This window comes from Cyprinodon tularosa, unplaced genomic scaffold (assembly GCF_016077235.1).
Source record: "Cyprinodon tularosa strain WSP-4 unplaced genomic scaffold, ASM1607723v1 ctg119, whole genome shotgun sequence".
NCBI classification, from domain to species: domain Eukaryota; kingdom Metazoa; phylum Chordata; class Actinopteri; order Cyprinodontiformes; family Cyprinodontidae; genus Cyprinodon; species Cyprinodon tularosa.
The window spans coordinates 11,374-299,731 of NW_024037992.1; the positions used below are offsets into that span (position 1 = coordinate 11,374).

Sequence of the window (288,358 nt, forward strand, 5' to 3'; positions counted from 1 at the left end):
CCCGTGGCGTGTAACACGGCCTGTGGCGAGTAACACGGCGCCCGTGGCGTTTAAAACACGGCCTGTGGCGTGTAACACGGCCTGTGGCGAGTAACACGGCGCCCGTGGCGTTTAAAACACGGCCTGTGGCGTGTAACACGGCCCGTGGCGTGTAACACGGCCTGTGGCGAGTAACACGGCGCCCGTGGCGTTTAAAACACGGCCTGTGGCGTGTAACACGGCCCGTGGCGTGTAACACGGCCTGTGGCGAGTAACACGGCGCCCGTGGCGTTTAAAACACGGCCTGTGGCGTGTAACACGGCCCGTGGCGTGTAACACGGCCTGTGGCGAGTAACACGGCGCCCGTGGCGTTTAAAACACGGCCCGTGGCGTGTAACACGGCCTGTGGCGAGTAACACGGCCTGTGGCGAGTAACACGGCGCCCGTGGCGTTTAAAACACGGCCTGTGGCGTGTAACACGGCCTGTGGCGAGTAACACGGCGCCCGTGGCGTTTAAAACACGGCCTGTGGCGTGTAACACGGCCCGTGGCGTGTAACACGGCCTGTGGCGTGTAACACGGCCCGTGGCGTGTAAAACACGGCCTGTGGCGTGTAACACGGCCCGTGGCGTGTAAAACACGGCCTGTGGCGTGTAACACGGCCCGTGGCGTGTAACACGGCCTGTGGCGTGTAACACGGCCCGTGGCGTGTAACACGGCCCGTGGCGTGTAACACGGCCTGTGGCGAGTAACACGGCGCCCGTGGCGTTTAAAACACGGCCTGTGGCGTGTAACACGGCCTGTGGCGAGTAACACGGCGCCCGTGGCGTTTAAAACACGGCCTGTGGCGTGTAACACGGCCCGTGGCGTGTAACACGGCCTGTGGCGTGTAACACGGCCTGTGGCGTGTAACACGGCCCGTGGCGTGTAAAACACGGCCTGTGGCGTGTAACACGGCCCGTGGCGTGTAACACGGCCTGTGGCGTGTAACACGGCCCGTGGCGTGTAACACGGCCTGTGGCGTGTAACACGGCCCGTGGCGTGTAACACGGCCTGTGGCGAGTAACACGGCGCCCGTGCCGTTTAAAAAACGGCCCGTGGCGTGTAACACGGCCCGTGGCGTGTAACACGGCCTGTGGCGTGTAACACGGCCCGTGGCGTGTAAAACACGGCCTGTGGCGAGTAACACGGCGCCCGTGCCGTTTAAAAAACGGCCCGTGGCGTGTAACACGGCCCGTGGCGTGTAACACGGCCTGTGGCGAGTAACACGGCGCCCGTGGCGTTTAAAACACGGCCTGTGGCGTGTAACACGGCCCGTGGCGTGTAACACGGCCTGTGGCGAGTAACACGGCGCCCGTGGCGTTTAAAACACGGCCTGTGGCGTGTAACACGGCCCGTGGCGTGTAACACGGCCTGTGGCGAGTAACACGGCGCCCGTGGCGTTTAAAACACGGCCCGTGGCGTGTAACACGGCCTGTGGCGAGTAACACGGCCTGTGGCGAGTAACACGGCGCCCGTGGCGTTTAAAACACGGCCTGTGGCGTGTAACACGGCCTGTGGCGAGTAACACGGCGCCCGTGGCGTTTAAAACACGGCCTGTGGCGTGTAACACGGCCCGTGGCGTGTAACACGGCCTGTGGCGTGTAACACGGCCCGTGGCGTGTAAAACACGGCCTGTGGCGTGTAACACGGCCCGTGGCGTGTAAAACACGGCCTGTGGCGTGTAACACGGCCCGTGGCGTGTAACACGGCCTGTGGCGTGTAACACGGCCTGTGGCGTGTAACACGGCCCGTGGCGTGTAACACGGCCCGTGGCGTGTAACACGGCCTGTGGCGAGTAACACGGCGCCCGTGGCGTTTAAAACACGGCCTGTGGCGTGTAACACGGCCTGTGGCGAGTAACACGGCGCCCGTGGCGTTTAAAACACGGCCTGTGGCGTGTAACACGGCCCGTGGCGTGTAACACGGCCTGTGGCGTGTAACACGGCCCGTGGCGTGTAAAACACGGCCTGTGGCGTGTAACACGGCCCGTGGCGTGTAACACGGCCCGTGGCGTGTAACACGGCCCGTGGCGTGTAACACGGCCTGTGGCGTGTAACACGGCCCGTGGCGTGTAACACGGCCTGTGGCGAGTAACACGGCGCCCGTGCCGTTTAAAAAACGGCCCGTGGCGTGTAACACGGCCCGTGGCGTGTAACACGGCCTGTGGCGAGTAACACGGCGCCCGTGGCGTTTAAAACACGGCCTGTGGCGTGTAACACGGCCCGTGGCGTGTAACACGGCCTGTGGCGAGTAACACGGCGCCCGTGGCGTTTAAAACACGGCCTGTGGCGTGTAACACGGCCCGTGGCGTGTAACACGGCCTGTGGCGAGTAACACGGCGCCCGTGGCGTTTAAAACACGGCCCGTGGCGTGTAACACGGCCTGTGGCGAGTAACACGGCGCCCGTGCCGTTTAAAAAACGGCCCGTGGCGTGTAACACGGCGCTCATGGCGTTTTTAACGCGGCCCGTGGCGTTCAGGAGCGAAGGGGGGGAGGAGATCCTGTGTTCTGCTCTCTGGTTCTGACCCGTTCTTGTGTTTCAGGTGAACCCAGACAAGCTGCAGAGCGTGCAGCAGAAGCTGGAGGCCTTCCTGGCCCAGGAGGCGGAGCTTAAGGAGCGGGCCCAGCGCTGTTTCGTCTCCTACCTGCGCTCCGTCTACCTGATGACCAACAAAGAGGTCTTTGACGTCTTCAAGCTGAAGCTCCAGGACTACGCTCTGTCCCTGGGACTGGCCGTGGCCCCCAGGGTCCGGTTCCTCAGCAAAGCCCGGGAGCAGAGGGCCCAAGAACGTCTGCAGAACCTTCAGGCCCGGCCGGACGGCGAGGAGGACGAATCCCCGGGAGACCGCAGCGAGGATGACGAGGATCTGAGGGACCTGGATCTGCTGACTGTCAAGAGGAGGGATGTGTTCAGTGAGACAGGGGCCCCTGAGGAGGCGGGGCCCCCCACCCAGGGGCCCAAGCAGCCCGCGGACAAAGAGAGCCGGTACCGGGAGGCCAAGAAGCTCCTGAAGAGAAACTTCCAGATCAACACCAAGGTGACCTTCAACGAGGAAGGAGAGGCGGTGCAGCTGTGGCCCCCGGCGCCACAGGCGGCGGGACAGGAGGAGGAGGAGGAGCAGGAGGGCATCAACGTGGAGAAGGCCAAGGAGAGGCTGAGACGGGAGGACCAGCAGTTCGACAAGCTGGAGTACCGACGCAAGGTCCAGGCCAAACACCGAGAGAGGAGGATGAAGGCCAAGGAGGCGCGCAGGGAGGCCAGCAGGAGGAGGAGGTCCGACCAGGAGCAGGAGGCCGGAGCCCAGCTGGCCAGTCACAGCGAGGACGAGTTCGACTTCAGCGCCCTGCCTGACCCCGACCCTTCATCAGAAGAGGAGGAGGAGGAGGCGCAGAGGAAGAGGAGGAAGACTGAGCAGCAGGATGAAGAGCAGCCAGGCCTGGATACCGGCCTGACCCTGGCTGAGGATGAGGAGCTGGTCCTTCATCTGCTGGCTGGACGCCACTAGGGACAGGAGGGGGGCGGTCCACAGGGGAGGGGAGGTCCACGGGGGGAGGGCCGGTCCAGCACCTCCTCCATGTTCTGATGAGTGGGTCAGAAGCGGAGCCCCTCCCCTCTGGATCATTTTCCTCCTGATTCTGTTCATTTAAATCTATAAACTGATCCAGCTCTGTAATCTGAGCATCTAGAATCTTTACTTCTAGGAGGGACTGATCCTGCTATAGTTAGAGAGAAATGAATAATCCACAAATTAAAATGCAATTTAAATAAATGCAACAAAATGATACAAAGCTGAGATTTTTTTCAAAATGGTTGAATTACTTTAATATAAATATATATTTTTAGCTAACTCTGTATTTTACTGAAATAATGTATTCCTTTTTTCTAAACTTTTTTTTTACCGTATACGAACTGAATTTATTGTTTCATATTTTCTAATCCTTTTTTTTCTTTTAACTCCAGTTTAGGCGTTTGGTCCATGACCCAGTGTTCTGTCAGACCAGCATAGTCCATACCAGTTTAGCACTTTAGTTTTGTACAAAAATAAACCTTAAAGTATCTCAACGGGCGTGTATCCGTTAAGTCATGTACAAAAAAGCAATTTAATTACTTTTTGGTGTTTTTTTTTAAGCGTATGTAATCTGACCTTAAATAGTTTTTTTTTGTTTTGTACACGACTAAAGAGATACACGTCCGTTAATGTAGTTTAAAGTCTGTTTTTCATTCAGAATTAAAGGGATAAATGCTAATGTGACGTCCTGCGCTGCGTATCTACTATAGATATGCTGAACAGGATTTATGCAGAATAAACGGATATATTTGCTGCTCTAATAAACGCCTGTAACAGATTCTCTCTGAGCCGTTTGGGTCCTTCCTGGATTTTGGGATCTTTTCTGTTTCAGGATACAGATGGTAATAAAATATCTCATTTAAAAAAAATAAAGCAGTTATGATAAAAAAAACGTTGTTACTTTGGAGGCTTTTGGTTCCTAGAAACACTAAACTGCTTCCAAATATCCAGTATATTTATAAAACCTTTAAAACACTTATTTTTTCCCATGTCCCCAAAACACAATTTCTACTCATTGAGAAATATTAGAATTAAAAAAGAAATGTTTGTATTTATTTAAGAATACACGTAAACTGGAAAAAAATAGATTAATGAGGCGTCATCGTCCTGTTGCTCCATTTTCGATGCTGTTTTCCACCTTTAAAGCGCAACGCCTACAATTCCCATGATGCTGCTTTCAGGAAGCGCTTCTTAGGCAGGAGCTCTAAGGGTAGGCCCAATCCCAAACCGGCCCCTGAGCCAGAGAGGGCCCCCGCATTAAGGGCCGTCCCAAACCCCATAGTGCGTAGGGCCAGTGGACCCTTCAGTCTGCATCAGTCACAGACTCTCTGGAATTCAGCAGCAGGTGTGAGAGCGGCTGGATGATGGAGGCGGATCAAATGGAATTTATTATAAGTTTGAATTTAAAGTGGGATATTTATGAGAATAAACACACTAATTTAAAAGTAAATAAAAAGAGAAAAGTTGCAAATTAATGAGAAAGAAACAAAAAGTAGGAAATTTGCAAGATTTAAACGTACATTCATGGAACAATGCAATATTATAATACACGTTAAAGTACTTTATTTCAATTAAAGAATAAACAAGTACAACAAAAATATACAAATAAATATGCTACGGTGTATGACACAATAAGTTTATGAAATCTGGAGAACAAGAATAAAATGATAAACGTGTTCTGATGAAGAACTGAGTCTTGGTCTCTGAATGAATGAAATGCAAATAGAACCAAAAACCTTTGCATATTCTCCAGAAGAGAGAGACAGATTGAATTCAGAGAGGAAACTTCTCATAATTCAATAAAAGCCCCCCATTAAGGATGCTAAAATATATATAAAAATAATATATATATAAATATAAATTGCATTTTTTTGTCTTTGAGCGGCCCTAATATGCCGTCCCTCTAGATGAGGTCTTCAGCAGGCTTTTTGTTTTGCTTTTCTGCAGAAAGGTAGAGATAGAACACACAGAGATAGAACACTTGAAAAGTCGTTACTCTGCCAGAACCTCCTTTCTGCTGCTTTTATGATCCGCTATTCAAAGGAACATCAGGAGGGGTCAGAGGTTAACCCATGATAGAGCGTAACTTCCTGCTCTGAGAGAATCGTTTATTCTCCTCATCTGAAGTTAAAACAACAGAACATTGATAACAGGCACAATGCCTGTAACTGTAAATGAAATAACATTTACATTTTTCTAACAGAGGTACTGCATGGGGGTCACGATTTGGTGGATTGGACTTTTTGTTTTATATTCCCCCCTCCATTTTTTTCCACTAATCTAAATGTCTTTAAATCCACATTAACATGAATCCAACAGACTGTAGTAAACAGATAAATGGAGGCAGAAGATGTCTTTCAGTCATCAATGCTCACATTCAGAGACACACAGGAGCTCTTTCAAGCTGGACACCGTTTCATTCACAACACCTGTCCCATCAACCAGGAATCAGAAATACTTTAATAATCCCAGGGAGGGATTACTTTAGTTACATTACTCCATCTGTAATAGAGTGACTATAGGAGCAGTTTGATAGAACACTATTTATATATTTAGGGGGTCCCCGCTCCATCTAACCATTAGTTTGGGGCCCTTGGCCTGGGAAACATTAGAGAGGGCCCTGGTCTAGAGGAAAACACAGGCAGCCGTTGCTATGGCAACGCAGTGAGGCCCCGTGTGTATGGCTGTAGCTCTGTGGTGCAGGATGGCATGAAATCAAACATTTGTTCCTTTTTTTAAAATCAAATGTGTTCATTAAAACTATTCATTAATGGCTTTTAATTTTTCCTAACTTGTGATTTTATTTCCATGGCAACAGATATATTTAATATATAATTGATTGAATATTTAGTTTTGAATGCTGAACATCATCCAGTGTGTTTCTTCTTAGAAAGATATTTGTATTTTCTGTCTTTTTAGTTTTGATGATATTTTCTGTGTGTTGAGTTCAGCACTGATGTTAAAGGAAGCAACCTTAATTGTTCTAATCATCCTGTAAACCCATCCAGAACATCACCAGGATCTGAATAAGATCAAATAAAATAAAACAAATGCACTAGCAAAAAGTCAACAAATAACATGTGGAGAAACTGAATAACTCATATTCTGTTCTTCTCCCTGCGTTGATCTGTAAACTAGACCTTACTAGCATCCCAGAAGACGTCCCTCTTCATGGGAGGGGCCTTTATTGGATGTTCTTCAGTGGGACATCTGTGATTCAGCGTCAAACTTATCTCTTATAAACCATAACAAACAAACTCTCCACCTGTCTGGAGGAGACTAAGGTACGGATGGAGCAAAACTTTCTTCAACTCAATAGCTAAAAAAACGGAAGCCATCTTGGTTGGACCTCCTCTTTAAACCAAATCATCATCCGTAACCAGCATCACATTTCCTGCTACTAACATCCTGCTTTCATCAACAGTTAGTATCTTGGTGTAAAAATGGCCTCCATACTCACTTTTAAAGCCCATATAAATCACCTATTTAAGATCTCCTCCGTAACATTCCCATTCTCTCCCTCCCAGACACTGAACAGCTGCTTCATGCCTTTATCTCCTCCAGACAGGACTATTGCTTCTTCTCATTGGGATCCCTGGAAAGAGTCTGCAGAGGCTTCAGTACATTTAAAACTGCAGCTGGATCCTGATCAGAGAACAGAAACATGAGCACATTACCTCCATTCTCCATTCATTACACTGGCTTCCCATCTCCACCTGGATTAAAAACAAGGTTTCCCTCCTCAAACAAATGTTTGTCATTTATTGTTTATTTGAAAGGGGACAGTGTACATTAATCAACATTAAAACAATGTAAATATAACTGATTTAGCTAAGGAGTGCTAATTTTCACCGGTAGTCCCCCATCCAGGTATACAAAAGGCAACCTTAAAAATAAACACAACTATAAAATCACAAGATTATATTACAATACCAATTACATAAAAACATTATGGTTAAGAAATACAATTCATGTAAAATAATTATAAATTATTTAAATACAAACAGAAAACCCACAGATTTGGCTCTCTACAAGCCATTTTTTTGCATTCTTTTTGAATGAAGAGAATGACAAAGAGTCTCTGATGGTTTCTGGCGCTGCGTTCCGCTGCTGAGATGCTCTTATGGAGAAGACAGACCGACTAAAGGCTGCTTTTCTCTGGGGGATGATGCCGTCTTCCCTCACTGCCCCTCTGGTTACCCTGACCTCAATGCATCCATGGGCATGCCCCCCCAGGTTCTTTGTGCTGCTGCCCCACACCTGTGGAATGTCCTCCCCACACCTGGGGGGCTCCTCAACCCACTGAGCGTTTTAAAAAAGGCCTTAAAAGTTTTCTTTTTAGCTAAGATTTTGGTTCCCTTTAGATGTTTTTTTCATGCTTTTCTCTTTTCACCTGTAGCACTTGGAGATGCTTTGAAAGTGCAGAATGAATTTGAATGTATTATTATTTCTTTTTCTTATTATTATATTCTTAGGAATATTTTTGCTTTGATAAAAACACTGCAGTTGAATAAAGCGGGCATGTCCACGGTCGGCCCTCAGGGGGCGCTGTCCTGCAGCTTTTAGAGGCATCCTGCTCCTGCACTGCTGATTTCCACTGATAGTTCATTAACAGGCTTTAGCTGAACTGTAATCATTGGAATCAGCTGTGCTGAAGGAGGGAAACCTCTAAAACCTGCAGGACAGCGCCCCCTAAGGGCCGACTTTGGCCCTGCCTGGATTAAAGAGTCCCTTAGATCAGCAATAAGGAGTCAGAGCAGGAACCTTCATGTAAACTTTCAAAGCAGAACACTCAGATCTACAAATAACAGGAAAAACATTCTGAAGGGAGATGATTGTCGAGTTTAGAAGAAACAGGAACAAGTTGAAACAGGAAAACAGGAAGTATGAAGATCACGGGTAGAGGAGGGGGAGGAGGAGAAACAACCTGATGCTCTAAGGAATAGAAAACCAACCATGAAGCCGCCTGCAAGAAGGGACAGAGCAGACTGGACCTCTAGAGGAAGATTAGGTCCTTCAGAGGCTGCAGATCTTCTATCAGTCTGATCTCTGCCTCCATCATCATCATCATGATCAGAGCTAAGGACTGAAAGAAGCTCAAGCAGCTGATAAAGAAGGCTCTGAATCTCTGGAGATGATGGACAGCAGAGAGCATCCTCTTCATCAGACTGACACCAACAGAGGGTCTTCAGTCAGAGGCTGATCCAGATCTGCTGCAGACAGACCTCTACAGGAGATCACTTTTTGATCACTTGCCCTTACAAATGAAAAAATGTCAGTGGCAGTATCAGCATTATTGCCTCTAAGGTTATGTTGGACCAAAAGTCTTTTTCATGAATTTCTTCTAGAATTACTTTTGTTATTTTTCTTAATATATTTGAAAAAGTTGGCGTTTCTTGTTATTACATTGATTTTTGGCATCAAACTATCCATATTTTTTTCTGGATTCCAATAACTCTATTGGTTTGAAATTTAGATTTTCAAAGTATTTCACTGAGCGCCCTGTAAAGGGTTAAAACTGGAACATTTCTGCACTTATACTACATATTCAATTCAATCAAAAAATAGTTTTTTTAATCCAGGGGGGGGGGGGGGCAAAAGAAGAAGAAGAAAATTTGTCCTGCTATGTTTTTCAAATATAAAAGGAAAATCCAGCAATTAAATCCATTATTTTTGTGTTCTCCTTCATTTTTAAGCAGTAAACAGCAAAACAAAGCATGAATATATTGATTTAAACCTGCATCTCATCAGGTCTCCCCATCTGTCACAGGCAGTTTGCTCCAACCGGGGCTCATATGCCTCATTTTATAAAGTGATGATGAAACAAATCAATGCATCTTTATAGAGCTTTAAAAGCTTACATGCATTTCTGTTTGGGTGGGGCCAGTAGCGGTTCTAGACCAAATGTTCCAGGGGGGCAGGGTGGGGGCACAGAAAAGCATGAAGTAAAAAACCAGAGAAAGAGATTCAAATATATCAACAGAGCTGCATGAAGTGAAATTTCCATTCAATTAGGTTTAATTAAAAATCTAACTTCCAACTGAAAATATTTATTTTTGGCTTAAAAAAGTTCATTCGGATTATGGTTAAAATAAAAATAAAAACCCCTTAGCATAGCAAAAAAGCAACTCAAAACAATATCTAAATATCTAATAAAGCTGTTATTTGGAATATTAGGTCAATATACATTCAGAATTTAGGAATTTAACATATTTTAACTTTATTCAAGTTAAAATCAGTTTTCTATAAAAACAGAATTAGAACATTTAAGAAAAACTGATGAATTCAGCTGTGAAAAAATTAGAGTATTTTTTTTGTTTTGGAAAAAAAAAATTAGCAGATGTAAACTGGGATCCTATCAATCCCACTGAAGCTATCATCTTATTGTTTTTAAGTGATTAGAAAAACAGAATAATTTAAAGAAATAAATGAAATAGATTCAAAGGATCTATCAGTAACCGTGTCTGTTCCAGCGCAGATCATCAGTAGAATTTCTTTGAGTTTTATCAACGTCCTGGGGAATTCCTGACAGCATCCCTGGCTGGAAGAGAGAGATGGAGGGATACTGGTGGAACAGGCAGGAAATGGAGTTTAAAAGAGTAAAGAAGAGGACAGGGGGGTGTTAGGCAAGTAAATAAAGTCCTGTTTTTATATTTTACATCATACTTGAATTGGTACAGAAGAGGATTAGGGCCACTGAAAAAATAGAAAACAATTTAACTGATTTTTAACATTTATTTCATCTTAATATGGGAAGAAGGTCAATCAAAGTTAATCTCAGAATTCTAAATAAATTCTGACTGCTAACAAGCATGTCTGCTTTTCCATGAATAAAATAGCATCACTGGGAAAAAAAAGTCTGAATTCTGATAAAAAAAAAGTCAGATTTCTGAGATTAAAGTTAAAATTCTGAAAGTAAAGTCAGAATTCAGAATTTTCCCATATTAAACTGAAATAATATTTAAAAATCAGTTAATTTTTATGTATTTTTTTCAGTGGCCCTAATCGTCTTCTGTAGCGGAACGTTAGCAGTACACAGTGTTGTGCAGTAGGTGGCGGTATGAAGCCGTTAGCTGTTTGCAATCTGCCAATAAAGAAAAGAAGAAGAAGAAACTCCTCATCGGGTGTTACTTTCGGCTCTTTTCCAGCCTCACAGGTTCGTGTTTCATGTCAGAAATGTTCTGGTTCTGGTTCTTTGATCTTAGAGGCTTTGATGGATCATTGTCTGACCATCTGAGCGCGCGCCTGGCAGTGAGCGCGAGAGCTGCTGCTGCCACGTGCCTCTTGGATAATTCAGACAGTCCGGTTAAAACTGAACAAACTGTAGCTTTAGCGGTCAGCCGCTCCTTCTAATGTGTGTTTTTTGTGGCAGCATGGCTACCGTGGAGCAGGTGGCGGCAGTGGGAGCAGTTCTAGTTAACGCAGATCTGGATCTGACTCAACGCTTCAGAGCTTTGTTCACCCTCAGGAACCTTGGAGGTAAACTTTATTCACTATTGTCTATTTTGTCCTCAGAGGTGAGGCATTTAAATGCCTGGTGAGGCAGTGCTTTTATAATCCCGTCTCCATGGTGATGAAACATGGCGGAAGGATGAGCTGAAAGTTTCTATCATGCTAATCCAAACATGGGAATGAATCGCTGGATTTCAGGTTGAAAACATCAAATAAGCAGCATCTGAAACTCAGATAAATGCAGCGATAAATAGAAGAAACCAGAGACACCAGATTAATTCAGTTTAATAACATATTTACATCATGTGATTATATAAGATCAACCAGTCAGATTGATTCAAAGTTTTCAATCTAAGGAAAACCAGCTGATTGCATCGACTCATTGACTCTTCAGCAATCCCTCACACTAAGCATGCTTGTAGCGACAGTGGAGAGGAAAAATAAAAGTTATGACTGTAACTACGGTTCTATGAATCCCAGATGACCGCCAGAGGCGGTGCTTAAAGCACGAATAATTACTCTTGCACATGCACAGAGAATCGAGAATCTTATACCAGCATAGTCACCCGTGACACCGGTGATTCTAATTTTACGTAACGACAGCTCAGTCCCTTAATCTTCTTGTGAAAACACGATGATTCCGAGGGACCGTGCGCTCTGGCCGTCATCGGGGATTCATAGAACCGTAGTTACAGTCGTAACTTCTGTTCTATTTCACCCCTACTGACCGCCACAGGCGGTGCTTAAAGCATGGATGATGATTACCCTGAGGAATGACATACAGAGAAAATAACCCGAAACCTGCCCACCTCCCTGGTAGGATGGTGCGCTGGGATAGGATCCCCTCATTGGGTGAAAGGCGGCCAAGTTAACTCTGTAAAACCTAGCAAAGATATTAGGGAATGACCAAGAAGTTGCGGAACAAATCGCCACCAGAGTGACACCAGTCATAGCGGCCCATGACACACTGACGCCCTGGTGGAATGGCACCGTACACCAGTGGGGGGTTGGTGGCCCTGCCGAATGTACGCTGTAGAGACAACCTCCCGACAGGATGGCAGCGAACCCAGTGGAACCCCCCCTCGCCATGAATGCTGCATCTCGCCACTGAGCCAGTGACGCGAGGCATTGAGGAGACACCCGCAGTTTTCTGTGACGGTGTGACGCACAAGAAGGGTCCAGCCTGAGGCTGTTGAGCTACATCTGCAGTGGTCTCAGAGACAGTAGTCCCTGGGGTACTACCGTAGCGGCGGCAGTCAGCTTTTAAGGAGATAGAGAATGAAAGGGGCTGCACGCCTGGGCAGAATACCCTTGACACGCTGAGGTGATGGGCGAGGAGTCATAGAGATCGAGTCCATCCTCGACCAGTTGACCCCCAGGGTCCTGCTGGGGGTCGACGGGCAGTATAGCACGCTTGGCCAGCAAGGTGTCCATCTCTTGGCTCAGAGTCTGAGCCTTTACCTGGTCATGAATCACCGTCATCCTGACTCGACCAGCGACAGGAAGCAAGCAAGCCATGGCCGCCCCAGGCAGGGTGTAGTCTGGGCAGGATAAGTGCGCGATAGAGACACAGAGGGCGACTGAGAGCCAGAGGAAACACGTGAGCTGGCTACTGAGAGAAGTGAGCTGGAGTCAAAATGATCCAGAAAATCAGTGCCAGATGCTGCCAGAGATAAAGCATCGTCATCTAAAGCAGAGAGTCCGATCAACGCTCTGCCTTTGAGTGATCATCCGTGCTTTAAGCACCGCCTCCTGCGGTCAGTAGCGATGAAATAAAACTCCCTTTGAACAGGAAGAAACCTCCAGCAGAACCAGGCTCAGTGTGAGCGGCCATCTGCTGAGGCCCACTGGGGTTCAAGGAGACAGAAGCAGACATAGAAAAAGAAGCATAGAAGTACTGATCTATAAACACTTCATTAAAACAGCTAACAGAACCTGGCTCCATTAGCTCTGTCTGGGTAAGAAAAGGTTGATCAGACGAGTTCTGATCCGGTTTTCATACATCTGGTTAGTCTCAGTCCGTAGCCATGTCTACGAGAGAAACGGGACTAAACACTGAAAAAACAGGCTAAGCTCTATCATCTTTAATTGGCACAGCTGATATAGAATAGACTAGAAATCCTCTTATTGTCTCACAACGGTGAAATTCTGGTGTTTATAGCAGGAAAAAGATTATAGAAGAAAATGGTCACACAAATATGGACTTTACAAAAATGTATAAGAATAACAATAGCGAGGAGTTAAAAGATAAAAGATAAAATATTGTAAAGTGTTTTAACAATATAAAACTGGAGAATAAATGACCAATATCCAAAAGATCTGCCTCCCATTCTACTTTTAGAAGTTCTAGGAACCACTAGTAAACCTGCAGATTGAGAGCGAAGTGCTCTGTTAGGAACATAAGGAACAATCAGATCTCTGTCAGTCGGCCATCTGCTACGATCTTCTGAAATGTTTGCATGAACGTCTCCCGCTAGGTGCTGAGGTCATCGAGTGGATCAGCAAGGCCTTCAGGGATGACTCGGCGTTACTGAAGCATGAGTTGGCGTACTGCCTGGGCCAGATGCAGGACAGACGGGCCATCCCTGTTCTGACGGCCGTCCTCAAAGATGCCAAGCAGGAGCCTATGGTCCGGCATGAAGCAGGTAAAACCGATGCTGAGCAGGTGCAGGAGGATGGCCACCATGAGGAAAGGGAGATGGTCGGTCTACGACCAGCTGCCGGGGCCGTGAGGGGCCATCAGCACACAGGCTGCGTTTCCTCCTGAACTGGAGGTTTTAATGTTCTCAGTTCTCTTTAACACATCAGGAATGCTAGAAAAGGCGCTAACATTTGGAAGCTAATGTTGCTAATTCTTCTTTCTCAATGCCAGCCGGGTTGAGCAGCCATGAGGTCACAAAGGTTCAGAGCTTCCCGATCAGAGAGGAAAACCTCCGATTGATCACAAGCTTTGCTGATGATGTTCTGATAATCTGAGACGCAAAGACAGAAATAATTCAGTCCAATTGATTCTCTTTACCGTAACCCAGAGCTAGGTGATGACGTCACAGCCCCATGCTGACGCCAGAAATGCTTCATGGCGGGGGAAGAAGATGGGGCCACTAAAAATATTGGAGTGGCCACTGTTTGCTGTTTGCTGATGTTCTGCTGTCGGTCTGCAGGAGAGGCCCTGGGGGCCATCGGTGACTCAGCGGTTCTGGACCTGCTCAAAGAGTACAGTCAGGATCCTGTCATAGAGGTAAGAGCTTCTATAGACTCAAGGCCCAGATATGCTCACACATTGGGTTTTCACGCTGGTCTGTGCGAGAACCCAGCGAGGCGCCGTGCTCTTTGATAGGTGATCTGGATGTAGGTGCAGTACTCGCAAAAACCACAGGGGGGCAGTTATCAACATCAGGAGCAGAAATGCAGAAAAAAAAGAGCAGAAACAGTTTATGTCCCACTTAGAAAATGTTTAAGAATTGATGATTGTTGAAGAATAGATGTTTTACACAGAAATATACGGTGGAAGAAAAAGGCAGAATAATGTTCTCATTATGTTACGAGAATAAAACTGTAAATCAGGAGAATAAAGCTGTAACATTTCCAGCAGAAAGGCGTAACATTGCAATAAAACTTGTTCATGGAGAACAACTTTAGATCCTCTCGTTTGGAATGAGACCGCGTGCACGGTCGGCGCCAAATTACAAACATTCAGAATGCATGACCTTGTGCCAAGGCTGCGCTCACGGTGAAAAGTCGCGGGTGGGGATAGCAGATTGCGTGACTTTTGGCGTGCGCCCTGTGCGACGCAGCGAGTATAAACCAAGCTCTAAACATGCAGCAGACTGAGGTTGATGTGAACAGCTGCTCTGATGGACGGACTCATCAGTCCCCATTCTGAATGAAAGGTTTTAATGTGTAGGGATGCTACAGGTTAGCTCAGGAAGGTCATCTGTCAAACAGAAACGCCTCCAGATGTTTCCTTTTCCCGCCTGATGCTCAGGTGGCGGAGACGTGTCAGCTGGCAGTCCGTCGGCTGGAATGGCTCCTCGGCGGCGGAGAGACGCAGCTGGAGGACGGCAGCACGGATAAGAACCCCTACTGCTCCGTGGATCCGGCTCCTCCGGCGGCGAGGAGGAGCGTGGCGGAGCTGCGCTCTGTGCTGCTGGATGAAAGTCTGCCGCTGTTCGAGCGCTACCGCGCCATGTTCGCTCTGAGGAACCTCGGTAGCGAGGAGGCGGTGGTCGCCCTGGGAGACGGTAGGATCCGGTACAGAAATGTTTGCAGTGAAATCAGGTGTTCTGTAATGAAGGTGAACGTCTCTGTCAATAGGGCTGCAGTGCTCCAGCGCGCTCTTCCGGCATGAAATCGGCTACGTTCTGGGGCAGATGCAGCACCCAGCGGCCATACCGGCGCTTCGTGCCGCTCTGGAGCGCTCCAAGGAGAACCCCATGGTCCGACACGAGGCGGCCGAGGCTCTGGGCTCCATAGGGAAAGAGGAGTGCCTGGCTGTGCTGCACAGTTACCTTAAAGACCAGGAACGTGTCGTCAAGGAAAGCTGTGAGGTCGCTCTGGATATGCTGGAATATGAAAACAGCGATAAGTTCCAGTACGCTGATGGACTGGTCAGACTGGAGGCCTCATCTTAGCGCCCGCAGAGACATGACGCTCCGACCATAGAGCGCTAGTTCTTATTCCTTTTCCCGCTCCTCCCCTCATGGATCAGGAGGCATGTCGGTCATAAGAATGTGGAAAACTTTACATTTGTTGTTGAAACAACATCAAAAATAAAGCTAACATGTTTGTTTGAAAAACGCGGTCTAATGATGTTTAGCTTCATATGAATGTTTTGTGTTTTTTATCCTCCAACATGGCTGCAGGCAGCAGGTTTCCATCATACTGGCCTCTTTGTGTTTTATGTAAACCTGCAAAGCGTTGATCCTCGTTAAAAAGACGCTCTTCTTCCTTACATGAGGTCAATCCTTTACTTTGGGGATTTAAAGTTGATGTAAACTGAACCTTTTTTTGTTCTTCTACTGCATATTTTTCCCATCAGGAAGCCAAATATTAAACATTATCTTGTTACTGAGAAGACTTCAGTCACCTAAACCCCTGTTTTCTCTCTAATTATCCCTTTATTACCAGATATTCCTGCAGGCCTGATTTCTGAAGGTCCTTTCCTGCTTTTTGCCTGAAGCTCTGAGGATTTATTTTCCATTTAGCCTTTAAAGCAGTTGGTCTGAGAAAAAACACGACTTTACTGGTTTAGACAGATTAATTTCCTTCCAATCCAAGAAAATTTCAATGGATTAATCTTTAGTATTTCAATTGCCCATGAATGGTTTCTGTTTGGTCTCCATGGTGCCGGGCAGTGAGCACAGGGCCCACTAGAGGACGTGGGGCCCTCAGGCCGCCCTCGTGGAGTCTGTTTCTGATTGTTTGGTCAGAGACATTCACACCAGTGGCCTGCTGGAGGTCATTTTGTAGGGCTCTGGCAGTGCTCCTCCTGCTCCTCCTTGCTCAAAGGAGCAGATAGCGGTCCTGCTGATGGGTTGTAGACCTTCTACAGCCCTGTCCAGCTCTCCTGGAGGAACTGCCTGTCTCCTGGAATCTCCTCCATGCTCTTCAGATTGTGCTGGGAGACGCAGCAAACCTTCTGGCAATGGCACGTATTGATGCGCCATCCTGGAGGAGATGGACTGCCTGTGCAACCTCTGTAGGGTCCAGGTAGCGCCTCATGCTAACAGTAGTGACAGCGACCCTAGCCAAATGCAAAACTGGTGAAAAAGATTCAGAAAAGATGAGGAGGGGGAAAAATATCAGTGGCCTCCACCTGGAAAACCATTCCTGTTTGATGGTCGTCTGGTTGTTGCTCCTCTAGTTCACCTGTTGTTCATTTCATTAACGCCAAAGCAGCTGAAACTTATTAAGCTGATTAAACAAAACTGATTAAACAAAACTTATTTTTCCACAAATTGTATATTGATTAAATTATTGTTTATTTTCCAAAATGTATAAAACTATGTTGTATGTATGGATTATAAGTTAATTGTACTGCAAAAATAGAAATAAGTACTCACTTTGCTCCATGGACTGATCAAATCCAATAGTAAACAAAAACTTGAGATAAATTTGGAAAAACAAGGCAGGACAAGCGGCATTTAAATGCTCCACAAGAAGAAGAATAATGGGGGAAAAAAAACAAAAACACCCAGCCCTTTATAGCTGACCACTGCCCAGTGATATGGCAACACCAAGCTCATAAAAACAATCCAAACAGCAAAATTCTGCGGTTCTGGTGAGATGAAGCTAAATGTTTAAGAAAGTCTTCAATATTTAGGGAGTATGTCCTCCTTAACACTGAGTATGCCCAGGTGAAAACATCTATCATCTGCTGTTGTGTCTAAGGTGGGTCTCTATTCATTTAAGTGAATGCAGGCTTGCTTGGTCTGGCAATGAATCATGGGATATCCAAGGCTATAATCTAATAATGATCAATCTAGAAATTCCACTTAAAAACGTAATGATTAAAAAGGTTATCTGCCTTCCCTCTGGAAAAAATGACGTACGTATTAAAGGGCAAATGGGATCCATTTGAGTCCGTCTGGAATTCCTTCATTGGGTACGTCAAGAAAAGACGGTACGATTGACTGAACATAACTGCAGCTCCTGAAGACAATTTTATACGAGGACATAAACTGTTAAACTTAAGTCTCCGTATAAAGAGGATATGTGCATTATGTGACCAGTTGCACGGGAACCAGGATTTTCTATTTTATTTTTGCTTGAATATTAATACTATTACTGTTGTCACATTTTGCATATTGTTCAAGATGTCTTTTTAAACTGCTAAAATTCTAATACAGATATTTTTGGGGGGAAATTTATTACAAAATCATATTCAAACTAGTTAATCAGGGAGACTCTTTTAGCAGCGCTCAGCGGGGCAAAGATGGAGGGCGAACACAAGGAGCAGCAGGGGAGCAGTTGGAGGCTGTGGGGCCTCCAGAAATGTTTCATAAGGGGAGCCAGGTGGGGCAACTAAAAATCTTGGGGTGGCTACTGAAACTAAAAGCCATCATTTCAGGGTTTGAATCTACTATAGTGGTAAACCTTCCTCTAGAAATCAGACTAAATCAAACACCTACTCATATCCTGGTTTATTGTGTGATTATTAATGTTTTACGTCGCTGGCCGTGCAGAATTGGATCAATTCCAAAAAAGTTTAAAAACAATCCACTCGACTTTGTTTCCAAAGCTTCCCATCCAGGAAGCTTTTTCGATTCAAATGTCAAAAATAGCATTAAGTTCCAGGCTTTACAGACATATATCTATATGGGATGAAATACTAACTGATGCTACTACAATTTACACTGATGAGTGCGGTGGCCATGGCCACTGATAGGTGGAGTGCCTCTAAAAATAATTAAAGAAATTAAACAGACCCATTATACAGATAGAGAAATGGTAACAGAATAGATATCCATTATTTGTTCTTGTCAGGATTTGGTTGTGGTTTGAGGACACAAATGCAGAGGCAGGGAGGCAGAGGTGAGCTTTTGTAGATTTAATGTGGGGTAAACAAACAACAGGACCTGCTGACAACAGGCAGGAATCCAAAAGATCCAACAATAAAAAAGTTAAGCCAGAAACCAATCATGACGAGGTAAGACTCAGAAAGACGGAGTTGGAGGAAGTTAGACGAGGAACCAGCACTCAGGTCCTGCATAAGGAGAGTATTTATGGGAGACTGAAACAAAGAGAGGACTAACGAGCAGATTGGGAGCAGGTGTGAACAGAGCAGACAGGAAAGGAGCTAGGGAAATAGGAGAACACAAGAGGGCAGCAGAGGGCAACACATAAAAACCTGAAAACTGAAAAATAACCAGAAAAAAACAACGAAATAAGAATTAAACCACTAAAACTAGAAAACATGGAGCAAAGTAAAACTGAATACAAAAGAAAAACATAACAGAACCAAGACTGTGACAGTTCTAGATTTTGTCCCTCTCTTCTTGTCCCTTTTGTTGTTGTTTTAGTCTTTATGTTTTGTACTCAGCTGACTGAGGTAATGACTGATTGCTTTAAATAATACAAAGGAAGGTTGGAAATGAAAACAGGAAAGGATAATAACTATTCTACGGTCGGGACATACAGGATTTAATTTATTGTTACAGTTAACAGGGAAACATCAGACAGGAAGCTGTGACGTCTGTAAGAAACTGAAACAATAGAACATGTAGGAAATATTATAGACCAGAGGTCTTCAACAGGGGGTACGTGACCCCTAGGGGGTCCACGGAGGTACTGCATGGGGGTCACAAAAGTTTTGGTTGATTTGACTTTTTTCTTTTATATCCCCCCTCCCCTGCAATTTTTTTCCACTAATTGAAATGTCTTTAAATCCACATGAACATGAATCCAACAGACTGTAGTAAACATAAATGGAGGCAGAAGATGTCTTTCAGTCATCAATGCTCACATTCAGAGAGACACATTAAGCTGGGCACCGTTTCATTCACAACACCTGTCCCATCAACCAGGAATCAGAAATACTTGGGGAGGGAATCCTTTAGTTACATTACTCCATCTGTAATAGAGTGACTATAGGACCAGTTTGATAGAACACTATTTTATAGATATATATACATAATTAGGGGGTCCCCACTCCATCGCCATCGGTTTGGGCCCCTTGGCCTGGAAAACCCTGAGGACCCCTGTCATAGACAAATAACACAACTGAGAATGAGTCAAACAGGAAAAAGAGCAGATTAGTCTCATAAACACTTTAAGGAAAATTAATTACGACGCAATCTATTAGATTATATTTTATTATTTATTGTAAACAGGATTAGTGAGAAAAATATAATTTTTTCCTTTTTTTTTAGCGTGTCTGTCCTCCTGATCCACACTCCTTGCTGCTTGGTGGCGGTAATGCATCAATAGTTGCACCGCCATTAAAATTAAGAAGAAGAAGAAGAAGAAGAAAACGAAGGAAGCAGAAGAAGAAGATAGCGCGGAAGGGTCTCATTGGCCCCGGAGGATTGCATGTGGATGGTCGTTTGGTGCATGGCGCGTGTTTTGAAGCTGCTTATGGAGAAATGTCTTGGGCCGTGAGTAGTGAGGAAACAGGAAGCGATTCTTGTGGGATGGAAGAGGGAAATAGTGACAATGAAGGTTGGAAGATAGCAACATCAAAAAATGAGAAAAAGCGGAAAAAACAGAGATCAGTTCAAGGGGAATCTAGTTCAGAACAATCCAGTGATGATCATTCCATACATTCCACAGCACAACAAAATGAATTCAAAGTCATATTCAAAGTCGTTAATCAGGCAGACTCTTTTACAAATTGGAATCCGGTTCACTTAACAAAAACCATCAATAAACTTGTCGGAGAAGTCAGAGGTGCCAGAATTCTGTACAGTGGAGACCTGCTAATTAACTGCAGAGACAGCGCCCAGCAAGGCAAAGCAATACGGATCAACAAAATTGACGGGATAAGAGTTCAGTGCAGCCTAATGGAGAACAAAAAGATCAGCAGGGGAGTCATTGGAGGAGTTCCTCTAAAAATTTCTGAAAAAGAGATTCTGGAAAACATAAGCGGTGCAAAAGTAAAAGAAGTAAAACGGTTAAAAACAACAAGAAACGGAGAAAGATCTGACAGTTTATCAGTGCTAATTAAATTTGAGGAAGAGCAATTACCAAGCAAAGTATTCATCGGTTACATAAGCTATAATGTCAAAATCTACAATCCTCCACCATTGAGATGTTTCAAATGCCAAAAATTCGGTCACATTGCAGCAGTTTGTAAAGGGAAACAGAGGTGTGGAAGGTGTGCAGGAGAACATGAGTACGGAAAATGTGGAAAAGAAGCTAAAATAAAATGCTGTAATTGTGGTGGAGAACATACTGCTGCCTATCGCGGCTGTGAAGCAAGCAAAAGGTCTGAGGAAATTAAAAAAATGAAATTTGAGCTCGGAATAACCTACGCTGAAGCTGCAAAAAGGATCCCATCTCAGTCAGAAAAACCCAAACCTACAGTTCAACACACGGCAAATTCCAAACCTCTAGAGAATCAAAAAATTGATGAAGACTCACTTATTGTTAAAAAGACAAATTTTGTTCTTTTCATGGTAGAAGTAATTAATTGTACTGCACAGACAACAAAAAAAAACGGAAAAAATCAAAATAATAGTGAAGGCTGCAGAAAAATATCTGGACATTAAAGATTTGAACTGGGAGATGGTTGGAAGTATGATGGGAGGACCGATGGGACCATCAGAAACTGGCAGAGTTAAGATGACCTAGAGTAAATTAAAAATTATATGGGCAAATGTGATTTAGTATTATGTTGGTTTAAGTTACACAGGTTTTTTTTTTTTTTTTTTTTTTTTTTTTTTTTTTTTTTTTTTGGGGGGGGGGGGGGGGGGGGGTGAATCGTTTTCTGTTTTCTTGCTTTACTCCATATCAGTTGGTGGCGGTAATGCACAATTCACAAGTCTGCCAACCGCCATAAAACCCCATTAGAAGAAGAAGAAGAAGAAGATAGCGCGGAAGGGTCTCATTGGCCCCGGAGGATTGCATGTGGATGGTCGTTTGGTGCATGGCGCGTGTTTTGAAGCTGCTTATGGAGAAATGTCTTGGGCCGTGAGTAGTGAGGAAACAGGAAGCGATTCTTGTGGGATGGAAGAGGGAAATAGTGACAATGAAGGTTGGAAGATAGCAACATCAAAAAATGAGAAAAAGCGGAAAAAACAGAGATCAGTTCAAGGGGAATCTAGTTCAGAACAATCCAGTGATGATCATTCCATACATTCCACAGCACAACAAAATGAATTCAAAGTCATATTCAAAGTCGTTAATCAGGCAGACTCTTTTACAAATTGGAATCCGGTTCACTTAACAAAAACCATCAATAAACTTGTCGGAGAAGTCAGAGGTGCCAGAATTCTGTACAGTGGAGACCTGCTAATTAACTGCAGAGACAGCGCCCAGCAAGGCAAAGCAATACGGATCAACAAAATTGACGGGATAAGAGTTCAGTGCAGCCTAATGGAGAACAAAAAGATCAGCAGGGGAGTCATTGGAGGAGTTCCTCTAAAAATTTCTGAAAAAGAGATTCTGGAAAACATAAGCGGTGCAAAAGTAAAAGAAGTAAAACGGTTAAAAACAACAAGAAACGGAGAAAGATCTGACAGTTTATCAGTGCTAATTAAATTTGAGGAAGAGCAATTACCAAGCAAAGTATTCATCGGTTACATAAGCTATAATGTCAAAATCTACAATCCTCCACCATTGAGATGTTTCAAATGCCAAAAATTCGGTCACATTGCAGCAGTTTGTAAAGGGAAACAGAGGTGTGGAAGGTGTGCAGGAGAACATGAGTACGGAAAATGTGGAAAAGAAGCTAAAATAAAATGCTGTAATTGTGGTGGAGAACATACTGCTGCCTATCGCGGCTGTGAAGCAAGCAAAAGGTCTGAGGAAATTAAAAAAATGAAATTTGAGCTCGGAATAACCTACGCTGAAGCTGCAAAAAGGATCCCATCTCAGTCAGAAAAACCCAAACCTACAGTTCAACACACGGCAAATTCCAAACCTCTAGAGAATCAAAAAATTGATGAAGACTCACTTATTGTTAAAAAGACAAATTTTGTTCTTTTCATGGTAGAAGTAATTAATTGTACTGCACAGACAACAAAAAAAACGGAAAAAATCAAAATAATAGTGAAGGCTGCAGAAAAATATCTGGACATTAAAGATTTGAACTGGGAGATGGTTGGAAGTATGATGGGAGGACCGATGGGACCATCAGAAACTGGCAGAGTTAAGATGACCTAGAGTAAATTAAAAATTATATGGGCAAATGTGATTTAGTATTATGTTGGTTTAAGTTACACAGGTTTTTTTTTTTTTTTTTTTTTTTTTTTTTTTTTTTTTTTTTGGGGGGGGGGGGGGGGGGTGAATCGTTTTCTGTTTTCTTGCTTTACTCCATATCAGTTGGTGGCGGTAATGCACAATTCACAAGTCTGCCAACCGCCATAAAACCCCATTAGAAGAAGAAGAAGAAGAAGATAGCGCGTTTCCGGTACTAGCAGAGCTCTGCTATTGTTGCTCTACGTGCTGGTTTTCTAAATTCATTCCGTTTGGTTGATGAAATCCCAATAAACTGCAGACATACATATATCTATCGACTTTGAGGGGAATTGCCTCCTAAAAGGTCCAATATTTGGATCCTATTAGCCCCGCATGTTGGTTTGTAGCGGTTTGCTCCGACATAAGCCGCCATGGACGTCCCTACCCCCCCTGAAGGTAAGCTAGCTGCTACCATGCTAGCTGTAGCTGCTAACTGTTTAACCTGCTTCTTCTTCTTCAGTTTAAATGAGGGATGGAGGTTTTCCAGCTGCTGTCTCTGCCTCATAGCTGCTGAATTCTGCTGTTTCGCATAGATGTGTTTGAGTAGAAGTGTTGCACTGATTAGAAATACCAGCATAAAAGATACTAAATTCAAACCAAATCATAAAGCATATAAATTAAAGTAATGTTTTCCTTTCTTTCATTTAACTGATTTTAATAAACCCAAATATGTTAGAAAATACCACTGCTTTAGTGTAAATTAATTCATTACAGGTTTACAGCATTAACTTTTAAATTTTTATTTATTTTGTCTCTTAGCAGGTACAGCTTCTTTCTGGTTTAGACGTAAAAAGTTTTCTTCACGGAGTTTAAGATGCTTATACTGCAAAAACGACCTGGAAATAAGTCAAAATGTCTTAAATTAAGTTTATTTACCCTTAATGTGAGATGATCTGCCAATGGAATGAGGATTTTTACTCTTAAACTAAAATAAGTCGATAATATCCTCTTGGAATAAGACAATGTAATTGTTTTTTTTCTTATTTTAAATGTAAATGTTCTTGTTCCGTTGGCAAAGTGTCTCACTTTCCTCCGCAATTCAAGAATAAATGCTCTTATTTAGATTTCAATTATTTGCAGTATAAAGAGAAGTTGAGTGGAATCCTCTTTCAGCCTTTTATCTGAGCCCATTGATTATGATAGAAATAGAAAAGGATTTATATAAATTAGATTTAGTGAAGAAGGTGATTTTATTGTGATATCCTTCTGACTTTCTTTTTTTCTTTCGTAGACCAAGAGCTAAGGAACGTGATCGACAAGCTGGCCCAGTTTGTTGCTCGAAATGGACCGGAGTTTGAAAAGATGACGATGGAAAAGCAGAAGGACAATCCCAAATTCTCCTTCCTGTTTGGGGGAGAACATTTCGGCTACTACAAGTGCAGGCTTGCTATGGAGCAACAGCAGCGTATGTATTTTTCATGCATGCAGGCGCTGCATTAGACCCCAGCTGTGTTCTTAACTTAACTTACTTGGTGCTGTTCAGCCTTGGTGTTAATAATAATAATAATAGATAATAATTTAACTTTATGATGTCATATTGGATAAATTCACCCTCTGCATTTAACCCATCCACTTGGGGAGCGGTGGGCTGCCATTGTGCGGCGCCCGGGGAGCAGTGTGAGTTTAAGGGTCCTACTCACCGACCCAGAGTGGAGGCTGTGGGGATCGAATCGGGCACTGCAACCTTCTCAGAGCACAGGGTACTGCTCTATCCACTGGGCCAGAGGTCATGGATCAGCAGACCGCAGTCCGGATCCGGATCCACCTGCTGGATAATCCGGACCCAACCTGATTTAAAACATTTATAATTACTGCATGTTGTCCGACAGCAGTGTCTAATTTCACTTGCTCCTCTTCTCCTGTTAATACGGTAAAGCCCTGGGGAGCGTCCGGCTCTAGGCTGCACGTGATCCAAATGAGCCAATGAGCTGTCAGTCTGGGTTGCTGCTGCTGCTACTTTTAGACACAGCAGGCAAACCTGTGGCAAGCCGGGCGATGGGAAAGAAGGAGAAGACCATGAGAAAAAGAGAGCAGAGAAAGTGTGGACTGCTGGAAGAACTGTGGTGAACTGGTGAAAGAAAAGTGAAATGGCGTGCTCAAAGATGACCCTGCACATTTAGAGGATGTTTGGCTCAACCTGCTGCTGTGAAGCAGGATTCTCCACCATGAACAGAATCAACAATAAATCTGGATCCAGGCTCAAAATGAGCTCCTTGATATGTGCTTGAGAATAGGGCTGCAACTAACGATTATTTTAAAAATCGATGAATCGGACGATTATTTTTTCGATTAATCGATGAATCGGACAAAAAATATTTTTTATATTAACCTCTTTATTCCAAAATAAACATTTTAGACAAAACAAACAAGCACACAAGTACAGGTTGCTCATTAACTGTACTGGTGCAATATGAAAAATAAATGTTTGTGTTAAAACTACGCAAACTTACATGAGAAATGTAGCTGTACATCCACAAAATATAGGCTACTTTGTTTCATAAAGCGCAAAATAAGACATTTTTGTTTTTAAAGCCCCTAAGGGGTTCAAACAATAGGCCCCCCCATTTCAACAAATTAGTTTTTTTAGACTAGAAGAGTTCTGCCTTTTAAGACAGGAAAGTATAGCAGTTAAAGTTGCTACTTGAGAAAATACTGAACCATAGAGATAAAAATAGCCCTGTGATTCAAATTATAAATTGTATTTGGAATAAAAATGAGAGAACTAGGGGTGCTAAAAAACACATCCTCCAAAGACAGATATTTACATGGGAATGTGGCAGATAATTAATTGACATATTACTGATCTTGCTGGATTTTATTCTGCTTTACTTCCATAAATTGCAGGATCTTCTTTACTTTATCTTTGCCAGAATATTTAAACTTTAAAAGCCTTGCCCTCATAATTTGCAAGTTAATTTATTTATAAAGTAAATGTAAACGCTGCTTAAGCTAATTCAAATGAAATGAAAAGTAAAATAAGTAGCCAACCTTATCACTGTCTGTAACCTACTAACACGGTAAGGAAAGCATCAGATGAGCTACCTGAGAAACTAACGTTACGTTTCCCCACTTTAAAACCAAACAAACATGGTGGTTCCGTGCCATGTTAATTTCTTTTGAAAAAAGTTGCATGTTATCACTTTTTTCGCTTTACAAAGCGCAGGCTATTTTAATTATTGTGATTAATTTGCGCCGTCAATCCCGGTGCATGCGCGCTTCATTTGCAGTCTGGACGCTGAGGCTCTGACTGCAGCGCTGAGAGGGACTCCTGCGGGAGAACGGGGTTAGGATGGGGGAGGCGCCCCACGGCAGAGTAGGAACGATACATGCTTTCACGTAAGAGTCTCCAAAAGCCGCCAGTGACACCGTAAAAAGTCGCCAGATTTGTCGCTAGTCGCCTTTTTGAAAAATAGTCGCTGGAGGGGTCTGAAAAGTTGCTGAGTTGGCAACACTGCACCTGCGGCGCTGACTCGCTCTGCCATATTTTTTTTTCTTCCTCTTTCAGTCAAGAGGCAGTGATGACGGCGCGGCGGATGACGCAATAATCGCGCGACACAACTAATCGATGATGAAATTCGTTGCCAACGCTTTTAAAAGTCGATTTTTATCGATTTTATCGATTCGTTGTTGCAGCCCTACTTGAGAATGGCTTAGTCTCCATTCAAACCCAGGTTTAAAGCCTTGCAGGGCAGCCTAAAGCCCACTGCCAACATTAAGACAGAAAAAAGAAAGAAAATAACAAACCATCAGTTCAGGGGTTTGAGAAATGATGGGAATCAGGAAACTGTCTATATACCAATATGATATACCATATGATTTTCTTTATTCGGACCCAGCTGATTTTTAATTGGTTACCGCTGATCTAGACCAACAATCCTGATTATGATTGCAATGGTGCGTTCCATTTGTCTGAAGAAGTCCGATTTTCCAGATTGGAAATTTTGGCAGGAATTTCGCCCAAACTTTGGAATTTAAACCAATCAGGTCAGAGTACCAGGAGCAGACCATATGGTTTGTTACGTTCCTTATATCACACAGAAGCAACATTAACTGAATATCATTAACTACAGGTGCTGGTCATAAAATTAGAATATCATGAAAAAGTAGATTGATTTCAGTAATTCCATTTAAAAAGTGAAACTTGTATATTATATTCATACATTACATACAAACTCATATATTTCAGATGTTTATTTTGTTTAATTTTGATGATTACAAATGACAACAAATGAAAATCTCAAATTCATCATATCAGAAAATTAGAATATTACTGAAGACCAATAAAAACAAAGGATTTATAGAAATGTTGGCCAACTGAAAAGTATGAACATGAAAAGTATGAGCATGTACAGCACTCAGTATTTAGTTGGGCCTCCTTTGGCCTGTATTACTGCAGCAATGCGGCGTGGCATGGAGTCGATCAGTCTGTGGCACTGCTCAGGTGTTATGATAGCCCAGGTTGCTCTAATAGTGGCTTTTAGCTCTTCTGAATTGTTGGGTCTGGTGTATTGCATCTTCTTCTTCACAATACCCCATAGATTTTCTATGGGGTTAAGGTCAGGAGAGTTTGCTGGCCAATTAAGAACAGGGATACCATGGTCCTTCAACCAGGTACTGGTAGCTTTGGCACTGTGTGCAGGTGCCAAGTCCTGTTGGAAAATGAAATCTGCATCTCCAAAAAGTTGGTCAGCTGCAGGAAGCATGAAGTGCTCTAAAACTTCCTGGTATGTGGCTGCGTTGACCCTGGACCTCAGAAAACACAATGGACCAACACCAGCAGATGACATGGCACCCCAAACCATCACTGACTGTGGAAACTTTACACTGGACTTCAAGCAACGTGGATGAAGTGCCTCTCTTCTTTTCCTCCAGACTCTGGGACCTTGATTTCCAAAGGAAATGCAAAATTTACTTTCATCAGAGAACATGACTTTGGACCACTCACCAGCAGTCCAGTCCTGTTTCTCTTTAGACGCTTCTGACGCTGTCTGTGGTTCAAGAGTGGCTTGACACAAGGAATGCGACAGCAGAAACCCATGTCTTTCATACGTCTGTGTGTGGTGGTTCTTGAAGCACTCACTCCAGCTGCAGTCCACTCTTTGTGAATCTCCCCCACATTTTTGAAGGGGTTTTGTTTCACAATCCTCTCCAGGGTGCGGTTATCTCTCTTGCTTGTGCACTTTTTTCAACCACATCTTTTCCTTCCCTTCGCCTCTCTATTAATGTGCTTGGACACTGAGCTCTGTGAACAGCCAGCCTCTTTAGCGATGACCTTTTGTGTCTTGCCCTCCTTGTGCAAGGTGTCGATGGTCGTCTTTTGGACAACTGTCAAGTCAGCAGTCTTCCCCATGATTGTGTAGCCTATAGAACTAGACTGAAAGACCATTTAAAGGCTTTTGCAGGTGGTTTGAGTTAATTAGCTGATTAGAGTGTGGCACCAGGGGCCATCAATTTTGAACCTTTTCACAATATTCTAATTTTCTGATATGATGAATTTGAGATTTTCATTTGTTGTCATTTGTAATCATCAAAATTAAACAAAATAAACATCTGAAATATATGAGTTTGTATGTAATGTATGAATATAATATACAAGTTTCACTTTTTAAATGGAATTACTGAAATCAATCTACTTTTTCATGATATTCTAATTTTATGACCAGCACCTGTATGTGCAACACGACCAAGCTTTTAATTGGATTGTTACTTTTGCTCATCTAATTTTAAATTATTAAGAGGCCAACGTTGTTCTTTGGTTTGTTTTTAATGGTTATTAAAAGGCCAACGTTGTTCTTTGGTTTGTTTTTAATGGTTATTAAAAGGCCAACGTTGTTCTTTGGTTTGTTTTTAATGGTTATTAAAAGGCCAACGTTGTTCTTTGGTTTGTTTTTAATGGTTATTTAAAGATCAACGTTGTTCTTTGGTTTGTTTTTAATGGTTATTAAAAGGCCAACGTTGTTCTTTGGTTTGTTTTTAATGGTTATTAAAAGGCCAACGTTGTTCTTTGGTTTGTTTTTAATGGTTATTAAAAGGCCAACGTTGTTCTTTGGTTTGTTTTTAATGGTTATTAAAAGGCCAACGTTGTTCTTTGGTTTGTTTTTAATGGTTATTAAAAGGCCAACGTTGTTCTTTGGTTTGTTTTTAATGGTTATTAAAAGGCCAACGTTCTTCTTTGGTTTGTTTTTAATGGTTATTAAAAGGCCAACGTTGTTCTTTGGTTTGTTTTTAATGGTTATTAAAAGGCCAACGTTCTTCTTTGGTTTGTTTTTAATGGTTATTAAAAGGCCAACGTTCTTCTTTGGTTTGTTTTTAATGGTTATTAAAAGGCCAACGTTGTTCTTTGGTTTGTTTTTAATGGTTATTTAAAGATCAACGTTGTTCTTTGGTTTGTTTTTAATGGTTATTAAAAGGCCAACGTTCTTCTTTGGTTTGTTTTTAATGGTTATTAAAAGGCCAACGTTCTTCTTTGGTTTGTTTTTAATGGTTATTTAAAGACCAACGTTGTTCTTTGGTTTGTTTTTAATGGTTATTAAAAGGCCAACGTTGTTCTTTGGTTTGTTTTTAATGGTTATTAAAAGACCAACGTTGTTCTTTGGTTTGTTTTTAATGGTTATTAAAAGGCCAACGTTGTTCTTTGGTTTGTTTTTAATGGTTATTAAAAGGCCAACGTTCTTCTTTGGTTTGTTTTTAATGGTTATTAAAAGGCCAACGTTGTTCTTTGGTTTGTTTTTAATGGTTATTAAAAGGCCAACGTTCTTCTTTGGTTTGTTTTTAATGGTTATTAAAAGGCCAACGTTCTTCTTTGGTTTGTTTTTAATGGTTATTGAAAGGCCAACGTTGTTCTTTGGTTTGTTTTTAATGGTTATTAAAAGGCCAACGTTCTTCTTTGGTTTGATTTTAATGGTTATTAAAAGGCCAACGTTCTTCTTTGGTTTGTTTTTAATGGTTATTAAAAGGCCAACGTTGTTCTTTGGTTTGTTTTTAATGGTTATTAAAAGGCCAACGTTGTTCTTTGGTTTGTTTTTAATGGTTATTAAAAGGCCAACGTTCTTCTTTGGTTTGTTTTTAATGGTTATTAAAAGGCCAACGTTCTTCTTTGGTTTGTTTTTAATGGTTATTAAAAGGCCAACGTTCTTCTTTGGTTTGTTTTTAATGGTTATTAAAAGGCCAACGTTGTTCTTTGGTTTGTTTTTAATGGTTATTAAAAGGCCAACGTTGTTCTTTGGTTTGTTTTTAATGGTTATTAAAAGGCCAACGTTGTTCTTTGGTTTGTTTTTAATGGTTATTAAAAGGCCAACGTTGTTCTTTGGTTTGTTTTTAATGGTTATTAAAAGGCCAACGTTCTTCTTTGGTTTGTTTTTAATGGTTATTAAAAGGCCAACGTTCTTCTTTGGTTTGATTTTAATGGTTATTAAAAGGCCAACGTTCTTCTTTGGTTTGTTTTTAATGGTTATTAAAAGGCCAACGTTGTTCTTTGGTTTGTTTTTAATGGTTATTAAAAGATCAACGTTGTTCTTTGGTTTGTTTTTAATCGTTATTAAAAGGCCAACGTTCTTCTTTGGTTTGTTTTTAATGGTTATTAAAAGGCCAACGTTCTTCTTTGGTTTGTTTTTAATGGTTATTAAAAGGCCAACGTTGTTCTTTGGTTTGTTTTTAATGGTTATTTAAAGATCAACGTTGTTCTTTGGTTTGTTTTTAATGGTTATTAAAAGGCCAACGTTCTTCTTTGGTTTGTTTTTAATGGTTATTAAAAGGCCAACATTGTTCTTTGGTTTGTTTTTAATGGTTATTAAAAGGCCAACGTTGTTCTTTGGTTTGTTTTTAATGGTTATTAAAAGTCCAACGTTCTCCCATGGTTTGTTTTTAATGGTTATTATAAGGCCAACGTTCTTCTTTGGTTTGTTTTTAATGGTTATTAAAAGGCCAACGTTGTTCTTTGGTTTGTTTTTAATGGTTATTAAAAGGCCAACGTTGTTCTTTGGTTTGTTTTTAATGGTTATTAAAAGGCCAACGTTGTTCTTTGGTTTGTTTTTAATGGTTATTAAAAGGCCAACGTTGTTCTTTGGTTTGTTTTTAATGGTTATTAAAAGGCCAACGTTCTTCTTTGGTTTGTTTTTAATGGTTATTAAAAGGCCAACGTTCTTCTTTGGTTTGTTTTTAATGGTTATTAAAAGGCCAACGTTCTTCTTTGGTTTGTTTTTAATGGTTATTAAAAGGCCAACGTTCTTCTTTGGTTTGTTTTTAATGGTTATTAAAAGGCCAACGTTGTTCTTTGGTTTGTTTTTAATGGTTATTTAAAGATCAACGTTGTTCTTTGGTTTGTTTTTAATGGTTATTAAAAGGCCAACGTTGTTCTTTGGTTTGTTTTTAATGGTCATTAAAAGGCCAACGTTCTTCTTTGGTTTGTTTTTAATGGTTATTAAAAGGCCAACGTTCTTCTTTGGTTTGATTTTAATGGTTATTAAAAGGCCAACGTTCTTCTTTGGTTTGTTTTTAATGGATATTAAAAGGCCAACGTTCTTCTTTGGTTTGTTTTTAATGGTTATTAAAAGGCCAACGTTCTTCTTTGGTTTGTTTTTAATGGTTATTAAAAGGCCAACGTTGTTCTTTGGTTTGTTTTTAATGGTTATTAAAAGGCCAACGTTGTTCTTTGGTTTGTTTTTAATGGTTATTTAAAGATCAACGTTGTTCTTTGGTTTGTTTTTAATGGTTATTAAAAGGCCAACGTTCTTCTTTGGTTTGTTTTTAATGGTTATTAAAAGGCCAACGTTCTTCTTTGGTTTGTTTTTAATGGTTATTAAAAGGCCAACGTTCTTCTTTGGTTTGTTTTTAATGGTTATTAAAAGGCCAACGTTCTTCTTTGGTTTGTTTTTAATGGTTATTTAAAGATCAACGTTGTTCTTTGGTTTGTTTTTAATGGATATTAAAAGGCCAACGTTCTTCTTTGGTTTGTTTTTAATGGTTATTAAAAGGCCAACGTTCTTCTTTGGTTTGTTTTTAATGGTTATTAAAAGGCCAACGTTCTTCTTTGGTTTGTTTTTAATGGTTATTAAAAGGCCAACGTTCTTCTTTGGTTTGATTTTAATGGTTATTAAAAGGCCAACGTTCTTCTTTGGTTTGTTTTTAATGGATATTAAAAGGCCAACGTTCTTCTTTGGTTTGTTTTTAATGATTATTAAAAGGCCAACGTTCTTCTTTGGTTTGTTATTAATGGTTATTAAAAGGCCAACGTTGTTCTTTGGTTTGATTTTAATGGTTATTAAAAGGCCAACGTTGTTCTTTGGTTTGTTATTAATGGTTATTAAAAGGCCAACGTTGTTCTTTGGTTTGTTTTTAATGGTTATTAAAAGGCCAACGTTGTTCTTTGGTTTGTTTTTAATGGTTATTAAAAGGCCAACGTTGTTCTTTGGTTTGTTTTTAATGGTTATTAAAAGGCCAACGTTCTTCTTTGGTTTGTTTTTAATGGATATTAAAAGGCCAACGTTCTTCTTTGGTTTGTTTTTAATGGTTATTTAAAGATCAACGTTGTTCTTTGGTTTGTTTTTAATGGTTATTAAAAGGCCAACGTTCTTCTTTGGTTTGTTTTTAATGGTTATTAAAAGGCCAACGTTCTTCTTTGGTTTGTTTTTAATGGTTATTAAAAGGCCAACGTTGTTCTTTGGTTTGTTTTAATGGTTATTAAAAGGCCAACGTTGTTCTTTGGTTTGTTTTTAATGGTTATTAAAAGGCCAACGTTCTTCTTTGGTTTGTTTTTAATGGTTATTAAAAGGCCAACGTTGTTCTTTGGTTTGTTTTTAATGGTTATTAAAGGCCAACGTTCTTCTTTGGTTTGTTTTTAATGGTTATTAAAAGGCCAACGTTCTTCTTTGGTTTGTTTTTAATGGTTATTAAAAGTCCAACGTTGTTCTTTGGTTTGTTTTTAATGGTTATTAAAAGGCCAACGTTGTTCTTTGGTTTGTTTTTAATGGTTATTAAAAGGCCAACGTTCTTCTTTGGTTTGTTTTTAATGGTTATTAAAAGGCCAACGTTCTTCTTTGGTTTGTTTTTAATGGTTATTAAAAGGCCAACGTTCTTCTTTGGTTTGTTTTTAATGGTTATTAAAAGGCCAACGTTCTTCTTTGGTTTGTTTTTAATGGTTATTTAAAGATCAACGTTGTTCTTTGGTTTGTTTTTAATGGTTATTAAAAGGCCAACGTTCTTCTTTGGTTTGTTTTTAATGGTTATTAAAAGGCCAACGTTCTTCTTTGGTTTGATTTTAATGGTTATTAAAAGGCCAACGTTGTTCTTTGGTTTGTTATTAATGGTTATTAAAAGGCCAATGTTGTTCTTTGGTTTGTTTTTAATGGTCATTAAAAGGCCAACGTTCTTCTTTGGTTTGTTTTTAATGGATATTAAAAGGCCAACGTTCTTCTTTGGTTTGTTTTTAATGGTTATTAAAAGGCCAACGTTCTTCTTTGGTTTGTTTTTAATGGTTATTAAAAGGCCAACGTTCTTCTTTGGTTTGTTTTTAATGGTTATTAAAAGGCCAACGTTCTTCTTTGGTTTGATTTTAATGGTTATTAAAAGGCCAACGTTCTTCTTTGGTTTGTTTTTAATGGATATTAAAAGGCCAACGTTCTTCTTTGGTTTGTTTTTAATGATTATTAAAAGGCCAACGTTCTTCTTTGGTTTGTTATTAATGGTTATTAAAAGGCCAACGTTCTTCTTTGGTTTGTTTTAACAGATATGTTTAACCCTGGAAGCAAAGACCTGCTGGACATTCCGCCTCCTCCATCGATGCAGCTGGTTCCTCCTCCTCCGGTTGCTCTGTCAGCTTCACCCTCTATAGATGAACTCATCCAGCAAAGCCAGTGGAATCTGCAGCAACAAGAGCAGCACCTCTACACTCTCAGACAGGTAGTAAAACAAGGAGAGGCCCCGATGTTTATGGTCAGCATCAGGGATGGTATGAAACTCTGCCTTCATGGCGTTAAAGACGCATATTGATATGCTTTGATGTAAGCTGCTTGTTTTAATGAGCTTTCGGCTCCGTTAGCTTCACAGATCTATGCTTGCAATTAGTAACAGACTAAAGTAGGGGTGTGGGGAAAAATAGCTTTGGCGATATATTGTGATTTTTGGCTGCCCTATATAATATCGATTCTTCAGTTCCTGATATCGATTTGAAAAAAACAAAACCTTTTAACCCAAAACAATAAGAAAAAAAAGGATTCTTTTCTGTGTGTTCTTTTCTGTCACCACTGGCTGCATTTAATCGAAACGTTGTCTTCAGGAGCAAGTGACGGCTGCCATCGCCCTGGCAATGGAGCAGCAGATTCAGAAGCTTCTGGTAGAAACTCAGCTGGACATCACAGAGTTTGACAACCTGCTGCAGCCCATCATTGACACCTGCACTAAAGACGCCATCTCTGTAAGCCTCACATGCTGCGGGTCTGCAGGGCGTCTCCGTTTGGCTCCCACATCCTAACTCTGATGCTCTTTCTGCTCTCAGGCCGGTAAAAACTGGATGTTCAACAACGCCAAGGGTCCACAGCATTGTGAATTGATGGCGTCGCATCTCCGGAACCGCATCACCATCGACGGCGCACACTTCGAGCTCCGCCTGCACCTCATCTATTTAACCAACGATGTTCTCCATCACTGGTAGGGTTTCACTTTAACATTATAGTATATAGCGCCTAATCTAAAGAAAGAAACTACTAAAATATAGATAAACATGGTTTAATCAGATTTACGGCTCTGATGTCCCATGATGAAAATGGAAAAAGCATCAAAATTGTCTCGGAGAAGTCATAAAAGAAGTTAAAGATGTGTATTAGCCTTCTATTGTGATTTAAGGTTAGAAATAAATACTCTTATAACCATAATTGCATTATATCTGGTTGCTAATGTGAGCCGATGGTTTGGATCGGGTAGTTGAACCCCGAGCATTATTCTGTTTGCTGTCATAATGCAGAGCAAGCCGCCTGTGCTGCAGCAGACGTTAAACCTTTCATTTCCGTCTAATAAACCTTTGAATCCAGATAACAAATGAAATGTGCAAAGCTGCTGCGAATCCTGAACTAAATTGGAAAATTAATTGCTAGATGGCAAACAACTAACGGTGCGTTTATGTCACCAATCGCAGTGGAGTGGGGAACTAAATGGCCTAAATGTATTTTTCTTTCCCTGTTTCTGTAAAAAAATTCCCAAGTTTCTTCCTCCCAGCTATACTATCTCTCTATGCTGCTTTGACAGACAGACAAAATTTTTTTTATCTCCTTTTAGTGGGAAAAAAGTCTTCAACTATTCATCCTAGTTAAATAAACGGAGGTCGATGGATTTCACTCAGTCCGCACATTTATTCATATCTTTGCAAAGAGAGACCAGTTCATCATACAGCCCTAATGGCACAGCAGATAATATCCTTGTGTAATCGATATTTAAATAAGGAATATTAATGACTAGAAAAAAATTAAGAAACTAAAATTGTATATATATGTAAAGAAAGCTAAAAACTAAGAAAAAAAAAAAAAAAAAAAAAAAAAAAAAAAAAAATATATATATATATATATATATATATATATATATATATATATATATATATATATATCAAAATTGCACACCTGCAATCCAGCCAGTGGACAATGTTAAAAGATTATAATAGATGGAAAAATCTAAAATCCAACCATTTTCTGACATGTTTGTCCCGTGTGCGGTCGCGAGGGGTGCTGGAGAGAGGAGGGGTCCACCCTGGACAGGTCTCCAGTCCATCGCAGGGCAACACAGAGACACACAACCATTCCCACTCACACCTAAGGATAATTTAGAGAAGCCAATTAACCTAACAGTGTTTTTGGATTGTGGGAGGAAGCTGGAGTACCTGGAGAGAACCCACGCATGTTCAAGGAGAACTTGCAGAATCCATGCAGAAAGACCCTGCCCCTTTATTCCGATTTGCTTTGTTGAAGCTTTTTCTGGTTCCTTCCTGATGAGCTCTGATCACTTTCTTTGATGACTTTGAGCCTCATCAGAACAAACATGTTCTGTTGAAGAAAAATCATAAAGTTTCAGTAATTGTAACCTCCATATATATCTGAGCCAGGATTCATTGAGAATAGATCATTTTAAAGCCTCCACCATTCATCTTAATGTAGGATTTAAATCCTGTAATTTATATCCTCTGTCACTTTCATCATTATTATCATTATTATTATTATTATGAAATATTATCATTATTTCCAGTGGAGTCATCAGAACACCGTATAATTATTAACAAATACTTATGTTAAGTACATTTGCTTATTTATTCCAGATCAGTTTAACATAAATTTTCTTCTTAATGAATTGTCAGTAATTTAAAAGCAAATTCAACCGGCCTAATTTATTTTTATACAAATTATTTGGCTCTACACCTATAGATTTATTTAGCCTTGAAAAGTTAAATCCAAACCTTAAATAATTAAGGTTAACAAATTTAACTTTAGCATTTAAATAATGACACAGGTCCTTGTTTATTTGAAGAAATGCCCAATTATTGTTAAACAGACAAAATCTGTTAATTTGTTGAATCTGTTTAATTAAACGTTAAATAAGGAATAAAGGTGATTGATATAAGGTTCGAATGTTACAGCAAATAAGCAGCTGTGCTTTAAGTTTTAACACATTTAACTCCTGCTTTGTTTTGAAAACGGGTTTCACAGTTTAACCTTAATTATCCGATTTATTGTAGATTAGACTATGACATCATCTGGTGCTTTGTAGGACAGCCAATAGAGACTTTATTGCTGAGGAGTTTTCAAACAGCAGCACCAAAGTAGATCTTTTTTTCCAAAACATGATGAGAGAACAATTTAGCAGCAGTCCGTGATGATAAGGTTCACCTGTGCTTTTATTGTGAAATGCCAATAGGAAATGACATGGGGTTGCCAGGGGTAACGGCCGGAGGAATTGCTGCAGAAACTTTTAGACTGCATTGGAATTTTTACACCTTCTGTCAAAGACTACATGATTGTTTTTAACATATAAACAAACTAAATGGATTTAAGGAGAACTAATATTACTGCTTTAAATCCGGTCCAATCCTGGTTCTGTTGATTTCAATGAGCTTATTTCGGTGCTTTCAGTGTGATCATGTCCATACTTTCTCCCAGCCAGAGGAAACAGCAGAAGGATTTGCTGACGGCGTTGCAGAAAGTGGTTGTCCCCATCTACTGCACCAGTTTCCTCGCTGTAGAGGAAGAGAAGCAGCAGAAGATCACTCGGGTAAACGAGTCAATCATTAATAATCATTTTATCAGTCTGGAATTCAGCTTTAACGGTTCCTGATTTCTTTTGTTATCCCTTCTGCTAACGACAGGAATGCTGTGGCTAGTTTTAAACCAAATGATCCTTTATTAGATGAAATGTTTGGTTTCAGGGATAAACTTTGAATATGAATACCTGCTGTGGCATTACTCCCGCAGAATTGCACTTTTTTATTTACACAGCTATGAAAAAGTATTTGAAACAAGTTTTAGAAATTTAAATCCCCATTTCAAAGGCGTGTGGATGAAACACCACAACCTGACTCCGCCAGATGGATTTACTCCGCATATCCATCTGGAAACCTTCCGTTGAAGTAATTTTGGGAAGGGGCAAAAATACTGGTTAGCTGATTGGCCTATGTTGGTGATAGACGGGCCAAATAAACCAATCAGATCAACGAAGCATATGACGTACTAACAGAGCGACGACGAAGAGGAGCCAATTGATAGATCAAACTCTTGGTGAAACCAGTCGGGAGAAGAGCAAAAACATCTTTTCCTCTGAGAAAAGCCTCCAGAGCAGTGTTTTGCTCTTCTTTCAGTGAAGAAATACTCTGTAATTCCCATAAAACTTGCTCGATAGCCACGCTAACGTTAGTTTCATCGGCTGAAGCCGCCGTGTTCTTTAGACTGAACTGTCGCGCTTCTCGTTGCGTCACACCTCAACCCGCCTCAAAGCCAACGCTGATTGGACGTTCGTTTGGTGAACGGCTCCAAACTTTCTTTAACGGAGAGTCTCCAGACTGATTAGCGAGTGAAACCTTGAAAGCTCGCGAGATCAGGATGGTCTCACCAGGCTAGAAACACCATGTGACTGTGTTTTAGTCATTTCTGTAAATAGAAAACATGAGCAGGTGTGAGTTGGGCCTGGTACCGGCTGGTCGGCCTTAAGGGGTTAAGAAACTCCAGAAGTCCACCAAACCCAGACTTTGTTTTCTGTCGTCTCCACATTTTAAGATCCAGAACTTCTCTGTAAAAAAATTCAGTTTTTATTTATTTCTCTTTGAAACTACAGATTGAAAGAGATGGTTTTAAATGGAAAATATTTGGCTGATTCCAGTTCTCCCACTTTGAAAATCAGCGTTCTCAGTCTGTCTCTACATCCTGTTGTGTTTGTAGTTGCTGCAGCTTTGGGAGAAGAACGGGTATTTTGATGAGGAAACCATTCAGCAGCTGCAGAACCCGGCACTGGGCCTGGGACAGTACCAGGTCTGTGAGAACACCTCAGTCACTCTATGAAGGAACATCTCATCAGTTTGCAAGCTGATCTAGAACTGAAGGAGCTAAGTTTGTGTATAGAACTAGTTTTTCCATTTTGTTTATTTTGAGGAGCAAATCCTTGCCTATCTAGCTACCTGCGCTGGCTTCCTGGAAGTGGTGCTGGCTTCCTGGAAGTGGTGCTGGCTTCCTGGAAGTGGTGCTGGCTTCCTGGAAGTGGTGCTGGCTTCCTGGAAGTGGTGCTGGCTTCCTGGAAGTGATGCTGGCTTCCTGGAAGTGGTGCTGGCTTCCTGGAAGTGGTGCTGGCTTCCTGGAAGTGGTGCTGGCTTCCTGGAAGTGATGCTGGCTTCCTGGAAGTGATGCTGGCTTCCTGGAAGTGGTGCTGGCTTCCTGAAAGTGGTGCTGGCTTCCTGGAAGTGATGCTGGCTTCCTGGAAGTGGTGCTGGCTTCCTGGAAGTGGTGCTGGCTTCCTGGAAGTGGTGCTGGCTTCCTGGAAGTGGTGCTGGCTTCCTGGAAGTGGTGCTGGCTTCCTGGAAGTGATGCTGGCTTCCTGGAAGTGATGCTGGCTTCCTGGAAGTGGTGCTGGCTTCCTGGAAGTGATGCTGGCTTCCTGGAAGTGATGCTGGCTTCCGGGAAGTGGTGCTGGCTTCCTGGAAGTGGTGCTGGCTTCCTGGAAGTGGTGCTGGCTTCCTGGAAGTGGTGCTGGCTTCCTGGAAGTGGTGCCGGCTTCCCGGAAGTGATGCTGGCTTCCCGGAAGTGATGCCGGCTTCCTGGAAGTGATGCCGGCTCCCTGGAAGTGGTGCCGGCTTCCTGGAAGTGATGCCGGCTTCCTGGAAGTGATGCTGGCTTCCTGGAAGTGATGCTGGCTTCCTGGAAGTGGTGCTGGCTTCCTGGAAGTGGTGCTGGCTTCCTGGAAGTGGTGCTGGCTTCCTGGAAGTGGTGCCGGCTTCCCGGAAGTGATGCTGGCTTCCTGGAACTGATGCTGGCTTCCTGGAAGTGATGCCGGCTCCCTGGAAGTGGTGCTGGCTCCCTGGAAGTGGTGCTGGCTCCCTGGAAGTGGTGCCGGCTTCCCGGAAGTGATCCTGGCTTCCTGGAACTGATGCTGGCTTCCTGGAAGTGGTGCCGGCTTCCCGGAAGTGATGCTGGCTTCCTGGAACTGATGCTGGCTTCCTGGAAGTGATGCCGGCTCCCTGGAAGTGGTGCTGGCTCCCTGGAAGTGGTGCTGGCTCCCTGGAAGTGGTGCCGGCTTCCCGGAAGTGATCCTGGCTTCCTGGAACTGATGCTGGCTTCCTGGAAGTGGTGCCGGCTTCCCGGAAGTGATGCTGGCTTCCTGGAACTGATGCTGGCTTCCTGGAAGTGATGCCGGCTCCCTGGAAGTGGTGCTGGCTCCCTGGAAGTGGTGCCGGCTTCCCGGAAGTGATCCTGGCTCTAATATGTTTGGCGCTCTGGGTTTCAGGCCTCCCTGATAACGGAGTATGCTGCCGTGGTGCAGCCCATCCAGCTGGCCTTCCAGCAACAGATCCAGGCTTTAAAGACCCAACATGAGAAGTTTGTTGTGAGTCTGAAGCAGCGGCAGACGGGTCCTGTAAGACCCGCAGCAGCCCCCTCTGAAGCTGATAAACCTCCATCATTGGCGCCACCTGCTGGTAAGAGAAACACTTGAATGGCTTCAGATCTAAGGAGGATTACATTTTAAAATCTCTCCAGAATTCCTGCTGCTTGCTAGATGAACAGAATGGGGTTAAGATGTGGAATAATAAAATGAAAGTAATAAATCTTGGTCACATGCGCTCAGTTTTTGTCTCCTCCTGTGGTCTGCAGGGGAAGTAAAGCCTCCTGTGATTGGTCCTCCCTCAGCGGACTTTGAAGTTGCTCCCAGATCACAGGACTCCAAAAACGCCAGTGGACCATCGGATATTCCCGCCAACAAGCCTGCCTGGTTTGAATCGCAGCACGTCGGACCCTGGAACCCCAACCAGCCGGTAAAAGTTGATCCGTTCTGTGATTCCATTTCTTGTTTTCAGAAATCTGGGCTGAGCTTCTTCTGGAAGAAAACTGGAAGACTGTCCTGGTTAAGGATCCTATTTAGGAGAACTGAGATGGTTCCATTGAAAAGTCACTTTATCCACCAGGCTGCATGAGGAGAAAACTTTCTGAGAATACAAACAGGGACATTAGGAATTTATTGAATTTATTAAATGGATGTAAAACAAATCTGGATGAATTAATAACTATTAACTGCATATTTCCAGTGGTCATTGGGAAAGAAGCAGACTTTACTCTGGACAAACCAACAGTATTACATCATCCTGATTGAAAAAAGGCAACGCTGTAGCCAGGTAGCGATGTCACTACACGATCCGTAGGGGAACCACGATCCGTAGGGGAACCACGATCCCTAGGGGAACCACGATCCGTAGGGGAACCACGATCCCTAGTGGAACCACGTTCCCTAGGGGAACCACGATCCGTAGGGGAACCACGATCCGTAGGGGAACCACGATCCCTAGGGGAACCAGGATCCCTAGGGGAACCACGATCCCTAGGGGAACCCGAACCACGATCCGTAGGGGAACCACGATCCCTAGTGGAACCACGTTCCCTAGGGGAACCACGATCCGTAGGGGAACCACGATCCCTAGGGGAACCAGGATCCCTAGGGGAACCACGATCCCTAGGGGAACCCGAACCACGATCCGTAGGGGAACCACGATCCCTAGGGGAACCATGATCCGTACGGGATCCACGATCCGTAGGGGAACCACGATCCGTACGGGAACCGGAACCACGATCCGTACGGGAACCGGAACCACGATCCATAAGGGAACCGGAACCACGATCCGTACGGGATCCACGATCCGTACGGGATCCACGATCCGTAGGGGAACCACGATCCGTACGGGAACCGGAACCACGATCCGTACGGGAACCGGAACCACGATCCATAAGGGAACCACGATCTGTGGGGGAATAGGAACCGCAATCCGTAGGGGAACCACGATCCGTAGGGGAACCACGATCTGTGGGGGAACAGGAACCGCGATCCGTAGGGGAACCACTATCCGTAGGGGAACCGGAACCACGATCTGTAGGGGAACCACGATCCGTAGGGGAACCCGAACCACAATCCGTAGGGGAACCACAATCCGTAGGGGAACCACAATCCCTAGGGGAACCCAAACCACGATCCGTAGGGGAACCACGATCCGTAGGGGAACCACAATTCCTAGGGGAACCACGATCCGTAGGGGAACCCGAACCACAATCCGTAGGGGAACCACAATCCGTAGGGGAACCACAATCCGTAGGGGAACCACGATCCGTAGGGGAACCCAAACCACGATCCGTAGGGGAACCACGATTCCTAGGGGAACTCGAAACCTTGATCCGTACGGGAACCGGAACCACGATCCGTACCATTGGGTCATTTGTGCACGGAAAGCAGATATTTATCCAGGCCGCCATAAATACTGTAATTATTGTTCTAAAATTACTTATTCCTGTCCTTAACTCACTAAAAAATGCTAAAACACATTTTTTTAAAAATGTTGACTTTTCTGAGTCAATTTTCATGCCTTTGGCATTTTGTCCGTTAAACTGTTTGTCTGATGGGCGATGCTCAGAGCAGTCGGTAAATCTGATTAAATCATATTTATCTGCATTTTAGTTGTTTCTTTCTTTAGATAACGCACTATATAGCATCATGTTAACACGAAAGGAAAACATCAAACTCAAACAGATTTATGTTTAAATCCAAAACTGAAAAATTTTTGTTTCTTTGTGTGTGAATATTGGATAATATTTGGTTAATTTTAGTGCAATTAACCTTTAACACATTATAGTTTAGTACGCTTACTGTTTCTGGATTATCCAGGTCTAATAATAAGGGAAGCTAGCGGCCTTATATTAAGGACATAGAGCTGGAATGCTGAGGTTCTGGGTTTGATTCCCACTCCCACAGCCTGCCACTCTGGGTTCCTGAACCCTTAGCCCCACACTGCTCCTCGGTCGCTGCACAGTGGCCGCCCACTGCTCCCTAAGGGGAGGGGTTAAATGCAGAGAGGGAATTTCTCCAATGTGAGATCAATAAAGTTCAATTATTATTATTAATATAATATCATTTAGGTATTTTTTTTTAAGTTAAAGCAGAGGGCGGTCTGGATGGTACGGACCGTGCTACCGTAAGGATCCACTAGGGACACGTGGTTTAGCCTAGAAGCGTTTGCTCTACCCGTGTTTGGAGATATAAAGGATGAACCTGCACTTATTCTACTGACCTGATGGTAACCTGAATAAACGGCCACATTTTGCTCTGGTCTTTTTATTTTTACGAAAGCAAATATCTGCTTGGATCTTTGTGGATTTCCACATCTGTCCTTCCTTTTCCAGCCTCCCTTTGACCCGAACCAGCCCCCTCCTCCCTGCCCCCCCTGGAACAGCCATGAGGGAATGTGGAATGAGCAGAGGGAGCCAGGGAACTGGAGCGGAGGTCCTCTGAGAGACGGAGGCCTGTGGAGCGGGCCAGGAGGCTCCGAGCCTGGCCCCCCATCTTGGAACTCGTTTGACCAGCAGCCCCCGTGGGGGAATCAGAGCGACCAGCCTCCATGGGGTCAAAGAGAGCCCCCATTTCCTCCACGGATGCAGGTATGGTTAGCCTCCATGTTGCCCGTTAGTGTGGACGGCATGAAACGGGCCTCACATGCTGGTAGAATAAACCTTGCTGTTATTTTCTGCCTGACATTTTTTGTACGACTGTTTTTCTTCCAGAGACCGCCCCATTTCAGAGGACCATTTGCGCCGCACCAGCAGCACCCCCCTTTTAATCAGCCCCCACCGCCCCCGCACAACTTTGGCCGATTCCCGCCCCGCTTCGTGCAGGACGACTTTACTCCCAGACATCACTACGAAAGACCCCCGTACACGTCACACCGCTTCGACTACCCTCAGGGAGAATTTCCCGGAGGTCAGTGAGAACACAAAGCCCCCCGCCCCCCCTCCCCCCGTTATAATCGAAATGTTTTATCTTTAATAAAACCAAGAGCTGTGTTTGCTGCTAGACATGCCCGGGCCTCCCCTTCACCACCACCCCAATCAGCGGATGCCTCCACCAGCCATCGGCGGCGAGCATCCACCCTGGGGCGCGGGCCAGCACCAGGACTTTGGCCCGCCGCAGCACGGCTTCAATGGCCACTCGCCTCAAATGCGCCATCGACAGCATCCCGTCCAGGACGACCCAAGTCTGGTTCCCAACGTGCCCTACTTCGACCTGCCAGCCGGGCTCATGGCTCCACTGGTCAAAGTGAGTTAGTTCTGGGTTAATGGTAACTAGAATGTCTCCTGTCCTCTGGTGACGCAGCAGCCTCACGGATAGTCACTTCAGAGGGAGGTTTTTTTTTTTTTTTTTTACAAAATAAACAGAATTACAACAAAAAAGCATCATTAATCTAAAATAGAAAATAAGTTATGTATTGAGAGAAGGCCTGTTTAGAATTTAACCTTTTAACATCCTTTTTTCAAACCTTAAAATCCTTTCTTGAACAGCAGTAACAAAGACATGCTTGAAAGTAGGCAGGCGTCATTGTTCCCTAAAGCCGGGCATTAACCATACCATTTTATAAATCGTACCGTGTCACCGGACACGCTCAGAGCGGTCCGGCTAAATCTGATTAAACCATGTTTATCTGCATTTTAGTGGTTTATTTCTTTAGATTGCGCACTATATACCATCACGTTAACGCGAAAGGAAAACATTAAACTCACTTCTTTTTTTTTTTTGTGAATATTGAATGAAAATCAAGTTTAACCTGAAGGTTACTCTACATTAAGTTAATTTAAAGGCACACTATGCAACATTTTTCAGTTAATGTGTTCCTTCACGTTTTGGATGATTAAATGAGTCGTTTCAGGTCGAACAAAGGTTTTCTCCGCCGCCCTGGTGGTCTGTTGGGGAAATACCGTACTTGCAATTGCAGGAGCACCGACCCGCACCCACAGGCTCAGAAGTCTCGTGCATCGCGAGAGTCGGTCTTGCTTTACGGCGAGAACTTGGCTAACTACAATCTTTGTTATTTAGACACATGCATAACAAATAATGTATGAAAACATGCTAAATTTTCAAACTCGAAAATTGGAACAAAATAGTCCCTTACCGCAGTAGACATGGTGATTCGTTGCGTTCGCCTGTCTGCTAAGCTCAAAACAACCTCGCCTGGCGTGACGGAGAAACCAGGAGAACAGCTGAGCATATTTACAACAGTGCACTTTTACTTTCAACCTCTGGGGGGAGCCTCTCTGGAAAATCAACACCGGTTGCATAGTATACCTTTAAGTGTAATTAGAGAGAGAGGGGGTATGAAAAATAAAATAAGTTTTACTTCTTCAAACCCCTTTTTCAGACCATTTCCATTAATCGTTGTCGATTCTCTGGCTGTATAAACCGACAGGTTTATTTGATGGTAGCAAATAAAAATTATATAAACACTACCGTTTAAAAGTTTGGGGTCACATTGAAATGTCCTTATTTTTTAAGGAAAAGAACTGTTCTTTTCAATGAAGATAACTTTAAACTAGTCTTAACTTTAAAGAAATACACTCAATAAATTGCTAATGTTCTCTATAGATACAGGTGTATAGAGCACCTACTACTCCCTTCAGAGGGCAGCACAAACAGGCTCTAACCAGAGTAGAAAAGAAGTGGGAGGCCGCGTTGCACAACTGAGCAAGAAGATAAGTACATTAGAGTCTCTAGTTTGAGAAACAGACGCCTCACAGGTCCCCAACTGGCATCTTCATTAAATAGTACCCGCAGTAGCCTGTTTGTGCTGTCCTCTGAAGGGAGTAGTACACACCGTTGTAGGAAATCTCCAATTTCTTATCAATTTCTCTCATGGAATAGCCTTCATTTCTAAGAACCAGAATAGACTGTGGAGTTTCAGATGAAAGTTCTCTTTTTCTGGCCATTTTGAGTGTTTAATTGACCCCACAAATGTGATGCTCCAGAAACTCAATCTGCTCAAAGGAAGGTCAGTTTTGTAGCTTCTGTAACGAGCTAAACCGTTTTCAGATGTGTGAACATGATTGCACAAGGGTTTTCTAATCATCAATTAGCCTTCTGAGCCAATGAGCAAACACATTGTACCATTAGAACACTGGAGTGATAGTTGCTGGAAATGGGCCTCTATACACCTATGGAGATATTGCACCAAAAACCAGACATTTGCAGCTAGAATAGTCATTCACCACATTAGCAATGTATAGAGTGCATTTCTTTAAAGTTAAGACTAGTTTAAAGTTATCTTCATTGAAAAGTACAGTGCTTTGCCTTCAAAAATAAGGACATTTCAATGCGACCCCAAACTTCTGAACGGTAGTGTTTAAATATAAATATATATTTTTTTTTTTACAATTTCAGCATAATTCCTGCTCTAAGCGGGTTGCTCTGTCAGCTAAAGGCAGATTTTAGAAACTCTATACTCCGGTTAACGAATAATCAATCACTAAATTGATTGACGATTATTTCAATAATCGATTAGTCGTGATTCATTGTTTCAGCCCCAGATTCAACCTTAAAACTCTACAGTGAAAGTTTGAGGAGAATCAAGACTTTAACTGTTTAAATTTTGTTTTGTTTTTAATTAGGAAATAATAATCAAAGTATCTGTTCTTATCTTTGTGGCCTTTTTATACCTCAGTTCTTTCCAGGTGGTGTAGAATCTATAGCAGGTAGTTCTATGATCAAAACATCAGGTGGTTTCTGAAAGTTACAGATTTTATAAAATTTTAATTGTAATCTGTGGTTTTGAATACTTCACTATTTTCTAAAGTGAGTACTTCAATACATTAAGTTGAGTAGATTATGGATGAACTTTTACTTGTAGTTGAGTAAACTTTGACCATGAGTATTAGTACTTTTACTTAAGTACTACTGTTGAGCACTTTGTTCCACCACTAATGAAAACAGAATGGATCATAGATGGAAATGTTCGGGCTTAGATAGATCAGCGGCTAAGATTTCTCCCAACTGATGACTTTAGGATAACTTTGAATTTAGCTCAAAGGTGTCTATTACCAGTTTAATTTGTCATTTAAACACCAAAGTGTGAATCATTTAAAGTGCTTCTATGGTTTTCCACAGCTTGAGGACTACGATTACAAACCTTTGGACCCCAAGGATATCCGGTTACCCCCTCCTATGCCCCCCAGCGATCGGCTGCTAGCTGCTGTTGAGGCTTTCTACAGCCCTCCGTCACATGACCGACCCAGAAACAGGTACAGACTCCAGCCACTAACTGCGCTTAAAGGTTCTTAATGAATTTATATTGAATTGCTGGTCATGAATTTCTGCAGCTGAACAACAGATAAATCTTTAGTTTTCTCCAATGTGCCGTCTTTTTTTTCCTGCTAAATTCATTTAGTTAATAATAAATCTAAGGAAAACCAGCTGATTGCATCGACTCATTGACTCTTCAGCAATCCCTCACACTAAGCATGCTTGTAGTGACAGTGGAGAGGAAAAACTCCCTTTGAACAGGAAGAAACCTCCAGCAGAACCAGGCTCAGTGTGAGCGGCCATCTGCTGAGGCCCACTGGGGTTCAAGGAGACAGAAGCAGACATAGAAAAACAAGCATAGATACAAAAGGCAACTGTTAAAGGCATCCAACTGTTGTTGTTTTTTTTTTTTAACTCCCAGTGAAGGTTGGGAACAGAACGGGCTGTACGAGTTCTTCAGGGCCAAGATGAGAGCTAGAAGAAAAAAGGAACAGGAGAAAAGGAACAGGTGAGTTTGTTAGAATTTGAATTCCTTTGTGGGTTTTTATTTTTTTGTGAAAGCTCAGGCTTTTCATCCTCTAAATATTTTTTATATTTTTAGTCACGGAGGCAGCCGCTCCAGGAGTCGCTCTCACAGTCGAAGGAGATCCTCGTCTCGCTCCAGCTCTCACTCCTCCAAGTCCTCCAGGTCACGCTCCGGGTCGTCTCGCTCCCGCAGCCGCTCCCGCTCCTACTCGCGCTCCAGGTCAGAACTCTGCAGCGCAAACAGACGACTTCTCAGAAACAAGAACCTGACTGACAGCATTAAAACTTTGGGTGGTTTTGAAGTATCGTGTAATAAACAGGATGAGCTGCTGAGTTTGGGTGCAGGAACTGGGGACCGTCCTGATATCACAGCTTTGACTGATTCCAGTATTTGTTCAATAAGATTTGAGCAGGAGTCATAAGCAGGGGGGGTGGGTACAGTACCCACAGAAAGTACTTGAGTAAGAATAGCACTACTTCCTCATGTCTTTACTCCATTAAAAGTAAAAACAGCCATGCTGTAAGCCTGCTGGGTTCTCAGTCATCTGGGTCATAATTATTCCTAAAAAGTTAAAACAATCTGCTTGACTTTGTTTGAAGACGTTTCTCTTCCATCCAGGAAGATTTTTCAATTCAAAATGTCAGAAATAGCGTTTAGTTCCAGGTTTTATCCAGCAGCCCAACAAAGCCTGGTTTTAGTTTAGGATTCATGCAGATAGAAACAAACTGGGATTTTCCCACATAGGTGCGTTCTAACTACAGGTTTAATCTTCTCTCAGGTCCAGGAGTCGATCAAGGTCTTCTCGGAGTCGCTCCGGATCCAGATCCAGATCCCGCTCCGCTTCTCCAGCCAAGCGCAGCCGTGCTCCCAAATCCCGGAGTTCTTCTCCTACGTGAGTTCACTGGCTGTGATGGTTTGACGATGAATGGACGCCACCTCTCTCTTGTTTCCTAAAGCGTTTCAGAACATCAAAAAAATTATATCGGTCAAAAGCAGCACAAGTAAATTCTAGCTGCAGTTTTACTGTTGAACTCAGAGATCTTCAATCAGGCTGTTGGCTAGCAATGCGTACGGGCGTACATGTACGCCTTTTACTAAAAATATTAGAAATCGTACGCCCTGTTTTTGGGATGTACGGCGTTGGCACGGCCTCATTTCCCCCAGAATATGGTGGAATATCTAAAGTCCCTACGGACAATTTCAACCACGGGAACAAGCGGCTCTATGTCCAAGAAGGTGAGCTGGAAACTTTGAAAAGTTTATGAAAACTCATCGACTGCCTGATAACTATAGTGTGAGCGGCCATCTGCTGAGGCCCACTGGGGTTCAAGGAGACAGAAGCAGACATAGAAAAAGAAGCATAGATACTAAATGCAACTGTCAACCAGCTCCACAGGCGGCCCCGTCCAGGAAACACACAGCCAGGCAGACGAGCTCCGAGCCAGCTCCCATGTCAGAGGATGAAGAGAGCACATCCAGTTAGTCACAGTCAGAGAAACAGGACTACACTGGAAAACAGGCCAAGCTCCAACATCTTTAAACAAAGGTGTTGATGGCAGCAGCACAGCTGATATTCCTCTCCAGGATGGAGTCACAGCCAAACAGTAACAGACCAGATGAAGCTACTATGAGAAAAAGCAGAGAGAGCAGAACGTTAGAGATTGAACTAACAGATTCTGCAGGGTGAAAGAATAGAGATAGAATGAAGCAGAATGATGAAAAAGGGGTCCCTATGTCCTCCAGCATACATTTTCATTCACACCGTTTAAAAATCAGAGGGTTTTAAGCATTTTTCTCTGCTTCCATCTTTTTTAAACACCAGAAAAACAGTAACTGTGAAACATGAAGATAATCTCATAAAATCATAATAATGAAATTTAATCCCACTGGATCTGGTTTGTAGTCCTTTTATTTGTGCAGCCAGAGGTGGAAAAAAATTGAAATTATGTATTAAAACAGGAAATCAGATCTATCAGTTGGTCCCATGTCACCAGTGAAAGGTTCTTTCATTCAGACAGATTGTCAGGTTGGACGGTTCACAGGATTCAGAGTGTCTGAGGTCAGAAAGTAGGATTAGCCTCAGCTGACGCTTTGTTCCGCACCACACACGCACGTACGCACACACACACACACACACAAACACACACATAGGGCTGCGTACCGAACTTCGGTTCTTTTATGGTACCGACCGAAATGCTTCGGTTCTACAGAGCATCGAAACATGCCTCGTCTTTCGGTACCAAGTTTCGGTGATTGGCTGTAACACTTAACGTGATTGCGTCATCCAGGAAAAATACACAGGTGGTCCCGCCTACAGCCAGGGTTCATGTATTTCTGTTGTGAACTGGTTGCGAGCGTCATGGAACCCCTTTAAAATGCCCCCCAGGTCAAAAGTGCGGCTTCACTTTATTAAGACTGATGCTAATAGTGCACAATGCAATACATCGTGCACAGACACAATTTAAGAGCAGAAAGTTGCTCGGTGTTTGGCTGCAAGAAGAGCGGACCGCAGCCGGCGCCACCATCCTCCTCTCAGCAGCCCGTGGGCGGAGCAAAGCCAGAGCGGAGTGAATCATGCTGCTTTCAAACCGGACGCAGCAGGAGCAGCAAAATCACGTCTGCTGCTTCCTTTTTACTGCTTGTACCAGCTTCTGACTCACGGCTGAAGCAGCTCTGCTGCTCTGGCTGCGTGGTGCAAAAGTGTGTCTGACGCGCGTTGGGCGGAGCAAATATAGCTTTCAGCTATATTTGCTGTAATCAGTGGGAATAAATTAGTTTTATTATGTTTTTAAGTGGGAAAATCCACCTGAAAACTTAATCAGTGCAGTCAGTTCATCCTGCCTTCAATATTTCTGTGGGAGCCGCTCAGACCCCCCCATACCAGCGGTGCGCTGTCAGTAGGATCCCATTCAACGGGCTTGTTTGTCAGACACGTTAGTTTTTCTAAAGGAAAACTGCTGAGTAAAAAGGTCCTCACAATGTAACAGTGAATATTAGACACTGAATTTTTTTTTATGTAAGAGGAAAAATGTAAATGGAAAAATCAGAGCTTAAAATAAAACTCAAGATTTGTACTTTTTTATGTTGTGTAATTTTCTTTTTCTTCACATTGATATTATAAAACTGGTATCGAAAAAAGTATCATTCATGCACTGGAATTGAAGTGAAGGTATCGGTATTGGTACCGGCAGCGAAAATTTTTGAACAATACCCAGCCCTACACACACACACACACGTGTATTTGACTATTATTCCGTTTTTTTATGTTCTGTGTAACAGGCTTAGAAAAAAGAGGAAAATAAAATTGTAAATGTTCCACAGCGCTGTACAGAAATCAAAGATGCTAATCTTCTTGTTTCACTTTAGCTCCAATCCAGCATCGAGCGCCTCTTCCTCTAAAGGCCCGGCTCCAGACACCCGATTGGGAGAGGAGAATAAGGGCCACCAGCTGTTATTAAAGATGGGTATGCTTATTCCTGCATTTTATTCTCACTATGGTGCAAATAAAATTCTCATTTTGTATCAGAAACGGTTTCCTATGATGGAGTATCAGGGCCAGGCTACAGAGTTTTATATTTTATTACAAGAATAAAGTCATCATACAGCAAAAGGTTTCAGAAAGAAAGCTTGGAGCTCCGCCCACCAGATGACGGCCGACCGGCTCCACCAATCAGCAACCAGAGTCCACTTTGACATCCTGCCCAGTTTGATGCTGCTGCTAAAAGATTTCCTGATTTGTCAAACCGATGCTAAAGTAGAAGTTCACATGATGCTCCACATTCCTCACTTTAGGGAAGACGGGGCTTCTAGGAAGAGCTGTCATAAAATACAACTTTATTCACGTAATTTTAGGACTTTATTCTCGCTATGTTACGATTTATTCTCATAATTTTATGACTGTTTATGTTGCAATTTTATTCTCATAATATTACGACCTTATTCTCAAAATAAAACCACAAAAACCCAGCCTGGCCCTAATACTCCGTTGTACTTTCCTGTGGTAATGTTGTAACAGATTTTCTTCGGTTTGTTGGATGTCATATTGACTTTAGGTTGGAGCGGTTCTGGGGGGCTGGGGGCCAAAGAGCAGGGTATTCAGGACCCCATCAAAGGAGGAGACATCAGGGATAAATGGGACCAGTACAAAGGTGTGGGAGTTTCTTTAGACGACCCGTATGAGAACTACAGAAGGAATAAGAGCTACAACTTTGTTGCCCGGATGAAAGCAAGAGAAGAAGGTATTAGAATGGATTTTATTCTTACAGAACCGGATTATTGCTTCATCTCTGAAGAATATTCATTCAACCAAACTTTGTTTTATGTTCCAGTTAACAGGGAACCCCAGGAACCCCCCCCGACCGACTGAGGCAGCCGGTGTTTCAGCTGAAAACGTCTCCTGGACGCCACGTCCCAGTCCTGCTAGTTTAGCGTTAGCGCTCTTCACTAAATCATTTCCTGGCTGTTTGGTTTCAACAATAAACTAACGATCATCCAATGTTTCAGTTCTTTTGTTAATACAAAGAAACTGTAACCAGATATAGAAATCACGTTTCCACCAATTTATTACCATCAACCTGAACTCTGTCAAGATTTAACGTAATTCTAGAGCGAATCGGATGAAAGGCGCCCATTTTTACGCCAAAGTCTGTTTGTTGTCGTAGTGAAGGTGTGACTAAGGTGATCACAGCTGATATTTCTGCGGCTGTTAGATGTTCATTACTGACGTTTCAACTCATTTAGCGTGTTGGAGATGAATTGTTTTTAGTCTGTTTAATGAGTTACTGTTCAGGTTGATGTTTCCTGGCACCAGGAGGGTCTTTAAAACGCTAAAGTTTTATTTTAAAAGGCAACAATATCCTGTTTCATTGACATCATTTCATCCTTTGCTGACCGCATCAGTACATCCTATCCAAACTACTTCTGTTGTTCTTATGTTGCTAAATATGTTTTTCCCAAACATTTGATGACACATTTTTTACTCATTTAAATCCATTTTTTACGTTTTCCTTTTTTTTTTGTTGCATGGATTTTATTTACTTTCCATCAAAATGTTTTTCAGTGCAGATGAGGGACTGGTAAGAACTTCATGTGAATAAATCAAAGCACTCAATAAAATACGTCGTATTAATTTGACTGTTTGCAGGTGAGCCGGTATAGAACTAGAGAAAGTGTGAATGCTGTACGCTAAACTATAAGCTGAAAAATAGCAGAATCAACGATAAAATAAAGCTAATATGCTATGAAATAGCAGGGAAAAAAAGCTAAGTTTCTTTTGAGAAAATTACAAGGAGTGAGCTGAATTCTATACAGTTCATTTCTATACCACCAATTCACAGGTCATGTTAATCTAGAGACAAGTCAACCAGATCACCCTTTCTATGGGGCGCCGTTTGTAAAGATAAGCCGTCAAAAATTAGGAGAAATATTGGATTATTTTGTGTGTTTTTAGAGAAAAATAAATTATTTTATCATTAATTCATTTATAAAAATCTTTCTTTGTTAAATAGTTTGGAGCTGAATGTTTAGTTTGCTAAATACATATTTAGCTCTAAACTAAATATTTTTTTTAACAAACTAAACATTTAGTTTAGAGCTAAATATATAGAAAAAACTAAATATTTAATTTGCAAACTAAAAATTTAATAACGCAAGATTTTTAGAAATTAATGAATGAAAAATGACTCTTATTTTTCTCTTAAAATATGCTAAATAACCATAAATATATTTATATACTCCCTTGTTAGACCGGTCTCAATGTAAACAATCGGTGCGCTACAGCGTCAAACAGCAATGATCTCATTTTCAGGGACTTTTAAAATAAAGATAAATTCATCACTTTGACACAGACTGGCTGTTTAATAGCATCAGTAGATTAACTTAGAATAAAAAAATAGGCCGATCACATTGCATAGTCATTATGAAGTCAATAAACTCTATAAATCATGTAATATCACAATAACATTAATGTGTTAACGGATCAGAATAATACAGATGAGTCAAAAGTGATAAATTGATGATGTAGATTAAATATACATGGATTGATGACATTGTTATGGTAATTACATGTTACAGATAATTAAAATATTTCACCTCAGGACTGAATTACCATTCTATGGAAGATACTATCTCATTATATTGAGTTTGCATCTCATTATAATCAGATAGTAACTCAATATAAATAGATAGTATCCCAATTATGAGATTTGTTATTATTATTACTGAGTGGCGGAAACGGGCTTCCATACCAGTCCATGTCCGTTAATGCTGCAGTATTTTCTGCAGATGGTGAATGAATGAAGCCGTAGACTTTATGCTGTTTCTGTGAATTAGACTTTAAAAATGTTTCAGTTGCTGTTTTCATCAATATAACCGGCAATATATTTCAGCTCATGAATTTTTCAAATGAGAAATAAACCAAACGCTCCGAAAACTACATCATCATCCTTTTAATAAAGAATTACAGCATTAACATTTCCCAGTGAATTACTTTCTATTTTCTAACCTTAGACCAAATGTCAGTGGCTAACTCAGTCAACTATAGTTCCCTCCACCAGAGGGCAGCACCGCTCCATTCTTGGATTAAACGTCGCATGTGACACAATCATTTGGAGCCGGAAGAAGAGAAATTGTAGTTGTAGGAACCCCTGACATGACAAATCATATTGCAGAGTGATTGAAGACATCGTTGGCCTTCAAAGCGAGCCGGTAAGTGTTTGATTGGATAAAAACTGCACTGTTTGTCCTTTGATGTATTTCCGCTCCGCTGCTTTCTGTTCAATGAGCTGTTTCCATTGAGCTGTGAGGATGAGTCCTTCCCGTGTTGCTCACTGACAGCTCAGCCTTGTGTCTATAGAAAGGATGCTGAGGGATGTATAGGCAAACATAGCGAGTTTATAACCTGTTAATGGGAATAACTTCCCCATAAAGCTGATAAAGTCTTCCCTGCTTTGTTATTCGGTCATTTTTCAGGTCTGATCCTGTTTCTCTCTGTAATCTAAAGGAGGTTCCACAACATCAGCAGCAATGGTAAGAGACTTATTTTCTCTGATTGTTTTTAGCTCTAATTATACAAATACTTTATATCGAAACTCCTCGTAGTCTTTAAAATTTAATGTAACAGAAATTCCAAAAAGGTAAAGTTAAATCAATCCTCTGGACTTTGTTTCCAAGTTTGAAGACGTTTCTCTTCCATCCAGGAAGATTTTTCAACTCAAAATATCAGAAATAGCGTTTAGTTCCAGGTTTTATCCAGCAGCCCAACAAAGCCTGGTTTTAGTTTATTAAACATGCAAATAGAAACGGATGAACGGGTCCCCCCCTTTGGAATGGGGGTCGGTTGGCTTCTTTGTTAGCCTGCAATGCCCCATACCTGTCTATGTCTCTGAAAGGGGATCGTTAGAGGGAATAGTTGGCCTGGCTGAACAGGTGAGGTCTTCTGTTCTCCTGTAAAGGGTTATGATGATAGCAGCGATGATCGTCTGTGGAGAGGTTGTTTGGTTTCTCCAATATAAAGATCAGATCATTCCTCCCTGCAGTGACCTGCAGACACTCTGCTCAGATAGGTCTTTAGATGAACTAGTCTCGGTTTCAGGGTCTGTTTGGTTTGAAATGTTCTGGGATTTTGTGTTTTCTTGAGTTTTTCAGAGACTCCAGATTTATGATGGGATGGAGATGTTTTGAGTTTAATCTTCTCACCGTTATCTTCTGCTTCATGTCTTTTGGGTTTCCTAGCTGATTTGACAAACACCATATTTGCATGTTTTCTAAACTAAAACCAGGCTTTGTTGGGCTGCTGGATAAAAGCAGCCAGAGGGAATCATTCATCTGGAGAAAACCATGTTGGAGTTTATTGAGTTTATAAATGAAACTCCTCCTGTCACTCTTCCTGTTTCTCCTCCTGGTTCTCCCCCTGTGTCTCCTCCGGTGTCTCCCCTTGTGTCTCCTCCTGGTTCTCCCCCTGTGTCTCCTCCTGTAACTCATCCTGTAACTCCTCCTGTTTCTCCTCCTGGTTCTCCCCCTGTGTCTCCTCCTGTGTCTCCCCCTGTGTCTCCCCCTGTGTCTCCTCCTGTAACTCCTCCTGTTTCTCCCTCTGTTACTCCTCATGTAACTCCTCCTGTAACTCCTCCTGTTTCTCCCTCTGTTACTCCTCATGTAACTCCTCCTGTTTCTCCTCCTGGTTCTCCCCCTGTGTCTCCTCCGGTGTCTCCCCTTGTGTCTCCTCCTGTCACTCTTCCTGTGTCTCCTCCTGTAACTCCTCCTGTAACTCCTCCTGTGTCTCCTCCTGGTTCTCCCCCTGTGTCTCCTCCTGTGTCTCCCCCTGTGTCTCCTCCTTTCACTCTTTCTGTTTCTCCTCCTGTAACTCCTCCCGTGTCTCCTCCTTTGTCTCCTCCTGGTTCTCCCCCTGTGTCTCCTCCTGTGTCTCCCCCTGTGTCTCCTCCTGTAACTCCTCCATTTTCTCCCTCTGTTACTCCTCCTGTTTCTCCTCCTGGTTCTCCCCCTGTGTCTCCTCCGGTGTCTCCCCTTGTGTCTCCTCCTGTCACTCTTCCTGTGTCTCCTCCTGTAACTCCTCCTGTAACTCCTCCTGTGTCTCCTCCTGGTTCTCCCCCTGTGTCTCCTCCTGTGTCTCCCCCTGTGTCTCCTCCTGTAACTCCTCTTGTTTCTCCTCCTGTAACTCCTCCTGTTTCTCCTCCTGTGTCTCCCCCTGTTACTCCTCCTGTAACTCCTCCTGTTTCTCCTCCTGTTTCTCCTCCCGTCTCTCCTCCCGTCTCTCCTCCTGTTTCTCCTCCTGTTTCTCCTCCTCTAACTCCTCTTGTAACTCCTCCTGTCTCTCCTCCTGTCACTCCTCCTGTAACTCCTCCTGTCTCTCCTCCTGTAACTCCTCTTGTTTCTCCTCCTGTAACTCCTCCTGTTTCTCCTCTTGTAACTCCTCCTGTCTCTCCTCCTGTCACTCCTCCTGTAACTCCTCCTGTAACTCCTCCTGTCTCTCCTCCTGTAACTCCTCCTGTCTCTCCTCCTGTAACTCCTCCTGTCTCTCCTCCTGTAACTCCTCCTGTCTCTCCTCCTGTTACTCCTCCTGTCACACCTCCTGTAACTCCTCTTGTTTCTCCTCCTGTAACTCCTCTTGTTTCTCCTCCTGTTACTCCTCCTGTAACTCCTCTTGTTTCTCCTCCTGTCTCTCCTCCTGTCACTCCTCCTGGGTCTCCTCCTGGTTCTCCTCCTGTAACTCCTCTTGTTTCTCCTCCTGTAACTCCTCCTGTTTCTCCTCCTGTAACTCCTCTTGTAACTCCTCCTGTAACTCCTCTTGTAACTCCTCCTGTCACACCTCCTGTAACTCCTCTTGTTTCTCCTCCTGTAACTCCTCTTGTAACTCCTCCTGTAACTCCTCTTGTAACTCCTCCTGTCACACCTCCTGTGTCTGCTCCTGTAACTCCTCTTGTTTCTCCTCCTGTAACACCTCCTGTCACTCCTCCTGTAACTCCTCCTGTGTCTGCTCCTGTTTCTCCTCCTGTGTCTCCTCCTGTAACTCCTCCTGTCTCTCCTCCTGTCACTCCTCCTGTAACTCCTCCGGTGTCTCCTCCTGTGTCTCCTCCTGTTTCTCCTCCTGTAACTCCTCCTGTTTCTCCTCCTGTAACTCCTCCTGTCTCTCCTCCTCTAACTCCTCCTGTAACTCCTCCTGTGTCTCCTCCTGTAACTCCTCCTGTGTCTCCTCCTGTAACTCCTCCTGTAACTCCTCCTGTGTCTCCTCCTGTAACTCCTCCTGTGTCTCCTCCTGTAACTCCTCCTGTAACTCCTCCTGTGTCTCCTCCTGTAACTCCTCCTGTAACTCCTCCTGTAACTCCTCCTGTGTCTCCTCCTGTAACTCCTCCTGTGTCTCCTCCTGTAACTCCTCCTGTAACTCCTCCTGTGTCTCCTCCTGTAACTCCTCCTGTAACTCCTCCTGTTTCTCCCTCTGTTACTCCTCATGTAACTCCTCCTGTAACTCCTCCTGTTTCTCCCTCTGTTACTCCTCATGTAACTCCTCCTGTTTCTCCTCCTGGTTCTCCCCCTGTGTCTCCTCCGGTGTCTCCCCTTGTGTCTCCTCCTGTCACTCTTCCTGTGTCTCCTCCTGTAACTCCTCCTGTAACTCCTCCTGTGTCTCCTCCTGGTTCTCCCCCTGTGTCTCCTCCTGTGTCTCCCCCTGTGTCTCCTCCTTTCACTCTTTCTGTTTCTCCTCCTGTAACTCCTCCCGTGTCTCCTCCTTTGTCTCCTCCTGGTTCTCCCCCTGTGTCTCCTCCTGTGTCTCCCCCTGTGTCTCCTCCTGTAACTCCTCCATTTTCTCCCTCTGTTACTCCTCCTGTAACTCCTCCTGTTTCTCCTCCTGGTTCTCCCCCTGTGTCTCCTCCGGTGTCTCCCCTTGTGTCTCCTCCTGTCACTCTTCCTGTGTCTCCTCCTGTAACTCCTCCTGTAACTCCTCCTGTGTCTCCTCCTGGTTCTCCCCCTGTGTCTCCTCCTGTGTCTCCCCCTGTGTCTCCTCCTGTAACTCCTCTTGTTTCTCCTCCTGTAACTCCTCCTGTTTCTCCTCCTGTGTCTCCCCCTGTTACTCCTCCTGTAACTCCTCCTGTTTCTCCTCCTGTTTCTCCTCCCGTCTCTCCTCCCGTCTCTCCTCCTGTTTCTCCTCCTGTTTCTCCTCCTCTAACTCCTCTTGTAACTCCTCCTGTCTCTCCTCCTGTCACTCCTCCTGTAACTCCTCCTGTCTCTCCTCCTGTAACTCCTCTTGTTTCTCCTCCTGTAACTCCTCCTGTTTCTCCTCTTGTAACTCCTCCTGTCTCTCCTCCTGTCACTCCTCCTGTAACTCCTCCTGTAACTCCTCCTGTCTCTCCTCCTGTAACTCCTCCTGTCTCTCCTCCTGTAACTCCTCCTGTCTCTCCTCCTGTAACTCCTCCTGTCTCTCCTCCTGTTACTCCTCCTGTCACACCTCCTGTAACTCCTCTTGTTTCTCCTCCTGTAACTCCTCTTGTTTCTCCTCCTGTTACTCCTCCTGTAACTCCTCTTGTTTCTCCTCCTGTCTCTCCTCCTGTCACTCCTCCTGGGTCTCCTCCTGGTTCTCCTCCTGTAACTCCTCTTGTTTCTCCTCCTGTAACTCCTCCTGTTTCTCCTCCTGTAACTCCTCTTGTAACTCCTCCTGTAACTCCTCTTGTAACTCCTCCTGTCACACCTCCTGTAACTCCTCTTGTTTCTCCTCCTGTAACTCCTCTTGTAACTCCTCCTGTAACTCCTCTTGTAACTCCTCCTGTCACACCTCCTGTGTCTGCTCCTGTAACTCCTCTTGTTTCTCCTCCTGTAACACCTCCTGTCACTCCTCCTGTAACTCCTCCTGTGTCTGCTCCTGTTTCTCCTCCTGTGTCTCCTCCTGTAACTCCTCCTGTCTCTCCTCCTGTCACTCCTCCTGTAACTCCTCCGGTGTCTCCTCCTGTGTCTCCTCCTGTTTCTCCTCCTGTAACTCCTCCTGTTTCTCCTCCTGTAACTCCTCCTGTCTCTCCTCCTCTAACTCCTCCTGTAACTCCTCCTGTGTCTCCTCCTGTAACTCCTCCTGTGTCTCCTCCTGTAACTCCTCCTGTAACTCCTCCTGTGTCTCCTCCTGTAACTCCTCCTGTGTCTCCTCCTGTAACTCCTCCTGTAACTCCTCCTGTGTCTCCTCCTGTAACTCCTCCTGTAACTCCTCCTGTAACTCCTCCTGTGTCTCCTCCTGTAACTCCTCCTGTGTCTCCTCCTGTAACTCCTCCTGTAACTCCTCCTGTGTCTCCTCCTGTAACTCCTCCTGTAACTCCTCCTGTAACTCCTCCTGTGTCTCCTCCTGTAACTCCTCCTGTAACTCCTCCTGTGTCTCCTCCTGTGTCTCCTCCTGTAACTCCTCCTGTGTCTCCTCCTGTAACTCCTCCTGTGTCTCCTCCTGTAACTCCTCCTGTAACTCCTCCTGTGTCTCCTCCTTTAACTCCTTCTGTGTCTCCTCCTGTAACTCCTCCTGTAACTCCTCCTGTGTCTCCTCCTGTAACTCCTCCTGTAACTCCTCCTGTGTCTCCTCCTGTAACTCCTCCTGTAACTCCTCCTGTGTCTCCTCCTGTAACTCCTCCTGTAACTCCTCCTGTGTCTCCTCCTGTAACTCCTCCTGTAACTCCTCCCGTGTCTCCTCCTTTAACTCCTTCTGTGTCTCCTCCTGTAACTCCTCCTGTGTCTCCTCCTGTAACTCCTCCTGTGTCTCCTCCTGTAACTCCTCCTGTGTCTCCTCCTGTAACTCCTCCTGTGTCTCCTCCTGTAACTCCTCCTGTAACTCCTCCTGTGTCTCCTCCTGTAACTCCTCCTGTGTCTCCTCCTGTAACTCCTCCTGTGTCTCCTCCTGTAACTCCTCCTGTAACTCCTCCTGTAACTCCTCCTGTAACTCCTCCTGTGTCTCCTCCTGTAACTCCTCCTGTAACTCCTCCTGTGTCTCCTCCTGTAACTCCTCCTGTAACTCCTCCTGTGTCTCCTCCTGTAACTCCTCCTGTAACTCCTCCTGTGTCTCCTCCTGTAACTCCTCCTGTGTCTCCTCCTGTAACTCCTCCTGTAACTCCTCCTGTGTCTCCTCCTGTAACTCCTCCTGTAACTCCTCCTGTGTCTCCTCCTGTAACTCCTCCTGTAACTCCTCCCGTGTCTCCTCCTGTAACTCCTCCCGTGTCTCCTCCTGTAACTCCTCCCGTGTCTCCTCCTGTAACTCCTCCTGTGTCTCCTCCTGTAACTCCTCCTGTGTCTCCTCCTGTAACTCCTCCTGTGTCTCCTCCTGTAACTCCTCCTGTAACTCCTCCTGTGTCTCCTCCTGTAACTCCTCCTGTAACTCCTCCTGTAACTCCTCCTGTAACTCCTCCTGTGTCTCCTCCTGTAACTCCTCCTGTAACTCCTCCTGTGTCTCCTCCTGTAACTCCTCCTGTGTCTCCTCCTGTAACTCCTCCTGTGTCTCCTCCTGTAACTCCTCCTGTAACTCCTCCTGTGTCTCCTCCTGTGTCTCCTCCTGTAACTCCTCCTGTGTCTCCTCCTGTAACTCCTCCTGTAACTCCTCCTGTGTCTCCTCCTGTAACTCCTCCTGTGTCTCCTCCTGTAACTCCTCCTGTAACTCCTCCTGTAACTCCTCCTGTAACTCCTCCTGTGTCTCCTCCTGTAACTCCTCCTGTAACTCCTCCTGTGTCTCCTCCTGTAACTCCTCCTGTGTCTCCTCCTGTAACTCCTCCTGTGTCTCCTCCTGTAACTCCTCCTGTAACTCCTCCTGTAACTCCTCCTGTGTCTCCTCCTGTAACTCCTCCTGTGTCTCCTTCTGTAACTCCTCCTGTAACTCCTCCTGTGTCTCCTCCTGTAACTCCTCCTGTGTCTCCTCCTGTGTCTCCTCCTGTAACTCCTCCTGTAACTCCTCCTGTGTCTCCTCCTGTAACTCCTCCTGTGTCTCCTCCTGTGTCTCCTCCTGTAACTCCTCCTGTGTCTCCTCCTGTAACTCCTCCTGTAACTCCTCCTGTGTCTCCTCCTGTAACTCCTCCTGTAACTCCTCCTGTGTCTCCTCCTGTAACTCCTCCTGTGTCTCCTCCTGTAACTCCTCCTGTAACTCCTCCTGTAACTCCTCCTGTGTCTCCTCCTGTAACTCCTCCTGTGTCTCCTCCTGTAACTCCTCCTGTAACTCCTCCTGTGTCTCCTCCTGTAACTCCTCCTGTGTCTCCTCCTGTAACTCCTCCTGTAACTCCTCCTGTGTCTCCTCCTGTAACTCCTCCTGTGTCTCCTCCTGTAACTCCTCCTGTAACTCCTCCTGTAACTCCTTCTGTAACACCTCCTGTAACTCCTCCTGTAACTCCTCCTGTGTCTCCTCCTGTAACTCCTCCTGTAACTCCTCCTGTGTCTCCTCCTGTAACTCCTCCTGTAACTCCTCCTGTGTCTCCTCCTGTAACTCCTCCTGTGTCTCCTCCTGTGTCTCCTCCTGTAACTCCTCCTGTGTCTCCTCCTGTAACTCCTCCTGTAACTCCTCCTGTGTCTCCTCCTGTAACTCCTCCTGTAACTCCTCCTGTGTCTCCTCCTGTAACTCCTCCTGTGTCTCCTCCTGTAACTCCTCCTGTAACTCCTCCTGTAACTCCTCCTGTGTCTCCTCCTGTAACTCCTCCTGTGTCTCCTCCTGTAACTCCTCCTGTAACTCCTCCTGTGTCTCCTCCTGTAACTCCTCCTGTGTCTCCTCCTGTAACTCCTCCTGTAACTCCTCCTGTGTCTCCTCCTGTAACTCCTCCTGTGTCTCCTCCTGTAACTCCTCCTGTAACTCCTCCTGTAACTCCTTCTGTAACACCTCCTGTAACTCCTCCTGTAACTCCTCCTGTGTCTCCTCCTGTAACTCCTCCTGTAACTCCTCCTGTGTCTCCTCCTGTAACTCCTCCTGTAACTCCTCCTGTAACTCCTCCTGTGTCTCCTCCTGTAACTCCTCCTGTAACTCCTCCTGTGTCTCCTCCTGTAACTCCTCCTGTAACTCCTCCTGTGTCTCCTCCTGTAACTCCTCCTGTGTCTCCTCCTGTGTCTCCTCCTGTAACTCCTCCTGTGTCTCCTCCTGACAGCATGGCCGTGTGAAGGTTAAAACCACGGCGCAGCAGGAGGAGGAGAAGAGGAAGGAGCGTGAGAAGAAGCTGCAGATCTATGTTGCTGCTCGTGACGCCTGCTTCACCAAGGTTCTCTCAGCTGCTGATCATAGAAATGTTAAAACCATCTTTACTTTAAATGATTTTAAAGTGTTTTTTCTTCCACCTTTTATCTTTTCAGTGTTTCAGTTTATTATTGTCGAATAAAATAACACTAATAAGTTATTAGAATTAAAAGCAAATCTCATCTGTGAAGCAAACATTATGATCCTTAATGGTTCCAGTATCTTAAACTTATTTATTCTTCTTTACATTTTTTTTCTCCATTTTCTAAAGTTGCAGCTATTTTAACCCTTTATAGGACAAGTTACCATTTCTGATCTCTTGCAAACTGCTTACAAATGGAGTCCCCCCGTCCCTCAGTGAGGTCTAGAAGCACTAGATCTATAGCCATTCAACAAAGATACTAATACATGGCCGTACATCTGATTTTGGCCTTTGACCAGTTAGAAGAGTCATTGAATGATAGATTACCTGCTGGAAATTATGCTGGAAAAAAGTTAACAAGTCAAGGAAAGAATGTAAAAAAAAAAAAAGCTAATTAAAAATTTAAAAAGTAAATTAAAAAGTGAATAAGCCATGTGAATAAGTTACACAATTATATTTAGGTATATAAACTAAAAAATGTCAGTGCCAGTATCCGCATTAATGCCTCTAAGGTTGGACCAAACAAGATGTGTTTCTTTCACTCTGATTGTTTTTCATGAATTTCTTATAGAAACACTTATTTTTGTTATTTTTCTTAATATATTTGGGCTAGTTGGTGTTCTTGTTATTACATTGATATTCACTTTTTGCCATCAAAATGTTTCAAAGGTACTATGGTCTTCCAATAATTTAATATTCCAATAACACTATTGGCTGGAAATGTGGATTTTCAAAGGATTTCACTGACTGCCCTATAAAGGGTTAAAGAGAAAAGGATTCATTATTATCTCTCTTTTTTTTTTATAAACATCAATCTAAAAAGATGAGGTTTTTATCATATTCAGCCCTCAAATGAGGTACCCTAAAATAAAAGCCTGATCAACCATTTTCCCTTCTGAAGATTTCTAGTTATTATTCAGGCTGTGATGTTATTAGTTGGTGTTGAACCGACACTGAAAGGGGCGGGGCCCCGATCCAGCACTAAAATGGTGGTATCGGTATCGGTGAGTACCAACCAATAGGGCATCGATACCATTTAGAGATCCAAAAGTTTCTTCAACTATTGTCACCCATTCCAGGTAGGCAATGAAAAGTTCTACTGGATTCACTTTGTTTTAGTCTTTGATGATGATATCGGTATGGGCCGATGCGGCACAGCCAGGTACCGGGTATCAGGGCAAAAAATGGCATCAGTCCAACACTATTATTCATCTAAGTAAAGATTTGCTGAGGCTTCGGAGGTTTGTTAGAGATCATAAATGAACAGAGAGCATCCAGAGACACTGAGGACCAAAGGAACCAGTGTTGTTTTCGCCAATGATGATGAAATCATTTCGTTGACGCTCCTTTTTTTTTCATGACGATAACGGAAACTGTTAACCTAAACATGGATGTTTGATGACCAAAATATGAGAGCCGTTAGGGTGAGTTTTGGTTGACGAGACTCAATAAAAATGAGCGGCTGATCAGTCAGATGTTTAAATGCATCATTGTGCTGTAATCAGCCGGGCTGCTGCGTCCTGTTTGGTCACGCCGCCACCTGCCGTGCAGCGCTGCTCATTCTGCATGGCCACAGGTGGATCATGGCGGCAGCAGTAGGGATGAAGTAACCTGGAATGATCCGCTACTGCAACCTGAACTCTGACTAACTCTGATCTTCCAGCTGTGCAGAAATGCGTCTTTGCGCGGCTTAGCTCAGAGTCTGCGCTTTATGCTCCACTCTGATGGTTCGCTCTTCCTGCTCTCGCTTCTTAATAAACTACATGTGGCTGATCATCCTCTGCCAAGCGTAATAAATCCCTTTGCCTAAATATCAAGATTATTTTTGGATTAAGATCCAGATGCTTTTTTAGAGCAATGCAGATTTTATTGATCTGTGTTTAAAGCAGGAATCATAGTAGATCAGGAAGTGTTTGTTCTGGGATGGAAACACTGGATGATAAAATCCTTCCTTTATTGGACATTCTGTCAGCTCGTCTGTCTGCTAGATTAACCAATAGGATGTTTTAAACTAGATCTGCTATTTTCACAGCTTCTCTGAGACACTTTTTTTTTTATATAAAGTAGGGAATTAATTGATAAAAAAAGTTTATTTGAATCTATAAATCAGAGTTTTCTGCCCAGCAGCAACGATGAACTGAATGTCAGCATTCTATACCCAGCTGCTGTAGCATCTAGGATAGAGCTGCAGGCTGGGAAATAATCTGGTTTTTATTCCAAATTGTAAAGGTTACATTTTTATGAAGTGCAACATAAACTGAGTAAAACTATCACATATGGTTATGACTAAAATGTGACTAAGACTTTTTTTTAGAGGAAGGATGGCGTTTTTGATGACGAGGCTCTGCAGCTGACCCAGCAGCTCCTTTCTTCAAACCCTGACTTTGCAACCCTCTGGAACTACCGCCGTGAAATCCTGATGCACCTGGAAACTGTCAGGTTGGTGGATTTTTTTCCTCCTCTGCTGATCTTTAAGCTAATTGGAGGAAAAACGCCTGGTTTCTCCGTATCCTGCCCAGAAACCAGGACGAGGTGCAGAAGATTTACGAGGCTGAGTTGTCGTTTCTGGAGTCCTGCCTGAAAGTGAACCCAAAGTCTTATGGCAGCTGGCACCACCGCGGCTGGGTCTCAGCCCGCCTGCCTCGCCCGGACTGGGCCAGAGAGCTGAGCCTCTGCGATCGCTGCTTAAGCCTTGACGACCGCAACTGTGAGTCAGTGGAAGCAGGAAGTTATCCGACCCCAGAAAGTCTCTTTTTGTCTGAGTGGTTGACTGTCTCTATGATCCTTTCCCTCCCAGTCCACTGCTGGGATTACCGGCGGATGGTCGTGAAGATGTCCGGCGTTCCCGTGAAGCAGGAGTTAGATTTCACCGATCGCCTCATCGGCTCCAACTTTTCCAACTACTCCAGCTGGCACTACCGCAGCACCCTGCTCCCACTGCTCCACCCGCAGGCCCCAGAGACACCCTCCCAGTGTGGTAACCCTCCCCCCTCCGCCTCCCCCCAGACTCACTTCCACCGGGTGTGTGAAGAGCAGCTGCTTAAAGGTGAACGGCAGCCTGCAGTGCAGCGTCGCCGCAGACAGGGGGCAGTCTAAGCCTGCATATCTCACTGCTTTCTGTTTATTCACTGGATTGAAGTGAATCCACTGGCCGCCATATTGGTACTCCCTAATTAGACCACTCACAATATAAACAATCTGTGCTACAGCATCGAACAACCATGATGTTCTCTTTTTCTGGGGAACTGAAGACTTTTAAAATAGAGATAAATTCATGACTTTGACACAGACTGGCTGTTTTATAGCAGATTAACTTTAACTTATAATTAATAAATAGTTAATAAAGTCTATAAATCATGTAATATAACATATTATACAAATAAATCACAATCAAATTAATGTGTTAATGGAGAATAATAATACTGATGAGCCAAAAGTGCTAAATTGATGATGTTCATGTAATATACATGGATTTATTACATTGTTATGATAATTACATCTTATAGATAATTTAAAGATTTAACATCAGGACTGAATTATCAGTTCATGTCTGTTAACGCTGTAGATCAGGGGAACCATTTAAAAACCAGCAGGTCAGAATAAAAACCATCAACTAGTAAAGGTCTGCAGACATTTTTAATTAGAATCCGTTAGTTTAAAAAGAATTTAACACTGAAATAAATGCAGGTTTTTATGCATCAATGTTATACGCTGACTTAAAAAAAAATGGAAAATTTTTCCATTTTAAAATCTAAAGTATTTTAAGTAGAGAACAACAATCGTTCAGTTTGGTTTATAGATAATTTCCTGATTCCCATCTTTTCTCAAACCCCTGAACTGATGGTTTGTTGTTTTCTTTCTTTTTTCTGTGTTAATGTTGGCAGTGGGCTTTAGGCTGCCCTGCAAGGCTTTAAACCTGGGTTTAACCGGAGACTAAGCCATTCTCAAGCACATATCAAGGAGCTCATTTTGAGCCTGGATCCAGATTTATTGTTGATTCTGTTCATGGTGGAGAATCCTGCTTCACAGCAGCAGGTTGAGCCAAACATCCTCTAAATGTGCAGGGTCATCTTTGGGAAATTAGCAGTGGAACGTCTTCCTGCAGACAGAAAACTGCTGGTTTTAGCAGCTAAAAGCTGAACAGGGAGGCATTTTTACGGAGCGTCTCTGTGGGAGTGGGGAGTACCAATATGGCGACTGGTGGCCTCACTTTTTTTTCGGGCAATCCAGTGAATAAATGGAGATCAGTATGTCTGCGTTAAACTGATGTCTTATTTTAATTGTGATGTGTTTTGTTCCAGAATATGAGCTGGTTCAGAACGCTTTCTTCACCGACCCGAATGACCAGAGTGCTTGGTTCTATTACCGCTGGCTCTTAGGCAGAGGTACACGGCTCTCCACCTGCAGCTTTATTTACTGTTTCTTTACAAACATCAAAAAGGAAGCTTTTGCTAAATTATTAGATTTTAGAATTAAGGGATTGACTTAAAGTTCTCTTTATTAGAACAACACTAGTTTATTTGGGTTTACTCACTTTTTAAAAGTATTAACATCCATTAGATCTTTCTACATTTTGTCATTTATATCTAAGTTTCCATTAAGATTCAGGGTAATGCACCCAGTATGTTTATGGAGGGGAGGGAAAAGGACATGTAGATAAAAATATATATTTATACAGAAACAATAAAACATATCACCTGCATAAAATATGATCTATTCAGTTTATTTCTATAGCTGCAATTCACATCATGTCATCTCAGGTCACTTTCCAGTTCACCAGATCATCCAGTCAGATTGATTCAAAGTTTTCTATCTAAGGAAAACCAGCTGATTGCATCGACTCATTGAATCTTCAGCAATCCCTCACACTAAGCATGCTTGTAGCGACAGTGGAGAGGAAAAACTCCCTTTGAACATCCCTTTTATACATTCATAAAGGGCTTTTATAAGCTCCTTCACAATCACAGATCTTCTGTTTTTGCTTTTTTTCTGAATGTTTGAGATCATAAAACAAATATAGAGTTAGGTTTTCAGTTTTGTTTTTTTCCTTCTTAGATTAGAAACTAGCTAAACCAACTTGGTTCTATGAGAGGAAACTACTCACCTCCCTCATTAAAACATAAAGGACCTTTGATTTAACCAGATATAAAAAAGCTGAGTATCGTCTTCACATGATTTGAAAATCTATAAGCAGTTAAATGCTTCTTCATGCTAGATAATATTAGGGAGGAGATCCCTGAGGTGAAGCATAGCGGTGGCCGCATCATGCTGTGGGGGTTTCTCTATAGCTGGGACAGGATTTGATCATTGGATGATGAAGCTGAATGGATGTAAAAGCAGAGATCTTTTAGTGTTTATTCTCAAACATTATATTTATTTAGCACTTCCTGTTCGTAATGGTTGAAGTAGGACTCAGAGGAAACTTTTCAAGAACATAGGAGGTTGTTTCTAAGCTGCCTGTTCTTCAAGAAGGAAAGTTCTCAAGAAATTAAACTTGATTTAAAAGTTTAAGTTTGGGTAATGAAAAGTGAGTCGAGTGTTTTTGGATGAAATCTAAAGCAGCTTTAAATCTGCCGCAGCAGAGACTCAGAAAGACGGTTTCTTTCACAGTTATCAGGAAAATCTTGGCTGGATGTTTGGCAGCAACAAGCAAACCGTTAGGAAAATACAAAATGAGACGTTTCTGCCCAACAAAGAGCAGAGAGAGAAAAGCAAACTTTAAATCAGTTTTACAAAATATACACAAACATGTATAAACATTTTAAACATTTTATGTATAAAAATCATCCTAGATGGAGCCGAATGGAACACTGCAAAAATCTAAATCTAGACTAGTCAGTTTTTTCTTAAAATAAGTGTATTTGTTCTTGAATTGAGGAGATAAAAGAGACATATTGCAAGACAATTTACACTTAGAATAGAAAAACACAATTGCATTGTCTTATTTCGAGTGCATTTTAACTAACTATCTTATTTTGAAGGTAAAATTACTCATTCCATTGGCAAAATATCTTATTTACCTTCTCAAATTAAGGGTGAATACACTTAATTTAGGAAATTTTTACTTACTTCTAGATCGTTTTTGCACTGAAAATCCTAAAGTGTGGAAAAGATTGCAGTGAAAACAAACCTGGAATCAAAGTTTGCCTTAAAAACATTTTTTTTAGCCAATTTCCAAAGATTTGCTGTCTGTTAATTTAATTCCTCCATTCTTATTAAAATGATCTTCTAAGCATTTGCATGTAGCATTTGAAGCAGGGCTTAATTTCTTTTTTTCATTAAGCTAAAGGTAAAATATCATCCTCAACATCAGTTTTAGACTCTAAAAATGCAAAAAATTGTAATTTTTCTTAAAATAATTGAAATTTTTCTTGAATTAAGGAGTGAAGTGAGACATTTTGCCAATAGAACAAGACTATTTACATTTAACATGAGAAAAAACACAATTGCATTTTCTTATTCAAGTGCATAATATCGAATAACCTTAAGAGTGAAAATACTAATTGCATTTGCAAATCATCTTATTTACTTTATCAAATTAAGGCTAAATACACTTAATTTCAGGCATTTTACTCGTTTTTTGATCGTTTTTGCAGTGAATGTGTGAACTTTTCACCGTAGCGTAGACTTTCCAGTTTGTTCTGCTATTTGTTACACTTTGCGATTCCTTACAGGCGAATTTGAAATGTTTTTTCATTTGTTTTGATGTTTCTTTTAACCAGCGGAGCGAGATGAGATGATAAGCTGCGTGTACGTGAGTCGGGAGGAGGAGAGAGTCGCCGTCGCCTTCTCCAGGCCCGTCAATGTCAGCACCTTTCTTCTCTGCTTTTTATTTTTAGTGTTTTTTTCTGAAGCACTTCTCTGCCTGTAATCACACCTTCTCAAACTCTCCTGGCTATTTCTCCATAAAACAAGTAGTTCTTTTATCCGTCTGCCTGAGGAGTATGTTTGTTCTTCATCCAGCCTTGTCCTCCTCCAGGCGCAGTCGGTGGGGCTCCTGCTGATCCTGGATGGTCAGCCTCAGAGGGTGGAGTGGCAGAGCGTCCACCCACACTTCAAAAACAGCCCCGTCTGGGTATCCTTTTATTTACCAACGCTTTGCTGCTTTTCACTTCTCATATAAAGCAGCGTGTATGTCAGGGCGGGGGGGGGGGGGGTGTGGAACATTTAATGGCAGTCATTGACTCTGGCTACTGGTTTTATTTTACATTCACTATTCCTTTCATTTCCAAGCAGAAGAAGGTTTATGGTGATTTATTTAAAACAGGGAAATAAATATTCCCATTCTTTGGTCCTCGGCTTGATTAAGCAGCTGTAGTGCGGCTCTCCAGGCTTCTTACAAATAAGCAGAGGACAAACCTGGATGGAGAGTTTTCTGATTATTCATGGCAGGAAGCGTCAGCTTGGAGGTTAAACAAGAAACAAAACTGCACAGATTCATTCAGGCCTCTCCCTGGATCCCATATTCAATTCACTGATCATGATTATTCTGTTTTCTTAAAAGGAAAAGTCGCTCATATTCAGAATTCAAACTTCTGAAAGTTCTTCAAATCTGAAATGATTCCATCCTGTTCAATAAATGATCAGTGTTTTTAATTCAGAGTCATTTTCATGTGAATGTGCTTTACTGGAGGCATCCATGTTTGTCAAAGAACACTACTGCCACCTACTGGTTAGTGACGTCACGGTGCGGTATCGGCTGTTGATCAAGTCCCATGCTGTATCTGGTGTTTGTCACAACGCGCTATTATCATCACACCTAAGGAGGATTTAGAGAAGGCAATGAACCTAACAATCATGTTTTTGGACTGTAGGAGGAAGCAGGAGTACCTGGAGAGAACCCACACATGCTCAGGGAGAACATGCAGACTCCAAGCAGACAGACCCGGGCCGTTGTTCTGTCAGACCAGCGTACCCAGAGTCAATACCTGTTTATTTCTTACTTAAAATAAACTTTGAACCACCTCTTTGGACGTCTATCCCTTTAGTCGTACAAAAAACTTTTTCACTACTGAGTTTTTGATGTTTTTTGAAGTGTATGGCGATCTGACCTTAAATAGTGTTTATGTACATGATTAAAGGGATACACGCCCATTTAGGTAGTTTAGTCTATTTTTTGTACAAAACTAAAAGGATAAAAGCCAATCTGGCGTCTTGTGATCTGAAAGAACACAGGGAATCAAACCCAGAACCTTCTTACTCCAAGACAGCAGTGCTGCTCACTGCGCCACAGAGCAGCCACAGAAACACCACTTTTAGGTAAACATTGATTTATTTGAGGAGGTTTCAGGAACATCTTGTCGTAAATTTTTGTTTTACGCCATCATTCGGTTCCCAGTTCCTTCATTTCTGTGGCCGATAGTCTGGCTATGGACACGTTTATACAGCTCACCACACACACAGCAGTACAGTAAAGGAAGTCAGTAAATAATGTGTTTCTGTATTCCAAGGGATTTAGATTATCTTAGGTGCAATAATCGCTGAAAACATGGAGTTTATTAAGTCGGCTTTGCTCAGGAAAGAACTGAGGTTCAGATTTAAATGCATCAATCCTGCCCGGTGCATCCAGTCAGGATGTCTGCTGGAGGATCTATGATTCTGTGGGCTTCTTTGCTTTCTGAACTTTGTTAGAATTTGAAATATCTGAAGACTTCGAACTAAGAATAAAAGTTACACCGGAAACATAAAACCTCGTTATTAGCGGCTCCTTTAAAAGATTAATGATAAAATATACCCAAATCTCCCAAAAAACGGTTCTCTACACAACAAAACAACTGTTGGTTTAGTTCCCAGATCTAGATCCTATAGAAATACAGTTTGTTGACATGAGGGAAAGAAACAGTCAGCAGACTCTAAACAGTTTTTTTTTAAACTTTTAATAACTCTTATTTACACAATTCAAACAATAGAATCAATTATTGATGTAAAACAAGTGTCAGTTTAAAAATATTTAAATGGGGATCTTGTTAAACTGTAGTTTTCCTTCATCTGACACAGAACATCAAATGTTGTTAAAACCCCACAGATGATTAAATCCTCCATGTTCTAAATGGAAGGTAAACTCCAGCCTTATCCTGGCTTTAACCTCAGAGTCACGGCATCAAGGTGAGGTCTGACTCTGAGGGACAGGGGGAACTTTCTGACAGTCCCCACCAATAATCTCTGCTTTATTTCCCTTTCCACTCATTTACTTTATCCAAAGGTAGCAGAGGGTGGCTGCAGCTGTCTCTGCTCAGAGTTTATTCCTCTTGGTGTAACATCATCGGATCTGTTGTTCTGAGGCATCTGATTGGTGGTCGCATTACACTGCGTACAGAGTCGCTGCGTGGAGGAGGAGGAGACACACAGCAGCATGTTTTATTCTTTACTAGTTAAAAGAAGCTGGGCTTCTCAGAGGACCGTCAGTTCCAGGTTAAAATGTTTTCTTATTGAACAGACAGAATCAGACTGCAGAGCTTCTACAGATCTAGAAATGTTGTTTCTGGCATCATTATATTAGTAAAGGTTCATAGATCTTTTTAGAGAGAGCAGAGAGAGAAGTAGGGAAGCTGCAGATTTAAAGGTGAAACAGGTTTACAGTAGCTTAGTAAACTAGCTCCACCCACCAACGAAGTTAAGAGTTAAAAGTTAAAACAATCGCTTCTTAAAATGCAATTATTTTCTCCACAGAATAATTTTATACAAATGAAATGTTTGTCAGTAATCCCACAAATTATGCTGCTGCAATAGAAAATAGATGATTTTTTCGGAGGCTTTTAAGAAAAGTCCTTCCCACGAGCGCCAATAAATGTAACTGGTTGTATTTTTCTCTCATCTTTTCACTGCTTTTCCTTTCTGGAAACCGGCCATCACTGAATGATCCTGCTTCACGCTTTGGTTCTGAGCAGATTTATTCTGAAGTGTTTTCCTCCAAATCGATTTCTCCTGCATCTTTTTCTTCTTGGGGAATCGAACGATTGATGCTCTGACCCTCCGTGACCTTAACTCTGCCTCAGATCTGCAGCCTGCCTCCAGGAACAATCAGCGACGTCGCCAACGAACACAATCTGACGGTGCACTGGACGGAGAAGCACAGCCACAGGGACTGCGCCCTGTACACAGGTGATGCTCAGACCACACTCTAAGCTGATCTCTGTTTCCCATCGGCTCACCGTTCCCTCTGCCTCTCGTCCTCCAAAGGTCGGAGTGAGAGCTGGTGTCGGGACACAGCTACAGACCTCGAACTGTTCAGGTGCCGTTTTTGCATATTTGCTGCACTTTTTGCAAACTTTAGATGTTTTTTTTAGATGAAATGAAGCTGGTAATGTGTCTCTGTAGGAGTGAACTCTCCGTAGAGAAGACCTCGGTGTTGCAGTCGGAGCTGCAATCCGTCAGGCAGCTACAAGAACTGGAGCCTCTTAATAAATGTAGGTGCAGACGTTACATTTCCAGCATAAATTCATACGTTTACCCATCATGAACCTTTAGCTCATTTGGGCTTTAATTCTGCACCTAAACTGTTTGTGTTTCAAAGTAAAACAGGGTTTATTCAGGAATGAGTAACTCCAATTTAATGCTTTTAATGCTCTTAGAAATGATTTTAATGCCATCAACAAGCATCCATGACTGTCATATATATATTTATATATATATATATATATATAAATAAATAACGTGGCAAACTCCTTTGTCATCTTCACGTGCAGCCATGTCCTGAATTCCTCGTTTTTCAGCCAATTTTGTTGTAATTAGCATTTTCCTATTCTCTAGCTTTTTATCCGCCTCGAGTTTCTTTTCCCAACATATAGCTTTACGATCAACCTGAAGAAGTTCCACGCAAATATATTGCTATATCAGGGTTTCTGCAGGTCATTAAAAATAATTTAAAGTCATTAAATTATTATTTTTTAGGCCTTAATTAAGGCATTGAAATTCAGTAAATGTAATCATAGTTGCATTTAAAATGCTTTATTAAAAACAAAAAACAAGTTCATGAAAACAGTTTTGTCAGATATATTATATCAGATATAACAGTTCTGCATCTTTGCGTGGAGCTGCTTCCGGTTCATCATAAACCTTTATGTTTGGAAAAGAAGCTGGAGGCGGAGAAAAAGCTAGAAGATGGAAAAACGCAGAAGTGGCGTGAAAACTAGGAATTCAGGACATGGCTGCTGCCTGTAGACAGTGAAGAAGATGAAGGATTTTGTCGTGTTTTTAATATATTTATATAAATATATAAATAATGAGAGATTCATGGGTACTTGTCGACATTGTTGGCATTAAAATAATTTCTAAGACTATTAAAAAGCATTAAATTAGAGTTACTCATTCCTGTATGAGACCCTTATATAACATATCTGATGAAATAGTTTTTATAAACTTTTTTTTAAATAAAGCATTATAAATGCAGCAATAATCACATTTAATGAAGTTTAATGCCAATTAAGGCCTTAATTTAAATAATAATTTAATGACGTAATGATTTTTAATGACCCACAGACACTGGTTACAGATGTAAGCGGTTTTAACTAGTATTGAATCTTTGTCATCTTGCTAGTGCGGTCAGCTGTAAGTGAGACTTCTGCTCCTGAGGTTGATGGTTTAAAACCCACTTCTGACTTTTGAAAGTTGTGATAAAACTTTTTTTTTGGCTAATGTGACTAATTATTATTGGTTTGCCCCCAGTACAAATATAGATTGGGTAAAAAAACACTGCCAAAGTTAGTTTGGTTGGTTTGACCAAAAGATTGGTTGAACACATAACTTCTAACCAAATTAAAACAAAAACTGTGGAGAAACTATTATGTTTGAATAAAAACGACTAACACCTTTCATATTGCTCATCATTGCCCAATTTGCACGCTTTCACTGTCTGCTTCAGCTTATTTCACTAAAATGGCAGAAAAACAGTGATTGTTTCCTTCTAATATATTTTACACGCGATAACTTACAAAAGATTTTATTATACAGACCAATCATTAATAATTTCAAAAGAACTTATGAGGGGAAAAAAACAAGAAAAACAATTTTAAAAAATCAGATTCTATTACTAACTGTAGTCCTACTTTCCACCAGTAGGTGGTGACCTGTTCACATGAGGATTCATGAACTATCGGTTCAATCTGAGCCTCATGAGGCCTCATCCAACCATCACTATGTTACTATCTGTAAAATGGCTGAGCTCAGAGCAGGGGGGGGCGTCCCAGAGCTCAGAGGGTCCCAACCAGTGCTGCTAAAACAATCAACACTTTATGCTCGTATGCGCATGCTCTGTGTGAGGGATTGCTGAAGAGTCAGCAACAAAATGCAAGAGAATATTGCAGCTGCAGATTCATCCAGGTGAAGCATGCCTTGCAAATCAACTGCTTTTCCTTCGTAGAAACCTTTAACCAGTCTGACTGAATTGGCTCTGGAAAAGGCCTTGAGATGACGTGTTGGGAATTGGACTATAGAAATAAACTGAATAGAATTAAACTGAGTAGAATTCAACATGACAAACATTTACCACTGGCAACAAACCAGGGGTGTCAAAACTATTAATGTTTGTTACTAAAGTATAAGTATATATCCTAATATTTCAAAATACTTTTGTAGAATTTGTCACGGTTGGACCCAAATGCAGAGGTGAGTTTTTGTAGATTTAATCAGTTAACTGAGGCAAGAATCCAAAAACCAAAGTATCAAATACAAGGAACCAAAAACCAGACAACTTCAGGGGAAAACTCAGGTGGGGAGCCAGGAAAAGACCAGGGACCGCAGAGGGAGAGTATATATGGGAGACAAAGACAGGACTAATGAGCTGATTGGGAGCAGGTGTGGATGGAAGCATCTAGAAGTAAGCCAAGGGGAAAGGAAACAAACACAAGGGGGCAGCAGAGTAACTCCAGAACAAACGACTGCTAGAAACCATTACAAATACAAAGAAACTAAAAATAAACTTAAATAGAGGGCAGAACCCTGATGGAATTTAGAGGATAAACTTCAGCTTTTTACTCCAGTAAAAGTAGCATTTTTAAAACTAGATAAATTATAAAAGTATAAATGAAACAAACTAAGGAGTTTATAATGTAAGGTGTAGGAAGTAGAGATAATTGCAAAGATATGTAAGGAGTAGAAGTAAAAATGGTCTAAAAAAGTTTTACTCCAATATAAATAGCCAAGTAAAGTAATGAAGTATTTGTACTTTGTTAATTGACGCCTCTGCAGTAAAAATGAGCAAAAATGTCTCTGGATCAGCTAAGAGATAAAGATTGTGGTGTTTGGCTGCAATGATTATAATATCTTTACTTCTAGACGTACACTTTTAAGATGTTTTTCAAATCTAAATTCAGATTTTTTTTATCCTAAAAAGTGAACATTTTAATGCATTCCTTCAAAACCTGAAATAATAAAGATTGTATATAAATGCCTGACTGTAAAAAGCAAAAAAACAAACAAACTTCATGGTATTAAAGTTTTGTGCTGCTGGCATTGCTTCCCTCTCATAGTAACTAACTATCCTGACTCCCTCTGAAGGGTGCTTGTTAACCATTATCCTCCTGATGAGGGCACTAGACCCTCTCGGCTACGAGAAGGAGACCCTTGCTCATTTCCAGACACTCAAAGTGAGTACCAGCCGTACGCGCCGTAAGTGTGTTTGTTCAGACCGCGGCCTGAGCGTGCTCCTCCTTCCTCCTTCAGGACGTGGACTCCATGCGCTCGGCGTATTACAGTGACCTGTGCAGCAAGTTCATGATTGAAAACACCATCCTGAAAATGGAGTACGCCGAAGTGCGAGTCTTCAGTATTTCTGACAGGGTTGGTCCTGATTTTTCTTTAATAAATAAAAAGAAAAAAATATATAATTTTTTTTCTTTTATCAAAGGAGAAACTGAAAAGCAATTTCCTGTGTGTCTCCAGAAGCTGACCACATTATGCCACCTGGACCAGCTGTTATTAGTTACTCACATCAATTTGTCGTCCAATCAGCTGCAGCAGCTGCCTCCTCAGTTTGCTATGTTGCAGTGCCTTGAGGTGAGGATGCCACCAATTTTAGTATAATTAACCCCCCCCCCCCCACACACACATGGTGGCAATGTTTGTTTTCCTTGGATGCTGTGAATAGAGTGAAACTGAAGGGCTGCCTGTTTGTCTCAACCTGCAGGTTCTGGAGGCTGATAACAACTCAATAGAGAACCTGGAGGGAGTTTATCACCTTCCCAAACTGGAGGAAGTCTCCTTGAAGAACAACAGTATCCTTTAACCTGCAGATTAATATTCAGCCGAGGGCCCGGGGGGGGGGATCTTTGTTTGCAGCAAAGCTGGGGGGACTGGATTATTTCTGCAGTCCGTGTCTCTCTGTCTGAGCCGTTCTGGTGACTCAAAGCGTGAATCAGGCCTCTGCCTCGCCGGTCAGACGGCGTGATCAGCTGATAGAAAGTGACGCAGACATAATTCTTCTCACCGCTGCTGGTGTCGACAGTGTTTATGAAATTGTTCATAAACACTTGAAACTTTGAGGAATGAAATGATGCGGAGGGGCAGCATATTAAAGCCGTTGGGAAATCATATATAAATGTTCTCTTTATCAGACCATAATGTCCCAAAATTTAGAACATTTCTGTTTAAAAAAAAATCCTGTCTTAAAAATCTGTTTTATTTTATCTTCTGCAGGCCAGTTAGTTCTACATCAGCCTGAACACCTAAATTCAGGCAATCATATATCAACGATCATCTGTCAATCATATTTTTTTCGGTCATAGCATCTTGATTCATGTGTCGCAGCTAATATACGCAACGGTTGAAACCAGAATCCTTTCCTTTCCCATTGAGTTGCGTCCCAGTGTTCACGGGGATGGACGTCTGTGTCTTCGGCAGGCGTAGAGCTAACAGAACTGGCAGCGTTGCGAGGCGAGGGCTCAAACATGTACGGCTGGAAGCCTTCTACACCAAACCAAGCTTCTGCCGCCCTGGCGTCCTCTTCCACAACATCTTCGTCCCCGCTTTCCTCCTCTAAATAAAAAATGGATGACGGAGGAGACTCATCCACGACCTCCGACACTAAACTCTCCTCCTCTTGCATGTTTCCTCTGTCCATAGCGTTCCTTGACAGCGTCGTTTCTAAGGCACCAATTTAGTGCTACTTGGTCCCAATGGAATTTCCCATTGGGAACCTGCTAGCACTAAGATGCTAACTGGCTAGCAAGATGCTTCAGAAAAAACCACACCTTGATAATCGATCAATCACTTTCACTTTATTCACTCGTGTAAAGTCGGGCACCCCTCGGGAGAATTTGGAAATGAAACGGCTGGAACAGCTGCTTCCCTACGACTTTAAGAGGACATACTTCACCGGGGGGAATTTACCATTAGGCAATATCAGGCAGCTGCCTAGGGCCCCCAAGTTCCTGGGGCCCCCATAAAACTCTGTTTGTATAGTTAATACAACTATTCTTTATTTGGGCACATTAATTATGTTTTTGATAAAAACCCTTTGGCTAAAATGCCATCAGAACGCTGATAATATTAAGTGTGTCTCAGCCCCCCCCTTCAGTGTCCACCATATTGGATCAGTCCATTTGCTGCACATGTTCAGAAAGGTCCAAACAGACAGCAGCAAACCATTTGAAAACAAACCATGCAAAGAGCAGTGTTGCCAACTTAGCGCTTTAGTCGCTATATTTAGCCACTTTTCAGACCCCTCTAGCACTTTGATTTCTAAAAAGCTCCTAGCGCCAAATCTAGAGACTTTTTTCTGCTACTGGAGACTTTGGAGACAACATCTAAAAGCAGCGAACTCTGCTCTCCAGAGCGAGTAGATTGGTAACCCCGCCTCCTGCTCTCCTCTATCTTGTCTGCTGTCATGATTCATGCAGCTATTATTTCATCCAAATGAAAAATGGAGAACAGAGAAGCAGATCATGGCTTGTCTACAGTGAAAAGAAGGACTGGGTTATTTACTTTGGCCTTTTTGGAAACACAGGAAGGAGCAATCAGCTAAGTGAGCTTAGTGCTTGGAAAAAATCTTTCATTCCTTTAGAGACAGCATGAAAAGTCAGCTGAGTACAAAACATAGAGAGGAAAACAAGAAGAGAGGGACACAACCTAGAACAGATAATGGATGCCTATTCTATTAACATTTCTCTATCTGGAGAATGGGGCTGTTTATGTGTTCTCAGTTCAGAGGGCCCCCTGCCTGTCTTTGCCTAGGGCCCCATATTTCTTGAATCCACTCCTGCTCCTAACACATCATTGTCATCCAGCTCATCCCTCTTCTGCTTCACTTTTTACAGACAGGAGAGGAATAGATGAGGTCTGCAGGTCATGACATCCTGGCTGTTTATTTTTATTCTTTGCAGTGACGGCTCACTCCTTTATAGGAAGAGTTTATTCCCATCTCAGTGTTGGAATCAACATGCGCAGCTTACATTTCCACCGCTCCCACCACATCTCATTATTCAGTATTACTCACCATAACACGCCAGCGGGACTCTTTTCTTTCTGTTATTTTTCATTAACCTGAACTCAGAGATCTCCACGCTGGCCGATCTTCAGCCTCTGGCATCCTGCCCCAAGCTGAAGCGCCTTGATCTCCGTGGAAACCCCATCACTCAGACGGCCAACGCCGAGTCGGAGTTGGCCGGGCTGCTGCCCTCCGTCACGGACCTCCTGCTCTGATCCGGTGGCCGTCCCGTGGTTCGCTCGTCTGTCCTTGTTCCGTAGCAGAATGAAAAGCCGTCTTCTCTCTTTTTTTCTGATATCTTGAAGTGTGTCGTGCCTCTGTTTGTTGGGAGACTGTCAGTCAGACGCTCTGACAGCCTGATGGTTCACAGCATTCATCACACACCTGTCTACGTTAAACTGTGTGACTGTGGGGAGGCGGATGCACGTTAACACATGATGCATTTCTTGCTTCGTGTGCTTGTGAGGACGTCTGGTTCCTAATGCATGCAGAGAAGGCGTGAAGTGGACACAGACTGGCGTGCAGCAATGCTGGTTCATACAGGCTGATCAGCATCATGTCGTTGTCATTATTTCTAAAGGTGATCTAAAAACATTCAATGACAAAATACTGTTGCACAGTAGATTCAATAAATCACAGCACACATTGTGTCACTGCCTTCTGCTCAGCTTTTTGTTTGTGATCTTCTTGTTTTTCAATAATTTTCTGGATGCATCTTAATTTCTGTTGTTTTTCTTTTTTCATTTTGGCCAAAGAATAATAAACTGATCTGAGACTCCCTCAATACCTTTAACCTTGTTGCTTTTTATTTTATACTACAAACAAATAGATTTTACAGGGATTTTATGTAACAGACCAACAAATTGGTGCTTAAAGGAAAAGTCTGGTCATATTCAGAATTCAAACTTCTGAAAGTTCTTTAAATATGAAATGATTCCATCCTGTTCAATAAATGATCAGTGTTTTTAATTCAGAGTAATTTTCATGTGAATGTGCTTTACTGGAGGCATCCATGTTTGTCAAAGAACACTACTGCCACCTACTGGTTAGTGACATTGTCACGGTGCGGTATCGGCTGTTGATCAAGTCCCAGTGCTGTATCTGGTGTTTGTCACAACGCGCTATTATCCAAGTCATCTTGAAAACATTCTTCTTCCAAATGTTGGCTACATATTACGGGTTTTTTCTCTGGCCAGAAGTTCGATGGCAAATCCTCCCTCTTCAAGTTGGCGATCCAACGACCAACCCGTCCGTGGAGGATCAGGAATCAGAAAGGTGGAATAACTCTTTTTTTCACTTTTACCCGATGTATTCCAGCATCCAGCTGCCATGCACGTGGGCATTGTCAGTTTCACTATAGCTCTGGTGAATTTCAATGGTGAAGTCCTCTGGAAATCTTCAATAATTGTTGTTGATTGCAGATGTGTCTAGTAGTTCCCATTGATTTAGCTTGGAAAGCGGGGAGAATGGCGCTAGGCTTACCGCACCATGACGTCACTGCTGGAAGATGGCAGGAGGGAGGGGCTACTATATTTGGGCAAAAATGGCCGCTCCCAGACTCAGTGATTGCGACGAAAGTTATTTTATTTTTTTACTGATTAAAGCTAAATTCATTAAATCACCGCAAATGTATTAGTTTGAGGTATAAATAATGATCCATTGATTATTCCTGCTGACCGGAATTTTCCTTTAACTGTTCTTTCTTTTTTTTGTCTTTAGTAATAAAAATCTTGTGCTTTTGTATTTAGTGAACCAATTCACTGCAGAGACTCCTTTAACTGACAAGAGCCCCCCCCAAAGTGTTATTTGTTCATTAATGTTCTCTAAGTAACGTCTTCTGTCTTCAAGGAGTTTCAGTTGGATTCATAATGAGATCAAAATCCCAACATGTGGCCTCCGGTTAACAGGTAATAGTCGTCTGCCTGGCTGTGTGTTTCCTGGACGGGGCCGCCTGTGGAGCTGGTTGACAGTTGCCTTTTGTATCTATGCTTCTTTTTCTATGTCTGCTTCTGTCTCCTTGAACCCCAGTGGGCCTCAGCAGATGGCCGCTCACACTGAGCCTGGTTCTGCTGGAGGTTTCTTCCTGTTCAAAGGGAGTTTTTCCTCTCCACTGTCGCTACAAGCATGCTTAGTGTGAGGGATTGCTGAAGAGTCAATGAGTCGATGCAATCAGCTGGTTTTCCTTAGATAGAAAACTTTGAATCAATCTGACTGGATGATCTGGTGAACTGGAAAGTGACCTGAGATGACATGATGTGAATTGGAGCTATAGAAATAAACTGAATAGAATAGAATAGAATAGCTAAAAGCTGGTGGTTTTCTTAGTTTTTATTTAAAGAAAGATATTTTCCTCTCCTGTTTTTCCAAATTTGCATTTCTAAGAATTTTTTAAATTAATATATTTTCCTTCTTCTCTATTAAGTACTAAATGGTTTTGGTCTGTTAAATAAAACACCTTCAAGTTTTGGTTTGTGATCAAAGAGTGAATCCATTGAGGAGGTTTTGTAGAAATATAAAACATAATGTCTTAGTTTATAGCAGGTTTTGATGGATGAATTTAGACGCTGTTTGGCATCAGGTAAAACCGGTGCGTCTGCCGCGATGTGTCATCTAATCTGCACTGATATGACATCACTCTCATTGTTCCCTTCTTTACCTTTTCACTGGGCTGGATTCAATGTTGCAACACATCAAGACTTTTTTCTGTTTGTCGTAACATTTTATTCTACTGAAATACTTGGGACATAAACCCAGAACTGCTCTGGGAGTGTCGTGTTTGAAACAATACGACACGCCTGTTGACTCAACATAGAAACACAACCTTTAAACTACTGATGGTGGAACTGATCGCCAGGTATTGCATCAACTTCAGGTTGGACAAGGATCGTTAGATCATTGCATGTTGCTCAGTCACATTTGGATAATCTGAGCATTTCAGCCCAGGGCTGGGTCCAAATATCATTTTATCTGTATTTTCACATGATAGGTTTAATGATGGTAGAAACGGTCTGGAGAAATCTATTATTCTGGCTTCATTAGCAAGGAGTTCCCACGATCCTGTTGGTTCTTTCACAAAAAACTGACATTTGAAGAATTTTAAAATATTCAGGTCTTTCTGTGAAGAAAATTCCCACAAATGTGAAAAAATGAAAAATGTTTTTAAGATTTGAAATATGTGATTTTTTTTTTCTTCATCTCTCAAAAAAACATCTGATTGAGCAAATTTTACTTCCCAGAAGTATAATGATAATTAGCTACTTTTAAGGAAAAAGCTTTCATATGTGATGCCTGTATAACTGTATATATCCCATCATGCACCTTCTTCTTCTTCTTTGACTATTTGAGCTGATGGAACGAGTTCATTCCTCCACCCTTAGATCAATGAAGTCAATCAATCAATCAGGTGGGATATACAGTATATAAAATGCCGACTAAAGATGACAATACAATGTTTTTACAGGACACCGTTAAAAGTAATAGATAATAGACACCCCTTAATTAAGAAACAAATGTACATGGAAATGGAAATTTGACATAAAGTGAAGCTTTTGCTGAAACTTCTATGAGCTGATCAGCAGAGATTTCCTCATCCAGGGTCGGAGTTCATGACCTAAATATGAAGAAGAGACCCGGGAAAATTCAATCCATGGAGATTTAAAAAGTTATCCTGAGCTATCGCTATAGCTATGCTGCTATAGGCTAAAGGCTGATTTATACTTTGAAACCAGGTGGTCTGTGTCACAGTTAACACTGCTGCTCCTCTCCAAAACTGTAGGTGACCGCAGACAGGAGGCCTCTGATTGGTCAAATCTACATCGCTCTACTCTATGCGTATTTGCTGTTTGGTTCCTTACCGGCTTGTTTTGTTTGTCTGACCGCCATTTTGGAAAGCGACTGATGAAGATGGAGCAGCTAGAAGAGCGGGGCGAGAACGCTGGGACCCTTTTTCCACCTGGATCCCCGCTCTTTTTGGCCCTCATGTCCCTCCGTTGTCGCACAAACTTGCCTCCACTTCCTCTCCACCTCGGCCGTATCTAGACCCACAGCTAGTTCCTGATTGGCCCTCTGGCGTTGTGGCGTGGAATAACATAGCGCAGACCACGCTTCAATATTGGACAGAAATCAACAATATCTGCGTCACACTGCTGCGGGAGGAGAACCAGACCTTTAGACTGCTGGAGGACATAGGGACCCCTTTTTCATCATTCTGCTTCATTCTATCTCTATTCTCCCACTCTGCAGAATCTGTTAGTTCAATCTCTAACGTTCTGCTCTCTCTGCTTTTTCTCATCGTAGCTTCATCTGGTCTGTTCCTGTTTGGCTGTGACTCCATCCTGGAGAGAAATATCAGCTGTGCTGCTGCCATCAACACCTTTGTTTCTAGATGTTGGAGCTTGGCCTGTTTTCCAGTGTAGTCCTGTTTCTCTGACTGTGACTAACTGGATGTGCTCTCTTCATCCTCTGACATGGGAGCTGGCTCGGAGCTCGTCTGCCTGGCTGTGTGTTTCCTGGACGGGGCCGCCTGTGGAGCTGGTTGACAGTTGCCTTTTGTATCTATGCTTCTTTTTCTATGTCTGCTTCTGTCTCCTTGAACCCCAGTGGGCCTCAGCAGATGGCCGCTCACACTGAGCCTGGTTCTGCTGGAGGTTTCTTCCTGTTCAAAGGGAGTTTTTCCTCTCCACTGTCGCTACAAGCATGCTTAGTGTGAGGGATTGCTGAAGAGTCAATGAGTCGATGCAATCAGCTGGTTTTCCTTAGATAGAAAACTTTGAATCAATCTGACTGGATGATCTGGTGAACTGGAAAGTGACCTGAGATGACATGATGTGAATTGGAGCTATAGAAATAAACTGAATAGAATTTAACTAAATTGAAAAGTGGGACTCGATGGACGTTTTTCAAATATCTTATATCTGTTGTAAAACCTACATTTCAGATGAGAGATATTTAGATTGGTGGTGGTAGTGTGATGCTGCGGGTCAGTTACTATTAGAGGCATTCATTCAGCGTTTTACTACAAAATCTACATTTTGTGACATGAATGGCATTTTTCCACGGCAGGCCACTTACAAAAAAAAGAAAAAGTTTTTATCTTGCCAGAAATTCCTCCACTGCAAAGAGGAAGACATGTTATCACTTGATGGAGGTTGTTGTTAACAAGTGCAGCACAACCAGTAATTAGGTTTCTACTTTTCTGCATATGAAGGATTTTTCCTTATGAAAACATATTTTCTTTTCTAATTAAAGCAATTATATTTTTCTCTTATTAAAATTAGTTTGAAACATCAAATTGTGACAAAAAGTCTAAATCTTTGAGGTGGGAACTGTTTAGGACCTTATGTGGATTTAGTGGTCAGAAAAATCCCAACCAAGTGACTGATTTGCAGCAAGCAGCCTGTAACTAGAAGTCATTTTTTGGGCCTAATTTTTACCTATTGAGCAAGAAATATATTTATGTTTGTAGTTTTTCATTTCTTTTATTGATATCTTTTAGATTTGTCTTGGGACAGGAAAGGCTGCAGTAACAGGAATCCTTAAATGTCCCATAAGGCTAAGAAGTGGCATTAGATAAACTTCCAGCATCGTCTGTTTCTAATAAAGTAAATCATTGTAGCCTGTGATAGCATCCTGCTTTATCAGGCTCAGTAGTGTTCTTTGACAAACATGGATGCCTCCAGTAAAGCACATTCACATGAAAATTACTCTGAATTAAAAACACTGATCATTTATTGAACAGGATGGAATCATTTCAGATTTAAAGAACTTTCAGAAGCTTTTATTCTGAATCTGAGGGACTTTTCCTTTAACTGTATGACTGTGATGAAAAAGGCTGTTGTATGGCACTCCCTTTCTTATTTATTCTTTAGAATGCTTTCGAATTATATAAAAGAATTAGTCTTTTAATCTCCTTGTTCTTGTTAAGATTACTATGAAGCACTTAAAACAAAATTATTAAATTAGTCACTGTTAAATCCTGTTGGTATTGTTCAGCTAACCAAGTCTACACCCCTTTAAGGAAAGGTGAAATTCGTAGGAATCCAGATGCAAAGCATGACTAATAATTGGGCGCACAGCCACGGGTCTGAGCGACGGTCCTTTTCCGGGCGTCGCAGTAGGAGGGCCTGATGAGAACAATTACAATAATGATGGCTTCATTCCATTCAGCAGCTTCATCGCTGTCGACTTTAAGCAAAGGGCTACTTATTACATCCTGTTTAACAAAAAGCTAATTTTATTTCTGCTTTCTTTCTCATAAATGTGTTTGGTAGTAAAATAGCAAACAATTAAAGTCATTAATTGTAGGAATGAACAGAATCAGCTTCATTGTTCCGTCTGTTCATTATTACAAACAAGGTGTTTGTTTGGTTTTTGTGCTTATTTAGCAAAAATTGGCTATTTTTGACATCTTGGGGAAAAAAGTACAGCAGGTTTTAGAGCAAAGATAAACGTATTATATACACTCACCGGCCACTTTATTAGGTGCACCTGTCCAACTGCTCGTTAACACTTAATTTCTAAGCAGCCAATCACATGGCGGCAACTCAGTGCATTTAGGCATGTAGACATGGTCAAGACAATCTCCTGCAGTTCAAACCGAGCATCAGTATGGAGAAGAAAGGTGATTTGAGTGACTTTGAACGTGGCATGATTGTTGGTGCCAGAAGAGCTGGTCTGAGTATTTCAGAAACTGCTGATCTACTGGGATTTTCACGGACAACCATCTCTAGGGTTTACAGAGAATAGTCCGAAAAAGAAAAAACATCCAGTGAGCGGCAGTTCTGTGGGCGGAAATGCCTTGTTGATGCCAGAGGTCAGAGGAGAATGGCCAGACTGGTTGGAGCTGATAGAGGGGCAACAGTGACTCAAATAACCACCCGTTACAACCAAGGTGGGCAGAAGAGCATCTCTGAACGCACAGTACGTGGAACTTTGAGGCAGATGGGCTACAGCAGCAGAAGACCACACCGGGTGCCACTCCTTTCAGCTAAGAACAGGAAACTGAGGCTACAATTTGCACAAGCTCATGGAAATTGGACAATAGAAGATTGGAAAAACGGTGCCTGGTCTGATGAGTCTCGATTTCTGCTGCGACATTCGGATGGTAGGGTCAGAATTTGGCGTCTACAACATGAAAGCATGGATCCATCCTGCCTTGTATCAACGGTTCAGGCTGGTGGTGGTGGTGTCATGGTGTGGGGAATATTTTCTTGGCACTCTTTGGGCCCCTTGGTACCAATTGAGCATCGTTGCAACGCCACATCCTACCTGAGTATTGTCTCTGACCATGTCCATCCCTTTATGACCACAATGTACCCAACTTCTGATGGCTACTTTCAGCAGGATAATGCGCCATGTCATAAAGCTGGAATCATCTCAGACTGGTTTCTTGAACATGACAATGAGTTCACTGTACTCAAATGGCCTCCACAGTCACCAGATCTCAATCCAATAGAGCATCTTCTTTATATATATATATATTATATTTAATACAAAAATCAAATGATGGGTAAATACTGATGGCCATCTTGTTGCGTCTTGTATCATTCTGGCATCTTGGTAATTTTTTGTAGATGTATCTTCTTAGCTGTTTTTTTTCTGGCATGAATATATCATTCCGTTGTGCGATGCACTATTACTCCTGGCACATCTACATTTATCCCAGCTGTGGAACGCACTTCCTACTTTTCTAGACACAGTTTCTGTGATTGTGAATGAAAAGGTTACGTTTGTCTCCTTCAATGCTAACGCTTCTCTATAGAAGGCATCTATCAGAGCGACTCCCAGACTCATTGATCGTGATGAAAATTATTATTTTTATATTTTACCGATTAACGCTAAATTAATGAAATCACTGCAAACATGTTAGTTTTAGGTATAAATAATGATCCATTGATTTTTCCTCCCTGACCGAACTTTAACGATCCTCTTCTGTTCCTGAAGTTAAAGTTAATTTCTTTTAGTTTCTGGTCTTCTGCTTTCTGGTAAGAAATCAGCATAATAGGGGGAGTGATGGCCTACTGGTTAGAGCAGCGTTCTGAGCTCTGAGAAGGTTGAAGTAACCGGTTCCATCCCCACAGCCTCCACTCTGGGTCCCCGAGTAAGACCTTTAACCCCACACTGCTCCCCCGGGTGCTGCACGATGGCAGCCCACTGCTCCCCAAGGGGGAGGGGTTAAATGCAGAGAGGGACTTTCTCCAGTGTGAGACAATAAAACCCGTCCAGGTTTAACTGATGGACTTTTCTTAGAGTCGGCCCAATAAATGTCAGAACAACATTCCTTCATTTTGACGAGAGCAAGAAAACCAGTTACACAAAACAACTGTAGCTATGGCAACTATGATAGACGTTTAGCATGAGGACAACTGGAGCAAAATAACTTTCTGATCCTGATCCTAACAGGTGAAAATGTTCCGGAAGCACAGTAAACATACACAGTATATACGCTTTGAGCAGGAAGATTACAATAAAGCAACTTTGCAGTTTAAAGACAAACTGTGACTAAAGGAAAAATCATCTGTTCTGCAAACCTAACATTATAAAAACTGATTTTTAAATTTGAGAGAGAGATTAATCTTCCACCATGCTGACACAGTTTGTGCTCGGCCGTCCAGGAATCCTTGCAAACCAACAGTTTTTAAAATAAAAGTCTAGCAGCTTAAATGGAAGCCGTCCATGCTGCGCGTGTCTCTGGCAGGAGGGTGTGTCTGCAGCCCAGGATTTAAACTTCTCCACTCAAAGCCTGCTTCTCATTGTTGCTTCTCCACTCTGCATTCTCACACTTCTGCTCCCACTGAACTGAGTGAGTTTCTCTGCTTTTGGTTTGTTTCTATGTTTTGGTTTCATACCGTTGGTTCGCTTTGATTGATTCAAAAGTGGTTTTCATGGCCAGTGTAGATTTTTATCTGGTAATAAGCTTCTCATTATTAGAACCGTAGATTGTTTTGTCTTTATGCATTATTGGAAGGTGCTTTCTTAATTCATATTCTTCACTCCTATTGGTGTGAAACAGCAACAGAGAACATTTAAAACAAACTAACTGTAGCCTAATAAGTCCCGGCCAAAGTTTTTATTCTAGCTGCTTTTTCATTGACATTTTGTGGTTGGAATAAATGTTCCTCCGAGGCAAACGGGTCATGAGTGCATGAGGAATGTGTATCAGCTCCTTTATAAAAGATGAATAATCTGACTTTTACAATCAGCAGTTCAACAGTTCATCTACTGAAGGTGGCGAGGAAACGAATGCTTCAGAAATAGGAGGGAAATTTAACAACCAGAACTGGATTGAAAATAAATTTTTTTAACCCTATAATGCCAAATGTATCATATTTGATACGTACGGTTTCTGAAATGTTTTGCGTCTGACACCTTTTGCATAATTTAATGGTAAAAACTTTGCTCAAAATCCTATTGTACACAATCAGATATACCTGATAACAGCCAGTAGAAGACGACACAAAAAATAATCTTGACTTATCGCATAGTAATAAATTATTAATATCAAAAATGTATTTCTGTTTTTTCTTCTTACATATTGTGTTAAAAGGCCAAATAAGGACTTCAAACCAAAAAAAAAAGTAATTTTCTGTTTTGTTTTATTCTTGGATCGGGCTTTAAAGGGTTAATGACACAACCACAAACCTCAGGGTTTATTATTTTGGATTTCATCAGATTGAAAACTCCATAATAGTCAATTGAGATCTTTTCTTTCTTGAATAGAAATGTAAATGATATTTATAGATATCTAACTCTTCAGAGTCACTATCTTGTAGAACCACATTTTTCTGCAGTACGAACCCCTTCAGGGTATATTTCTGTTCATCTTAGATTTACATCTTTATTTTCCGTCTCTTCTTTGTAAAATAACTAAAGATGAGTGAGATTGAACGGGGGTAATCTGTAAACATTAATCTCCAGGGTTTTATCGCAGATGTAATGGTCTAGTCAAAGCCCAGATCTAACCAGTGGTGGACAAAGTACTCGATGGTAGTACTTGAGTAAAAGTATTAATACTCATAGCCAAATATTACTCGACTACAAGTAAAAGTCACTTGATCAAACATCTACTCAAGATAAAGTATTGAAGTACTCAGTTTTAGAAATTAAGTATTCAAAAGTAAATACGTTTAAAAGTACTCAAGTATTCAAAATAAAACTAAAATTTTCTAATATCGGAACATTTCTGTATAATTTCAGAGTAATTTTATAAAACCTTTAACTTTCAGAAACCTGATGAATTGATGCGTAGAACCACCTGCTATAGATTCTACACCATCTGCAAAGAACTGAAGTATAAAAATGACACGAAAAATAAGGACAGATATTTAGATTATTTCCTATTTAAAAATAAATCAGAAATAAATCAGTAGTCTTAATTCTTCCCACACTTTTATGATGGAATTGAGCTTAAAGGCTGAATCTATTAACCAGATTACTACTGAATAACGTAGCAACATGACAATAATTCACAGCTTGACAAAATTTATAAACTACTAATATCTGCCCTGACTTCCTCACATTTATAAAAATTGAACTTTATTGATCTCACAATTCACTCTCTGCGTTTAACCCCTCCTCTTGGGAAGCAGGGTGGGGTTAAAGGTCTTGCTCAGGGACCCAGAGTGGCAGTCTGTCGGAGTCGGGCTTAAACTCAGAACCTCTGGATTCCAAGCTCTACACCCCAACCACCACGCTGCCCCTCCCCCTGTGGAACGCCATTAAATCTCTAAGTCAGTGGCGTCCATATTGAGCCCTAAGGGCTGCCATGATGCCGATTAAAAAGCTAAGGAACTATTAACCTAGAAATGTAGGAGTTGAAAGTTAAAAGTAAAAAGTATTTAGGAAAAGTAACCAAGTAGATTTACTTAGTTACTTTCCACCACTGGATCTAGCATCTTTATGCTTTAATGGTAGTGCTCCCATCCTGTGCCACTGCCCTGCTAGGTTTAGGTGTCTCCTCGATTGCACGCACCTGACTTGTCGTGCAGGAATGATTAATAGGCTTCTGCAGAACGCGATGGCTGCAGACGACGTCACTCAGTCATTTGAATCAGGCGTGCTGGAACAGACAGACATCTAAAACATGTGGGGCAGAGCTAGTGGAGGAACAGGTTTGAGAACAATTGAGCTTAACTCTTCCGTCGCACCTCCGGCTCCATGTTTAGGGTTCAAATTTAGATTCAACATATTTAGCTTAAAAACAAAAACAATCAGCTCTGTCAGTTTCCTTTATTTATTGAAGAAACTCTGCCGGTAGTTCAGGATCAGGAGAACCAGAGCCTCTGGAGGGGAGAGAACAGGTTGAGATGGATCATTCAAAGTTCTGCTAAGCCACTAACCCTCTTTGATTTCCAGGTGGGGTGTCTTGGTTCCTGAAAACTTTGGTTCCTTGACAGTTATTTCTCACTCAGGCTTGGCAGGTAATCGTGGTCAAAGGAGGTCCAGGGTCAGAGCCAGGTGATCAGATACAGAAACAGGCAGTGTTGGGCAAGCTACTTGTCTAGTGTAGTGAGCTAAGCTATCAGTTACTCAGCAATAAATGAAGCTTCACTACACCAAAGCTACCACCTAAAGAATTATAGCAAGCTAAGTTACACTAATGTGTTAAAAGTAGCTTAACTACATCAGAAGCTACTTAACGTTGTACCAACCTAATGTCAATTCAAAATGAGTCTGACACACTAGTTAAAATATTTATTAAAGATCAGCCAATGACATATCACAGTGTAAACATTGCTTTATGATCAGCATAATAAAAAAAAACTAAAGTAATTACTAATAGACAAACTAGTAAACAATCTGCTGTTATTAGAACCAAATGAATGTGTAGTGTTCTACACATCGAGACATGGCTATGAGTTAACATTCAATGGACATCAATGGGAAAACAAAACCCTACAAAAGGCATCTGATTTCTTTAGGGTCTCCCTTAGAGAAAACTTCTTCAGACGTCAATTAAACAGTCGATTCAAGTAACAAATGAAACAGTTTACAAAAAAGGTGAAAAAATAAATAAGCTAATTAAGTGATACATATATTTATGTCTCACCATATAATTTCATTTCTACCTACATATTTATTCATTGTATATTTGGGGGCAATTAATTAAATGCTTATTTATTTATTTATTGAGCATTTATTTATTTATGTATTTATTTTATATACGGTAGAGCTGTTTCTCCATACGTAAAAAATCTTATCTGTGCAAATAAGCCTAAAAACAGATTTATGTAAACATCCTGTCAGGTAAACTAGGCCATGAAAATACAATATGGAAGTTTCACTACTGCTCTCTAATTAGAGGATCTTAGTGGCACAAATGGGAGAATTATCCTGCCATAATGCAAGAGCACATCATTTCAAGTTGAGAAAAGAATTTCATCTTCTTGCTCTCAAAACTTATAATGCTCACACTCAAAACATGCGCTCTCTCTCAAATATTTTCTCTTCTCTCTTAAATCTTTGTTTCTTCTCTCAGATTTAATGCTTCTTGCACAGATATTTTCTCCTCGTTTGCCTCCTTCTCTTCGCGCACAAACCGCGCTCTGTTACGCTCGCAAACCCGTAGGCTCTGCTTGCGGATTTGTTTTGCTCTCTCAGACTACAGTTGGATCGTCGCCTAGCAACCTTTCCAGCCAATAGAACGACAGCCTCGGAAAGGGTGCGCTTGTTTAACCCTACTGAGTGTGCCTGTGCTACTACGCCTCTTATAAGAGCATCAGCTGAAACTGCTATTTACAGTAGTTTTGTGGCTGATTGTTGTTTAGAAATAGAAAACCTGGTTTCATTTCTTAGTTATGCCCTGGATTTTGTAGCGTTTGTGGACGCTACGTCGCTACTTGATCAAAACAATAACGTCGCTACAGGAAAGTTACTTGATAAATAAAGCAGCGACACTACGGTCAAGCTACTGGAAGATGTAGTTAAACTAATAGCTTCGCTACATGTAGCGGCGCTACTGCCCATCACTGGAAACAGGTCTGGGATCCAGGCTGCACAAAAAACAGACCCAACAGGGGCTGGGCAGGCTCAATAATCAGGTAGACAGACAGAGAACAATGCTGGATGCTTACTAACCAAGGCTTTCAGTAATCTGGCACTGTTAACTAGTCAGAGGCCTGCTTAAGAAGTCTGGCAAACAGGTGAGAGAAATCAGTGGTAATCAGGCTGAGCAGCAGCAGCACAGGAAGGCCAAATGAGCAGGCAGAGCAGCATGTCTGATCATAGGTGGATTAATGACCGGGCCTACCGGGCCCAGGCCCAGGGGGCCAGAGGCCCCAAGGGGCCAGGCCAACATGGCCCCGCGGCCGCGACCCAAGCAAAACTACTTTTGCAAAAATAATAATCTTAGGCCCCAAGGGGCCAGGCCAACTTGGCCCCGCGGCCACGATCCATAGAGGGTAAGAGGCCCCAAGGGGCCATGATCCATAGAGGGTAAGAGGCCCCAAGGGGCCAGGTCAACTTGGCTCCGCGGCCATGATCCATAGAGGGTAAGAGGCCCCAAGGGGTCAGGCCAACATGGCCCCGCGGCCACGATCCATAGAGGGTCAGAGGCCCCAGGGGGCCAGGTCAACTTGGCCCCGCGGCCACGATCCATAGACGGTCAGAGGCCCCAAGGGGCCAGGCCAACTTGGCCCCGCGGCCACGACCCACAGAAGGCCAGAGGCCCCAAAGGGCCAGGCCAACTTGGCCCCGCGGCCGCAAGCCACAGAAGGCCAGAGGCCCCAAGTGGCCAGGTCAACTTGACCCCGCGGCCACGACCCACAGAGGGCCTGAGGTCCTAAGGGGTCAGGCCAACTTGGCCCCGCAGCCATGATCCATAGAGGGTAAGAGGTCCCAAGGGGTCAGGCCAACATGGCCCCGCGGCCATGATCCATAGACGGTCAGAGGCCCCAAGGGGCCAGGCCAACTTGGCCCCGCGGCCACGATCCATAGACGGTCAGAGGCCCCAAGGTGCCAGGCCAACTTGGCCCCGCGGCCACGATCCATAGAGGGTCAGAGGCCCCAGGGGCCAGGTCAACTTGGCCCCGCGGCCACGATCCATAGACGGTCAGAGGCCCCAAGGGGCCAGGCCAACTTGGCCCCGCGGCCACGACCCACAGAAGGCCAGAGGCCCCAAAGGGCCAGGCCAACTTGGCCCCGCGGCCGCAAGCCACAGAAGGCCAGAGCCCCAAGGGGCCAGAGGCCCCAAGGGGCCAGGCCAACTTGGCCCCGCGGCCACGACCCACAGAAGGCCAGAGGCCCCAAAGGGCCAGGCCAACTTGGCCCCGCGGCCGCAAGCCACAGACAGTCAGAGGCCCCAAGGGGCAAGGTCAACTTGGCCCCGCGGCCGTGACCCACAGAGGGCCTGAGGTCGTAAGGGGTCAGGCCAACTTGGCCCCGCGGCCATGATCCATAGAGGGCCAGAGGCCCCGAGGGGTCAGGCCAACTTGGCCCCGATCCATAGAGGGTCAGAGGCCCCAAGGGGCCAGGCCAACTTGGCCCCGCGGCCACGACCCACAGAGGCCCCAAGGGGCCAGGCAAAATTGGCCCCGCGGCCATGATCCACAGAGGGCCAGAGGCTCTCAATCATTATTATCAAAGCTAATTCTCAAATTGGATGGATCATACAACCTCACTCACATATTCTTTATCAATTATTAAAGGTTGTTTCTGAATTTTGATCACAGAACATAATGCAAATATTCTTGATTGATTGACAAAGCTCATTCTCAAATTTTGATTACACAACCTTACTCTGGCAAATTATCATTATCAAAAAGCTCTATCTCGAATTTGGATCAAAGAATCTCACTCAAGTATTCTTAGCTGTGCCCCTCCCCCATCGAGTCTTTCATAAACCGGTCTGTTCTTTTAGAATCTCCTCATTTGGTATTTTGAACTCGTGAGAGACTGCTCAAAATTTGGTTTCCTTTCCCTCAGTTCAGACTCAGAGATAATTTGAAATCATTCAACAAGAAGTTTAACGCGCGCACACACACACACACACACACTTGAGTTGAGCATTACTTGGAAATTCTTATATTTTCCATTTTGCTGTTACTATCAGCATCTTCCCATTTTGTCTTTTTCTTTCGAAAAAGTTTACAGTCTGACATTTGTCACTGCTGTCAGTTAATAACTTTTTGGTCTTTGACCCATTTTGTCATTTTCTCGATTCGATCGTCACTGACCACTCTCTCCTGTCTGGCAGACATCGTTGCTGCCATCATAGCTAGCAAGCTGCCTGCAGATAGCAACATTTTGGTGTCCTTTGTGAAAATATTTAGATAGAAGACAAAAGTGCACAAAGTTGTACAATTATTATCTTTTCAAAATATTTGTTTCACTGTCAGTGTGATTGACCGAGTTTGCCGCTAGATTTCGTGTCTTTTGGCCATACCTGGCTAGCAACTAAAAACATCATTTAGCGACTTTTTGGTTGTGAAGATAAGTGGTAAAAGCAGATCTGCCTGTTGGTCTTCCCACATTTTGCCATTTGGTACTTTGCACTCTTGTTGTTCACTCCAAGGCATTTGTCCCTGCCTTCAGCTAGTCACTTGGCTCTTTTGGAATATATTTCACTGTAATTGGCTCTCTCTCTCTTTCTCCTCAGTACAAATCAGTCTGTTCCCTTGCCATTTAGACATTTTCTTGATTCGATCATCACTGACCACTCTGCTCTCCTGCTGTCTATCAGACGAATAAGTTGATTCTCTGCTCTCAATTGTCTATGCTAGTAAGCTGTTATTCTCTGCTTTGGAGTGTTGATGCTGGGTTGCTAGTTTTCTAAATCACCTCACACACTTGAAGGAAGCAGCACCGATCATAAACACACAAACAAACTCACACACACACACACACACACACACACATACACACACACATAGTTGGTTTATCTGTTGTGATAGGCAAAGAGCCAATGTGCAAAGAAAGAAGGGAAATATGGATCATAAACGTTTAAGTGGAGGAGCTAGAAAAAAAGTTCAGCAAGAAAAGAAAAAAAAGGAATCAGTTTTACTTGAGAGTGTTCCAAATATCTCCAGCTTCTTCAGTACAAAGACATCTGCTGAAAGCAATTCTATAAATGCTACTGCAAATTCAGCTAAGGTTAGCAATGCACCTGAGCTAGCATGTAGCTCCCAAGATCCTGAGACCACTACAAGTGTAGACACTGAACCAAATGCTTCTGATGCTTATGATTCAACCAATTCAGCAGTAGCCAGTTGCTCGGATGAATGTGAGGTCACTGCACCTCTGGACAGCATAGAAAATGAGCTGAATCTTTCGTCAACACCATCTACAGTGACAACTCTACCTAGTGATCCCGCTAAATGGGCTGAGACCCTCACTGAGTCAATGAAGGAAGTTCTTATTCAAAGAGGTGCAAAATCATTTCACAACCGTCACAGCCATTATCCAGCTTCTGTGAGGAACAGTGGGCTAGGAGGCAAAACCCGATGCCTAAACAATGAACATTTTACTTCACACTTGCCCAATGGACAACGAGTACAAAGAGAGTGGCTGATGTACTCTCCCTCTACTGGTAATGTTTACTGCTTTGCATGCAAACTGTTTCCCCCAAAAACGCATTCTTTTGTGACAGGCTATTGTGATTGGAAACACTCAGAAAGATTTGGTGAACATGAGCGAAGTGCTGAGCACATAACCTGCATGCAAGCAGTCTTGAACCGCGCCAAAGGTGCCACAGTTGATACAGACCTGTTCAAACAGTTTCAGGCAGAGAGCAGCTATTGGAGGCAGGTGTTACAAAGAGTTGTTGCAGTCATTAAATTCCTTGCAGAAAGGGGCCTTGCATTTAGGGGTAAAAATGAATCGTTAGGGTCTCCTCTCAATGGGAACTACCTTGGTATTCTGGAGGTCCTGGCTGAATTTGATCCCTTTCTAAAGGATCACATCAGAAAGTTTGGGCAGATGGGTCGAGGTAATACCTCATATCTGTCCTCCACCATTTGTGAGGAATTCATTGAATTGATGGGTGCAAAAACCAAACAGGCTATAGCAGAGGAACTGCAAGCAAGCAAATAATACTCTATAATTGTGGATTCAACCCCAGATTTATCTCATGTGGACCAATTGACATTCATATTCCGTTTTGTTAGCAAAGAGGGCAGTGTTGTTGAACACTTTGTGGGTTTGGAGCCCATTACTAGCCATACAGGTGAACGTTTGGCTAACTGTGTCATGTCTGTGTTGGAAAATCTAGGGTTAGAGCTGTCAAATTGCAGGGGGCAGGCTTATGATAATGCCAGTAACATGTCAGGGAGGTATAATGGGTTGCAGGCTCACTTAAAGAAAAGCAACCCATTAATACACTATATTCCATGTGCAGCTCACTCTTTGAATTTGGTGGGAGTCAACAGCATTGACAGATGTGGAAATGAAGTCTCTAAGTATTTTGACTTGATTCAGTCTATTTACAACTTCACAACTGCATCCACACACCGATGGGACAGGGTATTTGGCAATTCCAACATAGATCTCACACTTAAAGCTTTATCCAACACGCGTTGGAGTTGCCGTGCAGAATCTACCAAAGCACTGTGGCAGAACTACAGTAAAATAAAAGCAGCACTACAGGTTATTTCCACTGATGACACAGAGAAACGAGACACACGAACTGAAGCTGACAGTCTAGTGCGGAAGCTGGATTCACTTGAGATGGCCTTCATGGCAGGCTTTTGGGACACTGTTCTGTCCAGATTTCAGGCCACAAGTCTGCAACTTCAAAAAGCAGACATGGACCTTGGTACAGCAGTTAGATTGCTGGAATCTCTGCGCACCTTTGTTCTCTCCCAAAGAGATCTATTTGATCATTTTGAGCAGAAAGCCTTAAACATGTTGGGTGGCACCCCATCTTACAGGGCTGAACGGACGAGGAAACGTAAAAAGTTTGCTGATGAATCAGCATCCCCAGATGTTGTGCTTGAGGGAAGGCAACTGTTTCAAATAGAGACATTTATTGCCTCTATTGATCAACTGAGTTCAAGCCTTAATCACCGTCTGGAGGCCTACAAACATCTGAACAATTTGTTCAGTGTCCTTTTCTCTTTGGATACAGAGTCCAATGCTTCAGTCCTTCACAAGGCCAAGATTCTCACTGAATCATACCCATCTGACCTCAATGAAAGTCTTGGACAGGAGCTTATACAGTTCAAATCTTTTATACAGCTCAACAACACTGATGAGGAGAGGACCCCTTCAGGACTGCTCAAAACAATAATACATTTTGGACACAGCCTACGTTTCCTAATACATACATTGCGCTACAGATTTTTCTCACTCTACCGGTCAGTAACTGTGAGGGAGAACGCTCATTCTCTCTTTTGTCAAGAGTAAAAAATGAGCTGCGCACAAGAATGACTCAGAAAAGATTAAATGCGTTATCTCTAATGGCAATTGAGAGTGAGCTGACAAGAGAGTTGGACTTCAATGATGTGGTGGATGATTTTGCAAAATTGAAAGCACGAAAGAAACCCCTTGCTTAAAGGTGCACTGTGTAAGATTTTTAGGTTATTTCCAGAATTCACCCATTCACTAATGTTAGGCTACCTGTTTTCATGAATACTTACCACCACCATAAAATTCTAAGTATCCATTATGACTTGGAGAATTGCACTTTCGCCATTTCTGGGAAGTGTCACCTGGATTGTGAAGATAGGATTGACTTTAGGCAGAAGCTTGGTGCTTTCTCTGGCAAACTGAACCTCAAGCTTCATTCTCTGCAGCTTTGCATTCTTGTGCAGACTTTCATCCACAAGGAACTTTTCAACTTCCCCACTATCGTGAAGGGGCCATCAAAAGATTTCAGTGTGTCCAGCATGTCTAGTCTCTTACTCTCCTTTCTTTGAGCCATCTCTTGTTTCTCATCTGCCCTACTCTCGAATTTTGCCTTCATGGATTTACTCCAGTTGAGTTCAACCTCCCTTTTTGCTTGTGCTGCTGCCTTGAAACCTCTGAAGCTCCTGGCACTTCTGTAAAATTATTGACCTATTGACTGCGTTCAGTGTGCCCAACTTCTTCAGTTTGTAGTCCACCTTGCCACATTGTCTCTCCATCCCAATGTTGTGCACAGGGGTGCCATCAATGTTACTAGCCTGTTCACTGACAGGGTCCATTGGGAAGGTCTCCTCATCCATCCTCTGCCTGGCCAGGACAGTCTTCAGATGGGGCAGCATGAGATCTGTCAGCTGCTTCACTTCATCCAAGTATTCGGCAGCCAAGTCTGACACTGAGTTCAGGACATGTCCAGTGTCTGTCCAGCCACTATAGCATTCTTGGAAATGGGCTATCTTGACCTGCATGCAGCCCTTGTACCATGAACTGGCCTACACCTTTCTTTGTGGTGCTCTCCGATGCATGTTATCATTTTACCTTTCTCCTTCTCTTCAAGCTTAACCACAAATAGATACAGACTTTGAGCCTCAATTTGCTGCACAGCTGCCGTTATGCCAAAGTGTTTTCCTAAGATATTATTTTATTTTTAATGATAGAAGGGAGGAAAAGGGGGCAAAAATCATGTCCGATTTAGTTTTTTGGGTGGGGTGGGGGGTTTATTTCATGATAGCTACCAACTTCCAATACATAATATCTCTCAAATGACCCAATGCACCATCACTGAAGTGGGCATAATCATTTTCCAAAATGTTTATTTTTAGGCCATTTATCCCCTCCCCCTGTGTCTGTGTGAAACCTGTGCTTGTCAGTGTCTGTGTGGAATACCTAATAGTGTGTGTGCAGTATGTGCACTCTTCTGTACAGGACAGTGTGCATGTCTGTTCACAGTATACAGTATTTCTTGCATAGTGGGTGCGTGTGTGTGCGCCCGCACGCGCGGGGGGTTGAGGGGCCAAGACCATGTCAGGCCCAGGGGGCCAAAATTTCTTAATCCGCCCCTGTGTCTGATTTATAGGCAGGGGTGTCTAAAGTTCATACATTTGTTACTTCAGTAGAAGTATAGATCCTGCAGTTTAAAAACACTCTGGTAAAAGTTGAAGTATCAACTTGACCTCTTTACTCAAGTAAAATTGAAAAAGTATGTGCTCCAAAAACTATTTAAAGTATAAAAGTATAAATAAACCTTTAAAAAAACAGCCAGATGCCCCTAGATGAACTGAAAGCTAAATTTTTGGACTATTTCTATAAATTCTCTGAGATAGGTCCAAGGATGAGGGAGGTCTGGTTGGTCTCCGTCTCCCGATACGCTCTCGCCTGTGTCCGACCTTTCAGACATTTCAACATCTTTTTCTGAATCCCACATTGTAGCATGGCGTAGACAATTCACGTTAGCAGTTTGAAGAACACCTGCTTGCTTCTGATGATTTCCTTTAGCTAACCAATGAGTGTTTGCATTCTATGACTCATCCAATCACACTAGTTTTCACTAGATGTGGGCGGAGCCAATGATCTGCATTGGATGGAGCAGATGACGGGAAATAAAGATTTAGAAACATTAAACCGAAGCCAAGAGTAACGAGTAACGTTTGTTTTAAAAATGTAAGGAATAGAAAGTACAGATACATAAGTAATGGAGTAAAGTATATATGAGTTACTTAAGTACAGCAACAAAGTATTTGTACTTCATTACTTGACACCTCTGTTTATAGGTGATTAAACAAAGAAAAAATGAAAAATATTTAACTCTGTAAAACACCATGAAAGCCCATTAGAAACTCTGATTAAACCCTCAGACTTTATAGATCCACATCTTGGCTATAAATCAAGCTAATTTGGACTGAATCAGTTGAAGCATGTTTGTTCCACAAAGGTTTTAGTGGGCAGGGAGTCAGGAGGAAATGGGATTTCAGCACAGGGGCACAAGTGGCCAAATTATGCAAAAATGCGTTTTTCCGCTCATAAAAGGAAATCTGGTCAGATAAATATTCTGATTTCCATTATCGGAGACCTTCAGCATGAGACAAAGCCTTTGCTCCTCAGATTTAGCCGTCGGTTCATTGAAATTTACCAATAAAATCACCAAACTAACTAGAAAATAAGAATAACAGAGCAGCTAATGTAACGCATGCTGGTTACATCACCTGAAATGGTCGCACAATGACCTCTGACCCCTCCTTAGAAAGGTCTGAGCCTCTAGTTTCCATTAGGGGGCGGGGCTAAAAATTGATACCTGCTGTTGCATTACTCCCGCAGAGTCACACATGCCAGGTGGAATTTAAAATCTCCTTTTATGTGTTTACACAGCAAGGAAACAAAAAGTTTTTGTGAAACAAATAAATTTGAAACATGTTTTAGAAATGTTAAAGCCCCATTTGAAAGGCATGTGGATGAAACACCATGTGACTGTGTTTTGGCCAGATAAACAGCAGCAGGTGTCAGCTGGGCCCGGTGCCGGGCTTAAGGCCTGATGTCTTGGTCTCCATGAAGCTCAGGAATGGCCGCCACACTTTTCCTGCTTTGGTTAAATAAAACCTCAATGACTTATATTAGAGCTGATAAGGTGACTGAATGCTTGAAAGAGAAAGTGGATGATTTAGCAAACACCTGGATATGGATGTTATAACAGTTGTAAAAAGACCACTTTGCCTTTTAATAGGGATTCAAGGGTCCTTCAGAGGCAATGACTTCATATCAAACATGGAGTCCATGTAGATCAGCAGAAAGTGTGTTTCTCTTAGACCTTCACTGCCGCTGGCTTCATTTCTGATCCTTCTTAGACAGTTTAGTGAACGCAGCTTGATTAGACTGGAGCAGGTGACTCAATCACTACTGATGATTCATTTATCTTTTTTTTTCTTAAAATTGTACCACTGTCCTTGTGCTGCCATGTCCATCACCATCTTTGAGGAATTTCGATTGATATTATGTCCTTTTTAACTGAAATGCAAGCAGCTGCTCCAAATCTCAATGACTTATATTACAGCTCATAAGGTGACCTGTTATGTGCTTCGGGCACATTATGATTTTTGTCCATTTCTTTTCTTTGTTTCTTATAAACTTTAGTTGAAGGATCTTTTGTTAATATATTTTGGGATTCTTTTAGCAAGTTAATTATGTTAATTTGTGGTGCTGTCGTCCGCCTATAAATAGGCTGGCCTTCAGCACGTTAGCGCGTTCCTTTCCAACCTCGTTTGGACGCCACTTCCCACCTGCTTCATTTGCTCCATCGTGCGCGGTGCGCACTTGTCTTATCGCTGCGGCCTGCAGCGGACGTTCCAGCCTGCCATGTGGTATTTTTGTTACCTTTTTCTTACTTTTTTCTTGAGGTTTTTGGCCTGGCGGGACCGGTAGTCCTGTTTTCGATTTTTCTTTCGCTTAGGTTATTTTTTGCCTTTAGTCCGGTACCAGTAGGGGCTTCGACGGCCCTGTATAGGGTTGGCCCCCTGCTGTACCGTTTTTTTCTGTTTGATCGGCCTGCCAGGTCCAACTTTCTGTTGTTACTTTGGGTTTCTTTTTTTTTTTTTTTTTGGGGCACGGGATTTGAGGGCCGTTAACTATTTTTCTCTTCGCAGAACATCTGAAGAAGCCGAACCAAGAACAACTAAAACGGAGAGAATTTATTAATAAAATATCTTTTTTTGAACCCTCATTTTTGTCTCGTGTCCTCAAATATGTTGTGTCCTTGGTGGGCGTAACAGACCGAACGCTTGAAAGAGAAAGTGGATGATTTAGCAAAACACTTGTCGTGTTATAACAGCGGTGCCTATTGTAAAAGGGCATTTTACTGTTTAATAGGGATTCAAGGGTCCTTCAGAGCATAGGCGGAGCTAGAAAGGTTTTATAAGGGTGTCCAGGTAATAACCAATGTACACTGAGGGGTGGCGAGGGGTAGCCTGACGTAGTCCTACTCAATTCTAGTCAGAATGAGTCTGATGCTGCTCCATAGAGCTGTGATTATGGGGCGTGTTTTGAACGAACCAGGAAAAAAAATGCCTCTGCACTCAATTGGATAGACCTACAACCAATAAGAGCAACGGAGTGCGTGACGTATGTTAAGCGACGCATAGTTGTTGTCAACAAAAATCAAAGCGTGCAGTTGCACGCCTAGAATAAGAAGATGATCCTCAAACGTTGTGGGCAGGACTAAGGTCGGAATGGCACCCAGGCTAGGCCAAAAGCGGATCAGCGCAGGAACCTCAACATGCACTGTTCCAACAGGAAAATTAATGAACAAAACATCCATATTTTCCAAATAAAGACAAACTATACTTTCCTACAGCCTTTGCTAACAAATAGACGCATATATTTTAACATCTGTCTAGATAAAAGGTACAGTGAATTACTTACATACTTTTATCAATAATCCTTCTGCATAAAATTGATGTTTACGTGCAATAATATTTACATAAATTGATGATTTAATAAGTTTTTATGAAGATAATTATTTATCTTTGATTTCACTGAAGATTCCTATGGATGATTTGCAGACATAATTTTCTCTTTACCTCATAAAACACAAAATGTAGTTCTGAAAAGAGCAGGAATTCTGTGTTTATCAACTTTAATGTTAGTATATTGATGTGAATCATTAACCACAGCGAATTTGTTGTCAAGTAATTGTTAATATATGAAAACGTAAATTGTTTTAAATATTCCACTTGAAAGTATTACTGCTGTCACCGTTTGTATTATTATGAAAAAATGGTAGGGGTGGCCAATGATTGGCTAACGGTGGCCCTGGCCCCCCCTGCCCCCCATCTAGCTCCACCCCTGCTTCATTTCTGATCCTTCTTAGACAGTTTAGTGATGCAGCTTGATTAGACTGGAGCAGGTGACTCATTCACTACTGATGATTCATTTCTCTTTTTTCTTCTTAAAATTGTGCTACTGTCCTTGTGCTGCCATGTCCATCACCATCTGCCTTTGAGGAATTTCAATTGATATCTTTTTTTTTAAGTGAAATGCAGGCAGCTGCTCCTCCCCCTTAAATCATGACTGAAACCCTATCTGGGGTTATTTTAAGCCTTATTTTGGAACCACTCTGCCCTTTACATTATTTAGAGTATTATATTTCTGTTGATGCTCCAGGCTGTGTTTCCTTCAGGTCATTAATTGGACTTTAGGACCAGCCGTCTAAAGGTGGTCGGTTGATAAGTCTCTGGTGAGGAAATAAAAGCATTTGTCTCCCTTTCATGGCCTCAGTAATGATGTGTTTATCTTCAACCCCTGGATATGTTTTATATTTTTCTGTGGCATGAATCCAATGATTATCCAACACATTTGTCCTCATTTAAACTGCAGGCCACTTCATGCTGAAAACCTTCCCATTATAAGGCAGAAACCCCCCCTAAAGCAGGAGGGGGAATCCGGTTCCTGGGGGCCTGATTCCTAAAACTTTTAGATTAATTTTTGATCAGACACGCCTGAATCCGACGGCAGAATTACCTCTTCAGTATGCAGTCACTTTCCTCCAAAGTCCTCTTAATCATTTAATCGTTGGATTCAGGTGTGCTGGACCGAAGACACATCTGAAAATTGCAGGATATCAGCCACACAGGCCCACATTCTTCAATTCATTCAGGCTCCGTGGGATTTTTCTGATTATTGTGAGAATAAGAACTGGAGGGCTTTTGGAGCACCTTGAAAGGAAAGAATGACTTTAGGATTACTTTGTTTTTCTTGGCACACCATGATAGTTGTCACTTGCGTCACTTTGAGCACCAAAATCTTGTCACAGGTTAATGCATCACGCTCCATCTGTAGATCTGCCTGTCGGTGCTGATTATCGCAGCAAACGGCATTAGAAGCTAACAGACAGGCTGCGTGCTGCAGATAAGGAACAGGACGTCGTCTTTCTTCTGGCATCTTTGATCCTGACGTCACGCTTTTGTCTCTTGCAATAAAACTTCACTGGAAAAACGTTCTAGAAATAAGTAAAATTGTCTTAAATAAAATATATTTACCCTTAACTCAAGGAGGTAAGTGAGATAGTTTGCCAATGGAATGAGTAATTTTACTCTCAAAATAAGATAATTAGATAAAATGCACTTGTAATAAGACAATTCAATAGTTTTTCCTCAATTAAAGTGTAAATTATCTTGTTCCATTGGCAAAACGTCTCTTTTACCTCCTCAATCAAAGAAAAAATGCACTTATTTTAAGAATTATTGACTTATCTAGAATTTTATTTTTTCCAGTGTTTCAAATAACTGAGTGCAAAGAGTCAATCTACACACGAAGCAAGAATAAACAGAAAGCAACCGCTTTCTGAACTTATCAAACTTTCAGGCAGAGAGTCTATATGATGTCATTGGAAGATCTGCCTTCACACTTAAATGATAACATCCCACAGAACATTTTACAGATGCTATCTAGACCTATGATGCAACAAGACTTATTTTCACCTACTGTTGCTTTTCAACAGTAGGTGAACAGTTTTTCAAACAATCCTTCCTAATCTCACATTAACAAGGCATTAGTTATTGAGTTTTTTTTTGTCTCTGTTTTTGGATCATTGTCCATAAGTCTAAATATAGCTTTGAATTAAAGAGATCAAAGGTTTCTAAAATGTTAAATCCAGACTTTTCTGGCACCAACTGCAAATCCACCTTCAAAGTCACGTAAATCCTCTTACTGCTGATGTTCACTGTGAATGTCGTTAATTTGACTGCAACATGCCTCATTATTCCAAAAAAAATAAAAAAAATCAATCCTCTGGACTTTGTTTCCTAGTTTGAAGACGTTTCTCTTCCATCCAGGAATCTTTTTCAGTTCAAAATGTCAGAAATAGCGTTTAGTTCCAGGTTTTATCCAGCAGCCCAACAAAGCCTGGTTTTAGTTTAGAAAACATGCAGATAGAAACGGATGAACGGGTCCCCCCCTTTGGAATGGGGGTCGTTTGGCTTCTTTGTTAGCCTGCAATGCCCCATACCTGTCTATGTCTCTGAAAGGGGGGTCGTTAGAGGGAATTGTTGGCCTGACTGAAGGGGCAAAGTGCTGTGGTCTCCTGTAATGGGGAGAGGGCTGAGATGATAGTGGGAAGGAATTAACGCTGTTTCTGACATTTAGAATTGAAAATGCTTCCTGGATGGGAAGCAAAATGTCTTCAAACTTGGAAACAAAGTCCAGTGGATTTTTTTTTTCACTTTTGACTGAGAATCTTCACCAGCATATGCCTCATTATCACAGAGTTTCTCCTATGTGGCTCATTCAAAACAACCATTGAATAAACACACTATGAACGTTTTCGGTGGCAATGAACTTTTGCCACATTTCAGGCTTCAAACATAAAGGGATCCGTCCATCCATGCACACAATCACACCTAAGGAGAATTCAGAGAAGCCAATTAACCTAACAGTCAAGTTTCTGGACTGTGGGAGGAAGCTGGAGTACCCGGAGAGAACCCAGGCATGCTCAGGGAGAACATGCAAACTTCATGCAGAAATATATAAAGATTGTGAAGAAACATCAAGTGACAATCATGAAATGGAATAAAATATGTTGGATATTTTAATCAGATCCTTTACTTTCAGCAGCAAACTCTCTCCAGAAGTTCACTGAGGATCTCTGAATGATCCAATATTGACCTAAAGGACTGATGATGATAAACAGAATCCCCCTGTGTGGAATAAAGTCTCTGTAGAAATGCTCCTGCTCTGTGATCGACTCAGAGGTCTGTTTAAAGCACAGAGAGCATCACAGAGAACAAGGAAATCACCAGACAGGTCCCAGATGCTGTTATATAGAAGCTTAAAGCTGGATTTGGATACGAAAAGATTCCTCAAGCTTTAAACATCCCAAAGAGCCCTGAGCAGCAATGATACTGAATGGAAGGAGTATCACACCATCTACAAAGATATGGTAAAGATAAGTCTTTCTGCATGTTCTCCCTGAGCGTGCGTGGGTTCTCTCCGGGTACTCTGGCTTCCTCCCACAGTCCAAAAACATGACTGGTAGGTTAATTGGCTTCTCTAAATCCTCCTCAGGTGTGAGTGTGAATGGTTGTTTGTCCTGTTTGTCTCTGTGTTGCCCTGTGATGGACTGGAGACCTGTCCAAGATGGACCCCACCTCTCACTCATAGACACGGTCAAACATGGTGGCAGCAGCATCATGGTTTGGACCTGCTTTTCTTCAGCAGGGACAGGAAAGATGGTTGAAATGGATGGGAAGATGTAAGGAGCCAAAGACAGGAACATTCTGGAAGAAAACCTGCTGGAGTCTGCAGAAGACCAGAGAGATTTATCTTCCAACAAGACAATGATCCAAAGCAGAAAGCTAAAGACACAATGGAACGGTTCACAAAAAAACACATCTATGTGTTAGAATGGCCTAGTCAAAGTACAGACTTGAATCCTATCGTGAATCTGTGAGAAAAGCAGAAAAAGCTGTTCATAAACACCAATGGCGTAACGTCACAACGATAAGCAACATTATCTGGGTGGGGCTCAGATGAAGAACTCAGCTAAAGGAACGCTACAAAGTATGAACTCAAAGAGGCTGAAAAACTTTCTATATTTAAGTTTTTTATCTGTTAAAATAAGTTTAAAATAAATTTCCTTCCACCTCCTGATTGTTTCGCACTTGTTGTTAATTCTTCAGTAAAAAAAATCAAATTTCATATCTTTATGTTTTAAGCCTGAAATGTGGCAAAAGGTGGAAAAGTTCAAAGGGGGCTGAACACTTTCACAACAAAACAAAAAAGGAGAATAAACACTTTTGAGAAAAATATAAGATTTTCGTTTTCAGAGCAAAACACTAGAATTGTTTGCAAAAACATTCATGTTTTAGAAGCAAATTCTAAATTATCCCCGTAATCATCTTACTTTAAAGCATCTATATCAGTGTATTTTAATGACAAGAGGTCATGTATATATTTTATTACTTTCAAGCCAGTGGATTCCTTCTGTCAGTGAGCCCCAGGGCAGCTGTGGCTACAATGTAGCTTGCCACCATCAGTGTGTGAGTGTGTGTGAATGGGTGAATGAATGTAGTGTAAAGCGCTTTGGTCAAGTCTCCTAACTTGAATAAAGGCGCTATATTATTACATGCCATTTACCATTTACCATTCCTGCTGATGGGATCTGGGTGCACAGCATCATTCAGTACTACAGCTTTGGACTGGTGCAGTAGTTTAACAATATAACAGGTTGCAGGGACATTTTTGAATTTAATCTGCCTTTGGTTTTTTTGAGTTTTCTCTCTTTGTGAGGGAGAATAAATGTATGATTCTACAATTAAAAATTAAAAACTGTAATGCCACAAAAAATGAACAACCAATCAAATGAATAAACACCACAGCACCTATATTTATATTCCTCGTATTTATTATGGAGTCATTTAGCCAAAAACAAGTCCCTGCTTGGCTGCTACTTTCATTGGGATGTTGTGTTTCTTTATGCAGGTGTTTAAAAATAGCCCCACCCATTCATGGTTTCAGAGGCTGCTGGATTTAAGGCTTAGGCCAATGCCAACAGGTCCACAATCCCAGGCTTCAACTGCCAAAGATACTGTATGAAAGTTCAAGGTTTAGTGTGTAAAGTTAGAGGCAAGAAACCGTGCAGGACTTCAGGAATAAGCCTTAATGGGCACATTTTCCCGGTACATGTCAGTCTAACATCAGTCTAATGTTTTCCACTTTAATCTAATTCCTCTAGTCCAGTTTAAGTATTCCAACCAATGGAACATGGAGGCCTGAGCAGCAGACCTTTAAACATGGGGCGGTTGTCAGGTTACCCCAACATCAGTGCAGTGAGCTTTATGTAATAGGCTTCTAAGGGCCAGACTCCTGTAACCAAGTCTGATATTAATAGTGCCAGGAGTAAGATGCAGTGGGGGGAGCAGTTATACATGTCATCTAGAGCATCTATCTGGGAGCAGTGGGCAGCCTTCTACAGTAATAGCCATTCAAAATGTCCCTACTTTCCTTGATGGGTCCTTGGCTGGTTCTTGGCTGGTTGTTGGCTGGTTCTTGGCTGGCCCTTGGCTGGTCTTTGGCTGGTTCTTGGCTGGCCCTTGGCTGGTTGTTGGCTGGTCCTTGGCTGGTCCATGGCTGGTCCTTGGCTGGTCCTTGGCTGGTTCTTGGCTGGCCCTTGGCTGGTCTTTGGCTGGTTCTTGGCTGGCCCTTGGCTGGTTGTTGGCTGGTCCTTGGCTGGTTGTTGGCTGGTCCTTGGCTGGTCCTTGGCTGGTTCTTGGCTGGCCCTTGGCTGGTCTTTGGCTGGTTCTTGGCTGGCCCTTGGCTGGTTGTTGGCTGGTCCTTGGCTGGTCCATGGCTGGTCCTTGGCTGGTCCTTGGCTGGTTCTTGGCTGGCCCTTGGCTGGTCTTTGGCTGGTTCTTGGCTGGCCCTTGGCTGGTTGTTGGCTGGTCCTTGGCTGGTCCATGGCTGGTCCTTGGCTGGTCCTTGGCTGGTCCTTGGCTGGTTCTTGGCTGGCCCTTGGCTGGTCTTTGGCTGGTTCTTGGCTGGCCCTTGGCTGGTTGTTGGCTGGTCCTTGGCTGGTCCATGGCTGGTCCTTGGCTGGTCCTTGGCTGGTTCTTGGCTGGCCCTTGGCTGGTCTTTGGCTGGTTCTTGGCTGGCCCTTGGCTGGTCTTTGGCTGGTTCTTGGCTGGTTGTTGGCTGGTCCATGGCTGGTCCTTGGCTGGTCCTTGGCTGGTCCTTGGCTGGTTCTTGGCTGGCCCTTGGCTGGTCTTTGGCTGGTTCTTGGCTGGCCCTTGGCTGGTTGTTGGCTGGTCCTTGGCTGGTCCATGGCTGGTCCTTGGCTGGTCCTTGGCTGGTCCTTGGCTGGTTCTTGGCTGGCCCTTGGCTGGTCTTTGGCTGGTTCTTGGCTGGCCCTTGGCTGGTTGTTGGCTGGTCCTTGGCTGGTCCTTGGCTGGTTCTTGGCTGGTTGTTGGCTGGTCCATGGCTGGTCCTTGGCTGGTCCTTGGCTGGTCCTTGGCTGGTTCTTGGCTGGCCCTTGGCTGGTCTTTGGCTGGTTCTTGGCTGGCCCTTGGCTGGTTGTTGGCTGGTCCTTGGCTGGTTCTTGGCTGGTTCTTGGCTGGCCCTTGGCTGGTTGTTGGCTGGTCCTTGGCTGGTTGTTGGCTGGTCCTTGGCTGGTTCTTGGCTGGCCCTTGGCTGGTTGTTGGCTGGTCCTTGGCTGGTTGTTGGCTGGTCCTTGGCTGGTTCTTGGCTGGTTCTTGGCTGGCCCTTGGCTGGTCTTTGGCTGGTTCTTGGCTGGCCCTTGGCTGGTCTTTGGCTGGTTCTTGGCTGGCCCTTGGCTGGTTGTTGGCTGGTCCTTGGCTGGAGGGTGGAGTCAGAGTACAGAAGCAGCCATTTAAAATGACCCTTCCCAATCTCAGCTGAATAGGAGCCCACTTCCCTGCGACTCCCAGCAAAATCCCCTCCAGCCACTACAGTGACCCCCCCTTTCATATTTTGTTTCTCTGAATCCACCCTTTCACTGAATTACAGCGTCTGACCAGGAGATGATGCTTCTCTTTAGATCTTAATGTCCACAAATCATGACAGAAAGAATATTTTAGATGTTTAAAAAGGAATTATAGGAGACCAGCCAAGGACCCATCAAGGAAATATGAAATATTGAATGGCTACTACTATACAAAATATACAAGACGGAGTCACTCCATTAGCTGGAAGTTGGAGAGAGGTGGGCTGCTATTCGCCTGGCGTTTGACTGGGAAGGGCCATTTTGAATGGCTGCTACTGTAGCAAAGTAGTAATCTGAGTTTCTAACTGGTAAAACTCTGGCCTCTCGAGGAGAAAAATGCCCACTGGGCCACCACTTCCTCAGGGGGGTAGTCTGCTCTGATGAACTATTATCTCTAAGTCATTGCAATCACTCTGGCAATGACTGAGAGAAGAAAATGCAACCCAGGCCTTGCAGTAGAGCATCAGTGTCTGACCACACAGATACAGATCTAGATCTAGGTCAGGCAGATTTAAACTTACCCTAAAGTGTTCTTCCCAGGCTACCAGAAATCCACACAGTTTATCAAGAGATCTGAGATCTTATTCCAGTTGGACATGTCTGGAAAAACTTCCTGAAGGAGGCCTCTGGAGGAGTATTTCATTTGATAGCCTCTTTCCGCCTAAATCCTTTCCTACCCTGAGACCTTCTTTTCTTTTGGTCATGACGCTTGTCTTATCTGCAGAAAAGCGTTTTGTAAAGTAGATGTGAGGTTAATCAAAGGCTTTGCGTCTCACCTAATCTATTTTAGACAAAATCCATTTATCCACATCAAACATCCCACAGTCTGCATGAACAAAACTTTAATTTGAATACCTTTCAATTCAATAAAGACTTTTCCTTTTCCTGGAGGGAGGGGTCCAACGTTTTGGGTCAGGAACTCCCTGGACATGGAGGACATGACTTTCATCCTCACTTCGATCTTTATGGCTCCAGGTTCCCCAACCAGCCACTCTTTGCTCCACAGCACAAACTGGATTGAGGGCAGGAGGCAGCTGAAGTTATTATATTATATTAATCAGTCAGATATTTTTTATGAGATTCAAGATCATCATGTTGCAAAAACCATAATTTTTTCTACTTTTATATGAATCAGGTTCATAAAACATTTCTTTTCTTCCTGTGCCAGCGCCCGCTGGGAACCACTGTTCCCTGTTTAGTAGCCATATAACAGCAGCTGAGGGACTGGTAGAAATCTGCTCTTCAGTCACACAGTCCTACTCCTCACTGCCGTGCCTCCTCCTCACCCTCATCACACACTGTTTCTAACGAACCGTGCAGCGTTCGCTTTACAGATCGGTTGGTGTTTTTCTTCTTACTGGGTCCAGTGTACCCAGTGAGCAGGGTAATCTCAGCCTGTGGATACAGCTTCTATCCACGGCAAATTTTCTTCAAACGTATACGTTTGGCACTGAGACAGGTGCTGTGCAGCAGATCCCCCCCGCAGACCAACTAAAGGATTTTCAGCCGCTCGGATCACCAAACATAGTCGACTGATTAAGTTTAAAGTGCCAACAAATTATTAAGACATGTTAGAAATAAATCAGAGGAATGAGTCAAATGATACCTTTGAAAGTGGAAAATAAATATTTTCTCCCTCATTAGCTTCTGCAGTCTTTATAACGTCTGCTCAGCTGTAAGGTAGATGTTAATGCTGAGCTTTGATCTGCGCTTAAACCAACAGTTTATGACAGCGAAATACACAACAGATGGTTCAAACAAAGATACAGCAGCTTTGATCCCCCCAAAAATACAAGTTTATCACCAGGTCAAGAGAAAATCAATTAATGGAGGAATGATCTGGATCTTGATTGCTGAAAAACATTACATTCATAAATTACACAACCTTTTCTTTTTCAAAGTAGCATGTCTTATGAAAGCAATCCCAGGAATATTTACTGACTGAACATTCCGCTGGTTCTTATTAACAGATGACTATAATAAACCCTCTATTAGATTGAGAGGGTTTGTAGTTAAAAGCCTTCAGCTGATCCAAAATGCTGCAGCCAGAGTTCTGATGAAAATGAAAAAGAGAAATCATATCTCTCCTATCCTGGCTTCTCTTCATTGGCTTCCTGTTAAATCCAGAATAGAATTCTTTATATGTGAGAATCCTTCTCACATATAAAGCCTTAAATGGCCAAGCTCCATCTGATATCAGAGATCTGATTGTTCCTTATGTTCCTAACAGAGCACTTCGCTCTCAATCTGCAGGTTTACTAGTGGTTCCTAGAATTTCTAAAAGTAGAATGGGAGGCAGATCTTTTAGTTCTCAGGCTCCTCTCCTGTGGAACCAACTACCAGTTTTAGTCCGTGAGGCAGACACCCTGTCTACTTTTAAGGCTAGGCTTAAAACTTTCCTTTTTGATAAAGCTTATAGTTAGGGTGGCTCAGGTTATCCTGAGCTATCTCTATAGTTCTGCTGCTATAGGCTTAGACTGCTGGAGGACATAGGGACCCCTTTTTCATCATTCTGCTTCTCCCACTCTGCAGAATCTGTTAGTTCAATCTCTAACGTTCTGCTCTCTCTGCTTTTTCTCATAGTAGCTTCATCTGGTCTGTTCCTGTTTGGCTGTGACTCCATCCTGGAGAGAAATATCAGCTGTGCTGCTGCCATCAACACCTTTGTTTCTAGATGTTGGAGCTTGGCCTGTTTTCCAGTGTAGTCCTGTTTCTCTGACTGTGACTAACTGGATGTGCTCTCTTCATCCTCTGACATGGGAGCTGGCTCGGAGCTCGTCTGCCTGGCTGTGTGTTTCCTGGACGGGGCCGCCTGTGGAGCTGGTTGACAGTTGCCTTTTGTATCTATGCTTCTTTTTCTATGTCTGCTTCTGTCTCCTTGAACCCCAGTGGGCCTCAGCAGATGGCCGCTCACACTGAGCCTGGTTCTGCTGGAGGTTTCTTCCTGTTCAAAGGGAGTTTTTCCTCTCCACTGTCGCTACAAGCATGCTTAGTGTGAGGGATTGCTGAAGAGTCAATGAGTCGATGCAATCAGCTGGTTTTCCTTAGATAGAAAACTTTGAATCAATCTGACTGGATGATCTGGTGAACTGGAAAGTGACCTGAGATGATATATGTGGTGCTATAGAAATAAACTGAATAGAACTGAATTAATTAATTACAAGATAAAGAAGGAAGAGATTCTCTCTGGTAATAAAGTGCTGTTCAGAAATCTCTCCATCAGTGTTGGGGGAAATTAGGCAGAGCAGCTATCAGAATGAAAAAAACCCAAAAACACTTAATGTTAATCACACAAACATAAAAGAATTAGAACCAGAAAAGAATGAAGAGCCATCTGATTGGTCAAAACTAGATCTGAAACCAGAAACAAATCTTTATGATAAACAAACATGTTTTATCCTTTAAAAAGTGGAATGTCCAAAAAATTCACATAATTTTGAATTAAAAGAATATCTGTCAATTTATAAAGTAATAAGGAAAAGCAAGGAGCTCAGTGGTCAGAGTTCAACTTATTAAGTTTCTCAAACAAATAACAAGAATTATATTGATAGAAAATGATTTTATCCACTGATAAGTAAGACTGTTGAGTTCACAAACATTTCTTAAACAATGTTTTACCAAAATTAAACTAAGCTGACAATATGAACTGCCATATGTTCATATTGTCAGCTTATTTTAATAATTTAAATTTCTAATTTAAATGTGAAAGCTGAATAAAACACATGAAGTGAGTTCAGTTTATATACAAAGCAACCATGGCAGAGTAAAGTATAATACACAATAAGTTACATGAATTATGAAGATTCATATAAAAAAATGATAACAGATAAAATTATGACATAATAGTGTGGTGGAAATAAGAATTTTATTTTATTTTCTTTAAGGTTTTTTTTTTTTTTAAATAAAACGTCCTGGTTGCATCTGCAAACTGATCCATAGTTTAAAAAGGTCCTGCACTATTTAGCATTTTAGGAGGAACATTGAAGACTGAAAGGAGCAGAGTGTTTTAATCACAAGCTGCAATAAAATGCTCAGAACGTTTAAGGGCCCTGGATCAGAACCAGAATGTTAAACCAGATTCCTCATTTCACTGGAAGCCAGGATATAAATCTTGGTGGTATGAGAGCATTTATCAGCTCTGCTAAAGCTTCTGGCTCCTGAGTTCCAAATGGTTCACAGATGTGAAATAGCTTATTTGTGCAAATCTATCTGCAACCTGTTCAATTCTAGTTGTTTTCTTGTTTTATTTAAACAGTTTTGTGTTGCTCTCTGTTGCCCCCTTCTGCCAGTCTCCTTTCCTGTACCTTCTAGTTGCTTCCATCCACACCTGCTCCCTCTTAGCTGATTACCCGAGCCGTTGTTCTATATCTAAGGCTACGTTCACACTGCAGCGTCAATCCGACCTGAACGCCATTAATACCTGACAAAGTTCACTATTCTGCGTCTTGCTACACAGAAGCAGCAAGAAAAACAACAACCATGGCAGATGATGATGTGGAGAGCAGTATTTATGTTTAAACATATTGAAAAGATTGAGTTTTTTTGGTTGGAGAAGATTGCTAGATGCGCTCCGGCACTGTAAACACAGAGCACGCTGGCCTGTGATGTCATTGCGTCCTCTACTCCGCATGCGGGACGCTGTGTTGTATGACTGCAGTTCACACAGGAGATCACATACAAGTCGCATATATTTGGAAATATGAACGGCAACGCAAAAAAATCGGATTTCACAAAAAAATCGGAATTGAGCATCAAGGCCTGCAGGGAGAACGTGGCCTAATATACGTCTTCTGTGCCTCAGTGCTGGTTCCTCCTCAATGCTTCGATCCTCATGTGTGTTTCCTATCTGGGATCTCCTGGTCTTGTTTTTTTGGGGTTTTTTTACCCATACATTTCATTGTCCGATAAAATGTATGGATAAAAACTTTATAGACAGAAAAATGCAATAAAAGAATCAGCTTTAAAGTTTAGACAAGTCACAAAACATAGAACAAATAATGGATGTCTATTCTATTAACATTTCCCTATCTGTAGAATGGGTCTGTTTTATGTCTTCTCCATTCAGAGGGGCCCCTGCCTGTCTCTGCCTAGGGCCCCATATTTCCTAAATCCGCCCCTGTCTACATAGTGTATCTACTATTAACTTTTAATGCATATCTCCTGAAGGACCAGGACTTGTACCTGAATATTTTGATCCAATGTCAGCATTTTTGTTGTCTTTTCTTCAGGCTTTTCTCTGTCCTGTTTGGAAGATTGCTTTTCTGTCAGGTTGCTACTCCACTTGTCTGTCAGCAAAACAGCACAATCCTGAGCTGGGAGGAGATGTTCCCTTTCCTCCTGCAGGACATGCTCGCAAATTCTCAATTCTGGCTGCCGGAATGACTTATGAATAAGCCGTGAACTCATTGTGGCTCTTCTTGCCTCACCTCAACCTTGTTGGTTGTCACATTTTCAGAGGAATGTTTCGCTTGTGTGGGAAATACTTTCAGCTGGTTCAATAGTCGGTCAAGACGAGTCAGACACAGGAAGACAAAATTCCTTGTTGGTTATAAGCAGGCAGAGTGAGATTGGCTCAATACATTTTGTGTTTTAACCTCCCTCTGTAAAGAAGCTGATTTTACTGTGTTAAGCTTTGAATATTCTATTTTTACAGAAAAAATCAGATGTTAAAATGGTCTCAGTGTCAAATTACGGCTGTCATCTGGTTAATATGTTAAAAGCCACAAACAATCAGTGCGTCTTGTGAAGTACTGTCACACCTGCACATCATCACTGAATACCAACAAGCTGTATTACAACCTGTAGTAGATTGCTTTGGTCTTTTGAGAAATGGGACAAACAAAGACACCATATGAAAAACACTGAAAGACAAACCTGTGCAACTTGAAAAGTTTGATTCTCATAGTACCTGTTGAACAGCTGAATATTCTACATACTAGAATATGCGCACTGATCGGGCTTGTTTTCTAGGAAGATATTTAGCTTTTGAAAATATCCTTCAAGCGGGTGTTAAACATACATTTCTATTAAGCCTACAGATCTAAATATTTTATATACCGGTATATATAGGATGTCTATGTTATACTTATTCATGTCAACTTGAACATCCTTATAATTAACAGAACTAAAGACTGGGAAAAAGCTGCCTATATATCATCAATCTACGTCATTAATTGTATTGTAAAAAATCCCAAAACTCTTGCATATTATTAAAATAAACTTATGTTTACTGTTTAATAAACCAGTAAAGTCTAGTGTGGCTGTGAAATTTTTTAGATTAGATTAGATTTAAAGGTCATTAGACAGGTTCAGGTACAAGGCAATGAAATGCAGTTTAGGTCTAATCAGAAGTGCAATAGCAGCAAGTGCAGGATAAACAACGCTATTACTATAAAATGAATAAATGAAACTAAAACTTTGGACTTGCCATTTTTGGCCCCGATACCAATACCTGATACCTGGCTGTGCAGTATTGGATGTAAAATAATCACCATCATGGCTTCATCAAGCTGCTGCCTCCCTTTGTGAAGCAGGAAAAAGACTAAAGCAAAGTGAATCCAGTAGAACTTTTCATTGCCTACCTGGAATGGGTGACAATAGTTGAAGAAACTTTTGGATCTCAAGATGGTATCGATGCCCTATTGGTTGGTACTCGCTGATACCGATGCCGCCATTATAGTGCTGGATCGGGGGCCCGACCGATACTGGTATCGGTGCAACACTAATTATAGCTTTACTAATGGCCATAGGTGAAGGCAGTTTCTGAGAACACCAGAATGAATCATTTCTTCTTTATTTTGCTTTCTTTATTTTCTATTTTTCTTCTCGTTTCTTCAAAGATCTAAAGACATATAACTTTAGCAAATACGTAAAAATGCACAAGACATTTTTATCTTCTCTCCAAATTTTCTCTGCATCTGACTTACAACATTGCAAATTCAGAAGTGATTTCATCTGGAGGGAAGTTCGATCTATATTTGGATTTCTACAGCTAATAACCACTTGGGCATGGGGGTGTCGGCTACAGATCAGGAAACTTTCATTCTAAAAATGATCCAGAAAACTATTCTACTATTCGACATAACCATCTACCAAGATGCACTTTGTGCCAGTTTCTCCTTTGCCTCCCTCCGATGACACCCCGTCACCTGGATGCTTATCTACCACACATTTAAATGAGAAACAAAGCAACAACAACAATAAAAAAGTTAACCCTTTCTTCCAGCTCGAGCCCAGCCTGGCTGCCACAGGTTATAAACCCAACATATGGGAGAAGTTTGTAATGAGGAACAAAAGTGGATCCGTGGGTTTTTCTCCGCAACATTTAGTTTTCAAATTTTTTTACTCAAGTGTACAGCATGAATTTAAGGTTGAAATATACATTAGACAAACCATTACATGAGAAATATTAAATAGATATTGTTGGTAAACCAATGAAGCTTTAAGAATTTTGCAGATCCTCACATACATTTCTGTAAAGCAAAACAAATTCTACATTTATATAATAAGTCTGTATATAAAATCACTTTACATTAACCCTGTATGAACACATGGCCCTGTTATGCCCACAGTTAGCAGGAGGGATGTTACATGAAATCACTATGAAGATGTTAAAGTAAAGGGTTTATGTCCAATTCTTGAACAGAAGATGTGTCAAAAGATCTGTGAAACAGAAGCAGGAGCACATGGGGCCAAACAGCGTGCTGTCCATAAGCGGAGCCTTTTAAGGGCCAAGCAGTCGATCAGCAGCCGTGGTTGGTCCGTAGATTCTCTGCTGCTCCATTTAGAGACCTGCAGGTAAAAGGTGAGCCCAGAGTCCAGGTAGCCAATCCCAGCAGTGTGCTGCTACAGTCATATCTCCATGAAACCAGCTGCACTGCTGCACTGCAGACGGTCAGCTATAACAGTAGAACACTGAATGATGCAGCAGTGGATCACATGTTTTTGTTGGATCTGTTGGTCTTGATTTTTTGTCGTGTCTCTTGACTGGTTAGGGGTTCATGATCATGTCTAAAAACAAACTATGTAGTCTGTGTTTTACAAACTCTGACTTATCCCTCAGAGGGATGGAGAAAGGCATTGAATACATTCCAGCAAAAAATGCAAGACTGAACTCGGAGGAATTATTTGATTTAGGAAAAGACATTTTTGAACATACTTTTGACTATTATTCAAACAAAACAAGATAAAACTGAAGGTGAACATTTTTATATCAATGAGAGGACAGTCTTTGGAGCACGATACGTGGGTTCTTATCTCTATTAGAATTTTGCAGGAATTACTTTTTTCATGTTTAGGTTTAGTTTTTCTGGTGTTTCTTTGAACCGTCTCACATTGGCCTTCAGTCTTATGAAATGTTTAAAAAATAACCTAACTGAAAGCTACAACGGTAAACTATTAAAATTGAGTCACTGTGTAGTGATTCGCAGTGGTAAAACAATCCAGAAAAAGAATAGCCACATAGATTCATGCATTATCTATCTACATGCAAAGAAAATGTCCTCCCAACAAAAATATATGCATGCTAAGCTTTATTATTCCTTACTTTTTAACTTCACTTACCAAGCTGTTTTAAACCTGCAAGGGTTTGATTCAATCAGAGAAACAGGAAGATATTCTGGATGGCTCTGCATTTGTCAGGAGATGCTAATCATCTGGATTTATATACTTTTATATAACTCCTATAGTATTTGGCTAGAAGCTATCATTCTATAGTGTAGATCATGCGTCTTCAACATTTTCCAGGCCAAGGGCCCCAAACTGATGGCGATGAAGCAGGGACCCCTAATTATATATATCGTATGAAATAGTGTTCTATCAAACTGCTCCTATAGTCACTCTATTACAGATGGAGTAATGTAACTAAAGTAATCCCTCCCTGGGATTATTAAAGTATTTCTGATTCCTGGTTGATGGGACAGGTGTTGTGAATGAAACGGTGTCCAGCTTGAAAGAGCTCCTGTGTGTCTCTGAATGGGAGCATTGATGACTGAAAGACATCTTCTGCCTCCATTTATCTGTTAGCTACAGTCTGTTGGATTCATGTTCATGTGGATTTAAAGACATTTCAATTATATTCAGGAGGGAATATATAAAAAAAAATCTAATCAACCAAAACTTTTGGAAGGTCAATTATCGCAGCCCCCATGCAGTACCTCCGTGGAACCCCTAGGCTTTTAGACGGCTAATTATTATTTAACAACTTGGGTGTGCTGGTAGACTCTGTATAAGGCACTGAACCTTCATCATTTAGGAAATCTTCAGCTCAGTGGGAAGAAATGTTTCCTCCTCCTAGATTTGTATATATCCTAAATTGCTATCAATCTTTCTACTGTATGAATGTGTGCAGATTTGTGAATGCCATCCATTATATGTTCACTGAAATACCAATTATCCTGTGCAGAGAGCATCTGTCTCTGTCCTGACAGAGTAACACGTGGATTATTTCACAAAAACAAGCAAAACAGAAAAGATCCTCCAGCGATCTGATGGGATTGTTCCATAAAATGCGCTACCTTTCTTCCATTTTAGATCTGCTCATCATAAGGTATATCAACATAAAAAAAGCCTTGGTGCAGTTTAACGGAGAGATGAGAGCAGAGCAGTTTTTTTAATCTTCACAGGGAATTGAAACAAAGTCTGGATCATCAGAGGAAAATAAGTCAATAGATTAATCTCAGGCTCTCTATGAAAAACTGGAGAAACTGGGTTTGGTTTAGATTCCTCCTCTGCTTTCAGATAAGCTGGCGCTTCAAAAATACTAGAAAATACGTCTAGTCATAAAACATAACCAAACTTTATTTAGATAAGGAATTCCCCTTTTTTCCATACATTTCAAGCTTTTAATTTATATTTGAGCAGAATAAGTTTGGCTGGTTTGTATTGACCTTCATGCAGAGGATGCAGTTGTATCCATTCAGCATTTCTTCCTTCCAGTAAAAACATTTGGTATCGGAGTCTTCCCTAATAATGCTGTCAGTCCATATCAGAGGACAGGGCGGTAATGGAAAGACTTAAAAATGAGGCTGATCCCTGCCGCAGCACTGAAGAAAAGCCAATTTCCTCTCTCCAGAAATTAATTGGACAACAAATTAGAATCGTTAACTCCTGTAGTTTAATCAGATGTGATGGTTCGGAGCATCAGCTGTGCCTGGAAGAGCAATGAGAATTATGCTCTGCAGTTTTCATCCACAAGAAGATCACTGTTTACTTTTTAGGAAGTTAGTGACTTTCTAATTCCAAAAAAGTAAAAAAAAAAAACCCCAATCCACTGGACTTTGTTTCCAAGTTTCTCTTCCATCCGGGAAGATTTTTCAATTCAAAATGTGTGAAATATCGTTTAGTTCCAGGTTTTATAGAGTGGACCAAAGACAAAGCATTGTTTATGTTTAGAAAACATGCAAATAGAAATGGATGAACGGGTCCCCCCCTTTGGAATGGGGGTCGTTTTTTCCCCTTCACAGAAGAACAGAAGACCTCACCTGGTCAGCCAGGCCAACTATTCCCTCTAACGCCCCCCCTTTCAGAGACATAGACAGGTATGGGGCATTGCAGGCTAACAAAGAAGCCAAACGACCCCCATTCCAAAGGGGGGGACCCGTTCATCCGTTTCTATTTGCATGTTTTCTAAACTAAAACCAGGCTTTGTTGGGCTGCTGGATAAAACCTGGAACTAAACGCTATTTCTGACATTTTGGATTGAAAAAGCTTCCTGGATGGAAGAGAAACGTCTTCAAACTTGGAAATAAAGTCCAGAGGATTGATTTCAATTATTTTTGAAAGACTCTGACCTGGATGACTGGGAATCTTCAGCAGTCTGTCTATCTAATGACATTGAGGAAATGTTTTCTTCTCAGGATGCCGGCAGCGATTCCTGAAGTCAGAGACAGAACTGAAGTAGGACGCTTCCCAACTGTCACTTTTCCATTTGTGGAGAATGTTGAGGTGGAAAAAGAAGAAACGGTGGAGGATGAAAAAACGGAGGAGGGCGCCTGTCGACGCTGGCTCCGTAAGGCGTGTCCATGCTGTTATAAACAGCCGAGTGACGACGATTTGACGGAAACTGTGGTCACAGGGACTGATGAGCCAGAGAAAGAGGAGGAGACGAACGGAGAGGGCAATCTAAACGGTAATAGGAGAACACACACTAGTTAAAACAAAAGAGAGACAGATCCACTTTAAAATCTGAGGTTTGCTTCCACAGAGCTCCTTCTGAAAGTCCGATCAATAGATCTGATGAAAAGTAAAACAGGAGAGAACCTGGTGGAACATCACACTAACCTCTACCAGAGCGACAACTTCATCATCCGCAGAGGGCAGACCTTCCAGATGTGGATAACCTTATCCAGACCTTTTGACCCCCAAACAGATGAACTGCATCTTGAACTGAAAACAGGTCAGTGAGATAAATCCCTACTCTGAACTTTTCAGTGCCTTTTCAAAAGTATTCACACCTTAGGGGCTGTTTGGCTTTCACATTTTACAGAATTTATACAACAGATTGATTATTGTTCTTCTTGTTTTACAGTTAAATGATGTCAGAAGTCCCATAATTAGTAATTAGAGTCCAGCATAATACAACTGCTCAAAATTCCCATACAGTGGTTTGCAAAAGTTTTGGGCAACGTTGTTAATTTCCATGATTTTCCTTCATAAATCGTTGGTTCTTAGGATAAAAAAAATCAGTTAAATATATCATATAGGAGACAAACGCAGTGATATTTGAGAAGTGAAACGAAGTTTATACCATTTACAGGAAGTGTGCAATAATTGTTTAAACAAAATTAGGCATGTGCATAAATTTGTGCACTGTTGTCATTTTACTGATTTAAAAATCTCTAGAACCAATTATTGGAAATCAAATTGGTTTGGGAAGCTCAGTGACCCTTGACCTACATACACAGGTGAACCAAATTATGAGAGAGTATTTCAGGGGGGGCAATTGTAAGTTTCCCTCCTCTGTGAATCTTCTCTGAAGAGTAGCGACATGGGAGTCTCAAAACAACTGTCACATGACCTGAAAACAGAGATTGTTCACCGTCATGAATTAGGGGAAGGATACCGAAAGCTGTCTAAGAGAAATCAGTTGTCTATTTCGACAGGTAGGAACATAGTCAGGAAATGGAAGACCACAGGCGCAGTTCAAGTTAAGGCTGAAAGTGGCAGACCAAGGAAAATCACGGATAAACAGAAGCGAAGAATGGTTAGAACAGTCAAAGTCAACCCACAGGCCAGCACCAAAGACATACAACATGATCTTGCTGCAGATGGAGTCATTGTGCATCGTACTTTACACAAGGAGATGCTGCACGCAAGAGTGATGCGGAGGAAGCCTTTTCTCCGCCCACATCACAAACAAAGCCGCTTGAGGTATGCTAAAGCACATTTGGACAAGCCGGCTTCCTTTTGGAATAAGGTGCTGTGGACTGATGATACTATAATTGAGTTATTTGGACATAACAAGGGGCGTCATGCATGGAGGAAAAACAACACAGCATTCCTAGAAAAACACCTGCTGCCTACAGTAAAATGTGGTAGTGGTTCCATCCTGCTGTGGGCCTGTGTGGCCAGTGGAGGGACTGGGAATCTTGTTAAAGTTGAGGGACGCATGGATTCCACCCAATATCAACAGATTCTGGAGACCAATGTCCAGGAATCAGTGCCAAGGCTGAAGCTGCGCCGGGGCTGGATCTTTCAACAGGACAATGACCCAAAACACTGCTCAAAATCTACTAAGGCATTCATGCAGAGGAACAAGTACAACGTTCTGGAATGGCCATCTCAGTCCCCAGTACTGAATATTATTAAAAATCTGTGGTGGGACTTAAAGAGAGCTGTCCATGCTCGCAAACCATCAAACCTGAATGAATTAGAGGTGTTTTGTAAAGAGGAATGGTCCAAAATACCTCCAACCAGAATCCTGACTCTCATAGGAAGCAATGGGAAGCGTTTAGGAGCTGTTATTTCTGCAAAAAGGGGGATCTACTAAATATTGAGTTATTTTTTTTGATTGTGGCGCCCAAATTTATGCACATGCCTAAATTTGTTTAAACAATTATTGCACACTTCCTGTAAATGGTATAAACTTCGTTTCACTTCTAAAATATCACTGTGTTTGTCTCCTATATGATATATTTAACTGATTTTTTTATCCTAAGAACCAACGATTCATGAAGGAAAATCATGGAAATTAACAAGGTTGCCCAAACTTTTGCAGACCACTGTATCTATGAGATGTTTTTCTGCAGAGTGCATCATGCTATGTATGTATGTATTTACCACCCTTGAAGCAGCACTTTGTACCATCACTATTTATTGCATTTTTTGGGTATATTTTTGAGAGATTTACATTTTTTTTGCAAAAAAGTTGATCATTTTTCTTGTTAGCATGGATTTTTAGTGACCATTTATTCATTAGCAGCTAAGCAGGAATCAGTGCTTAGAGAGAAAGGAAAGGCTGATGGCCTAGAACTAGACTGAACAGAATCTAGATCATTCCAACTCTTTAATGTCCTTAGATATATTTTCAGCATATAGTTCAGTTATATTGGTCTCCACTTTCTTCTGCATGTCTCTTTTGGGTCTGTAAAGGTTTTTTGCACACAGGTCCAAACCATCTGCCACTCTTCCATTAGAAACAGGTTGCTGGATGTTCTGCTGGTTCAAACTTTCAAACACCTGAACTGTGAAACTCTGCAGCTTCAGAAGAGTTACAGTAGGATTCTGGGTGGCTCTTTGAAAAATCCTTTCCTTCCCGTGTCGGTTCAGGACACGGCCGCGTCTCAATTGGTTCTCCAGCTGTAATCCTGCCTTGTTCTTTGCTCCATCTTCAGGATGCTGTTTGTGGGACAAATATTCTGTGAAAGACCTCATAGGCCACCATAGAACAGCTGGATTTACACTGATGAGATTTCAAACATGCAGAGTCCATTCACTAGTTCTGTGAGGGACTGGATTCTGTTTGAATCGGCTAAACAAAAAATACACGCCATAGAAAACATTTGAAACTAAATGAACCTTTAACTCCAGTTATTTTATGCTATTTTTGGATTTTAAACCCTAAAGTTCAGATGGTCTAAAGGAGAAAATTCCGCCTGAAAGTTCAGCTCCTAAACTATAAATTGAAAATACAATTGTTTGTATTTGTTTGAGGAATATTTTTCAGGTGCAACCAATATTTTAAAATGTCACCATGTTTGATTTATAGGTGATTAAACAAAGAAAAAAAGTAAAATATTTAGCCTTGACACATTTTTTTCCAAAATAAGCACTGTAAAACACCATGAAAGCTTATTAGAAACTCTGGTTAAACCCTCAGACTTTATAGGCAAGGCAAGGCAAATGTATTTGTATAGCACAATTCAGTACAAAGACAATGCAAAGTGCTTTACATGATTAAAATACAAGAAAATAAAACAGAATCAAAGCAAGTACGGAAAAAATAAATAAATGCGGAAACAAAAAAGAATATTAAAAACAGTTGGACTAAATAAAATAAAAAACTTGAATTAATGATGTTTTAGTTGAACTGTTTAACTAGAACAGTGGAAGGCAATCCTAAACAAATGTGTTTTTAGTCTTGGAGTGGAGCATAGGAACTAAATGCTGCTTCTCCATGTTTAGTTCTGGTCCTAGGTATGCAGAGCAGGCTGGAGCCAGAAGACCTGAGTGGTCTGGAGGGTTGATACACTGATCTATTAGCCTTATAGATCCACATCTTGAATATTTGGACTGAATCAGTTGAAGCATGTTTGTTCCACAAATGTTTTTTTGGGCAGTGAGCTAGGAGGAAATGGGATTTCAGCACAGGGGCAAAAGTGGCCAAATTATAAAAAAATGCATTTTTCGACTCATAAAAGGGAATCTGTCAGATAAATACTCTGATTTCCATTATTAGAGACCTTCTGCATGAGGCAAAGCCTTTGCTCCTCAGAATTAGCCGTCGGTTCATTGAAATTTACCAATAAAATCACCAAACTGAATAGAAAATAAGAATAACAGAGCAGTTTATGTAACGCATGCCGGTCACATCACCTGAAATGGTCACACAATGACCTCTGACCCCTCCTTAGAAAGGTCTAAGCCTCTAGTTTCCATTAGGGGGCGGGGCTAAAAATGAATAGCTGCTGTTGCATTACTCCAGCAGAGTCACACATGCCAGGTGGAATTTTAAATCTCATTTTATTTTTTTACACAGCTATGAAACAATATTTTGAAACACGTTTTATAAATGTTAAAGCTCCATTTGAAAAGTGTGTGGATGAAACACCATGTGACTGCCTATAAATAGATAAACATGAGCAGGTATCAGTTGGGCCTGTACCGGGCCGGCCGGGTTTAAAGGGTTTCAAACATTAAAGGAAAAGTCCGGTCAGCAGGAATAATCAATGGATCATTATTTATACCTAAACTAATACATTTGCGGTGATTTCATGAGTTTAGTGTTAATCAGTAAAAAAATTTAAACAATAATTTTCATCATGATCACTGAGTCTGGGAGCGGCCATTTTTGCCCAAATATAGTAGCCCCTCCCTCCTGCCATCTTCCAGCAGTGACGCCACGGTGCGGTAAGCCTAGCGCCATTCTCCCCGCTTTCCAAGCTAAATCAATGGGAACTACTAGACACATCTGCAATCAACAACAATTATTGAAGATTTCCAGAGGACTTCACCATTGAAATTCCCCAGAGCTATAGTGAAACTGACAATGCCCACGTGCATGGCAGCTGGATGCTGGAATACATCGGGTAAAAGTGAAAAAAAAAAGAGTTATTCCACCTTTCTGATTCCTGATCCTCCACGGACGGGTTGGTCGTTGGATCGCCAACTTGAAGAGGGAGGATTTGCCATCGAACTTCTGGCCAGAGAAAAAACCCGTAATATGTAGCCAACATTTGGAAGAAGAATGTTTTCAAGATGACTTGGATAATAGCGCGTTGTGACAAACACCAGATACAGCACTGGGACTTGATCAACAGCCGATACCGCACCGTGACAATGTCACTAACCAGGTGGCAGTAGTGTTCTTTGACAAACATGGATGCCTCCAGTAAAGCACATTCACATGAAAATTACTCTGAATTAAAAACACTGATCATTTATTGAACAGGATGGAATCATTTCAGATTTAAAGTAATTTCAGAAGTTTGAATTCTGAATATGAGCGACTTTTCCTTTAATAAAAAGTTCAAGGGTAGGAACACTTTTGTAAGGCACCATATGTAGCTGTGCAAGAACTGAATGTATTAAAGGAAAGCTGCCTAAAAATGACCTAACTGTCCCCCTGCTCACTAACTAACCATCCTCTCCACTCTTTAATTTAACTCCTCATACTCCATATGTGAAAGTTGGCCTGAGCTGCTCTCACATGCTTCTCTGAAGCTTCGTGCACCACAACCCACGACTGCTGAGGGCTTTTCTGACAGCAGGCAGTTGAAGGTCAGGTTAGAAAGAAGCTCAAATTGCATCTGCAAAAAGTCCTGCTTTTAAAACAGCAACATTTTTACATGAATGCAGGAATCTACCGACTGTTTAATCATGTGTTCTTTCTGCAGCATCAACAACAAGGCGTTAAAACCCCAATACATAATTAAATGTTTTCACTCAGACAAGCAATTATAAAAAAAAAAAGACTGACTGACATTTAAATGTTCCCTCCACAAAGTCTCAACATAATGACTCCGTGAATAAGTTAAGTTTCATCGGATTTTATTAACCTATGGATGCTGAGCTGCTGAACTGATCCAAACATCAACCACAAAATAAAAATAAACACAATAATAAATGTCAGAACATGAATTGGAAGATTTTATGTCAGCCCTTCAAAAAATATGGACTCTATTTGAGAGCTCTTTCAGTCTGCAACAGAAAGAGAATGAATTATTGATAAAACCATAAGTGAACTTCATGCCTTTGTTCTCTGTCAAATGGATTTGCATCCTAATCTGAGACAAAGCGGAGAATTAAACAGTAAGAGTTCAAAACAGATGGAAAACAACAGAACATCTTACAGTTTTTATCAACACAAAGTTGACATTCTGCACAAATGTTCCTTTTAAATTCCTTTACAGTTAATTTATCTGTTTTTGGAATGAAAGCAGGAAGAGCAGATTCCCCATCAGAGAGAGATTGCTTTATTGCTCCGTCACATTTAAACGGATGTTAAATAAAGGTGTCAGAAGGGCTTTTGTCTTGAGGTTAATTGCAGTATAGAATAAACAATCTAAGATGCTTTTTTCTTCTAATAATGTTCAATACATGGCAAAATTATTATTATGAATTTATTTTTACTTTTTTTAGATTGCAACAACAAATGTAATTGTTTTCACTGAAAAAATAGATTAGCAGTGACTGGATTTGTCCAACAGAATAAGAGAGAATGAAAAGTTTTCACTCAGACAAACTGAAAAAGTGTTGCAGTGCTTTTAAGTTTTGACACCTTTCGCAATCCCCATGCAGTACCGCTGTGGACCCCTAGGGGATAAAATATGATCTAGATTTCTTTTCCTAGATTCTAAATATCAATGCTTCCATTACTGAAATGCAGGGCCGTGCAGAGACCACTAAAGGGGCAGGTGCTCAAAAAAAAAAAAAAAGGGCACATCTTATCGCATTTTAGGACAGAATATTAACAAAGTCACATAGCTTTCAGAGTTTAATGAACAATGATAAATTACAAAATTGTGAGACATACAATCAAAGCTAAGGGAAATCTCTACATAGAACATAGAACTATGCATATGTAAAATATTTTATTAGTAATTTATTTCTGCAGGTCTATTTTCTTATAGGAAAGTATTACAATATTCAAACCTGCAAAATTGGCCAAAGATGTAAATCAGAGCTGGACCACCAGACATATTTTGTCTTTACAGAATTAAACTGTTGAAAATGCATACAAGGGCACAATGCATTCTTTTAGTGTACTGTAACCTATAAAAAAGAATGTCTGCCTGGTTTGCTGTACTGACAGTGGAGATGGAGACGGTCCATTCAGAAAAGCAGAGCTGCTGCATCAAACTTTAACGTGGAACTGCAGAAAAAAAAGAACAAAACAAACATTTTATTAATGCATGTCACCATGAGAAAAGCCTACTCTGTTTGTGTCTTAGTGTATTTTGTAAGTACCTATATACATTTTCTTCAATCTTTCCTCTTCGTTTTTTCTTGTCAGTTTCTCTTTTCTTTTTTTCCTCATTGTCTCATCTTTTCTGTGTTGAGTGAAGGTCAATGTCTTATTTATTTCAGTCTCTTGCCTTTCTTTTCCCCCCAAACTAAATCCAAGATTATGATCCAAAAACGTATTTTCCGTCATGGTGATTTAACTGTTTAAAAACAAATTTCCAACTTTTAAGCATTTTTGCTATTTTTGTTCTCTTTTGTTCACAGCAGCAGTTTTCTGTTAGCCATGTCTTTAAAAATGTTAATAACCTCACTGTGAATGATTGGCACATCCTTCTCGATTGCCAACAAAAAGGTCTGACAACCGATCCTCCTTGCATAAGCTGCGCAGTTTTGTTTTCACCAGCTTCATACATTATATCTATCATATATCTATCATGGTAGTTCTGGATGAGTTCTCCTTCAAGATACATTTACCTAACGCTAGAATAAATGAAATGTACATCATGCAGCAAAGGAAATTAGAAAATCAGACATATATCCATTATGGAGATGATAGGTTTTTGACGGGCGATGTGCCCCTATTGCATAAGTAATACTGAAGAATGTCCTACTATCATTAACGACACAGGGAAGCTTTTTAGTTATCTTGCTTTGCTAGCAAAGTCATTAGCTAGCAGCTAGCTCATAGCACAAGAACAACAGCCTAATGTCTGTATGATAAAAATACTGAATCGATAGATAAGAACAGCTTTTCCTCACCTGGCTGTCTCCTCCCGCTCAGTAGTTCTACAGAGAAAGAACTACTTTCCTCCGTTTAAACCGCTACTCTTTGCTAAAGTAGAGAAATTATACAATGTTCAAAGTTTTCCGTTGTCTGACAAGTAGGAAGCCTACTCCAGTATTTTCACCAAAAATTATGTTTTTTAATTCACAAAAAAACTGTTCTGTAATCATTACAGAACAGTTTTTTGTGAATTAAAAAAACATAATTTTCAATGTAAAAGACTAAAAGCACAGAGTAAACAGTGTTTTAGATCAAACAATACTGCATCATCCATGGGGCTCATTTGGTTTCACTTACATCTCTATTCAGGTTGACATTGGAGAGGCGGTGCAGACTGAAGACATAGCCATCCGTCCGATCATGGTTGATCTTGCTTAGGGCCAAATGAGCAGCGGCCACAGTGTAATGTGGAATATTCGCTACCTTTAGCTCCGCAGTTAGCCGCCTTATCTGACTGTGCGAGAGGCAAGTGCGTCGTCACCGGCAAAAGGTCAAAGGTAACAATGTGACCGGAGGGCTTATTGTATTGTTTTTCTTGCCAAAAAAAAAAGATAATAATAATAATTTCAGTACATGTGTCAAATAAAAAAAAAAAAAAAAAAAGGGGACCAAAAGGGCACATTGGGATCATGGAGCAAAAGGGGCAGGTGCTCAAGCCCCCTTAGCCCCCCCCTCTGCACGTGCCTGCTGAAATGAATAACTTGGATCTAGTCACAGAAATAATCATCATTTACACTAACAGTAGATAAACAATTAAATAAAAGAGATTAAAAAAAATAAACCTTCAATAAACTGTTAAAAGAGAATTCTGAAAGCTAAAAGAAAGATCAACGTTCAGATTCTGTTTAGCTGATAAAGATCAAATTTTATGCTCTAATGATCTGTTATGCTAAAGGTAAACTTCTATTTTATCCTTCTAAGGAAAGAAAGCTTTTCAGCATAATTTGGTTTCCAGGAGGCAGGGAAAAGACTGGTAGATACAATTTGATAAAGCAGAGAAAAAGTGAAAGATCAGGGTTTATAAGAGCACGGTGGGGGGGGGATCAGACGCTGTTTAGCTCCTCAGAAGCAGCTTGGGCTTCTCTCTGTAAGATCTGCTCTGGCTGGGAAGGATTACCTGCAGTTTGCTCAGGTACTGTTTGTTCTGAGGCTGGCAGGCTGTTACTCTGGTTTAACTTTCAGGACCAAACTGTGGAAGATTTAAAAAACTTTTGCTGAAAAATTAAAAAGAGCCATTATGGTATATTACAACAAAATGATCCAGTTTAAAAAAAGGGATTAATCCCTTAAGCCCAGATGGTCTTAGGAGCTAATTCTGCCTGAAATTATGCGTGTGAATTAAATTAAATTCAGCTCCCAAACTATAAATTGGAAATACAATTGTTTGTATTTGTGTGACAGGAAGGCATTGAGGAATATATTTCAGGTGGAATCACTATTTAAAATGTCACCATGTCTCATTTATAGGTGATTAAACAAAGAAAAAAGGAAAAATATTTAGCCTTGCCATATTTTTATCCAAAATAATCACTTCAAAACAGCATGAAAGCTCATTAGAAACTCTGGTTAAACCCTCAGACTTTATAGATCCACATCTTGACAAAGTCTTTGCTTCTAAGAATTAGCCGTTGGTTCATTGAAATTTACCAATAAAATCACCAAACTGAATAGAAAATAGGAATAACAGAGCAGCTTATGTAACGCATGCCGGTCACATCACCTGAAATGGTTGCATAATGACCTCTGACCTCCTTGGAAAGGTCTGAGCCTTTAGTTTCCACTGATGGCGGCCGTTAGGGGGCGGGGCTAAAAATGAATACCTGCTGTTGCATTACTCCTGCAGAGTCACACATGCCAGGTGGAATTTTAAATCTCATTTTATTTGTTTACACAGCTATAGAAGAAAAACTAAAAAAATATTCTGAAGCATGTTTTAGAAATGTTAAAGCTCCATTTGAAAGGCATGTGGATGAAACACCATGTGACTGTGTTTTAGCTATTTCTATGAATAGATAAACATTGGGACCTGTACCTGTCTGCTCTCTTGGGCATCGCTGTGGGTCGGCCATGACTCTGCCGGTCAGACATCCATCTCTGGATCTTCATCACTCTCCACATTCAGCAACTCTCTGAAGAACAAAGGAGAACACTGCAAAAAATATAAATCTCAATAAGTTATTTTTTCTTAAAATAAGTGTGTTTTTCCTTGATTTGAGGAGGTAAGTAAGACACTTTGCCAATGGAACAAGACAATTTCCTTTTAAAATAAGAAAAAACTATTTTATCGTCTTATTTCAAGTAAATATTATCTAACTATCTTATTTTAAGAGTGAAAATACTCATTCCATTGGCAAATCATCTTATTTACCTGCTCAAATTAAGGCTAAATATACTTAATTTAAGCCATTTTTTACTTATTTCTGGATTGTTTTTGCAGTGAAGTTTTTCTGACATTTCTACATTACATATCTGTTCCTTATTTTTAAAACTCCAGTTTACTGTTTATTTATCAGTGACAAATGATAAAAGCCTGCGGGAAGCAGATATCAAGGACCCATAGGTCTCTGGAATATAATTTCTAGACAAGACAAAGGCTACGTTCACACTGCAGGCCTTAACAATCAATTCCCATTTTTTTGTGGAATCTGTTTTTTTAGCGTGGCCGTTCACATTCCCAAATATATGCGACTTGTATGTGATCTCCTGTGTGAAACGCATGCATACAGTTTAAGTGTGCCGCATGCGCAGTAGAGGACGCAATGATGTCACAAGCAAGCATGCTCTGGGTTTACGGAAGTAAACATGGAAGTAATGCTGGAGCACTTTTAGTGAACTTTCCCAACCCTAAAAACTCAAGCTTTTCAAGATAGTTTAAAAAAAATTCTGCTCTCCGCATCATCGTCCGCTATGGTTGGGATTTTCTTCTCGCTTCTGTGTAGCAAGATGCAGAATAGTGACCTTTGTTGAGTATTAATGACGTTCAGGTCAGAAGAATGCGATCTGGCCGTTCACACGCAGGTTCGCATTTGAAAAGATCGGATTGGTATCCAATTCAGGACCACAGAGCCAATTGTTCTGGGTCGCATTGGAAAAAATCGGATCTGTGTTGTTCAGACTGCCATGAAAAGATCACATCCAGGTCGCATATGGGCAAAAAAATTCTGATTTGGGTCACTTCAGGCTGCGATGTGAACGTAGCCAAAGTTGCTGGTCAAGATTCTCAGTCATCCAGGTCAAATAAAGTTAGAAATCAATCCACTGGATTCTGTTTCCAAATTCGAAGACGTTTCTCTCCCATCCAGGAAGATTTTTCAATTCAAAATGTCAGAAATAGCGTTTAGTTCCAGGTTTTATACAGCAGCCCAACAAAGCCTGGTTTTAGTTTAGAAAACATGGAAAGCCTGGAACTCAAAGCTAACTCTGACATTTTGAATTGAAAAAGCGTCCTGGATGGGAAGCAAAACATCTTCAACATTATTGGAAGACAAAGTATTGAAGTGCGTTTAATACGTTGAATTTTGGATCATCATAGAACTCAGACAGTGGAAATAAAAGATGATGTTGAGTCTAAGATCAAAATCTCTTGGTTGTAAAATTAAAGAGTTTAGTTCTGTTCATAAAAGAAAAGCCTTCTAATACAGAGACACCTTCAATCTGAGGTCATGTTTTAAAAGGAACATTCTGTTGGCTTATATGACATCATTATGGGCGTCACATTAAACGTACGAGAAAAAGGAAAGACAGGATCTATGTGAAGTTAAATATCTCCATCATGTCAAACGTGAGGAAGATCATTTCCATCAACATCTTTTCAAAGGTAGAACGTTCATGATACTTTGTTCAGGATGCTGCCATCAACACCTTTGTTTCTAGATGTTGGAGCTTGGCCTGTTTTCCAGTGTAGTCCTGTTTCTCTGACTGTGACTAACTGGATGTGCTCTCTTCATCCTCTGACATGGGAGCTGGCTCGGAGCTCGTCTGCCTGGCTGTGTGTTTCCTGGACGGGGCCGCCTGTGGAGCTGGTTGACAGTTGCCTTTTGTATCTATGCTTCTTTTTCTATGTCTGCTTCTGTCTCCTTGAACCCCAGTGGGCCTCAGCAGATGGCCGCTCACACCGAGCCTGGTTCTGCTGGAGGTTTCTTCCTGTTCAAAGGGAGTTTTTCCTCTCCACTGTCGCTACAAGCATGCTTAGTGTGAGGGATTGCTGAAGAGTCAATGAGTCGATGCAATCAGCTGGTTTTCCTTAGATAGAAAACTTTGAATCAATCTGACTGGATGATCTGGTGAACTGGAAAGTGACCTGAGATGACATGATGTGAATTGGAGCTATAGAAATAAACTGAATAGAATTGAGAAGGGAAATACAAACCTGGGTTTATTAGATAAATTCAAATGTTTGGACAAAAGGAAAACAGTTTATTGAAGCTGAGCTTCAAGGTCAAATGAAGCCTTTGAGGTGGAGGAGAAAGCATGATAAAAAGCCCCAAACATCTCCGGGAGAAACTGAGCTGAGATCCTAATTCGACCAAACATCATAGACGCTGTGCAGAGACACCCGCCTTTAAAGCAGCGACAGCTTGAGCAGTTTGCTCAGGAAGAGCGCTGACAGATCACCCTTTAGCAGACGTCTCCCACAGTGGTTTTTCTATAGGCTGCAGCAGAAGGAGCTGCAATATTAGAAACACCAGCTCTCTTTGCTCCACATTAGAAACCAACTATCAAAAGCAGATTTTGGTATATTGTGCATATGCAATAAACAATAAGGGATACATTTCAAGCTGAGGAAGTTTTAATTCATTTATTTTAATTAGCAAAGTTACTAATAAATACGCCTGTATGAAATGGACTGGTTCATTATGACCTGCAATCTTTTAGTGGAGTTAAATGATGGTGGTTTTCAGGGGGAAGGAGGCGACCTATATTCTGTGATGTACAGCAGATTTACATAAAGGGTGAGGAGGCAGAGGAAGGGGCACTTTTGGTTACCAATGGTAACGCCTCTGTTGCTATGCTGCTTTTTAAAGATACAGTCATTCTGTCTGTAGCAACAGCCCCCTGAAAAAAGCAGCAAATGTGTCCAAAAAGCTGGTAACAGGAGGTGTTCTGGCCTGAGTTGCTCATGTTGTTTCCTCTGTCTTGTATTGACTGCTGGACGACACAGACAAATATAGACCCCTCAATTACAGCTGGGGGAGAATAATTACAGCATGTCTTCTACTGCAGGGAAGGCTGTGCCTCCAGCCAAAGATTGAAACATTTACAGTTTTTTTTTTATTTAAAAAAAAATACAAAATGTTAAAATGATTTAATAAATGCTACTTTGTAAATAAAAACACTTAAGGGTTTGTTTAAAGAAAATAAGTTTTTCCTCACTTGGCTGCTCAGTAGTGCAGTGGGTAGCACTGCTGCCTTGCAGCAAGAAGGTTCTGGGTTTGATTCCTGGCCCAGAGTCTTTCTGCATGGAGTTAGCATGTTCTCCCTGAGCATGCATGGGTTCTCTCCAGGTACTCCAGCTTCCTCCCACAGTCCAAAAAAATGACTGTTAGGTTGATTGGCTTCTCTAAATTCTCCTTAGGTGTGAGTGTGAATGATTGTTTGTCTCTGTGTTGCCCTGCGATGGACTGGAGACCTGTCCAGTGTGGACGCCGCCTCTCACCAGTAGACAGCTGGAGATAGACACCGGGACCCCTCACCAACCCAGCAGGGAGGCATAGATAGATGTTTTCCCTCTTTTATAGATGATGATGGCATTCATACAGTGTCCTTATTTCTGTTTCTTATTTCTGTTCAGACAGCATGTTGAAAACACCTGTTTACATTAATAAGCTATGTCTATGTGGAAAACTAACTCTAAAGAGAGAGAGTGAACTCTTAATGGTAACATCTGGTTCTGCTGGAGGTTTCTTCCTGTTAAAAGGAGTTTTTCCTCTCCACTGTCGCTGCATGCATGCTTAAGGCTGATTTATAGTCAGGAACCAAGTCATCCGTGTGTGTGAGTCACAGTGAATGCAACCTCTCCAAAATCGTAGGTGACCGCAGACAGGAGGCCTCTGATTGGTCAAATCTAGATCCGCTCTACACTATGCGTATTTGCTGTTTGGTACTGTACCGGTTTGTTTTGTTTGTATGACCGCCATTGTGGAAAACGACTAGTGAAGATGGAGCAGCTAGCAGAGTGAGAACACCGGGACCCTTTTTCCACCTGGATCCCCGCTCTTTTTGGCCCTTATGTTTCTCCGTTGTCGCACAAACTTGCCCCCACTTCCTCTCCGCCTCGGCCGTATCTAGACCCACAGCTAGTTCCTGATTGGCCGTCTGGCGTTGAGGCATGGAATAACATAGCGCAGACCACGCTTCAATATTGGGCAGAAATCAAAAATATCTGCGACACGCTGCTGCAGGAGGAGAACCAGACCTTTAGTGTGAGGGATTGCTGAAGAGTCAATGAGTCGATGCAATCAGCTGGTTTTCCTTAGATAGAAAACTTTGAATCAATCTGACTGGATGATCTGGTGAACTGGAAAGTGACCTGAGATGACATGATGTGAATTGGAGCTATAGAAATAAGCTAAATAGAATAGAACATAGAGCAGCCACATATATTTGCTTTTTGTCTCATCTTCTGTGTATTGAAAAAAAACCCACTTCCTTGTTCCTGCCTCCTCTCAAGAGCCCCCTTTCTCATTCCTTCCCCATTTAACTTTTTTATTCTACCTTCATGTTGCCTCCTACTTGTTTACATCTGAATTTCTATATTTTGTGGCAATAAATAAAAGAAAAGGACTCCTCAATGAAGCTACTGATAAACAAACATCTCCAAATTCCTGCCATTCATTCCTTCTGTGTTAAACTATTCTGTTGAGCTGTTGATGATTGCTTTGGCAAACTATTTGAAAATGAATCTTTGTTTCCAAACACTTCAGTAAATTAGCAGAACAGAACTAAATGCAGCTTTAAAGCTTCTTTTATAACGCCAACTGATGAGTAAAAACTTAAACATATCCAGCTATTTAACTATTTACTTGGTGGTTGAACACAGAACCGCCCGACAACAACATATTCCCTCATCATACTGAAACACAAACACTAAAGGAGACTAAAAGGACAGACAATATGATAGTGAGAATAAAATGTATCTCATTTTCTTTCAAGCTACGAAATCAACATTTATGTAGAAAAATAAAAAAATATATCTATATCCCAGGTGAACCTTAATTAATTATTAAGGAAAACAAAACAGTTCTCCATGCTTGAGGTCTGATGAAGACTGTTTCCCAATATGGAAGAAAATTATCCTGCAAAAAAAAAAAATCAGCTGCAAAAAAATTCCTGCAAATGTGTGACCTTTTGTTGAACTGAAGCCGAAGCAATTCTAAGCTATGCTTCCAGCAGTGGCGGCTGGTGAAAAATATTTTTGGTGGGGCTGATATAGCCTAGTGTATGTCTCCAACTAATCCGGAATAAGAATTCAAATAAACAATTGTAAATGTAATACAATTTAACAGTAATGATTTAATTTACTATATAATAACAGTAACAGTGATGATTTGGGTCACTGTGACGGGGTTCTTTGGCCTCCAAGAATCCAGGCTCAGTCGGGTTACCGGTGTTGGTGATTTATTGTGCTGAAAAACTCAAAACAGGGTGCAAAATAAACTAAACATGTACAAGATCCTCTGGGCCTCAGCCTCCCTCCAGTTACCAGCAATGTAACAAAGAAACAGAAAACAAAAATGGCCGCTCTTCTTCCCACAGCCCTCATTAAATAGTTTAAGCCCCTCACATCAGGCTCTTTTATTTCTGATTTCTTCTCATAAATCAGTTTTGTCCATATATTACCTCCACAAACAATTGATGTACAAAAACAAACAAATCATTTGTACAACTTAATTCTTTTACACAGATTCATTGACTTATTCAATTACACCAAACTGGGTTTGAACCCAGCAAAGACGCAGCCAGACTGAAGATGACAAGTCCCCGTAGCATAAACACGTACACACATCCCCCCCCCCCACACACACACACGGCTAACCCCACTGAAATATTAAGTGTGCACCCTCAATACGCCAGCAGGTAACCAGGAACAGCTTGTGTGTTTTAAGTTCATGGAGCTACTGGTCTCAGCGCGAGTGAATTGGTCCTCACAAACACAGTATAACAGGAATGTGTGTGTGGCGCGCAAAGTTAGAGGTTGTTTTAAGCGACGAGGTGGATTCGTCACAGTCACAATAACCATGACATGAAATTTTCCTACCCTACAACAGGGATGTTCTTCTGGCAAACGGGTAGATAAATAAGGATCTCACCGAATTTGGTGGAAGCTGCATCTCGCTCGTTACATTCGCCATCGTCCCTCTAATTGTCTGCACCTGCGCTTGGGTTCAGAAGCCTGTAAAAGTGCAGTATTTTCAGCGCCCCAAGACCATAAAGTTCTGAGACGCTGATTGGCCATTAAATTATTAAATTCACCTCGCAATAGTACATGATTGGCAGATTCTCTGCAAATGTGGGGCTGTCTGATCAGCGCCCCCAGAACAGAGACGGTAGGAGTCTGTCTGTGGAAATCCACAAATTAATGACAGTAGGTAGGGAAATGTAGTTTATATAATTTGTTTTGCTTATAGTTAAACACTCTAGAGAGTAAAACTGACATTTATGAGTTAATTTCTAAAAATATATTTTACAATTCTCTCTTCTTATCAGGGGGGGCGGTGCCCCAGCGCCCCCTATGGGCCGGCCGCCACTGGCTTCCAGCCAATGAAATGAGCCCATTTGGTCATGTGACACAACAGTTGGGCATAGCTTTGTTCCCGACTAATTGAAGCTGAATGAGGATTTTTTTCTCCTTAAATAGATATTGTCAGGGTTTGGTCGAGGTTTCTAGGACCCACATGCAGAGGCGAGGAGCCAGAGGTGAGTTCTCCAAGTTTTGATAGATTTCTCACATGCAACAGATACAGGAATCCAAAAACCCGACATAAAAATGCAGAACAAACCAGAACCATGGAGACATCAGGGAAATATGGACAATGAGCCAGAAAAGCAAGAGGAGCCACTGAGGAACGGCACAGGCAAAGTATATATGGGAGACTGAACTAAGACATGACTAATGAGCTGATTGGGAGCAGGCGTGAACAGAGGATCCTAGAAGGGAGCGAGGTAAAAGAAGACCAACACAAGAGGGCAACCAAGAAAAACCCAAGAACTCAAATACATCCAGAAACCACAACAAAACAGGAATTAAACCAAAAAAACTAGAAAACAAAGAAAAATCTGGATCAAAATGAAACTGAATACTCAAAGAAACCTTAACAGAACCAAAACCGTAACACACATGATTAGAAAACGTCAGGTAGCTGCTAATAGACAGCCATTAGAGTTTTCCATCTAATGGGACTTTCATATAATAACTGAGCCGATCACAGATAGTGCAGCACCTCCGTCTGCTATTTATTTTTATTTTTCTGACCAAATGATCTCATTTCATTGGCCAGAAGCAGCTGGACTGCATCGAGTGTAGATTGCTCTTTCTTGGGTCAACAAAATCAGTCGAATTTTTGCAGCTGAATTTTCACCAGATAAAAATTCAGTGTTTTAAATTCAGAGCTAAAAAAAAGTCAGATTCCAATGAGACGTTTTTCTTCCTTATCCCTCAGCATCAGATCAGCTCTTCCCTGCTTGTTGTCTCCATAGTCCTCTTTATTCCTCAGACTCTTACTATACTGGCTATATGGGTCACCTATGACATCTTATATGGTGCTTCTGCTCTTACCTGATTAATGTGCTTTATATTAAGCTCTTCTGTGTGTGGAGAGCTGGGTCTAACCAGCTGGTCTCCCTCTGTGTCGTCATTAAAGAGCCTTTGCTTTCTAAAACCATTATTCTTTTCTTTGTGTCTCGCACAGATATGTGTGTTCTGCTAATTATAGTGTGAGTTTAACAAACATACGATGCTAGCTTTTTTGCTTACAGTAATGCAAATCTGAGTTGCTATTTGTTGCCATTTATTAGATGTGGAAGCCTTTTTTATTGAACCCATGAGGCGAAGATAAGAGTAAATACAGAAAGCATTTGCTGCTGACTGGAACAAAAACAGGCCTGCAAGGCGACACAGACCTTGTCAAGTCTATAATTTAGTTAGGAATAAAAATCACATCACCGACCATGAATAATCTTCTCATAATGTTAAGTGATTAAAGACAGCTCCATTCAGTACCGTGGACGGTGCGTTAAAATTCATTCAACCTCAATGTTTTTAAGCAGAACTCTGTGTCCTGCTCTACCAGCAGCATACAGGACGAACTCCACGCAGGCAGATTTAGGAAAGTTGGGGCCCTAGGCAAAGACAGGCAGGGCCCCTCTGAATGGAGAAGACATAAAACAGCCCCATTCTCCAGATAGAGAAATGTTAATAGAATAGACATCCATTCTCTGTTCTAGGTTGTGTCCCTCTCTTCTTGTCCCTTTTCTTCTTGTTTTCCTCTCTATGTTTTGTACTCAGCTGACTTTTCATGCTGTCTCTAAAGGAATGAAAGATTTTTTCCAAGCACTAAGCTCACTTAGCTGATTGCTCCTTCCTGTGTTTCCAAAAAGGCCAAAGTAAATAACCCAGTCCTTCTTTTCACTGTAGACAAGCCATGATCTGCTTCTCTGTTCTCCATTTTTCATTTGGATGAAATAATAGCTGCATGAATCATGACAGCAGACAAGATAGAGGAGAGCAGGAGGCGGGGTTACCAATCTACTCGCTCTGGAGAGCAGAGTTCGCTGCTTTTAGATGTTGTCTCCAAAGTCTCCAGTAGCAGAAAAAAGTCTCTAGATTTGGCGCTAGGAGCTTTTTAGAAATCAAAGTGCTAGAGGGGTCTGAAAAGTGGCTAAATATAGCGACTAAAGCGCTAAGTTGGCAACACTGCTCTTTGCATGGTTTGTTTTCAAATGGTTTGCTGCTGTCTGTTTGGACCTTTCTGAACATGTGCAGCAAATGGACTGATCCAATATGGTGGACACTGAAGGGGGGGGGGCTGAGACACACTGAATATTATCAGCGTTCTGATGGCATTTTAGCCAAAGGATTTTTATCAAAAACATAATTAATGTGCACAAATAAGGAATAGTTGTATTAACCATACATGGAAACAGAGTTTTTTGGGCCCCCAGGAAGTTGGGGCCCTAAGCAACTGCCTAGTATTGCCTGATGGTAAATCCGCCCCGGACTCCACGCAGTTTTGGCTCTGAAAACAAACCGCCCTGCAGGAAAGCACATCACAGGCCTTGTTAAAATAAAAAACAAACACAGTCATTTCTAAAACCCAACTAAAATGTTCTGTCCGCTTTTCTGCTGCTTTCAGAGGCTTGAAAACCACTTCAACAGCTCAGAGTGGCTCTAAATGTCACTTAATATCGAACCTGGTAGAAGTGATAGGTAGCCTCGATTGCACACTTACAAACCCTTAACTCAAAATGCCACCGAAAAAATAGGTAATCCAGCCTCAGGAGGATAAATGTGTTTGCTGAATCTTTCGATTATGGGTATCAATCGGAGACAGGATATGCAGATATGAGGTATTGCTGTATGCAAAGCTGGCATTTGGACTTTAAAGCTAAGTGGATGTTAAAGCTTACTGGCTGCACAGGAAGAACACTTTTTAACGCAGTTTTTGCAGATAGATGGGTTTATGTATTGGAGCAAGCCAGAGGCTGATTGGTTAAGCTATACAGAATGTCAGGAGATAGAGGGGGCTAGTTTAATTCTACTTAAACATGTCACCCATCACACTCAAACACAGAGTTTAGGCGTAGATGGGGCTTGTAGGATGTGTTTTTTATAGAGGTTAAATCAGGGTGACATTAAATCTCACAGGCAGCCCGACTTATGATAGGCAAAAAAAAAAAAAAAAAAAAAAAAAAACATTTTACACTGCAAAGACGATCTAGAAAATTATAAATGTTATTATTAACCCTTAATTTGAGTATGTAAATATAACAACTTGCTGTCTAAAGCTGTGTGGTAACTTCTATATTTTTCATTTTTTTTAAAAACGCTGGAAAAATGACCTAGAAATAAGTAAAAATTTCATAGATTAAGTGTCTTTACCCTTAAATTGAGTCGATAAATGAGATGATTTGCCAATGTAATGAGTATTTTTATACCTAAAACAAGATATTTAGATAAAATGCACTTGAAATAAGACCAAAACAGACAAGACATTGGAAATGTTTCACTTTCCTCCTCAATTCAAGATAAAATGCTCTTATTCTAAGAAAAAATGACTTAATCAGATGAATTTTATTTTGAAGTGCAGATGTAAAATATTCAGTGACAAACTGAAATTTTTCCTTTCTCTATATTAAAACCACAGCCTTCACTACAGTTTGTGATGGACAAGCACAAAATATTGGATTATTATTAAATATCAGTAATCATTTTTTTAACCTGTAGAAATCTGCAAAGCACATCGACAACCAAAGACTGTTAGAGTCTCTCTCTATCTGCACAACAGTTTATCAAGTTTGTAGTTGTGATGTTAAAATTGGGCAGAATATCAGTATTCAGTGTATTCAGGTTTCAGAAAGCTTCAGTATTGCAGGAAAACTTTGACCTTTCTGATGCACTGCCAGCCCACCAAGGCTGAACTGTTGCTGCGACAAGCACTCTCTCTCCTGCAATACCCTCCGTCCATTTAACCACTTTCCCAGCAGAAAGCCCATCTCTGTTCCTCTTCCTAGTGGTGCACAGCTGCTGCTTTACTCTGAGTCTGCAGCTCAATCTGCTGCCTGTCTCCCTTCTTGGTTTCCGATTCTTTCTCTCTGCAATCCAGCAGCTGATGTGTTTTTCTGGCACAATGGATGCTTCATTTGTTTCTTTCCTTTTACTGTGAGCAATTTTCTATTTCCCCCCCCCCACCCAATCTGTAGCACGCCTGCCAAAGATTGAGGTAGGGAGCATGTAGCATTTCCTAACTGGATTGTAACATAGCAAACTGGTTTTGGTTTGGTATTTGAAAACAGCAGGTTGAGACAAGGTCGCACCCTTAAGAGAAACTAGAACCACATTGAACGCTGAGGTTTTTAACACCCTGCACTAGACTCTAAGCCACCAACTATGGGGATTTGTTACACACAGAAACAGGAGGGGGTTTACCATTGAACAATACCAGGCAGGTGCCTAGGGCCCCAAGTTCCTGGGGGCCCTATAAAACTCTGTTTCCATGTATGGTTAATACAACTATTCCTTATTTTTCCACACTAATTATGTTTTTGATAAAAATCCTTTTGCTAAAATGCCATCAGAACGCTGATAATATTAAGTGTGTCTCAGCCCCCCCCCTTCAGCGTCCACCATATTGGATCAGTCCATTTGCTGCACATGTTCAGAAAGGTCCAAACAGACAGCAGCAAACCATTTGAAAACAAACCATGCAAAGAGCAGTGTTGCCAACTTAGCGCTTTAGTCGCTATATTTAGCCACTTTTCAGACCCCTCTAGCACTTTGATTTCTAAAAAGCTCCTAGCGCCAAATCTAGAGACTTTTTTCTGCTACTGGAGACTTTGGAGACAACATCTAAAAGCAGCGAACTCTGCTCTCCAGAGCAAGTAGATTGGTAACCCCGCCTCCTGCTCTCCTCTATCTTGTCTGCTGTCATGATTCATGCAGCTATTATTTCATCCAAATGAAAAATGGAGAACAGAGAAGCAGATCATGGCTTGTCTACAGTGAAAAGAAGGACTGGGTTATTTACTTTGGCCTTTTTGGAAACACAGGAAGGAGCAATCAGCTAAGTGAGCTTAGTGCTTGGAAAAAATCTTTCATTCCTTTAGAGACAGCATGAAAAGTCAGCTGAGTACAAAACATAGAGAGGAAAACAAGAAGAAAAGGGACAAGAAGAGAGGGACACAACCTAGAACAGATCATGGATGTCTATTTTATTCTATTCTCTGTCTTTGCCTAGGGCTCCAAATTTCCTAAATCTGCCCCTGCACAGAAACACGTTTTTTTTCCGGCTGTCAATACTGCAAATCAGAATTTTTAAGAGGGCTTAAAAACAGCAGTGGCTTGACAGGTCAATAAGGTCAATGACAGCATGACGACACAAACCTGGAGAAAACAGCCGTCTTTGTTAAAAGGTTTTAGCAGCTCTGAGGTTACTTCTGTCACATTAGGTGTGTGCTCCTTTTCCGAACAATACGGTCGGTATTCTGCCTGTTTAGGTTTCCGTTTATCCAGACGCAGGAGGTATTCAGGTGTGGCTTTGCTGGGATGAAAAAGTTCAGCCAACAAAAGCTGTGATTGTGTTTGGACATGTTAGTAATCACTCATCCCTTCTGTGTTAATGTGCTGCATGCAGGGTTCCTCCCTGCCGTGTCAAATGGAACCCATGTCATTGTCCCTCTGGTGGAGGAGCTGGAGGACGGCCGCTGGGAGGCTGCCATCGTCAAGCAGGAGGACAGGAAGTTAAGGCTGTCGGTGAATTCCCCACCCACCGCTGTCATCGGCAGATACCAGCTCACTATAGTGACAAATAGTGCTAATGGAAGGGACACTTCTGCACACGATCCTGCCAATGACATCTACCTGCTGTTCAACCCTTGGTGTGAAGGTAACCTGAGACATTTTGGGACATTAGATGACAGCATGCAGCATGGTTTAAACAATATTTAGAAATCATATCAAGCCATCTTTTCTCCTTTACTCTGATAATCTTAAATTGGTCAGTTAGTCAGTTGATATTTAGAAGTTGTGTGAGTAGTACAAGCAGAGTAGTCTGTGGAAGCATCATGCTGTGGGGATGCTTCAGTTTAATATAAACATACTATTTTATGAGTGTTATAGCAGAAGCAGGGGTGGAATATGTCAACATGTAGGAGACGCAACAAGCTGATTTGATCAAATGAGACCAAAATGCTGAATTTTCTCTCCTATATGAAAAAAAATGGTAAAAATGGTAGCAACAGGCGGCAGATTCACCTGAATACATCATAAAACATGTCAGTGGCAGTATTAAGAAATGGGGATGCTTTTTAAGCAAAAACACAGAAAATACACAATAGATAAAACATAAAATACAAGAAAATCTTTTGATAGTAAGTTCATTCCACCTGCTGCGTTCACACCAAACGCAGCAGGTGGAAAAGTGGGTCTGATGCGCGTTGGGCGGAGCTTCACTATCCTTTCTCTGCCTTGCAGCTATATTTGCTGTGATCAGTGGGAATAAAGTAGTTTTAATGTGTTTTCAAGTGGGAAATTCCACCTGAAAACTGAATCATTGCAGTCAGTTCATCCAGATTATCATCCTGCCTTCATATATTATTTCTGTCGGAGCCGCTCAGACCCCCACATACTGGCGGTGCGCTGTCACTGGGAATCCCATTCAACAGCAGCCTCTGGCCTGGTTGCCTCCTGCCGCGGCGGCTGGAAGCGGTTTTCATGAACATAATCCAAACTGCAGGCAGCAGGATAATAAAAGCCAACATATTCTGCCGGCAGGTTTCTACATTTGAAGTTAATATAGGCGTTAATAAACTGTTTCAGAGGAGTGATCATAGTGCTCTGCATCAGCAGTGCTGCGTCTGACTCCCTGCCAGCTCCCAGATCAGCTTCTCTGATTGGTTGATGTCCAGCAGCTAAAGTTCCATTTTTCCATCTCGAGCAGCAGCTGTATTTACGGCGTGTCGCGTGCGTCAGATGCTTAAACGCTCCTGACGCGCTGCTTCAGCTGCTCAGACGCGCTGCGTCTGCTGCTCAAAACGCGCCGCAGGACATTTTGCTGCACCTTGACACGCGTCAATCATTGACTTTGCATGTAAACTAGCTGCTCCTGCTGCATTTAGTGTGAACGCAGCTTCAGTCTTCCAGGTCATTCTCGTTCAAAAAAAAGTTAAAAAAAATAATCCACTGGACTTTGTTTCCAAGTTTGAAGACGTTTCTCTTCCATCCAGGAAGATTTTTCAATCCAAAATGTCAGAAATAGCGTTTAGTTCCAGGTTTTATCCAGTAGCCCAACAAAGCCTTAAGAAAACATGCAAATCATGAGTCCACCTCCTCTGTCTGACCAACCTTAAACAGGGGGGGGGGGGCTCAGATTTCAGCTTTCAAAAACCTACAATGCAGCAATAGAGTTGATTCCTTCCCGCTCTCATCGCAGCTCCAACTCCTTTACAGGAGAGCGGGGGACCTTGCTTATTCAGCCAGGCCAACTATTCCCTCTAACGACCCCCCTTTCAGAGACATAGACAGGTATGGGGCATTGCAGGCTAACAAAGAAGCCAAACGACCCCCACTCCAAAGGGGGGGACCCGTTCATCCGTTTCTATTTGCATGTTTAATAAACTAAAACCAGGCTTTGTTGGGCTGCTGGATAAAACCTGGAACTAAACGCTATTTTTGACATTTTGAAATGAAAAAGCTTCCTGGATGGAAGAGAAACGTCTTCAAACTCGGAAACAAAGTCCAGAGGATTGATTTTTACGTTTTTTGGAAAGAGTTCATTGCTTAGACTGGCTCTGTTAGAGTTTAGACCTAAATACACTTCATCATTCATCCTTTTCCTTTAACTTCACAAATATGCAACTATTTGTGCTTTTGTATTTCCTCACTACCATTACCACTCGGTACTTTAGAAAATTTGAAATGTGAAATCATACAACAACTGTAAGAAACATAAAGAATTGGACTCTTGGATAAACCAACCACAATCATGGGTCAACTATTGACCTGTCTTTCTCAACAAAGAATGTAAGCAGAGATAATTGCAAAATTAGCCCTAACCCCAACTCATTAAAGACATTTATCAGGGATGTTTGTGCTACACTAGAGCATCTAACAAGATTTCCATCTCATAACAGTCACAGCATCACATTTTCCAACAAATGTGTAGGAGGCAGAGATTTATGCTTAATGTATGCATGATTACGACATCCGTTTGCCAGTGGTTGCAGCTAAATGCTTACAGGCTGGATGGAGCATAAAATAAAGCATCCTCACAATGAAAAGAAAGCCTTAAATCAAACACGAATGAATGCTCTAACCTGCCAGCCACTTTAAGGATGTGATTACAGCATAACTTCCAGGCCAAATAGTTTAACTAAATGACTGCATGAATGCTATATTTCATGGATTAACTGTTATTACCTGGTTTGCTAGATGACCCCGTGTTCATGGACTCAGAGGAGGAGAGGAAGGAGTACGTCCTAAATGATGTGGGACGGATCTATTACGGCACGCAGCAACAGATTGGAGCGAGGACGTGGGACTACGGACAGGTGAGAGGGCTGTACCAGTATCGGTGCTCGGTGGATGGAAAAGCCAAAGTTAACTCCTGTTCCGTGCTGCTCCCAGTTTGATAACGGGATCCTCGCTGCTTGCCTCTTCCTGCTGGAAAAGAGTCAAACTCCAAACTCTGGTTGGGGAGACCCCATCAATGTGGCCCGAATCATCTCAGCCATGGTGAGAAAGCCGCTCCTCTCTGCACCCTCTTCTTTTATTCTTAAAACATTCCAAAAACACCATAAAACACCAACCATTATGAATGGTTTTTATCTGGAAATCCACTGCTTTTAGTGGTCTATATAGGCTTCCTTAGTATTTAGTAGCTTCATCTGGTCTGTTCCTGTTTGGCTGTGACTCCATCCTGGAGAGAAATATCAGCTGTGCTGCTGCCATCAACACCTTTGTTTAAAGATGTTGGAGCTTGGCCTGTTTTCCAGTGTAGTCCTGTTTCTCTGACTGTGACTAACTGGATGTGCTCTCTTCATCCTCTGACATGGGAGCTGGCTCGGAGCTCGTCTGCCTGGCTGTGTGTTTCCTGGACGGGGCCGCCTGTGGAGCTGGTTGACAGTTGCCTTTTGTATCTATGCTTCTTTTTCTATGTCTGCTTCTGTCTCCTTGAACCCCAGTGGGCCTCAGCAGATGGCCGCTCACACTGAGCCTGGTCCTGCTGGAGGTTTCTTCCTGTTCAAAGGGAGTTTTTCCTCTCCACTGTCGCTACAAGCATGCTTAGTGTGAGGGATTGCTGAAGAGTCAATGAGTCGATGCAATCAGCTGGTTTTCCTTAGATAGAAAACTTTGAATCAATCTGACTGGATGATCTGGTGAACTGGAAAGTGACCTGAGATGACATGATGTGAATTGGAGCTATAGAAATAAACTGAATAGAATTTATTATGCTATGCTGTAAAATAGTACTTATTGAAAAGAGCCTGATTAGAACTGACAGAGAACTGACTGCAATCTTCTTTTTACGGCCAACAGGCCATCTAACATTGAAACATCAACAAAATAAAAGGAAAACAATAAAATATATAAGCAGAATTCACTGGTGTTAAGGCAGGTTTTAGTTCTTTGCAGAGCTGAGTTTTAACAAGCAGCAGTGAATACCGGTGAGATTGAGTCCCTGCGGTTTTGAGAAGTTTTTCTCAGCCTTAGGAGAGATTTCCACTTCAGAATTCTGTCTTCCTCTAAAGCAAGCTTGCCAAGGGTTAGAAGATCCAAGCAGAAAGCACTTTTTAGCCTTTTCTCCTGCAGAGGCATTTCTCTGGATGTTCAAAATACTTTGATGTTTTTCACTTCTCTGCAGGTTAACTTTATTAATTCTCACTATTGGAATGACAAACCTATTTAAACCTCTTAGGGGACGTTTTTGGATAGTCTTTATTCCACATTGGGGAAATATATCAATGGAATTCTGTATTTTTATATATCATATATGCTGGAATTCTGAGGATTGTCTTCATTTGTTTGATTTCGGTGTCAGACCTGAGAATTAGTTTGGATTTAGATTTATTAATTTATTTTTTCAGGGACAGTGTACATTAATAAGCATTCCAGCAAATGCACCAGAATTAGCCAAAAGGCTATTTTTCTTCTGTTCTGGACTGATTATCTACCTAAAAACGAAGCAGTAAGATTTTTTTTCAGTGAAAAATACAAATAGAAAAAGAAATAAAAAACAGCTATAACTCTTAAAATCAGAAAATTCAAAATTCAGACTTTGAAATTTCAATGAATTAAATATCTTGAACACCTATAATTGTTTTGTATTCATTATTCATACTATATCCACATTCCAATGTCTTTAAAACCTTTTTTTTCTCTGCATTGTAATGTTGGGTTATTAAAACATGCCTTAGTTGAAAATCCCTGAATTTTGTATGATATTCATATTAATGATCATATATTTACTTCAGTCTAATTCATATAAAAGAACTTGAGAATAAGAGTTCACGTCAAAGCACTGCCTCTGGGACTGCAAACTAATCAAACACAGTCCAGAGCAAACGTGCAAATGATCACGGTGCGTCAGCTTTTATCTTTCTTCAATGATGCAGATGCTTCAGTGGTTGATGAGATCATGTCCTCTTTGTGTTCATGATTCTGTTATTCCGCTTTTCTGACTCTAAACTGTTTTGTTTCTGCATACTAAACAATTAAGCAATATTATTCAATTTAGTCTGACAACAAAGTATGGCTTTTGTGAAAGCTTTTGTTTCACTGCACCGCTCTGTTCACATCTCAACTCAGTAACTGTAGATAATTGAGCTGCAGAGATTTGTTACTTAACAGTTTCCACCGTGTCCAATAGCTGGGCCAAACTATAACAATCGCTAACTGAGGCATCTCACTTAATTAGAGGCAACTAGTGTTGCACTGATGCCATTTATTGGCCCCGATACCTGGCTGTGCAGTATCGGCCGATACCATCTGTTTGAAATTGATGTGTGTATCTATGAAGAACTGCATCCTACTTGGATGTAGAATAATCACCATCATGGCTTCATGTCAAGCTGCTGCCTACCTTTGACTCTCGAATGGTATCAGTGCCCTATTGGTTGGTACTCGCTGATACTGATACCACCATTTTAGTGCTGGATCGGTATCCGTGCAACACTAGATATAACCCCACCACCCCAACGACTCAGGATATTAAAGGTTGTTTAATCCCAAAGCAAACAATATGCATTCAGTCATTTTGCTATAGCAGTCTGGCTTTTGCTTCCTCACTTAAATCTACATATAGCTGCTCCCATTACACATTTAAATGCCTTTTCATCATCAGAAAGCAAAAGGAGTCTGAATATTTGACTTAATAGAGTCCATTAACAGCAAAACTAGTGACTGCAGCAACTTTTAAAGCTGTGTTGGTGGCATGACAAATAATCCTCCAGGTCAGCATTATTCTGGTCGGTATAACGGGTATATATCGAGTCCTGAAGGAAAACGGATTTTGATGTGTTTCAGACTTTATTTGAGAATCTAGAAGCCAACTTTTTTTCAGCCAAATTGGACAGTTTTTTCCAACAAAGAAGCGGTATGAGTCGCTTTTAATCGCAGGAATTCTTGATTACCGAGTTTCTCTGAGGGAATTCATAGTATTCACTTCTCTCTTTATGTGAGCAATAATGTATAAGACTACGGCCATGTGTGGCTGTCATGGTTACTGCCAGAGACTTTCATTTGCCCAAAATATTGTAATGTTCTATCAGTGCTGTGTCATCCGTATAACAAATTACTTTACAAGGACATATTAGATTTGTGCAAAGAATTTTGTTTTTCAATTCTGGGAATCCAAATGTATGTTGGACTAGAAAAGCACTTGCAGACTGCAGACCTCTGCCAAGCAGAACTTTTGCACCAAATTGTGACCAAGAGCTAAAACTTGGATTGGATCAAAACCAAATTTTAATGAATTGTTCCTTGGAATGAGGCGCACCTTCGGTAAAAGATGTCCTTAAAATCCGTTCATATGTTTTCAACTGATCTTGCTAACAAACCAAAAACTTTCCCTTTTCATGTGTTTACTTCTTCAGTAAAATACCTCCAGACCTTTTGGGTCCATTGCTGAGGCTGCCAATACTAACTGCTGCCACCCTCTGGTTTAGTGGGGAACTGCTTGTTCCGCCAAATATCCCACTGTTCAGTTAAAATATGTGCCGTGTCCATCGGCCAGAGGAACAAAATAATTCAATATTGTTATATTTATTATTATGTCCTCAAAGCTACAAAGTACAGTGTAATGTTTCACACTTAGACATAATCTCTGCAAATTAAGGGTGAAAAAAAACAACATGAAACTACTTAAGTTTAGGTTTTCTGATTTTTTGCATTAATTACTTTTTTTATGCAGAATATATATTTAAAATTTTTAATTTAGTCTTCTTTAAGGATTTAATACGGGAGGTTTGTCAGGGTCTAAAACTAGATGGTTTAAATACAACTAGATAAGATTTAATGGCTGCAGGTTTCATGTTGAAATCAGCTGACATCATTTATTGAAATCAGAGACAATATCTGAGCTGTTACATCGGCCCCTTAAGGTCTGGTTATCCTCCCGCAGCAGCGTGTCGCAGATATTTTTGATTTATGCCCAATTGAAGCGTGGTCTGCGCTATGTTATTCCACGCCACAAGGCCAGAGGGCCAATCAGGAACTAGCTAAGTTGTGGGTGTGTTGGGTGGCGTGTTTCTCTTCCGGTTACGGAGGTCATTCATTGACAATGGCGACTGGACCAATGCGACCTGTCAGTACCAGATCCGTCCCGCAAGCACGATCCCTCCTGCGCTATCAGCTCATTTGCGCATCCAGATATCCATCTGGGTCATCCTGTCAGGGTTTGATGTTGGTATGAGGACCCAAATGCAGAGGCAAGTAGGCAGAGGTGAATTTAGGTGGATTCAGGAACTGAGGCAGGAATCAAAAATCCAACAGAAATAACAGATGAACCAGAACCAGGGAGACATCAGGGGAAAACCAAACTCTAGGAGCCAGGGAGAGACGAGGTACGGAGACAGACGTTAGACGAGGATCAAGCCAACAGGAACTGAAGAGGGAGGGCTTTTAAAGGGGACAGAGACAAAGAGAGGGCTAACGAGGGGATAAGAAACAGGTGAGGACAAAGCGGAAAACAGAGCAAGGGAAAGAGGACACAAGAGGGCAGCAGAGGACAACAAATGGAAAACCTGGAAGACAGGAACTAATAAGAAAACAACAAAATAATAATCAAATAACTAGGATAATGAAACATGGTGAAAAGAAAACTAAACACTAGAAATCAAGGAGTAAGGAAAGACAGAATACTCAAAAGAAAAACATAACAGAAACAGAAACCTAACACATCCTCGATTTTATTTTGTTAAAAGGACCATCATGACATTTTTTCCTCCCCAAAAATAGTAAACGTCCTAAAATATGAGTTAAAGGTTAATAATGTAAGGGATCCTACGCTAATACCCGGAGCCAACTTTTTTGGCTTTGGATTTAAACATTTTATGTTTTCCTTTCGTGTTAGCATTATGATATATAGTGCATAATCTAAAGAAATATACAACTTAAATGCGGATAAACATGGTTTAATCGTATTTTGCCAGACTGCTCTGAGCATGTCCAATGATGACGTCAGAGAAGCAAACAGAGAAAATGTAAAAAGCCTCAAAATTGTATCAGAAAAGTCAGAAAGCTTCTTATTAAAGATGTGTTTTAGCATTCTCTAGTGAGTTAAGGACAGAAATAATTTATTTTAGTACCATAATTTAATAATTTATGGAAACCCAGATATATCTCTGTTTGCACATGTGCAGAACCGTTATTATTTGATAGAAGTCCAGTCTTTTTTGTTTAATAACTTTTTTAATTGAAGTAACTTTGTTTTTTGATTGGACCATATAATGGGTAGGACATTTGTGTCTTTATTATTCAACCAAAAAAGAAGTTGCTTCAAACATACAAAGAACAGAATCAATAAAAAAAAAAATTAACTTCAATGAAAAGATAAAAGTTTTCAATCATAAAAAAATAGTTTTTGAATGCAAATAAAATATTTGAGACTCCAAAAATTGAACACTTATTTTTTTATTATTGAAAATGTTGTCTTTGGTTGCATTAATCTATTTTGTGTTTGGGCCATTCATGGGTACGACATTTGTGTCTTAATCATTCAATTCCCAAAAAGTTGTTTCAATCATAAATAAAACATTTTCAATCAAAGAAAAGCTGTGTTCAAATTTATTTTTTTGAGTCTCAAATATATTTTTGCTTTCAAATACTTGATTGAAAAGTATTTTTTTGAATGAAGTGAAGTTTTTTTTAATTGAAAATATATTATTTGATTGAAGCAAACTCTTTATAGATTGAACGATAAAGAAACAAATCTACCTTCATAAAAAATGAGCCACTAGTGTTGTTAAAAAATAAATAAATAAAAAAGAAAGAGACCCTTTATGGTTACTTGTGCACAGTGGCGCCACCAGGGCCCACTGGCCACCCCACCCACCAGGGTAAATTATATTAGCATCAGTTTAGCATTTTATCCCATTCTGCACAGCCAGCGACGTAACATTAAAAGTCAAACAATAAACCAAGATATAAGTAGATGTTTACTGAAGTCTATGGTTTCTACAGACAGGTTTGCCGCTATAGTAGATTCAGACCCTTAAATTATGGCATTTAGTTTCAGTGGCCACCCCAAGATTTTTAGTGGCCCCATCTTGCCCCCCCTATGAAACATTTTTTGTGTACAACAAACGCTACAGCTTTGAATCCTGAACTGTAATCATATCTTGACTTCTAGGTAAATTCTCCTGATGACCTTGGTGTTGTGGAGGGAAACTGGTCAGGAGAGTATTCACTGGGAACCTCCCCCACTGTGTGGAGCGGAAGTATGGAAATCCTGCAAGCGTACCATAAAAGTAAAGGGACACCCGTGAAGTTCGGCCAGTGTTGGGTCTTTGCTGGTGTCTGCACTACAAGTCAGTTCATTCTTTCCTTTGTTTGATCTGTGAGAGACAGATTTTCCACAGACACCAACCACTGGTGTGTTCTTTTAGTATTAAGGTGTTTCGGCATTCCTGCTCGAACGGTGACCAACTTCAGCTCAGCCCACGACACAGATGTCTCCTTAACAACTGATGTCTACCTGGATGAGAATTTTGAGCCTATAACCCACCTTAACACAGACTCTATCTGGTATGTCCTGTACGATAAATTTATTACATGCATGGCTTCTTGCCAAACCTCTAATTTTAGTCCTTTGCTGTTAGGAATTTCCATGTGTGGACCGATTGCTGGATGGCTCGTCCAGACTTGCCTCATGGCAACGGAGGCTGGCAGACTGTTGATGCCACACCGCAGGAAACCAGTCAGGGCACGTTCCGCTGTGGCCCGGCTTCCCTCACCGCTGTCCGCAATGGTCAGGTCTTCCTCAAACATGACACCACCTTTGTGTTTGCTGAGGTTTGTTGCAATTTTCACCATAAACTAGAACATACATTCAGAGCTTTAATATAAAAAATATGATCAGGCAAAATGACGTTTTTAAAATACCTCTTCCTGCGCACGTTCAGGTAAACAGTGATAAAATATACTGGCAAAAGAACAAAGATGGTACATTCAGTCAAATCTACAGTGAGAAGAACATTGTGGGTCACTACATCAGCACCAAGGCTGTAGGCTCAGATGAACGCAATGACATCACACACCTTTACAAACATCCTGAAGGTAAAATCCAAATACTTGTCAGAAACATTTCAAGGAAATATGACTCAAGCATATGCAATAATCCTAATTTAAGGAGCTGAACTAAAGCTGCACTAAAATACTTTGTTTTGGATCAAGCTTAAAAAGTCTGTTTTTCTATTAGGCTCAGAGGAGGAACGTATTGCTGTGGAAACTGCCTGTAGCTACGGCTCCAAAGCAGCCGCCTACTCACCTCCAACAGCAGAAGATGTGACTTTAGAAGTGATCATGGAGGGCGATGGTCCCAAAATGGGGGCAGATGCAGAGCTGACCATCAGGTTGAAGAACAGCAGCTCAGAGCAGCGAACAGTGACCCTGCACAGCCAGTTAGCCGTCATGTACTACACTGGAGTCCACAAAGCCACCGTGAAAAAGGACAAAGCTGATTTGGAATTGCTGCCTAATGAGGGTGAGAAACGATTCCTTTTAAGGTGCCTTATAAACGTTTTCACAAGGTGTGAAAATTTGTGGTGTACATTTGTATTCAGCCCTCTTTACTTTGATTCTCAAAAAAAGTTAAAATCAAGCACTTCTTTAAAAATCCACAGGTAGTAAAGGGTTGTTGGGAGGTTAGATCCCAAAGCTGTACGCCAAGTCTTAAACATTTCATAAAGTATGTATCTGAGTATGTAACATTTACTTAAGTATTGTGAAGTTAGGAAGCTGAGGCAGAGGCATTTCTTGCAAGAAAAAAGGTTCAAATTTTGCCATTCAGTTCTCCAGGGCTTTCTGCTCTTTGGCGTCAGGGGTGGGGGGCATCTCTGCAACAGACTTCCCTTCCTTCGCCAACCTCTGATCTGGCTGTGGTGTCACTGTGTCAGGAATCTAGATGGGAGGAAGAAATTTAAGCGAATAATATCCAGAGTATCAGTAGAACATCTTTCTTCTATGACAGAGAGACAGACAGATACAGGAACAGGAAGGCACACCCACACACACAGCCACATGCATGCGCCCGTGCACGCACTAACACACCCGTTCCTGCTACTACAGGCCCAGCCGTTCCTTACCTTCTTCCATATGGCAGCATGTTGGCTCCTCAGATGTCGCTGAGATTCGCTGTGTTCTTCCCCGCCATGTTGAAGCCGCAGACTCTTTGGTGGCGTCCTTACTGCGCTGTTTTCCTTCGAGTTGTAAATGAAATGACTCCATACATCCAGGCGTTGTTTAACAAACAGCACACCGGTATCCGCAATGACTGCGAAGTTGAGCTATGCTGCTACTGACTGAGAGCTGCAGGGCGCTGTGGGACAGACGCCATGTAGGGACAAACAGCGGAACAACGCGTGATCTTCTATGAAGCTCAAGAAACACTTTTATTAACAATTACAAATTTATCATAAACAATTACATTTTTTAATGTCCATTTGTCAATGGATCGTACATTTCGTCTGTCTTAGTCTCGTTGATGAAAATCATTTTTTTTTTCAACATATTTTCATTTTCTGGAAACAATTTTTGTTCGTTATCGTCTCGTCATCGTCACGGGAAAAAGTGGCGTTGATGAAGTATTTTCGTCATCGTCATGGTTGACGAAATTAACACTGACCTGCATAAAGAACTTTCTCACACTTGAACAATTGGAGGAAAAACAACTTGAGTTCATCAAGGCCGTTCTCTGTTATTTTATCTTTCTCTGGTCAGATGGATCTCCTAATAACAGCAGTCCTCCCCTTCATGCCCTGAAGGAGGCTGTGTGACTCATTCTTCTCTCTCATGACCTTCATTTGGAGCCTGGGAGGCTAAGAACAGACAAACCTCAATATTTTTTTACTCCACAATATGCTGGTGGAAGTTCTCAGTCATCCATTTCATACTCATTGCAAAAAGTTGAAGTAAAGAACAATCCACTGGACTTTGTTTCCAAGTTTGAAGACGTTTGTCTTCCCATCCAGGAAGCTTTTTCAATTCAAAATATGTGCATAAGCGTTAAGTTCCATGCTTTTATAGAGTAGGCCAAGAAAAGCCTTATAATCGCTCAGAAAACATGCAGATTTAAACTGGAAAACCAGCTCCACCCTCAATGACCTCCACAAGTTCCATTATGGGAACTTCCATTATTCCAGTTACAATCTGCATGTTTTCTAAACCATTACAAGGGTTTTGTTGGCCTACTCTATAAAACCTGGAACTAAACGCTATTTCTGACATTTTTAATGGAAAAAGCTTCCTGGATAGAAGAGAAAGTCTTCAAACTTGGAAACAAAGTTCAGAGGATTGTTTTTTAACTTTAACTTTTTGGATTTATTTATTTAGATTAAAATCACCTTTTCAACAGAGACATGTACAATAGTGAGTGCATTTATACTGTTACCTATTAAGACTTTGCATAAACTGACAGGAAAGTTAAAGGGGAAGCAGCCAAAAGGCAAGTCTGACAGGGTGAGTGAGATTTGCAGCAAGCATGTGGAGTAAGATGCTCCAGTTAAAAACATGTTAATGTTTTATAACGCTCCAGTCAAAGTACAGACCTCAGGCTAAATGCAGTCATTGACAAAACATCTAACAAGCTTTTTTATAGACACCCTACAATTGTATCTGAGTGTGTAACTCTGACAAAGCTTTCTGCATCAGAGAGGCTGAATGCAGACATATGGCAAACTTTACATTAGAAACATACAAACAGGTATGTAATGTAAGGGGTTAGCTCCACAGGATGCCCAGAAAGGAAATGCCAAACCAAAACAATAAATTCCACCATCTCCAGGCACTAAAGGCTGCCAAGCTCAACTGATTCTCCTCTCTCTGCCCAATGTTTGGTTCCAGAGAATGATTTGACGTGGGTACTGGAGTACAAGGTGTACAAGGACCAGCTGATAGACCAGGCTGCCCTGATGCTGACACTTTCAGGCCGGGTTAGAGAAACGCAGCAAGTTCTGGCCACCCAGTTCAGCTTCCGACTCCGGACCCCCGACCTCGTCATAAAGGTAAGAAACACAGAAGGCCGTGAAACCATGACGAAGCAGAAGATCCAAGTCCAGCTCTGATTTTGCTGTGCTTCTGTCTCATTGTCACTCAGCCCATTGGGGAGGCTGTAGTAGGGAAGGAGATGGCGGTGGAGATACATTTTACCAACCCCCTCCCCCAGGTGCTGAAAGCAGTAATATTTCACATAGAGGGAATAGGACTTCTACCTGGGAAAAAGATTGAATTTGGGTGAGTCAGAAAAACATATACTTAATATTAGTCCTGATGGGTTTTTTTCAGTGACCTGGCGTATCTTTCCCTTTTGTGACCACTGCTGTCATTTCCTGTCCTCCCTGCAGAGATATTGCCAAACATGCCTCCATCTCTTTCAAGCAGCACTTTGTCCCCAGCCTTCCTGGACTGAGGAAATTACTGGCTTCTTTGGACTGCAAGCAGCTCACCCAGGTTCATGGTGTGAGGGACATCAATGTGGAGGACAAAAGCAGTGTGGCTTCATAGAGATCTGCACATTTTTATCTGTCAATTACTCATCATACTATCATATTCTTTTACTCCATGAGCTCCTTTTCCCCCTTTATTTACATGTGAAGCCAGTATCCCAGTCTACCAATGTATTACACTGCTGCACTGATTAAATTTGCACAAGAATTGTAAACTGACGGCTAATTCAGGGAGGGTAGGGGAAGCCGAGTGCATGCAAACAGAATTATCAATGCTGTTCAAATGACCACAATCGCCACTGAGGTTCGGCTGTGGAGTCGCTTTTATGAAGGAATTATGCTTTTGCTGAAACAAGCTTTGTATTTCCATCTTATTTTATAGTCATCTATTTATTTGGTTAATTTACCACAAAATAAAAAAATATATATATACAGAATTATCTATTCCAAAAAGGTTTGTATTAATAAAAGGCTGGATGAATAGAGTTGTGTTTTGGGCTTTAATAAATGATGCAAAAGTCTGTTTACCTTTAACTACAGCATACATTCATAATGTCAAATTGCTATAAAACATCCGAGGGTTGGCTTTAACTGCATTGTTGCAGAACTTTGAAGGCAACGATCTGAAAAACTTAAGTGACATCATACAAACCAGCAAGTTCAGTTCAGAGGTACAGAATGCGGGCTGCTGTGGATCTGCGGATATGCAGCGGCTGCAGGTGGAGGCGGGGCGCCAACCATCACTGACACTGTGGAGGGAGAACCGCAGGTAAGTGACCACGATAATCTGATGGAAGGTGATTATCCATGTGAGTCTTTTACTTGGTTTAACAGTTCAGCCCATCCTCTCGGGTGAGGCAGAATCCAGCTGGTGGACTGTCATTGATATGCAGTGGGAGCCTCCCAGAGTGTCCCCGATGCAGCAACCCAAGTGTGCAGGCAGGAGACCGAGCCAAGTCAGGGAAACTGTTCAGAACAAGTACGGGTCTGAGAGCCAGGAGTCTGAATAGGAACAGAAAGATCCAGGTTTACACTGAGCGTTCAGGCAAATTCAGAGCTCCATGAGTAAAGGCCCTGAATACACTCAGATGGAGACAGGCAGGCCCAGTGATTGAGAGGAAATACATGGTACCAGTAGAACTGCAGAACTTTAAACTGGCTCCATCCAAAAGCTAGGACTATTGGAGCTTAAAACTAGCCCCACGCTGAGCCAAACAGGACAGGACCAGAACAGGCTCAAATGCAGAAGGGCAGGCTCAGTGGTTGAGGGTAACAGAGACAGGACGTTTAAAGCAAAAACTTGAGCAGGACCTTTAAACTGGTCTCCTCCTAGGAGCCAGGCTTAGGGGAATAAAATTTGATCCTCCTCACGTTCCGAGCCAAAACCCAGAGGGCTCCGCGGGGAAGGACCAGTGCATGATAAGGAGACAGGACAGACACAAAACTTTTCCACCAGGATTTACCAGGAACCGGGACATGAACCGTGGAATAAACGGAACAACCTGAACAGACTAACAGAAAACAAATGATCTGGCCCCGAATGCTCCGGCTGAACTGAATGTAAAGCAGAGGATACAGGTGAATGAAATAAATGATAATTACAGCAGGGAGGGAACAGCAGGTGAATGAAATAAACAATTAAGGTGGAGGAATCAGTCCAGATCATGATACCGATAGCTGGACTGAGCCGAATATAAAGCAACAGGTGGATGAGATGAGAGCTGATTAAGAACCGGGCAGAGTTAGGCAGGTGAGTGAAATGAACAATTAGGTCAGCTATCAGATTATGACAAGTTCAGTTCTGATCTTCTTAGCTACAAAGGGATCATATTAGAAGATATACTTCTACTTATTTTACTAATTGAAAAATAAAAATAAGCAAAATAGTGTCATGATTTTATCTAAGGCTCGGACCCACATGCAGTGAAACCAAACAGAGAGGCACAGATGAAAAGTTTGACGGGTTTTATTGAAGATGTTAAACTCGGTGCAGAGTTTCCCTGAACTCTGCTCAGCCGGAACTGGAAGGTGAGGGGAAGACAGACTATTAGTTCAGGCTCAGTGGGAAATTTGATTTGTTGGTTTGAAGAAGAGGATCTGGTTGTTGACTCACGTTTCCAGAGAAGTGAAGGATCCTTGGATCCAATCTGTGTGTTGGTTTTCCAGAGTATGTCTGATTCGGTGGAGGGCGGAACAGGGTTTACCCAGAACTCGGACGGTGTAGGTGAACAGAGACGCTGATTGCCACTCAGATTTCCTGCTGTACTTGAATGGGTCATGGTGAAGATGATTCCCTTGCTCAGAGAGTAATTTCAACGTCCTCAAAAAGGAGAGTGGATCCAAACCTCCTGTTTGAATCCCTGGCTGAGTTTAAGACTCAGTTGATCCCTCCTGGGAGAGGAGGTCCAAAAAGGTCCAGTTTGCAGGAAGACTTCCTGCCGCGAGGCAAAGACAAAAACAAAGTCAAAACTCAGGGAGACAAGAACTCAGTCTAACTCAGGAAAAACTCAGCTTGGCCAGAGTACCAAAAACTGGCAAACACTCTGGCGTTGAGGTAGTGGCAATCAGCAGCTTAAGAGCACTCCGTTAACGAGGTAACCGTCAGCAGGTGTGTGAGGAGGCGAACCGGAACCAGGCGCCTCCTGCTGATGGAAGGGAGACAAACAGAGAAACAAACACACAGACAGGAGCCCTGAAAAATAGTGGTTTCCCTTTATGATAAGCATGAGTATATCCTAACCCCTAATAGTCAATGTCAGCTCTTTTTTACTGAATTAACGGCGCCCCTTACCTCTGGTACGTTAGTGGTCGTTTTTCAAAGTAGGATGCCCGGTGAGAGTTGTTTTCCAGTGTAGTCCTGTTTCTCTGACTGTGACTAACTGGATGTGCTCTCTTCATCCTCTGACATGGGAGCTGGCTCGGAGCTCGTCTGCCTGGCTGTGTGTTTCCTGGACGGGGCCGCCTGTGGAGCTGGTTGACAGTTGCCTTTTGTATCTATGCTTCTTTTTCTATGTCTGCTTCTGTCTCCTTGAACCCCAGTGGGCCTCAGCAGATGGCCGCTCACACTGAGCCTGGTTCTGCTGGAGGTTTTTCTCCCAAACAGTCAACAATCCCTCTCACCCAGACTCTCTGCATCCTTGTAGGTGGTGGGAAAGCATAAGTGAATACTTTATTAAGTAAGTGAATAAAAAAAAATATATATATATGAAACTAAATACGGGTCTCAGGCTTTTGAAATGTAAAAAATGTATAAAATGTAACTGAAGCAGAATGGAATGAACAGCTTTGAGCTTTTAATAATAAAAACAGAAAAAGACTCCCAATTCACTCTTCAACCTCAAAAGTATATTTCAAAATTCGATTTAAAAATTTGGTTTTGATTCTGTAGCCTTGTAGGTTACAGAAAAACATTTTTTTTAGAATTCAAATCACACATCAATTTGTCTGCCACTCTAGAACGTGGGTTTCTACTAAACAAAGGCAGGTTTTTGCTTCAAAGCGCTCTCCCCTTCAGTCAAACTCCAGCAAAGTCAATATAGAGAAAAAAAGGTCAGATGTGGAGAAAGCGGTTACCTCAAAAGCAATAGTCTGCTCAAGGAATTTCTCAAGCAATTGCTTCAGAAATCAGTCAATAATTCATCAAGAAAATGACAGATAGCTTCAAACAAATTGAAACTTCATGGAGGCTGCAGAAGAAAACTGCAAAAGAGATGTTTCCTGCAAAAAAATGGCTGAACATTCAAGGTCAAACAGTTAAAAAAGGTGAGGAGTGATCTTTATGTCATTTAGCTTTAAATAAAAACTGGTTGTTAAAATTGGAGGTAAAAAAGGCCAGGCCTATGTGGTTTAATATGATTTCACCTCACAGCTTAAGCAATTTCCCAGCCTTCAATAGATTTCTTCTCTCCTACATAAAGCACATGACACTTTCCCTCCCTGTGTGATTGCTTTATAACAGCCTCTGCATCGCTCATTGACAGAAGGAGGCCAAGTCTTCAGCAGAGCTTCATGTTGTGCTGTCTTTCAGATGTTGTCTCAGATGCTCTGGGACAGCCAAGAAGCGTTGTCTTTTTATTTCCCAGTGTTGGATATTGGTTTAAGTTTGCTCTGGGTGACACTTATGATCTCTGCTGTACTGGTCTTCAATATCAATGGCTGTGAAAGCCTTTAAGTCAGCACTCAGGGAATGCTGCTGAGTTTCAGATACTGGTACTCCATCTCAATTTGCCATTTGCAATATACCAGTGCAATCTTTCAAAAGATTGCACTGGTATATTTTGTCATGGTTCAGGAACAGACTATGAAAATGAATAAGGATTTTATCTAACTGATTAACATAGAATTGTGCAGTCAAGTGTTTGGTAAGGTAGAAAATTATGAATAGTATCAGCATCTCTATTAAGCTCTGCTTTCTTTGATACCCTTGTATAAAATACAGTTTAACCAGTTTCCATCTGACATCATCTAATTGGTAAATGAAGTCCACTAGTGTAAAATCTAAATGCAGCTGCTCTGTAAAAGCCTCCAACAATTGTCAGAATTGTTTGGCTGTGACTCCATCCTGGAGAGAAATATCAGCTGTGCTGCTGCCATCAACACCTTTGTTTCTAGATGTTGGAGCTTGGCCTGTTTTCCAGTGTAGTCCTGTTTCTCTGACTGTGACTAACTGGATGTGCTCTCTTCATCCTCTGACATGGGAGCTGGCTCGGAGCTCGTCTGCCTGGCTGTGTGTTTCCTGGACGGGGCCGCCTGTGGAGCTGGTTGACAGTTGCCTTTTGTATCTATGCTACTTTTTCTATGTCTGCTTCTGGGGATGTCAGAGAACACTTTGAAGCAGGTTTAGGTTATTAATCCATATCCTGTACTTTAAACACAGTTTTAAACTATGGGATAAAACACAGATATAATACAGTTCAGCCCGTCTTCAAAAAATGGAAGCAGAAGAGCAAACAGAGCTTTGGAGGACCTGTAAGGATCAACATTTTAGAGAAAATCAGCTGTTAAAAGACACGGAGCATCATGAGGGTCAGATGCTTTATTTGGAATGGCTCACACTGTACGACGAACCCACAGGGTGTAAAAGTTCTCAGCTCATGATGTTGGTTCTCACAGTGTGCAACCCGACGCTCTGATACGATCTACCTGCTCACACCGTATGTAAAAACCACGTCAGACTCAGCGCCGAGAGATCGCGCTGGTCAGACTCTTCAATCTGAAAGAAGAAGAAGAGCAACTCCCTTGTTTTCACATGTTGGCAGTGTCTATGAGGTTGGTATCTCTGCTTCAACAGCAGGATTTGCCCATGACCACCTCAAGGTGGCCGACTGTAAAGTACTGTACAGTAGCAGCCGTTCAAAATGGCCCTTCCCAGTCAAACGGCAGCCGAATGGCAGCCCACTTCCCTGCAACTCCCAGAAAAAATCCCTCCATGAACCCAACATATATTTTTACTGTGACTCAACCCTTTCACTGAATTACAGCGTCTGCCCAGGAGATGGCGCTTCTCTTTAGATCTTAATGACAGAAAGAAAAACTTAGATGTTTAAAAAGGAATTGCAGGGGATCAGCCAAGGACCACCCAAGGACTTCCCAAAGATCAGCCTAGGACCAGCCAAGCACCAGCCAAGGACCACCCAAAGATCAGCCAAGGGCCACCCAAGGGCCACCCATAGATCAGCCAAGGACCACCCAAAGATCAGCCAAGGACCACCCAAAAATCAGCCAAGGACCAGCCAAGGCCCACCCAAGGACCAGCCAAGGACTTCCCAAAGATCAGCCTAGGACCAGCCAAGCACCAGCCAAGGACCACCCACAGATCAGCCAAGGACCACCCAAAGATCAGCCAAGGGCCACCCAAAGATCACCCAAGGACCAGCCAAGGCCCACCCCAGGACCACCCAAGGACTTCCCAAAGATCAGCCTAGGACCAGCCAAGCACCAGCCAAGGACCACCCAAAGATCAGGCAAGGGCCACCCAAAGATCAGCCAAGGACCACCCAAAGATCAGCCAAGGACCAGCCAAGGCCCACCCAAGGACCAGCCAAGGGCCACCCAAGGGCCACCCAAAGATCAGCCAAGGACCAGCCAAACACCAGCCAAGGACCACCAAAGGACCTACCAAGGGCCACCCAAAGATCAGCCAAGGACCACCCAAAGATCAGCCAAGGACCAGCCAAGGCCCACCCAAGGACCAGCCAAGGACCACCCAAAGATCAGCCAAGGGCCACCCAAGGGCCACCCAAAGATCAGCCAAGGACCAGCCAAACACCAGCCAAGGACCACCAAAGGACCTACCAAGGGCCACCCAAAGATCAGCCAAGGGCCACCCAAAGATCAGCCAAGAACCAGCCAAACACCAGCCAAGGACCACCCAGGGACCTGCCAAGGGCCAATCAAAGATCAGCCTAGGGCCACCCAAGCACCAGCCAAGGGCCACCCAAAGATCAGCCAAGGACCACCCAAGAACCAGCCAAGGACCACCCAAGGACCAGCCAAGGACCACCCAAGGACCAGCCAAGGACCACCCAAGGACCACCCTAGGGCCACCCAAGGGCCACCACCCAAAGATCAGCCAAGGGCCAGCCAAGGACCACCCAAGAACCATCCAAGGACCACCCAAAGATCAGCCAAGGACCACCCAAGAATCAGCCAAGGACCACCCAAGGACCACCCAAAGATCAGCCAAGGACCACCCAAGGACCACCCAAAGATCAGCCAAGGACCAGCCAAAGATCAGCCAAGGACCACCCAAGGACCACCCAAAGATCAGCCAAGGACCAGCCAAACACCAGCCAAGGACCACCCAGGGACCTGCCAATGGCCACTCAAAGATCAGCCTAGGGCCACCCAAGCACCAGCCAAGGGCCACCCAAAGATCAGCCAAGGACCAGCCAAGGACCACCCAAGGACCAGCCAAGGACCACCCAAGGGCCACCCAAAGATCAGCCAAGGGCCAGCCAAGGACCACCCAAGAACCATCCAAGGACCACCCAAAGATCAGCCAAGGACCACCCAAGGACCACCCAAAGATCAGCCAAGGACCACCCAAGGACCACCCAAGAATCAGCCAAGGACCACCCAAGGACCACCCAAAGATCAGCCAAGGGCCACCCAAGCACCAGTCAAGGGCCACCCAAAGATCAGCCAAGGGCCAGCCCACCAAAGGACCAGCCAAGGGCCAGCCAAGGACCAACCAAGGGCCAGACAAGGACAAACCAAGGACCAACCAAGGACCAGCCAAGGACCAACCAAGGACCAGCCAAGGACCAACCAAAGACCAGCCAAGGACCAACCAAAGACCAGCCAAGGGCCAGCCAAGGACCACCCAAGGACCACCAAGGACCAGCCAAGGACCATGCAAGGAAAGTGGGGAAATTTTGAATGGCTACTACTGTATGATAACCCTTCAAATCCATTACATTAATATGTTTTAAAGACCCAATGAAACTCCAGATTTAAAGTAAATTTGCTACAGAACTGGAAAATAATTTGTAGAAATGTTAAACTGATGGAAAGGTACTACTAAACAGCTACAGCTGAAGCTGCAACAAACTATGGTTTTATTAAATGTTTGCCTAACATTCACTAAATACAAATGCATCATATATCAACATTTAATTGGTTAATTTAAGGACAATATATATAAAAAAAAAAAAACTGTTTTCTCACCCCTCGTGGGGTGGTATGTGTCTTCCTCAAGCTCGGGTCCTCTACCAGAGGCCTGGGAGTTTGAGGGTTCTGCGCAGTATCTTAGCTGTTCCTAGGACTGCGCTCTTCTGGACAGAGACTTCTGATGTTTTGCCTGGGATCTGCTGTAGCCACTCTCCCAGTTTGGGGGTCACAGCCCCCAGTGCTCCAATTACCACTGGCACCACTGCTGCTCTTACTTTCCACATCTTTTCTAGCTCCTCTTTGAGCCCTTGGTATTTCTCAAGCTTCTCGTGTTCTTTCTTCTTTATGTTGCTGTCGCTTGGGATTGCCACATCTATCACTACTGCCTTCTTCTGCTGTTTGTCGATCAACACGATGTCTGGTTGGTTAGCCATCACCTGTTTGTCAGTCTGGATCTTGAAGTCCCATAGGATCTTAGCTCGGTCATTCTCAACTACCTTAGGAGGTGTCTTCCATTTTGACCTTGGGACTTCCAGCCCATACTCATGGCAGATGTTCCTGTACACTATGACAGCTACCTGGTTGTGGCGTTCCATGTATGCACTTCCTGCCTGCATTTTACACCCTGCTGTTATGTGCTGTATTGTTTCAGAGGCATCTTTGCACAGTCTGCATCGGGGGTCCTGCCTGGTGTGGTAGACCCTGGCCTCTATTGATCTTGTACTGAGTGCCTGTTCTTGTGCTGCCATGATTAGTGCCTCTGTGCTGTCCTTCAGTCCAGCTTTTTCCAGCCACTGGTAGGATTTTTTGATATCAGCCACTTCTTCTATTTGTCTGTGGTATATGCCGTGCAGTGGCTTTTCCCTCCATGAGGGTTCTCCTTCCTCTTTCTTGTCCTTGCTTTCGGTTTTCTCCTGCCTGAGGTATTCACCAAGCCATTTGTCTTTGGGGGCCATCTTTCTGATGTACTCCTGGGTCTTAGTTGTTTCATCCTGGACAGTGGTCTTGACACTCACTAGCCCTCGGCCTCCCTCGCTACGCTTGGTATACAGTCTCAGGGTGCTGGATTTGGGGTGGAACCCTCCATGCATTGTGAGGAGCTTTCTTGTCTTGATGTCAGTGGCCTCTATCTCCTCCTTTGGCCAGTTTATTATACCAGCGGGGTATCTGATGACTGGTAGGGCATATGTGTTGATGGCTTGGATCTTGTTTTTCCCATTCAGCTGACTTTTCAGGACCTGCCTTACTCTTTGTAGGTATTTAGCTGTGGCAGTCTTTCTTGCCATCTCCGCCATCTCCGTCTCCATCTTCCGTTAGCCTGTGGCACCCCAAGGTTTTTGTAGCTGTCGTGCACATCTGTAATGTGGCCTTCTGGTAGTTCAACCCCCTCGGTTCTGATCATCTTCCCTCTCTTTGAGACCATGCGACCGCACTTGTCCAGTCCGAATGACATCCCAATGTCGTTGCTGTAGATCCTGGTAGTGTGGATCAGTGAGTCGATGTCTCGCTCACTCCTGGCATACTCCTGGCATACAGCTTGATGTCATCCATGTAGAGGAGGTGACTGATGATTGTTCCGCTTCGGATTCAGGCCTATGCAGAACAGCAGCGGGGATAGTGCATCACCCTGGTATATGCCGCACTTGATGGTGACTTGTGCTATTGGCTTTGCATTGGCTTCCAGACTTGTTTTCCACAGCTTCATTGAGTTCTTGATGAAGTCCTGTTGATCTTGTACATTTCCAAGCATTCCAGTATCCATGTATGCGGCATTGAGTCATAGGCTTTCTTGTAGTCAATCCAGGCAGTGCACAGATTTGTCTGTCTGGTCTTACAGTCTCGAGTGACTGCTCTATCCACTAGTAGCTGGTGCTTGGCTCCTCTGGTGTTACTGCCTATTCCCTTCTGGGAAGGGTGCATGTATTGAGCCATGTGCCTATTCATCTTAGCCGCTATGATGCCTGACAGGAGCTTCCATGTTGTACATAGGCAAGTTATTGGCCGGTAGTTGGATGGGGTTGTTCCCTTCTGGGGAGCTTCCATGTTGTACATAGGCAAGTTATTGGCCGGTAGTTGGATGGGGTTGTTCCCTTCTGGGGATCCTTCATGATCAGGATTGTCCGTCCTTGGGTTAACCATTCTGGGTGGGTCCCATCCATCAGCAGTTGGTTCATTTGTGCTGCGAGGCGTGCATGAAGTTCGGTTAGTTTTTTCAGCCAGTAGGTGTGGATCATGTCAGGGCCTGGTGCTGTCCAGCTCTTCATACCTGAAGCTCTTTCTTGGACATCTTTCAGTCTCAGCCCTGGGTAGATCTGATCTTGAATTACCCTGCCACTGTGAGTACACTTTTGATGGGTTGGTGGAGAACACCTGGTTTATTCTCCCTTGAATCTCTTTAGGCGGGTGGCCAGGGCAGCAAGTCTTTGTTTGGCAGTTTCTAGGGCCTCAGGAATCGACAGCTTGTTGTACTTAGGTAACCTCTTCCCTACACCTTTCTGCAGGTCTGAGAGCTGACTAACCTCTCTTCGTGTTGCCTTTAGTCTTTAGTCTTTAGTAGGGATAGTATGTAGTGCTGCATTTACATCTTCTAGAAGACTTTCAGAGGGTACTCTGTCACTTAGCCTTGGCAGTCATCCGTCGTAGGTCAGCCGCCCTTACTCTAGTCCATCTATGTCTTGTTCCAGTAGCCAATTTGTCATCAAGTTGCACTGGTTCCCTAGATGTGGATGTGCTCTCTTCATCCTCTGACATGGGAGCTGGCTCGGAGCTCGTCTGCCTGGCTGTGTGTTTCCTGGACGGGGCCGCCTGTGGAGCTGGTTGACAGTTGCCTTTTGTATCTATGCTACTTTTTCTATGTCTGCTTCTGGGGATGTCAGAGAACACTTTGAAGCAGGTTTAGGTTATTAATCCATATCCTGTACTTTAAACACAGTTTTAAACTATGGGATAAAACACAGATATAATACAGTTCAGCCCGTCTTCAAAAAATGGAAGCAGAAGAGCAAACAGAGCTTTGGAGGACCTGTAAGGATCAACATTTTAGAGAAAATCAGCTGTTAAAAGACACGGAGCATCATGATGGTCAGATGCTTTATTTGGAATGGCTCACACTGTACGACGAACCCACAGGGTGTAAAAGTTCTCAGCTCATGATGTTGGTTCTCACAGTGTGCAACCCGACGCTCTGATACGATCTACCTGCTCACACCGTATGTAAAAACCACGTCAGACTCAGCGCCGAGAGATCGCGCTGGTCAGACTCTTCAATCTGAAAGAAGAAGAAGAGCAACTCCCTTGTTTTCACATGTTGGCAGTGTCTATGAGGTTGGTATCTCTGCTTCAACAGCAGGATTTGCCCATGACCACCTCAAGGTGGCCGACTGTAAAGTACTGTACAGTAGCAGCCGTTCAAAATGGCCCTTCCCAGTCAAACGGCAGCCGATTGGCAGCCCACTTCCCTGCAACTCCCAGAAAAAATCCCTCCATGAACCCAACATATATTTTTACTGTGACTCAACCCTTTCACTGAATTACAGCGTCTGCCCAGGAGATGGCGCTTCTCTTTAGATCTTAATGACAGAAAGAAAAACTTAGATGTTTAAAAAGGAATTGCAGGGGATCAGCCAAGGACCACCCAAGGACTTCCCAAAGATCAGCCTAGGACCAGCCAAGCACCAGCCAAGGACCACCCACAGATCAGCCAAGGGCCACCCAAGGGCCACCCATAGATCAGCCAAGGACCACCCAAAGATCAGCCAAGGACCACCCAAAAATCAGCCAAGGACCAGCCAAGGCCCACCCAAGGACCAGCCAAGGACTTCCCAAAGATCAGCCTAGGACCAGCCAAGCACCAGCCAAGGACCACCCACAGATCAGCCAAGGACCACCCAAAGATCAGCCAAGGGCCACCCAAAGATCACCCAAGGACCAGCCAAGGCCCACCCCAGGACCACCCAAGGACTTCCCAAAGATCAGCCTAGGACCAGCCAAGCACCAGCCAAGGACCACCCAAAGATCAGGCAAGGGCCACCCAAAGATCAGCCAAGGACCACCCAAAGATCAGCCAAGGACCAGCCAAGGCCCACCCAAGGACCAGCCAAGGGCCACCCAAGGGCCACCCAAAGATCAGCCAAGGACCAGCCAAACACCAGCCAAGGACCACCAAAGGACCTACCAAGGGCCACCCAAAGATCAGCCAAGGACCACCCAAAGATCAGCCAAGGACCACCCAAGGACCACCCAAAGATCAGCCAAGGACCACCCAAAGATCAGCCAAGGACCAGCCAAACACCAGCCAAGGACCACCAAAGGACCTACCAAGGGCCACCCAAAGATCAGCCAAGGGCCACCCAAGGGCCACCCAAAGATCAGCCAAGAACCAGCCAAACACCAGCCAAGGACCACCCAGGGACCTGCCAAGGGCCAATCAAAGATCAGCCTAGGGCCACCCAAGCACCAGCCAAGGGCCACCCAAAGATCAGCCAAGGACCACCCAAGAACCAGCCAAGGACCACCCAAGGACCAGCCAAGGACCACCCAAGGACCAGCCAAGGACCACCCAAGGACCACCCTAGGGCCACCCAAGGGCCACCCAAAGATCAGCCAAGGGCCAGCCAAGGACCACCCAAGAACCATCCAAGGACCACCCAAAGATCAGCCAAGGACCACCCAAGAATCAGCCAAGGACCACCCAAGGACCACCCAAAGATCAGCCAAGGACCATCCAAGGACCACCCAAAGATCAGCCAAGGACCAGCCAAAGATCAGCCAAGGACCACCCAAGGACCACCCAAAGATCAGCCAAGGACCAGCCAAACACCAGCCAAGGACCACCAAAGGACCTACCAAGGGCCACCCAAAGATCAGCCAAGGGTCACCCAAGGGCCACCCAAAGATCAGCCAAGAACCAGCCAAACACCAGCCAAGGACCACCCAGGGACCTGCCAAGGGCCAATCAAAGATCAGCCTAGGGCCACCCAAGCACCAGCCAAGGGCCACCCAAAGATCAGCCAAGGACCACCCAAGAACCAGCCAAGGACCAGCCAAGGACCACCCAAGGACCAGCCAAGGACCACCCAAGGACCACCCTAGGGCCACCCAAGGGCCACCCAAAGATCAGCCAAGGGCCAGCCAAGGACCACCCAAGAACCATCCAAGGACCACCCAAAGATCAGCCAAGGACCACCCAAGAATCAGCCAAGGACCACCCAAGGACCACCCAAAGATCAGCCAAGGACCACCCAAGGACCACCCAAAGATCAGCCAAGGACCAGCCAAAGATCAGCCAAGGACCACCCAAGGACCACCCAAAGATCAGCCAAGGACCAGCCAAACACCAGCCAAGGACCACCCAAGGACCTGCCAATGGCCACTCAAAGATCAGCCTAGGGCCACCCAAGCACCAGCCAAGGGCCACCCAAAGACCAGCCAAGGACCACCCAAGCACCAGCCAAGGGCCACCCAAAGATCAGCCAAGGACCACCCAAGGACCAGCCAAGGACCACCCAAAGATCAGCCAAGGACCACCCAAGAATCAGCCAAGGACCACCCAAGGACCACCCAAAGATCAGCCAAGGACCATCCAAGGACCACCCAAAGATCAGCCAAGGACCAGCCAAAGATCAGCCAAGGACCACCCAAGGACCACCCAAAGATCAGCCAAGGACCAGCCAAACACCAGCCAAGGACCACCAAAGGACCTACCAAGGGCCACCCAAAGATCAGCCAAGGGTCACCCAAGGGCCACCCAAAGATCAGCCAAGAACCAGCCAAACACCAGCCAAGGACCACCCAGGGACCTGCCAAGGGCCAATCAAAGATCAGCCTAGGGCCACCCAAGCACCAGCCAAGGGCCACCCAAAGATCAGCCAAGGACCACCCAAGAACCAGCCAAGGACCAGCCAAGGACCACCCAAGGACCAGCCAAGGACCACCCAAGGACCACCCTAGGGCCACCCAAGGGCCACCCAAAGATCAGCCATGGACTAGCCAAGGACCAACCAAGGACCATCCAAGGGTCAGCTAAGGAACACCCAAGAATCGGCCAAGCACCAACCAAGGATCAGCCAAGAACCAGCCAAGGACCAACCAAAGATCAGCCAAGGACCAGCCAAAGATCAGCCAAGGACCACCCAAGGACCAGCCAAACACCAGCCAAGGACCACCCAGGGACCTGCCAATGGCCACTCAAAGATCAGCCTAGGGCCACCCAAGCACCAGCCAAGGGCCACCCAAAGACCAGCCAAGGACCACCCAAGCACCAGCCAAGGGCCACCCAAAGATCAGCCAAGGACCACCCAAGGACCAGCCAAGGACCACCCAAGGGCCACCCAAAGATGCCGGGAATCGAACCCCGGTCACCTGTGCCGGAGTCGTCAGTGTTACCTACTGAGCTATCCAGTTGCTATATATATATATATATATATATATATATATATATATATATATATATATATATATATATATATATATATATATATATATATATATATATATATATATATATATATATATATATATATATATATATATATATATATATATATATATATATATATATATATATATATATATATATATATATATATATATATATATATATATATATATATATATATATATATATATATATATATATTCTCCTCCTTTCATTTTAAAACTACACTTTTCTTGTGTAAATAGATAAGTTTGAGGTTTTAACTTAAAATGTTCATTTATATCTGGGCTTTGAATGTTCTCTGTTCCAATTACCCCTTTAACGATTGATCTGCTTGTTAGACATCCTTTATTCCAGTCTCAGCAAAGGTTAGACTTCCTCTAATGTCGTATATAGTTATAGGCATAGTGCTGGAATGGTGTTGAAATGACACAAGGATGGAGGTTCAGGCAAATTGGTCTTATCTTTTCACATCTCTTTCCTTACATTAGATGGATTTATGCGGTTACCTCCACAAGTTAAATGGAGCGGATGTAATAGGAAGGGAGGATTTGCCTATCAGCTGGAAATAACATGTTTTCAGACTTGTTTCAAGATGATTCTCCCTGCAGGAGAAAATTAAAGGGGAAGAGGAGGGCTGAGTTGAACTAGGCTGTGCCATACTTTAATATGTGACGGAATAAAGCTGCAACTGAGTAACTGGCAAAAAGCCACATCACAATTGAGGTCTTTTAACCAGTCATGGGTATGGAGCTTTCTGTGGTAATAACTCCTTTCAGTGTCGACTGTAGGCTTTGTCATCTTGCAGGGCATTTGTATGCACTGTGAGAGCGATACACCCCCGATGGAAAGAGACATTTCTGCAGAAAAATTATTCTGCAATGTTCAACACTCTCATGCTTGAAAGGCTTGTATTTTTTTTCCCATCATGGAAATAAGGCATGATGGAGGTCTGCTACTACAATTCCACTAGTGGGTGTGTTCAATACTCTACATAGTTGCCTGTTTCTGACAAATGATGGACAGATTAAAATGATGGGTTCAAGCTTCTGTTAAGATTCCAGCTGCCTGACGTTTATATTTCGCCTTTAGGCAGAGGGACGGGGTGTCGGTGCAAATCCCTCAGCAATATTTCAGTCAAAGTCTGATTAGCAGACTTTGTTGGGTTTTCATTCAACCCTTTATAGGGCAATTTATGTTTTTTTGATCACTTGCATCCCCCTTACAAATGGACACCCCCCCCCCCCATTCCCCCCACCCCCCGCACTAGATCTATATCCAGCCATTCAGCAAAGGTCCTGCTAATGGCCGTACATCTTATTTTGGCATTTAACCAATTAGATGAGCCCTTCAATGATATATTAGCTACTGGAAAGTTGAAGAAAAGTTAAGAAGTCAATAAAAAAAGGTAAAAAGTTAATTGAAAAGTTAAAAAGTTAATAAGCCTAATTTTCAATTATATTTATATTTATAAACTAAAAACTGTCAGTGCCAGTATCAGCATTAATGCCTCTAAGGTTATGCTGGACCAATAAAATCTGTTTCTTTCACTCAGAGTGTTTTTCATGAATTTCTTATAGAAGCACTTTTGTTTTCTTTCTTTATATATATATATATATATATATTAATATATATTAATATTTGCCATCAGAATATCCATATTTTTTTTAATTTACAAAGGTAATAATGTCTTTTCCTTGATTCCAATAACTCTATTGGCTGAGAATTTTGACTTTCAGTGTATTTTAACTGAGTGCCCTATAAAGGGTTAAGCAAAGTTTGAAAGTTGAATTGTGACGAAAACTAATAAATCTATATTTCTATGTTGTATAAGCTTTTTTTTTTTTTTACAGTGCTGTGAAAAAGTATATTTCACATCTTTGATTTAAATTTAGGGGTAATCAAAAAAATCCTGTGAGGAAATTTAATTGAGAAAAAGATCATATGATGTTGTTGAAGTATTATTTGACAAAAAAAATTAAAATCAAAACTAATGAGGCTTTTTGTGCAATAAATAAAGTCAATAAGCTGTGGTTATTTTGGAAAGTTGAGTTAAATTATAAGCCGCGTCCAAACCTGCAGACAAAGCTGTTGAATCCAGAAATTCCCTAAATCTAATATTCTCAAACTGTTGCACCTGCATTAGTGAATATATAAATATTTAAGTAAGTAAATATGAAGCCAGTTGGATCAAATGAATTCTTCTGCTCATTATAGCAGTATACGCTTAAAGAATGTATTTCTTTCATTTCAAGATTCTGGAAGAATGTTCAGTAAAGTTGAATTTATAAAGTATTTACTCGTGTAAAGTCGTGCACCCCTCGGGAGAATTCGGAAAATTCGCCGGTTGGAACAGTCGTTTCTCTACGACTTTAAGGGTTTAACAACATAAAAACATTTTACAACTGAAAATAAAATGCTAATTGCAAAAAGTTCAAACAAGTTTTGGTTGATGCTGTCTGAAAAAAACCTCCATTTAAAAGATTTGGCTCTTTTAAAGTTCAGTGTTTTAGGGATTTTAAAACTTAGAAATTCTACATTGTTCTTTTCAAATAAAAACCTTAACACATAATTCCATATATTTTAACCAGACTTTCTGCACCAATTGATAAATCAATTTTCCTTCCCTTTCTGAATCCTAATGGACTTAATTTACACAGAAAACTTAATAACTACTAAGGTGTGGTGTAAGAAGTTGTAAGACATCTGCTTTAAATGAGAGCCGTCTGATCAGATAAAACACAAATATTCATGCAAGAATAACCAGCAAGATCTTTGCTTCCACACTTGAAGAAAATGATCCTTTAGACAGAAAATATTAAGCTCAGTAGGTGTTGATCCTGCTATATGTGATGCACAACTATCCCTACATTTAAGAGAACAAGCAGCCATAAAAGAGTAGTCTGTGTTTGCTTTGTTACTTTGGAACATGGACTACTTTCTGTTAGGGAACCTGGAAAAATAAAATAAAATCCCTCCATCAGTTCATGACCTTAATCTGCAATGTTTTTGGGTTACTCTACAGGACATGATTTAAAACACAGCAGTAAGCAAACCTCTTCATGGCTGCTCAAATCAGATCAGTCACTTTCTCACTTTACTTAAAGGAAAAGTCGCTCATATTCAGAATCCAAACTTCTGAAAGTTCTTTAAATGTGAAATTATTCCATCCTGTTCAATAAATGATCAGTGTTTTTAATTCAGAGTAATTTTCATGTGAATGTGCTTTACTGGAGGCATCCATGTTTGTCAAAGAACACTACTGCCACCTACTGGTTAGTGACGTCACGGTGCGGTATCGGCTGTTGATCAAGTCCCAGTGCTGTATCTGGTGTTTGTCACAACGCGCTATTATCCAAGTCATCTTGAAAACATTCTTCTTCCAAATGTTGGCTACATATTACGGGTTTTTTCTCTGGCCAGAAGTTCGATGGCAAATCCTCCCTCTTCAAGTTGGCGATCCAACGACCAACCCGTCCGTGGAGGATCAGGAATCAGAAAGGTGGAATAACTCTTTTTTCCACTTTTACCCGATGTATTCCAGCATCCAGCTGCCATGCACGTGGGCATTGTCAGTTTCACTATAGCTCTGGTGAATTTCAATGGTGAAGTCCTCTGGAAATCTTCAATAATTGTTGTTGATTGCAGATGTGTCTAGTAGTTCCCATTGATTTAGCTTGGAAAGCGGGGAGAATGGCGCTAGGCTTACCGCACCGTGACGTCACTGCTGGAAGATGGCAGGAGGGAGGTGTGAAAATTATTATTTTTATTTTATTATATTTTTACAGATTAACGCTAAATTAATTTAATCACAGCAAACATATTAGTTTTAGGTATAAATAATGATCCATTGATTCTTCCTGCTGACCAGACTTTTCCTTTAAGTAAAAGTAAAGATATCTGTTTAAAAAAAAAGATACTGGTAAAAGTAAAGTACCAACTGAACCCCTTCAACGGAGTAAAAGAAATACAAATGCATGTTCTACAAAAAGCTGTGCTTAAAAAAAAATTTCAAAGTAAAAGAAAATTATCATGTTTTTTTTTGCTCACAGTGTTGGTAGAGAGAAAAGAAGAACGACAGACTCTGTGTAGTTTGTTCTGTCTCTATAAGAAGTATATGTAGTTTGTTAAGTCTTGATTCATGGCATTTAAATTGCAAACGGCAACATTTAAACAGAACTTGAAAGATAATCATCGTATTAAATAAAAGCCTAATAAGGGGGAATGGATGGGGACTGTCTTATGAAGAATTAGGTCCATTATCTGAAATGTTTCCAGCCTCCGGTCTTCATCCATGTTGCTGTTAGTTTTCCTCAAACTAAACTCCTCCAGCTGGACAGATTATCACCATGCTCCTGATTTCCCTTTTCTTTGCTGCAGCTGTTACATCGGGCTGGTATCAATATGTGTAGAGACACTGATCTGAGAGAGTAAAGAGCAGAAAGTACAGACATTCGTTTTAAATGTACTATGTAAAAATAAAAGTTGTTAAGAAAAATAAATACCCAAAGAAAACTTCAGAAACACAGAAGCTACTGGAGTACAATAAGTACAAAGTATTTATGCTTAGTTATTCTCATTCATTAAAAAGACGGAACAGGAATATTCTGGTCAAGTTCTGAACATTAAATCTAATCCAATTATAGTTTCAACCTAAACAGGTTGTTATCAATACTCTAGAAATCTGTAATGTTCCTGAAAAATAGGAAAGAGGACTGGGCCAAAGTTCCCCACAGAAATCTGAAAGACTCAATGAAGCCTAAGTTCAGCTGAAGAAACGATTACTTATCATAATCTGCCTCCGTCACGGACCAATCAGCATCCACAGTTCATCTTAAAAGGTCACCCATCCACATATCGGTCTGATACCCAAAGCGCAGGCAGTTGTTTCTTCCCAATGGGGAGTTTTCCTCTCCACTGTCGCTCCATGCTTGCTCATCATGGACAGGTTCCCTCAACCTGTGTTATACAAGCTGGACTTCCATCTTCCAGGTCCCTGAGTGAAGCTCTAGTATCAGCTCATGCAGTCAACTGGATCTCTCTGTTTCCGGGCGGAAACACCAATTTGTTAAAATGAGAAGGACTTGTCCCCTTGGAAGGAAGGCTGTAGCGCCCCGGGGGCCTCCTCACCGGTTCTTTTCCTGGGAGCAAGTTATTTACTACTCTTAACTCAAACTGGGTAAAACCATATAAAAAGGACTATAAAAACAGGAGTAAAAAAGTAACAGAGTTTATTCCAGATCAGGTCGTTACAGGACAGAGAAAGTGCTTGGAGCTTGCACAGCTGTGGGCTCAAAAATCACGTCCGCGAGCGTCCGGCAAAGATTGAGCTCCGAACAAGGTCATCTCCTGCTTCTTATACCTTCTGAGTCTGTGTTGCATCATGTGGATGCTTAGCTGTCCGTATCAGAAACTGTCACGCCATCCATGTCTTGAACTCCATGCAGCTTGCTTCTATGCTTCAGGGTTACAGATACAGCAGCTCTCCTATCAGACCGGCTCCAAGATGTGCCCATATCCTGTGTACTCTTAAAGACACGAAGGCTGTCCCGATTAGATGACCTCCGTACACACCGTGACATCCACAATGTGAAGGAAGGCCTTCTGCTCTGTCTAATCTGACTAACAAAATAACAATGCACATGATGTATAAAAGAATAAACCTAACATCTCCATAAAGCTCAGCAGACCGTCTCTCCAACCAGCAGTCTACAGACTGACCAACTTCATCCTTTCAGGGTTTGGTTGAGGTTTGAGGATCCAAATGCAGAGGCAGGGAGGCAGGTGTGAGTTGTTTGTAGATTTGATAAAAGGTTCATAAACAACTGAGGCAGGAATGGAAAAATCCAACATGAAAAAAGTACGACAACATCAGGGGAAACCAATCAGGACGAGGTAAGACGAAGTAAGATGAGGTATGACGGAGTTAGACCAGGTATGACGGAGTTAGACGAGGAACCAGCACATAGGAACTGCAAGAGGACAGTATTAATGGGAGTCTGAACAAAGAGAGGACTAATGGGGCTGATTGGGAGCAGGTGTGAAGAGAGGAGTCTAGAAAGGAGCTAGTGAAAACACAAAACCAACACAAAAGGGCAACAGAAGGCAACCAATATAAACCTAAGAGCTGAAATATAACCAGAAAAGACAACAAGATAGGAATTAAACCAATAAAACTAGAAACCATGGAGCAAAGGGGGGGGGGGACAGACCTGTTCTTTCCTCCTGTTCATGCATATCAAACAAAATTCAGCGCTAATATTTCCTGCCGAGGTCTGAGCGCCAAAGACTAAAGTAATTGTATCGATAGAATTCTTCTAACTCTCTTTTCTTTCCGTGTGAGTTTTTCAGATTGAACCGCCAGCTGTCACATTTTTTAACTGCAGGTGTTACAACGGTGGGAAAAGCAGTTATTCGATTAAGAGGGAAATGACTTTAACTTTTAGTGCGTTGTTGTTTAGAACGGCTTATTTCCACAAATAGCTGAATCCATCAGTGCTTACATTAAAACACGATGCACTCTGAGCATATTTTATTTCAATATATAACATTTGTTCGCTGTATTATTGAATTGTTCAATGTGACCACTATTTCTTTTTTGGTCAATTCTGTTGTTTAGAACATCGCATCTAGTTGCTATTGTTTAGGCATGTTTGACGTAGGAACTATGTCAATGTTAGTGAGGGGAGTTACAACAAAGAAGAAGAAGGCTGGAGTGTGATGGTTTTATCTGCATGTTCATGCCCGGCTGCTCCAGAGAGAACAATCAGAAAAAAAGAAAAAAAAAACGTGCAGCGTGGGGCGAATAAAGTTGACAAAAGCGAAGACGGAGTCCTTTCTGTTTCGGGAGTGCAACAAACACAGTATTTTACTCAACTTATCTCTTCCTGGTGTAAAAATATGTCATGGATTAGCTGACCTGCTGGCTAATCCAGACCCAACCTGATTTAAAACATTTATAAATTACTGCATGTTGTCCGACAACAGTGTCTAATTTCACTTGCGCATCTTCTCCTGTTAATACGGTAAAGCCCTGGGGAGCGTCCGGCTCCAGGCTGCACGTGATCCAATGAGCCAATGAGCTGTCAGTCTGGGTTGCTGCTGCTGCTACTTTTAGACACAGCAGGCAAACCTGTGGCAAGCCGGGCGATGGGAAAGAAGGAGAAGACCATGAGAAAAAGAGAGCAGAGAAAGTGTGGACTGCTGGAAGAACTGCGGTGAACTGGTGAAAGAAAAGTGAAATGGCGTGCTCAAAGATGACCCTGCACATTTAGAGGATGTTTGGCTCAACCTGCTGCTGTGAAGCAGGATTCTCCACCATGAACAGAATCAACAATAAATCTGGATCCTTGATATGTGCTTGAGAATGGCTTAGTCTCTGGTTAAACCCAGGTTTAAAGCCTTGCAGGGCAGCCTAAAGCCCACTGCCAACATTAAGACAGAAAAAAGAAAGAAAATAACAAACCATCAGTTCAGGGGTTTGAGAAAAGATGGGAATCAGGAAATTATCTATAAACCAAACTGAATGATTGTTTTTCTCTACTTAAAAAAACATTTTAGATTTTAAAATGTAAAAAAATATTCTATTTTTTTTTTTTATATATTTAAAAACTCAGTGTATAACATGGACGCATAAACACCTCATTGTATTTTAGTGTTAAATTCTGTTTAAAGAAACAGATTCTAATTAAAAATGTCTCCCGACCTTTACTGGTTGATGATTTTCTTTATTCGAACCCCCGTGATTTTTAATTGTTACCCCTGATCTAAAGCATTAAAGTTTAAAGAAAACAACTATAGAAGAAGAAATCTGCCACAAATCAGCCCCTTGCATGTGTTCAACTTAAGCTGAAGGTACACCTCATATCACTTCTAACAATAAAACTATACTTATTAAATCCAGACATCGTTTCCGTAAATAATCACATCATATTTATACATAACCTTATTAAATGTGTCCTGGAGTTTCATAATATAAAATGTCGGCATTGCTTAGATGCAAAGAAAGGCCTGCAGTAAGAACCACATGATTATTAAAACGTTCAGTATTGTTCAAACATTGTATTGCGTTGCATCATAAACCTGCTTCTTTGTAATTTAACATGAAAGACATTCAACAAAGTCCAGTTCTGGGTAAGAAGTATGGAGCCGCCTTTCATGTCAGGTCCGTTCATCTGCTCTCATGCCTTTCATCTCATCTTCACATTTCTTTTGCATGAACTTCACTTTTAAATTGGAATTCAAATCAGTTCAATGGAATTATCGTTTTGCAATAAAAAATTTTGTTTTCTTTTAATTTCAATCGTTTATTTTTTGAACCACCAACATTTTATAAGATTAAGCTTAAAGTTTTAATCTGAAGCACAATGTTGGTGGCATTTATTGCAGGGCTGGATGCATAGAGACAGAAAGATTGTCAACATTTTCATTGTCAAAAAAGAGAATTTTAAACGTGATTTCACAGTCAGAAGCTTCGCTGTTGCCGCATTTAAGAAATGGCGGATGTCTGGGGGCCAGTGATTGGCCTCCATGTTCTGAATGCTGGCGTACCATAAAGAATAAATGATGAACAGTTTAGTTTGTGGCTTCAAGTCCCTGCCCATAGGAAGACGTTACTGGATATAACCTAACGGAATATCTTCAGAACGGCTCCAAATGACACTAAACTCATATGGGAGAGTAGAACATGATGGAATAACGGAAAATCAAAGAAACAATGTAAAAAAAAAAAAAAAAACGGTGTTCCCCTTTAAGCCCACACTGCTCCCTGGGCGCTGCCCAGTGGCAGCCCATGAGCCCACTGCTCCCCAAGGGGATTGATTAATTACAGAGAGTTAATTTCTCCATTGTGAGATCAATAAAGTTCAATTTATATTTATATTTATTTACAGCATACATTTATACAAAGAGTAAAGAATCAGTGCTAAAAAAGATTTGATGTTATCTTAATTATATTTTGCTTTTTTTGCTAATTTTTCTTTTTTTTCTTTACAGGTTTACTGATGTTTTATTTCCAAAATAGGAAAGGACATCAAGGTTGCTGCATCTGCCTTTCTCACACATAAAAATGGGAAGATTACATCTAAGTTAAGAAATTACATAGACACTACTCAATTACCTTTGAATTTTAATGCTTCTGAGTATTTTCACTGAATTTGCATGTACTCTTTCTTCCTGTTCAAAGGGAGTTTTTCCTCTCCACTGTCGCCACAAGCATGCTTAGTGTGAGGGATTGCTGAAGAGTCAATGAGTCGATGCAATCAGCTGGTTTTCCTTAGATAGAAAACTTTGAATCAATCTGACTGGATGATCTGGTTGAACTGGAAAGTGACCTGAGATGACATGATGTGAATTGGAGCTATAGAAATAAAATGAATAGAATTGAAGCTTGCATCTATTGACATAGAAAAAAAGTTTTATTTAACAAGAAATTAGGATTCAATGTTTCTTTCAAGCCAGAATTTTACTCCAAGCCCTGTTAGGGAGGACAGGAGGACGGCTCTGAATCACACAGGTTTCCTCAAAAACTGAGCAGGTGTTTTTCAGATGCAGTGATTAAAAAATAAGATGATCTGATATAAAAATGCACTGAATTAAATTGCTTCTTAAACTGCTGGACACCTTGGTAAAGTGAAAACTGGTCTGCTACCTGGGTCTAAAGGTGAGGATTCTAAAAATCTCATGTCTTACCTTGAATGCAGCTCATATAGAATCACAATCTCCTGACATCAGGTACACAGAGCTGACTTTATTTAGATCTTGCTCAGAATAATCCTGGAATCATGTTTTCTTTTGTTTAATCTTAACCCTATAATGCCAAATGTATCATATTTGATACATGCGGTTCCTGAAATGTTTTGCATCTGACAGCTTTTGCATAATTTAATTGTAAAAACTTTGCTCAAAATACTATTGTACACAATCAGATATACCTGATAACACACAAAAAATAATCCTGACTTATCGCATAGTAATAAGTAATATCAAAAATGTATTTCTATTTTTTCTTTTTACATATTTTGTTAATAGGGCAAATAAGGAATTCAAACCAAAAAAAAGTAATTTTCTGTTTTGTTTTATTCTTGGATCGGGCTTTAAAGGGTTAAATAATATCAACAAAATTCCCAAAATTCATATTATACTTCATATGTATTTCATAAAGCTATATTTGGTTAATAAAGTTTTTTTTTTGTCAAACTTATTAAATGAAAAACGTTTAGAATCAATCGAAATTTTTTGATATAACCCCAAATCTTTCTACTTTTTCATTAGTTTTATCATCTGAATAAAGTGTATACGTGTCACAGCCTGGATTATACACAGAAAGTCTTCATTAATACTCGAAACAGCAATGCACTGAGGAAAAAAACAATGTCAGGATGGATACCAGTCTGTTAAAAATCTCCCTTTTCGTTATTTTCAGATTGCATGCCACATTAAATACTGTCTGAAATCAAACTGAATCCCTTTAATTAATGTAGGTCAGAAATCTGTTAGTGCTGACAGCCAGGCAGTCTGTGGAAAACACACCTTACATGCGCTTCAGAGAGGAAAGCAATCTCCATATCATTAAGCTGAAAGCATGGCTGCTGTGTGGAGGATGCAGATGCCTCTGTGATTTAAATGTTTGCAACATATAAGAACATATACCAGCTGAGAAAGAGCTATTAAGAATCAGCGCAGCTCTGTGCCACCCACAGCTCAGATGAATAAACATCACAGGATTACTCAGAAATAATCTGTCTGAATGAGTCTAATGAACGTGGCTGCGAGTGAATATACTTGTATTGTTTATCGTACAGTCTTTAATTTAAATCACAATTACATGCTGTAGAAATGAGTCAAACCTTCAGTAACTTGGAATATAAATCTAATTCGGTTAACTAGCATCAAATGTCATTTGAAATGACACAAAGGGACGCCATCAACGGAGAAAATCTGAGGACTAATTTGACCCTTTCTCTAATCTTCCTGGAAGTGAAGTCTGTGGAGAAGCTCTTGAGACAGGCCTTTTATCCTAAGCTCTGCGGTTTGACATACATCGCTGTCTGTGAGCCTCACTGATGTGCTCTGCCTTGATTATTGTGAGTGGATTCTCCTGCAGGGATCTACAATTCAGTTTTGATGTTTTACATAATGAAGCCCAATTTCTAGAAGTTGTTACTGAAACGTAATGCAGTCCTAGATTTTTGGTCTGCTGACAACAGTTGTCTCATTTTGCTGTGAGTGTAATTAGACTTCACATTGTGTTTTGCATTTTTGTGGAGTATTTCAACCAGCTATCTTTGTTTGATGTTAAATCCCCTCATTTCATGAAGAGCGACCAGAGATGGAAAAAAAACATACAATACATTAAATTAGAGGCTATGTTTTAAGGTATTTTATTTGTTTTGCTGTGAATTTGTCTTGATGCTACATCTATATTAGATAAGAGAGAAGTCAATAAACCACTGTAACGATAATCCAATCTATTTTTTCAATTTGCCCCTAAAATAGCTGCTTCCTACTGTTAAAGGAAAATTTCGATCATATTCAGAATTCAAACTTCTGAAAGTTCTTTAAATCTGAAATGATTCCATCCTCTTCAATAAATGATCAGTGTTTTTAATTCAGAGTCATTTTCATGTGAATGTGCTTTACTGGAGGCATCCATGTTTGTCAAAGAACACTACTGCCACCTACTGGTTAGTGACATTGTCACGGTGCGGTATCGGCTGTTGATCAAGTCCCAGTGCTGTATCTGGTGTTTGTCACAACGCGCTATTATCCAAGTCATCTTGAAAACATTCTTCGTCCAAATGTTGGCTACATATTACGGGTTTTTTCTCTGGCCAGAAGTTCGATGGCAAATCCTCCCTCTTCAAGTTGGCGATCCAACGACCAACCCGTCCGTGGAGGATCAGGAATCAGAAAGGTGGAATAACTCTTTTTTTCACTTTTACCCGATGTATTCCAGCATCCAGCTGCCATGCACGTGGGCATTGTCAGTTTCACTATAGCTCTGGTGAATTTCAATGGTGAAGTCCTCTGGAAATCTTCAATAATTGTTGTTGATTGCAGATGTGTCTAGTAGTTCCCATTGATTTAGCTTGGAAAGCGGGGAGAATGGCGCTAGGCTTACCGCACCGTGACGTCACTGCTGGAAGATGGCAGGAGGGAGGGGTTAATATATTTGGGCAGAAATGGCCGCTCCCAGACTTAGTGATTCAAACGAAAATTATTGTTTTTATTTTTTTTACTGATTAATGCTAAATTAATTAAATCACCGCAAACGTATTAGTTTTTTGGTATAAATAATGATCCATTGATTATTCCTTGCTGACCGGAATTGTCCTTTAATTATTGTGGGTCAACATGAAGGGTAGGTTGTTGGTTTGGTTCTAGCTTGCTGGTTACATGTCTTGGTGTGTTTGCAGACAAGTCACTTCATCAAAGTTTACTTCCAGTCTGCATATTGCCGTTCTTGTTAACAGGAATGGTTCGGTATCAGGATCTTGGCGCTAATGACTGGCTTGATTGTTCATTCCATTCACCTGGCTAGCTTTGCCCAGTTACTCATCACCGCTCATCTGTGTCACCTGCTCTAGTCTCTATTTAACCTGCCTTCCAGTCATCAGTGCCATATTTTTCGAGCCTTTGGTTACAGTTCTCTAATGTACTTATTTGTGTTCTGATTGCCTGATGCTGACCCGTTCAGCCTTTAGACCTCTGAGCCTGCCTTTTCCTGTTCTGATCTGTTTGCCTAACCTGTCTTAAGACTCCTGCTGGATTCTGCCTGTTGACTGAACCTGGATCTGCTTCCTGTCACCAACTTGGATTCCCCTTCCGTACCTCATCAAATCTCTGATCTTCTGGCCTGGACTCCTGTAAACCTCTTTGACACCGGCTCTGGCTGTGTCCTCTGGATTGTCCTGCCTTCCTTTGTCTACTTGGATCTGATCTCAAGCCAGCTCTACGGTCTTCAAAGGCATCAGCATCTGGAACTCTGTGGGCAGTGTTTGCCGCGTCGTGTTAGCAGGCAATCGACTACAACCCACCTCTTTCTCTGGGCACTGAACTTTAAGACCCGGTTAGTGACTCACACGTATGAAATCTTCCTCCGCCAGATTGACATGGTCACTAACCTGTGTTTCCCTCCTGCAGAGGTTCCTGCCTTAGACGCCCCAGCTGCCCACTGCAAATCCTTCATTTTCCAATCAAAGCTTTTTGAGAAATCTGCCTCGACAACTGGGTCCTATGGTCCGATGTTCTTAGCCCTGACAGTTCAATTCAGTCTATTTCTATAGCGCCAATTATCAACTCATGTTGCTCTAAGTTTTTCCTGCCGTGATGGAGCCCAATGTTTCCGAATCCCGGGGAAAAAGTTTTTGACTAAAGGGACTGTTGATAAATGTGAAAGATAAATCTGTTTATCTGACCCCTCTACAATCTTTAGAAATAGTAAGGCTAGTAAACCCATTCTTTCCTGTGCTGTTAGGACCTTCATATCACTAATCAACTGTTTCTTAAAACAGTGTAAAGACTGATGCTGATTGCTGTATGTATCTTTATTTCTTTCAAGATTTCTGCGTTCTCATGTTACAGTCAGATATTTCACATCCTGATAGTTTGATAACTACTTGTAAATAATAGTGAGCAGCACCTTGCTGTGATTCAGGTGCAGCAGTTTGTGGAGACCTGTCATCAAGGAAAATAAACAATTTAATATTTTTTTCAAGTATTGCTAGAATATAATTGCTTTTGCACTTTTTCCAGGCAGTAATCTTACAGGACAAGTTGTCAAAAACAAGGACTAATAAGGGTAGGAGTAATGTCACAACTCTGACACTGAGTCAAGCTGGCACAAATTGATTCTGCCACTCCCTATGTGGAAAAAATGTTCCCTGACTTTGGCAGCATGTGAATTGGCTCTGCAGGATGTCACAAATGTTTTAGGGAGACTTTCTGTATTACAGATTGTTACTTGAAATGACAAGAACACTCCCTGCTGTGGTGAATACATTATAATCCTCATTTTGTTGTTTTTTTTATAAGCTCTCAGTCTCTCTGTTTGAGCATACGCTGGCGGAATGCTAACAATACGCCTCCATGTGTAGGATCGGCCCTAGCAGCAGTCAGTCAATGCATTCATGTCTTTTCGTGTTAAAGGATCATCCGTGGATCTGCTGTGAGACCCAGATTGAAGGAGTATACAAAAAAGGCAGAAGTTTTCACTTTCATCAAGTTTATTATTTTTTACTTTACTTACAGGAAGCAAATCTTCCTGTATGAATTTCTCTCATGTAATAAACCAATTTAGTTTTGACAAGCTTACCTTGTTTACCCTAAAGAGGTTCCTCTGTTTGGTAAAACTAGTTTATCCTTTCCCCAGAGCTCTGGGAGGATTTGGATTTTCATATTCATGCTGACAGTTCTGACCTTATTTCTCTTTATCTGTGTTGTTTACTAAACCAATTTGAAATAAAAGATTCTCCTCCATATTTTGCAGCGCTGGTGTGAGGCTGTTAATGAGCTGCCTGCCTGGTGGTTCTCTCTGGCCACACGTCCAGCAAACAGCCTCCCAGGAAAGGTCAGCCTGTTTGTATTTCTGTAATTCACAGCGAGACATTTGATTTGATAGTTAGTCATTCAAGTTTTCCTCACAGACACACAACGCGGTTTATTTCATTTTGTTATTATTTTTATCAGAATAAGATTGACGTCAGTTGACATCAAACTAAGACCAGTTGTAATTGGGTGGCAGTGATTCTCCGTGATTAAAAACTTAAAAACAAAACAACATCTACTTACACTGTTCTGCATTTTAAATATCTCTGGTTTTAAATTTATATCCACTAAGCAAATGATGTCATGATCATGACCCTGATAGTTGACCTAATTGTTCGTTTTAATCACCTGCCTTATCCTCCCCGGTTACTAATCATCATTCATCTTATCCACCTGCTCCTGCTTGTTTATCTACGGCTCAGCCCAGCTATCGGAGCCAGATCATTGTTTGAGTTTTGTTTCTGTCTGATTTTGTGATATTTGTTGTTTTCCCTTGTTCGTGTCTTAATTCTGGGAGGCCAGTGGTTAGAGAGGGTTGTTTAGTGTAGTCTTGTCGTTCCTGATCATGTCCTGTCTCTCGTCCGCTGAGTGCGCTTTGTTCCTGTTTTGGCTCAGTGGAGGGAACTAGTTTAAAGTTCTGCAGTTTTCCTGGTTTCATGTCTTGTTTCTGCCTCTCAATTGCTGAGCCTGCCTGTTTCCATCCAAGCATGTCTGCCTGAACTCTGCTGGATTCGTGAAACCCTGAACCTGCCTTCATGCTCTGAGGATTCCTGGAACCCTGGATCTGTCTGTTCCTGCTCTGATCCAAACCCCTGATCGGGTTATGGACTCCTGGATCTCTGAACCATCCTGTTCTCAACTGTTTGGCTGACCTGGCTCTGACTGCGGCCTATTCACTGAGGCTGCTGTATCGGAGACACTCTGGGCAGCTCTCGTTGGCAGTCCATCGGCTGGATCCTCCCTCGTTCTGAGAGGATGGACGGAACTGTTCATCCAGACTGATGGGCGGTGATCCGAATCCCCCGCCTCGCAGCCGCTGCAGGTCCACAGATCCACAGCAGCCCGCTTCTGTTCCGTCCTCGATTTGTGAATAAACTTTTTGAAACTTCCCACTGTCCGTCTCCCCTGAATACTGGGTCCCTCTGCTTTGTTTTATTACAAATATCAGTAATCTTTGCGATATCTAGTTCAGCAGGAATTGGTTTGCTCTCTCTTAGAATCTGGTATTGTTAAGAACCTAAAAAGGACCTTCTGTTACAGATGTTAAAGAAGGCAATATGTTGCTTTAAACATGTTTAAAACACCATCTAACTTAGAGAAGCTACATGTTTGAGAACCTCTTCACCAGGTCCTTGGATTAGACAGAGGCACGTGCTTCCCCTCTTTGGACAGAACACGGATCTCTATTTATTCACTGCTGATTGCCCAAAAAAAGTGATGTCACCTTCTGCCATTTTTATACTCCTCACTCTCATGGAGACATGCCATTAAAAATGCCTATGTGTTGCATTTAGCTGCAAAAACAATCAGTTTTCTTACTGTAGGGAGAACTTTCACAGTCAGTGGATAAACTAAGAAATAAATCCATCTATAGCCGATGGATCCTATACTAGAGGACTTCTTATTGGATGGTCTTAGTATTTCCTATACTTTAGAAAAGTAAATAGAAAGTAATTCACTGTGAAATGTCAATGTAGTAATTCTTTATTAAGTGGATGATGCTGTCGTTTTTGTAGCGTTTGGAATATTTCTCATTTAAAAAAAGTCAGGTGCTGAAATATATTGAACCCCAGTGGGCCTCAGCAGATGGCCGCTCACACTGAGCCTGGTTCTGCTGGAGGTTTCTTCCTCTCCACTGTCGCTACAAGCATGCTTAGTGTGAGGGATTGCTGAAGAGTCAATGAGTCGATGCAATCAGCTGGTTTTCCTTAGATAGAAAACTTTGAATCAATCTGACTGGATGATCTGGTGAACTGGAAAGTGTCTTGAGATGACATGATGTGAATTGGAGCTATAGAAATAAACTAAATAGAATTACTTGTTATATTGACAGAAAGTAAATGCAAATGACCAGATTCATGTTGTAACTATGAGCAAAAAGCAAAATATGAATTTGATGTTGCCTGTTATTCTGCAAGTGTAGAAACTGAAGATCTGTAGAGTTATTAAAATGGTTAATTAATTTAGCTCTATTGTAAATCTATATCAGATTTAAAGGCACAGACACAGCATGCAAGTATATGGCATCATTCATGCAAAATCTGCAAATAGAAAAATACTATAACATTAAAAGACACGTACTTTTATTTGAGTTTTGATGTAAAATCTTGAAATTATTTGTAAGATGTAATTACCATAACAATGTCATCAATACATGTATATTACATGTACGTCATCAATGTAGCAGTTTGGCACATCTGTATTATTATGCTAAATTAATGCATTCATTTTATTGTGTTGGATGTGTATAATATGTCATATTATTGTCATGGACTGCACAATAACTCACAAGAGTTTTCTAATCTCTTTAAGGGATTTATCCGTGCACCATTTGTGGTTCCAAGCCTAAAGAATCTGCTAAATTTCATAAAGACAGTAACATTTCTCAGTTTTTGATGCCCTAGGCTCATTCAGTGCAGGCAAGCCTTCAATGGATCTGTCTGTTAGATGACTGGTTGAATTTAATGTTGATTCATCAGCTTTTTAATTGGCAATGATTAAAATTCATGTCAAGCTATGCCAACAGCTGGTCATGCTGTACTTTCTGAATGCCTTTCAAAATCTTATTCTCAGAAAAAAAAAAACCACTGGAGGATCTTGGATTAGGAGAGGTCTATCCCACTCTTTATCCATTGCAGGGCTCAGAGATATAAATCTGCCCATTTTTTTTAAATGAGAAGGAATCCTTCCTGACCTCTGGCATTCACACAGCTGTACTGTGTGAAAACTAGTGGCCGTTTACTTGCTATTTTATTTGTAGATGTCCCAAACAACAAAGCAGAGGATCCTAAAGGAAGAAAAGCTTTAAATCTGTCTTTGCTTTTCACCCCCTGCACCGCCTACAGTAGTAGCCCTTCAAAATTTCACTACTTTCCTTGATGGGTCCTTGGCTGGTCCTTGGCTGGTCCTTGGCTGGTCCTTTAGTGGTTTTGGTTGGTCCTTAGCTGGTCCTTGGCTGGTCCTTAGCTGGTCCTTGGCTGGTCCTTAGCTGGTCCTTAAGTGGTTTTGGATGGTCCTTAGCTGGTCCTTGGCTGGTCCTTTAGTGGTTTTGGTTGGTCCTTAGCTGGTCCTTGGCTGGTCCTTAGCTGGTCCTTGGCTGGTCCTTTAGTGGTTTTGGTTGGTCCTTAGCTGGTCCTTGGCTGGTCCTTAGCTGGTCCTTGGCTGGTCCTTAGCTGGTCCTTGGCTGGTCCTTAGCTGGTCCTTAAGTGGTTTTGGATGGTCCTTAGCTGGTCCTTAGCTAGTCCTTAGCTGGTCCTTAAGTGGTTTTGGATGGTCCTTAGCTGGTCCTTGGCTGGTCCTTAGCTGGTCCTTGCTTGGTCCTTGGCTAGTCCCTAAGTGGTTTTGGATGGTCCTTAGCTGGTCCTTGGCTAGTCCTTAGCTGGTCCTTAAGTGGTTTTGGATGGTCCTTAGCTGGTCCTTGGCTAGTCCTTAGCTAGTCCTTAAGTGGTTTTGGATGGTCCTTAGCTGGTCCTTGGCTAGTCCTTAGCTGGTCCTTAAGTGGTTTTGGATGGTCCTTAGCTGGTCCTTGGCTAGTCCTTAGCTGGTCCTTAAGTGGTTTTGGATGGTCCTTAGCTGGTCCTTGGCTAGTCCTTAGCTGGTCCTTAAGTGGTTTTGGATGGTCCTTAGCTGGTCCTTGGCTAGTCCTTAGCTAGTACTTAAGTGGTTTTGGATGGTCCTTAGCTGGTCCTTGGCTGGTCCTTAGCTAGTCCTTAAGTGGTTTTGGATGGTCCTTAGCTGGTCCTTGGCTAGTCCTTAGCTAGTCCTTAAATGGTTTTGGATGGTCCTTAGCTGGTCCTTGGCTGGTCCTTAGCTAGTCCTTAAGTGGTTTTGGCTGGTCCTTGGCTGGTCCTTGGCTGGTCCTTGGCTGGTCTTTGGCTGGTCCTTGGCTGGTCTTTGGCTGGTCCTTGGCCGGTCCTTAGCTGGTCCTTGGCTGGTCTTTGGCTGGTCCTTGGCTGGTCCTTAGCTGGTCCTTGGCTGGTCTTTGGCTGGTCCTTGGCTGGTCCTTTGCTGGTCCTTAGCTGGTCCTTAGCTGGTCCTTGGCTGGTCTTTGGCTGGTCCTTAGCTGGTCCTTGGCTGGTCCTTGGCTGGTCTTTGGCTGGTCCTTAGCTGGTCCTTGGCTGGTCTTTGGCTGGTCCTTGGCCGGTCCTTGGCTGGTCCTTGGCTGGTCTTTGGCTGGTCCTTGGCTGGTCCTTAGCTGGTCCTTGGCTGGTCCTTGGCTGGTCCTTTAGTGGTCCTTGGCTGGTCCTTGGCTGGTCCTTAGCTGGTCCTTGGCTGGTCTTTAGCTGGTCCTTGGCTGGTCCTTAGCTGGTCCTTGGCTGGTCCTTTAGTGGTCCTTGGCTGGTCCTTAGCTGGTCCTTGGCTGGTCTTTAGCTGGTCCTTGGCTGGTCCTTTAGTGGTCTTTGGCTGGTCCTTGGCTGGTCCTTAGCTGGTCCTTGGCTGGTCCTTGGCTGGTCCTTGGCTGGTCTTTAGCTGGTTCTTGGCTGGTCCTTGGCTGGTCCTTGGCTGGTCCTTGGTTGGTCCTTTAGTGGTCTTTGGCTGGTCCTTGGCTGGTCCTTAGCTGGTCCTTGGCTGGTCTTTAGCTGGTCCTTGGCTGGTCCTTGGCTGGTCCTTGGCTGGTCCTTGGCTGGTCCTTTAGTGGTCCTTGGCTGGTCCTTGGCTGGTCCTTAGCTGGTCCTTGGCTGGTCCTTAGCTGGTCCTTGGCTGGTCCTTGGCTGGTCCTTAGCTGGTCCTTGGCTGGTCCTTTAGTGGTCCTTGGCTGGTCCTTAGCTGGTCCTTGGCTGGTCCTTTAGTGGTCCTTGGCTGGTCTTTAGCTGGTCCTTGGCTGGTCCTTGGCTGGTCCTTTAGTGGTCCTTGGCTGGTCCTTGGCTGGTCCTTAGCTGGTCCTTGGCTGGTCCTTAGCTGGTCCTTGGCTGGTCCTTGGCTGGTCCTTGGCTGGTCCTTGGCTGGTCCTTAGCTGGTCCTTGGCTGGTCCTTGGCTGGTCCTTGGCTGGTCTTTAGCTGGTCCTTGGCTGGTCCTTGGCTGGTCCTTGGCTGGTCCTTGGCTGGTCCTTTAGTGGTCTTTGGCTGGTCCTTGGCTGGTCCTTAGCTGGTCCTTGGCTGGTCTTTAGCTGGTCCTTGGCTGGTCCTTGGCTGGTCCTTGGCTGGTCCTTTAGTGGTCCTTGGCTGGTCCTTGGCTGGTCCTTAGCTGGTCCTTGGCTGGTCCTTGGCTGGTCCTTGGCTGGTCCTTAGCTGGTCCTTGGCTGGTCCTTTAGTGGTCCTTGGCTGGTCCTTAGCTGGTCCTTGGCTGGTCCTTTAGTGGTCCTTGGCTGGTCTTTAGCTGGTCCTTGGCTAGTCCTTAGCTGGTCCTTAAGTGGTTTTGGATGGTCCTTAGCTGGTCCTTGGCTAGTCCTTAGCTAGTCCTTAAGTGGTTTTGGATGGTCCTTAGCTGGTCCTTGGCTAGTCCTTAGCTGGTCCTTAAGTGGTTTTGGATGGTCCTTAGCTGGTCCTTGGCTAGTCCTTAGCTGGTCCTTAAGTGGTTTTGGATGGTCCTTAGCTGGTCCTTGGCTAGTCCTTAGCTGGTCCTTAAGTGGTTTTGGATGGTCCTTAGCTGGTCCTTGGCTAGTCCTTAGCTAGTACTTAAGTGGTTTTGGATGGTCCTTAGCTGGTCCTTGGCTGGTCCTTAGCTAGTCCTTAAGTGGTTTTGGATGGTCCTTAGCTGGTCCTTGGCTAGTCCTTAGCTAGTCCTTAAATGGTTTTGGATGGTCCTTAGCTGGTCCTTGGCTGGTCCTTAGCTAGTCCTTAAGTGGTTTTGGCTGGTCCTTGGCTGGTCCTTGGCTGGTCCTTGGCTGGTCTTTGGCTGGTCCTTGGCTGGTCTTTGGCTGGTCCTTGGCCGGTCCTTAGCTGGTCCTTGGCTGGTCTTTGGCTGGTCCTTGGCTGGTCCTTAGCTGGTCCTTGGCTGGTCTTTGGCTGGTCCTTGGCTGGTCCTTTGCTGGTCCTTAGCTGGTCCTTAGCTGGTCCTTGGCTGGTCTTTGGCTGGTCCTTAGCTGGTCCTTGGCTGGTCCTTGGCTGGTCTTTGGCTGGTCCTTAGCTGGTCCTTGGCTGGTCTTTGGCTGGTCCTTGGCCGGTCCTTGGCTGGTCCTTGGCTGGTCTTTGGCTGGTCCTTGGCTGGTCCTTAGCTGGTCCTTGGCTGGTCCTTGGCTGGTCCTTTAGTGGTCCTTGGCTGGTCCTTGGCTGGTCCTTAGCTGGTCCTTGGCTGGTCTTTAGCTGGTCCTTGGCTGGTCCTTAGCTGGTCCTTGGCTGGTCCTTTAGTGGTCCTTGGCTGGTCCTTAGCTGGTCCTTGGCTGGTCTTTAGCTGGTCCTTGGCTGGTCCTTTAGTGGTCTTTGGCTGGTCCTTGGCTGGTCCTTAGCTGGTCCTTGGCTGGTCCTTGGCTGGTCCTTGGCTGGTCTTTAGCTGGTTCTTGGCTGGTCCTTGGCTGGTCCTTGGCTGGTCCTTGGCTGGTCCTTTAGTGGTCTTTGGCTGGTCCTTGGCTGGTCCTTAGCTGGTCCTTGGCTGGTCTTTAGCTGGTCCTTGGCTGGTCCTTGGCTGGTCCTTGGCTGGTCCTTGGCTGGTCCTTTAGTGGTCCTTGGCTGGTCCTTGGCTGGTCCTTAGCTGGTCCTTGGCTGGTCCTTAGCTGGTCCTTGGCTGGTCCTTGGCTGGTCCTTAGCTGGTCCTTGGCTGGTCCTTTAGTGGTCCTTGGCTGGTCCTTAGCTGGTCCTTGGCTGGTCCTTTAGTGGTCCTTGGCTGGTCTTTAGCTGGTCCTTGGCTGGTCCTTGGCTGGTCCTTTAGTGGTCCTTGGCTGGTCCTTGGCTGGTCCTTAGCTGGTCCTTGGCTGGTCCTTAGCTGGTCCTTGGCTGGTCCTTGGCTGGTCCTTGGCTGGTCCTTGGCTGGTCCTTAGCTGGTCCTTGGCTGGTCCTTGGCTGGTCCTTGGCTGGTCTTTAGCTGGTCCTTGGCTGGTCCTTTGCTGGTCCTTGGCTGGTCCTTTAGTGGTCTTTGGCTGGTCCTTGGCTGGTCCTTAGCTGGTCCTTGGCTGGTCTTTAGCTGGTCCTTGGCTGGTCCTTGGCTGGTCCTTGGCTGGTCCTTTAGTGGTCCTTGGCTGGTCCTTGGCTGGTCCTTAGCTGGTCCTTGGCTGGTCCTTAGCTGGTCCTTGGCTGGTCCTTGGCTGGTCCTTAGCTGGTCCTTGGCTGGTCCTTTAGTGGTCCTTGGCTGGTCCTTAGCTGGTCCTTGGCTGGTCCTTTAGTGGTCCTTGGCTGGTCTTTAGCTGGTCCTTGGCTGGTCCTTGGCTGGTCCTTGGCTGGTCCTTTAGTGGTCCTTGGCTGGTCCTTGGCTGGTCCTTAGCTGGTCCTTGGCTGGTCCTTAGCTGGTCCTTGGCTGGTCCTTGGCTGGTCCTTAGCTGGTCCTTGGCTGGTCCTTTAGTGGTCCTTGGCTGGTCCTTGGCTGGTCCTTAGCTGGTCCTTGGCTGGTCCTTTAGTGGTCCTTGGCTGGTCCTTAGCTGGTCCTTAGCTGGTCCTTGGCTGGTCCTTGGCTGGTCCTTTAGTGGTCCTTGGCTGGTCCTTGGCTGGTCCTTAGCTGGTCCTTAGCTGGTCCTTAGCTGGTCCTTGGCTGGTCCTTTAGTGGTCCTTGGCTGGTCCTTGGCTGGTCCTTAGCTGGTGCTTGGCTGGTCCTTAGCTGGTCCTTGGCTGGTCCTTAGCTGATCCTTGACTGGTCCTTAGCTGATCCTTGGCTGGTCTTTAGCTGGTCCTTAGCTGGTCCTTGGCTGGTCCTTGGCTGGTCCTTTAGTGGTCCTTGGCTGGTCCTTGGCTGGTCCTTAGCTGGTCCTTAGCTGGTCCTTAGCTGGTCCTTAGCTGGTCCTTGGCTGGTCCTTTAGTGGTCCTTGGCTGGTCCTTGGCTGGTCCTTAGCTGGTGCTTGGCTGGTCCTTAGCTGGTCCTTGGCTGGTCCCCTACAATTCCTTTTTAAAGTTCAATCTTTATACTAAGATATTCTTCCTGTCAGGATTTGTGGACATTAAGATCTAAAGAGAAGCTTCATCTCCTTGTCAGACCCTGTAATTCAGTGAAAGGGTGGAGTCAGAGGGGGAAAAAATATGCAAGAGGGTGTCACTGCAGTGGCTGGAGGTTGGAGGGGATATTGCTGGGAGTTGCAGGGAAGTGGTCTGCCATGCGGCTGGGAAGGGCCATTTTAAATGTCTGCTAGATCAGCCTTTGTTACTTTTACAGACATGTCATTTTTGCAATTCTTCTGATTTTAGTCTAAAATCTAAATGTTTCTTAATGGGAATTCAGATAGACCAACAACCACCTTGTTGTCTGTAGAGGACTTCTTATTGGATGGTCTTAGTATTTCCTAGATTCTGCCAAAAGCTGTATTTCTTACTCCCTTTTTCATATTGGAAAATTTTCTTCTTTTGGCAGTGATCTTTGCAGTATTTTTCTTCCACACGAGGCTATTTTGATGTAAATTACTTATGGCTGCACACTATTCTACTTTGGATGCAATCACTGCTGACACACTGACACACTGATTTCAGGAAGATCTACAGTATCCCATTTTTCTAATAGGATTTCAAGTCTGTTAATTAGACTGATGGACTGATTTCAGTTGATCTCTTGACGGGTCCTCACCAGTACTGCCTAACTGTTGTGAAATGAGGATTGCATATAACTGTACCCGGAGAAAAAAGACTTTCTTAAAGAAAAACAAAGCAAGTAGTGCTCTTTGTGATTAATTTATGTGCATCTGATAATTCCCCAAAACCTTTTTTTTCCAGGACAATATAATCACTTTATTTCATATTTCTCTGAAGTGTTTGCAGATAACTGGACTTCCATTTGGTTGGTATCTGTTGCTTAGCAATACAATGATATGAAAAACGGTGGTAGACCTCTGCAATAAATTAGCAGTAGATTTTACACTTACTAACATCCAATTGAAGTTTCTGTCAAAATCTAGTTCAATACAATGTACACCCATACAGAAATACAATGGTGGTAATTAACAAGTAATGATAAATAGTTGCTATTAACTTTGACCTTCTGAGAGTCTTTAGTTGTCTACTCCTCTTTCAACTTGACTCTCATTAGACAGCAGCCTCGCTAGCCTAATAGCATAATCTAAAAGAAGAAAAGTTTCAGGTATAGAAGGTCCAGCTTGTGATCTAGAGAGTCTTAAGGTCTGTTATCGTCCCGCAGCAGCGTGTCACAGTTAGCTTGTCGCAGGTATGATGCAGATATTTTTGATTTATGCCCAATTTTAAAGCATGGTCTGCGTTATATGTCATTCCACGCCACAACACAAGAGGCACTATCACAAACCAGCTAGAATTGTGGGTGTCGGTGTGTCGGTTTGACGAGCTTGTTCGCCATCTACAACCCCTCATCCAACGGCGGACGACACACAGTTCACCCGTGAGTGTTCCCCAAAGACTGGCCGTGTTTTGGCTTCGGGTGTAAACCAACAGACCGTCGCACAGAGCTACAAACTAGCGTCCTGCACAGTGTCTGGGATAGTGTCCAAGGCGTGCCAGGCGTTGTGAACGGCACTACAGCCAGAGTTTCAGCCATTAGGTAGGAAATACGCATAGTTGGAGCGGATGTAGAACTGACCAATCAGAGGTCTCCTCTGCGTTAACTGCGGCACAGAAGCAGACCTGGTTTCTGAGCATAAACCAGGCTTTATAGGTTCTCCAGGAGAGCATCTGCTTTGAATTAAGTTTATTCAGACTTTAAAACACCGCTGGCTTTGTAAAAAAATTGTGTTTATGCCACAAGGTTTAGCTCCAAATGATAAAAATCTCTGGGTATAACTTACTGCATCATGGTAGGTAGGCTTTTAGCACTTTGACAAAAACATGCATTAATTAGAATAAATAATTTCTCTTTCTAAAGTTGGGAAACTCACATGTTTAAGAAGCAAACATAAATTGGAGTATATAGATACACAAACTTTTAAAAATAGTAAAAGTAAAAAAAAGAATAGGAGACCCTGCTTTATTTAAGTACAACATTGAAGAAACTCTCTTGAGCTGCTAGTTATTGTAAATATTCTAAAACCAAAACACACCAGGTTAGGAACAAATTCATCAAAGTTGAGCTGAGATGTTTTATCTGGTCTTCATAGTGGGACTGAAATACTCACTGTGTCTTGGATCTCAGCGCTTATCCAGACATTTTGAATTGAAAAAGCATCTTGATCAGCTTTTGAAACGTCTTCAAACTTGTAAAACTGTCATAAAACAGGACAGATGGACCCGGTGCTCAGACCAGACAGATTGTTTAATGATAAAAAGATTGAACAAAAACAGAACGCTGGCTGTTGTGGATCTACGGACATGACGTGGCTGCTGGGGGAGGCAGGGTAACACCCATCACTGGCACTCTGGGTGTGGAAGAACCACAGGTAAGTGACCACGATAATCTGACTGAAGATGATGATCTGTGTGAGTCACTTACCTGGTTTAACAGTTTAGGCCCCGTCCACACGAAGCCAAACCCTGGCCTAAACGCACTAATTTTTCACCAAACCAGCCTCTCATCCACACGAAGCCGGCGTTTGGGGGGTCTGTAAACGATCTTTTTTTTATTCAGCCTTCAGAGTGGGAAGATTTTGAAACGCCGTTTTTGCGTTTCCGTCTTTAAGCTCTAACCGCATTTGTTTTTTTACACGCATGCGTCATAGCGTCGCCTCTAAACACGCATGCGCGACACAGTATCACAACAACAATGGCGGCGTACTGTGTTGAATGGTTGCTGCTAATGCTACTCACCCTGCTGTCGGGCTTACAACAGAATCTTCTTCTTCTGGAATATCTCCAGGAAGAACAGAGCAATATCGACCACATAGTTCAGCACCTGAATTTGACTGAACCACGAAAATGGACCCGCAGGGCAACCATGTATAAATATTAGTGCCATGCCCAACATTTCGTCGCCTATTTTTGCTTTGGCACCACAGCGCCACTTACAGGCCTGGCATACATTTTGCAGCGTTTTCATGCATTCGTGTGGACAATCACATTTATTTTACGTGTCCGTCTTTACGACAAACGTTTTGGAAAATATCAGTGTTTCGTGTTCGTTTTGACTTTGTGTGGACGGGGCCTTAGTCCATCTATGCTGAGGCAGGATCCAACCGATGGACTGCTAACAAGATGCGACGCAGGGCCGTCCAGAGCATCCATGATATGAAAGTGAGCAGTGAGCAGGCAGGAGATCTCTCCAGGTCAGGGAAACAGTTGTGAGATCCAGGAATCCGTGGCCTGACCAGAGGTTCTGATCCAAACAGGACAAATAGGAATAATGATCTGGCCCTGATAGCTGGGCTGAGCCGTATATAAAGCAGAAGAACCAGGGGGACCAGCAGGTGAATGAAGTGAGTAATTAGATCAGCTACGGGGCTGATGACAAAAACAAAGTCCAGTAGTTTGATTTTTAACTTTTTTAAACTTTTTTCTGGAATGACCACTGTGTCACACTGCAGCTGCAAATCTGAGGCAGAATAGTTTATTTCATTATCACTGACAGAAGATCAAACCAAGGAGCTCTAAGATGCTCCCAGGCCAGTGACAGCATCCATATGTTGGAGCTCCTCACCTTATTCCTAAAGCCAGATTCCTTTGTGTCGCTAGTGATCTATTTTTCCTGACCACAGCAGAATATCAGATCATAGACAGACTGGCATAAGACTCAGCTTTTTCTTCACCGGAGAAACGAGAGCAGCAGCTTCATTACTGAAAACCAGTTCCACATCTGGACATCCGTCACACTGCTTCCCTCAAAGGCATCTGCTGAGTTCCTTCACTTTAGACTGGGACTCTTAGTTGGAACAAAGGTGAGGGGTTATTATTTATTTTTAAAACAACAACCAAATATATATATATATACATATAAAAAAAACAGGAGGGTCTTGATTCTCCTCACACTTTCTCTGTGGAATAGAGATTTAAGACTGAATTTATGACCACAAAGAAACTAAAACTCTGATCTGGGAACTCATCCTACTGAACAACTTGGCCACATGGCAAAACTAACGCCTTAATAAATTTATAAAAATGAATATCTGCCCTGAGTTTCTCACATTTGTGGAACGTCATGTAAATCTCTGAAACAGTGGCGGCCAAATCCAGTCTTAGGGCTGCTATCTGTCTGCCATGTTGAAATTCACAAAGCTCAGCTGAGCCAAAAGGAGCGAGTGACTTGCAGCTTGATGGAAATGTAGTGGAGTAAAAAAATACAGTATTTGACTTTAAAATGTAGTGTAGTGAATGTTATGAGAACCCCTCCCCAACAAAAAAAGAAATAAAATTGTATAAGTAAAGTATAAATGCTTTAAAAAAGTACTTAAGTACAGTAATCCAGTAAATGTACATCATTACTTTCCACCACTGGTGTCATCTCAGCTCCCAGCTCATAACCTGGGAAATTAATGGAAAAATATCACAGTAATAACATCATTATTTGTAAATCTAAAATATTTTACAAAATAAAGAAAAAAAGAGGTTATCTCCCTTTGCTCAGCTGATATATATAAGCAATAAACACCCATTCTGTGGTTTCTGGATGCATTATTTATTTTTTATGTACAGGTGCTGGTCATAAAATTAGAATATCATGAAAAAGTAGATTGATTTCAGTAATTCCATTTAAAAAGTGAAACTTGTATATTATATTCATACATTACATACAAACTCATATATTTCAGATGTTTATTTTGTTTAATTTTGATGATTACAAATGACAACAAATGAAAATCTCAAATTCATCATATCAGAAAATTAGAATATTACTGAAGACCAATAAAAACAAAGGATTTATAGAAATGTTGGCCAACTGAAAAGTATGAACATGAAAAGTATGAGCATGTACAGCACTCAGTATTTAGTTGGGCCTCCTTTGGCCTGTATTACTGCAGCAATGCGGCGTGGCATGGAGTCGATCAGTCTGTGGCACTGCTCAGGTGTTATGATAGCCCAGGTTGCTCTAATAGTGGCTTTTAGCTCTTCTGAATTGTTGGGTCTGGTGTATTGCATCTTCTTCTTCACAATACCCCATAGATTTTCTATGGGGTTAAGGTCAGGAGAGTTTGCTGGCCAATTAAGAACAGGGATACCATGGTCCTTCAACCAGGTACTGGTAGCTTTGGCACTGTGTGCAGGTGCCAAGTCCTGTTGGAAAATGAAATCTGCATCTCCAAAAAGTTGGTCAGCTGCAGGAAGCATGAAGTGCTCTAAAACTTCCTGGTATGTGGCTGCGTTGACCCTGGACCTCAGAAAACACAATGGACCAACACCAGCAGATGACATGGCACCCCAAACCATCACTGACTGTGGAAACTTTACACTGGACTTCAAGCAACGTGGATGAAGTGCCTCTCTTCTTTTCCTCCAGACTCTGGGACCTTGATTTCCAAAGGAAATGCAAAATTTACTTTCATCAGAGAACATGACTTTGGACCACTCACCAGCAGTCCAGTCCTGTTTCTCTTTAGCCCAGGCAAGACGCTTCTGACGCTGTCTGTGGTTCAAGAGTGGCTTGACACAAGGAATGCGACAGCAGAAACCCATGTCTTTCATACGTCTGTGTGTGGTGGTTCTTGAAGCACTCACTCCAGCTGCAGTCCACTCTTTGTGAATCTCCCCCACATTTTTGAAGGGGTTTTGTTTCACAATCCTCTCCAGGGTGCGGTTATCTCTCTTGCTTGTACACTTTTTTCGACCACATCTTTTCCTTCCCTTCGCCTCTCTATTAATGTGCTTGGACACTGAGCTCTGTGAACAGCCAGCCTCTTTAGCGATGACCTTTTGTGTCTTGCCCTCCTTGTGCAAGGTGTCGATGGTCGTCTTTTGGACAACTGTCAAGTCAGCAGTCTTCCCCATGATTGTGTAGCCTATAGAACTAGACTGAAAGACCATTTAAAGGCTTTTGCAGGTGGTTTGAGTTAATTAGCTGATTAGAGTGTGGCACCAGGGGCCATCAATTTTGAACCTTTTCACAATATTCTAATTTTCTGATATGATGAATTTGAGATTTTCATTTGTTGTCATTTGTAATCATCAAAATTAAACAAAATAAACATCTGAAATATATGAGTTTGTATGTAATGTATGAATATAATATACAAGTTTCACTTTTTAAATGGAATTACTGAAATCAATCTACTTTTTCATGATATTCTAATTTTATGACCAGCACCTGTATTGTAATTCATGTGTTTCGAATCAGTATAGATCTTCCAGGGATCAGAGCTTTCCTCCCACAGCTGGATAAATGCTGACTTTCTTATCCGTTTTCTTCTTTCCATAAATGACCTGCATGGGGAGCAGAGTTGGGCATAGCTAGTTACATTTACTCAGTTTGTTTATTGTACTCCAAATAGTTTTAATACAGCGTACTTTTTAAATTTGTGTTAGAAATATAACATTTTGAAGCAATGCTTTAATTACCACCCCATGCATGAACTGGTGCTGAACTGGAGAGCTCTTTCAGTGACAGACTGCTGCACCTTAAATGCACCAGGGAGCGTTATCACAGATCAACCCAACAACCTCAACCAGTTCTTCCAATCATACTGATTTTGTAGTTAGTCAGTTAAATAACCTGCTGCTGTCATTCTGCACATCTCTGATGTTGCTGCTATTTTCAATAATTCATTACTGTAAAAATGTTCATAGCTGCATATTGGTTATTTATTCTCCAGGGGCACAGTTTTAGATTGTTAAAACACTTTACAGTATTTTATTGTTTGTCATTTAACTCTTCACTACTATGTTATTTGTATACATTTTTCTAAGGTCCATATCTGTGTGGCCATTTTATCTATAATCACTTTGCTGCAGTAAACACCAGAATCTCCATTGAGAGACATTAGGGAAAATTCAATTCTATTCAGTTTATTTCTATAGCTCCAAATCACATCATGTCATCTCAGGTCACTTTCCAGTTCACCAGATCATCCAGTCAGATTGATTCAAAGTTTTCTATCTAAGGAAAACCAGCTGATTGCATCGACTCATTGACTCTTCAGCAATCCCTCACACTAAGCATGCTTGTAGCGACAGTGGAGAGGAAAAACTCCCTTTGAACAGGAAGAAACCTCCAGCAGAACCAGGCTCAGTGTGAGCGGCCATCTGCTGAGGCCAACTGGGGTTCAAGGAGACAGAAGCAGACATAGAAAAAGAAGCATAGATACAAAAGGCAACTGTCAACCAGCTCCACAGGCGGCCCCGTCCAGGAAACACACAGCCAGGCAGACGAGCTCCGAGCCAGCTCCCATGTCAGAGGATGAAGAGAGCACATCCAGTTAGTCACAGTCAGAGAAACAGGACTACACTGGAAAACAGGCCAAGCTCCAACATCTAGAAACAAAGGTGTTGATGGCAGCAGCACAGCTGATATTTCTCTCCAGGATGGAGTCACAGCCAAACAGGAACAGACCAGATGAAGCTACTATGAGAAAAAGCAGAGAGAGCAGAATGTTAGAGATTGAACTAACAGATTCTGCATAGTGGGAGAATAGAGAGAGAATGAAGCAGAAAGATGAAAAAGGGGTCCCTATGTCCTCCAACAGTCTAAGCTTATAGCAGCAGAACTATAGAGATAGAATGAAGCAGAATGATCAAAAAGGGGTCCCTATGTCCTTCAGCAGTCTAAGCCTATAGCAGCAGAACTATAGAGATAGCTCAGGATAACCTGAGCCACTCTAACTAGAAGCTTTATCAAAAAGGAAAGTTTTAAGCCTAGCCTTAAAAGTAGACAGGGTGTCTGCCTCACGGACTAAAACTGGTAGTTGGTTCCACAGGAGAGGAGCCTGAGAACTAAAAGATCTGCCTCCCATTCTACTTTTAGAAATTCTAGGAACCACTAGTAAACCTGCAGATTGAGAGCGAAGTGCTCTGTTAGGAACATAAGGAACAATCAGATCTCTGATATCAGATGGAGCTTGGCCATTTAAGGCTTTATATGTGAGAAGGAGGATTTTAAATTCTATTCTGGGTTTAACAGAAAGCCAATGAAGAGAAGCCAGGATAGGAGAGATATTCTATTCTATTTTATTCTTTTCTGTCCTATTCTATTCTATTACATGTTCACAGTTTCAGACTTCTCCAGCCAATAAAAGACAAACAAGTTTTAACTAAAAACGCAAACAAATCACAGCATGAAAAATAAATTGTTCATGCACTAGTTTCTCTGCTTTATTTTTTGTCCGTCTGTCTGTCTGTATAAACACATGAAAACTGCATCTTCTCTTTGAACTCACTGTGCTGCTTGATCACTTCAAGAAACAAAAGCTGATCAAGATGCAGAGCATGACCAAACACCCCCCCCCCCCCCAGGCATTTCTCCAGCAGAGGTTTTTCTGCAAGCGCACAGAGATTTAGTTGATGAGCTCAGTGAACATGGTTGGAACAGAGAGCAGCCAACAACCACTTGTCATGGTGCCTTATTAGATTCCTACACAGGAAGTCCCGGCTGATGTTGCATATCTCCAGAAACGTATGGAAAAACAAGTGGAGCTGGAATAAACAGCGGTTGCATGTTGAAGGACTGAGGGTCAGGAAATGAGCTGCTTGAGAAGATCAGGTCTGAAGAGTCTTTGACCTCTTAAAGTATGTTTATCATGGACTGATCCACCAGCTGCGCCTCCGCCTGAGCAACTACCTATGAATCTAAAGCTCAATATAAGGACTGCATTTTAATAAGAGACTGCTTAAACTTTTTGTTAGACAACTTAAATCCGCTCATATTCAGAATTCAAACTTCTGAAAGTTCTTTAAATCTGAAATGATTCCATCCTGTTCAATAAATGATCAGTGTTTTTAATTCAGAGTAATTTTCATGTGAACGTGTTTTACTGGAGGCATCCATGTTTGTCAAAGAACACTACTGCCACCTACTGGTTAGTGACGTCACGGTGCGGTATCGGCTGTCGATCAAGTCCCAGTGCTGTATCTGGTGTTTGTCACAACGCGCATCTTGAAAACATTCTTCTTCCAAATGTTGGCTACATATTACGGGTTTTTTCTCTGGCCAGAAGTTCGATGGCAAATCCTCCCTCTTCAAGTTGGCGATCCAACGACCAACCCGTCCGTGGAGGATCAGGAACCAGAAAGGTGGAATAACTCTTTTTTTTACTTTTCCCCGATGTATTCCAGCATCCAGCTGCCATGCACGTGGGCATTGTCAGTTTCACTATAGCTCTGGTGAATTTCAATGGTGAAGTCCTCTGGAAATCTTCAATAATTGTTGTTGATTGCAGATGTGTCTAGTAGTTCCCATTGATTTAGCTTGGAAAGCGGGGAGAATGGCGCTAGGCTTACCGCACCGTGACGTCACTGCTGGAAGATGGCAGGAGGGAGGGGCTACTATATTTGGGCAAAAATGGCCGCTCCCAGACTCCGTGATTGCTACGAAATGCATTGTTTTTATTTTTTTTACTGATTAACACTAAACTCATTAAATCACTGCAAACGTATTAGTTTTAGGTATAAATAATGATCCATTAATTATTCCTGCTGACTGAGCTTTTCCTGTAAAAATGAAAAAAGTCACAATACAACCAGAAACTTTTTCTTCCTTCTGAAACCAGAGAAACTTTCTAAAAAAAAAAAAAAAAACTTCCTCCGTTCTTCATTATTATCGTCTTATTGTAGAAGGAGTCAAAGTTCAGGTCCAAGAGGGGAAACCTCACACTGTTCTGAGGTCGAGTCAAGAAAAACTTTAAAGGAAAACTCCCAGGAACCTCTCAGCTGGCTCCTTCCAACTCTGAGAATGAGATTAGCACAGATACACACACTGCTGTACTTTAAATGAGGTTATACATGGAAATAAAAGAGAAACAGTCAGAGGGAGAGGAGGGGAAGATGTGAGGCACAGGGTTAGAAATCAGACTGTGGAGAGCTGCAGTGGGAACCAACAGCATCGGTACATGGGGACCCTGCTGCAGCCACTGGTTCAAGTTATTAAAGATCAGTTTATTTATGGGAAGTAGCTGATGTGTTCAGTGTGCAACTTGGGGAATTAAATTTGAGGCCATAATTATATGTATCCCTGGAAAAATTAAATCAACTGGTGACTTTTTTGCTTTGTGGAAACGAGGCAGGAATCACTAAAGAATGTAAAACCGCTCAAAAGGATGAGCTCATATGAAGAAAAAAACCATGATGTGTTTTCATATCCATTTTATTCAGAAATAAAATGCTGCAGGATACGTTTACAGCCATCAAACCTTTCTTAATAAATACCAAAGTGTTATTTCCCCCTGACTTTTGGACAATTTATGTTCACTGATGAACTTCCAGTTTCTTAGGGTGGGATAACTTCTTACCATCGCATTAATTTAAGCTCTGATCTTATATTATATCCAAGACAGGACTCAAGCTGGGCTTATCATTAATATCACTTCCAGCCAGAAACATTTTAGAGATGAAATATTGCATTAAACGTACATTTTTAACTTTGCAAAAAAAGCAGAAGTGCTAATTCCTGTTTTATTTTTTATTTTATTCTTGTTTTCTAGTTAATTGATCTGAATATTGATGATTTAGGAGAGAGAGGATTAGTCTTCCACTGATGGTGGAATAAGCGCTGGATGACTGGAACAGATCCTGTTCTGAGACTCTCCTCTAAGGGAGGAGAAAGGTCAGTGGAGAGACAGATGGTGAGTAGGAGGATCGTCAGGATCGACGCCTGAAGGAGACCATGGAAGTCGATTGTCCCAAAGGTAATTGGCTGAGGATTGGAGGTTGCACTCCAGTAGGCGATGCAGGTGAGGCTGATCAGAGTCTTCCAGGTTGAATTTATGCTTCCATACGTTTTTTTTTCATCTCCATCACACCTTGTTCCAGCTGTCTACATACACCCTAGAGAGGTCGCCAGGCCATTCTCGCACACACACATTTTAGAGAAGCCAATTAGCCTAACAGTCATGTTTTTGGACTGTGGGAGGAAGCCGGAGTACCTGGAGAGAACCCACATGCTCAGGGAGAACATGCAAACTCCATGCAGAAAGACCCCAGAACAGGAATTGAACCCAGAACCTTCTTGCTCCAATACAGCAGTGCTATCCTCTGCACCACTGAGCAGCTGAATGTTTGGGCTTTATGCTTCAGCTTCATGTAACCTGAATTCTGCATTGATATATTCTAGTAAGTTTATTTTGAAATAAACATTTTGAATAAACTAAAAATTTAGTTTGCTTGTTATTAGTGAGGTACTATACTATTAAAATAAATACTTTGTTAATTTAAGGGTGCATTTTTAATCTCTCAAGGAGTCGCTAAACAGAGAAATTATTCTGTTTGTTAAAGAGCTGCTTTGTTATGAAGCCTTCAATAAAAACATGCGAGGCGTCCAGAGTGCAGCCTCAGCACAACCCAGGCACTGTCTGTGGAAAAGCTGCGTTTATTAGTGACAGACACTCATCACTCAGCGGTCAATACGACCAAAGCGCCTCCACAGTTTGTAACAATTCAGAACCCTTCAGGCAGAGAGCCTCATGTATCATGTGACCCCATGTGATGTGGAGCTGGGGACTCACCGTAAAGCAGGATTATCAGCTGAATCTGTAACTCCCTGAATTATGGAGCTCACCATTTTGATTGATTGATTCACCTGCTGCTAGCAGCGATAGCGTGCCTGAATCCCCCAATCGATTTCCACGTGAACTAACATTCACTTCTTCTTCAGCTGTAAAGTTCTCAGTTTATTCTTGCAACAAAGACTCAGCAGGACCGAGACAAGTGCAGAGGAAAGCAGCAGCAGGAAGTCAGACTGTAAATCCTCTACAGCAGTGACTATAGCGATCATGGCTGATAAAAGCAAAGTGCAAACTTATGGTTTGATGAGAGAATTATTCAGGCTGAAAAGGAAACTGTGATTAAAGTGGACGATTTGCCTTTTTTTAGATGCTTGGCAAGAAATTTAGAGATAGATTGTTTTAAACAATGAAACATTCAAACCTTTAATTCCCCCAACACAGATAATCTCATATACAGAATTAAATATGGGAGCAATATTGTTGCAAAATTATTTGCACCTGTGTGTGGAGAGTTGTGTGTCTGTATGTAGATTTGAAAATGTGTAAATAAATCTAGAAATGTGGGAGATTTGTGTGTCTGTACAACAATCTGCAAATGTGTAAAACTACATGTTTGCAAATGTGTAAAAATATAGAAAAATCTGTATTAAGATCTACAAATTTGAACTAAGATCTGCAAATGTGCCCCAAGATCTATGCAGATCAGTCTGTAAGCAAACACAGAGACAGTCTTTTCGCTTCAGGAACCCAGAAAAACAGGGAAATCATTGGTTCCATTCAAGCGTTTTCTCGGTTGGCTCTCTTTAAACGCTTGATTTTCGCTACACTTCTGCCATCTGAGATCTGCAAATGCGTACGAAGGATTTGTATGTGTAATATCTCCATTTGCTGCCCTGTAGTTTTACATATTTGTAGATTGTTGTGCAGACACACAAATCTCCTCACACATTTCTAGATTTATTTCACACATTTTCAAATCGAGATACAGACACACGAATCTCCACACATGTGCAAATAATTTTGCAACAATATTGCTTCCATAATTAAAGCCTTGCCTTATAGCAGCGGTATATTAAAACTCCTCTGAACCAGTCTGCCTGGTTCACTTGCAAACATACGGCTCAGGGAGCAATCAAGATGAGCCGGCGGCTACATGGTGATACACACTGTATGCACCATTACTAAAATTACAGCCTGTCAAGTCACTTTGACATATTGCTGTTCTGTTTTGGAGGAATAAAAGAAACTGTGAAAATGCAGATCGATCATATGCATTTTGTTTGAGCAAAAAATAGCTTGGAAAGCAGAGATAAATGTTTTCTCAGATTACTTCTATAATCATCCTGATTATCTGAGCAAAACATCTGTGGATTGGCTGCTCCAACCCTCACATCAAATTACCGAATGACCTCATGTGACCGAAAAATAACTCCAATTAAATGACAAAACCTTCGGGTTGCAACCAGAGGAAAACAGTAGTGGTGGAAAGGTTGATTTCATTGGAACCAAGTGCTAATAAAACTGTAAATGTTAGCATCTGATTGCTCGAGGTGAATTTTATTGCTGTGGAATCGATGAGCAAAGCCTTTTATTGCTCTTTTATTTTTTTACATCCTTCTTCAAGGCTCTCAGTGTTTTATTCTTCAGGTACTAAAACTATGTGAGGTAAAGAAAAAGCATTTCAGATGTGATCTTTTCTATGATTTATTCTACTTACCACTGAATTTTTTTATAGTATTTATCAGGAAGTGATTTTTGACCCCATGTGAAAGAACAAAAACTCTACGATCACTTTAATACATTTGTCAGTTAGAAAATCGATTTATTTTCTTCTTTTGAACTATTGCCGTCACATCCGAAATAAAGGAGCTGGTTCATTTATTTTCCTTAGTGTACGAGAAATTACATGTTGGAGAACTCTGCAGTAATCCTGAGATTAAGAGGAGCTTATCAGGAGCTACTAATACAGTTAACGCTAAAGTGTTAATCCATAATTATTACATATTAAACTATTCATTATATAGAATATAAATGAGCCAACAGAATACTAAAAAAAGATGCAGCTCTTTCAAGTTTCTAAACAAAAATCTCAGAAACAGTCATCAATCCTATAATTTAGTAGATTAAACTGGTAATTCAGATGCAAAGGTGTGTAGAATAACTAGAATGTGTAGTCAGGGATGATTAGCACCCATTTAAAGGGATTTATTTAAATTAACTAAAGGTTAAAAAAAAAAAACATCCAATAAATAATTTAATGAAGAGTAAAGGAGCATTTGATAAAAAGAACAGAGTGATGACATTTTTTTATTCATTTAAAACATACAAAAATATAAACTTTTGTGGAAATTCTGGTATTTCAAAGAGTTGAATAAAATTAAACTAAATATTATGATTGCAAAATAACAGCTTTAGCAGAGGAAACAAAATCTAATTGAACATAAATTTTTATGAAACTAATACTTAAAGTAGGTCCTCTTAGTCCAACAGCTTAAATAATGACGGTTTGTTCTGCAGCAGTTTAACGGCAGAACTATAAGAAATGTCTTTTATCTTTTAAGAGTCAATATTTTATGAGACAAAACTTAATTTTAGGTTTTTACCAACATTCAAAAATGTAAACATAACGAAAAACTGAAGAGGTTTTTTTTTTCAATGAACCGTGTGACAGGCTCCAGGTGACCAGAATGCGTCCGTTGATGGCGTGTCTGCCTTGGTTTGAAGTGAGTCCTAACTTTAAAGCGTCTGATTGCTAAATGGAAAACTGTCACTCCCCTTTAAAGATATCGGCTCAGAGACTTTGCTCCAATTAGGAGAAGACATGAGGGGAGAGTCAGCAGCACAGTCACATTAACTCTCACTGACATGCCTGACTAAGATGCATTTCCACAAAGTCTTAGAAAACCTTAAAAAAAAAACATAAACTAGGAATACAATAAAACAAGAAATTATTATAATAATACTGAAGAAGGAGAATTTAAAATCATCCAGAAATTTGGTTTACATATGACATTAAAAAATCATTTTGAAATATCAAGGCTGTGATGATCCTGGCACTGGAGCTGACTCTGGTTCAGTCTCTACTGGTTTCACCTGTCTCCATCTGCATATAAACTCCGTCCTCATGAGTCTCCAGTGCCAGATCGTTTCAAGCCAATTCCGATGAGAACCTTCCAGCCTTGTTCTTGAAAACCTGCCTGCCTGCCTGTTTTTTGATTCTGTTCTGTCCTCTGATTTTTGAGCCTGCCTGTCCCCTTCTTGGATTTGTCCGTCTGCCTGAGACCAGCTCCATCTGTCTTCCGGAATGATTACCCGTGCCTAAGACCCATGTCTGTCTGAAAGTTCATGAGCCTGTCTGCCCCCTCCACGTCCTGTGATACTGGAGATCATATCTGGATCAGAAACTGAACAAACCCGCTGAAATCCCCTCTGCTTATCAGCTGGTCCTCAGAGCCCGAACCTCCTGTGAAATCAGGTTAGTCCATCAGACAGTTTCTCCTCTAACCTGCCAGAGCTGCCACTAACCTGCCCCTCCGTCTCCAGGTCATATCAGTCAGCACACGGAAGCTGAACGCCCGAGAGTCGGCGTCCCAATCACCTGTTTTCTCAATAAACTTCTTAAACTGTCACTGACCTGTTGTGGTGAATCTTGGGTCCGCATCCGGTTCATTACAAGCTAAAGAGAAAAATATTCAAACAGTCTAAATTTCAGGTAGCAGTCTGTGTGCAACTTTTTATTTGCAAAAGTCAATTATTCTCATTAATGCTGCAATAGTTAGAATGAAAGTTTAGTGGTTGGTTGACCTAAGGAAGAAATAAGGTGTTACCTGAAGTCACATCATCAGGCAATAGACTTCTAGGATCACTTGGGGGAAATAAATTGTGTTTTTTTTATTATTATTAATCATTTCCGTAAAAATAAACTTCAAATTTAACTATGAATATCTCATTAAAAAACTTTGAAAAAAATTTTGTAAGGCAGATTTTTTTTCTGATTTATAAATAAACCAAAAATATTGAGAACCTCTTGGAAGTTGAATGCAAAGTCTGCTGCATTCCTGCAGATTTTTCATGCACGGTTTTATTTCCATTTTGTGTTATTCTAGTTATTTTTTATTATAATTGAGTTCTTAGGTATTTCTTGTTTGCCCTCTGCTGCCCTCTTGTGTCAGTCTCCTTTTCCCTAGCTCCCTTCTAGACTCCTCTTTCCACACCTGCTCCCAATCTGCAGATTAGCCTGCTCTTTGTTCAGTCTCCCATTTATACACCTCATGTTCAGTCACTGTTTGCTGGTTCCTTTATTATTTTGTTGCTCCGTCTTCTCCCTTCTCAGTATTTTGTATTTTTATCTCTGTTGCCTTGTAATTAAATCTACAAAACTCACCTCTGCATTTTGGTCCTCAAAAACCTCCACTAAACATCACATTTCTTATTTTAACTTTGTTTTACAAACTTTTAGAACAATTCTTAACCATTTGCAAAAATAAATTGTTTTTCTCCAAGTGACCCTAGTATGAGAATCATGTATGCTAATTCATGAAAAAATGCCAGAAAACAAGGCGTTCACGGTTTTTGTTCACAGATCAATTTTTTTTTATCCCAGACATGTTATATTTATGGAAATAACTCACTTATTTACAATTTGTTGCCATGTCAGCCACTATAATTTACAACATTGATGCCTAAAACAGTTAGAAAAGTGACACTTTAAAAACAAAAAAAGCATTAAATAAACAGCCTTTCAATGCATTTTATGACATGGTGTATGTAATGTCTTTAAGCTGCTTCCAGGTAACTTCCTTATCTGACAGATTGATAAGTAAATACAGTGCATGGACACTAAAAGCACATCCATCTTACTCTGTAATCTAACTGTCATGCCACAATTTTTACTATTCCTCTCTTTTTTAAGAGGAAGTCAAAACTTTGATAAACATACCTTTTGCTAGCAGTTGGATTGCAAGAAGTTGTCCAGGTTGGTAAGGAAGGCAGCAGCATGAGGAGACACTATCAAAAGCAGCTAAAATGTATTGTTGGATATAAATGGTGTAGCATCAGATTTCCTGACTTTCTAAATAATATAAATCTGTAAAAAGGAGCTGATATTACCTGAAATAAATCCATCTTTGATGACAGGATACATTTAATGCTTAGTTTGGTTTAATAGCATACCTGAAAATTTATCAGGAAATTATTTTCCACTGAAATAACAAACCAGACAAGCAAACGATAGAGGACAGCAGCCAATAGCCGTGTGGTAACTCTGGGGGAGCTACAGTGACCCACGGCTCAGATGAGCTAATCTGAATATAAAGGATGAACATTTACCCTGCATTACCAGAGCCTTTAAGGAAAAGTAGCAGGATAAAAGGCATGATAGCGAGAAAGACAAAATAAGTTGATGTCAGCGGCATGGCAGTCGTGTGGAAGGAGCTACTTTGATGCAGTTCTATTCAGTTTATTTCTATAGCTCCAATTCACATCATGTCATCTCAGGTCACTTTCCAGTTCACCAGATCATCCAGTCAGATTGATTCAAAGTTTTCTATCTAAGGAAAACCAGCTGATTGCATCGACTCATTGACTCTTCAGCAATCCCTCACACTAAGCATGCTTGTAGCGACAGTGGAGAGGAAAAACTCACTTTTAACAGGAAGTGTTAGGAATCCGGTTTGTGTGCGTCGTGTTCTTGTGTCTTTTTCTCCCTCCACCACCAGGTAGCGCCCTGTTCTCGTTTGTCCTCTCACACACCTGCGGCTGGTTGACTCATCACTGAGGACTATTTGAGCCATGGACTGTCACTACCTCAGTGCCAGAGTGTTTGCCAGTTTTGGGTACTCTAGCCAAGCTGAGTTTAGCTGAGTCTAACTTAGTCTTTGTTTTTTCGCTGAGCCTAACCTAGTTTTTGTCTTTGCCTTTTCAGCAGGAAGCCTTCCTGCAAGCTGGATGTTTGGCCTTCTCCCCCTGGAAGGATTGTTTGAGTCTCACACTGAGCAGGGGATTAACCTCCGCAAGTTCCGTTCAAGTCCTCCTGGATTCCCAAGTGACAGTCCGCTCAATAGCTCCTCTGGGTCTAACCAAGTCTATACCTGTCCGCCCTCCAACGAGTCACAACCTCTGGAAAAACCCACACCGACTGGATTCTGGGAGGAAAGTTTTCTCCACTATCATGAGTCCCGTTTTTTCTGTCTCTCCTAGTCATCGTTTAAAGTTCCCATGAATCCTGAACTAACCACTGATACTTCCCTTCCCTCTTCTTGTTCCGGTTCATCAGTTCACTGTGTTTCCTGAATCCAACCCTGCTGGTTTAATCAATAAATCTGTTCAAACTTTTACCCTGGTTCACTGATCTGACTGGTTTACTGCATGTGGTCAGATCTCTTAAAGGAATAGTACACCCAAAACATGATTAGCCTTCATTTTCTACTCACCCCCATGCTGAACAACACTCTGGAGTACTTTTTTGATATCTCAAATGCATCTGGAGATCTGGGAGGCTTCTTGCTGTCTGCTGACATTCAAATAATGGAGGTCTATGGCGCCCGAGGGAGAAAGGTCCATTAAAGTCCACAAAAAACGTGTCAATATTCCTCCATACTGCTCGTCCAATGTATTCCAAGTGTCCTGAGTGGGTAGCGTCCAGAATTTACTCGAAACGAAGTCATTTAGAATGTTTTTAGAGCATAAACAGTAGTGTATAGGATTTCCTGAAAGCGCACGCCTGCGAGTTCACGACGCTACGGAAGCCGTCAGACCAAACCAGATGAAAGTGCGCATTCAGCGTCCGCTCTGCCGATAATGCAAGCGTAGAAGAAGAAATGTGCTGTTTACCTGTGCAAAGAAAGAAACAAGGAAAGAAAAATGTCTGAGGACTTCAGTGTTGAGGAAGAGCATGAGTTCTTTGCTGAGCTGAATGCGCACTTTCATCTGGTTTGGTCTGCCGCGGTTTCCGTAGACTCGTGAACGCGCTTTTAGGAAATACTATACACTACTGTTTATGCTCTAAAAACATTCTAAATGACTTCGTTTCGAGTAAATTCTGGATGCTACCCACTCAGGACACTTGGAATACATTGGACGAGCAGTATGGAGGAATATTGACACGTTTTTTGTGGACTTTTATGGACCTTTCTGCCTCGGGCGCCATAGACCTCCATTATTTGAATGTCAGCAGACAGCAAGAAGCCTCCCAGATCTCCAGATGCATTTGAGATATCAAAAAAGTACTCCAGAGTGTTGTTCAGCATGGGGGTGAGTAGAAAATGAAGGCTAATCATGTTTTGGGTGTACTATTCCTTTAAGAAAATCATGACAGGAAGAAACCTCCAGCAGAACCAGGCTCAGTGTGAGCGGCCATTTGCTGAGGCCCACTGGGGTTCAAGGAGACAGAAGCAGAGATACAAAAGGCAGAATGATCAAAAAGGGGTCCTTCTGTCCTCCAGCAGTCTAAGCCTATAGCAGCATAACTATAGAATAATAAAAGTATTACATAATTTTACAGAGGGCAAAAAAGCATCCTGCTGTGAGGTTTTGGTTCCTGTGTTTTTTAGTAGGGACAGGAAAGCTGACCAGTGATGAGGATATTAGATGGATGCAGCGAACATCTGGAAGAAAACATATTAGAAAAAGAAAAGTCTGAGGAGGGCCTAGCATTATCACACGTTATCAGGGTCTAGTCAAAGTTCAGACCTTAATCCAACTGAGAATCTATGACAGGGTTTAAAAGTAACGTTCATATTCCTCATCCTCACTGAATGAGCCTGAACTTCACAACATGCAGCCTCTGGATCTATAAAAGAGTTAGAGACACGGCCCACACAACATGAAGAGAAAAACGATTAAATCATGTCTGAATAGAGTCGTTATAGTAAATCATAAATATACTGATGAGGTTCAAAGGTTTTAAAATGACCATAAAACGCAGCTCCTTAAACACAGCAGTTATATTCAGCTCTGTTATTCAAAGACAGATTAGGTTTGTGTTTCTAGACTTGCCTGTAAAAAAAAAAAAAAAAAAAACTTGTTAAATAAATGTTCATTTTTAAAATAATCTGCAAAAAGACAAATTTTTAATATTTGATGTACAACAAAATGTTAAAATCCATCTTAACTTAAAAAAAATGTCCAATACATGTAAAAATACACATTCAGGACAAATTAGCTGAATCAAAAACATCAAAGAAAGGAAGATAAAGTATAAAGTTCCAGTTTGGGATTTAATTTTTCTATTTGTAAGAATCGATTTCAGAGCAGAGAAGAGAGAGAAGAAGGGTCACTCAAGGCCATCATCCAACTCAGTGATGTGCCTTGGATCGATAACTGGTGATTAATCTTATGGAGCCTGTAAACAGAAACACAAGCTTTAGAGCTGCAGGAGCACAAAATGTCACTTTTTCCCATTGGCAATGGAGGTAAATCATAGTGCATTCCTTTGAAATTCAAAACTGTTTGTTTCAATCAGTAGGTTGTGCTTTATGTAACATCATTCATCATTTCAATGATTAAATAATACCAAAATTACATCAAAAAGCTGAAAGAAACAGTACATGAACAGCATCTTCTCTGCAGTAAAGGAGGCACAGTCAGTCAGACATGAATATTAACAGAGAAATTAATGATCCTCAACAATAGTTCATACAATTGAGTACATAAGTGAAGCCCTTTACTTGCAATAAAATCACATTTTATTACAAATTACAACTGGACTGGACTCATAACGGCGACGCCCTGTCTAAGAAGGGCCAGAGCCGCCTCCCTCCACCTCCTGAGGAGGCTGAGGTCCTTCAGAGTGATCAGGCTCCTGCTTCAAACCTTCTCTGACTATGTGGTGGCATCAGCCCTCCTCTATGCTGTCGTCTGCTGGGCTCCTGGCAGCGCAGAGCGGGACAGAAAGAGACTGAACAAACTGGAGAGAAAGGCTGTTTCTGTCCTAGGCTGCACTCTGGACTCAGTGGAGGAAGTGGCTGAGAGGAGGGAGCTGTCCAAGCTTCCATCCATCATGGACGCCACCTTTCACCCTCTGCAGCAGACTGGAGAGGAGCTGAGCAGCTCCTTTAGTCAAAGACTTTTACAGCCTGTTTGGAAAAAGCAGCGCTACTGCAGGTCATTCATCCTGCTGCAACCAGAGTCTACAATGAGACGCTACAACAGCAATAATGGCTGCAATGGAGAATGAGAAATTATTATTAGATAACCTGTGCAATAACTATATATATATAAATATGAATATCCATCTATATAAATACCCATGTTAACACCCTCTGCAATAACCCTGTATAATAATCCTACTATTTAAAAAAAAAATTAAATGCTGTGATATATGGATGCGCTGTATATACTGTATATCTCATGCACCTTTTTCTTCCTTTGGAACATTCCTCTTCTTCTTTGACTATCTGAAATGATGTAACGAGTAAAGTTCTCCACTGTGAGATCAATGAAGATGATCAATCAATCAAACCTTTTGAGGACTACCCAATGCTCTCTGTCCAGGAGAGACAAACTACCTAGAAGCATTTTGATCAAACCGTAAACAGTAAGGTTTTTTTTTTAAAGCAAAAGATGAAGACTGGGATAGAAATGATACAAATAAAAACTGAGCCTGGTTCTGCTGGAGGTTTCTTCCTGTTCAAAGGGAGTTTTTCCTCTCCACTGTCGCTGCAAGCATGCTTAGTGTGAGGGATTGCTGAAGAGTCAATGAGTCGATGCAATCAGCTGGTTTTCCTTAGATAGAAAACTTTGAATCAATCTGACTGGATGATCTGGTGAACTGGAAAGTGACCTGAGATGACATGATGTGAATTGGAACTATAGAAATAGACTGAATAGAATTGAATTGTCTCACAAAACACAGACAGCCAAATATCGCTTTGACTAGTAATGGATAATATTACTACATCAATAGAGTAATGATTACGTTGATTATTTCCGATTGCTGTCAGACTTCTTTGCTGTGTTACAGCTATACAAATATGCAGCATATTGTTAATTTATGGCAACTGATGGTTGTAAATGCATGAATATAGTGTTAACAAAAAAAGTCCAAGACTGACAAATACACATATGTGAGACTAGCACACAAACACCAACAACACATACGAAGGAAAAATGATATAAAGAAGAAACGCTGCAATCACAGAAAATAGAGACTTGCAAACTGAATATTTAGACTAGCAAACACAAATATGAGACTAACACACATTCACAAAACTCATGCATAGTAGAAAAATCCAGCAGTCACAGAAAATAAGAGAGCAGGGATGTGGAAACACCCTGCAAATACATTAATAATGCTCACAGACAAAATGCAAGCACAGAAAAAACACTGCAAGTAAAAATCTAAACAAAACGGAAACAGTAACTGGAGAAGCTGCTGGTGAGAAGTGCTGCAGAACCCCTATAGGGAGACAATCATCAGCACATGGGGCCAAACAGGGCAAATAGGGCATTAACGGGATGCCCACCGACGGAGTTGAGTGTTTGAAACATGAAAAAGAAAATGTACCTTCTCTTTCTGACCTCCATATGTAGCTGTCATAAAACTGGACAGATGGACCAGCGTTCAAGGCGAGTCAGAAAATGGGAAGTTTCAAAACGTTTTAAAGACAGAAAAATAATAAAACAGAACAGAAACGTGCTGCTAAGGATAAGCGGACCGCACCAGTTGCAGGAGGGCGGGGTGCAGCCCATCACTGGTACTCTGCTTTAACAGTTTAGTCCATTCTCTCTAAGGAAGGCAGGATCCAGCAGATGGACTGCCAAACGAGACGTGGCTCAGAGCCGTCCAAAGTGTCCCCAATGCAGCAACCCCATTGAGCAGGCAGGAGACCGATCCAGGTCAGAGAAACAGCTCAGAACCGGACAGTTCCGAGATCCAAGAGTCCGTAGCCTAACCAGGGGTTCCAATCCAGACAGATCCAGGGTTCCAGGAATCCTCAAAGTGTTCACGCAGTTTCAAGGTTCTATGAGTCCAACAGCGAGCTCAGACAACCTTGCTCAGATGGAGACAGGCAGGCCCAGTGCCAGAGAGGGACATAGACAAGACATGGTACCTGGATAAATGCAGAACTTTAAACTGGTCTCCAGCTTGGAGCCAGGCTTACAGGAATTAAAAGTGACTTCCCCCGCGTTCCGAGCCCAAACCCTGAGGGCTCAGCGAGGAAGACCCGGGACATGACCAGGATACAGGAGACAAACAGCAAACCGTTTTAATCCACTGGCCTCCAAGACTCAGAACATGAAGCAGGAACTTACCTCTCATGAAACAAACAGAAATAACTGACACGAAACCAGAACACGAATAAACAAAGAATAGACAAGTAATGATCTGGCCCCGATAGCTGGGCTGAGCCGTATATATAGCAGAGGGAGCAGGTGAATAAGGTTACTGATCATCAGAGAGCAGGGAGGGAATGGCAGGTGAATAAAGCGAGTAATCGGAGAAGCTAACGGGACTGCGATCATGACAGTAGCTCCATTTGTAGCTCTGAAAATGGTCAAGCTCGCAGATGTTTATGCTATTTGTGGCATTTTTCTTCTGCATGCTTTTTTGTTAGCATAACTTATATATTTGCAGATGATTATGCATTTGCAAGGCGTTTCACTTTGCTACTCTCTATTTTGAGTTGTTGCAGCATTTATCCAATGCATGTGCTTTGTTAATTTATGTTAGTCTCAATTTTATGTATGCAAGTGTCATTTTTTATGGTTTCTTGTCTAATTTTCTTAATAGCTAGTCTATTGTTGTGTTTACAGGACTTTGAATTTGCTGTGAATTCCTGCATTTAACATGAGGTATACCTTTAGAATCCTCTATTCTGATCTACAGTGTCACTGTGAACACTCAGACAGGTTTTGTGTAGGTAATATAAGACATGGGAAAGAAAGAACACAGAGAAAAGTTAAACAAACTTTATGTAGCACTTTTTACACGTGCAAATCACAAGTACTTCTGGAGCACAGAGCATCATCATGATTGTGGAAAAATAAGAGTAAATATGATGGAAAAATGATTGAAAATATGACTCAAAAGAGAAAAAAATTATCAAAGTTAACGTTAATTGATGGGGTTTGTGTTGTGCATGTTTAAAAAGAAGATAGATAGATAGATAGATAGATAGATAGATAGATAGATAGATAGATAGATAGATAGATAGATAGATAGATAGATAGATAGATAGATAGATAGATAGATAGATAGATAGATAGATAGATAGATAGATAGATATTTTTAAAATAATTTAACAATGATGTCATAATGTAGGAAAAAGTCAAATTTGATTGACCTCTTATGGTGAGAGCACTCTAGAGTCTTATCTTCCCCCTCCAAGTAAATTAGCTGGAGCAGAGTGTGAGTGTTAATTAGGTGCTCAGTCAGGGTGATCAGTTGTTTTTTCACAATAAGCCAGAGCTGTAGCTTTTATTCCCACCTACATCACATTAATAGTTATCCCACGTGGGTCCCAGAGAGGGTTACAGCCTTCATCAGCAGCCGCAGCCAGAATAATGGCTAAAATCAGTTCCTACCAGATTGATTATTCAATCAGTCTCTTGTCCATTTACTATCTTAACTGTGATATGCTGCCAGTCCTGCTTTGTGCAGCAGTTACATCTAATGTTCAGGGAGAGATAGGCCTTTGGACACAATGATTTGAAAGTGAAACATGTGCTTGCTTTCTGTTCTATAGGTGACTTGCTTCTACATGCTGCTTATCATCCATGAAACACATATGGTTTAATCTGCTGAACAGCAGTTACAGTTTGGGCGCTCTGCATGAACATCAGTCTCATGCAATCATGTCCCCTTAAAAAAAAAAGAAGAGAAGAGCGCCAAAAACAGCCAGAGGTCTCTGTATTCACGCTGCAGCCCTCAAGGGTCTCCTTTGTGTTGTTGGTCAGCAAGACCTTTGTTTCATTAATGGATTGGAATCACAGAGCACCAAGTACAAGAATGTGAACTGCTTCTAATTTTCCTTTTTCAAAGGCTGTGAATATTAGTTCCCACTGCGAACGGAAACAATGTCAACACTTTTGCTGAGCAATTTGTTTTCTATTTGCAAGTCCACCTGCGTCTCTGCACAGGTCTCCAGCACGGCAGCGTATTCATCTCATTCTCCGCTGATCTTTGACGAATGCGTCCTAACTGACTTTGTCAGCCGTTTGGCAGAGCCACTAGTTCTTCTCTCTTCAATTCCCCCACAACACTGATGAATTTTCTGTAAAACGTGTGACAGTCCCGTCTCTCTCGTGTGTGCTGCTTTTGGGAGGCTTTGTGTTGCAAAAGCATTTTTCACTTTTCGGTGAAGGATTTTCACAACCGCAGAAAAGTGTATCGAAGCGCTGCTAGCCCTGCTTTCAAATTACTGTTATTAAATGGGGTCAGCAGGAGAACAACACCACCACAATCTACTTATCCTCAAGAGCTGCTGTCATAGAGGACAGCTAAGCTGTTTTTCTTTTTCTGTGTGCGGTTTGAATTTTAAAAAAGAAAGTAGGAAAAACAACACTGGGGGTATTTTAGGCATAAAATTAATATGGTTAAAACTCCAAAGAAGGAAACTATTCTAAAGCATAACTGAGCTATCTCTATCAGGGGTCGACATTAAGGATTTTTACCACTTCCCCAAAGGGCAAGTGACTTTCACATTTCATTTGCCCAGAAACAATTGTTACTTGCCCAGTATAATGTTTGATAAATATAGTTCCTAATATTCATTTTTGTATAAATATCAATGAAACATGTTTTTTTTTTTTTATGTTTTTTGTAATTCAGCATTTTTTAAGTTTCCAGGTTCCTGGTGTGTATCTGCATGCGTCAGATAATGAACTCAAGCCTACATTACCGTGTTAACATGCTTTTCAATCCTTCCTGCACATTCTGTTCAAACTAAACTTTGCTTTAAACTGTTGTATGCTTGGAAAAATATAATACAAATAATACAAATGAATAACTTTTATTTTAGAGTCACGGTATGTTTATACAAGATAATACTATTAATATAATGGGACTTTTCTAGAGAATCATTATACATATTTATTTTATTCAGGGTTTCCACAGTCTTACATCATTTCAGAATTCCCTGACTTTTAACTGACTCAGGATTAGTTTTCCCTGACAAAATAAATGCAGCAACAAGACAATAATAATAACAAAACAGGTCACCAATCTAACACGTTTAGCTCTATAAGATTTAAATGCACCACTCCAATGTCTAACAGAAATAAATGTAATGATAATTTTTTGATGCATGACCTGCATCACTGGGTGGAGGGTAAAATAGCCTTGTTGTTGTTTTTTAGCCTGCCAAGTCGAAAAAAATCACGTCATCTGGCGGAAAATCACGCGGCTTTTTGAATCACGCCAGAATGTGTACAAAACAACAAAAACGCTTGTGGGTTGTTTTCAGTGAATGTCGGTGATTTTAAAGTAATTTTGAGTGATAAATATATTTTTTTGCGATCACTGCCCTTACCTGGCGGGCAAATGCAATGAAATTTGTACTCTCCTGACAATAAAAACTACTTGCCCCGGGCGATCGGGTGATGGTTAACATCAAGCCCTGTCTATAGTTCTGCTGCTATAGGCTTAGACTGCTGGAGGACATAGGGACCCCTTTTTCATCATTCTGCTTCATTCTATCTCTATTCTCCCACTCTGCAGAATCTGTTAGTTCAATCTCTAACGTTCTGCTCTCTCTGCTTTTTCTCATAGTAGCTTCATCTGGTCTGTTCCTGTTTGGCTGTGACTCCATCCTGGAGAGAAATATCAGCTGTGCTGCTGCCATCAACACCTTTGTTTCTAGATGTTGGAGCTTGGCCTGTTTTCCAGTGTAGTCCTGTTTCTCTGATTGTGACTAACTGGATGTGCTCTCTTCATCCTCTGACATGGGAGCTGGCTCGGAGCTCGTCTGCCTGGCTGTGTGTTTCCTGGACGGGGCCGCCTGTGGAGCTGGTTGACAGTTGCCTTTTGTATCTATGCTTCTTTAGTTCCCCAGAAACTCCCTTTGAACAGGAAGAAACCTCCAGCAGAACCAGGCTCAGTGTGAGCGGCCATCTGCTGAGGCCCACTGGGGTTCAAGGAGACAGAAGCTGACATAGAAAAGGCAACAGTAAAACTTGTAGAGCTGAGACCGACCTGGTTTTTAGACGTACAGTGCGAGCAGGTCAATCGGATCACAGCGTCGGGTCGCACAGTGTTTTGAACAAACATTGTGAGCTGTGATTTTTTAAACCCTGCAGTTGGTCGTACAGTGTGAGCTGTATCTGCGTGCAGTGATGGAAAATATCACACAGTGGATGCTGTCATACAAGAAATTATCATTTGCATGCTGCATTTTGTGCTACTTTGGTGATTTCTTAAACAATCTAAAAAAAAAATAGTTATGACAGTAAGCAAAAAGCTCCCAAATGGGAGCTAGTTCCCTTTGACACCTTAACAATGTCCAATGTTTAACACCATTTTAAGATTTTTATTATGCCTAAAAATACGTCAAGAAGCACCACATCAATTTTTCTTCCAAACTCTAAGGGCTGCACCTGTTCCAGCGCTCAGTAATCCTGCAGGAGTTTTCCACACAGGGGAAATATTCCACCTGCTTCCCACAGGAAGGATGAAACTTTTTTCCGCCCATATTTACATCTCCAAGGACGATTTTCGATTATGTCCCTCTGTTCGAGAAACAAGCAAAGGTCAAAAACCCCTGGAGTTCTGACACAGCTGCGATCTCTCAGTAGTGATACCAGATGAAAGTTTCGTACTATGCTTCAGAAGACAAAAAAAGATTTCTGAGAATTTTCTTTTTGAGGATGTTTTTTCTAAAAGCATTTTGTGCCTGCCTGCTGAAACCAGACAATCAATGAACCTGTGAGCAGAAGGATTAGATGACCACTGTAACCTTGCCCTGACTTTTATTAAATAATAAAATAAATCTTTGTATTTCAGGGCTTCACAGCCGATCAAATTTCTTTAAGCATTAAAAAAAAAAAAAACTAAAATCTCTACATAAACTATTAATTCTTTCACACAAAAAGTAAGCTATCATATAAAAGACATTCATCCATTCAACCACACATTGTTGTCTTTGTGTTTATTTTAGTTAGAAATCCACCATAAATGTACCAACAAGCGTCTTGCTAAACTCAACATCATTTGGAATTTAAAGAAAATAAAAATCCTAAAATGTTAAATCTGTCATGATCTTGGCGCTAATGCTTAATTACTAATTTCATTCACCCGTCTAACTCTGCACGCTTTCTCATTACTGCTTATTTCATCCACCTGTTCCTGCCTCTATATAAGCTTTCTGCTACCAGTCATCAGAGCCAGATAATTTCTTTTGAGCCAGTGGAGAGAGTGTGTCCAGCGTTACCGCAGGGTTTCTGATTTCTGGTTTCTGACTCTCTACTACTAAACCCTCCTGTTTCAATCTGATCCATTTTAACCTGCCTGCTTCCAGTCATCAGGCCAGATTATTCTCACGGGTTTTGGTATTAGTTCACTAGCGTACCTGATTGTTGTCTGATTGCCTGATCCTGACCCATTCTGCCTTTGGACCTCTGAGCCTGCCTGTCCCTGTTCTGATCTGTTTGCCTGAACTGTCTTTGGACTCCTGCTGGATTCTGCCGGTGGACTGAACCTGGATCTACTTCCTGACCTGGATTTCCCTTCGGTACCTCTTCGTATCTCTGAACTTTTGGCTCAGATTGGGAAGCTCTTCGACAGCAGCTCTGGCTTTGTCTTCCGGATAGTGCTGCCTTACCTCGTCTGCTTGGATCTGCTGGTGATCCAGATCTGCAGTCTTCAAGGCTTCAGCATCTGGAACTCAGTGTTTGCCGCGTCACATTAGCAGCTATTCAGCTGGAATCCACTCCTTCCTCTGAGAACCAGCTGAACTTTAAAGGTCAAATAGAAACGGTGCATCTCGAGCAGTTTTATTGTATGTGATGGTAGATCATCCTTTCTTTTCTCTATATGGCTGCTCTAAATCGTGCTAAAAATGCTCCAAGTAATAAAAATGGAGAGAATTTTACCGTATGCCAGGCACCTCTGGCGATCTCCAGCTGTGACGTCAGTGTCCGTTCTCTCACAGCATCCGTTGGATTCAATATAAAAAAGTATCAATGACTTGTTTTCTATTTTGTATATTTTTATTAAAGTGACTGATGGCAATAAAGCTGATTCAAAGCATTGTTTATTTGTTTATGAAATATTTTATTTCATAAAACAACCAACCCTAGCTATTTGCACAGTGTATTATAGCTGCAGCCCCAGACGTGATGGATGATAGTCAATGTTTCCCATCCAGACAGCAGAAAGGACCCGGTTCTTGGACCCTCACTGCAATCGGGGTACCAAGGGACCGCTTTCCCCATTCAGGTACAGCAGTGGAGCAAAGCCTGCTATCCAGAACCACCAGCACAGCACACAGGGCTCCAACACTGACCGCCAGCCTTCACACCCGATCACAGCAGCTCGCTGCCAACCCAACTGTACCCAGCAACCACAGAACCAATCCCAATCCTGTGATCCTGTAATCAGACAGAGATTGGATCCAAATAAACCAAGACAGGTTAGTGACGTTTGATTGGTTTATTGAAAGGGTTACTCTGATAGCGGGGAGGAATCTGTGTGGGCGAACAGGCTGCAGGTAGACAGGCGGGCAGATCGAGGGAGGTTTAACAGTTTTTTGATCCAGGACGGGGAGGCAGGCAGTTGAGCTGAGCTTTCCAGAGAGAGAGGAGCAGGCAGAGCGATCAGAATGACTCAGAGATCCGGGGATCCAGAGGCAGAGCAGGGAGGGTAATCAGGCAGGCAGAATCAGACAGAGTCAGGCAGGCTCGGTATCAGGAGGCAGAGCGGGTCAGAAACAGGTAGACAATCAGTTACACTTTTAGATGCTGGACTATTCGTAGCGGGTTGGCTCGATATAATCTGGCACAGAGGACTGATCTGATGGGGTTTATAAACTGCTGGAAACAGGTGACTCCGGTCAGAGCTGATTGCGAACAGGAGGAGCAGAGCAGGTGAATGGACTGAGTGATCAGGCCAGAATCATTTCAGAAACCATTACAGATCCTCTCTTCAAACTAAAGGTTAGACTCTAGTTTTAACTAATTAAAACTCAGCAGCATCTGGAAAATATTCCGAAAGATAAAGAAATTCCAGTGGCTCTGCATAAGATGAAATAACATTTAGCAGCGCTGATTAAACCAGCGAGCATTAATAAACCCATAAAGACTCTAATTGCTTCATATTCGTCCTCATTAAAGAATAAAAACTCAATCAAAAAGGTGAATAAATATTGACTCGCTATGTAAAATGACTCCTTCCTGACTAAACTGACATCGTTTGTCTGCTTTCTTAGTGGATTATTTTATTCTATAAACAACAAAATGCTGGACAGTTTTTCACTTTTGATGTATTTAATTTTGTACGTATTATCAAATGAGAAACTATAAGTATTAGTTTTCTATTTGAACTTTAAGTCTAGGTTTGTGACTCACACGTTCATAATCATCCTCCGTCAGATTTACGCAGTCACTAAACTGAGTTTCCCCTGTGCAGACATTCCTGCCTTCCTGCAGATCCTTCGTTTTTAATAAACGCTTTTGGGAAATTCATCTGTCTGTTCTCCTTGAATTCTGGGCCCTGACAAAATCTTTATATTCCAATGTGTTAAAAATCTGGTGGCTTATTTATTTTCATGGTTCACTGGTAAAGCGGTCTACAGTTTTGTATCCAGTTTTTGTCTAACTTAGCTGTTTATTTTTGTCCTAATCTCATGTCTTTCCTCAGGCGGTCCCCCCCCCCCCCCTAAAGTCATCCTCTTGTCTCATCAGCTTCGTACCTCATGCTGAGCATCTTTTCTCTCCTGCTTCTTGTTTAAAGAATTCCAGCTTCAATTCTAGGCTCATTTGAAATTGATAAAATTGGTCAAAGGTGTGTCAGCAGCTGCCATACGAGCTGCATGAACAGAGAGAAGAAGGCAGGAAAGGAGTCTGAATGCTTCATATCATGGTTGCTTTAGCATGAGGCTCCTAACTGGACCTAAAAAGGAAGGAAGGAAGGAAACCCACAGTCCTTTGCATGAAAGCCCCCTTCGCAGAAATGTCTATGTGCGACATGTGAGGCACATGCAAATGTATTCAGCTTTATATGTTTGGATTTGTATATTAAAGAGCTTAAATGGTTCATTACATTTGAGTAACTTCTGCCTTTTTCCCCAGAAGGATGAACTCCCAGTTTGAATCGCATCAATATTTTCAATTAATGATAGAAGTTCTGGATTTAGCAGAGCAGAGGTCCTTTCCTAACCATCAGAGAGTTTTCACCGCTCCCCCCATGAAATGTGAAGGAGCAAGCAGCTACAATTTGCTGCATTCGGATCGAGCCCTAATTGCTCCTTGGGGTATATTAGATGAGCGCTGGTTTAAAACCACAGTGTTGAATCACATTTGAGTCCTCTTATCTTTTCCGATGACATTTATCATGCAGCATGTATCACATTTATCACGCATCCATGTAACATTCTGGATGTGCAATATATATAACTTCTTTTTCTGGAGAATAAAACTGTGTTTTTATTAAAAAAATAGATGATAAATACTATATAATGTTTTTTTTTTTTCATTAGTACAGTTTATAATAAACTGAGTGTTGAATGGGTCTTTGGATGTACCACAATGTCTCTAATGTGGTTAGATTGAACTAAAATAATGAACACTGGTTTTAGAAATCTTTCAGTTCATTTGCAGATTGGTTGCTTTGACTTTCCACAAAAATATATATTTAGACCTATATTTATTCAAGTTTGATAATAAAACTACTGCATGTGCTTTTATACATTATAAATATAACATTCTTTTAATTCAGTTTATTTCTATAGCTCCAATCCACATCATGTCATCTCAGGTCACTTTCCAGTTCACCAGATCATCCAGTCAGATTGATTCAAAGTTTTCTATCTAAGGAAAACCAGCTGATTGTGTCGACTCATTGACTCTTCAGCAATCCCTCACACTAAGCATGCTTGTAGCGACAGTGGAGAGGAAAAACTCCCTTTGAACAGGAAGAAACCTCTAGCAGAACCAGGCTCAGTGAGCAGCCATCTGGGTCCATAAACAATGTAATTAAGGTACTAAAATTACTTATTTCTATCCTTAACTCTTTAAATATTTAAAAAATGTTTTATGCTTTTACTTTTGATGCTTTTTACATTTTCTTCGTTAAACAGCTTCTCTGACATCATCATGGAACATGCTCAGAGCAATCTGGCAAAATCTGATTAAACCATGTGTATCTGCATTTTAGTTGTTTCTTTCTTTAGATTATGCACTATATAGCATAATATTAAAACAAATGGAAAACATGAAACTCAAAGGACTAGATTTATGTTTAAATTTCAAAGCTGAAAAAGTTATCTAAGTAGTGTAGGATCCCATTTTCTGTTCAGATCGGAAATGGACGAGTGATAAAACAGAAAGGATTTTAAGGCATTCGTAGGAAAAACATCATTGACCTTTAATATTATATTTTAGTATGCTTACTATTTGTGGCGGGGGGGGGGGGGGGGGGGGGGGGGGTATTTAGGTCTTTGTAACAAAATAAAATTGATAGCGACCCGGATGTATATCTGGGTGTGCAAATGAGCTGATGGAGCAGCGCAGGACAGATCGTGGACGGATCGGTTAGCGGCAACGCTGAGTGGGGTTTAAGGAGATAGAAGCAGACAGAGCCTCAGCATATTTTCGATGGTCCAGGTCTTACATGCACATCCAGACAGCCATGTCATTCAGATCTACCTCTGCCAATCTTCTTCTGATCTCCATTCCTCATCAACAGCCAGTAGCATCCAAATGTCTTCATAAGTTGCTTCACCAGGGTCAAGTTCCTGTGTCTAACCATCTCTATCCAACCACCCATCCTTCACCACCATGGTCTACCTCCTACTCAATGCTGATCCTATCCTGCTTCATGTCCACCACCAGTGTCCAGGTCCTGGTTAGAGAACATCTCAATTCTTATAATTCTGTCCAAACTACCATTAATAGTGCCGTGCATTGTTCAGCTCTATGCCTTCTGTCTGTGTCTGTGCATCAAAAATATTCATATTATTTCATGTTAATAAAACTCCTAATTGCTCCTTGTCTCCCAGTGAGTCTATCTAGGTTGAAAGGTTGTTTAAATAAACCTTGAGGAATCAAAGCCTCAGTCTCAGCTGCTTTTATGCATTTTAAACAACTCAGACTTCAAATATTTTATTCATCTTATACCTAATATATATAATCTGTTCCTGTGGTAATCGACATAATAATCTTTGGATGATTAAAAGTTCAAACTCATCTTCAGCTGTTAGCTCTAGAAACTCCTAATTAGATTCCAAATCTGGGAGCAGTGATGGACCCAGACCTGAACCTCCAAAGCACATAAAGACAGTAAAAAGACGATTCTTCTATGACATGAAGAAAAACTCCAGCATTAAAAGGCTAATGTTTAAATATGATCTTAATATAAATGGTTCAAATGTTTATTTTTAGTAGAATTAATCCAACGGTGCCTTAACAGGTCTGCCTAAAAAAATCGATCAGACAGCTGCAGTTGATCCAGAATGCTGCTGCCCGCATCCTCACTAAAACTAACTCAATAGAACACATCGCCTGACGTCCTATAAACCTTACTCTGCCCCCATATATCACAGATAGTAAACTCTAAAATACTTACCTTAGTTAACCAACCACTGAATGGCTGAGCTCTAAAATGTATTCCAGACTTGTTGTCAGCGTATCAACCACCCAGACCTCTCAGGTGTTCTGGCTCAACTCTACTCTGTAGAATCAAACATGGAGAAGCATCTTTTAATTTACTAATCTGGAACTCTATTTCTTTAACAGAAGGAATTCTGTGCTACTATGTTGGAGTAGCAGTGGCTGAGGCTGCTGGCTGTATCAATCAGCCTCAGTAATTGTGATGGTCTCTTTTTTGTGGGTGTGTCCTGTTTTGTCAATAAACCTCTGGGAATATATTTCCCAGAGATGATCGACAACAGCTTTGCTTTCACAAGCAGACAGTTTTGACCATTGCCATGAGGTTCCCTAGATCCCTTCTTGCCTCTGCTCACACCTGCTCCCAATCTGCTAATTAGCCTGGTCTTTGTTTCTCTCACCTCTTTATTCTCCTCCTGTTCAATCACTCTTTGTTGGTTTGTTGTCATTTTTTGCCCCCTTGTTGTGAGTATTCTTGGTTTTCAATATTTTTGGATTTTGTGGATTTATGTTTTTGTATTTTTGCTTCTGTTGCCCTTTTTGGCTAATTAAATCTTGCAAGAAACCACCTCAGCTTGCCTCTGCATTTGGGTCCTCTTCAAACCTCCACCTAAACGTGACACACTCACACCTTAGGAGAATTTAGAGAAGCCAATTAACCTAACAGTCATTTTTTGGACTGTGGGAGGAAGCCGGTGTACCCAGAGAGAACTCACGCATGCTCAGGGAGAACATGTTAACTCCATGCAGAAGGTCTTTCTCCATATACATGTATCAAGGCTGTGTGGTGTTGCAGTGGGCAGCACTGTTGCCTTGAGGCAAGAAGGTTTTGGATACATAAAAACTGCATGCAGAAAGTCTTTCTGCAGACTCAGCAATCATATGCAACAGATGCAGAAAGGAAGATGGGAAGTCTTGTAACAGTCTACATGTTTAATATCTGAAAAAAGCAGAAGTTTCACTCCCATGTAACAAAATGTTGAGTTTAATTTCTTGTAAAACCCAGAAATTAGCTGAAACCAAGGCACCTGTTTGACAAACTATTAGCCTCTATAATCTTTTATAAACTCAATGCAATTTATGACACCTCTCTACTACAAGTAAGGCAACTATTAACTGTTATAACATCATAGAAGCTGGTGAATCAAAATCAGAAATATGGTTTAAATTCCTGTCAAATGAACAGAATCTATCGTTGACATCAATGGCAGAGCTTAATTTTCTTAGTTTTGGTTTTACTTGGGATTTTAATTAATCTTTAGTTTCCTTATTTTCAGACCTGTTTGCCCAACAGTAAGGATGAGATTATCTGATAAGCATTATTTGTCATGATTGGGTTCAGAGAGGCCCAATATGCAGAACACAACGGAAACGGGAAGAAGGTTTAAATGAGTTTATTGAACACAAGCACATGGAATAAAGACAGGAAACTGGTTCAACCCTGGAGGGCAGGTTCACTGGAGTCTGTAGGGAGGATAGTTCAGTTAGCCAAGGTGCAGAAGAATGGGGAATGGTAATCTTCTGATTTCTACCTTGAGGAGTCCGGGTTAGACTTTGAGAGAGGAACTGTTGGGTCCAGAGACTGTTTGTGTCAGCAGAGTTCAGAGTCACCTTCAGCGTCTTGCATCTAACGTTAGGACAGACCTTGACTTTGGTTTTCCAGCTCTAGTCCAGAGCAGCATGGGAATCCAGAGGAAAGTCTACAGGTTTGGCTCAGAGGGCAGGCTCGGCAGGTTAATCTCATCCAGAGCTTACAAGGCAAAAACAGGTTTCCTGTAAGCAGAGATAAACACTGCGGCGTTGAGGGAAGGTCTGAAGGCTGCTTATATACTGGAGGATCCTCCTGATGATGAGATGCGTCTCAGGTGTGTCGAAGGCTCAGCTCAGGAGGATCCACAGCGATCCACAACAAAGGGCTGGAGATCACAGGCTTGATCTGGGAAACGTGGAACGTGGGATGAATGCGAAGAGTCGGAGGGAGTTGCAGGCGTATGGCCGACGGGTTTATGACCTGGGAAATCCTGTAGGGACCAAAGTATCTTGGAGAAAGTTTACGGGACATCCCCTTGAGGGGAATGTCCCGAGTGGAGAGCCATACCTCCTGACCGACGGAGTAATCTGGGGCAGGACGTCTCTTAGAGTCGGCGAACCGTTTGGTGGTCTCCAAGGAACGGTTGAGAGTGGCTATGGTGTCTCTCCAGATACGATGACAACGGCGAATGTGGTGGTTGACTGATTGGACCGAAATCTCTCTCTCATCTGCAGGAAAAAGTGGAGGTTGGTAACCAAGACTGACCTGAAATGGGGACTGGCCGGTGGAAGCTGACTTGAGAGAGTTGTGGACGTATTCAATCCATGGAAGATGTTGGCTCCAGTCAGTGGGGTTACTGGAGGTTAGACAACGAAGGGAGGATTCGAGCTGCTGGTTCATTCTTTCCGTTTGGCCATTGGACTGAGGGTGATAACCTGAGGTGAGAGACGATTTACAGTTAAGTGCAGAGCAGAAGGCTTTCCAAACCTGAGAGATGAATTGTGGTCCGCGGTCCGAAAGGATCTCCTGAGGGATACCATGTAGACGGAACACGTGTTTAATAAGGAGCTGGGCGGTTTGAAAAGCCGTGGGAAGCTTCCTGAGGGGAACAAGATGGCAGGACTTGGAAAATCGGTCAACAATGGTAAGGATTGTGGACATACCTCGAGAGATGGGAAGACCAGTAACGAAGTCAATTGCGATATGAGACCAGGGGCGAGAAGGAACAGGAAGAGGATGCAACAGGCCAGAAGGAGGTTGATGTGTGGTCTTGTTTCTGGCGCAGGTAGGACAGGCCAGAACATATTCCTTCACATCCCTGTGCAGGGTAGGCCACCAGAAACGTCTTGAGATAAGGTTGATGGTTCTGCTCACCCCCGGATGAGCAGAAAATTTGGCGGTATGCATCCACTGAATTAGACGTGATCTGACCGAAGAAGGAACATAAGACTTGTTTAGAGGACCGTTACCTGGCTCAGGTTCAGAAGCCAGGGCAGAGTTTATTAGATCGGTGATCTCCCAGGTAACCACCCCAACAGTGCAGGAAGCGGGTAGAACAGGTTCAGGCGTCTCGGATTGATCAGAGGAATAAAGACGAGAGAGAGAATCGGGTTTGATGTTCTTGGATCCGGGTCAGTAAGAGATAATGAGATTGAAACAAGAGAAGAATAGTGACCATCTTGATCTTGACGCCTGTTTGGCGGATTGGATGTAGGCAAGGTTCTTGTGATCTGTCCAAACAAGAACCGGGTGTTCAGCTCCTTCAAGCCAGTGTCTCCACTCCTCTAATGCCAATTTGATGGCCAATAGTTCGCGGTCACCAACATCGTAGTTTTGCTCAGCAGGGGAAAGTCTACGGGAGAAAAAAGCACATGGGTGAACTCTTTGATCTGTGTCGAGTCTTTGAGATAAGACAGCACCAACTCCAGAGTCAGAAGCGTCGACCTCGAGGATGAATTGTTTTGAGGGATCAGGCTGGATTAACACTGGAGCTCTGGAAAACAACATCTTAAGTTTGTCAAATGCAGTTTGTGCCTCGGGGGTCCATTGGAAGGTTCTTTTGACTGAAGTTAGAGATGTAAGAGGGAGAGCTGTCTGACTGTAATTCCTGATGAATCTTCGATAAAAGTTTGCGAAACCCAGGAATCTCTGCAGCTGTTTACGGTTCTCGGGAACCGGCCACTCCAAAACTGCTTTTATCTTATCTTCAGATGGCTTAACCTGCCCGCCCTCGAGCACAAACTCCTAAAAGGTGACTGAACATTGGTGAAACTCGCATTTCTCGGCTTTGACAAAAAGTTTATTCTCAAGAAGTCTTTGTAAAACCTGGCGGACATGCTTCTTATGCTCAGGTCCTTGGAGTAAATGAGTATGTCGTCGATATAGACAAAAACGAACACATTCAAAAAGTCTCTGAGAACGTCGTTAACTAAGGCCTGGAAACAAGCAGGGGCGTTAGTAAGACCAAAAGGCATGACTAGGTACTCGAACTGGCCCAGAGGAGTCTTAAAGGCTGTTTTCCATTCATCCCCATCTCTTATTCTGAGAAGGTGATAGGCGTTCCTTAAATCGAGCTTAGTAAAGACAGTAGCCCCTTGTACTGGTTCGAATGCGGAAGCAAGAAGAGGAAGTGGGTATTTATTCTTTACAGTGATTTGTTTCAACCCTCTGTAATCGATACACGGTCTAAGTGAACCATCCTTCTTGCCCACAAAAAAGAAACCTGCTCCCAATGGAGACGAAGAGGGGCGGATTATTCCAGCAGCTAATGACTCATTAATATATTTTTCCATCGTCTCTCGTTCTGGTTTGGAGATATTATAAAGTCTACTTGTGATGGAGAGCAGAGGCTCCATCCCTATTAATTGATATTTATTTATAGAACAGATAGTTTTTTGTTTCATTTCTTTATTTCAGTTTGTGTTGTGTTAATTGGGGTTTATTTATAGAACAGATAGTTTTTGTTTCATCTCTTTATTTCAGTTTGTGTTGTGTTAATTGGGGTTTACCTTCCTGGTGTGTCTCCTTAGAAGGGTGGAGCATACCATGTGAGCTAAGAAGGATAATACTCTAAAGTTAAGTTATATTAAGTTTGATTTATTTTCTTGATTGACTTTAGGATTAGTTGTTTCTAAGGTGCATGCATGTAAATATTTATTTGTACTCTTTATTTTGTGTTGGGTTTGTAAATAATTTATGGTTGTTTTGTCACCCCTTCACCTGGTGTGGAGTGGGAGTGGCCAAAAGCTAAAGCAAGCTGCTGTGCTTGGCAGTGAAAGAAAATGGGTGTCGGTGTATTGGTGAACTGCAGCACCAATAAAACATATTCCACCAAGTCTTGTTGCATTGCCTCACCTCCTTCTAACGCAGTGCCGCCCTCGGAGACTGACACTACTGCTGGGTAGAGGTGCTCCTGGTAATAGCTCGATAGCACAGTCGTATGGTCTGTGAGGTGGAAGGGACGTAGCACTGACCTTACTGAAGACAGGAGCCAGATCATGGTACTCTGAAGGGACAGAAGTAAGGTCAGGAGCGTCCATCTCCCCCCCACCTCTAGGAGATCTCACAGCGGGAGCTGCTGAACGAAGGCACGTCTCATGGCAAGAGGTCGACCAAGACTCAATGTGACGATCAGTCCAATTTATATGGGGGTTATGTCGTTCCAGCCACTCAAACCCCAAGACCAAAGGAGAACATGCAGAGGGAAAAACAAAGAATGATAAGGTTTCACGATGGTTACCTGAGATCAACAGCTCGAGGGGTTGTGTTTGGTGGGTAACTTGGTGAAGCTTCTTTCCATCGATCGCGGAGACACAGAGAGGCTGGATTAGGGGAATAGTTTCAATCTGTAGCTGCTGAACCAGGTTGGAGCCAATTAAATTCCTTTCACAGCCTGAATCGATGAAGGCAGATAAAGTGAGGTTTTGGTCAGCAAAGAACAATGTGGCTGGAAGCAACAGGCGAGGAGATTTCTCGGAAATAACATGGCCCGTCAGACTCCTCAGATCCTCTGACGGGCCCCGGCTTTTGATTTAGCTGGGCATGAGGCAATGAAATGGCCACTCTCACCACAGTAGATGCACAGCTTGCTCCTGACACGCCTTAACCTTTCCTCAGGAGTTAGCCTCGTATGTCCAACCTGCATGGGTTCGGCTTCCGCTTCTACCGCATGAGAGGCCTGAACTGGCAAAGGGAGAGATTGGGTCTTAGACCTCGGCTTAGAAGAAGGTTCTGTGGAAGAGGAGAAGGCAGGTGCATTGTTAGAAGCTGGGACAGAGTTGAATGGACCATAATTCCTTGGTTTAGTGCTATTTCTGGCTCGAATCCTATTATCCAGCCTAATTGTCAGGCGGATTAATTCCTCGAGAGTAGCTGGTTCGTCGAGGGTTGCAAGCTCATCTTTAATATTTTCGTTGAGAGCCTCAAAATAAGCGCTCTTTAAAGCACATTGATTCCAACCGGAAGCTGCGGCTTTAACCCGGAAGTTAATAGAGAATTCAGCTACTGATGAATTTCCTTGTTTAAGATTCAAAAGAGCACGAGAGTCTACTGTTTGATCTGTTTCCTGGTTAAAAACTTGAGAAAACTCAGAAATAAAGTCAGAGTATTGGCAGCTAAGGCTTTCTTCTGAGGAAAACCTGGCTTGCGCCCACTCAAGGGCTCTTCCGGTCAATTGAGACAAAATAAAGGTTATCTTCTTGTAATCCGTTGGAAAACTGCCAGGAGAGTTTTGAAAAATTAATCGGCATTGAAACAAAAAACCCTTGCAGTCTTCTATGTTACCTGAGAATTTTTCAGGGGGACTAGGTCGGAACTCCGATGATGACGTCACCGCCGGTGACCTCGGAGGAGGAACTGGATCCGGAAATGGTTGTGCTTGCGGCGTGGCGTTAGCGCTGCTCAAATTGTTAGCGAAGCCTTGAATAACTTGATTCTGGTGAAGTACCATTCTGTGCAACTCACGGAGGGTTTGGGTTTGTCCCTGGATTTGGGCATCTTGTTCCTCCAACCGACGATGAAGATGGTCTGCTGGGCATTGTGTTTGGCCGCAGTGTTCTGTCATGATTGGGTTCAGAGAGGCCCAATATGCAGAACACAACGGAAACGGGGAGAAGGTTTAAATGAGTTTATTGAACACAAGCACATGGAATAAAGACAGGAAACTGGTTCAACCCTGGAGGGCAGGTTCACTGGAGTCTGTAGGGAGGATAGTTCAGTTAGCCAAGGTGCAGAAAAATGAGGAATGGTAATCTTCTGATTTCTACCTTGAGGAGTCCGGGTTAGACTTTGAGAGAGGAACTGTTGGGTCCAGAGACTGTTTGTGTCAGCAGAGTTCAGAGTCACCTTCAGCGTCTTGCATCTAACGTTAGGACAGACCTTGACTTTGGTTTTCCAGCTCTAGTCCAGAGCAGCATGGGAATCCAGAGGAAAGTCTTCAGGTTTGGCTCAGAGGGCAGGCTCGGCAGGTTAATCTCATCCAGAGCTTACAAGGCAAAAACAGGTTTCCTGTAAGCAGAGACAAAATGAGGATTAGAATCCAACTAGGAGATTTGAAGCAACAAAGATTTCACAGAGGAAGTGAGGCTCAGGTGCTAACCAAACTGGATAAACACTGCGGCGTTGAGGCAAGGTCTGAAGGCTGCTTATATACTGGAGGATCCTCCTGATGATGAGATGCATCTCAGGTGTGTCGAAGGCTCAGCTCAGGAGGATCCACAGCGAACTCTGCTGGAGAAAGGTGGAACTTCTCCAGATCCCAACATTATTCCTGTGAAATGTTAAATCCTTTTTTGCAAGTTTTGACATCCATGGAGAAGTATATATGAAATGCAAATATTAGCTCAGCATATAGTTTTCATTGTTTGACTAAACTCATGCAAATCAATCTAGTCTCTGATAGGATTCCCAGCATCCTTATCAAATCTCAAGTAACCAAACTTCCTGTTCTTTTTTGAACTAAAGTTTCCAATCTAATCTGTATTTTTATGTATCTCAATAACCCATTCTGAGAAATCTGTCTTTATAAGTACTTTAATGAGAATATTCCAGATTTTGTGATTGCAAAAATGTAAAATGCATTTCAAAATATTTCCCCCAATATACGCTTTGCTGCCAATCATTCCTTTTCCTTTTACTTGTTTCTCTATTTCCACAATTTCAGTTCAAAATCAGAAGAGTAGAAATTTAACCAGGTATTTTTAGATGGTCCAAGAGCACAGAAAGTGTGATGGCTCTCACTATATTAAGTAGATCCTCCTTTTGCAGCATAAACAGCTGTGATTCATCAAGTATGGACTGAAAAAGTATTGAAGTGCCCGGCACCACAACATTTAGATTATATCATTTGGTCTCTATGAATATTAGGCTGTTTTTTTTTTTTTTTTATCTGCTTCCATCACACAGATGACATCTGATCCCATCAAGCCTGTATCTCTGGAGTTTAGAGGCCAAATGTTCTTCCTGCCACTTCTCACCAATTTATGTGATTTTTGCTGCTGTCCTGCTGGCTGGTGAGAGCTGCCACTGCCACATGGACATGTGGGGGTTTGGTTGGTTCACAAATATTTTTAGGAAATAAGTGTGAAAACAACACCCAAACCTGCATTCTGGAAATCACTGTGCTCCATCATTATCAGCAGGATTATGTCATTGGTCATGAAATATTGCTCATTCATCTATGGTGGACAAATGGATAAGGGATGGATGGCAGACAAAAAAAAAAAAAAGAAGAATTAGAAAATTAACAGGACATAATGTTTATAAGAGCCTGAATGCTTTTTAAATATAAAAACAAGCTTAGCACACCTGTTTCTCGCCAGGTTGGATGGGAGACGTCTTAAACGTGGCATTAGAGACACCAGGGACCATAGTCAAATGTTTGCCGGGGGCCAGAACGGGCGACATCAAATCCTACCTGAAACTACTGGCTAAGGATAAGGTTAAATACAGTAAGATTGTTATTCACGCTGGTGGTAATGACACCCGGTTACGCCGATCGGAGGTCACTAAAATAAGTGTTGCTTCGGTGTGTAAGTTTGCCAAAAAAAATGTGGGACTCGGTAATTTTCTCTGGTCCCCTCCCTGATCTGACCAGTGATGACATGTTTAGCCGCATGTCGTCATTCAACCGCTGAATGTCTAGGTGGTGTCCTGAAAACAACGTGGGCTTCATTAATAATTGGCAATCCTTTTGGGGAAAGCCTGGTCTGATTCGGAGAGACGGCATCCATCCCTCTTTGGATGGTGCAACTCTTCTTTCTAGGAATCTGGCCACATTTATTAGTCCTCCAAAACCCTGACCACCCAGGGTGCAGACCAGGAAGCAGAGTTGTAGTTTAACACACATCTCTGCAGCTTCTCTACTGTTACCCACTCTTTACTCCATCCAGACAGTGTCTTGCCCACGACCAAAATCTAATAAATTTGCAAATATTCCCAAAGGAGTAAATCATGATAATCTAATTAAAATCAATATAACTCCAATTGTGTCATGATGGGTTCACTGAAGGCGACCCAGTTATGCAGAACACCACTGACGGACACAAGGATGAAGAGTTCAACAGTTTATCAAAGCACAAACACACAGAATGTACTGATTCTGGTTCGGGGCCTGGATACTGGTTCACCGGAGTCTGCGTGAGAGACAGCACAGTTAGCGGTTTGCTGGCAGGGTTTAACTTCCAGAAGTTCACTGATTGTACCTTGAGGGTTCTTGAGGTTAACTTTGGGAGAGTCACTGTTGGTTCTGGAGAAGGGTTCATCAGCAGAGTCCGTTAGCTGCTTCAGCGTCTCACGTCTTGATAGAACAGACCTTGGCTTGGAAGTCCCAGCTCAGTCCTGAGCTGCTTGAGGTTTCTCAGAGGGATCTTCAGGGTTTGGCTCAGAGGGTCGGCTCGGCAGGTTAGCTCTTCCAGAGCCTTCTCAGAGGAGGCACAGGTTTCCTGGAAGACAGAGATAATAGTTAGAATCCAGACTGGATTCAAAGTCATGGAGATACTCAGAGGATCTAGGCTTTAGCGCTGACCAACTGGAACAACACTGCGTTGAGGCGAGGTCTGAAGACAGCTTAAGTAGTGGATCCTCTGATGATCTTGACGAGCTGCAGCTGTGGAGGGAGCTCCCTCAGAGGATCCACGGCGGACTCTGCTGGAGAAAGATGGGATTTCTCCAGCTCCCAACAGTACCCCCCCCCCCCCTCAACGACCGCCCCTTGGCGGTCCGGAAGAGGTAGATGGGCGGGAACGCTCGTACTCCTCGATGAGTGCAGGATTGAGGATGTACGAGCCTGGGACCCACTGGCGATCCTCCGGTCCGTAGCCCTCCCAGTCGACGAGGTACTGCCATCCGCGACCTCGTCGACGGGAGTCCACGATGCGGCGCACTGTGAAGGCCGGATGGCCATCGACCTCCAGGGCGGGTGGTGGGGAGTCGGACGGTGGGCACAAAGGGCTCGAAGAAACAGGCTTGATCTGGGACACGTGGAATGTAGGGTGGATTCGGAGGGACTGAGGTAGTTGGAGACGAACAGCTGAGGGGTTGATGACTCGAGTGATCCTATAGGGTCCGATGAATCTTGGGGAGAGTTTTCGAGACATCCCCTTGAGGGGGATGTCTCGAGTGGAGAGCCATACCTCCTGGCCCTCAGAGTACTCGGGGGCGGGACGTCTCCTGGCGTCAGCGAAGCGTTTAACAGACACTGATGACTGGTTGAGTGTGGCGATGGTCTCCCTCCAAATCCTCTGGCAACGGCGGATGTGTTGATTGACGGACAGCACCGATATCTCTCTCTCATCTGCGGGAAAAAGAGGTGGTTGATACCCGAGACTGACCTGGAATGGGGATTGTCCAGTGGGAGTTATGGGCATATTCAATCCATGGGAGAAATTGGCTCCAATCCGCGGGGTTGTTCGATGTGAGGCAGCGAAGGGTGGATTCCAACTGTTGGTTCATGCGCTCGGTCTGACCATTCGATTGGGGGTGGTAACCTAAGGTGAGAGAGGGTTTGCAGCCGAGCGCAGAGCAGAATGCCTTCCATACCTGGGAGATGAATTGAGGACCTCTGTCTGAGAGGATCTCTTGGGGGATGCCGTGAAGCCGGAAAACATGTTTAATGAGGAGCTGAGCTGTCTGGAAGGCCGTGGGAAGCTTTCTGAGGGGAACAAGGTGGCAGGACTTCGAGAAGCGGTCAACAATGGTGAGTATAGTGGACATACACTATATTGCCAAAAGTATTTGCTCACCCATCCAAATTATTGGAATCAGGTGTTCCAATCACTTCCATGGCCACAGGTGTATAAATTCAAGCACCTAGGCATGCAGACTGTTTTTACAAACATTTGTGAAAGAATGGGTCGCTCTCAGGAGCTCAGTGAATTCCAGCGTGGAACTGTGATAGGATGCCACCTGTGCAACAAATCCAGTCGTGAAATTTCCTCGCTCCTAAATATTCCACAGTCAACTGTCAGCTGTATTATAAGAAAATGGAAGTGTTTGGGAACGACAGCAACTCAGCCACGAAGTGGTAGGCCACGTAAACTGACGGAGCGGGGTCAGCGGATGCTGACGCGCATAGTGCGAAGAGGTCGCCAACTTTCTGCAGAGTCAATCACTACAGACCTCCAAACTTCATGTGGCCTTCAGATTAGCTCAAGAACAGTGCGCAGAGAGCTTCATGGAATGGGTTTCCATGGTCGAGCAGCTGCATCCAAGCCATACATCACCAAGTGCAATGCAAAGCGTCGGATGCGGTGGTGTAAAGCACGCCGCCACTGGACTCTAGAGCAGTGGAGACGCGTTCTCTGGAGTGACGAATCGCGCTTCTCCATCTGGCAATCTGATGGACGGGTCTGGGTTTGGCGGTTGCCAGGAGAACGGTACTTGTCTGACTGCATTGTGCCAAGTGTAAAGTTTGGTGGAGGGGGGATTATGGTGTGGGGTTGTTTTTCAGGAGCTGGGCTTGGCCCCTTAGTTCCAGTGAAAGGAACTCTGAATGCTTCAGCATACCAAGACATTTTGGACAATTCCATGCTCCCAACTTTGTGGGAACAGTTTGGAGCTGGCCCCTTCCTCTTCCAACATGACTGTGCACCAGTGCACAAAGCAAGGTCCATAAAGACATGGATGACAGAGTCTGGTGTGGATGAACTTGACTGGCCTGCACAGAGTCCTGACCTCAACCCGATAGAACACCTTTGGGATGAATTAGAGCGGAGACTGAGAGCCAGGCCTTCTCGTCCAACATCAGTGTGCGACCTCACAAATGCGCTTCTGGAAGAATGGTCAAAAATTCCCATAAACACACTCCTAAACCTTGTGGACAGCCTTCCCAGAAGAGTTGAAGCTGTTCTAGCTGCAAAGGGTGGACCGACGTCATATTGAACCCTATGGATTAGGAACGGGATGTCACTTAAGCTCATATGTGAGTCAAGGCAGGTGAGCAAATACTTTTGGCAATATAGTGTACCTCGAGAGACGGGGAGACCGGTGACAAAATCAATGGCGATATGGGACCAAGGACGCGAGGGAACAGGAAGCGGTTGAAGCAGGCCAGAAGGAGGTTGGTGTGAGGCTTTGTTACGGGTGCATGTGGGGCAAGCCAACACATACTCCTTTACGTCCTTGTGGAGAGAGGGCCACCAGAAGCGTCTGGAGATGAGAGCTACTGTTCTACTGACTCCAGGATGAGCAGAGAATTTGGCGGCATGCATCCACTGGATAAGACGGGACCTGACAGAGGATGGAACATATGTACGGTTAGATGGACCGTTACCTGGATCGGGTTCAGTGGCCAGGGCAGAGTTGATGAGGTCAGTTATCTCCCAATTGACCACTCCCACAGTACATGAAGCTGGAAGGACAGGTTCAGGTGTCTCGGGATGATCGACGGAGTAGAGACGAGAGAGAGAATCGGGCTTCACGTTCTTGGATCCGGGTCTGTAGGAGATAATTAGGTTGAACCGAGAAAAGAAGATTGACCACCTGGATTGGCGAGGATTAGCCTGTTTGGTGGACTGGATGTAAGCCAGGTTCTTGTGGTCTGTCCATACAAGAACCGGGTGCTCAGCTCCCTCCAGCCAGTGCCTCCATTCTTCCAACGCCAGTTTGATAGCCAGGAGCTCTCGGTCACCCACATGATAATTTTGTTCAGCGGAAGAAAGTCTACGGGAGAAGAAAGCACAAGGGTGTATCTTTTGGTCTGAATCGAGCCTCTGGGACAGGACAGCTCCAACACCAGAATCTGAAGCGTCCACCTCTAGGATAAACTGTTTAGCAGGATCAGGTTGCATGAGGACAGGAGCTCTGGAAAACAAGGATTTTAGTTTCTCAAATGCTGCTTGAGCCTCGGGAGTCCACTGAAAAGTGCGTTTAACAGAAGTCAGGGAGGTTAATGGAAGGGCGGTCTGGCTGTAGTTTCTAATAAACCGCCAATAGAAGTTAGAGAACCCTAGAAACCTCTGTAATTGTTTGCGGTTCTCTGGAACTGGCCAGTCTAAGACTGCTTTGATCTTGTCCTCTGAAGGTTTTACCTGGCCGCCCTCGAGCACAAACCCCAAAAAGGTGACTGAAGATTGATGAAATTCGCACTTCTTGGCTTTCACGAACAGCTTATTCTCCAGTAGTCTCTGTAAGACAAGACGGACATGTTTCTTGTGTTCATCGAGGTCCTTGGAGTAAATGAGAATGTCATCAATGTACACGAAAACAAACACGTTGAGAAAGTCTCTGAGAACATCATTTACTAGGGCCTGGAAGCAGGCTGGGGCGTTAGTTAGACCAAAGGGCATTACAAGGTATTCGAATTGGCCCAAGGGTGTTTTGAAGGCAGTTTTCCATTCATCGCCCTCACGGATCCTAAGGAGATGATAAGCGTTTCTTAAATCCAACTTAGAAAACACTGTTGCTCCCTGTACAGGTTCAAAAGCAGAGGCGAGAAGAGGCAGTGGGTATTTGTTTTTAATTGTAATCTGGTTCAAACCTCGATAGTCAATACAAGGTCTCAGGGAACCATCCTTCTTACCCACGAAGAAGAACCCGGCGCCCAATGGAGAGGATGATGGGCGAATTATTCCAGCAGCTAATGATTCATTGATGTATTTTTCCATCGTTTCTCTTTCGGGCTTGGAAATGTTATACAATCTGCTGCTAGGAAGAGGAGCACCAGGTAAAAGTTCAATGGCGCAATCGTATGGTCTGTGTGGAGGTAGGGACGTCGCACTGACCTTACTGAAGACAGGGGCTAAGTCATGGTACTCAGGGGGAACTGAAGAAAGGTCAGGAGAGTCCATCTCCCCTCCACCTCTAGGAGACCCCACCACGGGGGCAGCAGAACGAAGGCATGTTTCGTGGCATGAAGTGGCCCATGATTCCAGATGACGTTCAGTCCAGTTTATGTGAGGATTATGCTTCTCCAACCATTCGAACCCGAGCACCAGCGGGGAATATGCAGAGGGAAAAACAAAAAATGTTATTGTCTCTCAGTGGTTACCTGACAGCAGTAGCTCGAGGGGCTGAGTTCGGTGGGTAACTCGATGGAGTCTTTTTCCGTCTATGGCGGATACACTGAGAGGCTGAGAAAGGGGAATGGTTTTAATCTGGAGTTGCTGGACGAGGTTAGAGTCGATTAGGTTACGTTCACAGCCTAGTCGAGTCGATGAAAGCAGAAAAAGAGAGGCTTTGATTAGCACAGAAAAGCGTGGCAGGCAGTAACAGTCGAGGAGATTTCTTTGTGTTTATTTGGCCCGCCAGACTCCTCAGATCCTCTGGCGGGCCCCGGCTTTTGATTTTGCCGGGCAGGAAGCGATGAAGTGTCCACTCTCACCACAGTAGATACATAGTTTGCTTAGAAAACGCCTTTGTCTCTCCTCTGGAGTGAGCCTGGTGTGTCCCACCTGCATGGGTTCGACATCCCTTTCGCCCGAATGTGAGGCCTGAACAGGCAACGGTAGAGACTGGGGCTTAGACCTCTGAATGGGCAACTGCTCTGTAGAGGGAGAACAAACAGTCACGTTATGAGAGGCAGAAGAAATTGTACCCTGCTTCTTAGAACTGTTTCTGGCTCGAATTCTATTATCTAATCTGATGGAGAGGCGAATTAAATCTTCGAGGGTAGCAGGTTCGTCGAGGGTTGCGAGTTCATCTTTAATGTGCTCGTTTAATGCCATGAAAAAGGCTCCTTTCAAGGCACTTTGGTTCCATCCGGAAGCTGCCGCTTTAACCCGGAAGTTAATAGAAAATTCAGCCACCGAAGAGTTTCCCTGTTTAAGGTTGAAAAGAGCTCTAGAATCAATAGTTTGGTCAGTTTCCTGGTTGAAGACCTGGGTAAATTCAGAAATGAAATCAGAGTAGTAGCAATTTAAACTATCGTCAGCGGCAAATCTTGCCTGAGCCCATTCCAAGGCTCTTCCTGTTAACTGAGAGAGAATGATAGTTATCTTCTTGTGATCCGAGGAAAAACAGCCAGGGGAGTTCTGGAAAATCAACCGACATTGAAATAAAAATCCTTTGCAATCCTTCATGTTACCAGAGAATCTTTCTGGGAGACTAGGAGGGAACTCTGATGACGTCACCGCCGGTGACCTCGGAGGAGGAACTGGACCCGGAAATGGTTGTGGTGGAGCATTAGCGCTGTTCAGGAAATTAGCACAGCTCTGTAGCATTTGGTTATGAGTGCCAACTAGACGATATAACTCACGGAGCGTTTGGGTTTGTCCCTGAATTTGGGCATCCTGCTCCTCCAGTCGACAGGTGAGGTGATCTGCTGGGCCTTGAGTTTGGCCGCAGTGTTCTGTCATGATGGGTTCACTGAAGGCGACCCAGTTATGCAGAACACCACTTACGGACACAAGGATGAAGAGTTCAACAGTTTATTAAAGCACAAACACACAGAATGTACTGATTCTGGTTCGGGGCCAGGATACTGGTTCACCGGAGTCTGCGTGAGAGACAGCACAGTTAGCAGTTTGCTGGCAGGGTTTTACTTCCAGAAGTTCACTGATTGTACCTTGAGGGTTCTTGAGGTTAACTTTGGGAGAGTCACTGTTGGTTCTGGAGAAGGGTTCATCAGCAGAGTCCGTTAGCTGCTTCAGCGTCTCACGTCTTGATAGAACAGACCTTGGCTTGGAAGTCCCAGCTCAGTCCTGAGCTGCTTGAGGTTTCTCAGAGGGATCTTCAGGGTTTGGCTCAGAGGGTCGGCTCGGCAGGTTAGCTCTTCCAGAGCCTTCTCAGAGGAGGCACAGGTTTCCTGGAAGACAGAGATAATAGTTAGAATCCAGACTGGATTCAAAGTCATGGAGATACTCAGAGGATCTAGGCTTTAGCGCTGACCAACTGGAACAACACTGCGGCGTTGAGGCAAGGTCTGAAGACAGCTTAAGTAGTGGATCCTCTGATGATCTTGACGAGCTGCAGCTGTGCAGGGAGCTCCCTCAGAGGATCCACGGCGGACTCTGCTGGAGAAAGATGGGATTTCTCCAGCTCCCAACAAATTGGGGAATAAGTTAAAACAATTAAATGCGGTCTGTTTAACATAAGATCTCTTTCCTCTAAAAGTCTGCTAGTTAATGACTTGATTTGTTATAATCACATTGATTTATGTCACTCCTCTTTTTGTGATTGGTTTGTCACTGGAGGGTGGGGCAGTATCTGGAGTAGTCATAGAATCTAAACTGGGTTTAGACTGCTTTGATCCAGTTGAACTTTCTGAATTAGCAAAATTATTGTCTTCATCTAAGCCTTCAACTTGTATGTTAGATCCAGTTCCAACCAGGTTATTTAAGGAGGTATTCCCTTTGATCTCCTCCTCCATTTTAGATGTGATTAATCTATCTCTGTTACAGGGATATGTACCTAAAGCTTTTAAGGTTGCTGTAATTAAAACTCTGCTTAAGAAACCGTCTCTTGACCCAGATGACTTGGTCAATTATAGACCTATATCCAATCTTCCTTTCTTATCCAAAATTCTTGAGAAAGTAGTCGCCAAACAAGTTTGTGATCACTTCCACCATAATGAACTTTTTGAAGAGTTTCAGTCTGGCTTTAGAGCTCATCATAGCACTGAAACAGCTCTGGTGAAAGTCACTAATGATATTCTCATGGCCTCAGATAATGGACTTGTATCTGTGCTCGTCCTGTTGGATCTTAGTGCCGCATTTGATCCAGTTGATCATAATATTCTTTTAGAAAGACTTGAATATTTTGTTGGAATTAAAGGAACAGCACTAGACTGGTTTAAATCTTATCTATCTGATCGAATTCAGTTTGTTCATGTTAATGATAGATGTTCAACACGCTCAAAGGTTACCTGTGGAGTACCACAGGGATCAGTGCTAGGACCAATTCTCTTTACTTTATACATGCTCCCAATCGGTAGAATTATTAGACAGCATGGGATTAATTTCCACTGTTATGCTGATGATACCCAGCTATATCTGTCTATAATCCAGATGAAGCTAACCCATTACATAGATTACAGGCATGTCTGAAGACATAAAAACCTGGATGACTCTTAACTTTCTGCTTCTGAATGCAGACAAAACAGAAGTTATAGTCTTTGGACCAGAGTCTCTGAAAAAGAAGCTGATTAGTCAGTCACTTCATTTGGATGGGATTAAACTGATTTCAGACAATAATGTAAAAAATCTTGGTGTTATTTTTGATCAGGACCTGTCATTTAAATCCCAGATCAAAGAGGTTTCTAGAATTTCCTTCTTTCATCTGAGGAATATTGCAGTAATGAGAAATCTCCTGTCCAGGGGTGATGCTGAGAAACTAGTCCATGCATTTGTTACTTCAAGGCTGGACTATTGTAATTCTTTACTATCAGGAAGTCCACAAACTGTAGTTAAAAGCCTTCAGCTGATCCAAAATGCTGCAGCCAGAGTTCTGATGAAAATGACAAAGAGAGATCATATCTCTCCTATCCTGGCTTCTCTTCATTGGCTTCCTGTTAAATCAAGAATAGAATTTAAAATCCTCCTTCTCACATATAAAGCCTTAAATGGCCAAGCTCCATCTGATATCAGAGATCTGATTGTTCCTTATGTTCCTAACAGAGCACTTCGCTCTCAATCTGCAGGTTTACTAGTGGTTCCTAGAATTTCTAAAAGTAGAATGGGAGGCAGATCTTTTAGTTCTCAGGCTCCTCTCCTGTGGAACCAACTACCAGTTTTAGTCCGTGAGGCAGACACCCTGTCTACTTTTAAGGCTAGGCTTAAAACTTTCCTTTTTGATAAAGCTTATAGTTAGAGTGGCTCAGGTTATCCTGAGCTATCTCTATAGTTCTGCTGCTATAGGCTTAGACTGCTGGAGGACATAGGGACCCCTTTTTCATCATTCTGCTTCATTCTATCTCTATTCTCCCACTCTGCAGAATCTGTTAGTTCAATCTCTAACGTTCTGCTCTCTCTGCTTTTTCTCATAGTAGCTTCATCTGGTCTGTTCCTGTTTGGCTGTGACTCCATCCTGGAGAGAAATATCAGCTGTGCTGCTGCCATCAACACCTTTGTTTCTAGATGTTGGAGCTTGGCCTGTTTTCCAGTGTAGTCCTGTTTCTCTGACTGTGACTAACTGGATGTGCTCTCTTCATCCAGCTGGTTGACAGTTGCCTTTTGTATCTATGCCAGACATGGGCAATGTGGAGTCAACAAGTCATCTCCATGTCATTTGTTCTACCCAGCCACTGAAGCAGGTGAGTCCAATCTTCACCGTGAATTAACCTGTGCAGATTGGACTCACCTGGTTAATTGGCTGGGTAGATTAAATACATGACATGGAGAGGACTTGTTGACTCCACATTGCCCATGTCTGATCTATGCTTCTTTTTCTGCTTCTGTCTCCTTGAACCCCAGTGGGCCTCAGCAGATGGCCGCTCACACTGAGCCTGGTTCTGCTGGAGGTTTCTTCCTGTTCAAAGGGAGTTTTTCCTCTCCACTGTCGCTACAAGCATGCTTAGTGTGAGGGATTGCTGAAGAGTCAATGAGTCGATGCAATCAGCTGGTTTTCCTTAGATATTAAACTTTGAATCAATCTGACTGGATGATCTGGTGAACTGGAAAGTGACCTGAGATGACATGATGTGAATTGGAGCTATAGAAATAAACTGAATAGAATTGACATTTTGAATTTAGAAAGCTTCCTGGAGGGGAAGCGAAACGTCTTGAAACCTTGGAAACCAAGTCCAGTGGATTATTTTTTTACTTTTACGGAATGAATAGAATAGAATTTCTCGTAGAGAATTTTAGGAGAAACATTTGAGACGAAATAGAAATTAAATGAGGCCGAGAAGAGAAATTCCAGTGTGTCTCATGAGCTTTAGAAGAGCAAGCTTTGAGAAGTAAAATGTTCCTCTGGGATGGACAATAAGGGATAAAACAGGAGAATAAAAAATAGATTTAAGTGTTCCACTGCTGCATTAATAGATAAGGAAATCATGTGTGGGAAATGTGCTCTTTACTGTAACACTGCTTCTCAGGAATAAATCTGATACGGTTGGAAACCCCATTTATTTCCCTTTCTATGGTGACAGATTTGTCAGTAAAATTATTTGAATGCAGAGCAGCAAGTTTATTTATGGGGAAATTGCTGATATATTGACTGTGTAATTCCTCTAAACCAATGCTGAACAGCTTTTTTCTGAGGCATTGTGATGGTGTAGCGTGGAATCTCCCTCACTGGAAAAACAAGCCTGTTTTTATTGGAGGAAATCCCACTGCAGAGCAATATGGAGATGATATCAGGAACTACTGGTAGCCTCTTATCTTCACTCCAAGGCACCAAGCTTTGATGTCCAACCTACAGTCATGGTGGAAATAAGCTGTTTGGCATCGACAGACAGGATGGCATTTTTCCCCTCAGCCTAAAAATGTGTTTTCCTTAAAAGAAAAAAAAACACTCCCCCCGTACATAAGAAAATGAAGACTTTTCAATGGTATAGATTTATTCCCATGAGGTATTGTTAAAAAGGGGGAGTAATCAATGAAGCAATTTTCTTAAGAAACCAACATAATAATATAGGATATAGGATGACAATTGTCATAAATGGCAGAGTTAAATTTTAAATGGTTGCCTTCAGAAACCCAACTGTTCAGCCAAATCATCACATGTCCAAAAGGTTTGATAACTAAACACTAAAAATATGCTTGATAAAATTATACGCTTGCCTACTTTAACTATTCTGCAGATTTAAAGAATGTGTGAGATTGTATCATCTTAAAATGTATAGACATGTCCCGAACATTAACATTATAATTTCAATTTAGTAAAAAGGATTAGAAATGTTAGGGTACCCTGATTTAATGAGGGTACCCAAGTCTGCAATAATAACAAATAGTATAAATTAGCCTCTGGAGAATAAAAGTAAGATAAACACTGAGCTAGATGACCTGAAGGAAAAGAGGAGTGTTTGCAAGACTCAATAGGAGACATGGTGTTAACTGTTATGCACAATGCTAGCGTCATACCGGGAGCCTGTTTTGCTAATTGTGGTTCTTGGACTCGCAGAAAGTGTCATGATCTGCTGTTGCAGCTGACCTTAATTACTCCTGCCTTTCACCTGCTTCACTCTGTCCAGCTCCTAATTATCACTCATCTCATCCACCTGCCAGTTTCCCTTATATTGGGATCAGTTCCAGCTATCAGGGCCAGATCATTAGATGTTCAGTTCTGTTGATTTTAAGGTTCATGTCCTGGATCCTGGCGGCCAGTGGAAAGAAGGTTTTGTGTCTGTCTCGTCTCCTGATCGTCCACTGTTCCTCCCCTGCTGAGTCCTCTGGGTTTTTGGCTCTCTGCGTGGGGAGGATCAGTTTTTATTCCAGTAAGCCTGGCTCCAGGGAGGAGACCAGTTTAAAGGTCCTGCTCAAGTTGTGGTTCCACGTCCTGTCCAGTGGCGGCTGGTGAAAAATATTTTTGGTGGGGCTGATATAGCCTAGTGTATGTCTCCAACTAATCCGGAATAAGAATTCAAATAAACAATTGGACAATACATACAATTCAACAGTAATGATTTAATTTACTATATAATAACAGTAACAGTGATGATTTGGGTCACTGTGACGGGGTTCTTTGGCCTCCAAGAATCCAGGCTCAGTCGGGTTACCGGTGTTGGTGATTTATTGTGCTGAAAAACTCAAAACAGGGTGCAAAATAAACTAAACATGTACAAGATCCTCTGGGCCTCAGCCTCCCTCCAGTTACCAGCAATGTAACAAAGAAACAGAAAACAAAAATTGCCGCTTTTCTTCCCACAGCCCTCATTAAATAGTTTAAGCCCCTCACATCAGGCTCTCTTATTTCTGATTTCTTCTCATTAATCAGTTTTGTCCATATATTACCTCCACAAACAATTGATGTACAAAAACAAAAAATTTTTACAACTTAATTCTTTTACACAGATTCATTGACTTATTCAATTACACCAAACTGGGTTTGAACCCAGCAAAGACGCAGCCAGACTGAAGATGACAAGTCCCCGTAGCATAAACACGTACACACATCCCCCCCCACACACACACACACGGCTAACCCCACTGAAATATTAAGTGTGCACCCTCAATACGCCAGCAGGTAACCAGGAACAGCTTGTGTGTTTTAAGTTCATGGAGCTACTGATCTCAGCGCGAGTGTATTGGTCCTCACAAACACAGTATAACAGGAATGTGTGTGTGGCGCGCAAAGTTAGAGAGGTTGTTTTAAGCGACGAGGTGGATTCGTCACAGTCACAATAACCATGACATGAAATGTTCATATCCTACAACAGGGATGTTCTTCTGGCAAACGGGTAGATAAATAAGGATCTCACCGAATTTGGTGGAAGCTGCATCTCGCTCGTTACATTCGCCATCGTCCCTCTAATTGTCTGCACCTGCGCTTGGGTTCAGAAGCCTGTTAAAGCGCAGTATTTTCAGCGCCCCAATACCATAAAGTTCCGAGACGCTGATTGGCCATTAAATTCACCTAGCAATAGTACATGATTGGCAGATTCTCTGCAAATGTGGGGCTGTCTGATCAGCGCCCCCAGAACAGAGACGGTAGGAGTCTGTCTGTGGAAATCCACAAATGAATGACAGTAGATAGGGAAATGTAGTTTATATAATTTGTTTTGCTTATAGTTAAACACTCTAGAGAGTAAAACTGACATTTATGAGTTAATTTCTAAAAATATATTTTACGTTTCTCTCTTCTTATCAGGGAGGGCGGTGCCCCAGCGCCCCCTATGGGCCGGCCGCCACTGGTCCTGTCTCTGCTACCCTCTACCACTGAGCCTGCCCGTCTGCACCTGATCCGGTCTGCTCCTGTGTGTGACCGTCTGATCACGCTTCTGGACTCTGTTTGGACGCTGAACCTGCCTGGGAGCTCTAGGAAGCCTGGAAGCCTGTCTGCTCTTTCTGTTCCTGTCTGTTCTGAATTCCTGACCAGGATCGGCTTCCTGCAAGGTCTCTGGAGCTGCAGCACATTCCGGGTGACGCATCAGCGCTCAGCCCATCGGCTGGATTACACCCCCTTCAAGGGTGATGGACTGGACTGTTGAACCAGGTAAGTGACTCATTGAGATCCTCATCTTATGTCAGATGATCTTAGTCACTTACCTGTGTTTCTCCTACAGAGTGTCTGTGATTGGGCGGTGCCCCGCCCCCCCTCATGCAGCATCCGCGAGCCGCAGATCCTAGCAGCTCCACTTTAGTTTGTTTTCATTTAATAAACATTTTAAACTTTCCTACTGACTGTCTCACCTTGAAAACTGGGTCCTCTGTCCCGTTTCTTGACAGAAAGAGGTTTACTAAAGCCGCTGTCACACCTTGACGATTTAGACCGGCGTATGCCTGATGTACGAAAAATCTGGCGAAGTTATGAGCACGCTGAAGTACGCTGAAACATGTGTTGACATACGTACGTCAAGAAATTTTGACAATGTTCAAAATGTCCCGCCGTATTCCAGCGTCTGCCGTCAGTTCCAGGTCAGTTATCTGATGGCTGACATCCATTCAGTGTCAGTTCCTCATCAGTCGTGGCGTGTAGCTTATCCTAAACTTCTGCGTAACTTATCCAGAACTTCTCTCCAACATATCAGCGTATCTGCCGTGTTCCAGACGAGCGCTGAACGTGTTTCTAACTTCCAGCTACTGTATAATGGCGTATTGGCAGCGTTTTGGTATAAAGGGGGTTCACAGGAGGAAACCGTCAGTTCTCCTCCAGACTTCATCCCCATCATAGGGTGAGCCAGAAGGTGAGTGATGGATCCTCCCTGCGTTCACGCCCACCACCAACACACTTCCTAGCAGACATGACGCTCAATCTGCTGACACCAAAAAGAATTTTTCTTCTTTTTAGTTATTCTTTCTGTTTGAGGGGGGGCAGGCGGTAAACAGCAGCAAGGTTAATACTTGATCAAAGACATCTTTTTATGCGCCTCTGAGCCTCCTGAGGGGAGCAGCTTTAACTGATGCTTCATTGGCTTTACGCTGGCGTGCGTTGTGCATAAGTTAGGCTGTTGTTCGACATTAGTTCTGGACGCAGTATCAATACATTATGTTTACGCCCAGAATAGACAAAAGTATATAGAATGTTCAGCGGGCCAGCGTTTTAGAAGATTCTGGGACGTCGGGCATACGCTGGCTAAATCAGCATGGTCTGACAGGACCCTAAGGAAGACCAGCATTTTTTACTAAACTTTTTTAGTTATAAATCCTGTTTTTGACAATAGAAATATGGTACATAATTGACTTTTCCCAACAAAAGCAGGCTACATTAAGCTACTTTTAGGTCCTGACTCTTTCAAATTCAGAAAAACAATGGCAGGTCTGTACCAGGGCACAAAGTAGTTACCATAACTTCTACCAATATTACCAAAAACAGCGGTCCAATATCCAGCACAAACCAAAACTTAAATCTCTTCATGGTCACAAACACTCAAGGGTCCCTCAACCAAATCACATGCTAAACTGCCGTAACGCTAACACACGTTAAAATGCTGTCTGTAGTGGTGAGGACGTGCTACAACTGCTTCTTTATTTTCATTACTGCCCTTCAAAACGTCTGTGCACGCCACTGACCATTAATACAGTTAAGCCCAATATAGCTTAACATAACTTTGCATAACTTTCAACAAGATAGATTAAAAATTATTTCCTCTACAGATATTTAAAATAAGACAACAAAGCAACGTAACATTATCACAAAAAAAATCTGCTTTTGGCTACATGTTATCAAGAATGCTTTGTGAAAAATGATCCAAAGTATTCTCAATAAAAAATATGTAACAGACATTCCAGAGGAAAAGATGTAAAAATATGACTTAATTGCAAGTGAACCTGTTGAAATAAATTGGACGTTGTATTGATTCTAGTAATGATATCTAGGATTAAAGTAATGAGAAAGTTGTTTCATACCAGCCTGAAAAATGTACATTATTTACACCCATGATGGCGTCTGTCTTTAAATATTCATCATGAAAAGGAAAAAAAAAAGGGCATTTAAATCTGGGTTATCAGAACCTAAATGTAAGAGAGTTAAAATATTTTTCTTTAGGTACTGAATTTTAAAACCAACCCATTACACACAAGATTTTATATTAATAACCAAATCAGGCCAAATGTAAAGATCAGTCATAGCCTATCAGGCCTAGAGGTCCACGTGTCTATCAGTGCAACGCACGCTGCACTTCCCAGACTCCATTCAACAAGCTGCATTTCACATTATGGTTCCTTCATTTAAAGCACAAAGAGGCAAAGACTTGTTTTGTCAAGATCCAAGTGAACAAAGGTTTTAATCTTGTTTTTTGTTTTTTTTTCATGACATTATCAACATCAACGACAGCATCATTTAAATATAAACCCTGTGGAGGCAACACAAGATGAGTGATAAAAAGACAGCCAGTGGTCAGTTCTTCTTGTGCTTTGATGTTTGAGGTCTTAGCATTAGTGATTCTATTGCTGCATGATGAAAAGCTCCAATTGGCTTTTTGAAGGCATATGCACCAGGTTTTCTTCTCAGATTAAGAGCTATGGTTTGAAAACGTACAGAAATACCTCATGTACAGAGAGTTTGAAAACATTAAACAAAAAACATTAAATCCTTATTATTAGCCTGACATAAATGGAATTTAAGAGGTTTTAAAACTTAAAAAAAAAACCTGCCCGTTGTGTGAAAGCGTCATCTAGGTCTTTCTGCTCGCGTCTATTCAGACAGACACTAATTTATCATTTCCATGTGCTGCACAGGAGGCCTAATACAATAACCTGGACTAAATTATGGTAATCACTCACCGCTCAGCACATTAAGACCTCAAAGCCTAAACCACATTAATCCATCTTGATCTAGTTACAGTGAAGGTTTTCATACGATACAGTGTTTAATTAAAGGAGAAAACGAAAATACACTGGCTTTATCAAGTTATTATACTTACTGACACAGATTCAGTGGAAATCCACTATTCTATCATTATGAACACTTTCAAGACTGTTTTGCATCGTGGTATTGCTTTCAAAGGTTTCCTGTCCATCCTCACTTAAAGGGATAGCTTGGGTGTGTTCAAAGTTATCAGTAGTGCTTACACTGCAAATAATAGGAATCTCAATAAGTAATTTTTTCTTAGAATAAGTGCATTTTGTCTTTAATTGAGGAGTTAAGTTAGACACTTTAAAATGCAATTTACATTGAACATAAGAAAACACAAATGCATTGCCTTATTTCCAGTCTGTCTTATCCAATTATCTTATTTTAAGAGTGAAAAACTCATTCCAATCATCTTATTTATCTGCTCAAATTAAGGCTAAATACACTTAATTTAAGATTTTTTGTACTTATTTCTACATAATTTTTCCAGTATACTTTTCTCATTGAACAAAGATCACAGTAACTTTGCAGAAAATGTAAGAAATCCTCAGAGCAGTGGAAGACTTAATGAGACACAACCACTAATTTTAACTGATTTAATGACGGGAACCGTAAATATATAAACTAAATGTTTTAATCTAGGGAGGCACGATATTGGGATTTTGGCCGATATGCCGATATTTTAAAACTCATGTAGCCGATAACCGATATCGATACCGATGTTAAAGCTGGACAAAAATAAGTAGTCATTGAAAATAGCAGTTTTGTTCTCCATTTCTGACACTTTGAGAAATAATATACTCAAATATATTTTCATACGCTGATGTCAAATTGTTTTTTAAAACCGCGGTATCGATCTATTTTACTTTCAAAATCTGGTGAAATTTCATCGTTCTGTTACAAACTCTCGTGATATTTTGCAAATTCTTGTGAGATTTTGTTAGTAAAATAGATCGATACCGCGTCAATATATCAACATATAAAAATATGGCAACATTTGGTGAATTTTCGGGGGATTTCGTAGCATAACGATGACATATAGCAATATTTCATTAGTAAAAGAGATTGATATGGTGTTTTTAAATGGCAATATATCAGCATATGAAGACATTGGGATATTTTAATGGATCAATATTTTTTCTCTCGTCTTTAGAAGTTTTTAAGTCTGTAAAAAATAAGTTTTTGAGGAAGAAGAAGAAGTAGTATTTTTTATTTTTTTTTAGACATTAAAAACTCAGAAGCTGATCAAATATCGGGTTAAATATCGGTGGGGTGGCCGATGTCCGATATTCAGTTTTAAGGCTGATACCGATAGGGGGCCGATTATATCGTGCATTCCTATTTTAAACAATGGCTGATAATTGGCCTTTATCATCCAATTCTGAGGGACAGAAATAATTATTCCATAAAACAGAACAAAATCACAACAGACTAGTCACATCACAGATTTGGAGGAACATATGAGGAGAGAAAAACATCCCCAGCCTGATCTAACCTTAGAATCTAACCTTGCTGTAAACTGGATTTTCATGAGATCTGAGTTTTCAGTCTGATAACAGATCCATCTTGAAAGAGTCCTGCTAATACGTCCGTCTCGTAATAACCAGCTGGTTGGACCAATGACATGCCAGCAGTGGTTTTTGGGGTGGAACATGAAGGAATGAGCAGTCTGAAGGGCGTTGCTGGTACATTACAAACGCAATTGATGTGGTTTTAGCTAAATTAGCGACAATTTCTCATTTTAAAAAAGGAGCAAAGAGAAGCATTTGTGCCTTTGTAGATGGGAAATATGTGTTTTTCTTCCAACATGATTTGGAAAAACTTTGATTTATCAGCAAACGTCACGATCCGCAGCTTCGATTGGCTGAAAGCATATTATGGAAGGCGGGATCTAGCTGTCACGTCACCCAATCAGCTCGAAGTATTGTACTAAACGTCCCTCCTTTTTGTGGGTAGACTGAACGGCAGCCATCCTTGATTGATAATGTAGAACTTAACTCAGTTCTACACATATCAATCTGGCTACTGCCAGGTTACGCATTATCCTGCATTTAGGCTCTTTGTTTGGGCTTCATGGCAGAGCTAAAAGGTCCTAGGTTCAAATCCCAGCTTCCTGCATGCAGGGTGTCTCTGCACATTCTCTTTCCACCTTTCTAAGTTTCTCCTTGTCAGTCCAAAAACATGGCTGCTCTCCGTATAAATGTCATTAGGTATGAGTTTGTGTGTGAAGTGTTGTGTGTTGCCCTGTGATAGGGACCCCTTTTTCATCATTCTGCTTCATTCTATCTCTATTCTCCCACTCTGCAGAATCTGTTAGTTCAATCTCTAACGTTCTGCTCTCTCTGCTTTTTCTCATAGTAGCTTCATCTGGTCTGTTCCTGTTTGGCTGTGACTCCATCCTGGAGAGAAATATCAGCTGTGCTGCTGCCATCAACACCTTTGTTTCTAGATGTTGGAGCTTGGCCTGTTTTCCAGTGTAGTCCTGTTTCTCTGACTGTGACTAACTGGACGGCTGTGTGTTTCCAGTCCAGGAAACACACAGCCAAAAAACAAAAGAGCGACCAGCTACGTCTGTGATCCTGCATGGATAACCCCCAGATTCCACATACTCCGTCAGCGCTCCGCCCCGTTGACGTACGTCGTGCGGAGCGCTTGTCTTTCATGGAAATCAATGAGAGCTGTTCCACATCCACCGCTACTCCTCCGCACGTCTCCGTCCACGTACGTCTTCTCCGTCCGTCACCGACAAATTACGGAGCCGAGCTATTTTTTGCTCCGCTCCGCTCCGGTCCGGCCAGGTCAAGATCCGCAATTGCAATCGCACCAAACAGGAAAAAGAACATCGACAAATTCCGGTTCGTCAAATTAAAATGTAGCAGCAACAAAACTAACACCGTTTATTTAAATGATTGGATCCAAACTATTGGTTATTCACCAACGAGGAAGCAGATTTCTCATCTCCATCAAAATATTTATTTTATACCGAGGGACTTAAACTTTAATCAAATCCATTCAAAAGAAACTTCTTATTACAGGAATGAAAAGAGACGCTGAGTTTGGGAGTAGAGAACAAGTTCATTCAAAAAAAGCAGTTTTGAATTATCCTTATCCCCGTTACAAAAATCTACAAATAGATATTTATATATTTGGGCAGAAACTGAACATATGCTGGATGATGGTGGGATTTTTTTAATATGTCATATTAAATTAAGCGCTCACAGGGTTCATACAGGAATGAGTGACTCTAATTTAATGCTATTAGAAATTATTTTAATGCCATCAACAAGAACCATGTACACAAGTTATTAGTGTACATGAAATATGAAGGAGCTGTAAGCAGAGTTCCATGACTCCTGTATGTATGTAAACACACACACACATATATATATACGTACATATATATTCTCTAGCTTTTTCTCCGCCTCGAGCTTCCTTTCCGAACATACGGCTTTATGATCAGTTCCACGCAAATTAATAGCGATATAATATCTGACGAAATTGTTTTTATAAGCATTTTTTATTAAAGAATTATGAATACTTCGATAAACATATTTAAATAATTTTAGTGCCAATTAAGGCCTTGATTTAAAGAAAAAATGAATGAATTATTTTTAATGATCCGCGGAAACCCTGGTTCATCTCGCGCATGCTCTCTACGATCTCCAAGAAACTCAGAGCGGAGTGGACGGGACCACAGCGGCGGCTGTAGGCTTTGCTTTGCGCAGGCGGTCTGGAGCGCAGCAGGGCGGAGCGCTGACGGAGTATGTGGGATTTCAGGGTAAGTCATCATAGACACTGGATGCATAGATCTATTTACAAACAGAGACCTCCAATAATCTTGCAAAAGGGTTAATCCGAGTTAATCCGAAGGTTGCTCCTTTCTTGACAAACTAGATTGACTCTTCCAGATGTTATGCTGCGGGAAACAACGACCTTTTGTGAAGATGTAAGATATCCAGTAATATGATATTGCATCACATGGATGACAACTTTTATATTTCAAGTTCTTTCACATGAGCTAAAATTGTGGTAAGTCTGGCTGATTGTTAACCTTCTATTGCTCTGAAAAGTAAAGCAGTTTACAACAAAGTTGCTGCTATACTTTCTATTTTAGCTTTATTAAACTAGGCAAAAAACGCCTTTTTAACTAAAGGCAATAAAAATAACAAAGATCCCTTTGCTTTAGTAAATGTTAACCACCAAATTAAAGGAACACAAACTATAACTGATTGATTGAGTGATTGATGGATTGACTTTATTGATCTCACAGAGGAGAAATTAACTCCACTGTGAGTGGAGTAACGTTCTATCTTTGAAATATACTGTAAAAAGTGAGGCACATAAACTCACCAGCCACTTTATCAAGTACACCAGTCCAGCTGCTCGTTAATGCAAATTACTTATCAGCCAATTAATCAGCAGCAACTCAGTGCATTTAGTCATGTGGCAACCGAGGTATGCAGTAGAGTAGAGAATCTCTAACACACAACATGTCAAATCTTGGATCTGATGGGCGACAGCAGCAGGAGACCACAGCGGGGGCCCGTCCAATCAGCTTAGGACAGGAAACTGAGGCTACAATTAGCGCAGACTCACCAAAATTATACAATAGAAGATTGGAAAGCATTGCCTGGTTAGATGAGTCTCGATTTCTGCTGTAACATCCGGGTGGTTTGAGCACGCAGGAACCAATCCGAGCGCGCAGTGAGACAACACGCGCGCGCAAAACCGGTCTGGCGCGCGCTCATCTCTGAAAAACCATCTCAACACACTGTTCTCGCGCTCAGTTTCATCTCTGCTCGCGCTCGACCTGCTCTCTCCACGCTGAACACCAGCTGTGTGACTCTCTGCGCTCGCGACTTCAGCAATGTATGTAAATGAACCATACCATCAGCCAATCACGCTCAGCTTCTTTTCATCCAATGAAAGCATTCGTTCTTCCGGTTAAATGGAAAAAAATAAAAGAACAATCAGGAAAATCAAACAACTCTTGCAGTTACTTGGTCAACACTCCTAACCCTTTGATGGACAGAAGATAGTACTATAAAATATCTTGAATTATCTCAAATAAACTCATCCATCTCTTTTACCTGCTATTGACATTAATTTAAATTTGATGTTTTAAAAGAAAAATAGGGAGGATATTTCACATTCAAGTATGGTTCAACAATATATAGATAAAAAAATATTATGGATATGTTAAATTTTTTTATGGATGCTTCAAAATATTCCAATATTAGGAATGGTGTTTTTTTTTAGTTCCAGAATTTATTTTTAAATCGGGTAAAAGAATCAGTGATCAGTAACCGGATGCAGTATTTGGAACGAATGCTTTCATTGGATGAAAAGAAGCTGAGCGTGATTGGCTGATGGTATGGTTCATTTACATACATTGCTGAAGTTGCGAGCGAGCGGAGAAACAGCCGAGAGCACAGCTGGTGTTGAGCGCGGAGAGAGCATGTAGAGCGCGAGCAGAGACGGATCCGAGCATGTGCAGAGTTGAAACTGAGTGCAAGAACAGTGTGTTGAGAGGGTTTTTCAGATAGGCGCTAAATTGGTTTTGCACGCGCACATGTTGTCTCACTGCGCGGTCGGATTGGTTCCTGCGCGCTCAAACCGATGGCACAAATATCTCTCCATAATTTTGGACCACTGGGTACCAATTAGGTATCGCGTTGACGCGACTGCCAACATGAGTATTGTTGCTGACCATGTCCATCCCTTTATGACCACAGTTTACCCATTTTCAAAAGGATATGGGTCATAAGCTGGAATCATCTCAGACTGCTGTCTGGAACACGACAGTGAATTCCCTGTACTCAAATGGCCTCCACAGTCACCAGATCTCAATCCAATAGAGCATCTTTGGGATGTGGTGGAACGGGAGATTCGCATCATGGATGTGCAGCCGACAAATCTGCGGCAACTGTGTGATGCCATCATGTCAATATGGACCAAACTCTCTGAGGAATGTTTCCAGTACCTTGTTAAATCTATGCCACAGGATATTAAAGCAGTTCCAAAGGTTAAAGGAGATCCAACCAGTATCAGCAAAGTTTACATAATAAACTGGCCATTGTAGTGATTGTTACTCTGCAAAGTTACAGAATGTTTAGACTGATAAATTCACTAAATCAACATGGGAATCTACAAGTAAGGCCAATCATGTAGGAGCTATACAGGTTGTAAGATAACCAAGGCTACGTTCACACAGCCGTCTGAAGTGACCCAAATCACATTTTTCTTCTCCATATAAAACCTGGATCTGATCTTTTCATAACAGTCTGATCCGATTTTCTCCAATGCGACCAAGGACACTTTGCTCTGTGGTGCTGAATCCGATATGAATCTGATTCGTGGCCGTTCAGACACAGGTCGCATTCATCCGAACTGCCAACGCTTATAATACCCGACAAAGGTCAATATGCTGCGTCTTGCTACACAGAAGCGGCAAGAAAAACAACAACAATGGCGGACGATGATGCTTAGAGTAATATTTATGTTTAACCATATTGAAAAGATTGTGTTTGTAAGGTTCGGAAAGATCGCTAGATGCGCTCCGGCGCTACCATTAATGTTAACTTCTGTAAACACAGCGCACGCTGGCTACCTGTGACGCCATTGCGTCCTCTACTCTGCATGCGGGACACTTGCGTTGTATGAATTCAGTTCACACATACAAGTCGCATATAATTGGAAATGTGAACTGCAATGCAAAAAAAAATCGGATTTGACAAAACAATCGCGATTGAGCATTAAGGCCCGCAGTGTGAACGTAGCCCAGGAGGCTTATTCCACCACTGGAAGCCGTAAAGAAAACACGGCATACGCAGAAGATGAACTGGACTGATACAGCCAACAGTTTCTGCTAGCACAACAATCTTCTACCGTATTAACGCGACTATAAGGCGCATATAAACGTCTTTTTTTCCCTCAAAATGTGCGGTGCGCCCTATACTGCGGTGCGCCCTATGTGTGTTGTTACTGCTGACGTTTGAGACCACCATGAGAACGTTAAAGGGGGAAGTGTGGGCGTTGATTGTGTATAAAAGAACAGGTATGTGCTTTATGCAGAACTCCTCATCTCCTCATTGAGTAGATGATGAAAGAGTGGCTGAGGGAGGTGAATGGAAGGAGACCAGGTGTTTTTTTTCCACTCATCACCATCGCTTCTAACCTGTGACTCCATGCGTGCCCATCTCACAGCTGATGTGAAAAAAAAAGGTGAATCAAATGAACGCTGTGCTCGCTGTTATTCCGGGAGGTCTGACAAAGGAACTTCAACCGCTTGACATCGGTGTGAACCGGCCGTTTAAAGTAAGGCTGCGTTCACCGTCTGCTGCTTCATTTTTGCTGCTTGTACCAGATAGTTCTGACTAACAGTGCAAAGTGTGTCTGAGGCGCGTTGGGCGGAGCTACTCTATCCTTTCTCTGCCTTGCAGCTATTTTTGCTGTGATCAGTGGGAATAAAGTAGTTTTAATATGTTTTTAAGTGAGAAAGTCCACCTGAAAACTTAATCACTGCAGTCAGTTCATCCAGATTATCATCCCGCCTTCAAATATTAGTTCTGTCGGAGCCGCTCAGACCCCCACATACCAGCGGTGCGCTGTCAGTAGGAATCCCTTCATCAGCAGCCTCTGGCCGGGTCGCCTCCTCGCGGTTCACCGCGGCAGCTGGTAGGTGTTTTTCATCTAAATCTAAACTGCAGGCAGCAGGATAATAAAAGCAAACATATTCTGACGGCAGGTTTCTGCATTTTAAGTTAATTTATGCGTCAATAAACTGTTTCAGAGGAGTGATCATAGTGCTCTGTCATCTGCGATGTGTCTGTCTCTCTGCCAGCTCCCAGGTTTGATTAATACTTTGTAATAAATACATGAATAAAGCACAGTCATACTCAGTTTTGCTCCCGCTGTATTTTTAAATACGCAGTAGAGGTATTTAAACGTAGTAGAGGACATGTACCTGTATATAAAAAACGCGCCCTATAATCCGGTGCGCCTTATGTGTGTGTTAGATACAGAAATGGCACACATAACTGAGAGTGCGCCTTTTAGTACGGTGCGCCTTATGGTCGTGAAAATACGGTAGTATTCTCTAATCTAATGTTGTATCTTATTGATATAAGAGTTTATGCTGTTTAAATCGCTACCAAACATTAATATGAAAATTCTGTCAGACAAGCTAACAGTCTTCCATTGCTCGTAGGATTTCTTCTCTTTTCACTTTCTCCGATATAACAAGAAAAACAGTCCATGATAAAGACCTCACAGCAGCTTCCTTTCAAATACCCAAACTATCCTATTAAGTGATGCACTTCTTCTAAGATTCAAACCTTTTTTCCATGGAAGAACATTGTATGGATTTTTACAGTGTATGACCATCAACACTTTACTGCATTCACAAACATGGCAGCTGAGTTCATCTAACAGGACTGAATCTCAATCTGAGGCTGCACGGACTGTCTCTTTGGGCAGAGTATCTTTGAGAAAGCTCTACGGAAGCTGCTGTGGCACAAAGGGTACAGGAAGGGGTTAATGGCCGAGTTCAGCCACAGGAGCCAGAAAGTTATCTCGTACCAGTAGTGTGCCACGCATTCGCCGCCACAGGCAGCCCGGATGATCATAAGCAGTGTGTACGGAGCCCAACATATTCCAAAAATGCAGACGATAATGGCCAACGATTTGGCGATCTTTTTGTCCCGGGAAAGGCGGGATCCAGGAGTCCTCCGGCCGGGCGCTATGGAGGAAGCCGTGGGCTGAAACAGCCTGGAGTTTTTTCTGTGCGGAGAGAATTTCTCCCTCTGCACAAAAATCTGACTGGTGTCAGGACAGCCGCTAGAGGACGGGGACAGGATGTCGTCGTCCTCTATGACCGCAGAGATAGCGGCGGGCTCGCTGGAAGTCACCTTCCGAGTCTTTACGAAAAACACAGACCAGCCCCCTCCACCATCCCTGTGGTTCCTATGTCTCTTCTGTGGTTTGGCCTCCTCCTCAGCACCAGCGTTCCCACTCTTGTTCCTCCTATGGATGTTAAGGTAGATGCTGAGGTTGAAGAAAGCCACCGACACGAACGGCGTGAAGAACTCAAAGGTGGAAGCGCTCAGCAGGAAGTACCAGGTGAAATAAAACTCTGCATAGCACTCGTGGGCCGGGACTATGCTCTGGCCGACGATCGCCTCCCAGAAGATGATCGCTGGGCCATAGAGTAGGAAAGCTAGAACCCAGACAGCCACCATCTTCAGCACTGCCTGGCGAGTGATATTCCTCTGAGCTCTGTATTTAACCTGCAAGAAAAAGAGAGACAAGAGCGTGACTCAGAGTGGTGCTCTCTGAACGCTGCATCATAATACATCTGTTTGTGACCAACCAACAGGCACAGCTGCAAACAGCCTGAATAAAACCCACTGGCTTCTTCTTCAGATGAAGCCCTTATTGTGTTCTGTCACAGCAGCGGGAAGATGCTGTAAATAAAACCCACTCATGACGCACTCACTCCACGGTGTGTCACTGAAGCCAAAGAGAGCAGGGGAATGTTGGGCTGAGAGCCACATTCACTGCTGCAACATGGCTTTGAAAAAGACATCTGGTTTCCCCTCGCTCATTCTCTCTGCGCTCGCTGCATTTAACTTCACCTCCTCTCACTTTGCACTGTCATTTAGAAGGGTTTCTCTATTAGCTGTTCTTCAGCTATTAGCTCTGCTTTTGTTTTCCTTTTATTTCTTTTTTAAATCAAAGCTGCCTCTGCACATTGCAACAGCTGGGTATGTTGCCGCTGCGATGCTGATGATGAGGCTAAAGACCAAGTTGAGAAAATGAAAAGAGTGATAATGACACGGCGCCTCTTTGTGACGGCTCCCTAACTGGAACTGGCCTCGATCTCGACTCTTCACTACAAAAGCAAAGACACTTCAGCCCTAAATGAAAGAGATAATGCTCCCTTCGGATTTCTAAATGAACAGTGAAGAGATAAGATTTCATCCCAGCCTCGTGATAACTGTCAGTCAACACAAGATAAAAAAAAAGCAAAAGCAAGACGATGTGCAGCAAAATTTAATTATTTATCTGCAAGCAGAGCGACAGATAGTTTAGTTACGCTAAACGTAACATATGGCAAACAGTTATTATATTAGTATCATAGTAGCCAAGAGAAAAAACTATAAAATATGTCACAAATATGCAACCAGATAGATGGTAATTTACTAGATTATTAATAGCAATGTTTCACTTAACCTCACAAGAGTTTGGTTTATAAAAGAGATTGTGAAGAATGGGTAAAAAAAAACATCAGAAACTTTAATCTGCTTTTGATTGATCTAGGATAAAAAATATGAATTACATTATTATGTTAAAAGCACTAAAAGTTGGGGATATAAAATCTGTCTTTAACAGAGCACTTCGCTCTCAATCTGCAGGTTTACTAGTGGTTCCTAGAACTTCTAAAAGTAGAATGGGAGGCAGATCTTTTAGTTATCAGGCTCCTCTCCTGTGGAACCAGCTACCAGTTTTAGTCCGTGAGGCAGACACCCTGTCTACTTTAAGGCTAGGCTTAAAACTTTCCTTTTTGATAAAGCTTCTAGTTAGAGTGGCTCAGGTTATCCTGAGCTATCTCTATAGTTCTGCTCTATATTTGTGTGACCATTTCTTCTATAATCTTTTTGCTGCTGTAAACACCAGAATGTCTCCATTGTGGGACAATAAAAGAGTTTTCTTTTCTATTCTATTTTATTTAGACAGTATTACCCTTGCCCCTTCTTCTCATACTGCTCATACCTTCCATGTTTTTCCTTCCATGTTTTGGGATTGCATCTCATTTTTTACCTTAATTTTTTAATTTGTTATAACATGTAGGATTCATTTTAATGCATATTTAAAGACGAATAAAAAAACAACAAGAGATAATATAACCAAAAATCAAATGAATCCTCCTTTTTCGCGACCCCATCATTGAATACGTCCATCTTGGACGATGGAGGCGATTTTTGCCTTAGATATGCCCATATCTGTGGTAGGTGTTGGGATCTGGAGGTTTGTCCACTTTCTCCACCAGAGGGCGCACGAGATCTCCTGGGGGCATGAGCTGACTGCTACACCTGTCTTCAATCTGCTCATCAGGAGACTCCTTCTTAAGGAGGCAGAGACTGACACTCCAGTGCCAGAGTGTTAGCCAGTAATGGTGCAGCTAGACCTGAGCCAACCTGCCTGATCTTATCTCTGTGTTTTTGCGTGAACCTGCCTAATCCAATTCTCTCTCTCTGCCTACAGAACCTGACCTGTCTGAAAACCTGAAACCGGGAAAAGTGACTCAGTCTGAAATCTGCCTGCCTGCATTCGGTCAGTCTCTGCCTTAGCCCTCAGCCCTCTGCCTGCCGACAAACCTCTGGACCCTCAGGGTTACCCCCCTCCTGCTGATCTGTTCCGCCCCAGAGCAGGTATTAACTCAATCACCCGACAAACTACTGGATCCCTGGAAATCCTCTAACCTCTCTGTTCTCCTTAGTGGTAAACCCCGTGACCAGTCGGACCAACCCAGTTCCAGTGCACATTTGAAAACTCTGTGAATAAACCTTGGAACTCTTTCTCTGTCTCCTGAGTGTTCTCTGCATGTGGGTTAGACATCTCAATCCCATCATGACAGTAGGGCTGAAACTATTAATTGGATTAATCGATTATTGAAATAATCAACTAATTAAGTAATCAATCATTAACTGGATTATAGATACTATACTTTCAAATATATTTAAATCAAAATAGTGACGCTGACCTGTTTACTTTGCATTTTGATATGACTTGTTAATGATACAGTTAATGTGGTTTAAAGCAGTTTCAGGTAAATGGAAAAACGTACAGAAGTTCCTCTTATGCTTTAATATTCAAAGTTGATAAAATACAATTTTGTACGTAAAATTATGTACATAGGTTTCATTTACCATCAGAAGTCCATAAATACTTTAAAAACTTTTGACCATATAAAAAAGTACTGGAATTTTTTTTAAGGTTGCTATAATTTAAACTTCCAACGACACAAAAAAGAGTTGATTTTTACTTTATTTCTTACATTTTTAAGGGATGCATTAAAAAGCCAACTCCAGATTAACCATCCATTAAATAACCATGTAAACACCCTGTGCAATAACCCTGTATGATAATCCTGCTACAACAAAAGAAGCTGTCATGTGTGGATGCACTGTTTATACTGTGTGTTACACCCTGTCTACTTTTAAGGCTAGGCTTAAAACTTTCCTTTTTGATAAAGCTTCTAGTTAGAGTGGCTCAGGTCATCCTGAGCTATCTCTATAGTTCTGCTGCTATAGGCTTAGACTGCTGGAGGACATAGGGACCCCTTTTTCATCATTCTGCTTCATTCTATCTCTATTCTCCCACTCTGCAGAATCTGTTAGTTCAATCTCTAACGTTCTGCTCTCTCTGCTTTTTCTCATAGTAGCTTCATCTGGTCTGTTCCTGTTTGGCTGTGACTCCATCCTGGAGAGAAATATCAGCTGTGCTGCTGCCATCAACACCTTTGTTTCTAGATGTTGGAGCTTGGCCTGTTTTCCAGTGTAGTCCTGTTTCTCTGACTGTGACTAACTGGATGTGCTCTCTTCATCCTCTGACATGGGAGCTGGCTCGGAGCTCGTCTGCCTGGCTGTGTGTTTCCTGGACGGGGCCGCCTGTGGAGCTGGTTGACAGTTGCCTTTTGTATCTATGCTTCTTTTTCTATGTCTGCTTCTGTCTCCTGGAACCCCAGTGGGCCTCAGCAGATGGCCGCTCACACTGAGCCTGGTTCTGCTGGAGGTTTCTTCCTGTTCAAAGGGAGTTTTTCCTCTCCACTGTCGCTACAAGCATGCTTAGTGTGAGGGATTGCTGAAGAGTCAATGAGTCGATGCAATCAGCTGGTTTTCCTTAGATAGAAAACTTTGGATCAATCTGACTGGATGATCTGGTGAACTGGAAAGTGACCTGAGATGACATGATGTGAATTGGAGCTATAGAAATAGACTGAACAGAATTGAACATCAAACTCCTGCAAAGAAAATCTACATTTAGTTTCCCTGATCAGTTACTAGAGCTTTAAATGTTAGATTCTAAGTTTAAAGTGACCAATTACAGAAATTTCTGGAAAAAGGTTTCTGTTTGCAGCAGGTAGCATTTCTTCCAAAATGAGATACCTTTTGAGGTGCTTTAATTTAGTGTAGATATAGTCTCAGTGGTTGAAGCAAACAAGCAGTCTGAGAAGAGCCAATGTGAACTAAGGTGGTTCATAGATAAGTTGGTTATAGAATCAACCTGAAGCTGGGATAGGAGGTGATGTTCCAGTAATAATCTGAGAACAGGTGAGAACAGAAGGTAAAACATTCCTGGTCCTGTCTAATAAAGAAATAATAAAGCAGATTAAAAAGCTTAGATGTTAAAAATATCAGATTGTTACAAAGTTTTATATTCGATACGTTTTGGACAGAAACACACTTTCTGTTCTGGTCAGTGCTTCACACAGGAATGTCAATAATGATCCTCCTGCTTCCATTTCATGTGCAAATAATCATCTGCTTCTCTGAAATCAATCAATTCAAATATGATTGTTTTGATATAATAAATTAGCGTTCTGATCAGCTTCTAGGATGTTGTTTTATATTAGGGTTGGGTGAAGTTGGATTAGATTAATCTTTATGTGTCATTAAATCTGCAGGCAGAATACCAACTGCTTATAACATTTCAACACGATGTTTCTTTAGAATAAAGGAAGGTGGTGGAGGTTTTATTTCCTCTAAAAAAAATTATTTACATGGAAAATAACTACAACTGTTTATGAATCCATAATTTCAAAAGGAATTTTAATATATGAAAAACATCCCTGTAGTAAATTCTGCTGTAAACAAAATGTTCGACCATTTTCCAGGATCAGTCAATGGGACAAAGCTTCAGCTGTTTAGAAAAAGTATGGCTGTTTAACAAACAAACAAACAAACAAAACAATCAGCAATAATAAAGCTTTTGCTTTCCCACAAATACATTTATGTCCAAATATTTAAAATTGTTCATCCCTCAGAGGAAGCATAGCTCTAATGTTCATAACGAATGAGCAGCAACAGGTGGGGGAGAGGAAGCTGCCTTTGCTGCAAAAACATCTAATTTAGGGTCTGCAGCAACAGGTGGGGAAGCTGCACTCAGAAAAAAAAAAAAAACATTTGGTCACTACTAATAAAATAAATCTAGATTCTAGAAAACATTATCATTTAATTCTATTCAGTTTATTTCTATAGCTCCAATTCACATCATGTCATCTCAGGTCACTTTCCAGTTCACCAGATCATCCAGTCAGATTGATTCAAAGTTTTCTATCTAAGGAAAACCAGCTGATTGCATCGACTCATTGACTCTTCAGCAATCCCTCACACTAAGCATGCTTGTAGCGACAGTGGAGAGGAAAAACTCCCTTTGAACAGGAAGAAACCTCCAGCAGAACCAGGCTCAGTGTGAGCGGCCATCTGCTGAGGCCCACTGGGGTTCAAGGAGACAGAAGCAGACATAGAAAAAGAAGCATAGATACAAAAGGCAACTGTCAACCAGCTCCACAGGCGGCCCCGTCCAGGAAACACACAGCCAGGCAGACGAGCTCCGAGCCAGCTCCCATGTCAGAGGATGGAGAGAGCACATCCAGTTAGTCACAGTCAGAGAAACAGGACTACACTGGAAAACAGGCCAAGCTCCAACATCTAGAAACAAAGGTGTTGATGGCAGCAGCACAGCTGATATTTCTCTCCAGGATGGAGTCACAGCCAAATGAATATAATAGAATATTTAGAAAGTATAATTTTTTTAAAGCCTTGTCAGTTTTTCTTCACTGTAGACTAGGGTTGTCACGATACTAAACTTTTCAACTCGATACCGATACTAAAGAAAATATTCGATACTCGATACCATTTTCGATACCACAAGGATAAAATTTCAACAGAAATATTTTGATTAATAATTAAAATACAATAAATAAATAAATACAATAAACAATAAGAACAACATTTTGAGGTTGTTTTCTGTGCACAGCATTTAGCAAGCTTGATAAAAAACTTACAAAATTAAAATTAAGTTTTCCTTACTTGGCTATGCTTTGTACACATAACAATGACGCTAGCCAAACCGGTTAAGAAACAAAAATAATTCTCAGCAGCTGCAACTGTTACAAAAAAAGTCTGAAACTGAAAAGTGCGCAGAATTATTCAATCACACAGTGTTCAGAAAGTGCATTTTCCTCTATTCTGCACTTTAGATGAATGACTGTTTAGGTGCGACTGGTACTCGATACTTTTGAAAATGAGCATTGTATCCGGATACTACGTTTCAGTATCGATACTTTTTTGAGTATCGATACTTTTGACAACCCTACTGTAGACTAGACATCTGTTCAATTATTACTTTATTATTAAGACTCCAGTGGAATTTGTGAGACAACCTTTGGAAATCAGTGACATCGCCTTGCACCAAAATCTGCACTGGGGCGTGAAACCTTTGAAGGGACTGAGCTCCTCTGAGAGTAACCTGCGCGTGAATGTGCACTAATGAGCGTCTCCATAGGCTGTACTTACTGCCCTGGTGACTGACAGGAAGCGGTCATAACTAATGAGGACGATGTTGAAGACAGAGGCGGAGCAGAGCAGGTAGTCCATGACCAGCCAGACCTTACAGAGCCATTTTCCCAGCATCCATCTGCCGGTCAGGTTGTAGGGGATGTAGACTGGGATGCAGAAGGCACCTAGAACACACACACATAGATAGAAGCTACTGCATGATGATTCAACACCTCCAGTTCATTAACATTCACACCTTTACCCTGAGTGGATGGTCGCCCACTCACGTGTGGCAAATTATTTTTAAAAAGATTATGATGCCTCATAAAGAGTGGATTTATTAAGAACCATTTTTTTAATAAAAATGTTTTCATCATCCTGATGTAAATCTGTGACATGGATGATGGTGCTCAGCTACTATATTAATGAAAAGCTGCAATTAACCCATTGGTGCGTAATGATGAATATAAATTAAGATAAAAGAACATTTAGCCATGAAAAAAGAGCAGCTAATCTGTTAGAAATGTGGATCGTGCGTAATAAGGACTCTTGAGGTGGAATTTAATTATTAACACTTTAGAGATAAAGAGAAGCTCCTGAAAACACCAACTTACCCACAAGAAAATCGGAGATGGCGAGGTTCAGAAAGAAGTAGTTGCTCTGATTCCTCAAGGTTTTATCCACGATAAAAGCCAGGATGACCAGCGCGTTCCCGGCCACCACCACGATAACCAGGGTCACCATGAGGACCGAGAAGATCACCACCAGGTACCCCGGCAGCACGATCCCAGCCTCGGACACCGTGGGCGTCAGGTTGGCGCTGGAGTTGGACTCCAGGATGTGCGCGCCCATCCTCAGAGCAGAGCCGCTATCGGCGCGCGCCGAGGCGCAGCAGAGCTCCGGCGCGTCCGAGAGGTCCGCTCCACTTCACTGTGGATCTGAGTGGAAACCAGAGGATGGAGAAATTCCCCAAATCTCCCATTTTCCCCTCTTAATAGAATACCAAACTTTCCTCCCCTTTAGTGCTTTTTATTCTATGATTCAGGTAAATTAGATTTTTAATGATTGGAGATCCACTGGTTGTTCCTTTCCTCCTTGACTCCCATTAACGCGCTGCTGGGTGTGCTGGTGCCACGGAGCGCACAGCTGATTTTGTGACCAGAGTCAAGTGAGTCATCAGAAGGAAACCAGCATCCGCTCTCATTGTCTGAACAAATCTCCCTCTGCGCCAAAACGGTTTAAAAGCCGCTGATATGACCGGGAAAATGTGCACATTTAGCACAAACCGCTTGATTTTTTATGGCAGAGCACCATTTGTAGAAATAAAGACTGATCTATATTCATCTGTGTAGAAGTGGTGGGGGAATTGCGCGCTTTTATTTTGAAGTCAAAGCAATTTCCTGTGGGTGTGAGCGCGGTGTGATGAAATCCTCCTGCTCCTTCTGGGTTCCCTGGAGCGCCAAATTACCACAACTGCCTAAATAAAACATGTGCATAAAATAAACCAATAAGATGGCGTTTAAAGAGAATTTAAAATTCATAAATCTATTAAAGAAGTAAATTATGATGTTTAATTTATTTATTTTTAATTGCTGAGATCTGAGATTAAATCTGTAAATTAGCCTCTAGCTTTGCTTCACCACAATCCTTATTTGCTTATTAAACTCGCAAATCCTTTCATGATAATTCTACATGGCATAAATATGTGGGCTATTAAAGCTTTTAGAAATTCAGAAAAGCCAAGTAGCTGTCACAACTCTAACCATTTGGATTAGAGTGAAATGTAAATAACTATGTTGCTGTGTGTGAATAAAAGCCAATTATGTGTCATTTTATTTTAATAGAGAACACAGCAAAAATGTGGAAGAAGGTTCTTTGAACAGATCTGAGCAAAAAAAAAAATGCAGCTTTTTGTTCTTACTGTGCGGATAGTTTTCTTCAGCATTAGACTGGGAAGTATGGAGCTAAATGAAACGCTATAGTGGGAGAAAAGCGGTTGATGATGCAACAGACTGGGTTGGAGGCATAACATCCAATAGGGAAAAAACACTGAATTTAGAGCTAGAGCTAGAGTGGTTAGATCAAAGCATATCTATGTTTTAGAATGGCGAAGTCAAAGCCCAGGCCTAAATCTAAAGATAAGCATAAATGATCAATTATGTTCTTAGACCATTTTAATATGAATCTATGTGTTTTTATTCTCCCAGGAAGGATTTGCAAACATCCAACTTTTAGTCACAAACTTCATACTACAATAACCTATAAACCTCTGCTGCATTTACATCTCAGTTACAAAGTTCATATCAACAGTTTGATCAGGAAACGACAAAAACTTTATGTCTAAAACAAAATCATAACATTTCTGAAAGCCCCTGTCTTATTAACCCACCACCTGCCTAGCTGGTCTCCAGGGGCGGATTTAGGAAATGTGGGGCCCTAGGTAAAGACAGGCAGGGGGCCCTCTGACATAAAACACATCAAACAGCCCCATTCTCCAGATGTAGAAATGTTAATAGAATAGACATCCATTATCTGTTCTAGGTTGTGTCCCTCTCTTCTTGTCCCTTTTCTTCTTGTTTTCCTCTCTATGTTTTGTACTCAGCTGACTTTTCATGCTGTCTCTAAAGGAATGAAAGATTTTTTCCAAGCACTAAGCTCACTTAGCTGATTGCTCCTTCCTGTGTTTCCAAAAAGGCCAAAGTAAATAACCCAGTCCTTCTTTTCACTGTAGACAAGCCATGATCTGCTTATCTGTTCTCCATTTTTCATTTGGATGAAATAATAGCTGCATGAATCATGACAGCAGACAAGATAGAGGAGAGCAGGAGGCGGGGTTACCAATCTACTCGCTCTGGAGAGCAGAGTTCGCTGCTTTTAGATGTTGTCTCCAAAGTCTCCAGTAGCAGAAAAAAGTCTCTAGATTTGGCGCTAGGAGCTTTTTAGAAATCAAAGTGCTAGAGGGGTCTGAAAAGTGGCTAAATATAGCGACTAAAGCGCTAAGTTGGCAACACTGCTCTTTGCATGGTTTGTTTTCAAATGGTTTGCTGCTGTCTGTTTGGACCTTTCTGAACATGTGCAGCAAATGGACTGATCCAATATGGTGGACACTGAAGGGGGGGGGCTGAGACACACTTAATATTATCAGCGTTCTGATGGCATTTTAGCTAAAGGATTTTATTAAAAACATAATTATGTTATGCATAATTCTAAGCAATAATGTTCTCGAACCTTTGGCTCGACTAATCAGCAGAGCATTTCAGATCCACAGTAAACCTCCAGTCTAGACCGTCACTGTTTATCCCTCTCCAGATCAAAAGCTCTGCTCTTTATTTCAACATCAATGTTTTACTTTTTATTTTCAGTTAAACAAGAAGTTCCCAGCAGAGCTGATGGACTACTAATACTAATGCAGCGACGGATCAAGCTCAGGTGAACAGCTCCAAGTATAAAAACATTTATGGACAGAGGTCGTTCTCTCCATGCTAAGGTGTGGAATTATGTTACTCAGAAAATTAGAGCAACCAGCTCAGAACATTATTAAAAAAATAAAACCTATAAACTCTTCTTGATGTTCACTTGTTATCATGATTTTATTCAATCTTTTAATGAATGTGTCATTTAGAGGCTGGTTTCTGTGTGACAGCTGCTGCTGAACACAAACCAGGGAAAAAAACAGTTTTAACTGAGTATAGCATGAGTTATTTTTTTGCTTTTAAGCTTTTCCTGCATAATTAATAAAATGAAAATTAAAAGTATTCATTTAGACAGAGTTGACACTGTTATTTGCTAATTACTTCAGACGTAACCATTAATAGTTGTTAACTGTTGGTGGATCTACAAAGCATCAAACACAAATGCATGCCACACTTTTTAGATTTTTATTTCCTAAAAACGTTGACAATCATGTGACGGCTTCAATATAACTCTCTGTTCCTGCTGTGTTGGTCGACCAGATAAAGTCTCTATAAAATACTTTTTTACTCTGTAGTAACAGGAAAGAATAATTTAATGGGTATGAATGCTTTTGGGAGAAAGGAAGTAAAATATTGTAATAAAATAAAGAAACAAGGACTAAATAAAAAATATACAACTTGAAATGAAATACAGGTGCTGGTCATAAAATTAGAATATCATGAAAAAGTAGATTGATTTCAGTAATTCCATTTAAAAAGTGAAACTTGTATATTATATTCATACATTACATACAAACTCATATATTTCAGATGTTTATTTTGTTTAATTTTGATGATTACAAATGACAACAAATGAAAATCTCAAATTCATCATATCAGAAAATTAGAATATTACTGAAGACCAATAAAAACAAAGGATTTATAGAAATGTTGGCCAACTGAAAAGTATGAACATGAAAAGTATGAGCATGTACAGCACTCAGTATTTAGTTGGGCCTCCTTTGGCCTGTATTACTGCAGCAATGCGGCGTGGCATGGAGTCGATCAGTCTGTGGCACTGCTCAGGTGTTATGATAGCCCAGGTTGCTCTAATAGTGGCTTTTAGCTCTTCTGAATTGTTGGGTCTGGTGTATTGCATCTTCTTCTTCACAATACCCCATAGATTTTCTATGGGGTTAAGGTCAGGAGAGTTTGCTGGCCAATTAAGAACAGGGATACCATGGTCCTTCAACCAGGTACTGGTAGCTTTGGCACTGTGTGCAGGTGCCAAGTCCTGTTGGAAAATGAAATCTGCATCTCCAAAAAGTTGGTCAGCTGCAGGAAGCATGAAGTGCTCTAAAACTTCCTGGTATGTGGCTGCGTTGACCCTGGACCTCAGAAAACACAATGGACCAACACCAGCAGATGACATGGCACCCCAAACCATCACTGACTGTGGAAACTTTACACTGGACTTCAAGCAACGTGGATGAAGTGCCTCTCTTCTTTTCCTCCAGACTCTGGGACCTTGATTTCCAAAGGAAATGCAAAATTTACTTTCATCAGAGAACATGACTTTGGACCACTCACCAGCAGTCCAGTCCTGTTTCTCTTTAGCCCAGGCAAGACGCTTCTGACGCTGTCTGTGGTTCAAGAGTGGCTTGACACAAGGAATGCGACAGCAGAAACCCATGTCTTTCATACGTCTGTGTGTGGTGGTTCTTGAAGCACTCACTCCAGCTGCAGTCCACTCTTTGTGAATCTCCCCCACATTTTTGAATGGGTTTTGTTTCACAATCCTCTCCAGGGTGCGGTTATCTCTCTTGCTTGTACACTTTTTTCGACCACATCTTTTCCTTCCCTTCGCCTCTCTATTAATGTGCTTGGACACTGAGCTCTGTGAACAGCCAGCCTCTTTAGCGATGACCTTTTGTGTCTTGCCCTCCTTGTGCAAGGTGTCGATGGTCGTCTTTTGGACAACTGTCAAGTCAGCAGTCTTCCCCATGATTGTGTAGCCTATAGAACTAGACTGAAAGACCATTTAAAGGCTTTTGCAGGTGGTTTGAGTTAATTAGCTGATTAGAGTGTGGCACCAGGGGCCATCAATTTTGAACCTTTTCACAATATTCTAATTTTCTGATATGATGAATTTGAGATTTTCATTTGTTGTCATTTGTAATCATCAAAATTAAACAAAATAAACATCTGAAATATATGAGTTTGTATGTAATGTATGAATATAATATACAAGTTTCACTTTTTAAATGGAATTACTGAAATCAATCTACTTTTTCATGATATTCTAATTTTATGACCAGCACCTGTATGCTAGTGAAGATTATAAACTTTATTGAGGTAATCATGCTGAGCAATCATGAACTTTGGATTGAATTCTCCTAAAACTGGTGTGAAATATTTCTGCAGAGCCAGGAAGTAAAAGACTGTGGTCGGAAAATTTAGATTTCTCTTAATTTATATTTTGATTTATGCTTTTTATTTACTTACAAAAGTTTTTCACTCAGCCTGTTTCACCTGTAAAGCCACACAATGCCTGCGTGAGGATGTTTGTAGACCAGACATAGCTTAACGAGCCAGATTCTTTCTCCAGGTTTATTTATAAAATGTTACTGTTTAACCAAAGTGTCTGTAATTTGCTTTGACTCTGACTGCTTTCCATTATTGTGATTATTGAACGAACGCTGCCCAGATCAGAACAGGGCTGATTACCTATGATGAACTGTTCTCTCAATGCAAACATGGAATAAAGTGCCGACTGAGTGAAATCCATCGATCTCCATTTATTTAACTGGAGTGAATAGTGGAGGGTTTCCCACTACAAACCCTCTGCACAGAGATAGAGGAATGCTGCATATTCTGTTTATTTGTTAGAGGAAAGCTACATTATGAATCTCTGCAACAATTACAGCAAACTGGGGTCAAATCAAACTGTAGCGTGCAGTACATCAAATTCCCCATAAAGTTAACTGAAACATCCATCCCATTTTATCAACACTTTGTGTCAGATTGTTTAGAGAGCTATATGGGATTTAAGAACTTATACATTCATCCATGAAGCAGACAGATGTAGAAATGGCTTAACAAACGGCATCAGAAAGTCCGACTGCAGAGGCATTGTGGCTCAGTGATGACAAAGCGCCTGTCTGACACAAAGCGCTCGACAGGCAGGTGGCAACTGTTACAGCACATGACAAAGTGAGATGAAAAGGACCAAAAAGATCCACAAGGGAGAATAATATTTTATACTTCAGATGTTTGGTTTTTGGAGGGTTTTTACGGCACTAGTGGCTTGTTGTTTGGACGGTAGGCTGACAGGAATGGATGCATGAGACAGGGGGAGGAGACATGCAGCAAAGGACCACACTGCAAAAACGATCTAAAAATGAGTAAAACATCTCTTAAAATGAGTAAACATTTCTTAAATTAAGTTTATTTACACTTAATTTGGGCAGGTAAATGAGATGTTTTGCCAACGGAATGAGCAATTTTACCCTTAAAATAAGATAATTGGATAATATGCACTTGAAATAAGACAATGCAATTGTTTTTCTAATTTTAAGTGTAAATTGACTTTTTCCATTGGCAAAACGTCTCCTTTAGTTCCTCAATCCAAGAATAAATACACTTATTTTAAGAAAAAAATACTTATCTAGATTTGGATTATTTCCAGTGCACAGGTCCGATTCAAACCCAGGTCAGCCAAGTCGAGGACTAAGGCCTCGTACGTGGTTCATGTGGGCTAACCACTGCTACACTGCAGCACACCCAGAGGGTCAAATGTATACAGAAAGATTTTCCTCTGTCAGATTTTTTATGATGTTTTTATGGCGTACCAGAGCTTGAAAATCATTTATCAGACATCAAATTTATTCAAAGCATCAATATATACAGAGTGGATCTTCAGTCCACCTGGATCTCTGAGCCATTTGGTCACTTTCTCTCTTTTTAAAGACCAACCAGCTTCTCTGTTGCATTAGGAGGTGATTCTGTGGTTCCAGCCATTGTGCCTTAAACTTCATTGCTTTCATGCTCAGATTTATCTTTTTTTGTGACCAAATCTTTATTATACTGAACAAAAGTCTCGTGGATTATTAGGGCAGAGTCGCAGAGGATTGTTTCATTACATTAGTTTTTCATGCCTGTAAACATGTAGAGGCCAAGCCAACGCTTTAAGCCACTGAGGTGATATCCTGGGGGAATAGTTGATGCGCGGCTTCCTGTCATGTTGGATTAATTATAGTTGGAATCCACACTGCTGATTATGCAGGTCATATATTTTATTTTCTTACACTTCATGCGTTTCCACACTTGAGAAACATATTTTCTGTTGACAGCAAGTGGCTTAAAGCATGGCTTGGCCTCTACAATTAAGTCAGGAGCTGTTTGCTGTTCCGGGTGGAACACCGTCCTCACAAACCAAAGGTTCCGTACTTGTAGATCGCTGATTAACCACAATGTTTATCACCCTGCTCCTGCGACACCAACGGCCTCTCAATGCTTCACTGTTGGCGTAACGCTGCAGAATCAGGGTTTGTTTGGTTTTTGCTCTTCTTCTTGGCATGAGGTGAATGTTTTTGCCTCACATCTGCCTGCTGCCATTATTGAGCAGGCTCTGCACTGGTGTGTTCTTTTATATACATATGAGAGAACCCTCCATGTCCTCACAGTTGCTATTGTTTTTTTTAGGTGACATGATGGTTATTAAAATGATTAATTTGGCTGTGATTCTTTTAGCTACAATATTCTGCGAAGCTCATTTGGTGCAAAGATAATAAACTTTTTTTTTCTTTGAAGTTGACAAAGGGACAATAGAAAACCCGTTAAATTCAACCATTGAATGACTAACATTAGCTCTACTTTACTCTATATCACCTTAAAATAACCATAACATTATCAAAATTATGCAGCAAATTCATTTCCTAATTTTTTATTTAATGTTTTATTCAATTTCTCCTAAAAGCTACCAAGAATCAATACCCAGAAAATGAGCAATTTCTTTCTGTCTCCGAACTTTAGATGATAGTTTTAAATAACAGAAACGGGCAATTTGGAAACTTGTGATTTGCAATAAATTTTTGATATAGAAAAACACCCTTTCCACAGTAAAACCCTGTAAATCTTTTTAAATCTGTTTGCAATTCCCCCCCATACTGAATGCTGATAAACTAAATACAGATAAAATCCTAAATCTTTATTTTTTGCAACTATTAAAGATTATCTGTTATGGTTTTTAGTTTTCAGTTGTACTGTTTTGTTGATCTCTGGTTTATTTTCTTCTTTAGTTACTCTCTGCTGTCCCCTTGTGCTTGTTTCCTTTCTCCTTGGCTTCCTTCTTGTTAGTTCCACTCACACCCATATTAATCCATCCTTTGTTCTGTCCCCCTTATATACTCCACCTCTGCGGTCACTCAGTGCTGCTTCCTTGTTGTTTTGTTGTTCTTTCGTCTCTGGCTCCCATGTGAGTTTATCACTGATGCTTTCTGGGGTTTTTCGGTTGTTTTTATTTTGGATTTTTGGTTGTCTGCCTTTGTTTTATTCATTAAATCTAAAGATTCACCCTTTGCCTCCTGGTCTCTACATTTGAGTTCTCAATCGACCTCCATACAAATGTTGACAGAATGTAAAGATCCACTTTTTACAAGCACTCTCACCTCTAAACTCGTCAGCCAAGCAGGTTTTCAGTCGTCTTACTTCATCCTGACTTTGTTTACATGAAACTTCAAAGGCCAGAAACAGTTTGCATGAATCTTTAGCCTATTTCTATGGAGCTGCTCCACATATGGAGGAGCACTGCTTTTACTCAGAAATGTTAAAATTTTGTAGTAAAGTTTTCACCACCTGCTGGTCTGGTTTACGTACTGCATCTTTATGACAAGAATAACTTTTTTGTAAAGGAAAAGTCTGGTCAGCAAGGTTTGATCAATGCATCAATTTGAATACCTAAAACTAATACATTTGCGGTGATTTAATGAATTTAGCGTTAATCAGTAAAAAAATAAAATTTTCAGTGCGATCACTGAGTCTGGGAGCGGCCATTTTTGCCCAAATATAGTAGCCCCTCCCTCCTGCCATCTTCCAGCAGTGACGTCACGGTGCGGTAAGCCTAGCGCCATTCTCCCCGCTTTCCAAGCTAAATCAATGGGAACTACTAGACACATCTGCAATCAACAACAATTATTGAAGATTTCCAGAGGACTTCACCATTGAAATTCACCAGAGCTATAGTGAAACTGACAATGCCCACGTGCATGGCAGCTGGATGCTGGAATACATCGGGTAAAAGTGAAAAAAAAGAGTTATTCCACCTTTCTGATTCCTGATCCTCCACGGACGGGTTGGTCGTTGGATCGCCAACTTGAAGAGGGAGGATTTGCCATCGAACTTCTGGCCAGAGAAAAAACCCGTAATATGTAGCCAACATTTGGAAGAAGAATGTTTTCAAGATGACTTGGATAATAGCGCGTTGTGACAAACACCAGATACAGCACTGGGACTTGATCAACAGCCGATACCGCACCGTGACAATGTCACTAACCAGTAGGTGGCAGTAGTGTTCTTTGACAAACATGGATGCCTCCAGTAAAGCACATTCACATGAAAATTACTCTGAATTAAAAACACTGATCATTTATTGAACAGGATGGAATCATTTCACATTTAAAGAACTTTCAGAAGTTTGAATTCAGAATATGAGTGAAATTTTCCTTTCAACATGTATAAAATAAATCTTAATTTTATATATAGGGCCTGATAGGAGAATTAAATAATTGCACACATTTCTCTTTAATACCAGACTCATAGTAAGTTAGTTCATCTATCAGATATCTTCATATTTTTTTGTAGAAATTGGCCATTTTGGGCTTCCGTAATTGCAGGTTATAACAGGAAAGGTACAAATCAAGCGTACATATAGATTATAGCAAAAGATGAAAACTCAATCTGTCCTCCAGGATGTCATGGTTCTTGCGATGAGTTCAGCCTCAATCAGCAGCAGGAAGCGTTCGGGTGAAATATGTAACCCCAAGGCAGCTAATTATTCTCTTCAGTATTAACTATGAATGTGATATCACTACGAGTCCAAAAGAAATGATTAAGGATTGAGATGATTGGGTTCAATCTGATGACAGCTTGTCAGGCATGGAAATCCCTGCTAAGTGAATTAGCTGTTATTACCCCTAATGTACAGAAATCCAGAGCGTCTGATGAGTGTTATCATTTAAATGAAATGTCATGTTGCCCATTTTATCTCCACATAACAGCAGAGGTTTCTGTGTTGACAGCTGTTGCATCAGTCTGACAGAAACCTATCTGCCAAACTTTGAGATACCTTTGGGAAAGTTGCTCTGCTCCGCCTTAATATGCGAGCGGCGTCCAGGAAAGGAGGAAGTGTCACCATCACAGAGAGGACAGCAGAAGAGGAGGAACCCCCAGAGGAGGAGAATGGGGGAACTGAGAGAAGTTGAATATTTAACAGGCTTCATGCGGATGTCAGATTGGGAGGGGAAATTGGGCATGTGCATAATGTGAGGGGGGGGGGGGGGTGAAACTTAATTTTGTTGGGCAGTGATGTGTATCAGGATATTCCTTTGAAACTCTGAACAAACTGTGTGTGAAATTTACCTCAGCTGCAGATTTGGATGAAAGATAAACTCAATTGAAACTTCAGGGGAGAATTTTTATTTTGTCCAGATTGTGAAATGATAAAGTTTTTTTTTATTTAACAGGTTCAGTCATAAACACTTAATTGAAAAAAGCTCAGACCTGCAGATGTGTAATTAAATAGGGAGCGATGGACTACTGGTTAGAGCAGCGCTCTGTGCTCTGAGAAGGTTGAAGTTCTCGGTTCGATCCCCACAGCCTCCATTCTGGGTCACTGAGCAAGACCCTTAACCCCACACTGCTCCCCGGGCGCTACACAATGGCGGCCCACTGCTCCCCACGGGGAGGGGTTAAATACAGAGAGGGAATTTCCCCGTTATGGGACAATTAAGGGATTTACTTTTTTTTTTACAAATACGTGTCACACTAAGAAGTTCCAGCATCATAGAAAAGTAGGATTTTTATTTTATTAGATATAAGAACAGCCAGAAACTTTAGCATATTTTATTGATATTTAATATGAAAGAGCAACATGAATTAATGGATGACAATTAGGTGAAAGAAAAACTATTCTTGGTTTTCATATTTTTTTTTGTCAAAAATCTAAAAAAAGAAAAAAAGGTATATGTGTATCTAGTCTGCACTTTTCATGCTCTACTGGCCTTAAAGGAATAGTCCACCCAAAACATGATTAGCCTTCATTTTCTACTCACCCCCATGCTGAACAACACTCTGGAGTACTTTTTTGATATCTCAAATGCATCTGGAGATCTGGGAGGCTTCTTGCTGCCTGCTGACATTCAAATAATGGAGGTCTATGGCGCCCGAGGCAGAAAGGTCCATAAAAGTCCACAAAAAACGTGTCAATATTCCTCCATACTGCTCGTCCAATGTATTCCAAGTGTCCTGAGTGGGTAGCGTCCATAATTTACTCGAAACGAAGTCATTTAGAATGTTTTTAGAGCATAAACAGTAGTGTATAGGATTTCCTGAAAGCGCGTTCACGAGTCTACGGAAACCGCGGCAGACCAAACCAGACGAAAGTGCGCATTCAGCGTCTGCTCTGCCGATAATGCAAGCGTAGAAGAAGAAATGTGCTGTTTACCTGTGCAAAGAAAGAAACAACGAAAGAAAAATGTCTGAGGACTTCAGTGTTGAGGAAGAGCATGAGTTCTTTGCCGAGCTGAATGCGCACTTTCATCTGGTTTGGTCTGCCGCGGTTTCCGTAGACTCGTGAACGCGCTTTTAGGAAATCCTTTACACTACTGTTTATGCTCTAAAAAAATTCTAAATGACTTCGTTTCGAGTAAATTCTGGACGCTACCCACTCAGGACACTTGGAATACATTGGACGAGCAGTATGGAGGAATATTGACACGTTTTTTGTGGACTTTTATGGACCTTTCTGCCTCGGGCGCCATAGACCTCCATTATTTGAATGTCAGCAGACAGCAAGAAGCCTCCCAGATCTCCAGATGCATTTGAGATATCAAAAAAGTACTCCAGAGTGTTGCTCAGCATGGGGGTGAGTAGAAAATGAAGGCTAATCATGTTTTGGGTGGACTATTCCTTTAAATATGATGTTTCACAATCAATTCCTCTCAGATAGCCACATACTTGGTGAACAGTCTGTCTTAAAGGAAAAGTCGCTCATATTCAGAATCCAAACTTCTGAAAGTTCTTTAAATCTGAAATGATTCCATCCTGTTCAATAAATGATCAGTGTTTTTAATTCAGAGTAATTTTCATGTGAATGAGCTTTACTGGAGGCATCCATGTTTGTCAAAGAACACTACTGCCACCTACTGGTTAGTGACGTCATGGTGCGGTATCTGCTGTTGATCAAGTCCCAGTGAGGATCGACATACAATGGTTCCAGATTGAGCCAGTAGGTTATCATCATGGAGTGAATCCTAATCCTAAAGTCATTCATTTCTCCCTGTGGAATTAATAAATCTATTAATGTGTAATCTGAAAATAATTTCAGTAGTTCTTCATGTGCTGTAAAAAATAAAATAAATTAAATGATCCGCATGTCGCTCATATTAAACAACCTAAAAACAAATCAAACTCATATCCTGTCAACTATTTTGTAAAATCCTCTCCCTATAAATATTTAATTCTCTGTGAAAAAATTATAATCATTCTTTAATAAGATCCTCATCTAACGGACATGCAATGGATTTATTTGAGAGCTCTTCCATCTTTTTACTCATCATCTAGGCAGGACTTTTTCCTTTTTTCCCCCAAAAACATCAAGAACAGACACTAAAGTAGGAGAGAACATCACACTTCCAAATAGTTCTGCACTTGACTTTTTCCAAAGTAAAAAAAAATCTGGATTTTGTAAAACTGCACAACATCCCCAGCATGAAACCCTGTTATATGGTTGGATTTTTTTGCTTTTAGCTGATCTAAAATAAGTATCTCCAATCAAATCAATTCAATTTCTGGCTAAAATCTGAAAAAATAATAATAATTAAGGCTTTTGAGTCATTTTAGAAACAAACAAAATGCTTTTTTTCTTCTGAACTTCACTTTGTCTTCTTGCTTTTTGGTCTTTTGGTCTTTGCCCCCGCCTTGACGGCCTCATCCTGTGAAACAAGAGCACAGAATTAGAGAATGAGACTAATGATTATTTTTGCCTTGGTGCTCCATTGAACTGTGCCAAAGCTTTTCTCTTGCTAAATATTTGAGTGCTGCTTTGTAGCTGGTGATAGACTCTCTAGCCTAAACCCCCGCTGCGTGTGCAAATGTGCAAATTACAATGTGGTGATTGACATGCACCATACTGTTCTAATGTATCCCAATAATTGCATCAAACTAAACATTGCATTCTTAAGCACTCTTATCAAACATCCCCCGCCTCGCTACGGCGCCGTCAAACCAGCTTCCTGGGCTGTAGGCCTTTTGAAAGGCTTCTACATGACAAGGTGAGGATGTTTTATTCTTTCACAGCTCATTTTCAGCAGGTTCAAACACATGTTCTTACATCCCTGGACTCATTTAATGCAGGTTTTCCTTTAACTTTCTAAGTGAGTCATGCGCCACTAAATATCTGGCAGCCATCTTTTGTTCTACAGGTTTTAAAATGGCGGCACACTTTGTTTTCTCTAAGGTTTTTTTTGTCTTACCAACAACAATGCTGAGACTGGATCAGTGCGCACAGACCGAAGCAGATTACTGATAACGCTCCAATATTTATGAAGTTTGGACGGTGATTTTGTTTCATTACAAAGTCTAAGACCCCCAAAACACTGGGGCACTGGAAAAACGATCTAGAAATAAGTAAACATTTTTTAATTTGAGTGTATTTGCCATTAGTTTGAGCAGGTAAATGAGGTAGTTTGCCAATGGAATGAGTATTTTTACTCTTAAAATAAGATAATTCGATAAAATCCACTCGAAATAAGACAATTCAATTGTGTTTTCTTATTTTAAGTGTAAATTGTCTTGTTCCAATGGCAAAATGTATCTTTTAACTCCTCAATTCAAGAACAAATGTATTTATTTTAGGAAAAAAATGACCGCTCTAGATTTTTATTTTTTCCAGTGGGCTTATTTTAGCTTGAAAAGCAGAGATTTCACTATTTTTATAGACTTTTATGTTATTTTAGGTTCATAAATGTAACATTTAGTTATGTACACTGAAAAAAGTGGGAAAATATTTGCTTCATAATTGCATAATTGCTTCAGTGTTATTCTATGGGTCAAATAGTAAAGCAAAGATCAAAGCCCCGCAGCTCTGGAACTGCTGCAGCCAGAGGCCTGAACTTTTTTGCATTTGTGGCTGACATGATGTAGAACAAATTTAATACAATGAGACCTGCCTTTTTTTCAAGCATGTTCTCTATTACTGCTGTTCAAAATACAGAGATGGGAAGTAACAAAGTACAAATACTTCGTTACTGTACTCAAGTAGATTTTTCTGATATTTTTTCTTTATTTTACTACTTATTTTTATGGTGACTTTTTACTTCTACTCCTTACATTTTTACACAAATATCTGTACTTTCTACTCCTTACATTTTTAAAAATTGGCTCGTTACTTTAGTTTTGAATCATTTCAATGGAGTTACCGTTATTATTTTTCACGTCATCAATACCAAATTCAATCTACCGTATTTTCACGACTATAAGGCGCACTTAAACGTCTTTTTTTTTTCCTCAAAATGTGCGGTGCGCCCTATGTGTGTTGTAACTGCGACTTTTGAGACCACCTCATTGAGGAGATGATGAAAGAGTGGCTGAATGTAAGGAGACCAGGTGTTTTTTTCCACTCATCACCATCGCTGTTAATATGTAACTCCATGCGTGCCCATCTCACAGCTGATGTGAAAAAAAAAGGTGAATCAAATGAACGCTGTGCTCGCCGTTATCTCGGGGGTCTGACAAAGGAACTTCAACCGCTCGACATCGGTGTGAAGCGGCCGTTCAAAGTAAGGCTGCGAGCGGCGTGGGAGCGATGGATGACAGACTGAGACCACAGTTTCAGGATAAGTGGAAGGGAGCGCCGGGCAAGTTACGCCACCGTTAGCGGATGGATTGTAGATGCTTGGACTAAAGTGTCTGCTGGGACTGTTGTTCCAGCTTTCGCAAAAGCCGGCATTATTTCCGAGGAGACGCACGGCACGGAAAGTGACTCTGACAGCGAAGAAGGGGAAACTGGCATGTCTGATTTAGCGCAGCTGTTTAATTCAGAAACAGAGGATGATGACTTTGATGGGTTTGATTAATACTTTGTAATAAATACATGAATAAAGCACAATCATACTCAGTTTTGCTCCCGCTCTATTTTTCTACCTGAAAACTTAATTCAACAGCAGCCTCTGGGCGGGTCTCCTCCTCTTCACCGCGGCGGCTGGCAGGTGTTTTTTCATCTAAATAATCTAAATCTTGCAGCTATATTTGCTGTGATCAGTGGGAATAAAGTAGTTTTAATATGTTTTTAAGTGAGAAGGCGCTCAGACCCCCACATACCAGCAGTGCGCCGACAGTAGAAATCCTTTCATCAGCAGCCTCTAGGCTGGGCAGCCTCCGGGTTCACCGCTGCTGCTGGCAGGTGTTTTTCATCTAAATAATTTTAGCTGCAGGCACCAGGATACCGGTAATAAAAGCGAACATATTCCGTTGGCAGGTTTCAGGATTTTAAGTTAATTTAGGAGTCATCACAGCGCTGTGTCATCTGCCATGTGTCTGTCTCACGGCCAGCTGCCAGGTTTGATTAATACTTTTTAATAAATACATGAATAAAGCACAGTCATACTCAGTTTTGCCCCCGCTGTATTTTTAAATACGCAGTAGAGGTATTTAAAGGTAGTAGAGGACATGTACCTGTATATAAAAAACGCGCCCTATAGTCCGGTGCGCCTTATGTGTGTGTTAAATACAGAAATGGGACACATAACTGAGACTGCGCCTTTTAGTACGGTGCGCCTTATGGTCGTGAAAATACGGTAATTGGATGGGAATCTACGTTGCATTTGACGCACCACTACAAGATGAATCGACAGATTCGGCGGTATTCATTGGCGGCAAATCATTGCAGCTTGGTGGCGGTGGCGTTAGCATAGTAGCATGGACGACGAGATGATTGAAAATGAACACAACGGAGATCTAGTCCTATTGGCAGACATCCATTTAAAATGTAGGCAACGGCATGAAAAAAGTGGTTTCTACTTTTACTTTTATACTTTAAGTAAATTTACAAGCCTGTACTTTGTTACTTTTACTTGAGTAAAGAAGTTTAATCAGTACTTCCACTTTTACCAGAGTATTTTCTAACACAAGTATCTGTACTTTCACTCAAGTACGGAAAGTGAGTACTTTTGCCATCTCTGCTAATAACGCTCTAATATTTTTGAAGTTTGGACGCTGATTTTGTTTCATTACAAAGCCTTAGACCCCCCCAAAAAAAGACTAAATACTAGAAATAAGTAAACATTTTTTAATTTGAGTGTATTTGCCATTAATTTGAGCAGGTAAATGAGGTAGTTTGCCAATGGAATGAGTATTTTTACTCTTAAAATAAGATAATTCGATAAAATCCACTCAAAATAAGACAATGTAATAGTGTTTTCTTATTTTAAGTGTAAATTCTCTTGTTCCATTGGCAAAATGTCTCTTTTAACTCTTCAATTCAAGAACAAATGCACTTATTTTAGGAAAAGAATGGCCGCTCTAGATTTTTATTTTTTCCAGTGGGCTTATTTTAGCTTGAAAAGCAGAGATTTCACTATTTTTATTGACTTTTATGTTATTTTAGGTTTATAAATGTAACATTTAGTTATATACACTGAAAAAAGTGGGAAAATATTTGCGTCATGAATGTTTTGCTGTCATCAAAATGCTTCAGTGTTATTCTATGGGTCAAATAGTAAAGCAAAGATCAAAGCCCCGCAGCTCTGGAACTGCTGCAGCCAGAGGCCTGAACTTTTCTGCATTTGTGGCCGACATGATGTAGAACAAATTTAATACAATGAGACCTGCCTTTTCTCAAGCATGTCTTTATTACTGATGTTTAAAAAATACCTATTATTTTTTAGAATAAAAAAAAACACTTTGATTAATGTTTGAACTGATGCAGCTTGGTCTGTGTTCTACTCACACTATTTATATTTTAAGAAACTAGAAGGTGTTAGCTTTCAAATGATGCATCAAACATCTAATGTGGACCTACAGTTACTCAGTTATTTGCTTTTCCATTTGTGTATGCTAAACAGTCGAGGATTGTTTCAAACTGGGTGGATGTTCAGAGGTTAAAGGTGTCATTTAATTTAAAATCCAACTTTTCCAAACGTCTTGGCTGAGCGGAGGAGTGGAAAGATTATGTTAATAAGGTTTCAATCGTTAAAAAGATTACATTGATTCAGCTTTGGGGTTAATTATGTTTTCTGTTTTGTTTTTTCATAAACTCATCGCTATAATTCTTTTCATGCTGTATTTTATCAGTCTTGACCTTCATAATAGAGTCTCTGAAATGACATAAGATCGTGATGGAAAACCAGTAACTCTGGGGATACCAGGATGACCAAGGGCTTCAAAATATCCCACAAAAATAATACATTTGGAATTAAATATTCCAAAGACAATCAGATCTTTTCCACATGATCATTTGCAACCACTTAAAAAATATCAAGGCTAAATATTCCCTTTTGCCACCACTAAAGTGTAATAGAGGTATAAAAGCAAATAAATACAAATCATGTTGAATGTGACTATATTTGTATCATCATCTTTATTATAGTTGGGTCATTCCATGAAAACTGTTAAGATTGGGTCCATAACATTCAAAGAGGAATAGGAAGCATAATAAAACTGTCAGTAATACTTTAAGTGTCTAAAGCCATTGATTTAAGTTTAGTTGGTAGCATGAGGTCAAATAAAACTGAATAATAAATATATATTTTTGCACATTTATAACTTTTTATGTTAAACTGCAATAATTTTCTCATGTCCGCTCTGACCATTTTTCTCATTCGCGTAATGTAAAACTTAAGAAATATGAAATAAATCTTAATATTTTTTTGTTGTTATGGTTAGAAATACTTTCCTCTTAATAGGAAATGTTTTAATTATATTAAAATGTCATAGTTTTTTATTGAAATAGCAGGATTTTTCTATGTCCTTCAATTTCCACCCCGTCACACCAATGTTATTTTGCGGCAAAATGCAATACACTTCCTAGAAGTGACATCACTAACAGGAAGTGACATCACTAACAGGAAGTGACATCATTCAACAGTTTGAAGAAGAGAAATCCAAACAATGGTGAGTTCTGTTTTTTCTTTAAGAAAATCTTTGGTACATTTTTCCTTCCATATCCTTTCTGTTAACCGTAGCATCTCCACCCCGTCACACACAAAAAGTGGGGAAAACAATTTGTTAATAAAATTTTGAAATTATATTTGTATTAATCATTCATTTTTCATTGTACTTCAATGCTAACGGCACCATCAGGTTTTAACATATCCAGAAATTGAGCCATATTGATTTTCCACCCCGTCACTGAAGCCTAGAATCATTGTGATGGTGGCAACGTTCTTTATATTAAATTAATGCTGTACATCACATAAAAACATAAAAAAAAACACTTTGAACATACTATTGTTTTTTTTTTTTTTTTAAAGACACTTTTTGAAGTGAATAAAATTTAGTTTGTCTTACTTTTATCTAAAATTACCCTTTAATTTGTCAACCTTTGTCCTGTGACGGGGTGGAAAAGGAAACTCTGTTCCCTGGATATATGCTCTGTTCGAAATCCTGGGACACGTCCTTAGAAGACCAGATTTGAAGGCCGATTACGTCATAGCGCCGCGCCGAGGTCTGGTGGGATTCCAAGAGTCCTCGTTATGCGGCCTTAAAATGCTTCCTTCTTTTTGCCCGATTTGCAGGACGGGTCCGATGTATCCTCGCTATCCTTGGTTTACCCAGGATTCATTGCGAGACCAAGCAAGCCGGGGTTTGCTCTGTGATCAGAGGAAAGGTTACTTGGCGCTGAATAGTGGTGAATAGTTCCGTCTGAGATTAATGATTGTTTTAATGGTTATTGAGTCAGATATGTGGCGGTAATGTTTGGTTTATCTAAAGGTTTTTATCTGTTACTGTGTAAATGGGTTTGGCTGGAATTAAAGGACAGATTCTAATATATCTGCAGGGTGGGGACTATAAATCTGATAGGATTTAAATTTTTTATTGCTTTTTTGCACAATATGCTTAACTAAGTATTTTTTGTTGTTAAATATTAGAGATTTTGCAGATATATTTTTATACATACATTGTTTAGATTTACTTATATCTTTCTACCCCTTTTATAGAATAGAATAGAAAATCCCTTTATTGTCCCACAATGGGCAAATTTACAGCAGCAGAAAGATTATTGAAAATGGTCACACATAAGTGGACCTTGTGGGAAAATGTATAAGAATAACATAATAGGGAAGAGTTAAAATATAAACAATAAAATTCTGTAAAGTGTTTTAACAATATCAAACTGGAGGATAAATAACCAATATGCAGCTATGGACATTTTTACAGTAATGGATATTTGAAAATAGCAGCAACATCAGAGATGTGCAGAATGACAGCAGCAGGTTATTTAACTGACTAAGGTTTCTATCATTACATTTGATTTGATTTGTTCCTGCTCCCGCTGGTTGGAACCTTTATTTCACTCTGGATTCTTGTGAGTGTAGTCTTTGTTCACGTTACAATAAAAAAAAATAAAAATAAACAGTTTTGAAAACTTGTATATTCATTCTTTTCCTGCTTTGTGTGTCAACGTTCACGGTTGCTAAGCAAAGGCGGTAAAACCCGCCGAAGGGTAGACCTGTTCGAATTCACAGCCATAACTCTTCCGGTCTCCTTATTTTCACGGACTTGGAAGGATCCAGTCTAGGTAGACCGCGTCCTTGGAGGATGCAGCCCAGGATTTCGAAACAGAGCCATAATGTGCTAAAATATTCGCAGAAAATGGTGTCTGAGCTTGAAAAATATGTTACATTTTCTACAGGCTATGAAACTAAAAAAAAAAGAAAAAAAAGGTTATGATCAAAAACCTCTAAATTCAGAGGTCCAATCTTTACACTTTCCATGGAATGACCCAGTCCATCAAAGTCGCAGTCTTCAGAATTTAATTATACAGGCAGAGATTCGTCACCACATCAAGAAAAAATGTATTTTGTTTCTTAATTTTTCATGTTATAAACACACATTTTAATGCATTTCAAATCTGCTAATGATGAAGATAAAAACATATGCACTATCTTTCTATTTGTTTCATTCTTTTTTCTATTTCTTTAATTATTTTTTGGAAAGCGGGGGTTTTGTTTTGCTAATCAGCCGACTTCAATGTTAAACACCTAACCAGAGTCCAAAGCTAGAAATTGCTGTCAGAAGGTACATAATTAGTTATTAGCCTCCAACTGTGTGTAATTTAAGAGCACTATAAATCAGCTATTTTATAAAGACCTCAGAGATTTGTTAAAGAACAGGAGGAACAAACATCTCTTGAAAATCAAGCAACACAGCTGCCAGATCAGGGTTCATTATTTAAACGTTTAAGACATGATTAAGTTATTAAACAGTTCCCTTTAAATATACCTGTGCTTAATCCATCATTTAAAAAAGGCTGGGCCATAACCTACAGTGAGAATGGAGAACATTTATCAGAGGCCAAGAGGCTCATTGGAGGAGCTGCATAGATCCGCAGGAAGAAAACAATCTGCACTCCTAAAGGTGAAAACGTGAAGCAGAAGTAACCTCAGGATAGTTCGTCAAAAGCCATGAGACACATGAGGGGAGGAATGATCCGATCAAATGAGAATATAAAAATAGATCCTTTGTCCTCCATGCAAAACAGAAAGCTAACACTGCACTGCGCTATCATCCTGACCGAGTCACGGCTTAACTCCATACCGGACAATGGCGTTAGCCTGGAGGGGCTCACGTTAATCCACGCCAATACGAAGCGTTAGGACACGAGGAGGGCGGCTGTGTGTTTACATCAACAAGTACAAGTAAAGAAGCGCTTGGACTTCCTGCGAAGGATGAGGAGAGCCCCCCCCCCATCCTCCCCCCAGAAGCACCATAGAGAGCGTTCTGAGCAGCTGTCTCACTGTGTGGTGTGGAGGCTGCAGCGCCTCAGACTGGAAGAAGGTGAGAACAGCAGAGAGGATCATGGGGGCTCCTCTTCCCTCCATTAAAGACATTTCATCCCAGCGCTGCGTGTCCCGAGCCCGTGACATCATCAATGACCCCTCACCATGGACTGCTCTCCCTGCTGCCCTCTGGGAAGAGGCTTCACAGCATTCATTGCAGGACCAGCAGGTTCTCTAACGCCCGGGCGTACACTCTGCAATTATTTTGCACTTTTCAGGATGACTTTCCAGTTGTGCGATTTTTCGATGGGGCCGACTTTCAGCCTGATGGTGCGTGGTGTAGCGTACAGGGGGTAACGAGGGGAGATCAGCCTCTAACGACCACCTCCCCTTCCGGAATCGTCGTGAGACCATCCTGATCTCGCGAGCTTTCAAGGTTTCACTCGCTTATCAGTCTGGAGACTCTCCGTTAAAGAAAATTTGGAGCCGTTCACCAAACGAACGTCCAATCAGCGTTGGCTTTGAGGCGGGTTGAGGTGTGACGCAACGAGAAGCACGACAGTTCAGTCTAAAGAACATGGCGGCTTCAGCCGATGAAACTAGCGTTAGCGTGGCTATCGAGCAAGTTTAATCGGAATTACAGAGTA

At 42.0% G+C, this 288,358-nt stretch overlaps 7 protein-coding genes across 10 annotated transcripts in view; 5 read left to right on the forward strand and 2 right to left on the reverse strand.

Annotated features, from left to right (window-relative positions):
* The window catches only part of ddx10 (DEAD (Asp-Glu-Ala-Asp) box polypeptide 10), a 10,030-nt gene extending 6,483 nt beyond the window's left edge, over positions 1–3,547 (forward strand). The window contains exons 2-3 of one of the 2 annotated variants that reach the window (XM_038268378.1): positions 2,564–3,142; positions 3,395–3,547. In XM_038268378.1, coding sequence (XP_038124306.1) covers positions 2,564–3,142; positions 3,395–3,526 — 711 coding nt within the window. In that variant the 3' untranslated portion in view covers positions 3,527–3,547. Of the gene's footprint in view, positions 1–2,563 lie in introns of both variants that reach the window. The other variant, XM_038268369.1, reaches the window with a different exon arrangement.
* Positions 3,548–10,641: 7,094 nt separating this feature from the next.
* Positions 10,642–15,992, forward strand: dohh (deoxyhypusine hydroxylase/monooxygenase). The gene is made up of 6 exons (XM_038268390.1): positions 10,642–10,745; positions 10,962–11,068; positions 13,519–13,686; positions 14,203–14,279; positions 15,027–15,282; positions 15,356–15,992. The coding sequence occupies exons 2-6, from the start codon at positions 10,963–10,965 to the stop codon at positions 15,670–15,672; spliced, it is 924 nt and encodes a 307-aa protein (XP_038124318.1). The 5' UTR covers positions 10,642–10,745; position 10,962; the 3' UTR covers positions 15,673–15,992.
* Positions 15,993–23,089: 7,097 nt separating this feature from the next.
* On the forward strand, positions 23,090–51,729 carry LOC119772100 (calcium homeostasis endoplasmic reticulum protein). Its single transcript, XM_038268403.1, has 19 exons — positions 23,090–23,335; positions 24,171–24,344; positions 33,663–33,835; positions 34,212–34,349; positions 34,431–34,582; positions 37,072–37,183; positions 38,344–38,433; positions 39,899–40,088; positions 40,264–40,424; positions 42,832–43,086; positions 43,210–43,405; positions 43,500–43,741; positions 46,577–46,710; positions 47,133–47,219; positions 47,313–47,456; positions 48,016–48,129; positions 50,604–50,701; positions 51,290–51,475; positions 51,566–51,729. Exons 1-19 carry the CDS (start codon positions 23,311–23,313, stop codon positions 51,601–51,603), a joined length of 2,709 nt encoding a protein of 902 aa, XP_038124331.1. The 5' UTR covers positions 23,090–23,310; the 3' UTR covers positions 51,604–51,729.
* Positions 51,730–53,815: 2,086 nt separating this feature from the next.
* Positions 53,816–79,266, forward strand: rabggta (Rab geranylgeranyltransferase subunit alpha). The gene is made up of 17 exons (XM_038268414.1): positions 53,816–53,942; positions 54,207–54,263; positions 61,826–61,936; positions 64,368–64,492; positions 64,573–64,760; positions 64,851–65,099; positions 66,355–66,438; positions 68,776–68,858; positions 69,033–69,128; positions 72,049–72,154; positions 72,233–72,284; positions 72,371–72,459; positions 75,548–75,636; positions 75,713–75,829; positions 75,932–76,045; positions 76,176–76,263; positions 78,540–79,266. The coding sequence occupies exons 2-17, from the start codon at positions 54,261–54,263 to the stop codon at positions 78,686–78,688; spliced, it is 1,743 nt and encodes a 580-aa protein (XP_038124342.1). The 5' UTR covers positions 53,816–53,942; positions 54,207–54,260; the 3' UTR covers positions 78,689–79,266.
* Positions 79,267–87,148: 7,882 nt separating this feature from the next.
* On the forward strand, positions 87,149–155,794 carry LOC119772118 (protein-glutamine gamma-glutamyltransferase K-like). Its single transcript, XM_038268424.1, has 14 exons — positions 87,149–87,273; positions 119,643–119,914; positions 119,990–120,181; positions 142,042–142,293; positions 144,837–144,955; positions 145,032–145,139; positions 151,255–151,432; positions 151,511–151,649; positions 151,724–151,916; positions 152,027–152,180; positions 152,323–152,607; positions 154,965–155,125; positions 155,218–155,354; positions 155,465–155,794. The coding sequence occupies exons 2-14, from the start codon at positions 119,644–119,646 to the stop codon at positions 155,622–155,624; spliced, it is 2,349 nt and encodes a 782-aa protein (XP_038124352.1). The 5' UTR covers positions 87,149–87,273; position 119,643; the 3' UTR covers positions 155,625–155,794.
* A 102,778-nt stretch (positions 155,795–258,572) lies between these two features.
* LOC119772444 (histamine H3 receptor) lies at positions 258,573–266,956 on the reverse strand. The gene is made up of 3 exons (XM_038268873.1): positions 266,719–266,956; positions 266,123–266,289; positions 258,573–259,828 (listed from the first exon to the last, which is right to left on the reverse strand). The coding sequence occupies exons 1-3, from the start codon at positions 266,954–266,956 to the stop codon at positions 258,968–258,970; spliced, it is 1,266 nt and encodes a 421-aa protein (XP_038124801.1). The 3' UTR covers positions 258,573–258,967.
* A 12,340-nt stretch (positions 266,957–279,296) lies between these two features.
* impact (impact RWD domain protein) overlaps positions 279,297–288,358 on the reverse strand; it is a 50,117-nt gene continuing 41,055 nt past the window's right edge. For all 3 annotated transcript variants that reach the window (XM_038268440.1, XM_038268448.1, XM_038268432.1), the window contains one exon: positions 279,297–279,707. In XM_038268440.1, coding sequence (XP_038124368.1) covers positions 279,648–279,707 — 60 coding nt within the window. In that variant the 3' untranslated portion in view covers positions 279,297–279,647. The remainder of the gene's footprint in view (positions 279,708–288,358) is intronic.

What these genes read in the sequence shown, in the direction of transcription:
- dohh (XM_038268390.1), top strand. Translation starts at nt 10,963, where the DNA reads ATGGCTACCGTGGAGCAGGTGGCGGCAGTGGGAGCAGTTCTAGTTAAC. An exon ending in CACCCTCAGGAACCTTGGAG is followed by an intron (nt 11,069 to 13,518) that starts GTAAACTTTATT and finishes GTCTCCCGCTAG; the next exon opens with GTGCTGAGGTCATCGAGTGG. An exon ending in GGTGGTCGCCCTGGGAGACG is followed by an intron (nt 15,283 to 15,355) that starts GTAGGATCCGGT and finishes CTCTGTCAATAG; the next exon opens with GGCTGCAGTGCTCCAGCGCG.
- LOC119772100 (XM_038268403.1), top strand. Translation starts at nt 23,311, where the DNA reads ATGGACGTCCCTACCCCCCCTGAAG. An exon ending in TCATGGCTCCACTGGTCAAA is followed by an intron (nt 43,742 to 46,576) that starts GTGAGTTAGTTC and finishes GGTTTTCCACAG; the next exon opens with CTTGAGGACTACGATTACAA. An exon ending in CCAGCTGTTATTAAAGATGG is followed by an intron (nt 50,702 to 51,289) that starts GTATGCTTATTC and finishes TATTGACTTTAG; the next exon opens with GTTGGAGCGGTTCTGGGGGG.
- rabggta (XM_038268414.1), top strand. An exon ending in ATGCACCTGGAAACTGTCAG is followed by an intron (nt 64,493 to 64,572) that starts GTTGGTGGATTT and finishes TATCCTGCCCAG; the next exon opens with AAACCAGGACGAGGTGCAGA. An exon ending in ACTGGAGCCTCTTAATAAAT is followed by an intron (nt 72,460 to 75,547) that starts GTAGGTGCAGAC and finishes CTCCCTCTGAAG; the next exon opens with GGTGCTTGTTAACCATTATC.
- LOC119772118 (XM_038268424.1), top strand. Translation starts at nt 119,644, where the DNA reads ATGCCGGCAGCGATTCCTGAAGTCAGAGACAGAACTGAAGTAGGACGC. An exon ending in CCCCCGACCTCGTCATAAAG is followed by an intron (nt 155,126 to 155,217) that starts GTAAGAAACACA and finishes ATTGTCACTCAG; the next exon opens with CCCATTGGGGAGGCTGTAGT. An exon ending in GGGAAAAAGATTGAATTTGG is followed by an intron (nt 155,355 to 155,464) that starts GTGAGTCAGAAA and finishes TCCTCCCTGCAG; the next exon opens with AGATATTGCCAAACATGCCT.
- LOC119772444 (XM_038268873.1), bottom strand. Translation starts at nt 266,956, where the DNA reads ATGGGCGCGCACATCCTGGAGTCCAACTCCAGCGCCAACCTGACGCCC. An exon ending in CATCTCCGATTTTCTTGTGG is followed by an intron (nt 266,290 to 266,718) that starts GTAAGTTGGTGT and finishes TGTGTGTTCTAG; the next exon opens with GTGCCTTCTGCATCCCAGTC. An exon ending in TCCTGTCAGTCACCAGGGCA is followed by an intron (nt 259,829 to 266,122) that starts GTAAGTACAGCC and finishes TTTTTCTTGCAG; the next exon opens with GTTAAATACAGAGCTCAGAG.